Source organism: Ranitomeya imitator, chromosome 2, assembly GCF_032444005.1.
Source record: "Ranitomeya imitator isolate aRanImi1 chromosome 2, aRanImi1.pri, whole genome shotgun sequence".
Taxonomy (NCBI): domain Eukaryota; kingdom Metazoa; phylum Chordata; class Amphibia; order Anura; family Dendrobatidae; genus Ranitomeya; species Ranitomeya imitator.
The window spans coordinates 584,687,329-584,954,034 of record NC_091283.1 but is presented as its reverse complement, the minus strand read 5'-3'; the positions used below and the strand labels follow the sequence as shown (position 1 = coordinate 584,954,034).

General features: G+C 46.6%; 1 protein-coding gene and 1 long non-coding RNA gene across 4 annotated transcripts; both read right to left on the bottom strand.

Moving 5' to 3' along the window:
• Positions 1 to 31,332: 31,332 nt before the first annotated feature.
• Positions 31,333 to 165,956, bottom strand: LOC138665095 (bactericidal permeability-increasing protein-like). Of its 3 annotated transcripts, XM_069752268.1 has the most exons (15): positions 165,743 to 165,955; positions 129,991 to 130,105; positions 125,926 to 126,054; positions 125,009 to 125,164; positions 124,088 to 124,151; positions 122,557 to 122,620; positions 77,956 to 78,047; positions 67,704 to 67,880; positions 66,365 to 66,424; positions 65,814 to 65,981; positions 56,258 to 56,325; positions 52,168 to 52,210; positions 48,033 to 48,096; positions 45,933 to 46,009; positions 31,333 to 31,723 (listed from the first exon to the last, which is right to left on the bottom strand). In XM_069752268.1, exons 1-15 carry the CDS (start codon positions 165,852 to 165,854, stop codon positions 31,685 to 31,687), a joined length of 1,428 nt encoding a protein of 475 aa, XP_069608369.1. In that variant the 5' UTR covers positions 165,855 to 165,955; the 3' UTR covers positions 31,333 to 31,684. The 3 variants fall into 3 exon arrangements, with proteins under 3 accessions (XP_069608369.1, XP_069608371.1, XP_069608372.1); XM_069752270.1 differs by lacking the exon at positions 125,926 to 126,054 and having other exon boundaries at positions 165,743 to 165,956; XM_069752271.1 differs by lacking the exons at positions 45,933 to 46,009; positions 48,033 to 48,096 and having other exon boundaries at positions 31,546 to 31,723; positions 165,743 to 165,956.
• Positions 165,957 to 172,053: 6,097 nt separating this feature from the next.
• LOC138665093 (uncharacterized) lies at positions 172,054 to 179,879 on the bottom strand. Its single transcript, XR_011318426.1, has 2 exons — positions 179,802 to 179,879; positions 172,054 to 173,214 (listed from the first exon to the last, which is right to left on the bottom strand). It is a non-coding gene; the product is annotated as an uncharacterized lncRNA (long non-coding RNA).
• Between the last annotated feature and the right edge of the window lie 86,827 nt (positions 179,880 to 266,706).

Genomic DNA, 266,706 nt, shown 5'->3' with positions numbered 1-266,706 from the left:
GGCAGCTTTTATAATTCAATAGACTTAAGTGGAGAGAACTACCTACCTATACAGTGAAGGCAATGCGCTGCTGCCAGGAGCCAGCAATTGGGGATCAGGGGACCCCCATTCTTTCTATAGGTGGGATTCCAAAACTGAGGTTGGGATTTATTTAGGATAAATTCTTGAAATGGCAAAACTATTTTAAGGGTCACTTGTCATATATTTCAAGAAATAATATACGGTATATCTTAATGTTTTTGTTTCTATGCATTCTAGAGTTGTGTTTTTTTAAAGGTTTTCTATATGCATTTATTCTGGCATTTTTTAAGTCTGTGTCATATCCAGTGCATGCGGCATTCTGAGAAAAAACAAGCAAACAACAAACATTGACTCCAATAATGCTATAAAAGCCCAAACTGCCGTACAGTATTTTGCTATAGCGCAAAATACACTATTGTATGACCGCACCATGTTTGCTTAAAAATTTTTTTTTTGTAAAATACCAATGAAAATATAATGAAAAATGAGTACAACAGTATGAGAATTCAGCCTTAAATTGTTATTCCCATCGCATAGAGAAATTTGAATCCCACCAATGGGACTTGGAGAGTTGATTGGAATTCCCACACAAATGAACAGGACTTCTGACCACCTCTACACTGACAGCGGAATGAAACAGGACCCTATTCTCAAGATAGATGTAGGTCCCATGGGTGGGATCCGCATTCACTATACAATCATGGCATTTCTGTGGCTGTGTCATAAATTTTTGAGTTTATACTATACCTTTGACAAAGTATGATCCTGCTGTGGAATGTACAAATTATATGTACCGTATATATCTTACAATTGAAAATGTTGTTCCAATAGACGCAAAGGAAATAACTATGTGAATAACAAAACACGTGTAACTGCAATAATTTTCTGGAAGAAATACTTAAATTTCTGAAGCATTCTCAAGGATGCCTACACTTTCAGCCATAACTGTATATCCCCCATTCTGGTATTTATGTCCCCATCCTGGTATATATGTCCCCCATCCTGGGCCCCTTCTTAGCATATATTCCCCAATCTTAGGCCTCTTCCTGGTGTGTATGTCCCCATCCTGGTATGTATATATATATATCACTTATCCTGGTATATATATATCCCCCATCCTAGTATATATGTCCCCCATCCTGGGTCCCTTCCTAGTATATATGTCCGAATCCAAGGCCTCTTCCTTGTATGTATGTCCCCCGCCCTGGTATATATGTCAGCCATCCCATCTTGGGTTTCTTGCTGGTATATATGCCCACTAGTAATGAGCGAGTATACTCTTTGCTCGGGTTTTCCCAAGCATGCTCTGGTGGTCTCCGAGTATTTGTAAGTGCTCGAGATTTAGTTTTCATCGCCGCAGCTGAATGATTTACAGCTACTAGCCTGTTTGATTACACGTGGGGATTCCCTAGCAGCCAGGCAACCCCCACATGTACTCAGGCTGGCTAGTAGCTGTAAATCATTCAGCTCCGTTGATGAAAACAAAATCTCCGAACACTAACAAATACTCGGAGGTCACCCGAGTGTGCTCGGGAAAACCAGAGCAACGAGTATACTCGCTCATCACTAATGTCCAAGTTTTGCCGCTGTTCTCTAACGTGAGTAAAACCTCATTCTGCTCACCTTCCCTCGCTCTGACATTGCACAGCATCCTTATCTGTAGCAGGTGCAAAGGCTGGCAGCTGACATTGGCGTGTCTATTATGGGCGACGTATAATGTCACTGCCATGTGCCACCTGCCAATCTTAGCTGCCAGGGTACCCCTCCTGCACGTGCTCGGTCACGACCTAGATCTTTATGCCTTTGTATGTGCATAAAAAGCAGTATAAATAGTGCAAAATTTCATGAAAAAAGCCAAAATCAATACTAAGTTTTAAAACATAAGTTGCAAATAAAAGTCTGCTTTAAATGATTTTAAAATGAATCTGTCATCATTTTGATGACAGATTAATTTTAAACATAGTAGATGCCCACCTAAAAAAGAACTGCTAGAAAAGAAAATGTACTAAATGCAAAACATTACATTAGGCCAATCGCTTCTAAAATGATTATTGGATAGTAGGGAAATGCATATTCACATTAAGGCTGGATTCAGACGAGCATAAAACATCCAATGCGTTATCTAATGAGTAATGACAGTCGGCTCCTGCTTCGCTGCGAGTGTGATCTGAACGTCAATGCTCTGTGCCCCAATCATCTCGCATGAGAGAATCACAGCACAGGTGCGGAGGAGATGGAGAAAGTCATTTCTCCATTTCCTATATTGGTGCATATGGGATGACATCTGAGTGCAGTCCGATGTTTCATAGACTTGCATGGGTGAATGTGATATGATTCTCGGATGCAATTGCAGCATGCTACTATTGTTTCTCATGCCGAAACGGCATGAGAAAATAATCAGAGCTCCGCACTGCTGCATAGTATAATATTGGGCCGAGTTTTAACCTATAAAACATCAGATAGCACTCGGCCGTGTCATATGATCATGTGACCCCGGCCTAAAGCCTGCTTCTGTCAAACAAAAAAGGCAGCACACTGTAGCGCCAAAACATAAAGGAACAGAAACACTCAAATGTTGAATCAACGAAATATAATTTAAAAATAGTAAGAATGTAGTAAAAAGAGCCAAAACAATCTGGGATAATACAATAAAAAATTGCCTGTATTATATGTTATTTGGCAGAGAATGGCACTAATATAGCGTGCCTGTACTCGAAGAGCAAATACAATAACTTAAAAGATGCATATGTGTTATTGTACAAATTAGAAAATAACTATAAATAATGATAACAGGACGGACAAAAAGGAGGGGGGGAATATAAAATAGAGTAAAACTCATACAAAAAATCAATTAATTAATTGACAAGTAAATAAGGCAGCACACTGCAGCGCTAAAACATGCAAACATGAAACACGAAAATTGAACTGCATTACTGCAATAGAAATATGAAAAATGAGAGCGTTTAGCGCATAAAAATGGCCAATTTTATGTGTACCTGGTAGCCACTTTACGGCATCTCTCTTATACCAGGTCCTACACTTGCCTTTCCTCGCTGAGAATAAACATCTCCATCTGAATGGGTACCTGTGAAACACCTGTGGCTAGGAGGCGGAGTGCTCGATCAGAAGGCAAGTGTAGGACCTGGTATAAGAGAGATGCCGTAAAGTGGCTACCAGGTACACCTCATACACAAGGCTCCGCTCCATACACCTCATACACACACGGCTCCGCTCCATGCACCTCATACACACACGGCTCCGCTCCATACACCTCATACACACACGGCTCCGCTCCATACACACACGGCTCCGCTCCGTACACCTCTGTTATGATCTGGTGGTTTAGGAGCAACATGGAACGAGCTCTGAAGGAAGTGGTATCTGTACTGACCGCAGTCCCTAAGCTCAACACAACACTAGAAGTAGCCGTGGGATGCTCCTAACACTCCCTAGGCACCTCGTCACAGCCTGAGAACTAACTACCCCTAAAGATAGAAACAGGAAAACTATCTTGCCTCAGAGAAAATCCCCAAAGGATAGATAGCCCCCCACAAGTAATGACTGTGAGTGGAAAGGGAAAAGACATACACAGAATGAAACTAGGATGAGCATAGGAGGCCAGTCTAGCTAGATACTGTAGATAGGACAGGATGGAATACTGTGCGGTCAGTATAAAACACTACAAAAAATCCATACAGAGTTTACAAAAATCTCCACACCTGACTAAAGGTGTGGAGGGTAAATCTGCTTCCCAGAGCTTCCAGCAACACAGAATTAATTCATACTGACAAGCTGGACAAACATAGAAAGCACAGAACAGATAAGTCCACAAGCTGTGGACAGAAAACAGCAAGCAAGGACTTAGCTTTGCTGAACTGGTCAGGATAACAGGGAAATCCAAAGAGATGTGAATCCAACCATGAACCATTGACAAGTGGCACAAGCTGAAGAAAAGAGCCAGGCTAAATAGCCGAGCAGAAAAGACAATCAGTGGAAGCAGCTGCTGACAGCTAAATCCAAGGAGCAGCCATTCCACTTAAAACCACCGGAGGGAGCCCAAGAGCAGAACTCACAAAAGTGCCACTTACAACCACCGGAGGGAGCCCAAGAGTGGAATTCACAACACACCTCATACACACACAGCTCCGCTCCATACACCTCGTACACACACAGTTCCGCTTCATACACCTCATACACACACGACTCCGCTATATACACCTCGTACACACCTGGCTCCGCTCCATACACCTCGTACACACACGGCTCAGCTCCATACACCTCATACACACACGGCTCCGCTCCGTACACCTCATACACACAAGGCTCCGCTCCATACACCTCATACACACATGGCTCCACTCCATACACCTCATACACACACGGCTCCGCTCCATACACCTCGTACACGTTTAGCTCCGCTCCATACACCTCATACACACACGGCTCCGCTCCGTACACCTCATACACACACGGCTCTGCTCCATACACCTCATAGACACACGGCTCCGCTCCATACACCTCATACACACACGGCTCCGCTCCATACACCTCATACACACATGGCTCCACTCCATACACATCATACACACACGGCTCCGCTCCATACACCTCGGACACGTTTAGCTCCGCTCCATACACCTCATACACACACGGCTCCGCTCTGTACACCTCATACACAAGGCTCCGCTCCATACACCTCATAGACACACGGCTCCGCTCCATACACCTCATACACACACGGCTCCGCTCCATACACCTCATACACACACAGCTCCGCTTCATTCACCTCGTACACACACTACTCCGCTCCATACACCTCGTACACACACGGCTCTGCTTCATGCACCTCGTACACACACGGCTCCGCTCCATACACTTCGTGCACATTCAGCTCCGCTCCATACACCTCGTTTACATTTAGCTCCACTCCATACACCTCATACACACACGGCTCCGCTCCATACACCTCATACACACACGGCTCCGCTTCATACACCTCGTACACACCCGGCTCCGCTCCATACACCTCGTACACACACGGCTCTGCTTCATGCACCTCGTACACACACGGCTCCGCTTCATACACCTCATACACACACAGTTTCCCTCCATGCACCTCGTACACACACGGCTCCGCTCCATACACTTCGTGCACATTCAGCTCCGCTCCATACACCTCGTTTACATTTAGCTCCACTCCATACACCTCATACACACATGGCTCTGCTCCATACACCTCATACACACACGGCTCCGCTCCATACACCTCATACACACACAGCTCCGCTCCATACACCTCATACACACACGGCTCCGCTCCATACACCTCATACACACACGGCTCCACTCCATACACCTCATACACACACGGCTCCGCTCCATACACCTCGGACACGTTTAGCTCTGCTCCATACACCTCATACACACACGGCTCCGCTCTGTACACCTCATACACAAGGCTCCGCTCCATACACCTCATAGACACACGGCTCCGCTCCATACACCTCATACACACACGGCTCCGCTTCATACATCTCGTACACACACGGCTCCACTCCATACACCTCATACATACACGGCTCCGCTCCATACACCTCATACACACATGGCTCCGCTCCATACACCTCGTACACACACGGCTCTGCTCCATACACTTCATACACACACGGCTCCACTCCATACACCTCATACACACACAGCTCCCCTCCATACACCTGATACACACACGGCTCCGCTCCATACACCTCGTACACACACGGCTCCACTCCATACACTTCATGCACATTCAGCTCCGCTCCATACACCTCGTTTACATTTAGCTCCACTCCATACACCTCATACACACACGGCTCTGCTCCATACACCTCATACACACACGGCTCCGCTCCATACACCTCATACACACATGGCTCCACTCCATACATCTCGTACACACACGGCTCCACTTCATACACCTCATACATACACGGCTCCGCTCCATACATCTCATACACACACGGCTCCACTCCATACACCTCATACACACACGGCTCCGCTCCATACACTTTGTGCTCCTTCAGCTCCGCTCCATACACCTCGTTTACTTTTAGCTCCGCTCCGTACACCTCATACACACACAGCTCCGCTCCATACACTTCGTGAACATTCAGCTCCACTCCATACACCTCGTTTACATTTAGCTCCGCTCCATACACCTCATACACACACGGTTCCGCTCCATACACCTCGTACACGCACGGCACCTCTCCATACACCTTGTACACGCACAGCTCCGCTCCATTCACCTCATACACACACGGCTCCGCTCTATACACCTCATACACACACAGCTCCGCTCCATACACCTCGTACACACACGGCTCCGCTCCATACACCTCATACACACACGGCTCCGCTCCATACACCTCATACACACATGGCTCCACTCCATTAACCTCATACACACACGGCTCCGCTCCATACACCTCGGACACGTTTAGCTCCGCTCCATACACCTCATACACACACGGCTCCGCTCCGTACACCTCATACACAAGGCTCCGCTCCATAAACCTCATACACACACAGCTCAGCTTTATTCACCTCGTACACACACGACTCCGCTCCATACACCTCGTACACACCTGGCTCCGCTCCATACACCTCGTACACACGGCTCCGCTTCATGCACCTCGTAGACACACGGCTCCGCTTCATACACCTCATACACACACAGCTCCGCTCCATACACCTCGTACACACACGGCTCCACTCCATACACCTCGTACACACACGGCTCTGCTCCATACACTTCATACACACACGGCTCCACTCCATACACCTCATACACACACAGCTCCCCTCCATACACCTCGTACATACACGGCTCCGCTCCATACACTTCCTGAACATTCACCTCCGCTCCATACACCTCGTTTACATTTAGCTCCACTCCATACACCTCATACACACACGGCTCCGCTCCATACACCTCATACACACACGGCTCCGCTCCATACACCTCATACACACATGGCTCCGCTCCATACATCTCGTACACACACGGCTCCACTCCATACACCTCATACATACACGGCTCCGCTCCATACACCTCATACACACACGGCTCCGCTCCATACACCTCATACATATGGCTCCATTCCATACACTTTGTGCACCTTCAGCTCCGCTCCATACACCTCGTTTACATTTAGCTCCGCTCCATACACCTCATACACACACGGCTCCGCTCCATACACTTCGTGCACATTCAGCTCCGCTCCATACACCTCGTTTACATTTAGCTTCGCTTCATACACCTCATACACACACGGCTCTGCTCCATACACTTCGTGCACATTCAGCTCCGCTCCATACACCTCGTTTACATTTAGCTCCGCTCCATACACCTCATACACACACGGCTCAGCTCCATACACCTCGTACACGCACGGCACCGCTCCATACACTTTGTACATGCACAGCTCTGCTCCATTCACCTCATACACACACGGCTCCGCTCTATACACCTCATACACACACGGCACTGCTCCATACAACTCATACACACACGGCTCCGCCCCATACAACTCATACACACACGGCTCCGCCCCATACAACTCATACACACACGGCTAACTGCACAGACTTCTCCATACCTGATACGTCGATCTGCAATCACAGCAGCAGAGGCCAGTAACAGAGGAGGCTGTGAGTGTTTCCATCCCACCCTGCTCAGCCCCACTCATTCCATGCACAATTAGTTTACTAGCCAGTCATGATTAGTCCACTGGTCTGCTGCTTATTGCGGCACCCAGGGCTGTGTTCGGCAGATAAGCCCTGGAGGTGGTGACTGTGTTTTAACTTATGTACCTCAAAGAACAGAAGTGTCCCCTCTCAGTGTCTCCCTCTCTGAAGTTCTGTACCTACTACCGCACGCACACTGGAGACTCAGTCAGGAACATACCGGGAAGGGGCGTGTCCTAACACAAGGGGGTGTGACACAGACCTCAAAAATGTCCCCTCTCTCCCTCTGAGCTGTACCGTGCACACTGGAAGAAAAATAGACTGCAGGGAAGGGGCGTGGCTTAACACAAGGGGGCGTGTCGGCTGCTTCTCCTGCTCTCTGCGGGAAACAGAGCGTCCCGTGCTGGACAGCGGGGGAAAGCATCAAAACCGGTTGGGAGCTATGACCTCCTGTGTAAAGCATTAGCCTGTCTTATATGGATCTAAGCACACCCAGGAACCCATCACATGATTAGACATGTGGTTATGACATCACCACAGGTCCTGAAACACATATAGATATTCATGTTATGTGCATCAAAGAAAACACTTCGGGTTACATCACAGCGACAAGCCACCTATGTGACACATACCTCCCGTCGACTACACAACCATATATATATATATATATATATATATATATATATTTATATTTATGCCTTGAGCAAGTGGTAAATCTAAATTTAATGTCAACATATTTTACATGGTGAATCCTTATGCCAAAACGAACAAATTTGAGGGGTAAGACTTACCAATTTGCAAAGTTCATTTTTCCTTGGCACCCTAATATATATATATATACAGGGTGGAGCGCGGTAATTTGCTGATTTGGGAATGAAATAAAAAAATTATGATCATTAGAAAAATTTATTTTATATTTTAATTATACTGAACAGTAATGGAATTTTTAAATTACATGGTTTTAAATAGTGTATCTGGCAAATGTCGACCTTCGCTATCCACACACTGCTGCATACGTTTTCTGAAGTTTTCATGAACTCTAACAAGCATGTCCACTGGTATTCTGCCAATTTCAGCTTCAATATTGTTCCTTAGGTCTTCCAAGGTGTTGGGACGGTTGATATACACCTTAGACTTCAGGTAACCCCAAAGGAAAAAATCGCATGGGGCTAAATCTGGTGAGCGTGCTGGCCAGTTCACATCTCCCCTCAAAGAGATAAGCCGTCCAGCAAACTCAAACAATTCATGGTAACCCTCGCTGTGTGTGCAGTGGCACCATCCTGTTGGAACCATGTATCCTCTAGTTCCATTGCCTCAAGAGCCGGCTGAAAATAATCCTGTATCATAGACAAGTACCGTTCGGAGTTCACAGTTATGGCACGACCATTATCCTGAACAAAGTAAGGACCAACGATGCCTACTCGTGATATGGCGCACCACACAGTGAAAATGAGGTGAAAATGTGCCTCATCAGAAAAAAACACAATTGCATCACGGGGTATCGTTGCTAACATGTCTTCACAAGAGGTCCGCCGTGTCAAATAGTCCCATGCTGACAAATGTTGGACCACGCACATTTTATACGGGTGAAAATTCAGTTCATCATGAAGAATCCGGTGGAGAGAACGTCTTGAAATGCCAAGAGCAAATGATTGCTTCCGAGCAGAGCGTTTCGGAGATTGCAGTACTGCTGCTCTAACTCTCTCGATGTTTTGTGGTGTTGTAATCCTTCTCTCAGGTCCCCTTCGTACACATGACACATTCCCTGCTGTTCTGAATGCATTCACCCAATTTACAATTGATTGCCGTCCAGGAACACATCCGCGTGGAGGAACAGCGAATTGTAAACGAAAAGCACGCTGCACTGCAATGATCGAGTGGGCATTTGAAAAATACGCTTCAACACAAAATGACCTCTCCTCACGTGTCCACTGCATGATGGCAACTGAAAGGCAGAGGAATACAAATCTCCCATCAGCCACTGTAAGCCACACCCACTCTCCCCTCTCTTCGACCGACAGTGCCGCCACAGCATGCAGTGCAAAAAAGCAAATTACCGCACTCCACCCTGTATATATATGTATATATATATATATATCTAATATATAATTGCCTAGAATACTACTTCCTGCAATTTGTGCCAACTTCCGTGGCTTTGTCCGGAGCTAATGTCCGGAGCTAATGTCCGGAGCTAATGTCCAGAGATTAATTGCCTAGAATACTACTTCCTGCAATTTGTGCCAACTTCCGTGGCTTTGTCCGGAGCTAATGTCCGGAGCTAATGTCCGGAGCTATTGTGCGGAGCTAATGTCCGGAGCTAATGTCCGGAGCTAATGTCCGGAGATAAGTGACGTCAACAGTGTCCAGTGTCTGATTGGTTGCCGCCTGCTGCGAGCGACCAATCAGAAACGTGCCGTACTGTGACACACTCCGCCCGCCATTTTGAATTTTTACCTCACAGCAAGTTTCTACTGCGTGGAGGCGGGCCCAGTGACGTTGCTCTTCAAGCTCCTGCCGAATTTCGTCAAAAAAATGATAATACCATTTACCAAAACTATATATATTTAGTTGTGAAGTGGTTCAGTGACATTTTCACACCAATTTTGAACTTTTGTTTGGTGTTTTCTCCATATACTGCCTATTATTCACTGACTGTTATACTGAGAGACTGCCGTTTATTAACCTCTTCTTTGCCACATTGGGTATATTGCTCTATTATTTGCCACATAAGGACATTGTCCATTATTGCCCAGCAATTTCTCTGCAATATAAACTGCCTAATTATTAATATCTGCATTCCTGCAAAGAACTATTGCCTATTATTAACTGGCTATTTTCCTACTACCTGACACTGCCTCTTATTAACCTGTTGTTTGCCACCACCACGCTTAAAGCTGTTTAGCTTAGCCAACATGAGCTCTAATAGTAAGGATACTAATGACACAGAGCCCAAAGCTGCTGATGGCGCACGTAAGATTAGGTCTGATAGAAAGTATACTAATAATGCAGAGCAAAAAGACGCCGATGCCGCACGTAAGCGCAAACAGCGTGCTAACAAGAGTACAGAGGATAGATGCAAGCGCATGGACACTGTTAAGTATACTAATGACACAGAGTCCAAAGCTTATGATGGCGCACGTAAGATCAGGTCTGATATAAAGTATGGTAATGATGCAGAGCGAAAAGCCGGCGATGCCGGACGTAAGCGCAAACAGCGTGTTAACAAGAGTACAGAGGATAGATGCAAGTGCCTGGATACTGTTAAGTATACTAATGACACAGAGCCCAAAGCTGCTGATGGCGCACGTAAGATCAGGTCTGATATAAAGTATGGTAATGATGCAGAGCGAAAAGCCGCCGATGCCGCACGTAAGCGCAAACAGCGTGCTAACAAGAGTACAGAGGAGAGATGCAAGCGCCTGGACACTGTTAAGCATACTAATGACACAGAGCCCAAAGCTGCTGATGGCGCACGTAACATCAGGTCTGATAATAAGTATACCAATGACGCTGAGCGAAAAGCCGCCGATGCCGCACGTAAGCACAAACAGCGTGCTAACGAGACTACAGAGGACAGACATAAGCACCTGGACACTGTTAATGCTGCTTGCAATAAACGCATTACTAATGAGTCTTTTGAGGACAAAACTAATCGATTAAGTAATAAAGCTGCTGCTGCACGCTCTCAACGTTGCAAACATAATATTTCCACGTCCTCAGTCATAGATTCTGCCCACAATACAGCTTCTTTGTCTCCATTCATAGAATGTGTGCAGCTTGAAGCTCCTTTAACCGTTGGTAAATCTGCACGTAAGCGCAAACACTGTCCTACTTACACTCCAAATGATAAACGCCGTCGCCTGCACACTGTTAAGTCTGCTTATAAGACATGCTTCACACCTGACTCTTCTAAGGCAACAAACAAACCATTACCAAATGCAGCTGGTGCACGCCGTGAATGGCGCAAAAAAAACGCTTGCACCTCCATATTAATAAACTCTGACCACGATACACCTTCCAACTCCTCAGTGATTGAATCTGTGGACAGTGAAGATCCTCTACCAGGTCCACGCTTTATATATGTTGGCTTACAGAAACATTCCAATGCTCCGTTATCACAACCTGTACCTCAACATCCTACAGGTTTTACTAATGATGACAGTACCATAGTAGAACACTCCTGTGGTCCTATGAACTATTTATGTGAACATTGTCAAGCATTACATTTTAATGCTGAGATACCAGCAGATAAAAATTTTACTCTGTGTTGTCACAAGAGTAAAGTGCATATACCTATACCCCAATATCCCGAGGTCTTTAAACGATTGCTGACAGGGGAGAGTGAGTTCAGTAAGAATCTCATGGAAAATATTCGTAGTATTAACAGCTCATTTGCTTTCGCCTCCATGGGTGCCAATATATCCCCTCCACCTGGACATGGCCCTTACTGTTTCCGTATACATGGACAAATATATCATCGTACTGGAACTCTACATCCCAGTGGTGATCAAGTTCCAGCTTATGCTCAACTGTATATTTTGGATACCGCTACCGCGAATGAACAACGTTTAAACTGTGAACAAAATCAAAAATGTCATCCCACTTTGATGAGTATAATTGCTCTTCAGTTAGACAATGTGAATCCCTTTGTTGCTGCCTACAAAATGTTACGAGATGTGGAACATGAAGAACATCTTAAAGCTGAAGCTAATGGCACTCTCATGCCAAATATCATCATGGCCCTTAAACAAGATCGGAATCAAGACCCTCGCCGATATAATAATCCAACTGTCAATGAAGTTGCTGTCGTATTTGAAAATGACAATGGAGAGCCACCATTTAATCGTGATATTTTAATACATTTACAACCGGACCCCAAAAATCCTTTGGCGCCAAGAACACAACAGGTCAGCATTCTACACAGTAATTTAGATGCTTTACTCTATCCTTTATTTTTCCCTTACGGAGACCAGGGCTGGCATGATGGCCTCAAGCAACAAGGGCAAAGTCCACGCAGAGTTACACAACTGCAATATTACTGCTATGTGCTGTCTGTCCGTAATCAGTTTAATCCACTCCTGAATGGTGGCAAACTCACTCAGCAGTACTTAGTGGATGCTTATGTGAAAATCGAGGCAAATCGCCTAAATTATATCCGTCAACACCAAAAGGATTTGAAAGTAGAGGATTATTGTGTACTCCAGGAACATCTCCAGAAAAAATCCATTGAGAAGGGCATCCCCATTGGAAAAACGGTCATTTTACCATCTTCGTTTGAAGGCAGTCCCAGGAATATGCAGCAGCGGTACCAGGATGCCATGGCTATTGTGACTAAATATGGTCGTCCTGATCTATTCATCACCATGACCTGTAATCCGAAATGGAATGAGATTACTGAGAATTTGGAACCTTGGCAGCGTGTGGAACATAGACCTGATTTGGTGGCACGTGTTTTCAAAATAAAACTGGAAGCACTCTTAAAAGACATTAACAATGGATTATTTGGGAAAGTTTGCGCTATGGTTCATGTAGTTGAATTTCAAAAATGTGGCCTTCCACACGCTCACATTTTGATTATTCTGGACAGCAACTCCAAATTAAGGACTGAGGAGGACATAGACAATACAGTGTGGGCTGAAATTCCCAATCCTACCCACTACCCTCAGCTCCATAAAATTGTTCTCCAACATATGATTCATGGTCCGTGTGGAGAACACAACCCAAATTCTCCCTGTATGGATCTGGGGAAGTGTACAAAAGGTTTCCCTAAAGATTTGCAACCAAGAACCATCATAGCTAAGGACGCCTATCCTACTTACCGCAGACACTTTGGCCCATCTTTTCAACACCATTCTAACATGATTGATAATTCGTGGGTGGTTCCATATAATCCGTTCCTGCTATTAAAATACAAGTGCCATATAAATGTCGAAGTTTGTGGTTCCATTCAGGCTGTGAAATATTTATTTAAATACGTCTACAAAGGACATGATAAAGCCAATCTTGAAATCTGCCAGACTAACATCCAACGTGATGAAACACACCAATTCATGGATTCAAGATATGTCAGTGCACCAGAGGCAGCTTGGCGAATATTCTCATATCCAATGCATAAACAATCTCATAGCATCATTCGCCTTGCTGTACATCTACCGCATTCTCAGCCACTCTATTTTCATGAGGATGACTCTATTGGAAACATCAAACAAAAGCTCCATCAAAATTCTACACTTATGGCCTACTTCAAGCTTAATCAGAACGACCATCATGCTCATATTTATTTATACTGTGAAATTCCCGAAAACTATGTTTGGAAAGAAGGTTCTTGGGAAGTTAGAAAGCGAGCAGGTGGTTCTGTGATTGGACGAATGTATACTGTCAGTGTGAAAGACCAAGAACGCTACTATTTAAGATTGTTATTGTTACATGTCAAAGGTGCAACCAGTTTTGACAGCATAAAAACTGTACACGGAGTCACACATGAAACCTTCAAAGATGCGGCATTAGCTCTTGGCTTACTATTTGATGATAGTCTGTGGAGAAATACATTACTTGATGCCAGTATTCTCAACATGCCAGCAGAGCTACGTGACATGTTTGCCTACATTTGTATTTTTGGTCCTCCAGCTAAACCTCGGGACTTATGGGATGAATTTAAGGAACACTTTGTAGAAGACTACTGCCATGCATACCACTCCGACACTCTGGAGTGTGTCAATTGTGAAGGCTATGCTATGACAGATGTCCAACATGTTCTTAAAGCTCATGGCAAAACTTATATTGATTTTAATTTGTCCAGTCAAGAAACAACACCTCCCACAGTATGATAAAGATTATGAGTTATCAGCAGCTGCTGAAATGAAAGCTACTCTAAATGAGGACCAACTTTTTGCTTTTGATGCTATCACTCAAGCTTTAGAAGACACTAATTCTACAGCAAAGTGTTTTTTCCTTGATGGTCCTGGTGGCAGCGGAAAAACGTACCTATATCATCTACTCCTACATCAGCTAAGAGGACAAGGAGACATTGTGTCACCTGCTGCCACTACTGGAATTGCCGCCAACTTGCTACAAGGTGGACGAACCATTCATTCTCTTTATGGGATTCCAATTCCTGTGAATGAAACATCTGTTTCCAGGATTAAGAATGATACCGATGCAGCAAAAGATTTGCACAGCACTAAACTTTTTATTATTGATGAGTGCACAATGCTATCCAAATATGCATTGCATGTCATTGATAGAGTTTTACGTGATCTCATGACAACAAATGTAGCTCACAAAGAAAAAACACCGTTTGGAGGTAAAGTGATTGTTTTTGGAGGCGACTTTAGACAATGTCTTCCTGTCATCCCTCATGTGACAAGAACTGATGTTGTAGAGAGCTGTATAAAATATTCACAACACTGGCAACATTTTACTCGCCTGCCACTTATTAACAACATGCGCTCCATTGATCCTCACTACAGCAGTTGGTTGCTTCAACTGGGAAATGGTGAACTATCTACTGAACATAACCTTGGAGATGATGTAATTGAAATTCCTCCAGACATGGTATGTACTGGCTCTTTAATAATTGAAATTTTTGGAGATAATCTTTGTATTGATGTGAATGACACCGAAAGTATAAATACAGCTGCATCTCATGCAATTTTATGTCCAAAAAATGAGGACGTTGAGAAAGTCAATTCCCAAGTCATGGATTTATTGATAGGTGACTATACTGAATATATCAGTGATGATTCCATCGATCCTGATGAAGCTAATGACCTCGATCAATACCCACTTGAGTTTTTGAATTCACTAACACCAACTGGTATGCCTTCACATCGGCTGAAACTTAAAATTGGCACCATTGTCATGTTATTACGTAATGTGAACACGAACAAAGGTCTCTGCAATGGTACGCGGCTCATTGTCACTGCCTTACATGCCAATATCATACTGGCTAAATTAATTAGTGGGTCAGCAGCAGGAAATGTGGTATTCATTCCACGAATTGATTTGTGTCCATCAGAGACTGGATTACCTTTTAAATTAAGACGGAGACAATTTCCCATCAAGCCCGCATTTGCAATGACCATAAATAAATCTCAAGGCCAGACCCTCCATCAAGTTGGCATTTATCTACCAAAACCTGCTTTTGCCCATGGTCAATTCTATGTTGCTTTTTCCAGGGTGAAGCAATGTTGCAATGTGAGGGTTAAAGTGGTTAATACACCACTTCAAGGACAATTATTGGCTGATAGTACTAAAGTCTTCACACTTAATATTGTGTACAAAAATATTTTAGTTTAAACTTAATTTTCTTTTTTTTCATTATTCAGTTTTTCTAATAACATAGACAGCAATAGGCAAATTCTATGTGTAGAGATAAGGAAAAAAAAAAAAAAATTAGTGTAGCCATAGACATATAGATTTTAAGTACTTATGTAGGAAATACGTATATAACATACGTACTCATTAGCATATAGGGTTAATAACTCTATATCATAGCTACATAAATTTAGAAATATGATATATCAATACATATTTTTATAGGTAAGTAGAACACACATTAAGTACAAGATGTAAGATGTGTATCATTCAAATGCCTGTATTTGGTGATAGGAACCTGTATTTGAAGCTCCAGCAGTATAGCTGCTGAGAGATTTCATTTTGTTTTTAAAAAGGGTGAGGTTTTTGTGAACAGGTAAGAGACGGGTGGGATGGCTGTTCACACACATCTCTATCTTCAGGTGTGTTCTGTACATAGAAATAGATATATAGATAGGTACATTTTTAGATAGATAGGGAAAGAATAGAGATTTTGCTTTCACATCAACATTTTTCTGCTATTTGGAGAATTTATGGTGGAAAAAAGGCTATTTCTGCACTTCCTGCCTAAGGGCTGACCCACGCCACTCTTGCTGTAAGTTGCATGCAATGTATACGGAATTTGTACTTCACTTGCGGCAGGTGCGGCACATGTGGTTTCTGCTGTTTTCGCCACAAAATCTCCACTTACCAGTGTTTTTGTTGTGGCTGCATTTAATGCAATTGCCGAAGCCGCGTTTGCTGCATTTACTGCAAGTTAACTCCAAGCTTCATCTACATTGCATGGCACTTGCTGAAAGTGTGTTGTAGGTCAGTTCTTTGGTGCCAAGTGTGGAAGTTGTATTGTTTTTAACATTACTTCTGCAAATATCAGAAACATGCAGATGTGAAAGAGGTCTGAGTATTAAGAAATAGGAATAAGTTAGTTAGGACCCATCAGTTCAAAGGCTACCGTGATGTGGTTGATGGGCATGCTTATATTAGCCCATCGGTGTACTATGAACGTTGATTTCTTAAATTTTACACTTCTGTAAAAATAAACACAAAAAATTTGGGTACACAAAAAGGCTTTTATTTCTGTTGTACCTATTAGAATTATTTAAAATGAAGGCTTAGCTAAGCCCAAGAGATGATTAAAAACGTTTCATACCAACCCATCAGATGTAAAATTACTGTGAAAATACCTGATGGGCACACAAGTATGCGCCAGTATGGGTACTAAGAGCCTTTCCACATAATAATGAAATATTTTAAAATGTCATAGAACATACCAATATACATAGTTATTGATACATATTATTTATTATTTACATTATTGTTCTTAAGCAAAGAACCGTTGTTGTGGCATTTGCCACAACACGCAAAGTTGTCGTCTGATGTCTTTCATCCCTCCCCTCATAAGCATGTTCATGGATCCTGTGTAACTGTACCTTAAATAACAAGAATTGTCAAGAGCTGGTGAGTGCAGCCATTTTTTGTTCTTTCTTACTATTATTTATTAATTGTATTATTCTTACATTTGAATAAATAAAGTATATATGGATTCTAGACTCCCGATTCTTTAGAATCGGGCTGCCATCTAGTATATATATATTTATATTTCATAGAGAGTTAGGTAGCAGAAAAGCCGACAATTCAGTGCGGTGTACAGTAACCTCACACTGACAGGTTACAATAGAATAGATAGAATATAAACATACATATAGAATAGGGACACACCACACAAATATATATATATATATATATATATATATATATATATATATATATATATATATATATTTTAAGAGAGTTAGGTAGCAGAATAGCCGATAATTCAATTGTTGGATTCTGTAAAATCATTGCAGAAGCTGACAAGATATGAGACATGGTTTACATACAGTAAACCTTTGTGGGCTCCCGTGTAATTTTCTCCGCCAGAGAGGGAAAGCCAGTGACTGAGGGCAGATATTAAGAGCCTAGAGAGGAACCATGGTTATTGCCCTTTCCCAGCTAAAAAAATCGCCCCCAGCCACCCCAGAAAAGGCACATCTGTAAAATGCGCCTGTTCCGGCACTTAGCCTCTTTCTTCCCACTGCCCTGTAGCGATGGCATATGTAAGGTGACATTAAGCCTGGTTAATAATGGAGAGATGTCAATAAGACACCTATCCATTATTAATTCTAAAGGTATGAAAGGGTTAAAAAATACACACACATTAAGAATAAAGTCTTTTAATTAAATAAACACACACGTTTTCCATCTTTATTACACTCTCAATCAAGCGAAGCCCTCGTTCTTGTGTAAAAAATCCAAAATAAAAAAAGCAACAATATTCCATACCTGTGCGCCGTACAGTCAAGTCCCATGCTGCAATCCATCTCAAGGGGTTAAATAGTTTACAACCGGGAGCGATGCTAATGCTACCGCCCGATTGTAAACCACGGAAGAACGAATGAAAAGCTGCCTGCGCAGCCTCCCCGCCTGACCGGACATGAACTCATTAGCGTGGGAAAGTTTCTGAGCATTTTCCCAAGCTGTCAAGTTCACCTCAGGTCAGGCGGGGCCAACTACTGCTGACATCACTGAGTATGCACAGACTCACAGTCTGACCTGAGGTGAACTTGACAGCAATCTCCAATCCATATGGATAGCCTGAGTCATAGCTGGGTGGTGGATGCTGGGTGGTGGATGAAGAGCCAGAGCATCCTTCAGATGATCCGACAGTCCCCTCCTGAACTGACATCTAAGCGAAGAGTTGTTCCAGGACACCTCAGTGGACCATCGTCTAAACTCGGAGCAATACCATTCGGCAGAGAATGTACCCTGGGAGAGACCCATGATTGAGCCCTCTGCCACCCTGACCCAGTCGGGTTTGTCAAAATTCAGTCCTAAGGCCTCAAAGTATCTATCCACAAACACACTCTCAGGGGTAGTAGCAGGTAAAGAGAAAGCCCATGATTCAGGACCCTCCCAAAGTAACGTAATAATTATCCCCACCCGTTGACTCTCATTACTAGAGGATCGGGGTCTAAGAGAGATCAGCAGCTTACAACTCTCCCTGAACGTACAGAACTTCTCCTTTTCTCTGGAGAAAGAGCAGGCCGGAGCGAGCCGTCCCCTCCCCCCCAGACGGCGTACGTACAGGCTGTCATGACAGGGGTTTGGAGAAGAAGGATAGAGGGGGTGGGGTCACCTTTTAGGGGAGGGGGGTAGTATGCATTAGGGGGGTTTATAGGGCAATGAGGGGGTGGGCTTGGTCAGTTCCCCCTCTGGAGGCCAATTGTGAGGACCTACCATGGCGTCCGTTGACCAGGTGCTGCGGAGGCTGCGGGCTGCTGCTTCGAACCAGCCTCCCGGCTGGCTGGAAGCCCAGGTGGCCGGCATTTTGGACGGAGGCAGCGGGGATGTCCCATCAGCGGCGGCAGGCAAGCGCCGCTCCCGGTGGGTCTGGCCCCCAGAGCGACTTTCCCCCGATGTGCCTCAGCCTCAGCGGTGGCGGAGCCCCTCCAGGGACCCTCCGAACTGAGCACCCGCCAGCAAGCGTCCAAGCAGGGCCCGCTCCGGGAGGAATCCACCTGCCGCGCTGGGGCCTGCAGCGGTGGATAGGCCTTCTCCTCCCTCGCTCCGGGGGGCGGGGCCTTCACACGCTGGATCCTCCGTCACTTCCTCTGACATCACAGCAGGGCACCATGGTAATGGCGCCACCCGGCAGCCTGCTTCACCTGCTCATCCCAGACAACGTGGGAGAGCTTTTGCAGCCGCAGCAGCAGGCAGCGCCGCTGGACTTGTGGAGCTGCCGTGCCCGACCAGGAATGCCGGGCCTTCCCCTACATTGTCGGCTGGATCCGGAAGGAGTCTCAGCAGAGGACCGGTCGGCGCCGTCTCCAGCGGTGGGCCCAGGGTGCCTCCATGCAGGGCCGCATCAGTATCATCGGCAGCAGGCCGGGATGGGGCCAGAACGGACGGGTCCACATCGTACGGCGAGCCTCTGATCAAGGTGGTGCCACAGAGCGGATCGGGAGCATATGTCATCTGGACGAGCGGGACGACTGCGGCTGGGGGGACTTCAGCTCCCCTGCAGCTTGGTGAGGACAATTCTATGTCTGTTTTATCGCCATTATAATCATTTTCCCCGGTAGTTGGGGTTAGTCAGGGGGGTGGGGCCGAGGCTATGGGGGAGCTTCCGCGGGTTCGGTCGGAGTTGGGGAACGAAGGGGTAGGGGAGTTGTTATTTAGTGTCCGCGAGTTGCTTTCACGGTTGGGAGGCGTTAGGTCGGTGCCGCCACCGTTGGTGGCATGGGTGTGTGCCACGGAGTTAGGTCTAGGAGGGTCTGGAGGGGGTTCGGCGGCGCCAAGTGGGCCGTCGGAGCCCATTTCGGTGTCAGTGCAGACTGAGAAGGAGAAAGAAGGCGGAATTCATTTGGATGATAAAGCGCGGAGCGAGGTTTACGTTTGTTTCGAGGGGCCGCTGGGGGCTCATTTAAAAAAGGAAGTCAGGGAGAAGATTTGGACGGACGAGTACATGGAGATCTTCTCGCTCCTTCCATTGGAGAAATTTAGTTTAGATAAGAGCAAGAAAGAGGACAGTTAGAAGGAGGACGAGGAGAAGCGGAGATGGCGTCTCATTCCACAGACGTTCGTGAATTGGTTGCAAGCATTTGCGATTTTGGCAAGCGTGGTTGGCGAGAAGGCTCCTGAAAACTGTTCCGCATTGTTTTGTTATATGGATTCGATAGGGGAGGCACACAGGGCATACGGGGGCCCGGCTTGGCTCCGGTATGACGAGCAGTTTAGACAGAGGAAGGCGGTTCGTCCGTCAATTAGATGGGATCATAAGGACATCAGTTTATGGTTGTGGGTTATGGCGCCGACGAAATTCGGCCAGTCCTTTCAAGGCGGGGCCGGACCTGCCGGCCACTCTGCATCACAAGGAAGTTCCTCAGGTTCAGGGGGTCAGTCCGGACAATCAGGAGGTCAGAAGCATGGGTTATGCTGGCAGTTTAATGACGGCCAGTGCAAATTCGGAGCTACCTGTAAGTTTAAACATGCATGCTCGCACTGCAGCGGTTCTTCCCATGGCGTCGCCAAGTGCTTCAAGAAAAAAGGAAAACCAGAGGGCAATTCAAAAGGGGGTGACACCAGTGAGGCTGGACGCGATGGTCCCCTATCTAAATAGGTTCCCAGATAGGAAAAAAGCAGAGTTGTTGTTGTTGGGTTTTAGGGATGGTTTTCGTATCCCTGCTCCACCTTTTGGTATCCCTCAGGTTTTGAAGAATTTGAGATCAGCTGAGTTACACGCGGCGGTGGTCTCGGATAAGTTGCATAAGGACATTTCATTGGGGAGAATGTCCGGGCCTTTTCCCGTTCCGCCACTAGAGGATTTGGTAGTTTCGCCGTTGGGTGTGGTTCCGAAGAAGGAACCGAACAAACTCAGGCTGATTCAGCATTTGTCTTACCCTAACGGGAGGTCCGTGAACGACGGGATAGACACGGAGCTTTGCTCCGTGGTTTATACGTTTTTTGACGGGGCTGCATGCTGGGTGCGTAGTTGTGGGAGGGGCGTGCTGTTGGCTAAGACCGATATTGAGTCGGCCTTTCGTTTATTGCCCGTTCATCCGGACAGCGTGAGGCTGTTGGGCTGTTATTGGAATGGCGGGTTTTACGTGGATAGATGTTTGCCGATGGGTTGCTCGCTGTCTTTCGCATACTTCGAGGCTTTTAGTTCCTTTCTTGAGTGGATCGTTCGGGAGGTGTCGGGTTTGAATTCGGTCATTCACTATTTGGATGACTTTTTGTGCATCGGGCCGGGTCAGTCCAGATGTTGTGACATGGTCTTGAGGACAGTGCTATGGGTAGCGGAAGGCTTTGGTGTTCCTTTGGCACTGGAGAAAACCAAGGGGTCATGCACAAGTCTTTCATTCCTGGGCATTGTTATTGACTCGGTTAACTGGGAGTTTCGGTTACCTGAAGAAAAAGTGGTTGGATTGAGAAGCAAAGTGGCTCGGGCGCGTCGCTTAAAAAAGTTGTCGTTGCGGGAGGTTCAGTCCCTCCTTGGTAAATTTAATTTTGCCTGCAGGATCATCCCGATGGGGAGGGTTTTTTCGAGGAGGCTAGTCGGCGCCACGGCAGGGGTTAAGGCCCGCATCATTTTGTTCGCCTGTCTAGCATAAGGCTGATTTGGAGGTGTGGGACAGTTTTTTGGCACGGTATAATGGCCGTTCATTGTTGATGGAGGACGTGGTGGGAAACACTGATCTTGATTTGTTTACTGATGCTTTGGGCGGTGTTGATTTTGGCGCCTTTTTTGGTGGCCAGTGGTGTGCCACTAGGTGGCCTGACGAGTGGTTCGCGTCGGGCTTGGTGAAGAACATCACTTTGTTGGAAATCTTTCCTATCCTAGTTGCAGTTTACTTGTGGAAGGAGGATTTGCGCAATCAGAGGGTTTGTTTTAATTGTGACAATATGGCAGTTGTGTGTCATAAACAGTTTGACGGCTTCTTCTCCTGCGGTTATCAGGGTTCTCCGTCAGTTGGTGTTGTTTTGCATGTCTATCAATGTGTACATTACGGCGGCTCATGTCCCCGGAGTGGAGAATTCTGTGGCTGACTCTTTGTCTCGGTTTCAGTGAGAACGGTTTCGGTCTCTGGCCCCGGATGCGGAGGAGATGGGCCTGGACTGCCCGCCGGAGCTTTGGAGTGTGGTATCCGGGCTGCAGGACCTTTGATTCACGCGTCTTTGGCGCCCAGCACGTGGGCGGCGTATTGGTCGGTATGGTGTGATTGGGAATCTTGGTTGGTGTCATGCGGGGCTACTAACGGGGGTCAGGACCAACTGGGTGCTTTGTTGTTGTGGTTGAGACGCGGTGTGGAGGAGGGGTGGTCGGCTTCGAAGGTGGATAGAGTTCGGGCGGCTTTGGCTTTCGGGTTCCAGCTTCGAGGGTTGCGGGACTTGACGAAATTGTTTATGGTACGGCAGGCGGTAAAAGGTTTTGGAAGAAAGGCGGGGCAAGGTGATCGCAGGCGCCCAGTCTCTTTTGGCATGCTGGAACAGGTGGGCACGCGTTTGAACGAGATTTGCATATCCAACTTTGAGGTGGCTTTCTTTAATTTAGCCTTTTTTTCCTGGCAATTTTCAGGGCCTTGAGGGTTGGGGAGCTGGTGTCTCCCACCACGTTTAGACAAGAGGGGCTTTGGGCCAAGGATGTGGTGCTTACTGAGAGTCGTTTACATTTCTGGTTACGTTGATCGAAGACTGACCAGGTGGGAAAAGGTAAACGGGTTGAGTTGGGCTCGGTCCGTGGTTATGTGCCCGGTTCGTTGGTTGTTTTCAGGTTTTTACTAGTCTTCGGCCGGCTATGGATGGTCCTTTGTTATGTCATGAGGATGGTTCCTTTTTATTCAAATTCCAATTTGTTGCAGTTTTCCGGAAAGCTTTGTCGGGGCTGGGTTTAGACGCTTATCGTTTTGCGTCACACTCATTTCGTATTGGGGCCGCGACTGAAGCGGCTTTGGGGAGGTTGGCCCCTGAAGTGGTTCAGAGGGTAGGGAGATGGGAGTCTGGGAGTTACAAGAGCTATGTTAGACCATGAAGTCCTGGGGTTTTTCTTGTACGCCTGTGTTTGTTGTGTCACTTGTATGGACTCTAAGTTGTTTGTATTTATTAGGTCGAAGTCCGCTGTTGGTTTGGATCGTCGGCCACTCTTTCGTTTATTGGGGCGCGAGGCGAGCGGATGTTCGGCGCGACCGACGTCAACTCGGTTTTTCAAAGGACGTGGCCGTGGTCAGGTGGTTGGGTTTTAGAGGTTTGCGTTGGAGTGGGGTTATGCAGGAGGTACACAATGGTATTAGGCTGGATAGATCTCCTGACATCTTAGTTTTTCACGTAGGGGGCAACGATTTGGGGGTTCGCCCTTGCCGTGAATTGATACGTGATATTAAACACCATCTCCTGAGGCTATGGGTGTCTTACCTGGAGTTGCTAGTGGTGTGGTCAGATATCGTCCCGAGGAGGTGCTGGCGACATGCCAGATCGGTGAATAGGATTGACAAAGCTAGAATTAAGGTGAATCGGGCGGTATCTAGCTTTGTCGTCAGGAACGGAGGTCTGTTTAGCCGTCATTTTGAGTTGGAAAAGGGGGGAGATGAATTTCTCCTGGGAGACAGTGTCCATTTAAATGCGGTGGGCATCGATTTGTGGGCTCTCGGATTGCAGAGTGGTATTGAAAGGGCCATAGCGGTCAAGTTTGGGGGAGCCTCGGGTACTTGAGGTGTTCAAGTACCCTCATTGTGGTGGTGGGAGGGGTCCTTGGAGTTGGTACTAAATTGGCCTGGGGGATCCGACTGGATACGGATTCTTCAGTTGGTGTCAAGTTTGGTTTCGGGTCTGGTAGTTTGGGGGAATCTTGGCGACAGTGGGCCGGATTCCCAGGTGTTAAGTGGACAATGGTAACCCTTCGGGGCATTTTGGTGCTCCCGAGCCAGGTGGTAGCAGCCGGGAATAAATTATGGTCTGGTTTCTGTCCACTCTATATATTATGGTTTACCACCAGTTTGGAGCTTCAAGGACCTCCCCACGTTACTTTACCGTTATGTTTTGTATGTTTATAATAAAGGCCACTGTAGCCAATTATTTTCCAAGTTTTGAATCCTGTCTTTATTGGGGATGGGGTTTATTCGGGAATTGGAAGATGGGGCCTAAAGTTAGGTGAATCCTACTGTGCTCGAACAATACCAATGTCAGGTATCTGGGAGCCTGACCGTAGGTTCAGGAGTGTGTAGCAAAACATCAACAGGATCAGAGTGCTTACAGGTAGAAAAAAATAGAACCCTGAACAGACTTAACAGTCTCTGAAAGCTTGCTCTGCAGTTGGTTATGGGACGTGGCCAGAGCCCTATGCTCCACAGACAAGTCCTGCATCATTTGCGTCAGATTAAACATCTGATCCGCCAAGGTATGGAGAGGATCCATAAAAAGGGGAGTAAGGAAAAAAACTACGGTCAGTTATAATGTCACGCTGCTGCAATGCAGGCAGATGCAAGCTCCACTAGATGGCAATAGAGTGGCGGGAGAACTGCACACTGCCAGAGCAGACCTGCAGCACAGCAGTGAGGCTACCACCAGGTGGCAGCAGGATAGTCAAACAAGCCAGGTCGATATTAGTCAGTAGCGCAGTTCCAAAAGAATAAACAAACACAGAGTCAGAGACAAGCCAAAAAGGCCAATACCGGTCAGGAGCAGAAATACCAAAGACAAGAGACAAAAGGTCAGGGTCCAAGCCGAGTCAAGTACCTGGGAGTCCACACACGAAGGGGAAACACAGTGTCGCATTGGTAAGAGGGGAGTAAACAGACGCGGGCGCACTCAGCACAGGCAGCAGGACAAATCAGGATTTAAACAGGGTCAGCTACTCACGCCATAGGCAGAAACTATAACTGACACCGCCTGCAGTACTCGGTGGAGACAAATAGTCGATCAAACACCAGAACGAGGCAGAGAAAAGTAAACCCCTGACATGACCAGACTGAGAAGGGGAGAACAGGACTCAAAACCTGGCCTGGATCATGAGAGTAGCTCTGCAGACAACGGCAGAGAAGGACCAGGGCCTGACCATTTTACACCCACCTGTGGAAAGCTAAATGGACAGTGTGCACAGAACAAATGGAGGGGGTGGGGCCACATCCCCAAAAGTTTAAATTGCAAAGAACAAAATACATGGGCTAACATTCCTGCTGGTATAAGTGTAATCTGTGCATTCACGCTGTGGCCATTAACAGACAAGTATAATCTAGAATAAAAATAATAAACAATAGATTCACTGCAGTAAGTTAAAAGTAAATAGTAATAAATGGAAAAACATAGTGTACTTATGGATATCAATCACAGCATTTAGAAGACACGTAGAGGGAGAGCCCCCTCTGCTCTGTGCCCCCATCGCAAGGGCCGATCTTTGCCATGGTGACCCAATGTCATCATGACGATATCTGGGTCACTGGGCTTTAGCAAGTTATTTAGATCATGCGTACTTCATGATCTAACTAAGGCTGGGTCACATTACCATATCACATCCGATATGCTAATGACCCTAGGCGCCAGCTTTGTTGCGAGTGTGAGTGGAGTGTCAGTGATCTGTGCTCCGATCCTCTCCATCTCTTCTGCTGCTGGAATAGCACCTCACTCGGCTGATATCACATGCACACATAGACTTATATGAGTGCATGCTCATGCTGCGTTTTTTTTCTTGTCCGCTTGCAATTCTATCGGAGCATGAAATTAAAACGGCTTTGAGAACAGAAGCATATGATTACATTGGTAACAATGAATTCTGATTTTTAATCGGATTGCATTTGTCCGATTTAATCGCAAGTGGGAGTGGCCTTAACCCCTTAAGGACCGGGGGTATTTCTGCTTTTTGCATTTCCATTCTTTGCTCCCCTTCTTCCCATGGCCATAACTTTTTTATTTTTGGTCAAAATGGCCAAAGGTGATGGCTTGTTGTATTTTTGAACAAAACTGTTGGTTTTACCATGTTGTGTACTCAAAAACAGGAAAAAAATTCCAAGTGTGGTGAAATTGCAAAAAGAGTGCAATCCGACACTTGTTTTTTGTTTTACTTTTTTTACTAAGTTCACTAAATGCTAAAACTGTCCTGCCAATATGATTCTCCAGGTTATTACGAGTTCATAGACACCAAACATGTCTAAGTTCTTTTTAGTGGTGAAAAAAAATTCCAAACTTTGTTAAAAAAAAAAAAAAAAGTCCATATTTTGATACCCATAGAGCCTCCATTTTTCATGATCTGGGGTTGGGTGAGGGCTTATTTTTTTGCGCCGAGCTGACGTTTTTAATGATACCATATTGCTGCAGATACGATCTTTTGATTGCCCGTTATTGCATTTTAATGCAATGTCGTGGCGACCAATAAATTGTAATTCTGACTTTTTTTCTCACTACGCCGTTTAACAATCAGGTTAAAAATTATAGCTCTGCTTTGGAGAAGAGTATCTACGTTAGGAGGAACAAGATGGACCTCTTTGACAGGTTGTGGAGCCCGTGGCTTGAATCAATGTGATCTGAAGACCTTTTGCCCCAATGGAAATATTTTTTGACAAGTCATCTTCCTCTTCTTGTACTTTTGTATGTGATAGTTTAGTGGGGGACGACTCTTGACAGGTCTCTAGAGGGTGGGGGGGAGGGGGAAGTTTGGTTTCGGACTAAATAAGTTTTCTAACAAAAAAGTATTGTGTATTTGTATATTGCTGACAACAAACTATTTCTTTTATTGTTTATGTACAATTTTGATGGTTTAATAAAAATATCTGATTAAAAAAAAAAAAAATTATAGCTCTCAAATATAGCAAAAAAATCCCAAAAAGCGACTTTTTAATATACAGGTCCTTCTCAAAAAATTAGCATATAGTGTTAAATTTCATTATTTACCATAATGTAATGATTACAATTAAACTTTCATATATTATAGATTCATTATCCACCAACTGAAATTTGTCAGGTCTTTTATTGTTTTAATACTGATGATTTTGGCATACAACTCCTGATAACCCAAAAAACCTGTCTCAATAAATTAGCATATCAAGAAAAGGTTCTCTAAACGACCTATTACCCTAATCTTCTGAATCAACTAATTAACTCTAAACACATGCAAAAGATACCTGAGGCTTTTATAAACTCCCTGCCTGGTTCATTACTCAAAACCCCCATCATGGGTAAGACTAGCGACCTGACAGATGTCAAGAAGGCCATCATTGACACCCTCAAGCAAGAGGGTAAGACCCAGAAAGAAATTTCTCAACAAATAGGCTGTTCCCAGAGTGCTGTATCAAGGCACCTCAATGGTAAGTCTGTTGGAAGGAAACAATGTGGCAGAAAACGCTGTACAACGAGAAGAGGAGACCGGACCCTGAGGAAGATTGTGGAGAAGGACCGATTCCAGACCTTGGGGAACCTGAGGAAGCAGTGGACTGAGTCTGGTGTGGAAACATCCAGAGCCACCGTGCACAGGCGTGTGCAGGAAATGGGCTACAGGTGCCGCATTCCCCAGGTAAAGCCACTTTTGAGCTACAGAGAAGCAGCACTGGACTGTTGCTAAGTGGTCCCAAGTACTTTTTTCTGATGAAAGCAAATTTTGCATGTCATTCGGAAATCAAGGTGCCAGAGTCTGGAGGAAGACTGGGGAGAAGGAAATGCCAAAATGCCTGAAGTCCAGTGTCAAGTACCCACAGTCAGTGATGGTGTGGGGTGCCATGTCAGCGGCTGGTGTTGGTCCACTGTGTTTCATCAAGGGCAGGGTCAATGCAGCTAGCTATCAGGAGATTTTGGAGCACTTCATGCTTCCATCGGCTGAAATGCTTTATGGAGATGAAGATTTCATTTTTCAGCACGACCTGGCACCTGCTCACAGTGCCAAAACCACTGGTAAATGGTTTACTGACCATGGTATTACTGTGCTCAATTGGCCTGCCAACTCTCCTGACCTGAACCCCATAGAGAATCTGTGGGATATTGTGAAGAGAAAGTTGAGAGACGCAAGACCCAACACTCTGGATGAGCTTAAGGCCGCTATTGAAGCATCCTGGGCCTCCATAACATCTCAGCAGTGTCACAGGCTGATTGCCTCCATGCCACGCCGCATTGAAGCAGTCATTTCTGCCAAAGGATTCCCGACCAAGTATTGAGTGCATAACTGAACATTATTATTTGTTGGTTTTTTTGTTTGTTATTAAAAAACACTTTTATTTGATTGGATGGGTGAAATATGCTAATTTATTGAGACAGGTTTTTTGGGTTATCAGGAGTTGTATGCCAAAATCATCAGTATTAAAACAATAAAAGACCTGACAAATTTCAGTTGGTGGATAATGAATCTATAATATATGAAAGTTTAATTGTAATCATTACATTATGGTAAATAATGAAATTTAACACTATATGCTAATTTTTTGAGAAGGACCTGTATGTCGGCAGCTAAACATAAAAAAAACAATATAAATCGGATAACGTTGTAATCACACTGACCCGGAGAATAAAATTGTCTATACCGCACGAGGAACTGAATACATGTGAGAATTCCCTAACAAACAGGCAACTCCCACATGTATTCATGCTGTCCACGAGCCACAAATCATGCAGCTGTGTCGACAAATACTAAATCTCCGAGCAAGCCAAAATACTCGGAGACTACCCGAGCATGCTCGAGAAATTCCGAGCAAGGAGTATACTCGCTCATCACTAATTGAGAGGGGTGGTTTGTAAAATGGAGTCTATTATGGGGGTACTGCTGTTCTGGCACATCAGAGGCTCTCTAAGTGGGTCATGGCACCGGCAAAAAAATAATAGTAAAATATGCACTATAATATGGTGCTACTTCCCTTCTAAGCTTTGCACTGTGCCTGAAAAGTATTTCCTGATTACAAGTAGGGTATTGGAGCACTCAGGAGAAGTTATTACAACTAACTGAGGTTCATTTTTTCCTTTTAAACTTATAAATTTTAAAACTTGGGGCTAAAACAAAAAATTAATTGTTTCTTCACCACCCAATGCTATAAAATTCTGGAGCGCCCACCAGGGCCGTGGGGAACTTGGTACCAGCCAGTTCTTAAAGAGATGTGTCACGGTGGCAGTGACCTGGTCCGTGGCCCTGGGCATCCACGTAAAAGGAAAGGTCTTTACAGGGATTGCTAAATAACGAATAAAGTTTGTTTGTGACGCTACCTGTGGTATTCAGACAGGGATGACTGATGCTGCTTAAAGGAGTCCACTGGGGTGATGTTATGGCAGCAGGGATGGTAAGGTCCTCACATTCTCTTTGTCCCATTTGTTAGTAGGACACTACCCGCATGGCAGGTAACTCGAGCCTTCTTACAGGGGTCTCTCAGATGACTCTGGGCTCTATCTGCTACTGTACCTTCTGGTGTTAATGGTGGACAGGCGACTTGCAATCGGCTGTCTGCCGGTTTCTGCTGTCGGGCATACAGTCCCACACAGCCTTGGTCTTCTGGCCACCGGTTCCTGTGCTTCAGAGTGGAGGAAGCTCAGTCGCAGCTTCTCTCCAGCTCTTAAGTTTTCTTTGCTTCTCTTCCCTTCTCAGTCTCCTACAGACTGCTCTGTTTCTCTTTCCTTCCAGGGGCTGCAGCACTACTGGTCTGCATGGCCCCAGCTCTCCTTTCTCAGAGTCTGTCTGCTTCCTCTCTCCTCTGTCCCTCTGACAGACTGCTCTCTAACTCCTCCTCCAGCCAATATATATATATATATATATATATATATATATAAGCTCCCCTGAAACCGGGTTCAGAGCTTCCCCTTCTGGCCTGGAGTCAGAACAGTGTTGCATGTGGTAAAGGGATCCTTCCTCGCTTCCAGGCATGGCATCACCCTCCCCGAGAGGAAGGCAATACCACTGTGACAGCCGGCTACCTGGGTTGTTACAATTCTGCAAGGCACATGCGGTGTCAATATGATCACTGCACCCCTAGGGTGTAGTTTGGAAAATGTGGTCACATATTGGGGCTTCTGCTGTTCTGGCACCTCAGCAAATGTAACATGTAACCATTCCAGCAAAATCTGAATCCTAATATGGTGCTACTTCCCTTCTGAGATTTGCGCCTCAAAAAGTAGTTTTCGCCCACATATAGGGTATTGGTATACTCAAATTGCACAACAAATTTTGGGTCCATTTTCTCCTGCTATCCTTATGAAAATGAAAAAATTGGGGCTAAAACATTTTTGTGGGAAAAATATATATTTTTTTCATTTTCACAGATCAACATTGCAAAATTCTAAGGAGCACTTTGGGTTCAAGGCTCTCACCATACATCTAGAATAAGTCCTTGAATGGTCTAGTTTCCAAAATGAGGTCACGTGTGGGTTTTTTCACTCTTTAAGCACATCTGGGGATCTCCAAATGTGACATTTCGTCCGCTAATGATTCCAGCCAATTTTGCATTCAAAAAGTCAAATGCTGCTTCTTCCCTTCTGAGCCCTGCTGTGCGCCCAAACAGTAGTTTTCACCCACATATGATCTATAGGCGTACTCATGAGAAATTTCACAACACATTTTGGGGACCATTTTCTCCTGTTACACTTGTCACAATAAAATAAATTGTGTTTAAATTAAAATTTTATGAGAAAAAGTTAAATGTTGATTTTTCCCTTCCACGTTGCAAAAATTTCTGTGAAGATAGATTTTATTATACATTTTTAAGAATAACAAATGAGTAAATAAGCTCACATGTAATGCAATAATACTAATTATTAAAAATCCTTTTATATAAATAGTTTTGATTTTGAAAAAAACACCTTTATTGACATATTACAAATCAATCTGCGTCCATCATCACTACAATAATCAAGTTCACTATATCATTAGGCATGATAGTCAAGGAGAGGTTCGAATATTGTAAAAAAAGATGTATTGTTGACAACAATGTCATCCTTATTGAAAGAAGAAAAGTCACAAAATGCAGGAAAAAATATAAAAAAGCAACAATTCTCCAATGTATCATTTCATCAAGAAATATAGTATTATGATACAGTCATGCCGCAACCCAGGGTCCATTTTATTCTCTGTTCAATTGCTACTTTTCTGAAGTCTGCTGTGTCTTTATTGACAAACTTCTTTGCTGATGATTTATCCATATTTGACATCTGCTCCAAGGAGAAAGTAATGCTAGAATAAAAATAAATATATAGAAATATTAATATTTTAGGCTATCTGATGACTTATTGAGTCTACTGCAGTTTTGGCTATCACAATGTATGTGCTACTTGCCATGCATACACATGTATTGCATAATATTGGCAATTTTATGATGAAGCTCAGTGGTTTTAAAGAGAACCTGTGATCAATTATAGACATTTTAGACTAAAGGTATGCCCATATTGGCACCATTAAACTGATTTAATACATATATTGAGTGAAGAAATATGCAGCCTGGTGGTTTTATAATCATCATTAGAGGTTTTGGTTTCTGTGCATTGGGGCGGGTCTGTGGAGCAGAACTGTGGGTAGGGTCTTCAGCTCTGCCACAGGCCCTCAGCTGTCTCTGGTGTCTTTATCATCTTCCTTATTTAAATTTTGCACCATCTTAGATGCAGGTGGCGCTTGCGCAGATTTATCTCCCGGCAGTCTTCAGTAAAATGGTGCCATCTTGAGTAAAAAATGGTGTCAGTAACAGTGCATGCGCAGATTGAGAGTTAGGGTAGTCATTGAGCTGAGATCTTAATGTGTACATGCGGCGGCTCCGGCGCCATTTTCCTGAAGACCGTCAGAGGCCAGTCTGCACATGCGTCATTATCGGTGCCATATTACTATGTCACGGATCCCAACAATATGTCAGGGATCCTGGGGAGGATATCTTTATCGTCTCCACTACTCACACCAATTTGTCTCGAACCGGGGTTGTTTGGTTGCCCCCTGGCCCCTTCTGAAGGGGATTTATCTATATCCCACTTCCCAGTTCCATTTTGGAACCGGCAGCCCTCTGTCGCCCTCCTTACCCTCAGGTCAGATTAGGTTACTCAGGTCACCTAGGGTAATTAGTCGCCAGAGAGGCTGCCTGCTATGTACTGGCTATTGGGCTCACTGCAGCGAGGGCGATTTAACTACTCCCACTCAGGCGGGAACAATAATTAACAATGCCGCAGTCGCTACAAAGCTTCCCAAATGCACAGAACAAAGTATGCTGCCACCAGCTCTGATTCCACAAGGGTTAACGGGTCTGGAGCCAACCCAAATCAGAAGCGTAATTCACTTCAGAGGAAGCGACAGTTCTTGTATAGAGCATGAAGAGACAAGCTAGTAATTTTATATTTTACTCCATAAAAAGGTAGGCAGTATTTACAAAGTAGTAAAAAGTTATTATAAAGGAGACAATTCTTATGTACATTATTAGATTACAAAATAAAATAGGATTAACGTTGAAAAGAGAACACTTACAGGTCGTTATGTCATGATATCATCTTGGCTGGCTTGTGGCTTAAGAGGATAAACACATCCAGATGCATAGAACAGCTTTGCCGAGCTGTGGTTAGCTCGCTTCCTGGGCCAAGACTAACACCCAATTCAGCAGGGGTAAAGATATGTCCTCTTGTCGTGACATCACTAAGTGGGCTGAGTAATAATATGCACTGCTTTTCCAACTATTTAGGTTTCTTGAGCCCCAGACAAAGACATTCCTGGGAGGAGGGAGAGGCTGCTGCACCTTGGTCTCCCATTTCACTATATAGCAGGGGAGAGGGAGGGTAAGTGGCTTTATAGGATTGGTCGCCTGCAGTTTAAAAGCCACATCCTGCTCACACATTAGTATCAAGTTGCACAGTGTCTCTGCCATAGGGCTTTGTTTGTGGTACGAGGGAATGCAGAGGAGGGGAGAAAAGGGGGGTCGAAGCAGCAGTGTGTGTCTGACATGGTACTTTCTAAAACTAATCTCACATTATGACATTTCTTACATTATTGTGACACCCACTGTAAGATCAATCTGCACGAACGCTGCCCTTGGCTAAGTTAGTACTGTCACAAAATTTAAATAAGGAAGAAGATAAAGACACCAGAGGCAGCGGAGAGGCTGAGGCCGAAGTTCCTACCAACAGACCCACCACAATGCACGGAGCCCAAAATTTCTAATGATGATTTTAAAACAAACAGGCTGCAGATTTCTTCACTCTATGTACAGTATGTATTAAATCAGTGTAACAGTGCCAATATGGGCATACATATGAATACAGGATGAATAACATGTTGACAGTGAACTCAATAGCCAGTTCATTGCCAATTCAGGTTGTCAAGCCTTGTAACACTTCTCAGAGCTCGGCGCTGTAAAATACCCTGCACTTATGTGAACATCAAAAGATAAGAACAGATTTCATCTTATTGCCCCAAACAATGAAAGTTCCTATTCACCGACTACACGATTAATAATAATTAATACACAGTATACATGTACATTGTAATATTTTTCATTATACAATAAATAAACCTTCTTTGCTGAAACAATAAAATCTCAGTAGCTAGTGAAACATTTTCAGATTCTTGTCTCATACAATAGAAGTTACATGTTGTACACGGTTTTGTATTATGAAACTAAGCAGTTATACACTTAAATAAACATCTAACCAGTAGGGTTGAGCGACTTTTACTTTTTTAGGGTCGAGTTGGGTTTCGCAATACCCGACTACCTCAAAAGTCGAGTCGAGTGAAATCGGCAGATTATCGCGAAAAGTCGGGGATCGACCGAAACACGAAACCCAATGCAAGTCAATGGGGAAGCATAGTCAGCAGTGAGTGGAGGCCAGGAAAACACCTACAGTGCCCATTTTAATGGCAAAAACATCCATTTTTGTTACTGAAGCTTGTCAATCTTAATTTACCTTATAATAATAGTTAGGCATTGGAAATTGGGGGTCATTTGGCTAAAGTTGTGGGGGTAGGGATGGTTCAAGTATTTAGTGGGCCCAGGAAACGTGGACCACATCACGGCAGTGGAGCAGGGAGAGGTAAGTATTTCAACTTTGCAAGTGCTGTGATCCTGAGAAAGCAGGGGGGCCCACTCGTTGGCATTGGCACTTGCACAGGGCCCCTCAAAGTACGGCGGTGTGTTTGCACGGCGGGGGCGCCTCCCACCGGCAGCGACACTTTTGCGTACTATGATAGGCCCTGTGCCAGTGACGTCGCCAACGAGTATTCCCCCCCACCTGATGAAGGAACCTGCCCTTTCATCTGCACCTTACTCTTTGTCCCCGTGTAAGGTGGTATAGTATGCGGGAAGGGGAACCTGACTTTCAGCAGGGTCACATTCTGGCTGTGTAGCGTGCAAGGGGAATGTAGCGGTCTGGGTCAGTGTACCAGCAGACTCATCTACCACTGGCTGGGCAATGGGCAGGATGAGGAGGAAACACAGATATAGGCCCAAATAATAAAGTGGACTAAATGCAGTTCAAAATTGGTAACAGGACTAACCAGGCGGCATTTCTTTGTTCAGTGGAGGACAACTGTAATGACAGGCTGACACAGTGAGTAGGCCCAAATCAGTAAGTAGACTAAATGCAGTTCAAAATTGGTAACAGTAGTAAACAGGCGGCACTGTTTTGTTCAGTTGAGAACAGCAAGGAGCGGCAGACACCGTTAGTAGGGCCAACAAAACTAGTAGCACCAATGCATTTGTTCCATTTAACAACTATTTAACGAGAGCCTGAAGATCGAAGCTGAGGAAAGGCAACCTGGAGAACACCTTGGAGCGGCAGACACTGTTAGTAGGCCCCAACCAAACTAGTAGCCCCACTGCAGTTGTTCCATTTAACAACTATTTAACCAGAGCCTGAAGATCGAAGCTCAGGAAAGGCAACCTGGAGAACACCTTGGAGCGGCAGACACTGTTAGTAGGCCCCCACCAAACTAGTAGCCCCACTGCAGTTGTTCTATTTAACAACTATTTAACGAGAGCCTGAAGATCGAAGCTCAGGAAAGGCAACCTGGAGAACACCTTGGAGCGGCCGACACTGTTAGTAGGCCCCAACCAAACTAGTAGCCCCACTGCAGTTGTTCCATTTAACAACTATTTAACGAGAGCCTGAAGATCGAAGCTCAGGAAAGGCAACCTGGAGAACACCTTGGAGTGGCAGACACTGTTAGTAGGCCCCAACCAAACTAGTAGCCCCACTGCAGTTGTTCCATTTAACAACTATTTAACGAGAGCCTGAAGATCAAAGATCAGAAAAGGCAACCAGGAGAAAACCTTGGAGCGGCAGACACTGTTAGTAGGCCCCAACCAAACTAGTAGCAGCAATGCATTTGTTCCATTTAACAACTACTTAACGAGAGCCTGAAGATAGAAGCTAGGGAAAGGCAACCTGGAGAACACCTTGGAGCGGCAGACAACATCTCTAGAACCCAGACCCAACTTGTAGACCTAATGCAGTATTATATTAACAACTACTTAACGAGAGCTTGAAGATAGAAGCTAGGGAGAGGCAACCTGGAGAACACCTTGGAGCAGAAGACACAGTTTGTAGATCCCAACGAAACTTGTGGCCCCAATGCAGTTTTAAAATTCCGACAGGCTGAAAACCAGACAATTGCAGCTAATTTTTTTTAAAGAGGAGGACAGCTGCATTGAATGGTTTAAGTGAGATTTTCTCTCCTGACCCTATTAGGGCACAATAGGGATAGCAGGGTTAGCCGACGAGGAGCGGGGGCGCCACGGCGCAGGATAATAGGGTGCCAACCTCCGCTGGCAGGTAGGGAGCATTGAGAAAGTTTAGGGCGAGGCACTACCCGGCCTTTTCTGTAGTACGCTTGCATCCAATGGTGATGGTGTTGTCAAGTGCACATTTATGGTCTTACAATATATATTAATAAAGGATAAATTTTAGTGTATTTTTTCTTTTTGGGGGATTTTTTCTGTGAGTCTAATTGAATGGCGCAGACAGACACTGCTAGTAGGCCTTACACCACAAAGTTGGCTCGCTGCAGGTTTAAAAAAGGTTACATGGGTACACGGGCAGTATTGGTGTGGTCACCGGAGGACAATTGGTAGGATGGACCGCAGACAGACTTAGTAGGCCTAAAATAACAAAATAGGCTCAATGCAGCTTCGATTATGTAGCAGGGGTACACAGGCAGCATTGGTGTGGTCAGCGGAGGACAATTGGAAGGAGGGACCGCAGACAGACTTGTTAGGCCTAAAATAAAAAAAATAGGCTTAATGCAGTTAGAATTATGTTGCAGGGGTACACAGGCAGCATTGTTGTGGTCACCGGAGGACAATTGGTAGGATGGACCGCAGACAGACTTAGTAGGCCTAAAATAACAAAATAGGCTCAATGCAGCTTCGATTATGTAGCAGGGGTACACAGGCAGCATTGGTGTGGTCAGCGGGGGACAATTGGAAGGAGTGTCTGACACAGTTAGTACTCCCAAAAAATAAATAGATGTTAATGTTAAAAGGGTGGCATACTTAGGTACAGGGGTGGGCTCCTTTGCTGACTTTGTAATTTGGCGCAAAGTATTTACTGGTGTAAATGTAGGACAGGGCCCCTGAATATTTTAACTAGCATCATACATGTCAACAAATTGGTATTGTCAGTGCCAGGCATTGAAGGATTTCAGCGCATAGACTAAACAGTGGTGGAGCTGTGAGAGATAATTTTGCAAGTGGTAGAGCACTGTTTGAGCTGGGGGGATGACACTCACTCGTGGCCGGCAGTACAGGCCCAGGGCCCCTCATGTTACAACGGTGTGTCTGATGTTGGGTGCGCGCCACCACCGCCAGAGACACTTCATTGTACTATGAGGGACCCAGTGGCAGTGCCATCGACCAAAAGAGGGCACACCCACCTCTTCAGACAAACGGCACTCTCACGGGTGCTTGCGCCAAGTGGCGAGACCACGGCCCCGTGGGGAGAGTTAGCCCATTTAGGGAGGTGTAAACATGTCATATGCTGGACAAACAGCAGCTGCAAATTAAGAGACTGGAACAGTCAGTAAGACCAGTCCAAAAGCAAGACCTTTTTACAGGAAAGCTAGGTGTCAGCCGGGAAAGGTGGGGCAAAATAATTAGAAATCCATGAGTAGTTCATTTTAATGAAGGTTAGATCATCAACATTTTGAGTAGCCAGATGAGTCCTTTTTTCGGTCAGTATTGAACCAGCAGCACTGAATACTCTTTCTGATAGCACACTAGCTGCTGGGCAAGCAAGCTCCTGCAATGCATATTCGGCCAATTCAGGCCAGTTGTTTATTTTCGATGCCCAGTAATCAAATGGGAATGACGGTTGAGGGAGAACATCGATAAGGGATGAAAAATAGTTAGTAACCATACTGGACAAATGTTGTCTCCTGTCACTTTGAATTGATGCTGCAGTTCCTGTCCTGTCTGCGGTCATTGCGAAATCACTCCACAACCTGGTCAGAAAACCCCTCTGTCCAACTCCACTTCTGATTTGTGCACCTCTAACACCTCTGCCCTGTAGCCCCCTGTAGCTTTTGTGAGAACCATCACCGGTGCTGTGTGCTGGGAGTGCCTGAATCAAACGGTCTACCAGAGTTGCTTGTTTGGTTGCCAATATTTGTTCAAGGTTCTCATGTGGCATGATATGTTACAATTTGCCTTTATAGCGAGGATCAAGGAGGCAGGCCAACCAGTAATCGTCATTGGTCATCATTTTTATAATGCGTGGGTCCCTTTTGAGGATGCGCAAGGCATAATCCGCCATGTGGGCCAATGTTCCAGTTGTCAAATCAGTCCTTGTGCTGGGTTGAGGAACACTTTCAGGCAAATCAACGTCACTTGTCTCCCTCAAAAACCCTGAACCCGGCCTTGCAACGCCACCAGTTTCTATTGCCCCCTGAGAAGCTTCCTCATCCAAAAAATACTCATCCACATCATCCTACTCATCCTCCTCCTCTTCGCCTGCCACCTCGTCCTGTAGACTTCCCTGACCAGACAATGGCTGACTGTCATCAAGGCTTCCCTCGTCCTCGGCTGCAGATGCCTGCTCTTTTATGTGCGTCAAACTTTGCATCAGCAGACGCATTAGGGGGATGCTCATGCTTATTATGGCGTTGTCTGCACTAACCAGCCGTGTGCATTCCTCAAAACACTGAAGGACTTCACACAGGTCTTGTAGCTTCGACCACTGCACACCTGACAACTCCATGTCTGCCATCCAACTGCCTACCCGTGTATGTGTATCCTCCCAAAAATACATAACAGCACGCCTCTGTTCGCACAGTCTCTGAAGCATGTGCAGTGTGGAGTTCCACCTTGTTGCAACGTCGATGATTAGGCGATGCTGGGGAAGGTTCAAAGACCGCTGATGGTTCTGCATACGGCTGGAGTGTACGGGCGAACGGCGGATGTGCGAGCAAAGTCTATGCACTTTGAGGAGCAGGTCGAGTAACCCCGGATAACTTTTCAAGAAGCACTGCACCACCAGGTTTAAGGTGTGAGCCAGGCAAGGAATGTGTTTCAGTTGTGAAAGGGCTATGGCAGCCATAAAATTCCTTCCGTTATCACTCACTACCTTGCCTGCCTCAAGATGTACAGTGCCCAGCCATGACTGAGTTTCTTGCTGCAAGAACTCGGACCGAACTTCCGAAGTGTGTCTGTTGTCGCCCAAACACTTCATTGCCAAACAGCCTGCTGACGCTTGCCACTAGCTGTTCCATAATGGGACACCTCGTGTGCAACAGTGGCAGCTGCGGACGGAGTGGTCGTGCGACTGCGGTCTGTGGACAAGCTCTCGCTTCTGCTGGAGGACGAGGAGGAGGGGGCGCGAACGCCTACAGCCAACTGTTTCCTAGACCATGGGCTAGGCAGAACTGTCCCAATATTGCTGTCCCCTGTGGACCCTGCATCCGCAACATTAACCCAGTGTGCCATGATGGAGACGTAACGCCCCTGGCCATGCCTACTGGTCCATGCATCTGCTGTGAGGTGCACCTTTCTACTCACAGATTGCCTGAGTGTATGGACGATGTGGTCTTTTACATGCTGGTGGAGGGCTGGGATGGCTTTTCTCGAAAAGAAGTGTCGACTAGGTAGCTCATAGCGTGGTACAGCGTAGTCCATCAGGGCTTTGAAAGCTTCGCTTTCAACTAACCGGTAGGGCATCATCTCTAACGAGATTAGTCTAGCAATGTGGGCGTTCAAATCCTGTCTACGCAGATGCGAGCATGAGTACTTCCTTTTCCTAACGAGAGTCTCATGTAGGGTGAGCTGGACTGGAGAGCTGCATATGGTGGAACTAGCGGGGGTGCCGGTGGACATGGCAGACTGAGAGAGGGTTGGTGATGGTATTCTTGCTGTTGCCCTACATACAGTGTTTCCTACCACGAACCTGGTGATTCCCTGACTGCTTTGGCCTTGCGACGAAACCTCCACATTTACTGCAGGTGGTGTGGTAAACGGTGGGCTTACAGTGAGGGAAGGAATGTAGCATTGCTGACTAGCTTCATTGTGAGAGGGTGCTACAACGTTAAGGGACGTTAGGTAGTTAGTCCAGGCTTGCAAGTGCATGGTGGTTAAATGTCTACGCATGCAACTTGTATTTAGATTTTTAACATTCTGACCTCTGCTGAAGGTCCTTTAGCATTTTTTACAGATGACTTTGCACTGATCATTTGGATCTTGCTTAAAAAAATGCCAGGCTGCACTCTTCCTACTATCGAATACCTTTTCAGGCATTGCACACTGAGCTACTTTAACCGAATTGCCACACTGTCCTACAACTGGTTTTGGTTTTGTCACACGTTTTTGGCCAGATACGGGCCTGCCAGATGGAACCTGTTATGATGTTGATGCCTGCTGAGGCTCCTCCTCCTCTGCTTCAGAGCTACTGCCGCCTGCACCCTGTTCCCCCTGTTCCCCCAATGGCTGCCAATCGGGGTCAACAACTGGGTCATCTATGACCTCCTCTTCTATGTCCTGTGCACCTTCCTCTGTGTCACCGTGTAAGCCAGTGCTATAGCGTTCGTGACGGGGCTCCATAGTCTCATCAGGGTCAGATTCTGGATCAGTACACTGCGAAGGCAGTGTTCTGATCTGAGTCAAAGGAACAGCATAATAATCTGGCTGTGGCTGTGCATCTGTGCACTCCATGTCCGATTCATCTTGTAATGGGTATGGCCTGGTAACTATTTCCCTTTCTAACCCAGGAACGGTATGTGTAAAGAACTCCATGGAGTAACCCGTTATGTCGCCTGACGCATCCTTCTCTGTTGTTCTGGGTGAAGAAGACAAGGAAGCGACTTGTCCCTGACCGGGAACATCCACTGACGACGCACTGCTTTTACATTTTGCACTTTCCAAAAAGGAGGCAAAAGAGCTAGAGGCAGAGTCAGCAAGGAAAGCCAAAACTTGTTCCTGCTGCTCTGACTTTAAAAGCGGTTTATCTAGTCCCAGAAAAGGGAGTGTTCGAGGCCTTGTGTAGCCAGACGATGACGCTGGCTCAACAACTCGAGACTTAGGTGCTATATTGCTTTTCCCACGACCACCTGATGCTCCACCACTACTACCATCATTACCAGCTGGCAATGACCGCCCACGGCCACGACCTCTTCCACCAGACTTCCTCATTCTTAGAAAAATGTAAAGAAACAAACAAACAAACGGTATTTGGTACTGTAAAAACAATTTCAAGGTGTACGCAAACTTGTGGTGAATTCAAATCTCCCTTTATAGGTGGGTGAGACTGCAGGGAAAATCAGGCCCACTGTATAACAGTACACAGCTTAAGTGGCAGACAGATATGCCACTAACAGGACTGATAGAGATGCACACACTGCCAATAAAAATCTCCCCCTTTTTAATTTTTCTGGGAGAATAGTGAATAAATCAGGCCCACTGTAATACAGTATATTTTCTGTGGCAGAAAATGACAGACAGATGCCACAGACAGGACTGGCACAGATGCAGATTTGCCAATCTTAATCTCCCACTTTTTTATTTTTTCTGGGAGAATAGTGAATAAATCAGGCCCACTGTAATACAGTATATTTTCTGTGGCAGAAAATGACAGACAGATACCACAGACAGGACTGGCACAGATGCAGATTTGCCAATCTTAATCTCCCACTTTTTTATTTTTTCTGGGAGAATAGTAAATAAATCAGGCCCACTGTAATACAGTATATTTTCTGTGGCAGAAAATGACAGACAGATACCACAGACAGGACTGGCACAGATGCAGATTTGCCAATCTTAATCTCCCACTTTTTTATTTTTTCTGGGAGAATAGTGAATAAATCAGGCCCACTGTAATACAGTATATTTTCTGTGGCAGAAAATGACAGACAGATGCCACAGACAGGACTGGCACAGATGCAGATTTGTCAATCTTAATCTCCCACTTTTTTATTTTTTCTGGGAGAATAGTGAATAAATCAGGCCCACTGTAATACAGTATATTTTCTGTGTCAGAAAATGACAGACAGATGCCACAGACAGGAATGGCACAGATGCAGATTTGCCAATCTTGATCTCCCACTTTTTTATTTTTTCTGGGAGAATAGAGAATAATAAATAATAATAATTTTTATTTATATAGCGCCAACAAATTCCGCAGCACTTTACAATTAAGCGGGGACATGTACAGACAATAAATTCAGTACAAGTTAAGACAATTTAAACAGTGACATTAGGGGTGAGGTCCCTGCTCGCAAGCTTACAATCTACAAGGAAATGGGGGGACACAATAGGTGAAAAGTGCTTGTTATTTCAGGTCTGGCAATTATAATAAATAGGGATTTTCATATAAAGCTGCATGATCCGGTCATCAGCCCGTGTGTTTAAGTGCAATAGTCAAGTATCAAGTGCAGTTATCATGTGCATGGAGGGTGTGGAGACAGATGAATAGTAGGGAGCAGATTCACATGCAGATAATATTTGGAAGGAGGGAACAGGACAAAGTTAGTTTACAGAGTAGTTTATTTGGTAGGCTTGTTTGAAGAGATGGGTTTTTAAAGCGCGCTTGAATAGGTCGGGGCTAGGTATCAGTCTGATCGTCTGGGGAAGTGCATTCCAGAGAGATGGCGCAGCACGAGAGAAGTCTTGAAGACGGAGGTGCGAGGTTCGGATAACGGGGGATGTTAGTCTTAGGTCATTTGTAGAACGGAGGGCACGTGTAGGGCGATAGACGGAGATGAGAGAGGAGATATAAGGCGGTGCAGAACTGTGGAGAGCTTTGTGGGTGAGAGAGATGAGTTTATACTGGACCCTGTAGTGAATGGGTAGCCAGTGTAATGACTGGCACAAGATGGAGGCATCAGTGAAGTGCCTGGACAGAAATATGACCCTGGCTGCCGCATTTAAGATGGATTGGAGAGGAGAAAGTTTGGAAAGAGGGAGACCGATCAGAAGAGAGTTGCAGTAGTCCAGACGGGAATGAATGAGAGCAACAGTAAGAGTCTTAGCAGTTTCAAAGGTGAGAAAAGGTCGGATTCTGGAGATGTTTTTAAGATGCAGGTGACAGGAGCGAGTGAGTGATCGGATATAGGGAGTAAAGGAAAGTTCGGTGTCGAATATCACCCCAAGACAGCGGGAATGCTGCTTGGGAGTTATGGTTGAACCCTCCAGGGTTATTTCGATGTTGGGTAGAGTGAGGTTAGTAGAAGGGAGAAACACAAGTAGTTCAGTTTTGGAGAGATTTAGTTTCAGATAGAGGGAGGACATGATGTTAGAGACAGCAGACAGACAATCCTTGGTATTTTGAATTAGGGTAGGGGTGATGTCGGGGGAAGAAGTGTATAATTGGGTGTCATCAGCATAGAGATGGTACTGGAACCCAAATCTGCTGATTGTTTGTCCAATAGGGGCAGTGTATAGAGAGAAGTGGAGGGGTCCCAGGACTGAGCCCTGCGGAACCCCGATAGTAAGGGGACGAGGAGAGGAAGAGGAGCCGGCGAAAGATACAGTGAAGGAGCGGTCAGAGAGGTAGGAGGAGAACCAGGAGAGGGCTGTGTTCTTGAAGCCTATGGAGCGGAGCATGGTGAGAAGGAGCTGATGATCCACAGTGTCAAATGCGGCAGAGAGATCCAGGAGAATCAGCAGGGAGCAATGACCTTTGGATTTAGCTGTTATTAGATCATTAGAGACTTTAGTGAGGGCAGTTTCAGTGGAGTGTAAAGAGCGGAAACCAGATTGTAAGGGGTCAAGAAGAGAGTTATCCGAGAGATAGCGGATAAGACGGGAGTGGCCCAAGCGTTCCAGGAGTTTAGAGATGAAGGAAAGGTTAGAGACAGGTCTGTAGTTAGCCGTGCAGTTCTGTTCCAGGGATGGCTTTTTAAGCAAAGGAGTAATGATGGCATGTTTAAATGAGGAGGGAAAGATGCCTGAGGAAAGAGAGAGGTTAAATATTTTAGTCAGGTGAGTGGTGACCACTGGTGAGAGAGACTGCAGGAGAGGTGAAGGAATGGGGTCACTATTGCAGGTTGTAGGCCGAGCAGAAGTGAGGAGCTTGGAAACTTCTTCTTCTGAAACAGGCTCAAAGATGTCTAGTGAGCTTGAGGTGCGGCTGGGAAGGGGATCCAGGCACTGAGGAGATTGGGTTGAGATATCCTGATGGATGTGGTTGATTTTTTCTAGGTAATAAGTGGCCAGATCCTCACCACTGAGATTGGAGATGGGGGCCTGTACTTTAGGTTTCAGGAGGGAGTTTAAGGTTTCAAAAATGAAAGTGAATAAATCAGGCCCACTGTAATACAGTATATTTTCTGTGGCAGAAAATGACAGACAGATGCCACAGACAGGACTGTCACAGATGCAGATTTGCCAATCTTAATCTCCCACTTTTTTATTTTTTCTGGTAGAATAGTGAATAAATCAGGCCCACTGTAATACAGTATATTTTCTGTGGCAGAAAATGACAGACAGATGCCACAGACAGGACTGGCACAGATGCAGATTTGCCAATCCTAATCTCCCACTTTTTTATTTTTTCTGGGAGAATAGTGAATAAATCAGGCCCATTGTAATACAGTATATTTTCTGTGGCAGAAAATGACAGACAGATGCCACAGACAGGACTGGCACAGATGCAGATTTGCCAATCTTAATCTTCCACTTTTTTATTTTTTCTGGGAGAATAGTGAATAAATCAGGCCCACTGTAATACAGTATATTTTCTGTGGCAGAAAATGACAGACAGATGCCACATACAGGACTGGCACAGATGCAGTTGTATATTTTCTGTGGCAGAAAATGACAGACAGATGCCACATACAGGACTGGCACAGATGCAGATTTGCCAATCTTAATCTCCCACTTTTATATTTTTTCTAGGAGAATAGTGAATAAATCAGGCCCACTGTAATACAGTATATTTTCTGTGGCAGAAAATGACAGACAGATGCCACATACAGGACTGGCACAGATGCAGATTTGCCAATCTTAATCTTCCACTTTTATATTTTTTCTGGGAGAATAGTGAATAAATCAGGCCCACTGTAATACAGTATATTTTCTGTTGCAGAAAATGAGTGACAGATACCACAGACAGGAATGGCACAGATGCAGATTTGCCAATTTTAATCTGCCCCTTTCTTATTTTTTCAGGGAGATTAGTAAATAAATCAGGGCCACTGTATTAGAGTATATTTTCTGTGGCAGAAAGTGGCTTGAAGATATATAAAAAAAAAAAAAAGGGACTGTACTACAATTACTATCTCCCTACAGTAATCTCAGAAAAGTATGACAGGCAGCATTAAAAAGGACTGCTGCACACAAAAGTCAAAAGTGTGGACAAACAAACAAGATAGCTGTGCAGAAAGGAAGGAGCAACAGGATTTGTGCTTTGAAAAAAGCAGTTGGTTTGCACAGCGGCGTACAAACAGCAATGCAGCTATCCGGGAGCCTTCTAGGGCAGCCCAATAAGCTACAGAGCTGAGGAAGAAAAATCTAGCCTCCACTGTCCCTGCAAACAAAAGGTGGTGTTGGACAGTGGAAATCGCTACAGCACAAGCGGTTTGGGTGTTAATGGACCCTGCCTAACGCTATCCCTGCTTCTGATGAAGCGGCAGCAAACTCTCCCTACACTCAGATCGGCAGCAGTAAGATGGCGGTCGGCGTGCACGCCCCTTTATAGCCCCTGTGACGCCGCAGAAAGCAAGCCAATCACTGCCATGCCCTTCTCTAAGATGGTGGGGACCAGAACCTATGTCATCACGCTGCCCACACTCTGCGTCCACCTTCATTGGCTGAGAAATGGCGCTGAATGCGTCATAGGAAACGCGACTTTGGCGGGAAGGTCGCCGACCGCATGGCCGACCCCACACAGGGATCGGGTCGGGTTTCATGAAACCCGACTTTGCCAAAAGTCGGCAACTTATGAAAATGACTGATCTGTTTCGCTCAACCCTACTAACCAGTAAATAACGGACATACCTCATTTAGCTTTAGCATCACATTTGAAAGTTGAATGTGATCTAACAATGGCAGTGGATAGCCGTTCTTCAGAATTTCTAGAAAAAAAGGAAGTGAGGATAGAATGTAAACTCTACCAATAAAAACTTCAAGCTTTATTTGGAAGAAAAGCGAGCTAGACACCTTTGTTCTTGTAATAACTGGCTATCTCAGCACCAGACCTCACAAATACTCATGTAAAATAGTATCTATGCATAGAAAAATACAATTTACATATAGGATTGCTCTAGATGGAAATAAAACCCAGCAACCTCATACATTGAGTTTCTGATTCACAGTTAAAGGAAAACTATCAATAGGTTTTTTCTATCTAATCTAAGAGCACCATGATGGAGAGGCAGAGACCCTGAATTCAGTGATGTGTCACTTCCTGGGCTGTTTGCTGTAGTTTTGATACAATCGCTGTTTTATCAACAGGAGATTATCACTAGAGGACTAGTAAACCTGCTGCCAGGTCGTCTATGCCCACTCCCTCCACTGATTGGCAGTTTTCTGCTTAAACTGCACAGCCAGAAAACTGCCAATCAGTGGTATGGGTGGGGTAATGTTGGGTTCAGCATTAGGCCTGTCCCACACGTCCAGATAATTCCGGTACCGGAAAAATCGGTACCGGAATTATCCGTGTCCGTGTGTCCGTGTGCTCACGTGGCACACGTGCGGCAGCCATGTGCCGCCCGTGTGCCAACTGGGTACCACACGGGCCGTGCAGGAGACAGCGCTACAAGTAAGCGCTGTCCCCTGCTTTGGGTGCTGAAGCCCCATTCATTTCTTCTCTCCAGCAGCGTTCGCTTGAGCGAAGGAATGAGAAATCATTTTTTGTTGTTGTTGTTAAAATAAAGTTCCCGGTAATCTCCCCCTTCCCTCCCCCTGTGCGCCTACCCGCTGGCATTAAAATACTTACCCAGCTCCCTCGCTGCTTCCTCTCAGCGTCGCAGCTCTTCCTGTATAAGCAGGCACGTGGTACCGCTTATTACAGTGATGAATATGCGGCTCCACCTCCCATAGGGGTGGAGCTGCATATTCATCACTGTAATGTGACCATTAGGTACAGTACTTTACCTCTGCCTGTAGTACAAGGCTGAAATGCTTACTGACCATTAACCCATTACTTGCCAAATTAGCAATTTTCATTTATTTATTTTTTTTATGACAAATTTTTAATGATTTGGGTCCTAATGAATCAAACATAATTTGCAAAATTTTTACAAGTACAGATCTTTCAGAAATGGGCGTCCCAATATTCAATTAAAAATGACAATGACATTCAATTTACAAACACAACACAAAAAATTGGACCTAATTATAAAAATTATAAAATCTTTGTTGCTAGAAGCTAAAGATTAGGCATCCCAAAAAAAGGACATTGGTAGATAATGGGTTAATGTATGGAGGTGTGCGTATGAACACCATGCTCCACACATCTTCCCTAGAAATCCTTGCAATAAGGGCTCATTCATACCACCGTACTATCAGTCCAAGAATGATCCGACAAAACATAGGATCACACGCAGACCAATGTTAGTCTATGGGGCCACGCACAAGTCCGAATTTTTCCTCAAATCCATATGATTCAGGAAAACATTGCAGCATGTCAGAGTTTGATCTAATCATTGGATAGTCAATGATGGTGTGGAAACCATTGGACTGCACTTGGATGACATCTGAGTGCAGTCCAATTTCAGACGGGAGAAGATGGAGAAATTTTGTTTAAGAGAATCAGATCGCACTATGCTGATACTCTAATCAGAGTTTGATCATTTGCACAATCGACCCCATTCTCTTGGATTAGAGAATCGGCGTACGTCTGCACCCACCCTAATTCTGTAACACAGTGTCTTATTGAGCGTCCTATGACTGTTCTTGTACTGCCTATATAGTGAGCTGCTATCCTACACACGGAGTGCCATATGTGTCAATAAGTGGTACACATGGTAATCTGCTGAAGAGCCTTAAATATTATTCTACGTCTGCAAGGCAAGGGCGTTTTTATTATTTTATTTAGTACAAAAAGTACAGTATTCTAAAAAATGTAATAACAACGGAATGTTATCTGTACATTACCATTAATTTTAGGAAGAAGAATGTGTGAGATGTAATAGTTCACAGGAAAGTTCAGAATCTCCACCTGTAACACGGTTATTGAGACACGGCATTTAGATGAAACAGGAAACAAATCTAAATAATTAATTTAGTATGTTTTATTTTTGTTCATTACTCGTATATTTTATGGTGGCATTTCACGTTGAGTTGTAATTTATTTATTTCCTTAACTCTTAAGCCCCAATACACATTAGACTAATGTCAGCTGAACCCGCCAATATCAGCATACAGTCTAAGGCCGGCGTCACACTTGCGAGTTTTACGGACGTAAGAGCGCAGAAACTACGTCCGTAAAACTTGCATAACATACGGCACAATTATTCTCTATGCCCCTGCTCCTATCTGCCTATTAAACTGATCCGTATTATACGGCTTTCTACGGCCGTAGAAAATTGCAGCATGCTGCGTTTGTCACCGTATTGCGCAAATAAAACGACAATGAAAGTCTATGGAAGCCCCAAAAATACGGATTACACAAGGACCAGCAGTGTGACTTGCGAGGAATACGCAGCGCTGTTAGAGAGAAAAGCCGGCAATTCAGTGCGGTGTACAGTAAAATCACACTGACAGCTTACAGTAGAATAGGTAGAATAAATGTGTACACATAGAATAGATATATATATATATATATATATGTCAGTGAGACACATATATGTATATATATTATTACTTCATCCAGCGCTAGACAGCTTTAAAGCTGGTAATTCAATTACCGGCTTTTGCTTTCTCCTTCCTAAACCCGACATGATATGAGACATGGTTTACATACAGTAAACCATTTCATATCACCATTTTTTTGCATATTCCACACTACTAATGTCAGTAGTGTGTATATGCAAAATTTGGCCGTTCTAGCTAGTAAATTAAGGGGTTAAATGGCGGAAAAAATTGGCGTGGGCTCCCGCACAATTTCTCCGCCAGAGTAGTAAAGCCAGTGACTGAGGGCAGATATTAATAGCCTGGAGAGGGTCCATGGTTATTGGCCCCCCCCTTGGCTAAAAACATCTGCCCCCAGCCACCCCAGAAAAGGCACATCTGGAAAATGCGCCTATTCTGGCACTTGGCCACTCTCTTCCCATTCCCGTGTAGACCATGGACCCTCTCTAGGCTATTAATATCTGCCCTCAGTCACTGGCTTTACTACTCTGGCGGAGAAAATTGTGCGGGAGCCCACGCCATTTTTTTCCGCCATTTAACCCCTTAATTTACTAGCTAGAACGGCCAAATTTTGCATATACACACTACTGACATTAGTAGTGTGGAATATGCAAAAAAATGGTGATATGAGATGGTTTACTGCATGTAAACCAGGTCTCATATCATGTCGGGTTTAGGAAGGAGAAACCAAAAGCCGGTAATTGAATTACCGCCATTCTGCTATATCGCGCTGGATGAAATATTAATATATATACATATATGTGTCTACTGACATATATATATATATATATATATATATATAAAAGATGAATGAAACTTGGCACTCAATTTTTGAGAAGAAAAGCTTCTTAGTTTATTGATGCATCCAGACCAACAAAACCGCTAAACGTTTTCGGTCCACACCGGACCTTCGTCAGAGCGTTTCTTAGACATTGACTGGATGAGGAAGCTAATGAGCGTCAGCCAGAGCACGGGATATAGGAGCTGCAGTCTGCTGCAGGATCACAAAGGAAGGTGAAGCGCCAGAGGAGAGGCAATATATATATATATACTGTATATATGTTTATTTTTTTTTTTACACATGGATCCCTTGTATATCCGTATGTCGGTTTTGCAAGCCTGCGATAAAACCACGCAGTACGGCTGCCATACGGATTACATACGGAGGATGCCATGCGCAAAAAGCGGTGACACACCCTGCCTACGGAGGAGCTACGGACCACTATTTTCAGGACTTTTCAGCGTATTACGGCCGTAATATTCGGACCGTATTTTCATACGCTGTGTGTGACGCCGGCCTAATGTGTATGGGAGCTGCGGAAAATGTAATGTTAGGGGAACTCTCAATCCATTACATTAATCTCCTGGAGATAAGCCACCGCCAGACATGGGTGGCAGCTGCTATCTCATACAAACCACAGCAGCACTCAGCCGAACAAACACTCCTGTGCATGAGAGTCGGCCGAGATGCCATCTAGTGCAGGGGTGTCAAACTGCATTCCTCGAGGGCTGCAAACAGGTCATGTTTTCAGGATTTCCTTGTACTGCACAGGTGATAATTTAATCACCTACACACATAATGATTGCAGCACCTTGTGCAAAGCTAAGGAAATCTTGAAAACACGCATGGTTTGCGGCCCTCGAGGAATGCAGTTTGACACCCCCAGTGTGTATGGCAGGTCTATGTCTTCTTCACCTTGCCATATACAAAACAATAAAAGAAAGAGAACCAAACAGCCATAAAGTCCCATATAAAAATAAATCTTTTATTAAACAGCATTAAAACCACCAGATAAGATATAATGATGCAAAACAGGGGAACAGGCATGCATTCCTAATGGCCATAAATAACGGGCCAGGACACCAACCCATAACCTGCTTAGATTTACTAATAAGCCTCACTATGTTCAATACCCATAGCTACTAATAAGCTAATAATGGAACAGTGCCATAGCATGGGAGAAAGTAGATATCAAATCGGCGTAAGTACATACCCGGTATGTGCAGGATAAGCAGGATGGATGGGTGACCGGACCCGACCCCGATGCGCGTTTCGGAGCGAGCAGCTCCTTCATTAGGCCTGATGAAGGAGCTGCTCGCTCCGAAACGCGCGTCGGGTTTTAAAGGGAATCTTTCACCGATTTTTTGCATTGTTATCTGAGGGCAGCATGATATAGGGTCAGAGACCATGATTCCAGCAATGTGTCATTTACTGGTCCGCTTGGCGCAGTTTTGATTATAATCACATATCTTATAGATGTAGTAGTTCTCCGAATGCTGAGCTCTGTATAACCCCACCCACACCACTGATTGACAGCTTTCTGTGTACACTGTATATAGCCAAAAATATGCCAATTATTGGTGGGGACAGGGTTAAACCAAGCTGGAGTACTATACTACATGGCACGAGACAATACGTTTTCTACTGATAATCTCCTGCTGATAAAACACTGATTTTATTGAAACAACACCAAGCAGCTCTGTGACAATCACTGGAATCAGGGTCTGTGTCCCTACATTATACTACCATCAGATTAAATGGCAAAAACTTGCTGACAGATTCCTTTAAATGACATAACACCATCCATATTTAGCTACAAAATTTTTTACAGTTAACGCACATTGTAAAATATTGGTTTAATATTGTAAGTGTATCTAGTGAATACCACTTGTAAGAAATGTTAAAATATGGCTAAAACATGTGTGCAGATAAGAAGTCCTCCAGCCATGTTGTAGATTAAAGTAGAAAACTTTATTCCTACAAGATTATAAGCAAAATATCCTGAAGTGTATCTAAGATTTCATGTCCTTTTCCCACATTTTTCAGACTGCAACTCAGTGCTTCTTCATGGATGAGATGCAGATGAAACGCGTAGGAAAGGAGGCATAATTTTGGATATACTTGATTATATGTACCTTATAATTTTGTAGAAATAAAGCTTTCTATGTGTATCTACAACATGGCTAGAGGGCGTCTTATCTCTATTATTATTTTATTATTATTATTATTTATTATTATAGCGCCATTTATTCCATGGCGCTTTACATGTGAGGAGGGGTATCTTCATTTTGCAAGGTTGGACAGAAGGGGCTTCCTCCATGCCGTGGATCGCAACAGCCTTATTCAAGGGTTATTCTATACTAAAAGATGTTGCCCTGATGTACTGTAATTTAAAAGGAGACAGGGAATAGGTAGATAGTTTTTTTCATTGCCTTGATTTAAAAAAAATAATTGCATTGACCACATATGAGAAATAATATTTTATGACTTTATTAATGTTTTGAAATAATAAAGCATTTTGTATTGGGACCTTCTAAGTTAATTTTTTTAAACTATTTTTAAAAGGAAATTTGCCAGGACTATTATACTAATAAAAATGAAATATAATTTAAACATTTTTTATTTTTGCAGTTTTTACTATATAATTTGAATACTCACAGGGAAAGGACCCACATCTGACTGTTTCAGATCAATCTTAATACTGAAAAACAAAATATTTATAAATCAAGAAGACAAATCTCTGAATTCTAAAAAGCCCTCCGTCACACACAAGACTTGTAAAAATGCTCACAATCTTTTTGTTTTAGAAGCCCCCCCCCAGCAAAAAAAATTATTGTATTATCGGATGCCCAGTGATCAGCCAATATTTATGAGGGAATCTGACAGTAAATGTTTGATTCCCCTACCTTGCCTCCACAGGGGAAAGGAAACATCCTATAGTAGTCATCTACTATATAATTGTTTAAGGGTCACTTCCGTCTTTCTGTCTGTCCTTCTGTCTTTCCTTCTGTCTTTCTGTCACGGAAATCTCAAATCGCTGATTGGTCGCGGCAAAACGGCCTCGGCCAATCAGTGATGGGCACAGTCTGGCGGCAAAATGACCACTCCCTACCCTCCTGCTGTCCGTGCCCGCTCCATACTCCCCTCCAGTCAGTGCTCACACAGGGTTAATGGCAGCGTTAATGGACCGCGTTATGCCGCGGTGTAACGCAGTCCGTTAACGCTGCTATTAACCCTGTGTGACCAACGTTTTACTATTGATGCTGCCTATGCATCAATAGTGGCGCCCGGCCGTGAACAATCAGCGACAGGCACAGTCTGCCCGTGAATTGGTGCGGAATTTGAACCACGCTTTGCTAATTGGTCACGGTCGGCCGGCCGAATCCTCTGTATAAATTGCATTATTCTGAAAACTTCTAGTGTACATATAATATACAAGCATGTTCCATGCACCCAAAAAATAGCCCTCAACAGATTAAATTGGAGCATTGTAGGTTAAGTTTAACCATGTGCACATTGACAGTATATTGTAAACATTAAAACCATAGCACTAATCGACCTGCAGTGAGTTCGGTTAGAGAGTAACTGTTTTAGTTTTGTTTTCATAAATCAATCGTATATATGGAAATAAGCAACTTTGTTACATATTTTCTATCTCTTCTTGAACTGATCATTCACTTTCAATTCAGAGGTAAAATCTGTCAAATTTGTCCTCAGTGAATACAGATTTTCACATTACTAAGATTGGAGATGAGTCCAGTTGCTGCTCATAAAAGTTCTATGGAGAGCACAGGGTGATGAGGAGGAAAAGGAGCATGTAGCTCTTCACTGTTCTACAGTATTTCCTCATCCCCCCTATAGTGTCATGAAAAAGTATTTTATTGGGAATTTATATGACATACCAACACAATAATTCTGAAAATTGTGACGTACATTTGTATTCAGCCCACTGTAGTCTAATACCCCCAAAATAATGACTGACTAATTGCCTCCAGAAGTCACATAGCTAGTGAATTGAGTCCTCCTGTGTGTAAATTATTGTCAGTATAACTACAGCTATTCTGTGAAGGCCTCAGAGTTTTGTTTGAGAATTTTAGGGACTAAACAGCATCATGAAAACCAAGGAACACACCAGACATGTCAAGGATAAAGTTGTGGAGAGGAGAGTAAAGCAGGGTCAGGTTATAAAAAAAAATTGCAAAAGCTCTGAACATCTCATGGATCAATGTTCAATCCATTATAAAAAAAAATGGAAGGAGTATGGCATAACTGCAAATCTACCAAGACATGGCTGTCCACCTAATCTGACAGACCAGAAAAAGGAGAACACTAATAAGAGAAGAAGCCAAGAAGCCCATGGTAACTCCAGAGGAGCTACAGAGATGCACAGTTCAGGTGAGAGAATCTGTCCACAGGACAACTATTAGTCATGTAATCCACAAATCTAGTTTTTATGAAAGAGTGGCATGAAGAATGCCATTTTTGAAATGCTATAAAGCTATAAAGAGTCTCATTTGCAGTTTGCAAAAAGCCATGCAGGGGACAAAGCTAGCATGTGGAAGAAGGAGGTTTGGCCAAATGAGACTGAAGTAGAACTTTTTTGGCTATGCTATGTCTGGCAGAAAACTAACACTGCACATCATCCTGAAAACAACACAGTCAAACATGGTGGTGGCGGCATCATGCTGTGGGGATGCTTTTCTTCAGCAGGGACAGGGAACATGATCAGAGTTGACAGGAAGATAGATTTAGCTACACACCGGGCAATCGTGGAGGAAAACCTGTGAGAGGCTTCAAAAGATTTGAGACTAGGGAGTGAGTTCACTTTGCAGCAGGACAATATATTGCCAGTGTTTCAATAGAATGGTTCAGATAAAAACATATTTTTTTGTGTGTTTGAATAACTGAGTCACAGTCTAGACCTAAAGGTACCGTCACATTAAGCGACGCTGCAGCGATCTAGACAACGATCCGGATCGCTGCAGCGTCGCTGTGTGGTCGCTGGAGAGCTGTCACACAGACAGCTCTCTAGCGACCAACGATGCCGAAGTCCCCTGGTAACCAGGGTAAACATCGGGTTACTAAGCGCAGTGCCGCGCTTAGTAACCCGATGTTTACCCTGGTTACCAGTGTAAATGTTAAAAAAAATAAACACTACATACTTACATTCCGGCGTCTGTCCTCTCCGGCGCTCTGCTTCCTGCACTAAGCGCCGGCCGGAAAGCAGAGCACAGCGGTGACGTCACCGCTGTGCTTTCCGGCCGCTGCGTTTACACAGTACAGAGAAGCAGAGCGCCGGAGAGGACAGACACCGGAATGTAAGTATGTAGTATTTTTTTTTTTTACATTTACACTGGTAACCAGGGTAAACATCAGGTTACTAAGCGCGGCCCTGCGCTTAGTAACCCGATGTTTACCCTGGTTACCAGTGAAGACATCGCTGAATCGGTGTCACACACGCTGATTCAGCGATGTCTGCGGGAGTCCAGCAACGAAATAAAGTTCTTGACTTTCTGCGCCGACCAACGATCTCCCAGCAGGATCCAGATCGCTGCTGCCTCTCAAACTGAACGATATCGCAAGCCAGGACGCTGCAACGTCACGGATCACTAGCGATATCGTTCAGTGTGACGGTACGTTAAAGCTCATTGAGAATCTGTGGCAAGACTTAAAAATTAATGTTCACGGACACTGTCTATGCAATATCACTGAGCTAGAGCTAGATTGCAGCCTCTGGATGTGCAAATTTGGCAGATACATACCTCAAAAGACTTGCAGCAGTAATTGCGGCAAAGTATTGACTCAGGAAGAGAGGGCTGAATACAAATTTTCGGATTTCTATTTTTTAAATATTTAGAAAACCATGTATCATTGCTTTTATACTTCACGAGTACTTGCTACTTTGGGTTGATATATCACAGAAATCCCAATAAAATACATTTAAGTTTCTGGGTGTAACATGAAAAATATGTGGAAAAGTTCTCAGGGTATGAATACTTTTTTAAGGCACTGTACATAGAATCATAGCAGTAACAACTGCCGTCTCCAATCTCATTCTTGTAACAATCTGTCTTCACTGAATACAGATTTTACCTGTGAACTGAGAATTTCGAAAATAAATGATCAGTCCTGGAGGAGAAAGAAACATATCTCGTTGATAAGATATTTTAAAAAGTTGCTTAGTTTCATGTGTATTATTGATTTATGAAATACAAATTAAAATGACGATTAAGCTTTAAGAGTCTGGTATCCTTAAGTCTGGTGAGTGACTGGTATTAGATGATGCTTTATAAGGAGGTTGTCTGGATAAGAAAACTCACTTTCAAATATCATGGCCTCCCTCTATATCCTGGTTTGACAGTGTCAAAATTATTTTTACAGAGCACGTATAATATCCATGTAGAGCATAGAAAGTCCAGTGATTTCAATGGATATTATGCTATGCCCAATTTCTCCTTTGGCAGCACAGCAGGAAAATTGAACACTTGCTGTTACCCTACAGTCACCCTACAGGTGACTTACTGACCACAGATATCTGATGATCCATTTATCATCAGAGATCCTTATAACAGGGAGTATACATCTTCAATGCATCCTAAAGTGCATAAACCTAATGACACTGATAATATATCTTTTTCATGTGTCGATCATCAATACTGAAAACTTCTAATTAAATAAATGTAGTTGATCTAGATATCAATACTTTTATCACCCGTGATAATAAAAATACGTTTTCATTATTATTCACCTGCTCAGCTCCAGGTACCCCACAATCCTGCTTGAATTCACCCCCACTTTTGCCACAGCATCAGCTGACTGTTGAAGAATTTAAAAAGTATTAAATGCATTACTTTTAAAAACTTCCACATGTATGCCACACACTCACAATTCTAACCAATATACCACAAGTACCCAGAACAATTGCATATTGACTCCACAATATCACAGTAATATTTACAATCTGAAGATCTCATTCCTTATTACTAGGTAGAACATTGCTGTAAATATTTTTGCCCTCTAAACTGGTAGGTTTGAGAACCTATGATAGGTGATCAGACCTCATTTAAAGACAGGCGTAAGGTGACTACCCTGCACCCCAATGTAAAATCTTTCACCGACACCCCATCCACCATGTACCTTTTATAATGCATACATCTTCTCTGTGTGGCAGAGAGTCCTTTGGACTCAGGTATGACTCTGCATCAGCTATAACTATTCTTGTGATCACATGTAGCTTTACCCTTTAATTTGAGATTCAAATAAATACACTACTTAAATGTGTTTTTCCTTTTAAATACACCATGTTCCAAATTATTATGCAAATTATATTTTTCTCGGATTTTCCTAAATGGTCGGTGCAAATGACAGTCAGTCTAATAAAAGCCATCACCCGTTAGAGTATACATCGGATTTTATTGAAGAAACCTCCCAATGATAATAGTATAATCTCCAAAATGATTAAAAACTCAAAATGCACTGTTCCAAATTATTAGGCACAGTAGAATTTCTAAACATTTGATATGTTTTAAAGAACTGAAAATTCTCGTTTGTGGAATTTGCAACATTAGGAGGTCACATTCACTGAACAAAAAAACTATTTAACTCCAAAACATCCTAACAGGCCAAGTTACATGTTAACATAGAAACCCTTCTTTGATATCACCTTCACAATTCTTGCATCCATTGAACTTGTGAGTTTTTGGAGAGTTTCTGCTTGTATTTCTTTGCATGAAGTCAGAATCGCCTCCCAGAGCTGCTGTTTTGGTGTGAACTGCCTCCCACCCTCATAGATCTTTTTCTTGATGATACTCCAAAGATTCTCTATAGGGTTGAGGTCAGGGGAAGATAGTGGCCTCACCATGAGTTTATCTCCTTTTATGCCCATAGCAGCCAATGACTCAGAGGTATTCTTTGCAGCATGAGATGTGCGTTGTCATGCATGAAGATGAGTTTGCTCCTGAAGACACATTTCTGCTTTTTATACCATGGAAGAAAGTTGTCAATCAGAAACTCTATATACTTTGCAGAGGTCATTTTCACACCTTCAGGAACCTTAAAGTGCCCTACCATCTGTTTCCCCATGATTTCGGCCCAAAACCTGACTCCTCCACCTCCTTGCTGACGTTGCAGCCTTGTTGGGACATTGTGGCCTCCACCAACCATCCACTACTCCATCCATCTGGACCATCCAGGGTTCCTCGACACTCATCAGTAAACAAGACTGTTTGAAAATTAGTCTTCATGTATATCTGGGCCCACTGCAACTGTTTCTGCTTGTGAACACTGTTCAGGGGTGGCCGAATAGTAGGTTTATGAACCAAAGCAAGCCTTTGAAGGATCCTACACCTTGAGGTTTGAGGGACTCCAGAGGCACCAGCAGCATCAAATATCTGTTTGGTGGTTCGTAATGGCTTTTTAGCACCTGCTCTCTTAATCCGATGAACTTGCCTGGCAGAAACCTTCCTCATTCTGCCTTTATGAGCACAAACACGTCTGTGCTTAGAATCAGCCAAAAAATTTCTTAACAGTACGATGATCACGCTTAAGTTTTCGGGAAATATCTAATTTTTTCATCCCTTGACAAAGACATTGCACTTTTTGATGCTTTTCGGCATCAGAAAGATCCTTTTTCTTTCCCATGTTACTTGAAAACTTTGGCCTGCTTAATAATGTGGAACATCATTTTTAAGTAGTTTCTTCCTTTAATTAGAATCACCTGGAAAACTAATTATCACATGTGTTTAAGATTGATTTCAGTGATCCATTGAGCCCTGAGACACAATGCCATCCATGGGTTTATTTGAAAAACAAAACAATGAAATCTTTATGACACTTAAATCGAATTTGCATAATAATTTGGAACACGGTGTATAATTAATCCCTCACTGCATCTAATTTTATAAAACCCACCTGTGCTGCTCACATTTCCCGAGTCCACTGACAAGTCTTCGCAACAGGTCCCAGTGTCTTACATTGGCTGCAGAGCTGACGTTGTGGCAGCCAATCAGTGATCTCAGTGACTTAAAGCTGGGTGTTCCATCTACACTGGAAGCCGAACTCTCTCATTGGCTGCTGTCTTGTCAAGGTGCCATCAGTGCTGCAGCCAATGCCAAAGCAGGAGTGTTAGGTCTCGAGTTCCCGCTTCTGCACAGGGGGAATCTCGAGCCATCTCCGCTGCGGTCTCCCATTCTTATCCAGCCGCAGTGGAGTCTGCTCAGCAGGGACGTCGGTCCCAGCGTCTTGCTCAGTCTCACTCTGTACAGAGAGTTACTGCTGCTTCTTCAGCTTCTGCCATTAAAGCCAGTGCTGGTCAGCAGCGAGCGGACTTCTCTGGGACTAAGTCCTTGTCTGCACACACTGAGCATGCCCAGGGCAAGATCTCCCGTTGGAGATCGAGGGTCATGTGCTCAGGCTCTGCAGCACATTCCATTGGTCCTCTTGGCAGGTCTTGGAAGGGCAAAGTTTCTGTGGCCACTTCCTGTGCTGCAACTATATAAACTGTGCATGACCGCACGGCCATGCGCTAGTGTACATTTGCTTACGTGTGTTTGTTGTGAGTGCAAGTCGTCCTTGGATACCCCTTCCCTATTGAATGTCTGTTCGCGGAAGGTGTATGGTTGCTATCTAGCGCCCGACTTATCCTACATGTTGTGAATTCTGTGGCTGAATTCACTCCTGTGGTCACAAGTGGTACTGCAGCTTCTGAGCTTCCTCCCTCAGGTGTTCTGGTGAGCTCGTTAACTGCTTCATTACTTAACTCCACCTGATGCTGCTATCCTTGCTCCTTGTCAATGTTTCAGTGTTGGATCTGAGCTTCTCCTGATTGTTCCTGTGACCTGCTGCTCTGTATAGCTAAGTGCTTTTTGCTTTTTTGTTGCTTTTTTTCTTTCCAGCTTGTCTTTTGTTTTGCTGGAAGCTCTGAGACGCAAAGGGTGTACCGCCGTGCCGTTAGTTCGGCACGGTGGGTTTTTTTTGCCCCCTTTGCATGGTTTTGCTTTAGGGTTTTTTGTAGACTGCAAAGTTCGCTTTACTGTCCTCGCTCTGTCCTAGAATATCAGGCCCCACTTTGCTGAATCTATTTCATCCCTACGTTTTGTCTTTTCATCTTACTCACAGTCATTATATGTGGGGGGCTGCCTTTTCCTTTGGGGAATTTCTCTGGGGCAAGTCAGGCCTATTTTTCTATCTTCAGGCTAGCTAGTTTCTTAGGCTGTGCCGAGTTGCCTAGGTAGTTGTTAGGCGCAATCCACAGCCGCTTTTAGTTGTGTTTAGGATAGGATCAGGTGTGCAGTCTACAGAGTTTCCACGTCTCAGAGCTCGTTCTTGTATTTTTGGGTATTTGTCAGATCACTGTGTGCGCTCTGATCGCTAAGCACACTGTGTTTCTGGATTGCCTTCATAACACCTGTCATTAGCAAACATAACAGTACAAGGAGCCAAACTAATGATTCTCAATAGAGGGAAAGAAAAAGTTCTGACATCATTTTTTTTTTCTGCTCTGTGTTCACTTTTTTTTTTTCTTTTTTCCCCTAGACAGTTGGGTGATTCTGGACACAGGTGTGGACATGGATATTCAGGGTCTGTGCTCTTCAATGGATAATCTCGTTATAAATGTACAAAAAATTCAAGATACTATTGATCAGAAATCTATGTTAGAACCAAGAATTCCTATTCCTGATTTGTTTTTTGGAGATAGAACTAAGTTTCTAAGTTTCAAAAATAATTGTAAGCTATTTCTGGCCTTGAAACCTCATTCTTCTGGTAATCCTATTCAACAGGTTTTGATTATTATTTCTTTTTTGCGCGGCGACCCTCAAGACTGGGCATTTTCTCTTGCGCCAGGAGACCCTGCATTGAGTAGTGTCGATGCGTTTTTCCTGGCGCTCGGATTGCTGTACGATGAGCCTAATTCAGTGGATCAGGCTGAGAAAAATTTGCTGGCTTTGTGCCAGGGTCAGGATGATATAGAAGTATATTGTCAGAAATTTAGGAAATGGTCAGTACTCACTCAGTGGAATGAATCTGCGCTGGCAGCTTTGTTCAGAAAGGGTCTCTCTGAGGCTCTTAAGGATGTCATGGTGGGATTTCCTATGCCTGCTGGTTTGAATGAGTCTTTGTCTTTGGCCATTCAGATCGGTCGACGCTTGCGCGAGCGTAAATCTGTGCACCATTTGGCGGTACTGCCTGAGGTTAAACCTGAGCCTATGCAGTGCGATAGGACTATGACTAGAGTTGAACGGCAGGAATACAGACGTCTGAATGGTCTGTGTTTCTACTGTGGTGATTCCACTCATGCTATTTCTGATTGTCCTAAGCGCACTAAGCGGTCCGCTAGGTCTGCTGTCATTGGTACTGTACAGTCCAAATTCCTTCTGTCCATTACCTTGATATGCTCTTTGTCGTCGTTTTCTGTCATGGCGTTTGTGGATTCGGGCGCTGCCCTGAATCTGATGGATTTGGATTATGCTAAACGTTGTGGGTTTTTCTTGGAGCCTTTGCGGTGTCCTATTCCATTGAGAGGAATTGATGCTACACCTTTGGCCAAGAATAAACCTCAATACTGGGCCCAGCTGACCATGTGCATGGCTCCTGCACATCAGGAAGTTATTCGCTTTCTGGTGTTGCATAATCTGCATGATGTGGTCGTGTTGGGGTTGCCATGGCTACAAACCCATAATCCAGTATTGGATTGGAATTCCATGTCGGTATCCAGCTGGGGTTGTCAGGGGGTACATGGTGATGTTCCATTTTTGTCGATTTCGTCATCCACCCCTTCTGAGGTCCCAGAGTTCTTGTCTGATTATCAGGATGTATTTGAAGAGCCCAAGTCCGATGCTCTACCTCCGCATAGGGATTGTGATTGTGCTATCAATTTGATTCCTGGTAGTAAATTCCCTAAAGGTCGATTATTTAATTTATCCATGCCCGAACACGCCGCTATGCGCAGTTATGTGAAGGAATCCCTGGAGAAGGGACATATTCGCCCATCGTCATCACCACTGGGAGCAGGGTTCTTCTTTGTAGCCAAGAAGGATGGTTCGCTGAGACCGTGTATTGATTACCGCCTTCTTAATAAGATCACTGTTAAATTTCAGTATCCCTTGCCATTGTTATCTGACTTGTTTGCTCGGATTAAGGGGGCTAGTTGGTTCACTAAGATAGATCTTCGTGGTGCGTATAATCTGGTGAGAATCAGGCAAGGAGATGAATGGAAAACTGCATTCAATACGCCCGAGGGTCATTTTGAGTATCTAGTGATGCCGTTCGGACTTGCCAATGCTCCATCTGTGTTTCAGTCTTTAATGCATGACATCTTCCGTGAGTATCTGGATAAATTCCTGATTGTTTACTTGGACGACATTTTGATCTTCTCAGATGATTGGGAGTCTCATGTGAAGCAGGTCAGAATGGTTTTTCAGGTCCTGCGTGCTAACTCTTTGTTTGTGAAGGGATCAAAGTGTCTCTTCGGTGTGCAGAAAGTTTCATTTTTGGGGTTCATCTTTACCCCTTCTACTATCGAGATGGATCCAGTTAAGGTCCAAGCCATCCAGGATTGGATTCAGCCGACATCTCTGAAAAGTCTGCAAAAGTTCCTGGGCTTTGCTAATTTTTATCGTCGCTTCATCTGTAATTTTTCTAGCATTGCCAAACCATTGACCGATTTGACCAAGAAGGGTGCTGATTTGGTTAATTGGTCTTCTGCTGCTGTGGAAGCTTTTCAGGAGTTGAAGCGTCGTTTTTGTTCTGCCCCTGTGTTGTGTCAGCCAGATGTTTCTCTTCCGTTCCAGGTCGAGGTTGATGCTTCTGAGATTGGAGCAGGGGCGGTTTTGTCACAGAGAGGTTCTGATTGCTCAGTGATGAAACCATGTGCTTTCTTTTCCAGGAAGTTTTCGCCCGCTGAGCGTAATTATGATGTGGGCAATCGAGAGTTGCTGGCCATGAAGTGGGCATTCGAGGAGTGGCGTCATTGGCTTGAAGGAGCTAAGCATCGCGTGGTGGTATTGACTGATCATAAGAACTTGACTTATCTCGAGTCTGCCAAGCGCTTGAATCCTAGACAGGCCCGTTGGTCGTTATTTTTTGCCCGCTTCGACTTTGTGATTTCGTACCTTCCGGGCTCTAAAAATGTGAAGGCGGATGCTCTGTCTAGGAGTTTTGTGCCCGACTCTCCGGGTTTATCTGAGCCAGCGGGTATCCTCAAGGAAGGAGTCATTGTGTCTGCCATCTCCCCTGATTTGCGGCGGGTGCTGCAAAAATTTCAGGCGAATAAACCTGATCGTTGTCCAGCAGAGAAACTGTTCGTCCCTGATAGGTGGACTAATAAACGTATCTCTGAACTTCATTGTTCGGTGTTGGCTGGTCATCCTGGAATCTTTGGTACCAGAGAGTTAGTGGCTAGATCCTTCTGGTGGCCATCTCTGTCACGGGATGTACGTACTTTTGTGCAGTCCTGTGGGATTTGTGCTAGGGCTAAGCCCTGCTGTTCTCGTGCCAGTGGGTTGCTTTTGCCCTTGCCGGTACCAAAGAGGCCTTGGACACATATTTCGATGGATTTCATTTCTGACCTTCCCGTTTCTCAAAAGATGTCAGTCATTTGGGTCGTCTGTGATCGCTTTTCTAAAATGGTCCATCTGGTGCCCTTGGCTAAATTGCCTTCCTCCTCTGATTTGGTACCTTTGTTCTTTCAGCATGTGGTTCGGTTGCATGGCATTCCTGAGAATATTGTTTCTGACAGAGGTTCCCAGTTTGTTTCAAGGTTTTGGCGAGCCTTTTGTGGTAGGATGGGCATTGACCTATCCTTTTCCTTGGCTTTCCATCCTCAGACTAATGGCCAGACCGAACGAACCAATCAGACCTTGGAAACATATCTGAGATGTTTTGTTTCTGCAGACCAGGATGATTGGGTGTCCTTTTTGCCGTTGGCTGAGTTCGCCCTTAATAATCGGGCCAGCTCGGCTACCTTGGTTTCTCCATTTTTTTGCAATTCTGGGTTCCATCCTCGTTTCTCTTCAGGACAGGTTGAGTCTTCGGACTGTCCTTGTGTGGATTCTGTGGTGGATAGGTTGCAGCAGATCTGGACTCAGGTAGTGGACAATTTGATCTTGTCCCAGGAGAAAGCTCAACTTTTCGCTAATTGCAGACGCCGTGTGGGTCCCCGACTTCGTGTTGGGGATCTGGTTTGGTTATCTTCTCGTCATATTCCTATGAAGGTTTCCTCTCCTAAATTTAAACCTCGTTTTATTGGTCCGTATAGGATTTCTGAGGTTCTCAATCCTGTGTCTTTTCGTTTGACCCTCCCAGACTCCTTTTCCATACATAATGTATTCCATAGGTCGTTGTTGCGGAGATACGTGGCACCTATGGTTCCATCTGTTGAGCCTCCTGCCCCGGTTTTGGTGGAGGGGGAATTGGAGTATATTGTGGAGAAGATTTTGGATTCTCGTGTTTCTAGACGGAAACGCCAGTATCTGGTTAAATGGAAGGGTTATGCTCAGGAAGATAATTCCTGGGTTTTTGCCTCTGATGTTCATGCTTCTGATCTTGTTCGTGCCTTTCATGCGGCTCATCCTGGTCGGCCTGGGGGCTCTGGTGAGGGTTCGGTGACCCCTCCTCAAGGGGGGGGTACTGTTGTGAATTCTGTGGCTGAATTCACTCCTGTGGTCACAAGTGGTACTGCAGCTTCTGAGCTTCCTCCCTCAGGTGTTCTGGTGAGCTCGTTAACTGCTTCATTACTTAACTCCGCCTGATGCTGCTATCCTTGCTCCTTGTCAATGTTTCAGTGTTGGATCTGAGCTTCTCCTGATTGTTCCTGTGACCTGCTGCTCTGTATAGCTAAGTGCTTTTTGCTTTTTTGTTGCTTTTTTCTTTCCAGCTTGTCTTTTGTTTTGCTGGAAGCTCTGAGACGCAAAGGGTGTACCGCCGTGCCGTTAGTTCGGCACGGTGGGTTTTTTTTTGCCCCCTTTGCGTGGTTTTGCTTTAGGGTTTTTTGTAGACTGCAAAGTTCGCTTTACTGTCCTCGCTCTGTCCTAGAATATCGGGCCCCACTTTGCTGAATCTATTTCATCCCTACGTTTTGTCTTTTCATCTTACTCACAGTCATTATATGTGGGGGGCTGCCTTTTCCTTTGGGGAATTTCTCTGGGGCAAGTCAGGCCTATTTTTCTATCTTCAGGCTAGCTAGTTTCTTAGGCTGTGCCGAGTTGCCTAGGTAGTTGTTAGGCGCAATCCACAGCCGCTTTTAGTTGTGTTTAGGATAGGATCAGGTGTGCAGTCTACAGAGTTTCCACGTCTCAGAGCTCGTTCTTGTATTTTTGGGTATTTGTCAGATCACTGTGTGCGCTCTGATCGCTAAGCACACTGTGTTTCTGGATTGCCTTCATAACACCTGTCATTAGCAAACATAACACCTACAGCACTAATCACACGTTACAGCGTCCAGTTGCTGTGACCGCCAGTATGGCGCCGTGCACTTTCTCTGTGCTTTCCTTACCCAAGCCTGGGTGGTTAGTGGCGTTCGTCAGTGCGGCACCGCATGCACTCTTGTGCCCTAATATTGTTGTTCAGCTTCCTTACACACCTAGTTGCGGTGTTGTGCCAGCAAGGGTCTAATCGGACTTCAATCCTAGTTGGGGTTGAGTTCGCTGACTACTTGCTCGCCTTCTATGTGCGGTACCGCGGTCCTGTGACGCAACAGGATCGCTTCCTTCACGCTGGGTGAAGTGTAACCCACGTGTGTATACTTATGAGTACCGCCATATAGTCCGTCATTACTTAGCAGCAGGTTCCATCTCTGCACGGTGGACCCCGGGCTGCGAACGCACCATACACTATCTGTCTTATTATTTGGTGCATTCCGCTAGCCCTAACAAGGAGGGCAGCTGTAGAGACCGTCGGGGAACTCAATGAAGTTGAGTGTTGTTTGTTTTTTTGAAACAAAGTGCAGTAAGGGATGAATTACATTTGAAAGGGAATAACCCCTTTATGGAGCGTGAGAAAGACCTGAAATATGAAACATGAAGTGCTCTATCAGCTAGTAGTCCCTTAAGAGAGTATAGTGACTTGTCTGGAGAGATCTGGCACCAGATTTACCAGATCGTACAGCACAAACTCTATACATTATTACACACATCTCTTAGACCTAATGAGGCTAATGTATGTAGTTTGAAAATCTCTGTCAATTTGACGGTATAACCTGTGGAAATGCGACTCACTCAGCTGCTCACAGGCAATAATTCAGATCCAGTTTAACATCTCCACTGGACACTGTCACTTCCCCCTTCCAACTAGAATAGACAATAATTTACCAAGTTTAAAAGGAAAAGAGGGGCCAGAGATGAGTTTGGACATATTGCATAGGCCTGAATATCCAACACTGGTGAAATGGTCACATTTTCAGGCTTCATGGTCAGGAAAGGCGCAGAAGGTGATGAGATCTTGAGCTTCATCAGCATATCTGGATACATCTTTGATATCTGAGTATGATAATAATAACATATACAAATTATTACTTCAGTCTTCTGGACTGCATGAAAAAGATGACAGGCTTCCTTTAACAAATTTTTAGCATCTTACAAATATGTATTACAGGAAACCTGGTGGCAAAATATTTTTTGGGATGCTACAAAAACTAATTTTTACATAACTACTGCCCCTCTCCATCCTGTATGTCCTAAAAGAGCTCACAGAATGAGTTTATCCAGATGGGTCAAGCTTTTGGGTACCTCAAGTAATATATGCAAAAATCCATCCATTCTCAAAAAACATTCTTGCATCATAGCTGATCATGGTATAGTAGAAATATTCTTGTTAGCTGGTAATTTCCTTGGTGTAGATGAGCATAAATAATATTCTTTACCTGTGGTATCATTTTCCCAAAGGATGACGTATTCAGTCGCACAGGAAAATCTTTTGGAATCTACAGAGGGAGATAATTTAAGGACAAATAATGAGGTTCTTCAAGCGTAGATAGCATGATCTATTGATCTTCGGCCTTGACAGGAGTAGGTGAGGGAGTGGGGAGTGAAGAGACTGGACGACAGCCGTTTCGCGCACTAGCGCTTCCAAGGGTCCATGGAAGCGCTAGTGCGCAAAACGGCCGTCGTCCAGTCTCTTCACTCCCCGCTCCCTCACCTACTCCTGTCACAGCCGAAGAATGTTATTTTTCACTTAAGTGTTAAAGAACACGTTTCTAGCTGAAGAAATCAGGTGAGTGCCACATTTCTTTTCTCCGTTTTGTATGCCATATGGATTGTGGATTTCCTACCCTTTTCAGCACTGAGCCCAGAGTGTCCGATCCATAGAAGATCTAATTGCTATAGACGGGGGAATCTTACAGCATTCAGTGCCGGTAATACCCGCTATTCTTTGGAAAGTGATCTATTGATCTATTACATATTGGATGAGGTTGAAATGAAAATATTTATGTCAGGATGGCAGCAGAGGGGAAATTTTTGGTTTGGGTTCTTCATAGTTAAATCTTTGGAGTCCGGTATGTCAATTTCTTCAAAGAAAAGAGTAAGGTAGGTTTCACATGGTAATACGACGACAAGGTCTATATTTTAGTTGCTACACCGGTAGGTATCCAGATTTACTGATTTAAAGAGTACCCGTCTGCCACTAGGTCAAAAGTGAAGAGTTTTTGGTCTTATTGTATTGCCACTTCTCTGTTTTTTTGGCCCCTGATATACGGTTCCAGAGATGGGCCTTTTTATTCAGTACTAATTTTATGGTGTTTACACGGGGATATAATGAAGAGCAGCCTAAAGACAGCCCTAGAGAATCCAGTGAGCTATTCGCCCCTTGGTACGTGCTATGCCATTTGTACTTATAGCACAAGAGATCAGATAATTGGATCTGTAAATGGTGTGATGAGAACAAAAATCAAAGTGCCAGAGCTTTTATCATAAAATTACAAAGGATTTTTTGTCACATATCTTCAAGAAAGGTAAAAATTTCAGGTACTTTTTCTTTATGAACTTTTTCTGGTGGTGACATGTCCTATTCAACGTTGTTCCTTTCATTGATTTGAGCCATGTGCTTCTGAGTGAATAGCTATAAATGTATAATATCTTATTTTAGGCAAGCTGTGTTCCATCTTCTATTCAATATGAGAATATTGAGTGTGGCCAAAAAATGTCAAAGATCCTCTGGAAATATCAAACTATATTTGCTTGTATTTTAGATATGTGTCTTACCATATCATCGGTCACATTAAAGATGAGCTTTCCTGCAGACTGATAGACAAACACAGCAGTATTAAATAAGTAATCAGAGACTGCAAAATACGCCATGAGGTTGTGGTCATCGGGTACGGACAGAGGCTGTGGTGAGAATGGGGGTGGGGTGCGCTGAGACTGCTCAAAAAATTCTCCCTGTGAGTGCAAAAGTAATTGGGTTATACATTATTACATCATTATAGATAATAGTCGTATTCGTTGTGTAATATGTTATGTCATTCTTCAAGGGAACCCTTTAAGGGGAATCTGTCACCAGGATTTTGCTTTGTAATCTGAGAGCAGCATGATGTAGGAACAGAGACCCAATTCCAGCAATGTGTCACTTACTGAGCTACTTGCTGTCGTTCTGATACAATCCCCGTTTTCTCTGCTGCAGATCTAGCAGTGCTCAGAATACTGAGCCCTGTATAGCCCCGCCCACACCTATGCACAGTGCACACATGAAGCTGCCAATCAGTGCTGTGGGCAGGGTTATACATTCAGTATTCCGAGAACTGGTAAATCTGCAGCAGATAAAAGAGTGATCTTATGAAAACTGCAGCAAGTAGCCCAGTAAGTGATACATCCTGGAATCAACATCTCTACATCTTGCTGCTCTCAGATACAGTAGCAAAGCTTTGTGACAAATTCCTCTTAAAGTGAACTTTTCACCTCAAGAAATGCTATCTACCTGCAGGTATAGGGTTAATCTGCAGGTAAATAGTGTTTAAGGCCTGTAAATTGGCTTGCTGTAGAAGTGTCTATAGTGAGAAAACTAAGCTTTATTCTCCCTGTAGCCATTTGCTTCCAGTCATTGGGCGGTGCAGGGAGTGGTTACAGTCTCCCCTCAGTATACACTATACAGGGGATCGGCTGTCATTACTCCCTGGCACTTTGACAGCCAGTTCTGCACACACGCTGCACACACATGCCGCAGAGCTGGCTGTCAATCAAAGTGCTGGGGAGTGATTACAGCTGCGCTCACAGTATAGTGAGCATTGATGGTAACCACCCTCAGCACCGCCTGAATTACTGTAAATGAACGGTTATAGGGAGAATAAAACTTAATTTTCTCCCTGTAGCCAGAATTCCAATAAGCTGCTACTCAGTCTTTATATACTAAACCTGTAGATTAACCCTATATCGGCAGGAAAATAGCATTTCTCGAGGTGACAGGTTCCCCTTTAACTTTTTTTTATTATCAACACAAGGAAAAATTAGCTTACAGTGAGAAAAATAAGTATTTGATACATTTCAGAGTTTGCACGTTTTCCCACCTACAAAGAATGGAGATGTTTGTAATTTTTATCGCAGGTACACTTCAGCTATGAGGAGAAACAAAATCCTGAATATCACATTGTATTATTTTTACATAGTTAATTAGCATTTTAAAGCATGAGACAAGTATTTGATACAATAGAAAAAAGAACTTAATATTTGGTACAGAAACCTTTGTGTGCAATTACAGAGGTCAGAAGTTTCCTGTAGTTCTTGAACAAGTTTGCACACACTGCAGCAGGGACTTTGGCCCACTCCTCCATACAGATCTCCTCCAGATCTTTCAAGTTTCGGGGCTGTCTCTGGACAATATTGAGATTCAGCTCCCTCCAGAGATTTTCTTTTGTGTTCTGGTCTGGAGACTGGCTAGGCCACTCCAGGACCTTGAAATGCTTCTTACAGAGCCACTCTTTAGTTGTTCTGGCTGTGTGTTTCAGGTCATTGTCCTGCTGGAAGACCAACCAATGACCCATCTTCAATGCTCTTACTTAGGGATACATGACCCCATTCATCCTCCCTTTAATATGGTGCAGTGTTATGATGCGATGGTTTAGGAGCAACATGGAACGAGCTCTGAAGGAAGTGGTAACTGTACTGACCGCAGTCCCTAAGCTCAACACAACACTAGAAGTAGCCGTGGAATGCTCCTAACTCTCCCTAGGCATCTCGTCACAGCCTAAGAGCTAACTACCCCTAAAGATAGAAGCAGGAAAACTATCTTGCCTCAGAGAAAATCCCCAAAGGATAGATTAGCCCCCCACAAATAATGACTGTGAGTGGAGAGGGAAAAGACATACACAGAATGAAACCAGGATGAGCACAGGAGACCAGTCTAGCTTGATAGATAGGACAGGATGGAATACTGTGCGGTCAGTAAAAAACACTACAAAAATCCACGCAGAGATTACAAAAAATCTCCACACCTGACTAAAGGTGTGGAGGGTAAATCTGCTTCCCAGAGCTTCCAGCAAGACAGAATTAATTCATACTGATAACGCTGGACAAACATAGAAAGCACAGAACGGATAAGTCCACAATCTGTGAACAGAAAAGTGCAAGCAAGAACTTAGCTTTGCTGAACTGGTCAGGATAACAGGGAAATCCAAAGAGATGTGAATCCAACCAGGAACCATTTACAAGTGGCCCTGGCTGAAGGAAAGAGCCAGGCATAAATAGCCGAGAAGAAAAGACGATCAGTGGAAGCAGCTGCTGACAGCGAACTCCAAGGAGCAGCCATACCACTTGAAACCACAAGAGGGAGCCCAAGAGCAGAACTCACAAAAGTGCCACTTACAACCACCGGAGGGAGCCCAAGAGCGGAATTCACAACAGTACCCGCCCCCCTTGAGGAGGGGTCACCGAACCCTCACCAGAGCCCCAAGGCCGATCAGGACGAGCCAAGTGAAAAGCACGAACCAAATCGGTGGCATGGACATCGGAGGCAACAACCCAAGAATTATCCTCCTGGCCATAACCCTTCCACTTGACAAGATACTGAAGCCTCCGCCTCGAAAAACGAGAATCCAAAATCTTCTCAACCTCATATTCCAACTCTCCCTCAACCAACACCGGGGCAGGAGGGTCAACCGAGGGAACAACGGGCACCACATATCTCCGCAACAAAGATCTATGGAAAACATTATGAATGGCAAATGAGGCTGGAAGAGCCAAACGAAAAGACACCGGATTAATAATTTTAGAAATTTTATAAGGACCAATAAACCGAGGCTTAAACTTAGGGGACGAAACCTTCATAGGAACATGACGAGAAGACAACCAAACCAAATCCCCCACACGAAGCCGGGGACCAACACACCGACGGCGGTAAGCAAAACGTTGAGCCCTTTCCTGAAACAATGTCAAATTGTCCACCGCATGAGTCCAAATCTGCTGCAGCCTGTCCACCACAGAATCAACACCAGGACAATCAGAAGGCTCAACCTGACCAGAAGAAAAGCGAGGATGAAAACCAAAATTACAAAAGAAAGGTGAAACCAAAGTAGCCGAACTAGCCCGATTATTAAGGGCAAACTCGGCCAATGGCAAGAAAGACACCCAATCATCCTGATCAGCAGACACAAAGCATCTCAAATAGGTCTCCAAGGTCTGATTAGTTTGCTCAGTTTGGCCATTAGTCTGAGGATGAAACGCCAAAGAAAAAGACAAATCAATGCCCATCCTAGCACAAAAGGCCCGCCAAAATCTAGAGACAAACTGAGACCTCTGTCAGACACAATATTCTCCGGAATGCCATGCAACCGAACCACATGCTGAAAAAACAATAGAACCAGATCTGAGGAGGAAGGCAACTTAGGCAAAGGTACCAGATGGACCATTTTAGAGAACCGGTCACAAACAACCCAGATAACAGACATCTTCTGGGAAACAGGAAGATCCGAAATAGAATCCATGGAAATATGCGTCCAGGGCCTCTCAGGGACCAGCAAAGGCAAAAGCAACCCACTAGCACGGGAACAGCAAGGCTTGGCTCGGGCGCAAGTCCCACAGGACTGCACAAAAGCACGCACATCGCGCGACAAGGAAGGCCACCAAAAGGACCTAGCAACCAAATCTCTGGTACCAAAAATCCCAGGATGACCAGCCAACACTGAACAATGAACCTCAGAAATCACCTTACTTGTCCATCTATCAGGAACAAACAGCTTCCCCACAGGACAGCGGTCAGGCCTATCAGCCTGAAATTCCTGAAGCACCCGCCGCAAATCAGGGGAGATGGCAGAAAGAATCACCCCTTCCTTAAGAATGCCAACCGGCTCAAGGACTCCAGGAGAATCAGGCGAAAAACTCCTAGAGAGGGCATCAGCCTTAACATTCTTAGATCCCGGAAGATACGAGACCACAAAATCAAAACGGGAGAAAAACAGGGACCATCGAGCCTGTCTAAGATTCAGCTGCTTGGCCGACTCGAGGTAAATCAGATTCTTATGATCGGTCAGGACCACAACGCGGTGCTTAGCTCCCTCAAGCCAATGTCGCCACTCCTCAAACGCCCACTTCATAGCCAACAACTCCCGATTGCCGACATCATAATTGGGTTCCGCAGGCGAAAACTTTCTGGAAAAAAAAGCACACGGTTTCATCAAAGAACCATCAGACTCCCTCTGAGACAAAACGGCCCCTGCCCCAATCTCAGAAGCGTCGACCTCAACCTGAAAAGGAAGAGAAACATCCGGCTGACGCAACACAGGGGCAGAAGTAAATCGGCGTTTAAGCTCCTGAAAGGCCTCAACAGCCGCAGAGGACCAATTCGTCACATCAGCGCCTTTCTTCGTCAAATCAGTAAGGGGCTTAACCACACTGGAAAAGTTGGCAATGAAACGGCGATAGAAATTAGCAAAGCCCAAAAATTTTTGAAGGCCCTTCACAGATGTGGGTTGAATCCAGTCATGAATAGCTTGGACCTTAACAGGATCCATTTCTATAGACGAGGGAGAAAAAATAAAACCCAATAAGAGACCTTCTGAACTCCGAATAGGCACTTAGACCCCTTCACAAACAAAGCATTATCACGAAGGATCTGGAACACCATCCTGACCTGCTTCACATGAGACTCCCAATCATCGGAAAAAATCAAAATATCATCCAAATATACGACCATGAATTTATCAAGATAATTGCGGAAAATATCATGCATGAAAAACTGGAACACAGATGGAGCATTAGAGAGCCCAAATGGCATCACAAGGTATTCAAAATGGCCTTCGGGCGTATTAAATGCAGTTTTCCATTCGTCTCCCTGTTTAATACGAACAAGATTATATGCCCCTCAGAGGTCAATCTTAGTAAACCAACTAGCCCCCTTAATCTGAGCAAACAAATCAGTAAGCAAAGGCAAGGGGTATTGGAATTTGACCGTGATCTTATTAAGAAGACGATAATCAATACAGGGTCTCAAGGAGCCATCCTTCTTAGCAACAAAAAAGAAACCCGCTCCCAATGGTGACAAAGAGGGCCGAATATGCCCCTTCTCCAAAGACTCCTTAACATAACTCCGCATGGCGGCATGCTCTGGCACAGACAGATTGAAAAGTCGTCCCTTAGGGAACTTGCAACCAGGAATCAAGTTAATAGCACAATCACAGTCCCTGTGCGGTGGAAGGGAACTGGACTTGGGCTCATCAAATACATCCTGGAAATCCGACAAAAACTCAGGGACCTCAGAAGAGGGGGAAGAGGAAATTGACATCAAAGAAACGTCACTATGTACCCCTTGACAACCCCAACTAGTCACAGACATAGTTTTCCAATCCAGCACCGGATTATGTTCCTGTAACCATGGAAAACCCAGTACAACAACATCATGCAGGTTATGCAACACCAGAAAACGGCAATCTTCCTGATGTGCTGGAGCCATGTACATAGTTATCTGCGTCCAGTACTGAGGTTTATCTTTGGCCAAGGGTGTAGCATCAATACCCCTCAAAGGAATCGGGCTCTGCAAAGGCTGCAAGGAAAAACCACAGCGCCTGGCAAATTCTAAGTCCATTAAGTTCAGGGCAGCGCCTGAATCCACAAATGCCATGACAGAAAAGGACGACAATGAGCAAATCAGGGTCACAGATAAGAGAAATTTAGGCTGTATAGTACTAATGGTAACAGACCTAGCGACTCTCTTAGTACGCTTAGGGCAATCAGAGATAACATGAGCAGAATCACCACAGTAAAAACACAGCCTATTCTGACGTCTGAATTCCTGCCGTTCTGTTCTAGTCAAAATCCTATCACATTGCATAGGTTCCGGACTCTGCTCAGAGGACACTGCCATATGGTGCACAGCTTTGCGCTCGCGCAGACGCCGATCAATCTGAATGGCTAGAGACATAGATTTGCTCAAACCGGCAGGCGTAGGAAAGCCCACCATAACATCTTTAAGGGCTTCAGAAAGACCTTTTCTGAAAATAGCAGCCAGAGCCTCCTCATTCCATTTAGTGAGCACAGACCATTTTCTAAATTTCTGGCAGTATAGTTCTGCCGCCTCCTGACCTTGACACAAGGCCAACAGGGTTTTTTCTGCATGATCCACAGAATTAGGTTCGTCATACAATAATCCGAGCGCTTGAAAAAATGCGTCTACATTCAATAATGCCGGATCCCCTGTTTCAAGAGAAAAAGCCCAGTCTTGAGGGTCACCATGCAGCAAGGATGTGATGATTTTTACTTGCTGAATGGGATCACCAGAAGAACGGGGTTTCAAAGCAAAAAACAATTTGCAGTTATTTTTAAAGTTCAAAAACTTGGATCTGTCCCCAAAAAACAAATCAGGAGTAGGAATTCTAGGCTCTAAAGCCGGAGTCAGGACAACATAATCTTGGATACTCTGTACTCTTGCAGCAAGTTGATCCACACGAGAAAACAAACCCTGAACATCCATGCCAGAGCATAAATCCTGAACCACTCAGATATCAAGAGGAAAAAAGAGACAAACCTGAGCACAGAAAAAAAATGGTTCAGAACTTTCTTTTCCTTCTTTTGAGATGCATTTAATTCATTTTTGGCCACTTGTACTGTTAAAATGCGGTGGTTTAGGAGCAACATGGAACGAGCTCTGAAGGAAGTGGTAACTGTACTGACCGCAGTCCCTAAGCTCAACACAACACTAGATGTAGCCGTGGAATGCTCCTAACTCTCCCTAGGCACCTCATCACAGCCTAAGAGCTAACTACCCCTAAAGATAGAAGCAGGAAAACTATCTTGCCTCAGAGAAAATCCCCAAAGGATAGATTAGCCCCCCACAAATAATGACTGTGAGTGGAGAGGGAAAAGACATACACAGAATGAAACCAGGATGAGCACAGGAGGCCAGTCTAGCTTGATAGATAGGACAGGATGGAATACTGTGCGGTCAGTATAAAACACTACAAAAATCCACGCAGAGTTTACAAAAAATCTCCACACCTGACTAAAGGTGGGGAGGGTAAATCTGCTTCCCAGAGCTTCCAGCAAGACAGAATTAATTCATACTGATAACGCTGGACAAACATAGAAAGCACAGAACGGATAAGTCCACAATCTATGAACAGAAAAGTGCAAGCAAGAAATTAGCTTTGCAGAACTGGTCAGGATAACAGGGAAATCCAATGAGATGTGAATCCAACCAGGAACCATTTACAAGTGGCACTGGCTGAAGGAAAGAGCCAGGCATAAATAGCCGAGAAGAAAAGACGATCAGTGGAAGCAGCTGCTGACAGCTAACTCCAAGGAGCAGCCATACCACTTGAAACCACAAGAGGGAGCCCAAGAGCAGAACTCACAAAAGTGCCACTTGCAACCACCGGAGGGAGCCCAAGAGCGGAATTCACAACAGTGCAATCACTCTGTCCCGTTTGCAGAAAATCCTTCAAAGTATTATGTTTCCCCCACCATGCTTCACGGTTGGCATGGTGTTCTTGGGATTGTACTCATCCTTCTTCTTCCTCCAAACACGGAGAATGGAGTTGATACCAAAAAGTTCTATTTTGGTCTCATCTGACCACACAACCTTCTCCTATGCCTACTCTGGATCAATCAGATGGTCATTGGTGAACTTAACATGGGCCTGGACGTTCTGGCATGAGCAGGCAGACCTTGCGTGCCCTGCAGGATTTTAATCCATGATGGCGTGAGTTACTAATGGTAATGTTTGAGACTCTGGTCACAGATCTTTTCAGGTCATTGACCAGGTCCTCCCGTGTAGTTCTGGAATGATTCCTCACCTTTCTCAGAATCATCCTTACCACTCTTGCATGGAGCCCCATACCAAGGAAGATTGACAGTCATCTTGTGTTTCTTCCATTTTCTAAGAATAGTGCCAACAGTTGTTGCACTTCGCTGCTTGCCTATTGCCCTGTAGCCCATCTCAGTGTGGTGCAGGTCTACAATTATACCCCTGGTATATTTAGATAGCTCTTGGTCTTGGCCATTGTGGGGAGGTTGGAGTATAATTGATTGGGTGTGTTGACAGTTGTCTTTTATACAGGTAAGGAGTTTAAACAGGTGCACTTAATACAGGTAATGAGTGCAGAGTAGGAGGACATCTTAAAGAAAATCTAACAGGTCTGTGAGAGACAGATTTTTTGCTGATTGGTAGGTGATCAAATACTTAATTCATTTCCATTTTATTGTATGAAATATGTAAAAATCCTTCAATGTGATTTTCTTGATTTTTGTTTTCGATTCTCTCTCTCAGTTGGAGTGTACCTAGAATAAAAATGACTGACCTCACCATAATTTGTAGGTAGGAAAACTTTCAAAATTAGCAGTGTATCAAATACTTATTTTAACCACTGTGTCTATCTTCAAATCCCTATAGAATTATTCTGATAATACACTACAGAGATAGAAATCCTATAGATGAAAGAGAGTTTGGCATTTTACTACATCTTCGGTTATGTTGTATTTCTACTCTTAAAGGAAATCTATCATCAGGTTTTTGCTACCTCATCTGAGAACAGCATGATATAGGCAAAGAGACCCTGAATCCAATTATTTATCTCTTAGTTTACTGGGTGCAGCTGTTACGACACAATCAGACACCGCGTCTGCACACACCACTGAGGTACAGCGCACTTTGACCCACAGGCGTACAGGTCAGTCACTAGACTGGTTCACCTCCCCATTGTGTCTAACAGCAATCTGGCTTTGGACTAATACCCTGAGTGGTAACTATACACGTTTACTTACAGGCCTTGTTATTTCTATGTCTTTATTTGCATGACGGAAAGACTTTTGGTATGTGTTGTCATACAACATATAATACATCACGTGTCTATATGCCCTCTTATGAACCATGTACTCTTCTATTATAGATCTAGTGATCTGCAACTGTATCTATTGGTCCACCTGACCTATTTGATGCACTCTAATCGGGTATGTGCTAGTCCTAATTTTTTACCACCATCTATTTTCTGGCCTCACTTCTCTGGTCCTTATTTTTCTTATTTTTTCTTACTTTTTCATTTTCTCCTATTGTCCTATGTTTGAAGATCATTTCCTCTGTATCGGTGATCATATTTTTTCTGTGCCTGCGAGGATGTTCTTGGTCTTAGTTACTACGAGATCTGCATTTGTCATTTCCCTGATCGATCTTCTTGTTTGACCATGTTTCACATATTATTGTACATACTTTATTTTGCTTATTTGTTTTCTTGATTTTGCAATTTATTTGTAGTAACTGAAGAAGGGCTGATGTAAGACCGAAACGGTTTGCTTACGACGGCAGTGGACAACAATACATTTTCGCTTGATCACTTAAGTTGAGTGTCGAGTTTCTTGTTATATGCTAACGGTGTAGGAACCTTCTCTGGCACCTTCATTAGTTGTGCACGTTTATCTATCTAACTAGTTATGACACAACCAACATCAGGCCTGGCAGTGATAATATCATAGTGATAAAGCCTTCATTGTAAGTAAACAACAGCACACAGCTTGATATTTGACACATTGCTGAATTCTGTGTTTTAACCCCTACCTCATGCCATCTTCAGATTACATATCAAATACCTGCTGACTGATTCCCTTCAAGTAGATGTGTAGATGAACAAACTGATTTTGTTCTAAAGTCTCTTGATTGTTCTAGACCAGGGTTGGGGAACCTCAGGCCCCAGGGCCATTTACAGCCCTCGATGACCTTTTATCAGGCCCCCGAGCAGATTCTCAGGGACCGCATTCTTGGGCAGGGAGATGTATTTTGATTACAACCAGCTCATTAATTTCTTCTTGCTCTGTTAGCACACACATGCAGTGTTCACTATTGAACACTGAAGGGCATGCAATGAAAGATTACGTCCTGACACCAGTGCCAAAGTCAGGATGTACTTTGTGGGCGGAGTTTGTACGGCCCCAGAAGGATGGTAGAAATATCCAAATGGCCCTTGGCAGAAAAAAGATTCCCCACCTCTGATCTAGGGGCTCAACACTGACTACCAGAATTAGGGATATTGTTTTCATATTGTACCTTCAGCTGTACATCCAGATAATCAGCGCTCACAATAGGAGGTCCCGTCAAAGAGTAATCAATAGAGGCCACATCATCAATTTTGGAAGTAACTACAAAATAAATCATGGTTATATAGAAGTTGATGTTATGCGGCATATATACATTAATGATACACTGTACGATTCAAGTTAGTTTGTAAAAGTAAATGTGTGATCATCATGGTCACTTTAAGCTTATTTTTGTTTTAATGTATTTTATAAGTTGTTGGAGATTCCTGTATTACTACCATGCCATTATCAATCGTGATGTTTGCTTCCTCTAAAATCCCTGCAGTGGACTAATTTCCATTAGTTGATATCAAATATCACATTCATTCTAAGGCTGTAGAAACCGTAAAAACTGTCCGCCAAACACATACCAAAGCCTGGTACATTGGCAATATGTAAGACTAGTTATTCTGCTCCAATACCAAAACCAAGTACAACCCCCCTCCCAACACAGAGGCAGACACAGTCCCCCTATAACAGGTCATATAAAATGGTCAGCCATATATTGTTAGAATTTCCAGCCTGCCACAGAGACACATCACATCCAGATCCATTAATAATGTATAATAGAATAGTACTCCAAGAATAGGCACAAAAGGTTATTAATTATTACACCACAAGATGAAGTTTTGCAACGTTTCAGTAATGTATAGTGTTGAGCGATACCTTCCGATATCGGAAAGTATCGGTATCGGTTTGGATCGGCCGATATTCAAAAAATATCGGATATCGCCGATACCGATACCCGATCCCAATGCAAGTCAATGGGACCAAAATATCGGAATTAAAATAAACCCTTTCTTTCCTTGTAGGTTCATTCTACCTGAAGGAAAACAACTAAGAATAATGTAGGATGTATGGGGGAGGTGGCGGAGACATTAAAGGCAATGAGGATTAGTCCAATCAAATAGAATAGCATGTTTTTTTTTTTTTTTTAAAGAAGTTCGGATTGAAAAAGATATTGAGTATGTAAATTTTTTTTATTTTGTCAGATATTGATGTTTCACTATTCCACGCCCTTCCCCTTCTTTTTTTTCTTTTTTTTTTTTTTTTCTTTTCCCACACTTTCATCTTCATCATCATCAGCATCCTTGACATCAACTTCTTCACCTTATTCATCTTCTTCTTCATCTTCTACCTATTTTTTTTTTTATTACATTCTTCATATTCATTTTCTTCAACTATTATTATTCTTCCTATTCTACATATTCTTTTTATTCCACTGTTATTATTCTTCCTATTCTACTTCTTCATCATATTCTCATTTGTGACAGGCATTCCCGTAGTTGTTGTCTATAAAAGTTGGAAGATTACACCTTCCGTTCTGCCAGTCACAAAAGTTACATTTGTCCGCGTTCAGTTTGGCCTGCAGCATCAGGCTTTATCCAGGGGCACCACGAGGAGGAACGGACTCACCCCCATACACTGCTTAGTCTTCTTCTGCATATAATTTAGATAATATCTTTTGCTCTGATATTAAGTCTTATGCTTAATGTTCTTCTGCTCTTTGTTCTGCAGCCTCTTGTTCTTCTGCTTCTCGGTCTTCCATGTTGTCGTCTCCAGGGTCTTCGTCTCCAGTGTCGTCATCTCCGCCGTCGTCGTCTCAGCCGTCGTCGTCTCCGCCGTCGTCGTCGTCGTCGTCATCGGGGTGGTCTTCCGGGTCGTCGTCATCGGGGTGGTCTGTGGGGTGGTTGTCGACGGGGTGGTTGTCGACGTTAGGGTCTTCAACTTGGAAATGTAGCAGAAGGTACAAGAAGGCTGAGAAAATGCCAAGAACCAGCTGATGGAACTGGAACTCGGATGGCTACCCGAAGGTTCAAGAGCCTATGGAACTACCGAGGACCAGCTGACGTTACTGGAACCCGGTTACTAAGCAGGAGGTACCCGTGCTAAAAAGCACTACCAAGGACCGCCTGACGTTGGCGGAACTCGGATACCCAGAAGGAGGCACCTAAGCCAAAGGCTCTGCCCGGAACCAGATGACGTTACTGGAACCAGGATGGGGAGCAGAAGGTACAAGAGCAAAAGACACTGCCGAGAACCAGCTGACGGTACTGGAACCCGGATGGGTAGCCGAATGTCCAAGAGCCAATGGAACTACCAAGGACCAGCTGACGTTACTGGAACCCGGTTACTAAGCAGGAGGTACCCGTGCCTGAAAGCACTACCAAGGACCACCTGACATTGGTGGAACTTGGATACCCAGAAGGAGGCACCTAAGCCAAAGGCTCTGCCCGGAACCAGCTGACGGTACTGGAACCAGGATGGGGAGCAGAAGGTACAAGAGCAAAAGACACTGCCGAGAACCAGCTGACGGTGCTGGAACCAGGTGGTGGACCCCAAGGCCCACAGGAGAGGAGAGAACAGCTAGGCCGCGAGGCAGCCGCAGTTACCGAACCCCAACAGTCCTACAGGGGGAGCTGGGCCTACTGGCACTACAGAACCAGCCTTGACTACCAGTTCACGCAGCCCACATAGGAAGCTCCTAAACTGGAGGCACCCTGGAGTTGGCTAACTCGACCGCCCCACGACGGGGCAAGCATAGGCGTCTCAGTGAAGTTGACACAACCCGGAAACAGCTGACGGTGCTGAAACCAGGCTTGGCACGAGGGAGTACCTGTGACAAGAACACTGCCGAGAACCAGCTGGCGGTGCTGGAACCCGGATGCGTTGCCCCAGTGTGCAAGAGCCAATGGCACGACCGAGGACCAGCTGACGGTGCTGGAACCCGGTTACTAAGCTGTAGGTGCCCGCGCTTAAAAGCACTACCAAGGACCGCCTGGCGTTGGCGGAACTCGGCTACCCAGGAGGAGGCACCTAAGCCAAAGGCTCGGCCCGGAACCAGCTGACGGTGCTGGAACCAGGTGGTGGACCCCAAGGCCCACAGGAGAGGAGAGAACAGCTAGGCCGCGAGGCAGCCGCAGTTACCGAACCCCAACAGTCCTACAGGGGGAGCTGGGCCTACTGGCACTACAGAACCAGCCTTGACTACCAGTTCACGCAGCCCACATAGGAAGCTCCTAAACTGGAGGCACCCTGGAGTTGGCTAACTCGACCGCCCCACGACGGGGCAAGCATAGGCGTCTCAGTGAAGTTGACACAACCCGGAAACAGCTGACGGTGCTGAAACCAGGCTTGGCACGAGGGAGTACCTGTGACAAGAACACTGCCGAGAACCAGCTGGCGGTGCTGGAACCCAGATGCGTTGCCCCAGTGTGCAAGAGCCAATGGCACGACCGAGGACCAGCTGACGGTGCTGGAACCCGGTTACTAAGCTGTAGGTGCCCGCGCTTAAAAGCACTACCAAGGACCGCCTAACGTTGGCGGAACTCGGCTACCCAGGAGGAGGCACCTAAGCCAAAGGCTCGGCCCGGAACCAGCTGACGGTGCTGGAACCAGGTGGTGGACCCCAAGGCCCACAGGAGAGGAGAGAACAGCTAGGCCGCGAGGCAGCCGCAGTTACCGAACCCCAACAGTCCTACAGGGGGAGCTGGGCCTACTGGCACTACAGAACCAGCCTTGACTACCAGTTCACGCAGCCCACATAGGAAGCTCCTAAACTGGAGGCACCCTGGAGTTGGCTAACTCGACCGCCCCACGACGGGGCAAGCATAGGCGTCTCAGTGAAGTTGACACAACCCGGAAACAGCTGACGGTGCTGAAACCAGGCTTGGCACGAGGGAGTACCTGTGACAAGAACACTGCCGAGAACCAGCTGGCGGTGCTGGAACCCAGATGCGTTGCCCCAGTGTGCAAGAGCCAATGGCACGACCGAGGACCAGCTGACGGTGCTGGAACCCGGTTACTAAGCTGTAGGTGCCCGCGCTTAAAAGCACTACCAAGGACCGCCTAACGTTGGCGGAACTCGGCTACCCAGGAGGAGGCACCTAAGCCAAAGGCTCGGCCCGGAACCAGCTGACGGTGCTGGAACCAGGTGGTGGACCCCAAGGCCCACAGGAGAGGAGAGAACAGCTAGGCCGCGAGGCAGCCGCAGTTACCGAACCCCAACAGTCCTACAGGGGGAGCTGGGCCTACTGGCACTACAGAACCAGCCTTGACTACCAGTTCACGCAGCCCACATAGGAAGCTCCTAAACTGGAGGCACCCTGGAGTTGGCTAACTCGACCGCCCCACGACGGGGCAAGCATAGGCGTCTCAGTGAAGTTGACACAACCCGGAAACAGCTGACGGTGCTGAAACCAGGCTTGGCACGAGGGAGTACCTGTGACAAGAACACTGCCGAGAACCAGCTGGCGGTGCTGGAACCCGGATGCGTTGCCTTGCCTATTAAAGATTGTCTTCCTAGAGCCCCAACTAGCGGTGTTGGAGCAAAGGGTAAGCAGGGGGAGATGAGTGTAGGCCGAAGCCTGCACTGGAGGCAGCTTTGTGTCTGCGTTGCGTTTGCAGGACACTTTGCCGGCTACACACTGGGGGAACAGCTGGCGTTGCTGAACCCCACTAACACAATGGCGTGTGTTTTTATCTGTGCAGCTAGCACTTGCGGGCAAAAACTTGCGATGTTAGAGCCCGTGTTGAAGCAGGAGGAGGAGGAGAGGAGCAGAGTGTAGGCCGAAGCCTAGTTGAACCAATTTCAAAGGAAACCTTTAACCCCCCCCTCAGGTGTTACAAAGTACAAGAGACACACCTTGTGCAGTATTAATGCTGCACAAGTGAAAGGTTGCTCTATTAATTTGTCTACTTGCACACGCTGAATGAAAGACATACACAATTTACCCCATTCTACAGTCAAACTGTAGTGGATGCGTGACTTGGTTTTTTGATGAGACGCAGCACAGGTGTCCAAAATAACGCCTTGGTGCTTGGCGCAGCTTCCTGAGCGTTGTTATTTGCTGTACAGGAGTCTGCGCTCTTGTGTTATCCCTTGGCAATGCCCTGTTAGCGCTGCCCATCTTATGACCTCATTTCATGTTGGCCGGTGCGGTTAACGATGGCCATAAATCCCAGACCCACAGTGTCTTTTCATAAAGCCACACTGCGGTGCTGGGATTCGTGGCCTTGAGCAGTAAATATTTTGGCCGCTCACACACGTCCTTACACCTGCTTCAGACTGGGCGGCCTCTGCTGATCCCTTCTCGCATGCCGCGGCCATGAGGCTGCACAGTCTGAAGAAGGCGGAAGGAGATGAGTTAAGACAGGCGAAGATATGCACTGCTCGTGCCCATCAATCACACCCTCGCAGTCAAAATAATTAAGACAACGAGGAGCATTTTATTCAGGCAGGGCGGACGAACAGGCGCAAGTAGCTAACCAATGATGTCAGAAGACGGGAAGCGCTACCAAGGGGGGTGCTGCGTATCATTAGAAAGAAAAGTCACACCTCAGGGACAGTGGAATGGTCTCAAAGAGACACATTTTGTACGTGTTGAGTTCCACGTGGGCAAGGAGAAAACGTCAGCCACCTTGTACAAATGCAGCAGTACTGCTGTACAAGGTGGCTGTTATACATAGAAACACCTGGGGGTGGTGGCCAGGCTCCCTTCAATTTCAGTTCATGTGCCTGCGTGGCGTTTGCAGGTCACGTTGCAAGCTGCACAGCAGGGGAACAGCTGGCGGTGCTGAACCCCACTAACACATTGGCTGGTGTTTTTCTCTGTGCAGCTAGCATGTCCGGGCATAAACTGGCGTTGTTTGAGCCCAGGGTCAGCAGGAGGAGGAGAGGAGCAAAGTGTAGGCCGAAGCCTGCACTGGTGGCAGCTTTTGTTCTGTTGTGCCAGCGTGGCTTGTGCTGGACACGTTGCCGACTACACAGCAGGGGAACAGCTGGCGGTGCTGAACCCCACTAACACATTGGCTGGTGTTTTTCTCTGTGCAGCTAGCATTTCCGGGCAAAAACTAGCGGTGTTTGAGCCCAGGGTCAGCAGGAGGAGTAGAGGAGCAGAGTGTTGGCCAAAGCCTAGTTGAACCAATTTCAAAGGTTACCTTTAACCCCCCCCTCAGGTGTTGCAAGGTACAAGAGCCACACCTTGAACAGCATTATTGATGCACAAGTCAAAGGTTGCTCTATTTAATTTTGCTCCTTGCACACGCTGAATTAAACACGTACACTATTTAGCCCATTATACTGTCAAACAGTAGTGGAGGCGTGACTACTAGTCTTTTTAAGGAGACGCAGCACAGGTGTCAAAATTTGCACCTAGGTACTGGGCGCAGATTCCTGAGCGTTGTTATTTGCTGTACAGGAGTCTGCGCTCTTGTGTTATCCCTTGGCAATACCCTGTTAGTGCAGGCCGTCTCATGACCTCATTTCATGTTGGCCGGTGCGGTTAACGATGGCCATAAATCCCAGACCCACAGTGGCTTTTCCTAAAGTCACACTGCGGTGCTGGGATTCGTGGCCTTGTGCAGTAAATATGTTCGCCGCTCACACATGTCCTTACACCTGCTTCAGACTGGGCGGCCTCAGCTGATCCCTTATCGCATGCCGCGGCCATGAGGCCGCACAGTCAGAAGAAGGCGGAAGGAGGGGAGTGAAAACAGGGGAACATATGCACTGCTCGTGCCCATCAATCACACCCTCGCAGTCAAAATATATGAGACAACGGGGGGCGTTGTGTCGGGCAGGGGGGACGCACAGGCACAGCCAGCCAACCAATGATGTCAGGAGACGGGCAGCGCTAACAATGGGGGTGCTGCGTGTCATTAAAAAGGAAAGTCACACCTCAGGGACATTGTAATGGTCTGTAATGAGACACATTTTGTACTTGTTGAGTTCCACGTGTGCAAGGAGAAAAAGTCAGCCACCTTGTACAAATGCAGCAGTACTGCTGTACAAGGTGGCTGTTATACATAGAAACACCTGGGGGGGTGGGGGGCAGGCTCCCTTCAATTTCAGTTCATGTGCCTGCGTGGCGTTTGCAGGTCACGTTGCAAGCTACACAGCAGGGGAACAGCTGGCGTTGCTGAACCCCACTGACACATTGACTGGTGTTTTTCTCTGTGCACATTGCATGTCCGGGCAAAAACTAGCGGTGTTAGAGCCCAGGGTCAGCAGGAGGAGGAGGAGAGGAGCAAAGTGTAGGCCGAAGCCTGCACTGGTGGCAGCTTTTGGTCGGTTGTGCCAGCGTGGCTTGTGCTGGACACGATGCCGGCTACACAGCGGGGGAACAGCTGGCGGTGCTGAACCCCACTAACACATTGGCTGGTGTTTTTCTCTGTGCAGCTAGCATGTCCAGGCATAAACTGGCGTTGTTTGAGCTCAGGGTCAGCAGGAGGAGGAGAGGAGCAAAGTGTAGGCCGAAGCCTGCACTGGTGGCAGCTTTTGTTCTGTTGTGCCAGCGTGGCTTGTGCTGGACACGTTGCCGACTACACAGCAGGGGAACAGCTGGCGGTGCTGAACCCCACTAACACATTGGCTGGTGTTTTTCTCTGTGCAGCTAGCATTTCCGGGCAAAAACTAGCGGTGTTTGAGCCCAGGGTCAGCAGGAGGAGTAGAGGAGCAGAGTGTAGGCCGAAGCCTAGTTGAACCAATTTCAAAGGTTACCTTTAACCCCCCCCTCAGGTGTTGCAAGGTACAAGAGCCACACCTTGAACAGCATTAATGATGCACAAGTCAAAGGTTGCTCTATTTAATTTTGCTCCTTGCACACGCTGAATTAAACACGTACACTATTTAGCCCATTATACTGTCAAACAGTTGTGGAGGCGTGACTTGTCTTTTTAAGGAGACGCAGCACAGGTGTCAAAATTTGCACCTAGGTACTGGGCGCAGATTCCTGAGCGTTGTTATTTGCTGTACAGGAGTCTGCGCTCTTGTGTTATCCCTTGGCAATACCCTGTTAGTGCAGGCCGTCTCATGACCTCATTTCATGTTGGCCGGTGCGGTTAACGATGGCCATAAATCCCAGACCCACAGTGGCTTTTCCTAAAGTCACACTGCGGTGCTGGGATTCGTGGCCTTGTGCAGTAAATATGTTCGCCGCTCACACATGTCCTTACACCTGCTTCAGACTGGGCGGCCTCAGCTGATCCCTTATCGCATGCCGCGGCCATGAGGCCGCACAGTCAGAAGAAGGCGGAAGGAGGGGAGTGAAAACAGGGGAACATATGCACTGCTCGTGCCCATCAATCACACCCTCGCAGTCAAAATATATGAGACAACGGGGGGCGTTGTGTCGGGCAGGGGGGACGCACAGGCACAGCCAGCCAACCAATGATGTCAGGAGACGGGCAGCGCTAACAATGGGGGTGCTGCGTGTCATTAAAAAGGAAAGTCACACCTCAGGGACATTGTAATGGTCTGTAATGAGACACATTTTGTACTTGTTGAGTTCCACGTGTGCAAGGAGAAAAAGTCAGCCACCTTGTACAAATGCAGCAGTACTGCTGTACAAGGTGGCTGTTATACATAGAAACACCTGGGGGGGTGGGGGGCAGGCTCCCTTCAATTTCAGTTCATGTGCCTGCGTGGCGTTTGCAGGTCACGTTGCAAGCTACACAGCAGGGGAACAGCTGGCGTTGCTGAACCCCACTGACACATTGACTGGTGTTTTTCTCTGTGCACATTGCATGTCCGGGCAAAAACTAGCGGTGTTAGAGCCCAGGGTCAGCAGGAGGAGGAGGAGAGGAGCAAAGTGTAGGCCGAAGCCTGCACTGGTGGCAGCTTTTGGTCGGTTGTGCCAGCGTGGCTTGTGCTGGACACGATGCCGGCTACACAGCGGGGGAACAGCTGGCGGTGCTGAACCCCACTAACACATTGGCTGGTGTTTTTCTCTGTGCAGCTAGCATGTCCGGGCAGAAACTGGCGTTGTTTGAGCCCAGGGTCAGCAGGAGGAGGAGAGGAGCAAAGTGTAGGCCGAAGCCTGCACTGGTGGCAGCTTTTGTTCTGTTGTGCCAGCGTGGCTTGTGCTGGACACGTTGCCGACTACACAGCAGGGGAACAGCTGGCGGTGCTGAACCCCACTAACACATTGGCTGGTGTTTTTCTCTGTGCAGCTAGCATTTCCGGGCAAAAACTAGCGGTGTTTGAGCCCGGGTCAGCAGGAGGAGTAGAGGAGCAGAGTGTAGGCCGAAGCCTAGTTGAACCAATTTCAAAGGTTACCTTTAACCCCCCCCTCAGGTGTTGCAAGGTACAAGAGCCACACCTTGTGCAGCATTAATGCTGCACAAGTAAAAGGTTGCTCTATTTGTTTTGCTCCTTGCACACGCTGACTAAAACACGTACACTATTTAGCCCATTATACTGTCAAACAGTTGTGGAGGCGTGACTTGTCTTTTTAACGAGACGCAGCACAGGTGTAAAAATTTGCACCTAGGTACTGGGCGCAGATTCCTGAGCGTTGTTATTTGCTGTACAGGAGTCTGCGCTATTGTGATCCCTTGGCCATGCGCTGTGAGCGCTTCCTGTCTTCTGACCTCATTTCATGTCGGCCGTTGCGGTTAGCGATGGACATGAATCCCAGACCCACAGTGTGTTTTTAAAAAATCACACTGCGGTGCTGGGATTTGTGCCCTGGTGCACTAAATATGTTTGCCGCTCACACATGTCCTTACACCTGCTTCAGACTGGGCGGCCTCATCTGATCCCTTATCGCCTGCCGCGGCCATGAGGACACCCAGTCTGAAGAAGGCGGAAGGAGATGAGTGAACACAGGCAAACATATGCACTGCACATGCCCATCAATCACACCCTCGCTGTCCAAAAAAATAAGACACCGAGGGCCGTTGTTTCGAGCAGGGGAGATGCACAGGCGCAGCCAGCTAACCAATGATGTCAAAAGACGGGAAGCGCTAACAAGGGTGGTGCTGCGTGTCATTACAAAGGAAAGTCACACCTCAGGGACATTGTAATGGTCTCTAATGAGACACATTTTGTACGTGTTGAGTTCCACGTGGGCAAGGAGAAAAAGTCAGCCACCTCGTACAAATGCAGCAGTACTGCTGTACAAGGTGGCTGATATACATAGAAACACCTGTGGGTGGGGGGCAGGCTCCCTTCAATTTCAGTTCATGTGCCTGCGTGGCGTTTGCAGGTCACGTTGCAAGCTACACAGCAGGGGAACAGCTGGCGTTGCTGAACCCCACTGACACATTGACTGGTGTTTTTCTCTGTGCACATTGCATGTCCGGGCAAAAACTAGCGGTGTTAGAACCCAGGGTCAGCAGGAGGAGGAGGAGAGGAGCAAAGTGTAGGCCGAAGCCTGCACTGGTGGCAGCTTTTGGTCGGTTGTGCCAGCGTGGCTTGTGCTGGACACGATGCCGACTACACAGCAGGGGAACAGCTGGCGGTGCTGAACCCCACTAACACATTGGCTGGTGTTTTTCTCTGTGCAGCTAGCATTTCCGGGCAAAAACTAGCGGTGTTTGAGCCCAGGGTCAGCAGGAGGAGTAGAGGAGCAGAGTGTAGGCCGAAGCCTAGTTGAACCAATTTCAAAGGTTACCTTTAACCCCCCCCTCAGGTGTTGCAAGGTACAAGAGCCACACCTTGAACAGCATTAATGATGCACAAGTCAAAGGTTGCTCTATTTAATTTTGCTCCTTGCACACGCTGAATTAAACACGTACACTATTTAGCCCATTATACTGTCAAACAGTTGTGGAGGCGTGACTTGTCTTTTTAACGAGACGCAGCACAGGTGTCAAAATTTGCACCTAGGTACTGGGCGCAGATTCCTGAGCGTTGTTATTTGCTGTACAGGAGTCTGCGCTATTGTGATCCCTTGGCCATGCGCTGTGAGCGCTTCCTGTCTTCTGACCTCATTTCATGTCGGCCGTTGCGGTTAGCGATGGACATGAATCCCAGACCCACAGTGTGTTTTTAAAAAATCACACTGCGGTGCTGGGATTTGTGCCCTGGTGCACTAAATATGTTTGCCGCTCACACATGTCCTTACACCTGCTTCAGACTGGGCGGCCTCATCTGATCCCTTATCGCCTGCCGCGGCCATGAGGACACCCAGTCTGAAGAAGGCGGAAGGAGATGAGTGAACACAGGCAAACATATGCACTGCACATGCCCATCAATCACACCCTCGCTGTCCAAAAAAATAAGACACCGAGGGCCGTTGTTTCGAGCAGGGGAGATGCACAGGCGCAGCCAGCTAACCAATGATGTCAAAAGACGGGCAGCGCTAACAAGGGTGGTGCTGCGTGTCATTACAAAGGAAAGTCACACCTCAGGGACATTGTAATGGTCTCTAATGAGACACATTTTGTACGTGTTGAGTTCCACGTGGGCAAGGAGAAAAAGTCAGCCACCTCGTACAAATGCAGCAGTACTGCTGTACAAGGTGGCTGATATACATAGAAACACCTGTGGGTGGGGGGCAGGCTCCCTTCAATTTCAGTTCATGTGCCTGCGTGGCGTTTGCAGGTCACGTTGCAAGCTACACAGCAGGGGAACAGCTGGCGTTGCTGAACCCCACTGACACATTGACTGGTGTTTTTCTCTGTGCACATTGCATGTCCGGGCAAAAACTAGCGGTGTTAGAGCCCAGGGTCAGCAGGAGGAGGAGGAGAGGAGCAAAGTGTAGGCCGAAGCCTGCACTGGTGGCAGCTTTTGGTCGGTTGTGCCAGCGTGGCTTGTGCTGGACACGATGCCGGCTACACAGCAGGGGAACAGCTGGCGGTGCTGAACCCCACTAACACATTGGCTGGTGTTTTTCTCTGTGCAGCTAGCATTTCCGGGCAAAAACTAGCGGTGTTTGAGCCCAGGGTCAGCAGGAGGAGTAGAGGAGCAGAGTGTAGGCCGAAGCCTAGTTGAACCAATTTCAAAGGTTACCTTTAACCCCCCCCTCAGGTGTTGCAAGGTACAAGAGCCACACCTTGTGCAGCATTAATGCTGCACAAGTAAAAGGTTGCTCTATTTGTTTTGCTCCTTGCACACGCTGACTAAAACACGTACACTATTTAGCCCATTATACTGTCAAACAGTTGTGGAGGCGTGACTTGTCTTTTTAACGAGACGCAGCACAGGTGTAAAAATTTGCACCTAGGTACTGGGCGCAGATTCCTGAGCGTTGTTATTTGCTGTACAGGAGTCTGCGCTATTGTGATCCCTTGGCCATGCGCTGTGAGCGCTTCCTGTCTTCTGACCTCATTTCATGTCGGCCGTTGCGGTTAGCGATGGACATGAATCCCAGACCCACAGTGTGTTTTCAAAAAATCACACTGCGTGGCTGGGATTCGTGGCCTTGTGCAGTAAATAGGTTTGCCGCTTACACATGTCCTTACACCTGCTCCAGACTGGGCGGCCTCAGCTGATCCCTTATCGCCTACCACGGCCAGGAGGCCGCACAGTCTGAAGAAGGCGGAAGGAGATGAGTTAAGACAGGCGAACATATGCACTGCTCGTGCCCATAAACCACACCCTCGCTGACAAAATAAATATGACAACGAGGGGCGTTGTTTCTAGCAGGGCGGATGCACAGGCGCAGCCAGCTAACCATGATGACAAAAGACGGGAAACGCTACCAAGGGGGGTGCTGCGTATCATTACAAAGGAAAGTCACACCTCAGGGACAGTGGAATGGTCTCAATGAGACACATTTTGTACGTGTTGAGTTCCACGTGGGCAAGGAGAAAAAGTCAGCCACCTTGTACAAATGCAGCAGTACTGCTGTACTAGGTGGCTGTTATACATAGAAACACCTGGGGGGGTGGGGCCAGGTTCCCTTTAATTTCAGTTCATGTGCCTGCGTGGCGTTTGCAGGTCACGTTGCCGGCTACACAGCAGGGGAACAGCTGGCGTTGCTGAACCCCACTAACACATTGGCTGGTGTTTTTCTCTGTGCAGCTAGCACTTCCGGGCAAAAACTAGCGGTGTTTGAGCCCAGGGTCAGCAGGAGGAGGAGAGGAGCAGAGTGTAGGCCGAAGCCTGCACTGGTGGCAGCTTTTGTTCTGTTGTGCCAGCGTGGCTTGTGCTGGACACGTTGCCGACTACACAGCAGGGGAACAGCTGGCGGTGCTGAACCCCACTGACACATCACCTAGTCTTTTTTTCTGTGTAGACAACACTTCCAGGTGGCAACTGACAGTGTTGAAACCCAGGGAATCAAAGAGGAGCAGAGTGTAGGCCGAAGCCTGCAGTGGAGCAAGTTGAAAGGGAACCTTTAACCCCCCCCCCCAGGCATTTGTTGCTGAAAGAGCCATCTTGTACAGCAGTAATACTGCACATGGAAAATGGTGGCTCCGAAAATTATGCTCCTTGCAAACGCTGAAGTACACACTCATATAATGTGTCCCCTCACACCGTCAAACCATCCCGGAAGTGGGACTTTCCTTTGTAATGTGACACAGCACAGCCGTCATTCCAACCCCCTTGGTGCCGGGCACCACCTCCTCAACGTTGTTTGGTTCTGTCACGGAGCCCGCACTGTAATGTTATCCCTTGGCCATGCACAGTTAGCGGTGCCCGTCTTCTGACATCATGTAGGTGTCAGGCTGGCAGTGCCTGTGCGTCCAAGCTGCCCGAGATCCAACCTTGCAGTGTCATCTAATGTAGTCCCACTGCGGGCCAGGGATCCATGGGCATGCGCAGTGCATATCATCGCCTCTCACTCACCTCCTTCCTGCTTCTTCAGACTGTGCGGCGTCACGGCCGTGGCATGCTATTAGGGATCAGCTGACGCCGCCTAGTCTGAAGAAGCGTGAAGAAGGGGAGTGAGAGGCTAGTATATGCACTGCGCATGGCCATGGATACCAGGCCCACTGTGGGATCACATTAGACGACACTGCGAGGTGTGATTTCGGGCAGCGTGGACGCACAGGCGCAGCCAGGACGACAACAAATGATGTCAGAGGACGGGCAGCGCAAACTGTGCATGGCCAAGGGATAACATAACAGCGCAGGGTCCATGACGGAATCAAACAACGCTAAGGAGGCAGCGCACGGTGCCAAGGGGGTAGCAATGACGGCTGTGCTGCGTCACATTACAAAGGAAAGTCCCACCTCCGGGACGGTTGGACGGTGTGAGGGGACACATTACATGAGTGTGTAGTTCAGCGTTTGCAAGGAGCATAATTTCAAGAGCGACCTTTCCCTTGTGCAGTATTAGTGCTGCACATGGTGGCTCTTTCAGTAACAAACGCCTAGGGGGGGGGGGGACAGGTCCCCTTACATTTTAGTTGTGCCAGCGTGGCGGTCGCATGACACGTTGCCGGATACACAGCTGGGGATCAGCTGACGTTACTGAACCCCAATAACAGAGGAGCGACTGTTGACTGTGCACACAGCACTTCCAGGCACCAACTGGCGGTGTTAGAGCCCAGGGACAGCAGGAGGAGCAGATTGGAGGTATTGCCGCACACACAGCTGGGGATCAGCTGACGTTACTGAACCCCAATAACAGAGGAGCGACTGTTGACTGTGCACACAGCACTTCCAGGCACCAACTGGCGGTGTTAGAGCCCAGGGACAGCAGGAGGAGCAGAGGAACAGAGTGTAGGCCGAAGCCTGATTGGAGCAAGTTGAAAGGAAACCTTTAACCCCCCCCCCCAAGACGTTTGTAGCTGAAAGAGCCATGTTGTGCAGCACTAAGGATGCAAAAGGAAAAGGTTGCTCTTTTAATTATGCTCCTTGCAAACACCGAAGTAAACACTAAAAATGTGTCCCTTTATACCGTTAAACCGTTCCGGAGGTGCGAATTTCCTTCGTAATGGGACACAGCACAGCTGTCATTCCTATCCCCTTGATGCCGTGCGCTGCCTCCTCAGCGTTGTTTTAAGCTGCCACGGAGCCTGCGCTGTTCTGTTAGCCCTTGGCCATGCCCAATTAGCGCTGCCTGTCTTCTGACATAATTTGGTGTCAGGCTGTCAGTGCCTGTGCGTCCACGCTGCTCCAGATCCCACCTCGCAGTCTCATCTAACGTAATCCCACTGCGGGCCTTGGAACCATGGGCATGCACAGTGCATAACCTCGACTCTCACTCCCCTCCTTCCCTCTTCTTCAGACTGTGCGGTGTCACGGCCGTGGCATGCTAGGGATCAGCTGACGGCGCACAGTCTAAAGAAGGCGGAGGGAAATGAGCGAGAGCCCGAGGGGAAGATATGCACTGCGCATGCCCATGGATCCCAGGCCCGCAGTGTGACTCAATCAGAAGACACTGCGAGGCGGGATCTCGGGCACCGCGGCCGCACAGGCGCAGCCAGCCTGACACCAAATTATGTCAGAAGACAGGCAGCACAAATAGGGCATGCCCAAGGGATAACAGAACAGCGCAGGCTCCGTGACAGCTTAAAACAACGCTGAGGAGGCAGCGCATGGCACCAAGGGGGTAGGAATGACGGCTGTGCTGCGTCACATTACGAAGGAAAGTCCCAGCTCCGGGACGGTATAACGGTATCAGTGAACACATTTTATAAGTGTTAAGTTCTGCGTGTGCAAAGAGTTAAAAAAAAAGAGCTACCTTTTCCTTGTGCAGCATTACTGCTGCACAAGATGGCTCTTTCAGTAACAAACGACGGGGGGGGGGGGGGGGACAGGTTCCCTTACATTTAGGTTGTTGTGCCAGCGTGGCGGTCGCAGGACACATTGCCGGCTACACAGCTGGGGATCAGCTGACGTTACTGAAACCCAATAACACTGGGTCGTATGTTTTTACTGTGCAGCCTGCACTTCTGAGCCGCAACTGGCGGTGTTGGAGCCCAGGAATAGCAGTTCAGGTGGTAGAAAGATGAACACAGCAGGAGACCTGGATGACACCCAATTACTTAATCAGGCAGAGGAGTGGCAAATTCCTGCGAGATCCAGGCCTGGTTCATTTTCAGGAAAGTAAGCCGGTCAACGTTATCGGAGGATAGTCGCATGCGACGGTCTGTTAGTACACCACCTGCGGCACTAAAGACACGTTCCGATAAGACACTAGCCGCAGGGCAAGCCAGCACCTCCAATGCATACTGGCTTAGCTCTGGCCATGTATCCAGCTTAGAGACCCAAAACTTGAACAGGGAAGAGCCGTCTGGGAGTACAGTAAGAGGGCAAGCCATGTAGTCTGTCACCATCTGACGGAACCGTTGCCTCCTGCTGACTGGAGCCGCCGGTGATGGTGTAGACATTTGGGGCGGGCACACAAAAGTGTGCCAGAGTTGTGCCATACTGGGCTTGCCTTGGGCAGAGGCACTGCTTCTGCTCCCTCTTTGGGCAGAGCCTCCCCCACTGCCTCGACGCACTGAGCTGCTTTGTAAAGCACTAGCAGCACTCCTCTCAGTTGGACAGGAGAAGATGATGGAATTCACCAGTGTGTCGTGGTACTCCCGCAATTTACGCTCCCGGGTCAACGCAGGGATGAGGTTTTGGACGTTGTCCCGGTAGCGAGGATCGAGGAGGGTGAACACCCAATAATCAGGCATGTTGAGAATGTGGTCGATGCGGCGGTCGTTTCTCAGGCACTGCAGCATGAAATCCACCATGTGCTGCAGAGTGCCAACCGGCCCAGAAACGCTGTCCCCTGCTTGAGACATGATCTCTGCCCGCTCGTCATCACCCCACCCTCGCTGTACACACTGACCACTGGACAATTGTGTCGCTCCCTCCTCTGGACGGAGCTCTTCCTCCTCCATTGACTCCTCCTCATCCTCCTCACAAATTGGCCCCTGCGTACCCCTTTGTGAGGAACCACGTGGCGCTGACTCTCCAGAAGCTGATGGAAAAGGTGACTCCTCATCCTCCACCTCTTCCACCACATCATCCCTTAACCCTTGCAAAGTTTGCTGAAGCAGGCAGATAAGGGGGACAGTCATGCTGACTAGTGCATCATCTGCACTTGCCATCCGCGTGGAATAATCAAAAGGACGCAAAACCTGGCAGACGTCCTTCATAGTGGCCCACTCTGTGGTTGTGAAGTCTGATCGGCGCTGACTGCGACTTCTTTGCGCCTGATGCAGCTGGTACTCCATAACTGCTTGCTGCTGCTCACACAACCGCTCCAACATATGTAACGTGGAATTCCACCGGGTAGGTAGGTCACATATGATGCGGTGTTCCGGAAGGCGGAATCGGCGCTGCAGAGCAGCAATGCGGGATCTGGCCAAGCTGGAACGCCGCAAGTGAGCACACTCTAGGCGGACCTTGTGCAGCAGGGCATCAAGATCCGGATAGTCCCTCAGAAAACTCTGCACAACCAAATTGAGCACATGTGCCAGACATGGGATGTGAGTGAGGTTGCCAAGGGCCAAAGCTGCCACCAGATTTCGGCCATTGTCACACACTACCATGCCTGGCTGGAGATTCGCTGGCAGTAACCACACATCGCTCTCCTGCTTTATGGCATTCCAGAGCTCCTGCGCTGTGTGGCTTCGATGCCCCAATGAAACTAGTTTCAAGACGGCCTGCTGACGTTTGGCCACGGCTGTGCTCATGTCGGTCATAGGTAAACGTTCACGGGTCCATGTGGGGGTGGACTGTGACGGATCCTGCAGAGAGGAATCAGAGGAACTGGTGTAAGAGGAGGAGTCGATGCGTACAGACTGGATTCCTGCAATCCTTGGAGTGGGCAGGACACGTCCTGCGCCACTCGCACGATCTGTACCTGGCTCAACAACATTAACCCAATGGGCAGTGAGGGAAACATATCGCCCCTGTCCATGCTGACTGGTCCACGCATCGGTGGTGAGGTGGACCTTGCTACTGACGGCGTTCAGTAGCGCATGTTTTATGTTTGCCTCAACATGCCTGTGCAGGGCAGGGACAGCCTGCCTGCTGAAGTAAAAGCGGCTGGGCACCTTGTACTGTGGGACTGCCAATGCCATCAAGTCACGGAAGCTGTCAGTCTCCACCAGCCTGAACGAGAGCATTTCCAGGGACAACAGTTTGGCAATGCCTGCATTCAGAGCCTGTGCTCGGGGGTGGTTGGCCGAGAATGCCCGCCTTTTCTCCCATGCCTGTACTACCGATGGCTGTAGAGTAGACTGGGAGTGTGAGGATGACTGGGAAGGTGGTGCTGTGGGTGGAATTACACAAGGTCTCTGGGAGGAAGCCAAACCAGCTGTGCGTGAGCTGGAGGAAGAGGCAACACGAGCTGAAGAGGTGGTAGCTGCCGCTGTTGGTTGGCCTACATCTTCAGTGTGTTTCTGTAACTCCACCGCGTGCCTGGTCCGCACATGTTTCCACATATTTGTGGTATTGAGGTTGCTGACATTTTTCCCTCTTTTTACTTTATGATGACACAGCTTGCATTTGACAAAACAAATGTCATCTGCAACTGTGTCAAAAAAGGACCAGGCACTGCAAGTCTTGGGAGCGCCCTTTTTGGCTTTGGAAAGAGACAGGCTCCTAACGGGTGCCAAAGTGGAGGCTACAGGCTCCGCAGTCTTCCCCCTCCCTCTCCCTCTTTGGCCCGTAAGAGGAAGCTCTTCCTCTGAGCTGCTCCCACCACCTTCCTGTTCCTCACGCCACGATGGGTCAAGGACCTCATCATCTCCACTACCCTCTGCCACCAACTGCTCCTCCTGGGTAGTCTCAGCAGCACAGTACGCACGAGAAAGCGGCACCTGAGTTTCATCATCAGATGCGTACTGCGCTGTGGTCACCGGAGGCACTGGCCCACCTGCCTCTTCAGAGTCAGAGAGAAAAAGGTGTTGGGCATCACTGCACACTGCCTCTTCTTCCATTTCTCCAATGCTGCTTGGCTGGCCCCCTGTTTCCAAGCCAAGAGATTCAGAGAACAGAAGTAGAGACGGCTCCTGTCCTGGGCTCTCTGACTGCCTGGCCAATTTGGCAGGTGGTGAAGAGACAGATGGCTGCTCTCCAGTGCTCTGTGCCTGAGAGGATGTGGCACTAACTGAAGTCGATGCCGAGGCGTTAGCTGCCATCCACCCGACAACGGCTTCAATTTGGTCTTCACGCAGCAGCGGTGCACGGCGCTCTCCGACAAAGCTGCGCATGAAGGACTGTTCCCTGCTGAAACTGAGTGACGACGAGTCACCGGCGCCCGCAGCAGGCACAGAATCACCACGTCCTCTCCCTGCTCCTCTCCCTGCTCCGCGCCCACGCCCACGTGCCTTACTCCCTGCCCTCTTCATCTTGGTTGACAGATAAAGATAAGCAGAAAAGTACTAAGGCCTTAGTGTGCTTATTCCTGTAATGCTCCTCCTAACAGGTGTAAGAAACACTAATGTTGTAAATTGTGGACTAAACTTTATTATTTTTCAAATGTGGCCTACACAAGTGTAAGTTGTGTTTGGTGAACTTAACCTTTTTTTTGGTGCAGATCGGGCTACAGAGCTAGTTTAAATCACACGGAGACCGTGCAGACAGCCGTAAACGGCGCTGCAAGGCCAAGAAACCCTCCTCTAGGTTATCCTATATAGTGTTTTTCCACTATTTAGCTGGATACAAGTGGAAAGACACTAATAGGAATTTTTTTTTTCAAATTTTAAACTGGCTGCACTATTTGAAAAAAAGGAAATTGTTTTTCAAGGTATGAGGCAGTAACGCACCCTGAGCTGAATCCAACCGGCTATGGCTGCACACAGACTACAGGGCGAGCTGCGCTCACACAGAGACCGTGCAGACAGCCGTAAACGGCGCTGCAAGGCCCCCAAAAAAACCTCTAGGTTATCCTATGTAGTGTTTTTCCACAATTGAGCTGGAGACTGGTGGAAAGACACTAATAGGAATTTTTTTTTTTTTCAAATTTTAAACAGGCTGCACTATTTGAAAAAAAGGAAAATTTTTCTCAAGGTATGAGCCAGTAACGAACCCTGAGCTGAATCCAACCGGCTATGGCTGCACACAGACTACAGGGCGAGCTGGGCTCACACGGAGACCGTGCAGACAGCCGTAAACGGCGCTGCAAGGCCAAAAAACCCTCCTCTAGGTTATCCTATATAGTGTTTTTCCACTATTTAGCTGGATACGAGTGGAAAGACACTAATAGGAATTTTTTTTTTCAAATTTTAAACAGGCTGCACTATTTGAAAAAAAGGAAAATTTTTCTCAAGGTATGAGCCAGTAACGAACCCTGAGCTGAATCCAACCGGCTATGGCTGCACACAGACTACAGGGCGAGCTGGGCTCACACGGAGACCGTGCAGACAGCCGTAAACGGCGCTGCAAGGCCCAAAAACCCCCCTCTAGGTTATCCTATGTAGTGTTTTTCCACAATAGAGCTGGAGACTGGTGGAAAAACACTAATAGGAAATTTGAGAAAAAATGTGCAGCAGGCTGCACTAAGAGCAAAAAAGAACAACTGTGTGAGGCAGTGTGAACCCCCCCTGAGCTGAATACAACCGGGTATATGGCTGCACACAGACTACAGAGTGAGCTGCACACACACACACACACACAGAGACCTTGCAGAACGCTGTTAAAACAGCGCTGCAAGGCAAGAGCAAGGTGAACAGTGAAGAACACACAGCGTTTTGCTAAATTAGCCTTTGGAAAGGAAAATAAAGCAATTAGCAAGCTCAACTGGCCCTCAGTTAGAACACAGCGTCCTGTCCCTAACTGAAATCACAGCAGAGTGAGCGCAAAATGGCGGCAGCGCTTTTTTATAGTGCAGAGTGACATCATTTCAGCAGCCAATCCCAGCCTTGCCAGTACTTACATGCCCACCATGCTAAACAGGATGTGCCCACACTTTCATTCATTCCTCATTGGCTGCTGCGTTCAATTTGAATTCTGGGAACTTCCGATTCCGGTATCCGATACGCGGGAAGTATCGGAATTCAGTATCGGAATTCCGATACCGCAAATATCGGCCGATACCCGATACTTGCGGTATCGGAATGCTCAACACTAGTAATGTACCCTTCATCAGGCTGGGAATGGGATATGTGTGGAGTGCCCTTGGATGAAAAAAAAAGAAAAACCCACTTAAACCAGTCTATGAGGGGATGGAATCACTCTAGAAATACAGAGAGAGAGTATGGAAACTATGATCCCTAATGACATGGGAGAAGTGACACAGTAGTACAAAAAGCAGTTTGTATCACTGGATCCCTTCTCCCATGAGAAATGAGAAGACATTTCACATTTATTCCACATATCTCATTCAAAGCCTGATGAAGGGTTCTTTAACTTGGGGCAAAATGTGGACACTGTTTTCTAGGGCATTTGCATTTCTAGGAGGCAATTTTACCATCTAGAGGGCACAAAGGAGGCATTAATACTATGTAAGGGACACAGCGGTGGGCATTAATATGTGGGGAAATAAGAGGAGCCCTGTTTTTGTGCCAAATAGTAGGTGCAGTAATAGGGACACATACAGCACCTGTGGCTCAGTATTGGGGAATTAGTAGGATGAGGAATTTGTGTAGGTTTTGAATAGATGGAGACGGTGCTTTAAATGTGAGAAGTCAAACGTGCCTTTGTTGTTATATCTGAAGGCAAGTAGGAGGTGGAAGAAGATGTCGTGTTGGTCTGTGCCAGATAGAAATGATGGAAAAAATGAACTATTCCATCAGAAAGAACATCATCTGTAAATTACTATTGTACAGTGCCTTGCGAAAGTATTTGCCCCCCTGGAACTTTTCAACCTTTCCCCACATATCATGCTTCAAACATAAATGTAAATTTTTGGTGAAGAGAAGATTCAACAACAAGTGGAACACAATTGTGAAGTTGAACGAAATTTATTGGTTATTTAAAATTTTTGTGGAAAATCAAAAACTGAAAAGTGGGGCGTGCAATATTATTCGGCCCCTTTAACTTAATACTTTGTTGCGCCAACTTTTGCTGTGATTACAGCTGCAAGTCGCTTGGGGTATGTCTCTATCAGTTTTGTACATCGAGAGACTGAAATCCTTGCCCATTCTTCCTTGGCAAACAGCTCGAGCTCAGTGAGGTTTGATGGAGATGATTTGTGAACAGTAGTTTTCAGTAGAGTTGAGCGACCTTGACCTTTTTAGAGTCGAGCCGGGTTTCGCGAAACCCGACTATCTCAAAAGTCGGGTCGAGTGAAATCGGCCGATTATGACGTAAAGTCGGGATCGACCGAAACACGAAACCCAATGCAAGTCAATGGGGCAGCATAGTCGGCAGTGAGTGGGGGCCAGGAAAACACCTAGAGTGCCCATTTTAATGTCAAAACTATCCATTCTTCTTAATGAAGCTTGTCAAGCGTAATTTACCTTATAATAATTGGAAGGCATTTGAAATTGGGGGTCATTTGGCTAAAGTTGTGTGGGGTAGGGCTGGTTCAAGTAATTAGTGGGCCCAGGAAATCTGGACCACGTCACGGCAGTGGAGCAGGGAGAGGTAAGTATTTCAACTTTGCAAGTGCTGTGATCCTGAGCAAGCAGGGGGGGCCCACTTGTTGGCATTGGCACTGGCACAGGGACCCTCAAAGTACAGCGGTGTGTTTGCACGGCGGGGGCGCCTCCCACCGGCAGCAACACTTTTGCGTACTATGAGAGGCCCTGTGCCAGTGACGTCGCCAACTAGTATTCCTCCCCCCACCTGATGAAGGAACCTGCACTTTCATCTGCACCTTCCTCTTTGTCCCCGTGTAAGGTGGTATGGTATGCGGGAAGAGCAACCTGACTTTCAGCAGGGTCACAATGTTGTTGTGTAGCATGCACGGGGAATGTTGCGTTATGGGTCAATGTACCAGCAGACTCATCTATCACTGGCTGGGCAATGGGCACGATGAAGTGGAAACACAGATATAGGCCCAAAGAATAAAGTGGGCTAAATGCAGTTCAAAATTGGTAACACAGGAATAACCAGGGGGCATTGCAGTGGAGGACAACTGGAATGAGAGGCTGACACAGAGAGTAGGGCCAAATCAGTAAGTAGTCGAAATGCAGTTCAAAATTGGCAACCGTAGTAAACAGGCGGCACAGCTTTGTTCAGTGGAGGAGAACAGCAAGGAGTGGCAGACACCGATAGTAGGCCCCAACCCAACTAGTAGGCCAAATGCAGTCTAACATTAACAACTACTTAACGAGAGCCTGAAAATGGAATTTCAGGACAGGAAACCAGGAGAACAGCAAGGAGTGGCAGACACCGATAGTAGGCCCCAAACCAACTAGTACGCCAAATGCAGTTGTTCCATTTAACCACAATTTAATGAGAGCCTGAAGATAGAAGCTCAGGAAAGGCAACCTGGGGAACGCCTTGGAGTGTAACACACCATCTCTCTCCACCCCATACCCATTTTGTAGGCCTAATGCAGTGTACTTTTCTACAACTACTAAACGAGAGTCGGAAGACCGAAGCAATGGCAAGGAAACCTGGGGAACACCTTGGAGTGTAACACACCATCTCTCTCCACCCCATACCCAATTTGTAGGCCTAATGCAGTGTAGTTTCCAAGAACTACTAAACGAGAGCCGGAAGATCGAAGCTCAGGAAAGGCAACCTGGGGAACACCTTGGAGTGTAACACACCCTCTCTCTACACCCCATACCCAATTTGAAGGCCTAATGCAGTGTAGTTTCCAAGAACTACTAAACGAGAGCCGGAAGATCGAAGCTCAGGAAAGGCAACCTGGGGAACACCTTGGAGTGTAACACACCCTCTCGCTACACCCCATACCCAATTTGAAGGCCTAATGCAGCGTAGTTTCCAACAACTACTAAACGAGAGCCGGAAGATCGAAGCTCAGGAAAGGCAACCTGGGGAACACCTTGGAGTGTAACAAACCCTCTCTCTACACCCCATACCCAATTTGTAGGCCTAATGCAGCGTAGTTTCCGACAACTACTAAACGAGAGCATGAAGATCGAAGCTCAGGAAAGGCAACCTGGGGAACACCTTGGAGTGTAACACACCCTCTCTCTACACCCCATACCCAATTTGAAGGCCTAATGCAGTGTAGTTTCCAAGAACTACTAAACGAGAGCCGGAAGATCGAAGCTCAGGAAAGGCAACCTGGGGAACACCTTGGAGTGGAACACACCATCTCTCTACACCCCATACCCAATTTGAAGGCCTAATGCAGCGTAGTTTCCAACAACTACTAAACGAGAGCCGGAAGATCGAAGCTCAGGAAAGGCAACCTGGGGAACACCTTGGAGTGTAACACAACGTCTCTCTACACCACGGAAGGGCTGATTCTTAGGAAGGAAGGCTGTTGGAAATAAGCATTGCACGTCCGAGGGTGATTATATTCTTATTAGGTATATACTCACCCTCGGACGCGCCCTGCTTCTTTATTTGGAATGAATGTTTATTTGCAATGTGGTGTTGACTTTCTCTATTATTTTGGTAATTAATGATTTTATTATTTTCATTGTTTTTCATCTTCTCGGCAATAATATAAAGAAGACGCGACAGGACAACACTCGGTGGATGCCATATGTGTGTTTTCAATTTAAAAAACCTTTCAGTTAACTACTTGCAGGAGAAAGTAATTGTAGCTGGTGGCCATTTTTAGTACTGTACCAGATTTTAGTTGTGTGTTTGTTTTTAATGTTAAAATGTCTGCATTTGATATCTCACCAGTATTTTCTTTTTTATAAGCAAAATACTTTTTTTTTTTTTTTATGATGTTGGTTCAAGGGGTACACGGGCAGCAGTAGACAGGTCAGTGGAGGCCTAGTGGAAGGAGGGACCGCAGACAGGCTTCGAAGCCCTAACATAATAAATTGGGCTGCCTGTAGGCAATTTAAAATTGGTTCCAGGGGAACACGGGCAGCAGTAGACAGGTCAGTGGAGGCCTAGAGGAAGGAGGGACCGCAGATGCGCCAATGTTTCCCCCATACCAAATTTGTAGGCCTAATGCAGTGTAGTTTCCAACAACTACTAAACGAGAGCCGGAATATCGAAGCTCAGGAAAGGCAACCTGGGGAACACCTTGGAGTGTAACACACCCTCTCTCTACACCCCATACCCAATTTGAAGGCCTAATGCAGTGTAGTTTCCAAGAACTAGTAAACGAGAGCCGGAAGATCGAAGCTCAGGAAAGGCAACCTGGGGAACACCTTGGAGTGTAACACAACGTCTCTCTACACCACGGAAGGGCTGATTCTTAGGAAGGAAGGCTGTTGGAAATAAGCATTGCGCGTCCGAGGGTGATTATATTCTTATTAGGTATATACTCACCCTCGGACGCGCCCTGCTTCTTTATTTGGAATGAATGTTTATTTGCAATGTGGTGTTGACTTTCTCTATTATTTTGGTAATTAATGATTTTATTATTTTCATTGTTTTGCATCTTCTCGGCAATAATATAAAGAAGACGCGACAGGACAACACTCGGTGGATGCCATATGTGTGTTTTCAATTTAAAAAACCTTTCAGTTAACTACTTGCAGGAGAAAGTAATTGTAGCTGGTGGCCATTTTTAGTACTGTACCAGATTTTAGTTGTGTGTTTGTTTTTAATGTTAAAATGTCTGCATTTGATATCTCTCCAGTATTTTCTTTTTTGTAAGCAAAATACTTATTTTTATATTTTCTGATGTTGGTTCCAGGGGTACACGGGCAGCAGTGTCCTGGTCAGTGTAGTAGTAGTTGAAAGAATGGACCGCAGACAGGCATCGAAGGCCTAAAATAAAAAAATTGGGCTGGCTGTAGGCAATTTTAAATTGGTTCCAGGGGTACACGGGCAGCAGTGGTGTGGTCACTGGAGGCCTAGTGGAAGGAGTGACCGCAGACAGGCATTGAAGGCCTAAAATAATAACACATGGCTGTAGGCAATTTTAAATTGGTTCCAGGGGTACACGGGCAGCAGTGCCCTGGTCAGTGTAGTAGTAGTTGAAAGAATGGACCGCAGACAGGCATCGAAGGCCTAAAATAATAACACATGGCTGTAGGCAATTTTAAATTGGTTCCAGGGGTACACGGACAGCAGTGGTGTGGTCAGTGGAGGCCTAGTGGAAGGAGTGACCGCAGACAGGCATCGAAGGCCTAAAATAATAACACATGGCTGTAGGCAATTTTAAATTGGTTCCAGGGGTACACGGGCAGCAGTGGTGTGGTCAGTGGAGGCCTAGTGGAAGGAGTGACCGCAGACAGGCATCGAAGGCCTAAAATAATAACACATGGCTGTAGGCAATTTTAAATTGGTTCCAGGGGTACACGGGCAGCAGTGCCCTGGTCAGTGTAGTAGTAGTTGAAAGAATGGACCGCAGACAGGCATCGAAGGCCTAAAATAATAACACATGGCTGTAGGCAATTTTAAATTGGTTCCAGGGGTACACGGACAGCAGTGGTGTGGTCAGTGGTGGCCTAGTGGAAGGAGTGACCGCAGACAGGCATCGAAGGCCTAAAATAATAACACATGGCTGTAGGCAATTTTAAATTGGTTCCAGGGGTTCACGGGCAGCAGTGCCCTGGTCAGTGTAGTAGTAGTTGAAAGAATGGACCGCAGACAGGCATCGAAGGCCTAAAATAATAACACATGGCTGTAGGCAATTTTAAATTGGTTCCAGGGGTACACGGACAGCAGTGGTGTGGTCAGTGGAGGCCTAGTGGAAGGAGTGACCGCAGACAGGCTTCGAAGCCCTAACATAATAAATTGGGCTGCCTGTAGGCAATTTAAAATTGGTTCCAGGGGAACACGGGCAGCAGTAGACAGGTCAGTGGAGGCCTAGAGGAAGGAGGGACCGCAGATGCGCCAATGTTTCCCCCATACCAAATTTGTAGGCCTAATGCAGTGTAGTTTCCAACAACTACTAAACGAGAGCCGGAATATCGAAGCTCAGGAAAGGCAACCTGGGGAACACCTTGGAGTGTAACACACCCTCTCTCTACACCCCATACCCAATTTGAAGGCCTAATGCAGTGTAGTTTCCAAGAACTACTAAACGAGAGCCGGAAGATCGAAGCTCAGGAAAGGCAACCTGGGGAACACCTTGGAGTGTAACACAACGTCTCTCTACACCACGGAAGGGCTGATTCTTAGGAAGGAAGGCTGTTGGAAATAAGCATTGCGCGTCCGAGGGTGATTATATTCTTATTAGGTATATACTCACCCTCGGACGCGCCCTGCTTCTTTATTTGGAATGAATGTTTATTTGCAATGTGGTGTTGACTTTCTCTATTATTTTGGTAATTAATGATTTTATTATTTTCATTGTTTTGCATCTTCTCGGCAATAATATAAAGAAGACGCGACAGGACAACACTCGGTGGATGCCATATGTGTGTTTTCAATTTAAAAAACCTTTCAGTTAACTACTTGCAGGAGAAAGTAATTGTAGCTGGTGGCCATTTTTAGTACTGTACCAGATTTTAGTTGTGTGTTTGTTTTTAATGTTAAAATGTCTGCATTTGATATCTCTCCAGTATTTTCTTTTTTGTAAGCAAAATACTTATTTTTATATTTTCTGATGTTGGTTCCAGGGGTACACGGGCAGCAGTGCCCTGGTCAGTGTAGTAGTAGTTGAAAGAATGGACCGCAGACAGGCATCGAAGGCCTAAAATAAAAAAATTGGGCTGGCTGTAGGCAATTTTAAATTGGTTCCAGGGGTACACGGGCAGCAGTGGTGTGGTCACTGGAGGCCTAGTGGAAGGAGTGACCGCAGACAGGCATCGAAGGCCTAAAATAATAACACATGGCTGTAGGCAATTTTAAATTGGTTCCAGGGGTACACGGGCAGCAGTGCCCTGGTCAGTGTAGTAGTAGTTGAAAGAATGGACCGCAGACAGGCATCGAAGGCCTAAAATAATAACACATGGCTGTAGGCAATTTTAAATTGGTTCCAGGGGTACACGGACAGCAGTAGTGTGGTCAGTGGAGGCCTAGTGGAAGGAGTGACCGCAGACAGGCATCGAAGGCCTAAAATAATAACACATGGCTGTAGGCAATTTTAAATTGGTTCCAGGGGTTCACGGGCAGCAGTGCCCTGGTCAGTGTAGTAGTAGTTGAAAGAATGGACCGCAGACAGGCATCGAAGGCCTAAAATAATAACACATGGCTGTAGGCAATTTTAAATTGGTTCCAGGGGTACACGGACAGCAGTGGTGTGGTCAGTGGAGGCCTAGTGGAAGGAGTGACCGCAGACAGGCATCGAAGGCCTAAAATAATAACACATGGCTGTAGGCAATTTTAAATTGGTTCCAGGGGTACACGGGCAGCAGTGCCCTGGTCAGTGTAGTAGTAGTTGAAAGAATGGACCGCAGACAGGCATCGAAGGCCTAAAATAATAACACATGGCTGTAGGCAATTTTAAATTGGTTCCAGGGGTACACGGACAGCAGTGGTGTGGTCAGTGGAGGCCTAGTAGAAGGAGTGACCGCAGACAGGCATCGAAGGCCTAAAATAATAACACATGGCTGTAGGCAATTTTAAATTGGTTCTAGGGGTACACGGGCAGCAGTGCCCTGGTCAGTGTAGTAGTAGTTGAAAGAATGGACCGCAGACAGGCATCGAAGGCCTAAAATAATAACACATGGCTGTAGGCAATTTTAAATTGGTTCCAGGGGTACACGGGCAGCAGTGGTGTGGTCAGTGGAGGCCTAGTGGAAGGAGTGACCGCAGACAGGCATCGAAGGCCTAAAATAATAACACATGGCTGTAGGCAATTTTAAATTGGTTCCAGGGGTACACGGGCAGCAGTGCCCTGGTCAGTGTAGTAGTAGTTGAAAGAATGGACCGCAGACAGGCATCGAAGGCCTAAAATAATAACACATGGCTGTAGGCAATTTTAAATTGGTTCCAGGGGTACACGGACAGCAGTGGTGTGGTCAGTGGAGGCCTAGTGGAAGGAGTGACCGCAGACAGGCATCGAAGGCCTAAAATAATAACACATGGCTGTAGGCAATTTTAAATTGGTTCCAGGGGTTCACGGGCAGCAGTGCCCTGGTCAGTGTAGTAGTAGTTGAAAGAATGGACCGCAGACAGGCATCGAAGGCCTAAAATAATAACACATGGCTGTAGGCAATTTTAAATTGGTTCCAGGGGTACACGGACAGCAGTGGTGTGGTCAGTGGAGGCCTAGTGGAAGGAGTGACCGCAGACAGGCATCGAAGGCCTAAAATAATAACACATGGCTGTAGGCAATTTTAAATTGGTTCCAGGGGTACACGGGCAGCAGTGCCCTGGTCAGTGTAGTAGTAGTTGAAAGAATGGACCGCAGACAGGCATCGAAGGCCTAAAATAATAACACATGGCTGTAGGCAATTTTAAATTGGTTCCAGGGGTACACGGACAGCAGTGGTGTGGTCAGTGGAGGCCTAGTGGAAGGAGTGACCGCAGACAGGCATCGAAGGCCTAAAATAATAACACATGGCTGTAGGCAATTTTAAATTGGTTCCAGGGGTACACGGACAGCAGTGGTGTGGTCAGTGGAGGCCTAGTGGAAGGAGTGACCGCAGACAGGCATCGAAGGCCTAAAATAATAACACATGGCTGTAGGCAATTTTAAATTGGTTCCAGGGGTACACGGGCAGCAGTGCCCTGGTCAGTGTAGTAGTAGTTGAAAGAATGGACCGCAGACAGGCATCGAAGGCCTAAAATAATAACACATGGCTGTAGGCAATTTTAAATTGGTTCCAGGGGTACACGGACAGCAGTGGTGTGGTCAGTGGAGGCCTAGTGGAAGGAGTGACCGCAGACAGGCATCGAAGGCCTAAAATAATAACACATGGCTGTAGGCAATTTTAAATTGGTTCCAGGGGTACACGGGCAGCAGTGGTGTGGTCAGTGGAGGCCTAGTGGAAGGAGTGACCGCAGACAGGCATCGAAGGCCTAAAATAATAACACATGGCTGTAGGCAATTTTAAATTGGTTCCAGGGGTACACGGGCAGCAGTGCCCTGGTCAGTGTAGTAGTAGTTGAAAGAATGGATCGCAGACAGGCATCGAAGGCCTAAAATAAAAAAATTGGGCTGGCTGTAGGCAATTTTAAATTGGTTCCAGGGGTACACGGGCAGCAGTGGTGTGGTCAGTGGAGGCCTAGTGGAAGGAGTGACCGCAGACAGGCATCGAAGGCCTAAAATAATAACACATGGCTGTAGGCAATTTTAAATTGGTTCCAGGGGTACACAGGCAGCAGTGGTGTGGTCAGTGGAGGCCTAGTGGAAGGAGTGACCACAGACAGGCATCGAAGGCATAACATAACAAAAATGTCAATACAATGGTATTGTCAGTGGCAGGCATTGAAGGATGTCAGCGCATAGACTAAACATTGGTGGAGCTGTGAGATAATTTTGCAAGTGGTAGAGCACTGTTTGAGCTGGGGTGGGGGGAAACTGTCTTGTGGCCGGCGGTACAGGCCCAGGGCCCCTCATATTACAACGGTGTGTCTGACGTTGGGTGCGCACCACCACCGCCAGAGACACTTTATTGTACTAGGAGGGACCCAGTGGCAGTGCCGTCGACCAAAAGCGGGCTCACCCACCTCTTCAGACAAACTGCACTCTCACGGGTGCTGTCGCCAAGTGTCGATACCACGGCCCCGTGTGGGGAGTTTGGCCATTTAGTGAGGTGTAAACATGTCGTATGCTGGACAATCAGATGCTGAAAATTACGAGATTGGAAAAGGCATTCAGAATAATCCACAGGCAAGACCTTTTCATAGGAAAGCTAGGTGTCAGCCGGGCAAGGTGGGGCAAAAGATTTCGAAATCCAGTTGTGGTTCATTTTAATGAAGGTTAGATCATCTACATTTTGGGTAGCCAGACGAGTCCTTTTTTCTGTTAGTATTGAACCTGCAGCACTGAATACTCTTTCTGATAGGACACTAGCTGCCGGGCAAGCAAGCTCCTGCAATGCATATTCTGCCAATTCTGGCCAGGTGTCTAATTTTGATGCCCAGTAATCAAATGGGAATGACGGTTGAGGGAGAACATCGATAAGGGATGAAAAATAGTTTGTAACCATACTGGACAAATGTTGTCTCCTGTCACTTTGAATTGATGCTGCAGTACCTGTCCTGTCTGCGGTCATAGCAAAATCACTCCACAACCTGGTCAGAAAACCCCTCTGGCCAACGCCACTTCTGATTTCTGCCCCTCTAACTCCTCTGGTCTGCTGGCCCCTGCAGCTCGTGTGAGAACGATCACGGGCGCTGTGTGCAGGGAATGCCAGAAGCAAACGGTCAACAAGAGTTGATTGTTTGGTTGCTAATATTAGTTCCAAGTTCTCATGTGGCATTATATTTTGCAATTTGCCTTTATAGCGAGGATCAAGGAGGCAGGCCAACCAGTAATCGTCATCATTCATCATTTTAGTTATGCGTGTGTCCCTTTTGAGGATACGTAAGGCATAATCCGCCATGTGGGCCAAAGTTCCAGTTCTCAAATCTGCGGTTGTGCTTGGTTGAGGGGCAGTTTCAGGCAAATCCACGTCACTTGTGTCCCTCAAAAAACCAGAACCCGGCCTTGCCGCGCCACCAATTTCCAGTGGCCCCGGAAAAGCTTCCTCATTAAAAATATAATCATCCCCATCATCCTCCTCGTCCTCCTCCTCCTCTTCGCCCGCTACCTCGTCCTGTACACTGCCCTGGCCAGACAATGGCTGACTGTCATCAAGGCTTTCCTCTTCCTCAGCTGCAGACGCCTGATCCTTTATGTGCGTCAAACTTTGCATCAGCAGACGCATTAGGGGGATGCTCATGCTTATTATGGCGTTGTCTGCACTAACCAGCCGTGTGCATTCCTCAAAACACTGAAGGACTTGACACATGTCTTGAATCTTCGACCACTGCACACCTGACAACTCCATGTCTGCCATCCTACTGCCTGCCCGTGTATGTGTATCCTCCCACAAAAACATAACAGCCCGCCTCTGTTCACACAGTCTCTGAAGCATGTGCAGTGTTGAGTTCCACCTTGTTGCAACGTCTATGATTAGGCGATGCTGGGGAAGGTTCAAAGAACGCTGATAGGTCTGCATACGGCTGGAGTGTACGGGCGAACGGCGGATATGTGAGCAAAGTCCACGCACTTTGAGGAGCAGGTTGGATAACCCCGGATAACTTTTCAGGAAGCACTGCACCACCAGGTTTAAGGTGTGAGCCAGGCAAGGAATGTGTTTCAGTTGGGAAAGGGAGATGGCAGCCATGAAATTCCTTCCGTTATCACTCACTACCTTGCCTGCCTCAAGATCTACAGTGCCCAGCCACGACTGCGTTTCTTTCTGCAAGAACTCGGACAGAACTTCCGCGGTGTGTCTGTTGTCGCCCAAACACTTAATAGCCAATACAGCCTGCTGACGTTTGCCAGTAGCTGCCCCATAATGGGAGACCTGGTGTGCAACAGTGGCAGCTGCGGATGGAGTGGTTGTGCGACTGCGGTCTGTGGACGAGCTCTCGCTTCTGCAGGAGGACGAAGAGGAGGAGGAGGGGGTGTGAACGGCTACAGCCAATTGTTTCCTAGACCGTGGGCTAGGCAGAACTGTCCCAAACTTGCTGTCCCCTGTGGACCCTGCATCCACCACATTTAACCAGTGTGCCGTGATGGACACGTAACGTCCCTGGCCATGCCTACTGGTCCATGCATCTGTTGTCAGGTGCACCTTTGTGCTCACAGATTGCCTGAGTGCATGGACGATGCGCTCTTTAACATGCTGGTGGAGGGCTGGGATGGCTTTTCTGGAAAAAAAGTGTCGACTGGGTAGCTCGTAGCGTGGTACAGCGTAGTCCATCAGGGCTTTGAAAGCTTCGCTTTCAACTAACCGGTAGGGCATCATCTCTAACGAGATTAGTCTAGCTATGTGTGCGTTCAAACCCTGTGTACGCGGATGCGAGGCTAAGTACTTCCTTTTTCTAACCATAGTCTCATGTAGGGTGAGCTGGACTGGAGAGCTGGAGATCGTGGAACTAGCGGGGGTGCCGGTGGACATGGCAGACTGAGAGACGGTGGGAGATGGTATTGTTGCCACCGGTGCCCTAGATGCAGTGTTTCCTACTACGAAACTGGTGATTCCCTGACCCTGACTGCTTTGGCCTGGCAAAGAAACCTGCACAGATACTGCAGGTGGTGCGGAAAATGGTGGCCCTACACTGCCGGAAGGGATGTTGCGTTGCTGACTAGCTTCATTGGCCGAGGGTGCTACAACCTTAAGGGACGTTTGGTAGTTAGTCCAGGCTTGCAAATGCATGGTGGTTAAATGTCTATGCATGCAACTTGTATTGAGACTTTTCAGATTCTGTCCTCTGCTTAAGGTAGTTGAACATTTTTGACAGATGACTTTGCGCTGATCAATTGGATGTTGTTTAAAAAAATGCCAGACTGCACTCTTTCTAGCATCGGATACCTTTTCAGGCATTGCAGACTGAGCTTTAACCGGATGGCCACGCTGTCCTCCAACAGGTTTTAGCTTTGCCACGCGTTTTGGGCAAGATACGGGCCCGGCAGATGGAACCTGTTGCGATGTTGATGCCTGCTGCGGCCCCTCCTTCTCCGCTTCAGAACTGCTGCCGCCTGCACCCTGTTCCCCCAATGGCTGCCAATCGGGGTCAAGAACTGGGTCATCTATTACCTCTTCTTGTAGCTCGTGTGCAACTTCGTCTGTGTCACCGTGGCGGTCGGTGGTATAGCGTTCGTGATGGGGCAACATAGTCTCATCAGGGTCTGATTCTTGATCAGCACCCTGCGATGGCAATGTTGTGGTCTGAGTCAAAGGACCAGGATAGTAGTCTGGCTGTGGCTGTGCATCAGTGCACTCCATGTCAGATTCAACTTGTAATGGGCATGGACTGTTAACTGCTTCACTTTCTAAGCCAGGGACGGTATGTTTAAAGAGCTCCATGGAGTAACCCGTTGTGTCACCTGCTGCATTCTTCTCTGTTGTTGTTTTTGCTGAAGAGGACAAGGAAGCGACTTGTCCCTGACCGTGAACATCCACTAACGACGCGCTGCTTTGACATTTACCAGTTTCACGAGAGGAGGCAAAAGAGCTAGAGGCTGAGTCAGCAAGATAAGCCAAAACTTGCTCTTGCTGCTCCGGCTTTAAAAGCGGTTTTCCTACTCCCAGAAAAGGGAGCGTTCGAGGCCTTGTGTAGCCAGACGACGAACCTGGCTCCACAGCTCCAGACTTAGGTGCAATATTTTTTTTCCCACGACCAGCTGATGCTCCACCACTACCACTACCCTCATTACCAGCTGACAATGAACGCCCCCGGCCACGACCTCTTCCACCAGACTTCCTCATTGTTTTAAAAACGTTAACAAACGAACGGTATTTGTTGCTGTCACACAACTTACATGGTGAGCTATAACTTCAGTATGATTTAGCTACCCCTTTACAGGTGGGTGAGACCACAACGAAAATCAGCCACAATGTTACACACTCTGTTGTTGTTGGCAACAAATGAGATGGCACACACGCAGGACTGTCACTGAAGCGCAAATGTAAATATTTATCTCCCACTGATTTGTGTTTGTTTTTTTTAAAAGGGAGACTTCAGAAGAAAAAAAAATTTAAAAAAAATTATTTTTTACAGAAGAATTTATAAAACAAATAAAATGAAATGATTGTTTCAGGGAGAATTTAGGAAAAAAAAAAAAAGGCTTTGTAGGGCCCACTGAGTGAGAGAGGACGCACACAGGAGTCAGGAGTGGCACACAAGCCCAGAGGCCAATATTAATCTCCCACCGATTGATTTAGTTATTTTTTTTGGTAGATTTTGGAACCCAAATCAAGCAAAAAAATTAATAGGCTTTCTATGGCCCACAATTGGGGAGAGAGAGAGAGATGGCACACCCAGGAGTCAAGACTGGCACACAAGCAGAAGGGGCAATATGAATCTCCCACAGATTTTTTTTTTTTTTTTTTTTTTCAGGGAGACTTGAGAGAAAAAAAAATACAAAAAAAATGATTTTTTTCAGGAATAATTTAGAAACCAAAGAAAATAAAATGATTGTTTCAGGGAGAATTTAGAAAACAAATAAAACAAAAAATAGGCTTTCTAGGGCCCACTGAGTGACAGATGACGCACACAGGAGTCAGGAGTGGCACACAAGCCCAGAGGCCAATATTAATCTCCCACTGATTGATTTAGTGATTTTTTTTGGTAGATTTTGGAACCCAAATCAAGCAAAAAAATTAATAGGCTTTCTATGGCCAACAATTGGGGGGAGAGAGAGAGATGGCACACCCAGGAGTCAAGACTGGCACACAAGCAGAAGGGGCAATATGAATCTCCCACAGATTTTTTTTTTTTTTTTTTTCAGGGAGACTTGAGAGAAAAAAAAATACAAAAAAAAATGATTTTTTTCAGGAATAATTTAGAAACCAAAGAAAATAAAATGATTGTTTCAGGGAGAATTTAGAAAACAAATAAAACAAAAAATAGGCTTTCTAGGGCCCACTGAGTGACAGATGACGCACACAGGAGTCAGGAGTGGCGCACAAGCCCAGAGGCCAATATTAATCTCCCACTGATTGATTTAGTGATTTTTTTCAGGTAGATTTTGGAACCCAAATCAAGCAAAAAAATTAATAGGCTTTCTATGGCCAACAATTGGGGAGAGAGAGAGAGATGGCACACCCAGGAGTCAAGACTGGCACACAAGCAGAAGGGGCAATATGAATCTCCCACAGATTTTTTTTTTTTTTTTTTTTCAGGGAGACTTGAGAGAAAAAAAAATACCAAAAAAAAGATTTTTTTCAGGAATAATTTAGAAACCAAAGAAAATAAAATGATTGTTTCAGGGAGAATTTAGAAAACAAATAAAACAAAAAATAGGCTTTCTAGGGCCCACTGAGTGACAGATGACGCACACAGGAGTCAGGAGTGGCACACAAGCCCAGAGGCCAATATTAATCTCCCACTGATTGATTTAGTGATTTTTTTCAGGTAGATTTTGGAACCCAAATCAAGCAAAAAAATTAATAGGCTTTCTATGGCCAACAATTGGGGAGAGAGAGAGAGATGGCACACCCAGGAGTCAAGACTGGCACACAAGCAGAAGGGGCAATATGAATCTCCCACAGATTTTTTTTTTTTTTTTTCAGGGAGACTTGAGAGAAAAAAAAATACAAAAAAAATGATTTTTTTCAGGAATAATTTAGAAACCAAAGAAAATAAAATGATTGTTTCAGGGAGAATTTAGAAAACAAATAAAACAAAAAATAGGCTTTCTAGGGCCCACTGAGTGACAGATGACGCACACAGGAGTCAGGAGTGGCACACAAGCCCAGAGGCCAATATTAATCTCCCACTGATTGATTTAGTGATTTTTTTTGGTAGATTTTGGAACCCAAATCAAGCAAAAAAATTAATAGGCTTTCTATGGCCCACAATTGGGGAGAGAGAGAGATGGCACACCCAGGAGTCAAGACTGGCACACAAGCAGAAGGGGCAATATGAATCTCCCACAGATTTTTTTTTTTTTTTTTTTTTCAGGGAGACTTGAGAGAAAAAAAAATACAAAAAAAATGATTTTTTTCAGGAATAATTTAGAAACCAAAGAAAATAAAATGATTGTTTCAGGGAGAATTTAGAAAACAAATAAAACAAAAAATAGGCTTTCTAGGGCCCACTGAGTGACAGATGACGCACACAGGAGTCAGGAGTGGCACACAAGCCCAGAGGCCAATATTAATCTCCCACTGATTGATTTAGTGATTTTTTTTGGTAGATTTTGGAACCCAAATCAAGCAAAAAAATTAATAGGCTTTCTATGGCCCACAATTGGGGAGAGAGAGAGAGATGGCACACCCAGGAGTCAAGACTGGCACACAAGCAGAAGGGGCCATATGAATCTCCCACAGATTTTTTTTTTTTTTTTTTTTTTTCAGGGAGACTTGAGAGAAAAAAAAATACAAAAAAAATGATTTTTTTCAGGAATAATTTAGAAACCAAAGAAAATAAAATGATTGTTTCAGGGAGAATTTAGAAAACAAATAAAACAAAAAATAGGCTTTCTAGGGCCCACTGAGTGACAGATGGCGCACACAGGAGTCAGGAGTGGCACACAAGCCCAGAGGCCAATATTAATCTCCCACTGATTGATTTAGTGATTTTTTTTGGTAGATTTTGGAACCCAAATCAAGCAAAAAAATTAATAGGCTTTCTATGGCCAACAATTGGGGGGAGAGAGAGAGATGGCACACCCAGGAGTCAAGACTGGCACACAAGCAGAAGGGGCAATATGAATCTCCCACAGATTTTTTTTTTTTTCAGGGAGACTTGAGAGAAAAAAAAATACAAAAAAAAATGATTTTTTTCAGGAATAATTTAGAAACCAAAGAAAATAAAATGATTGTTTCAGGGAGAATTTAGAAAACAAATAAAACAAAAAATAGGCTTTCTAGGGCCCACTGAGTGACAGATGACGCACACAGGAGTCAGGAGTGGCGCACAAGCCCAGAGGCCAATATTAATCTCCCACTGATTGATTTAGTGATTTTTTTCAGGTAGATTTTGGAACCCAAATCAAGCAAAAAAATTAATAGGCTTTCTATGGCCAACAATTGGGGAGAGAGAGAGAGATGGCACACCCAGGAGTCAAGACTGGCACACAAGCAGAAGGGGCAATATGAATCTCCCACAGATTTTTTTTTTTTTTTTTTTTTCAGGGAGACTTGAGAGAAAAAAAAATACCAAAAAAAAGATTTTTTTCAGGAATAATTTAGAAACCAAAGAAAATAAAATGATTGTTTCAGGGAGAATTTAGAAAACAAATAAAACAAAAAATAGGCTTTCTAGGGCCCACTGAGTGACAGATGACGCACACAGGAGTCAGGAGTGGCACACAAGCCCAGAGGCCAATATTAATCTCCCACTGATTGATTTAGTGATTTTTTTCAGGTAGATTTTGGAACCCAAATCAAGCAAAAAAATTAATAGGCTTTCTATGGCCAACAATTGGGGAGAGAGAGAGAGATGGCACACCCAGGAGTCAAGACTGGCACACAAGCAGAAGGGGCAATATGAATCTCCCACAGATTTTTTTTTTTTTTTTTCAGGGAGACTTGAGAGAAAAAAAAATACAAAAAAAATGATTTTTTTCAGGAATAATTTAGAAACCAAAGAAAATAAAATGATTGTTTCAGGGAGAATTTAGAAAACAAATAAAACAAAAAATAGGCTTTCTAGGGCCCACTGAGTGACAGATGACGCACACAGGAGTCAGGAGTGGCACACAAGCCCAGAGGCCAATATTAATCTCCCACTGATTGATTTAGTGATTTTTTTTGGTAGATTTTGGAACCCAAATCAAGCAAAAAAATTAATAGGCTTTCTATGGCCCACAATTGGGGAGAGAGAGAGATGGCACACCCAGGAGTCAAGACTGGCACACAAGCAGAAGGGGCAATATGAATCTCCCACAGATTTTTTTTTTTTTTTTTTTTTCAGGGAGACTTGAGAGAAAAAAAAATACAAAAAAAATGATTTTTTTCAGGAATAATTTAGAAACCAAAGAAAATAAAATGATTGTTTCAGGGAGAATTTAGAAAACAAATAAAACAAAAAATAGGCTTTCTAGGGCCCACTGAGTGACAGATGACGCACACAGGAGTCAGGAGTGGCACACAAGCCCAGAGGCCAATATTAATCTCCCACTGATTGATTTAGTGATTTTTTTTGGTAGATTTTGGAACCCAAATCAAGCAAAAAAATTAATAGGCTTTCTATGGCCCACAATTGGGGAGAGAGAGAGAGATGGCACACCCAGGAGTCAAGACTGGCACACAAGCAGAAGGGGCCATATGAATCTCCCACAGATTTTTTTTTTTTTTTTTTTTTTTCAGGGAGACTTGAGAGAAAAAAAAATACAAAAAAAATGATTTTTTTCAGGAATAATTTAGAAACCAAAGAAAATAAAATGATTGTTTCAGGGAGAATTTAGAAAACAAATAAAACAAAAAATAGGCTTTCTAGGGCCCACTGAGTGACAGATGACGCACACAGGAGTCAGGAGTGGCACACAAGCCCAGAGGCCAATATTAATCTCCCACTGATTGATTTAGTGATTTTTTTCAGGTAGATTTTGGAACCCAAATCAAGCAAAAAAATTAATAGGCTTTCTATGACCCACTATTTGTGAGAGAGATGGCACGCTCAGGACTGGCACACAAGCCCAGAGGCCAATATTAATCTCCCACTTTTTTTTTTTTCCAGGGAAAATTTATAAACCCAATAAAAAAAATAATAATAAATAGGCTTTCTATGGCCCACTATCTGAGAGAGAGAGATGGCACGCTTAGGACTGGCACACAAGCCCAAAGGCCAATATTAATCTCCCACTGATTGATTGATTGATTTTTTCAGGTAGAATTATGAACCCAAATCAACCAAAAAAATAAATAGGCTTTCTATGGCCCACTATTTGTGAGAGAGATGGCACGCTCAGGACTGGCACACAAGCCCAGAGGCCAATATTAATCTCCCACTTTTTTTTTTTTTCCAGGGAAAATTTATAAACCCAATAAAATAATAAAAAAATAGGCTTTCTATGGCCCACTATCTGAGAGAGAGAGAGAGATGGCACGCTTAGGACTGGCACACAAGCCCAAAGGCCAATATTAATCTCCCACTGATTGATTTATTGATTTTTTCAGGTAGAATTTAGAACCCAAATCAAGCAAAAAAATTAATAGGCTTTCTATGGCCCACTGAGTGAGAGATGGCACACACAGGAGTAAGGAGTGGCACACAAGCCCTGAGGCCAATATTTTTCTCCCACTGATTGATGTTGTGATTTTTTCTGGTAGATTTTGGAACCCAAATCAAGCAAAAAAATAAATAGGCTTTCTATGGCCCACTGAGTGAGAGATGACACAGACAGACTCTAGCAGAAATGTCAATCTTAATCTCCCACAAAAAAAAAAAAAAAAAAAGGAACTGTCCTTCAATTACTATCTCCCTGCAGTAATCTCAGCCAGGTATGGCAGGCAGCAATAAGGAGTGGACTGATGCACAAATTAAATAAAAAGTGTGGACAAACAAACAAGATAGCTGTGCAGAAAGGAAGGAACAAGAGGATTTGTGCTTTGAAAAAAGCAGTTGGTTTGCACAGCGGCGTACACACAGCAATGCAGCTATCAGGGAGCCTTCTAGGGCAGCCCAATGAGCTACAGCGCTGAGGAAAAAAAAAAAAAGGAGCTTCCACTGTCCCTGCACACCGAAGGTGGTGTTGGGCAGTGGAAATCGCTACAGCACAAGCGGTTTTGTGGTTAATGGACCCTGCCTAACGCTATCCCTGCTTCTGACGAAGCGGCAGCAACCTCTCCCTAAGCTCAGATCAGCAGCAGTAACATGGCGGTCGGCGGGAACTCCCCTTTATAGCCCCTGTGACGCCGCAGACAGCAAGCCAATCACTGCAATGCCCTTCTCTAAGATGGTGGGGACCTGGACCTATGTCATCACGCTGCCCACACTCTGCGTTTACCTTCATTGGCTGAGAAATGGCGCTTTTCGCGTCATTGAAACGCGACTTTGGCGCGAAAGTCGCGTACCGCATGGCCGACCACGCACAGGGGTCGGATCGGGTTTCATGAAACTCGACTTCGCCAAAAGTCGGCGACTTTTGAAAATGTTCGACCCGTTTCGCTCAACCCTAGTTTTCAGCTCTTTCCACAGATTCTCGATTGGATTGAGGTCTGGACTTTGACTTGGCCATTCTAACACCAGGATACCTTTATTTGTGAACCATTCCATTGTAGATTTTGCTTTATGTTTGGGATCATTGTCTTTTTGGAAGACAAATCTCCATCCCAGTCTCAGGTCTTTTGCACACTCCAACAAGTTTTCTTCAAGAATGGTCCTGTATTTGGCTCCATCCATCTTCCCATTAATTTTAACCATCTTCCCTGTCCCTGCTGAAGAAAAGCAGACCCAAACCATTTCAATATGATCACTTGCACAGTGCTCCTTGGGATGTTTAAAGTTTTGGAAATCATTTTGTATCCAAATCCGACTTTAAACTTCTCCACAACAGTATCACAGTCCTGCTTGTTGTGTTCTTTGATCTTCATGATGCTCTCTGTGCTTCAAACAGAACCCTGAGACTATCACAGAGCAGGTGCATTTATACGGAGACTTGATTACACACAGGTGGATTATATTTATCATCATTAGGCATTTAGGACAACATTGGATCATTCAGAGATCCACAATGAACTTCTGGAGTGAGTTTGCTGCACTGAAAGTAAAGGGGTCGAATAATATTGCACGCCCCAGTTTTCAGTTTTTGAATTTCCACAAAAAATTAAAATAACCAATAAATTTCATTCAACTTCACAATTGTGTTCCACTTGTTGTTGATTCTTCACCAAAAAATTACATTTGGTATCTTTATGTTTAAAGCATGATATGTGGGAAAAGGTTGAAAAGTTCAAGGGAGCCGAATACTTTTGCAAGGCACTGTATATATAACTGAACTGTAATCATTTGTATGTTCTGCAGGACTGATATCAATCACTGACTATGTGTCAGTAATATCAGTTTTGGTCTTAGTGTAGAGATTTACTGTCTGTAATGGCAACGTCATCTGCTGAGATTTCCCTGTTCATATGATCAGGGTGTGCCACCACAGTTTTAACGATAGTAATTGGTTAGGGTTCCACTTAGATGTTTCACTCGCCTGGAGCTGAACCCCTATCTATCCCTCTGTTTATACAATTTATTTTCTGATGAATTCGGGAGCAAAGTGGTCTGCACTAGTAGAATAAGCACTCAATCTCTCCTTTACCGCATAAATTGGAGGTAGGTAAACCCACCTGTTGTCTATAGCCCCATATAGTGTCAGCCACTGTTAAAGGCATATTTCAAAATTCCACAGCCAAAATGCAAAATCTGTAACAGTGTCCACAACCTACCATGCACCATGAATAATACTAGTTTCTTACTGGTTTCTTGTTGTGAGTTGCACTCAGTGGCTGGTTGCAACTGCCAATTCTGCAGCTTCTAAAACTACCAGATGTCACAGTGATTCTCACTCACTCAGTCACTGTACAGCTATGACAGTGAAAGATACAGGTACTCCATAACAATGATGAAGGAATTTAGTCATAAAGGTAATACATCAAGTGATATACTGCCAATGGTGACAGACCACGTAGGCACTATGGGTCCTGCAAGCCAGCCAGCGATGGAACAGCCCCTCCAGCCTGGTGTTGCACTTTCAACTGTATCAGCATTCCGGATGCCATTATAGTTGAAAGTAATGATGAAGGAGGGCTTAGTGGCCGGGATGATGTCTCTTAAATGTGCCTGCTGTGGTGAGCAGTGCATAGTTGCAGAATACTCACTGAGGAGACAGGAGCAGAAGGTGAATGGCGATAGGTGAGTATTTATTTATTAAATCAATGAGAACATTGTGGGACCATTATACTGTTTGAAGGGCTATATGAGCCATTATACTATATGAAGGACTGTTGTGAATTCTGTTATCGAACTCCCTCCTGTGGTCATGAATGGTACTTCGGCAAGTTCTGTCCATGGACTCCCTCTGGTGGCTGTGAGTGGAGCTGCTGCTTCTGAGGTTCCTTCCACAGGTGACGTAGTTTATTCTTTGGCTGGCTGCTCTATTTAACTCCACTCAGATCGTTACTCCATGCCAGCTGTCAATGTTCTTGTACTGGTTCAGTTCGCTCTTGGATCTTTCTGGTGACCTGTCTACTCCAGCAGAAGCTAAGTCCCTGCTAGTTAATTATTTGTTCATTGTTTCCTTGTCCAGCTTGCTATCATGATTTTGCCTTGCTAGCTGGAAGCTCTGGGATGCAGAGTGGCACCTCCGCACCGTGAGTCGGTGCGGAGGTCTTTTTGCACACTCTGCGAGGTCTTTTTGTAGTTTTTGGTGCTGACCGCAAAGATACCTTTCCTATCCTCAGTCTGTTTAGTAAGTCTGGCCTCCCTTTGCTGAAACCTGTTTCATTTCTGTGTTTGTGACTTTCATCTTATCTCACAGTCAATATATTTGGGGGGCTGCCTTTTCCTTTGGGGAATTTCTCTGAGGCAAGGTAGGCTTTATTTTCTGTCTCTAGGGCTAGTTAGCTCTTAGGCTGTGAAGAGGCGTCTAGGCAGAGTTAGGTACGCTCCACGGCTATTTCTAGTTGTGTGATAGGATTAGGGGTTGCGGTCAGCAGAGCTCCCACTTCCCAGAGCTTGTCCTGTGTGAGTTTAACCATCAGGTCGCTCCGGGTGCTCCTAACCACCAGGTCCATAACAGAGGACTATGTGAGGCTCATTATATTATATGGAGGACTATGTGGGGCCCATTATACTGTATGGAAGGTAATGTGGGGGCCATTATACTATTTGGAGGGCTATGTGGGGACATTTATACTGTTTGGAGGACTGTATTGGAGCCTCTATACTATTTGGAGAGCTATGTGGGAGCCTTTATACTATATGGAGGGCTATGTGGGAGCTTCTATACTGTTTAGAGGGTTATCTGGGGGCCATTATACTATTTAGAGGACTATATGGGGGCCTTAATACTATTTGGAGGGCTATATGGGGGCCTGTATACCATTTGGAGGGCTGTTTGGGGCCATTATAGTATATGGAGGGCTATGTCGGAGCTTTAATAGTATGTGAAAGGCTATCTGGGGGCCATTTGTTATGATCCGGTGACCTTGGAGCAGCATGAAAACTTTCACTGGAGTAAGTGGTAACTATACTGACCGCAAATCCTGATCTTAACACCGCAACTAGAAGTAGCCGTGGGATGTACCTAACAACCTAGACACCTCGTCACAGCCGGAGGACTAACTACCCCTATAGATGGAAATAGGAAGACTATCTTGCCTCAGAGCAGAACCCCAAAGCATAGGCAGCCCCCCACAAATATTGGCTGTGAGTAGGAGAGGAAAGACACACACAGGCAGAAAAACAGGATTTAGCACAAGAGGCCACTCTAGCTAATATAGGAAAGGATAGGACAGAGTTCTGTGCGGTCAGTATTAAAACCCTACCAAAAATATCCACAGCAGATTATACAAAAAATTCCTCCATCTAACTAAAGACGTGGAACGTATATCTGCAACTCCAGAGAGTAATACACTCAGAGCAGGAATACAATCAAAAAACAAGCACACAGCTTGTGTGCCATGGAAAAAGAAACAGACATTTATCTTTGCTGAATTGGCAGCTAAGCAGTAGAAGCCAGACAGAGATCCAACACTTCCCAAGAAACATTGACAACTGGCAAGGGCTAATGAGTCCTGCAAACCTAAATACCCCAGTCAGAACTGCAATCAGCAGATACACCTGTCCAGGACTGCAGCCCAGAGACAACTGCATTACCACCTACAACCACCGGAGGGAGCCCAAAAGCAGAATTCACAACAGCCATTATACTGGACTATTTGGCAAGCAATTATACAGTGTGCAGTTTTGTGCAGGGTCCATCATATTGTGTGCAGGACTGTCTGAGGGCAATTATACTCTTTGGAGGTCTAGTGGGGATCAATATACAGTGTGAAAGGTTGTGTTGGGGCCATCATACTGTTTGCTGGAGTGTCTGAAACATTATAGTATATGGAGAACCATTATACTGTATGGAGGGCTATGAGGAGGTCATCTGACTGTGTTGGGGGTCACCATACTTTGCTGGGGGATTAAAGTAAGATGATCATACTGTGCTGTGGAAGAATTCACTGTGGGGATATCATACTGTGTTTGAAGAGGCTCTTTTCTCGGCAACAAACTTTTTGGGGGCAATGGGGAAAATTATTTTGTCAGGACTTGACATGTTGGCCACTTGTATTGATGGATGTCTACAGTGTCCCCCTATCAATGTCATCTCTAGATGTGTTTTAATACATTTGTCATTGATCTGTATAAGTATATATTAAACATCTTGGTCTTTTAATTATTCAGTTAGTGTACCTGGCAGACTTCTTAATACCGGTTCCAATTGATTTTTAACTGCTTCATTAACCTGTGTGCAAATCTAACAGAAAATAAACATTGATTACATTTTCTTTATTGGTACAGTCAAGTAGGCATATGATGGATCAGCATATAAACATGTGGTTGTATGATAATGTAGGTGTATGATTACATAGGCTTATAAACAGGCGCATAACAACTGCAGCAACAGCAGTCGCAGCTGCGACTGGGCCCGGTGTATGAGGGGCCAGATGATGCCAGCCCCCTACTTCAGCTGGATATGCGTCCTCATATGCACATTCAGCTCGTTTATTGCTGTGTACAGACCCATCTGGTCTATGCGCCTTAATACACCAGCGCCGACCCCTCTCCCATGATTGAAACCGAATGCTGGTGGGGAGAATAAAGTTAATTTTCTCTCCTCTGCATTCGGGCAGCATAATAATGCTCTTAACTTGCAGATTAACTGCATATATGCAGGTTATCAGTGTTATTTCTGGTGACAGATTCCCTTTAAGGGAGGGTGTATGAACAGATTCCATGAGGGTCCTGGTTTTAAAGAAAATTTTGTATGGGCAAAATAGGGATAGTTGGATAAGTGAGGTGAGGCAATAGGCCAGTCTCTAGAAATGTGTTTTTAGGCCACATTTAAAACTGTGGGTATTGGGAATTGCAGCTGTCGGCTGTAACCCTCCGCTGTCAGCATTAGCAAGGCTGGTTATTAAGAATAGTGGGGTCCCAAGCTGTTTTTTTTAAATTATTTTAATAATTAATTTAAAAAACAGCATGGGGTCCCCCCATTTTTGTCAAACAGACAAGCTAGAGCAGACAGCTGGGGGCTTGCATTCTTAGGCTGGTAAGGAACCATGGGTTTTGGCCTTCCCAGCCTAAAAATAACAGCCCGCAGCTGCCCTGTCATCTACTGTATGTGTCATCAGTGTGCTCATGTGTAGGGCATTATGTGATCCATTCTGCTGCCGGAAACACTGACGTCTGAAAGAGCCCTTAGTGAACTCAATCATTTACCAAATTTTCGCCGAATTTTGCAAATTTTTAGGAAAAATGCTTGGCAATCCGAACACGAATTTGAATATGCAATGATCGCGCCGAATTTAAGATAGGTGAATGTTTTCCTAACAACTTTGCGCATATCTAGTAAGAGTATCATGGTATAGGCGCATGATCATGTAGGTATATGACTATGTAGCCATAAGAAGAATTAGGCATATGATGGTGTAGTCGTATGATTATGTAGGCGTATGAACAAGTCCAGTAGTTATATGATGGTGTAGGTATAGGTTGGTTTATGGGTATGATCATGTAGGTATGTGAATAGATAGGTGTATGAAAATCTAACTAAGCTAAAAAGCATCAATATAGTTTTCTGAGGCTGATATAGCTGTTAAAGTCTTGAGAACATTGTTTTGTTAGTTTAACATTGTTGTAGATTTTACACAATACATGTCCTTGTTTTATTTCACCATGAGTACAAAATATTGCCAATACTGTGCGATAATGGGAACGTTACCTGATTTTGCATAGTGTCTCTTAAGGATGATGCGATTTGATCATCAAAGAGGTTAATGAGCCAACTGTAAGATGGAAGACAATTGAAGGTCAAACTACTTAATTTCTATCTCAACCCAAAAAGCTCATGGTGGCTTATATATACAGAATTATAATGTGTGCAAACTGTAAAGCGCTGCGGAATATGTTAGCACTATATAAAAAAAATAAAGATTATTATTATTATTAATGCCCTTCCTTCACCAATGAGATCTCAGCAGATTCTAGGCATGTTATTCTCATATGCCTAGATGCAGGATTTAAGGTAAAAAAAAAATATTCCATGTGTTACAAATGCCTGGATAAATACCAGCTCAACTGAGTTTTGTGACATGTCAAGCAGTTTTATACCAGAAAACTATCAACCACTGCTTGCTGAATTAGGGCCCGTACACCTTTCAAGAAGGAGTACCGGTATATTCTTGTACTTATCTATGACTCGAAATATTATATACACCATTTAAGGTGTTTTCGGTTTTATAAAATATAACAAACACAGCCTTCACTCAGCTATACCCTGGCAAAGATGTACACACTCATTTTAATTTAAATAAATTCTCTTACTGCTGATATCTCCCTCCCTTGTCTATAACCCAGGCTACTATGTGCTAGGTCTTTGCATGTGCAGTATTCATACAGCTAGCTACCCCTCCTTGAAATGGGATGTAATTACTAATGTCCCCTCTAGATGGCAGTACTGAGAAAACTCTGGGGCAGTTACCAGTAGTCATAATATCTTGGCTAGATCACTGACAGTGCTCTCAGTCACTAACAGCGAGCTACAGAACAAAACTTATCATATAAGTAGACAAATATATCTTATTTTATCTTAGTAAGGTTTGTATATTTGTAAGGCCTTCAGCCAAGATTACACACTACTTACTCAAGTCCACCAGAAAAATGCACTTGCATATCTGCAATGTTGGCACTGCAATCAGATGAAGATATCGTGGGTCGACCAGAACCATCGCTTCCTAAACCCAGGCCCACAGAAACTGAAATGCCCAGAACCTTTAACTCAAAGTCACCATCGGACGATCTATTTGTGAAAAAACGAAAAAGTACTCACAATACTATTAGAGCCGGAACAAATAAAGTCAAAGCTGTGTAAATTAGAAATTTAGCATTCATCAGAGTGACAAAAGCTATTGGAGCTTTGATTCATGATCATCCAGCTTTTCTGAAAACTGCAGAAGATTTAAAAAGTTCACAGAAGAGGAAATTTTCAAATGCGTATACTTCCAGGGAAATACTTTGCACATGTTTGTTGGTTGTACATTGCATCCATGAATATTGCAGGAAATTATTTTACTTTGCATATATCTAATATAACTTCTTAGAGTTTTAACATAATGCCACTGTCATTGATTTCATGAACGACTGCTATAGGAGCAGGTGAGTGGTAATGCTATGCACCGGCGACATATGGGCAGAGGATATCTTTGTGCCGTGTCCTCTCTTAGTGTTGTTGCCACCGCTCTGCCTAATCAGGCCAGTCCCCTAAAAGGAAGCCACTGAAGGAGATTGTTTCTCAGCTCCAGTCCTCAAGACCCCACAACAGGTCATGTTTTCAGGATATTCTTAGTATTGCACAGGTGATAATTTCATCATCTGCTCAAGCATTAATTCCATCCCCTATGCAATACGAAGGAAATCCAGAAAACATGACCTGTTGGTTGGTCTGGAGGACTGGGGTTGAGAAACACTGACCTAGTGAGAGATAATCCCACACTTAACCATAGGTTGTAACTGGTATTACCGTAGCTTTTTACAATACTATTAGTGAACACTATATCTTACATGAACAGATACCGTACACCCCATCTTCCATGTACTTCAATGTAGGCTCCAGAGATAGAGAGTTTCAGGCCAACATTGGGGAGAAGAGTGACTTGTGAATTAGGTAACTGGAAATTGGTTATGACCATGCTGCAAATGAATAGTGAAAGGGATTAATTACATAAGGTTAGAAATCTAGATAGAGAATATAACATTGGACATCAAGATTTAAGGTTTACTTGAAGTGAAACCCAACCAATTGGTGCAACAGGCCAGCGTACCATTTCTAGTCCATAAACTGTACAAAAAGTAAATCATTAATTATGTATAAACAATGAATGGAGGAATCCAACAGGTTTTTATTACACGGTGGAACATGTAATGAATAAACATTAAGGCTGTATGCCCATAATGAGTTTTTGATGCTGTGCATTTTTGCTGCATCATAAACGCCAAGTCTTACAATTTCAGGAAAGTGGAAGGGATTTGTAGAAATCTCATGCACACTGTGCTTTTTTACTCAACGTACACTGACCTGTGGTGCATTTCAAATCTGCAACATGTCAATGTTCTGTGTCCCTGCGGCTACATAATTTACGGATCTTAAACAGCTTCAACACATGTGTGGATTGCGTGTTTGTTAGGGAATTCCCACATGTGTTCAGATTGTATAACAGCTGCAAATCATGTAGCCGCGTGGACACAAACATAATATACGAGCACGCCCAAGATACTCAGATAACACCGGAGCATGCTCGGCTAAGACGTTATCCTAGCACGTTTGCCCATCACTAGATGTGAGGCTATAATACGTGAATGGCCAAAGTAAATAGTGATTACCTACAGAACACCAAAATTATACCCAGAAAAGTTGTAATGGGTGGAAGAGAACAGTTTTATGCATTAACTTGCTATCTTTGGGTGGAAGCTTGGTGGATCTGACCTAACTAATATACCTATTTATATTTCATGGTGTTTGTGGGTACTCGTTCTTTATATAAGGAAGTGAAAATATCTATGGTTTCTGTTGAAATTGTAACTGATGTGTATGCATTTTTTTGAAACATTACACAAGAGCATGAATTATTGCTCAAATGTATATAGCTAAAGAAAATAGAACCGCGATGTTCCTTTTTTCTTTAAAATATGTTTTCCCTTAAAGGAGTTTTCCCACAAACAAAGTTAATTTTATTCGCATTATAATCAATAGATCTTGGTATAATAATAAATTCCACAACTGGATGTGTTTAAATAAAATGCTCCTGATGTAAAATAATCTTAGAAATGTGCCCCTGCTGTGTATTGTGTAATCAGAAGGTAAAAGGAGTAAAGGTACCCTTACACTAAACGATTTACCAACGATCACGACCAGCGATACGACCTGGCCGTGATCGTTGGTAAGTCGTTGTGTGGTCGCTGGGGAGCTGTCACACAGACAGCTCTCCAGCGACCAACGATGCCGAAGTCCCCGGGTAACCAGGGTAAACATCGGGTTACTAAGTGCAGTGCCGCGCTTAGTAACCCGATATTTATCCTGGTTACCATTGTAAAAGTAAAAAAAAAAAAAAAAAAAACACTACATACTCGCATTCTGATGTCTGTCATGTCCCCCGGCGTCCACAGGGTTAACACTGCTTTCGGCAAGAGTGCTGCTAATGCTCGCGCTGCTGCCGAGAGCTTCCCTGCACTGTATGAGCGCCGGCAGTAACAGCAGTGACGTCACCGCTGTGCTCTGCTTTACGGCCGGCGCTGACACAGTCAGCTGAAAGCAGTTTTACTGTGGACGCCGGGGGACGTGACAAACATCAGAATGTGAGTATGTAGTGTTTTTTTTTTTACTTTTACAATAGTAACCAGGGTAAATATCAGGTTACTAAGCGCGGCCCTGCGCTTAGTAACCTGATATCTACCCTGGTTACAAGTGGAAAAAGGTCCAGATCATTCCCCAACAATCAATGATCTCCCAGCAGGGGCCTGATCGTTGGTCGCTGTCACACATAACGAGATCGTTAGCGGGATCGTTGCTACGTCACAAAAAGCGTGACGTTGCAACGATATCGTTAACGAAATCGTTATGTGTGAAGGTACCTTTATTGGATAATCTCTGCGCTGCTGACAAGATTAAGACATATATCCCAGTGTAGTAAACTAAGATGATGGTTTATTTCAAAGCGTTGCAAAGTAAAAAATTGTTTCTTTTTCAGGAAAAACCATATACCACATATATATTGATATACTGTATGTTTTTTGCTGAAGAAGAAGTAACTTTGTACTTCGAAATGTGTTGAAATAAACCATCATCTTACTTTACTACACTGGGATATATGTCTTAAAGGGAACCTGTCACCTGAATTTGGCGGGACTGGTTTTGGGTCATATGGGCGGAGTTTTCGGGTGTTTGATACACCCTTTCCTTACTCGCTGGCTGCATGCTGGCTGCAATATTGGATTGAAGTTCATTCTCTGTCCTCCGTAGTACATGCCTGCACAAGGCAAGATTGCTTTGTGCAGGCATGTACTACGGAGGACATAGAATGAACTTCAATCCAATATTGCAGCCAGCATGCAGCCAGCAGGTAAGGAAAGGGTGAATCAAACACCCGAAAACTCCGCCCATATGACCCAAAACCAGTCCCGCCAAATTCAGGTGACAGAGTCCCTTTAATCTTGTCAACAGCGCGGAGACTATCCACTAACTCCTTTTACCTCCTGATGTCTGATGGTCACTTGCCGACCCCTGGATCTGCGGCAGCTGACTTCACATTATATGCTGTTTTTACAGATTAAACAGGTGAGTTTAATCTGAGCGTAAAGCTCAGCACTGTATTTCTCGGATAAGACCCTACTTGAGCTGATCTCTCCTACAGCTTTCTTAGTTCATATACTGTGTAATGGCCGTGTCTGACCGTGCAGGAACATGGTCTGATCATACCACATCTCCTGGGCAGGGGAGGAAGCAAAGGAGTATACAGACAGAACAGCACAGGATCGCAGCTGATTCTTTCTGTGAGGTAAAACATTGCTTAACCCCATCACTACCTTGGGATTTTCCTTTTTTTTGCTTCCCTTCTTCCAAGAGCCATAACTTTTTTATTTTTAGGTCAATATGGCCATGTGAGAGCTTGTTTTTTGCAGGAAAAGTTGTACTTTTGAACAGCACCACTGATTTTACCATATATTGTATTGGAAAAAAAATTCCAAGTGGGGTAAAATTGCAAAAAAGTGTAATTCCACAATAGGATTTTTTTACCACGTTCACTAAGCGCTAAAACTGACCTGCCATCATGATTCTCCAGGTCATCACGAGTTTGTAAATACCAAACATGTATAGGTTCTTTTTTACTAAAGTAGTGAAAAAAAAATTCAGACTTATGTAAAAAAAAAATTGCATAATTTTCCGAGACCCATAGAGTCTCAATTTTTTGGGATGTGGGACTGGGTCAGGGAGTGTTTTTGAGCAATAAGACCATGTTCCTGCCTAGTAAGACATGGCCGTTACACAGTACACAGCAGGGACACATGCATAAGATTATCTCAGCACAGGAACATTTCATTTAAACACATCCAATTGTGGAACTTATTATTATTCCAGGATCTATTGATTAAAATTCACTTTATTCATGGGAAAACCTTGTTAAATGACTAAGTTGAGGAAACAGACATCCCTATTTGCAAAGACGAATCACTTTTTCTATGTAGACAATTAAAGGGATTGTCTACTACTTAGATATTGATGACCTATCCAGCTGATGAATGCGGGTGTCAAGTGTCGGACCCCAACCAATCTGATATTGATAACTTATCTAAAGAGTATGTAATCAATTATTCATAACCCCATTAATCTGCTCTGTAGTATGGATTCCGTAGAGTCATGGATAGGTCACATATGTTTGATATATGTTCCAGAGGGAAAGCACCTTTAAAATGAATGGCAAATCTAGGCTAATTCACATATAACAGATTTATTAAAGATAGAAGCATTGCTGGATATCTTAATTGTAATGTTAATAGAATCCATATTTTTTTTAGGGTCCAAGCTAGTTATTTGCAAATGAAGAATGATGAAAGTAAAGTCATGCTGATCACCTATTGATGTTGTACTTTACATTTCCCAGAGCTCCAACACTGTAAGATCCTGAATAATCTGGGAGCCGAATAGTCGAAAGCTTCTGCTGTAGAACAATAATCCCTTGTTGACGGGCTGTAATGAAACACAAGTCTCATATTACATGAGTGTATTGTAAAGTGCTGTGGGATATATTGGTGCTATATAAGTAAAATAATAATAACAATTATTATTATTATTATTATTATTATTATGAGTGTACACCAGGCAAAAAATCTAGTGCAAAAGAACAGTTTAACCCCTTAGTGACAAGGACAAATTTTTCAAATCTGACGGTTCACTTTATGCGGCAATAACTCTGGAATGTTTCCATATATCCCAGCGATTTTACGCAGACATTATACTTTATGTTAATGGTAAATTTGGGTCAATATATTTAGCATTTATTTAATTAAAAAAAGTTAGAATTTTGAAAAAAAAAAAGAAGCAATTTACAATACATGAATGATTATGTCATTAAACCAGATAGTCATACCGCACAAAAGAGTTAATAAACAACATTTCCCACAGGTCTGGATTACATCAGCACAATTTGTAAAATGTTTTTTTTTTTTTTGTTAGGATGCTAGAAGCTTAAAACTTGTAGCAGTAATTTTTTCAGTTTTTCAAGGAAATTTAGAAGAAGGTAGTTTTTTTAGGGACCTAATCAGTTTTGACATGACTTTGGGGGTCCCATATATAGGAAACCCCACAAAAGTGATGCAATTTGAAAATGGCATAAATCAACCCATTCAAAACTGCTGCCAGGTAGTTTATTAACCCTTCAGGTGCCTTTCCGGAATTAATGCAAAGTGATACGACAGAAAAATGTTATTTTTTTACCACCTAAATGTTGCTAACATCTGAACGGGCCACTATATCTGGCAAACTCTACGGCCATTACTTGGCCATGAATTGCCAAGGCCACCATCAGGACCACACAATCAAAATCTCAGGGTACCGCTAGGGTTAAAGAGTGAGCTCCCACACGCTGTTACCATCTTGATGTCACTATTGACAGCAGAATTTAAGGGGTTAAATAGCCATGGTTGGTGCCATGACTGATGCAGCAGGGCGTCATCTCCACCAGGCGATGCTATTCAGTTATATCTCAGGTCAGTTAGTTTTAAGTTGTACTGGTGTTCACTAAGGGGTTAACCTCCCAACCTGATTCCAGAATTCAATTTCTAGTGTGAAGTAGTGATCTGGTTATCAGTCGCATAACTATAGGAGGTCCAGGTGTTACAATTACCAAGACCTATAAACAGGCCAGTTTTTATTTGTGGCCCTTTGACCCCAGACCATCTTCCTACGTGGAAATTATGTAGTGACCAACACAGATACTCCCGGAAATCAGGATGGAAAGCGTCATGATTATAGCCTTTCAATGACCGCAGAAACTTGCCGTTTACCTATTTAATGGTGGTATAGAGCTTGATGGTTCCACACAGTCTTTCTTGCTGTATTAGACCACACCACAGCTCATTTACAAAGGACACAAATGCGATTACAGTCTCAGGCCATAGTAGCAATTAACATTATAAGCTTCAATCCCTTTCACTTTAGGTGGCACTTGCCCAACATCTATAAAACTATAAAATACATATTGTTCGTCTTTTCATATCAGCAGTATTATCTAGCGACATGAAGATCTTCAGATCTTACTATGTGCTTTTTTCAGCATGAAAACACAATGAAACAAAAGAGCCAACCAATCATGAATTACAGGGAACCCACCACTTCCATAAGCTCTATTTACCTGCAGGTACACAGATAATATGCAGGTAGACAGGCTCCAATTTATCAAAGCAATTTCGCCAAAATTCTGGCATATATTGCTTTGAAAAGTTGCAAAATTTTGCAACTTTTGCTGTTGAACTTTCATCCAGCTCTGACAAAATGGGCAATGCTGGGGCGGAACTGGGGAGCGGAGGGAGCGTGATGCTATAGCATGTCTAATTTATGACGAGCTGCAGCATTCTTTGAATGAATCGGGAGTGCCACAGTGTTTAAAGAGGACCTTTCACCAAGTTCTAAAGCATTCTAAAGCTGCTACCAGAAGGAAATTAACTTTTACCAAATTTTTCATGTTGAACCGCACGTGATGTAATAATGGCTGCCGTACGGAATAAATCATTTTTGTTTTTAGTTCTATTTTTTTGGCTCTCCATTGCAGAGATATTAGCAATGAAAGTATTGGCACCTAATAAGTTAACTTTAGTCAAGTCCAAGTAGATGTTTTTCATACTGGTAGAAGAAGTACACACGCCATGAAAATTCCGGCTTTCACCTAACTAAAGTTAACAGTTAGGTAGCCAATACTTTGATTGCTAAAATTTCCTCAACAGAAAGGCAAAATAAAAAAAACAAAAAACATTTTATTCCGCTCTGTAGCCACTATTACATCCCGTGTCCAGCTCAACATGAAAAATGTATTTAAAATCCATTTCTTCCTGAGATCTGCAATTCTAGTGTTGGGGTGTGGCAACTTTCGAACTCTACTAACCTGTAGATTAACTCCATGTCTGCAGGTTAATAGCACTTGGGGACATAACAGGTCCCCTTTAAGATAGAGACAGATTGGCACGTTATTAGCTGTAAAACATTGTGGAGACAATAGTTTATAGGAAAAAAACAATGTGGACGCCATGTACCAAAAGAGGGCCATTGTGAGGGGAGGGCATATTTTGTGCAGGGAGAATAATGAGGAGAAATCATCTTTTCAGGGGCTCAGTGTAGAGCAGATGTGTTATTCGGGAACATTATACTGGCACTGTTATTTTTAAAGTCACCATGTTGGGATGTGCCAGAGAAGAATGGAGAAAGTGGAAGTCTGCAGAGATGAGCTGTAGATGTGAAAAGTCATGGTATCCAGTTCAAAACCCTTACAAAGCCATCCACAACCTGTTTCCTCCATACATCTGTGACATAGTCTCCCGGACTTACTTACACGCAACCTTCGATCTTCTTAAGATCTCTTTCTCTACTCCCCTCTTATCTCTTCTTCCCACAACCGCATACAAGACTTCTCCCGTGCTTCCCCATACTCTGGAACTCTCTACCCCATACATCAGACTTTCGCCTACCATGGAAACCTTCAAAAAGAATCTGAAGACCCACAAGCCTACAATCTGCAGTGCTCCTTATTCTGCTGAACCGCCGCACGACCAGCTCTTCCCTCTCCTAGTGTACCCTCACCCGCAACTCCCAACAGGATGTTGACAGTTATAAACACCCAGATCCTGGTATGACCATTAGAGCCAGGGGAGTTGGCCACTGGGTCCTAGCATCAGAAGGAACAGGCAGAAGTCTGCATAGCAAACTGCTGAGACCCTCTGCAGCCAGATGCATTGAAATGGTCTGCATCCTCTGACACATCCGTGACAATAATGTGATACATGACTATGTTAAAAAAATATTGTGCCATCACCAGCACAGTGGCTCAGTGGTTAGCACTGCAGCCTTGCAGCGCTGGAGTCCTAGGTTCAAATCCCATCAAGGACAACATCTGCACGGAGTTTGTATGTTCTCCCTGTGTTTGCGTGGGTTTCCTCCGGGCACTCTGGTTTCCTCCCACATTCCAAAGATCTACTGATAGGGAATTTAGATTGTGAGCCCCAACAGGGACAGTGATGATAATGTGTACGAACTGTAAAGCGCTGCTGAATATGTTAGCGCTATATAAAGATTATTATTATTATCCACCAAGTTAAGAGTTACTACATCTGTATTTACATTAGGAGCATTAATGATAACATTAAGCACTATATCATAATCAAAATTAACAGTGTTTAATATACTCAGTATCAGTATTCGGTTCTGCTTGGCAGTTCCAGTGGTCATCACATGATCACTAGGGTTGAGCGAAACGGATCGTTCATTTTCAAAGGTCGCCGACTTTTGGCACAGTCGGGTTTCACGAAACCCGACCCGACCCCTGTATGGGGTCGGCCATGCGGTACGCGACTTTCGCGCCAAAGTCGCGTTTCAATGACGCTAAAAGCGCCATTTCTCAGCCAATGAAGGTGGACGCAGAGTGTGGGCAGCGTGATGACATAGGTCCTGGTCCCCACCATCTTAGAGAAGGGCATTGCAGTGATTGGCTTGCTGTCTGCGGCGTCACAGGGGCTATAAAGAGGGGTTCCCGCCGACCGCCATCTTACTGCTGCTGATCTGAGCCTAGGGAGAGGTTGCTGCCGCTTTGTCAGAAGCAGGGATAGCGTTAGGCAGGGTCCATTAACCACCAAACCGCTTGTGCTGTAGCGATTTCCACTGTCCAACACCACCTTTTGTTTGCAGGGACAGTGGAAGCTACATTTTTTTTTCCTCAGCGCTGTAGCTCATTGGGCTGCCCTAGAAGGCTCCCTGATAGCTGCATTGCTGTGTGTACGCCGCTGTGCAAACCAACTGCTTTTTTCAAAGCACAAATCCTCTTGTTCCTTCCTTTCTGCACAGCTATCTTTTTTGTTTGTCTACACTTTTGATTTAATTTGTGAAGCAGTCCACTCCTTCTTATTGCTGCCTGCCATAATTGGCTGAGATTACTGCAGGGAGATAGTAATTGTAGGACAGTCCCTTTTTTTTTTTTTTTTAATTCTCCCTAAAAAAATAAGTTGTGGGGGATTAAGATTGGCATTTCTGCTAGAGTGCCAGTCCTGTGTGTGCCATCTCTCTTAAATAGTGAGCCATAGAAAGCCTAGTTTTTTTTTTAATTTGGTATCTAAATTCTCCCTGAAAAAAAAACAGTGGGAGATTAATATTGGCCTTTCTGCTTGTCTGCCAGTCCTGAGTGTGCCATCTCTCTTAAATAGTGGGCCATAGAAAGCCTAGTGTTTTTTTTTTAAATTTGGTATCTAAATTCTCCCTGAAAAAAAAAAAAAAAAACGTGGGAGATAAATATTGGCCTTTCTGCTTGTGTGCCAGTCCTGAGTGTGCCATCTCTCTTAAATAGTGGGCCATAGAAAGCCTAGTGTTTTTTTTTTTAATTTGGTATCTAAATTCTCCCTGAAAAAAAAAAACAGTGGGAGATTAATATTGGCCTTTCTGCTTGTCTGCCAGTCCTGAGTGTGCCATCTCTCTTAAATAGTGGGCCATAGAAAGCCTAGTGTTTTTTTTTTAAATTGGTAAGTAAAAGACCCTGCTGCTAGTAAGACGGACTATATGGCGGTACTAAGTATACACACATGGGTTAACTTCACCCTGCGTGAAGGAAGCGATCCTGTTGCGTCACAGGACCGCAGTACCGCACATAGAGCGCGAGCAAGAAGTCAGCGAACTCAACCCCTACACAGTATTGAAGTCCGATTAGACACTTGCTGGCACAACACCGCAACTGGGTGTGTAAGGAAACTTATAAAATAGAATCTATAGGCACGAGAGTGCGTGCGGTGCCGCACTGACGGACGCCACTAACCACCCAGGCTTGGGTAAGGAAAGCTCAGAGGAAGCGCACGGCGCCATACTGGCGGGCACAGCAACAGGATGCTGTGATGTGTGTTACGTGCAGATGGCTAGTCGGGCGCTAGATAGCTACCATCATCCGCGAGCAGTCAACAACTCTAGGGAGGGATACTTAGGAGCTTTCATCCATCGACATACATCCATCTACACACACACATAATATCAAGACAATACTAGCGCATGGCCGTGCGGTCATGCGCAGTTTATATAGCTGCAGCACAGGAAACAGCTACAGAAGTTTTGCCCTTTCAGGACCTGCCAAAAGGACCAATGGGATGTGCTGCAGTACCTGAGCATGTGACCCTCGATCTCCAACGGGAGATCTTGCCCTGGGCATGCTCAGTGTGTGCAAATAAGGACTTAGTCCCAGAGAAGCCCGCTCGCCGCAGATCAGTGCAGGGTACAACAGGAGAGCCAGAAAAGGCAGCAGTAACCCTTTGCACAGAATCAGTCCCAGCAAGACGCTGGGAGCGACGCCTCCGCTGAGCAGAGCCCACTGCGGCCGAAGCAGAATGGGAGACCGAAGCAGACACGGATCGAGATTCCCCCTGTGCAGCAGAGGAAACTCGACTCCTAACATTACCCCCCTCCTAGGGCCCCCCCCTCCTTGGGCCTCGCTACGTTCGAAGGCAGCAATAAGCTGCGGAGCCCGAATGTGCTCAGCAGGCTCCCAGGACCTATACTCAGGACCGTAACCCTTCCAGTCCACCCAAAAAATTTTTTTGCCAAGTACCACCTTGCACCCCAAGATAGCATTCACCTCAAAATCGTCCGTAGACGATGACTCAGAAAACTGGGTCATGTATACGGGCTTAAGGAGGGACACATAAAAGGTGTCGGTGATACCAAGGCGTGGAGGAAGGGCCAGACGGTAGACCACAGGATTAACTTGTTCGAGGACCTTGAAGGGGCCCAAGTAGCGAGGAGCAAACTTAGTGGACTCAACTCGCAGCCTGATGTTACGGGCGGAGAGCCACACCAAGTCGCCAGGAGCAAAGGTCGGAGCGGGGCGCCGATGAGCATCGGCGGAGGACCTCATTCCCTCCTTAGAGGCCCGAATGGCATCCTGAGTTCGGTCCCAAATATCCCATGCCTCCACAGCCCAGTCTGCCACCCTGGAGTCTGCGGAAGACACGGGCATAGGCACAGGTACCCGTGGATGCTGACCATAGTTGAGAAGGAATGGGGTTTGTCCAGTGGAGTCGGCTACAGCGTTGTTCAGCGCAAACTCTGCCCATGATAGCAAGGATGCCCAGTCATCCTGCCTGGCTGAAACAAAATGTCGCAGGTATGTGACCAAGGTCTGGTTGGCCCTCTCTACCAACCCATTAGTCTCGGGATGATAAGCGGAAGAGAGATTCAACTCGATACTGAGAAGACGACAAAGCTCTCTCCAGAACCGAGACGCAAACTGGGGACCCCAGTCACTGACAATTTTGTCAGGCATACCATGTAGGCGGAAGATGTGTTTAATGAACAACGCTGCCAAGGCCCGTGCAGAAGGTAACCGTGGTAGCGGCACCAAATGCACCATTTTTGAGAAATGATCGGTGATGACCCAAATGATGGTACAGCTGCGAGACTTGGGTAAACCCACGACAAAGTCCATCCCGACCATCTCCCAGGGTCTATCTGCCACCGGCAAGGGATAGAGCAACCCAGCTGGCCTTTGACGCGGAGATTTATTTTTGGCGCAGGAGACACACGCCAGAATATAATCCCTGACATCCCGGACCATATGCGGCCACCAGTACGTCCTCGCCAGTAGCTCAGATGTCCTTTTTGTCCCAAAGTGTCCACCCACCCTGGACGAATGAGCCCAAGAGAGAACCTCCGGTCGCAAATTAATGGGCACAAAAGTCTTGCCCGGAGGCACAGACTCTAGCGAAACCGGCGCGACGGTTCTCAGGCTCTCAGAATGGACAATAAGCCGAGGCTCCTCTTCCTCCTCCTCAGATGACATAAGGGAGCGAGAGAGAGCGTCGGCACAAATATTCTTCTCCCCGGCGAGATAATGCAGAGTAAAATGGAACCGGGAGAAAAATAAGGACCATCTGGCCTGACGAGAATTCAGCCGCTGGGCTGTGTGTAAATACACCAAATTTTTGTGGTCCGTGAAAACCTGGAAGGGAAACCGTGCACCTTCCAGAAGATGTCTCCACTCTGAAAAGGACAACTTCATTGCTAGCAACTCCCTATCCCTGATGGAGTAATTTCTCTCCGCTGATGTGAAGGTCTTAGAGAAGAAGAAGCATGGATGCTTCCGACCTTGAGCATCCTTTTGATAGAGGACTGCTCCAGCACCAACGGATGAGGCATCCACCTCCATTAGGAATGGCTTATCCACATCGGGGCGATGTAAGATGGGAGCACTAGCAAAATGAGACTTAACAGAAAGAAGGCCTTGGAGACCTCTTCCGACCACAATTTGGGATTCGCTCCCTTCTTGGTGAGGGCCACCAAGGGAGCTACCAGAGTTGAGAAGTGGGGAATGAACTGGCGGTAATAATTAATGAACCCCATAAAGCGCTGCACCGCCTTAAGAGAATGGGGCTCTTGCCAGTCCATCACAGCCTGTAGTTTGGCAGGATCCATAGCCAATCCCTGGGCGGAGATGATATAGCCCAGGAACGGTAAAGACTCCTGCTCAAACATACACTTCTCCAACTTTGCATAGAGAGAGTTTGCCCGTAAGAGGTCGAAGACTCTGCCAACATCTATCCGGTGGGAGTCAATATCTGGAGAAAAGATGAGAATATCATCCAGATAGACTACAACCGAGGTGGAAAGCATATCCCGGAAGATGTCGTTGACAAAGTCTTGGAAAACGGCTGGGGCATTACAGAGCCCGAAGGGCATCACCAGATACTCATAATGCCCATCTCTGGTGTTAAACGCCGTTTTCCATTCGTCCACCTCACGGATGCGAATCAGGTTGTAAGCACCCCGCAGATCTAATTTAGTAAACACTCTAGCTCCCCGAAGCCTATCAAAGAGCTCGGATATCATGGGCAAAGGATACTTGTTCTTAACGGTGATAGCGTTAAGACCCCTGTAGTCTATGCATGGACGTAGTTCCCCATTCTTCTTCTGCACAAAGAAGAACCCTGCCCCAGCAGGTGACACTGACTTCCTGATGAACCCTCTTGCCAGATTCTCTTGAATGTACTGAGACATGGCCTCCATCTCCGGGAGAGATAATGGATAAACTCGACCCCGGGGAGGCTCTGCACCAGGCAAGAGATCGATAGGACAGTCATAAGGGCGATGGGGCGGAAGAGTCTCCGCCGCCTTTTTGGAGAACACGTCTGCATAAGACCAGTATTGCTTGGGAAGAGAGGAAAGATCTGCGGGTACCTCAGTAGTAGCAACCTGAACACACTCTTGGTGACACCTACCCCCACATGATTCACCCCATCCCAGAATTCTGCCTGAGGACCACTCGATGTGAGGAGAGTGGAACCGTAACCAAGGTATCCCCAACAGGACCTCATCAATTCCCTCAGGAATGATGAGCAGAGATATAATCTCCTGATGGGATGGTGACATGGACAGAGTAAAAGGGATGGTCTGATGTGTTATCTGTGCGGGGAGTGTCGACCCATTCACCACTCGTACCGTTACTGGTTGAGATAGCATAACCAGGGGTATTGCGTGACACTGGGCGAAGGCAGAAGACATGAAATTGCCTTCCGCCCCAGAATCCACGCAGAGCTCTACCGAGTGGGAGGATGAGCCAAAAGTTATTGTCCCCTTAAAGGACAATTTGGAGGCAAACGTCGCCGTGTCTAGTGCACCTCCACCTACTACCACTAGACGCTGACGTTTCCTCGACCGCTGGTGACATCTGGTGGCAAGATGTCCTGACTGTTGGCAAACATGGCAAACCTGGAGTGCACGAGCGGTCCGGGACTTAGATCCCGCTCGAGACACTACCTTAGGTTCATGGGACTCAGGAGCCTGGACTGGAGATTCCAAAGGTTTGGCGAAGGTGGGAGCCAGCCGAAACCTCTGCCTACACTGGGCTCGCTCTAACCTCCGCTCGTGAAAACGGAGGTCAATACGAGTAGACACTGTTATTAATTCTTCCAGTGTGGCGGGAATCTCCCTAGTGGCCAGGGCGTCCTTAATGTGGTCAGCCAGCCCCCTCCAAAATATAGGAATAAGAGGTTTATCCGACCACTTCAGCTCAGATGCTAGAGTGCGGAAGCGGACGGCAAAATGGCTGACCAAGGACGAGCCCTGAGTCAATGCCAACATTTGGAGCGCCGTATCATGGGTGACACGAGGTCCTAAAAAGACCTGTTTCAGAGTGCTCAGGAATAACGGAGCACTCTGCACCACATGATCGCCACGCTCCCACAGTGGCGTAGCCCACTGCAACGCCCTGTCCGACAGTAAAGATACGATATAGCCCACCTTAGCCCGCTCTGTAGGGAAACAAGAGGCCAGAAGCTCGAGATATATTGAGCACTGACTCACGAAACCCCTACAGGACTTACTGTCACCAGAAAATTTCTCTGGTAGCGGGAGGCGAGATAGGGTCGGTACAGGGGCGGCAGTGGACAAGGTAGCTGCAGCCACACTTGCAGCCTGAACAGCGACAGCAGTAACATCCACAGCTGAGGTTGAACGCTCAAGAGCCGCCAACCTTCCCTCCAGCTGCTGGATGTACCGCTGTAAACGCTGATCGTCCGTCATTACTAGCCAGACATTGGCGCTAGTATTATGTTAAGGACCGGTGGAACGCACCAAGTATAGATGATATGAAACTAGGTGCGTTCGCAGTCCGAGGTCCACCGTGCAGGTAAAAGACCCTGCTGCTAGTAAGACGGACTATATGGCGGTACTAAGTATACACACATGGGTTAACTTCACCCTGCTTGAAGGAAGCGATCCTGTTGCGTCACAGGACCGCAGTACCGCACATAGAGCGCGAGCAAGAAGTCAGCGAACTCAACCCCTACACGGGATTGATGTCCGATTAGACACAAGCTGGCACAACACCGCAACTGGGTGTGTAAGGAAACTTATAAAATAGAATCTATAGGCACGAGAGTGCGTGCGGTGCCGCACTGACGGACGCCACTAACCACCCAGGCTTGGGTAAGGAAAGCGCAGAGGAAGCGCACGGCGCCATACTGGCGGGCACAGCAACAGGACGCTGTGATGTGTGTTACGTGCAGATGGCTAGTCGGGCGCTAGATAGCTACCATCATCCGCGAGCAGTCAACAACTCTAGGGAGGGATACTTAGGAGCTTTCATCCATCGACATACATCCATCTACACACACACATAATATCAAGACAATACTAGCGCATGGCCGTGCGGTCATGCGCAGTTTATATAGCTGCAGCACAGGAAACAGCTACAGAAGTTTTGCCCTTTCAGGACCTGCCAAAAGGACCAATGGGATGTGCTGCAGTACCTGAGCATGTGACCCTCGATCTCCAACGGGAGATCTTGCCCTGGGCATGCTCAGTGTGTGCAAATAAGGACTTAGTCCCAGAGAAGCCCGCTCGCCGCAGATCAGTGCAGGGTACAACAGGAGAGCCAGAAAAGGCAGCAGTAACCCTTTGCACAGAATCAGTCCCAGCAAGACGCTGGGAGCGACGCCTCCGCTGAGCAGAGCCCACTGCGGCCGAAGCAGAATGGGAGACCGCAGCAGACACGGATCGAGATTCCCCCTGTGCAGCAGAGGAAACTCGACTCCTAACATAGTGGGCCATAGAAAGCCTAGTGTTTTTTTTTTTAATTTGGTATCTAAATTCTCCCTGAAAAAAAAAAAACGTGGGAGATTAATATTGGCCTTTCTGCTTGTGTGCCAGTCCTGAGTGTGCCATCTCTCTTAAATAGTGGGCCATAGAAAGCCTAGTGTTTTTTTTTTTAAATTTGGTATCTAAATTATCCCTGAAAAAATAAAAAAAGTGGGAGATTAATATTGGCCTTTCTGCTTGTGTGCCAGTCCTGAGTGTGCCATCTCTCTTAAATAGTGGGCCATAGAAAGCCTAGTGTTTTTTTTTTTTAAATTTGGTATCTAAATTCTCCCTGAAAAAAAAAACACAGTGGGAGATTAATATTTGCCTTTCTGCTTGTCTGCCAGTCCTGAGTGTGCCATCTCTCTTAAATAGTGGGCCATAGAAAGCCTAGTGTTTTGTTTTTTTAAATTTGGTATCTAAATTCTCCCTGAAAAAAAAAAAACAGTGGGAGATTAATATTGGCCTTTGTGCTTGAGTGACAGTCCTGCGTGTGTGGCATCTCTCTCATTTGGTGCCACAGAAAACAGAGTGTGTAACATCGTGCCTGATTTTCCTTGCGGTCTCACCCACCTATAAAGGGATATCTAAATCATACAGAAGTTAGAGTTCACCTTGTAAGTTGTTTGACAGTAACAAATACCGTTAGTTTGGTGACGTTTTTAAAACAATGAGGAAGTCTGGTGGAAGAGGTCGTGGCCGTGGGCGTTCATTGCCAGCTGGTAATGATGGTAGTGGTAATGGAGCATCGGGTGGGCGTGGGAAAAACAATATAGCACCTAAGTCTCGAGCTGTGGAGCCAGGTTCGTCGTCTGGCTACACAAGGCCTCGAACGCTCCCTTTTCTGGGAGTAGGAAAACCGCTTTTAAAGCCGGAGCAGCAAGAGCAAGTTTTGGCTTACCTTACTGACTCAGCCTCTAGCTCTTTTGCCTCCTCTTCTGAAACTGGTAAATGTAAAAGCAGCGCGTCGTTAGTGGATGTTCACGGTCAGGGACAAGTCGCTTCCTTGTCCTCTTCAGCAAAAACAGCAACAGAGAAGGATGCAGCAGGCGACACAACGGGTTACTCCATGGAGCTCTTTACACATACCGTCCCTGGCTTAGAAAGTGAAACAGTTAACAGGCCATGCCCATTACAAGTTGAATCTGACATGGAGTGCACTGATGCACAGCCACAGCCAGACTACTATGCTGGTCCTTTGACTCAGACCACAACATTGCCCTCGCAGGGTACTGATCCAGAATCAGACCCTGATGAGACTATGTTGCCCCATCACGAACGCTATACCACCGACTTACACGGTGACACAGACGAAGTTGCACACGAGCTAGAAGAGGAGGTTATAGATGACCCAGTTGTTGACCCCGATAGGCAGCCATTGGGGAAACAGGGTGCAGTCGGCAGTAGTTCTGAGGCGGAGGAGGAGGGGCCGCAGCAGGCATCAACATCGCAACAGGTTCCATCTGCCGGGCCCGTAGATGGCCCAAAACGCGTGGCAAAGCCAAAACCTGTTGGAGGACAGCGTGGCCATCCGGTTAAAGCTCAGTCTGCAATGCCTGAAAAGGGATCCGATGCTAGAAAGAGTGCAGTCTGGCATTTTTTTAAACAACATCCAATTGATCAGCGCAAAGTCATCTGTCAAAAATGTTCAACTACCTTAAGCAGAGGTCAGAATCTGAAAAGTCTAAATACAAGTTGCATGCATAGACATTTAACCACCATGCATTTGCAAGCCTGGACTAACTACCAAACGTCCCTTAAGGTTGTAGCACCCTCGGCCAATGAAGCTAGTCAGCAATGCTACATCCCTTCCGTCAGTGTTAGGCCACCATTTTCCGCACCACCTGCAGTATCTGTGCAGGTTTCTTTGCCAGGCCAAAGCAGTCAGGGTCAGGGAATCACCAGTTTCGTAGTAGGAAACACTGCATCTAGGGCACCGGTGGCAACAATACCGTCTCCAACCGTCTCTCAGTCTGCCATGTCCACCGGCACCCCCGCTAGTTCCACGATCTCCAGCTCTCCAGTCCAGCTCACCCTACATGAGACTCTGGTTAGAAAAAGGAAGTACTTAGCCTCGCATCCGCGTACACAGGGTTTGAACGCTCACATAGCTAGACTAATCTCGTTAGAGATGATGCCCTACCGGTTAGTTGAAAGCGAAGCTTTCAAAGCCCTGATGGACTACGCTGTACCACGCTACGAGCTACCCAGTCGACACTTCTTTTCGAGAAATACATCCCAGCCCTCCACCAGCATGTTAAAGAGCGCATAGTCCATGCACTCAGGCAATCTGTGAGTATAAAGGTGCACCTGACAACAGATGCCTGGACCAGTAGGCATGGCTAAGGACGTTACGTGTCCATCACGGCACACTGGGTGAATGTGGTGGATGCAGGGTCCACAGGGGACAGCAATTTTGGGACAGTTCTGCCTAGCCCACGGTCTAGGAAACAGTTGGCTCTAGCCGTTCGCACCCCCTCCTCATCCTCCTCGTCCTCCTGCAGAAGCGAGAGCTCGTCCACAGACCGCAGTCGCCCAACCACTCCATCCGCAGCTGCCACTGTTGCACACCAGTTGTCCCATTATGGGGCAGCTACTGGCAAGCGTCAGCAGGCTGTATTGGCTATGAAGTGTTTGGGCGACAACAGACACACCGCGGAAGTTCTGTCCGAGTTCTTGCAGAAAGAAACGCAGTCATGGCTGGGCACTGTAGATCTTGAGGCAGGCAAGGTAGTGAGTGATAACGGAAGGAATTTCATGGCTGCCATCTCCCTTTCCCAACTGAAACACATTCCTTGCCTGGCTCACACCTTAAACCTGGTGGTGCAGTGCTTCCTGAAAAGTTATCCGGGGTTATCCGACCTGCTCCTCAAAGTGCGCGGACTTTGCTCGCATATCCGCCGTTCGCCCGTACACTCCAGCCGTATGCAGACCTATCAACGGTCTTTGAATCTTCCCCAGCATCGCCTAATCATAGACGTTGCAACAAGGTGGAACTCAACACTGCACATGCTTCAGAGACTGTGCGAACAGAGGCGTGCTGTTATGCATTTGTGGGAGGATACACATACACGGGCAGGCAGTAGGATGGCAGACATGGAGTTGTCAGGTGTGCAGTGGTCGAAGATACAAGACATGTGTCAAGTCCTTCAGTGTTTTGAGGAATGCACATGGCTGGTTAGTGCAGACAACGCCATAATAAGCATGAGCATCCCCCTAATGCGTCTGCTGATGCAAAGTTTGACGCACATAAAGGAGCAGGCGTCTGCAGCAGAGGAAGCGGAAAGCCTTGATGACAGTCAGCCATTGTCTGGTCAGGGCAGTGTACAGGACGAGGTAGCGGGCGAACAGGAGGAGGAGGACGAGGAGGATGATGGGGATGAGTATTTTTTTAATGAGGAAGCTTTTCCGGGGCCACTGGAAATTGGTGGCGTGGCAAGGCCGGGTTTTGGTTTTTTGAGGGACACAAGTGACATAGATTTGCCTGAAACAGCCCCTCAACCCAGCACAACCGCAGATTTGACAAATGGAACTTTGGCCCACATGGCGGATTATGCCTTACGTATCCTCAAAACGGACACGCGCATTACTAAAATGATGAACGATGACGATTACTGGTTGGCCTGCCTCCTTGATCCTCGCTATAAAGGCAAATTGCAAAATATTATGCCACATGAGAACTTGGAACTAATATTAGCAACCAAACAATCAACTCTTGTTGACCATTTGCTTCAGGCATTCCCAGCACACAGCGCCCGTGATCGTTCTCACACGAGCTGCAGGGGGCAGCAGACCAGAGGTGTTAGAGGTGCAGAAATCAGAAGTGGCGTTGGACAGAGGGGTTTTCTGACCAGGTTGTGGAGTGATTTTGCTATGACCGCAGACAGGACAGGTACTGCAGCATCAATTCAAAGTGACAGGAGACAACATTTGTCCAGTATGGTTACTAACTATTTTTCATCCCTTATCGATATTCTCCCTCAACCATCATACCCATTTGATTACTGGGCATCCAAATTAGACACCTGGCCAGAATTGGCAGAATATGCATTGCAGGAGCTTTCTTGCCCGGCAGCTAGTGTCCTATCAGAAAGAGTATTCAGTGCTGCAGGTTCAATATTAACCGAAAAAAGGACTCGTCTGGCTACCCAAAATGTGGATGATCTAACCTTCATTAAAATGAACCACAACTGGATTTCGAATTCTTTTGCCCCACCTTGCCCGGCTGACACCTAGCTTTCCTATGAAAAGGTCTTGCTTGTGGACTACTCTGACTGACTTTTCCAATCGCGTAATTTTCAGCAGCTGATTGTCCAGCATACGACATGTTTACACCGCCCTAAATGGCCAAACTCCCCCCACGGGGCCGTGGTCTCGCCACTTGGCGCAAGCACCCGTGAGAGTGCCGTTTGTCTGAAGAGGTGGGTGTGCCCGCTTTTGGTCGACGGCACTGCCACTGGGTCCCTCATAGTACAATAAAGTATCTCTGGCGGTGGTGGTGCGCACCCAACGTCAGACACACTGTTGTAACATGAGGGGCCCTGGGCCTGTACCGCTGGCCACAAGAGAGTTCCCCCCCCAGCTCAAACATTGCTCTACCACTTGCACAATTATCTCTCACAGTTCCACCAATGTTTAGTCTATGCGCTGACATCATTCAATGCCTGGCACTGACAATACCATTGTGTTGACATGTATGATGGTACTTAACATAGTCAGGGGCAGTGTCCTATATTTACACCAGTAAATAATTAGCGCCAAATTACTAGGTCTAAAACTCAGTAGAGGAGCCCACCCCTGTACCTAAGTATTCCACCCTTTTGTGTTTTGGTTTTGTTGTAATGCGAGATATTAACATCTATTTATTTTTTTGGAGTACTAACTGGCAGACACTCATTACAATCGGCCTCCGCTGACAACACCAATGCTGCCTGCGTACCCCTGCAAGAGAATTGCAAGTGCCTACAGCCAAATTTTGTTATGTTAGGCCTACTATGCCTGTCTGCGGTCCCTCCTTCCACTAGTCCTCCACTGACCAGACCACTGCTGCCCGTGTACCCCTGGAACCAATTTTAAAGTGCCTACAGCCAAATTTTGTTACGTTAGGCCTACTACGCCTGTCTACGGTCCCACCTTCCACTAGTCCTCCAGTGTCCTGTCTACTGCTGCCCGTGTACCCCTGGAACCAATTTAAACCAAATTTTGTTATGTTAGGCCTACTACGCCTGTCTGCGGTCCCTCCTTCCACTAGTCCTCCACTGACCAGACCACTGCTGCCTGTGTACCCCTGGAACCAATTTTAAAGTGCCTACAGCCAAATTTTGTTATGTTAGGCCTACTACGCCTGTCTGCGGTCCCTCCTTCCACTAGTCCTCCAGTGTCCTGTCTACTGCTGCCCGTGTACCCCTGGAACCAATGTAAAAGTGCCTACAGCCAAATTTTGTTATGTTAGGCCTACTACGTCTGTCTGCGGTCCCTCCTTCCACTAGTCCTCCAGTGTCCTGTCTACTGCTGCCCTTGTACCCCTGGAACCAATTTAAAAGTGCCTACAGCCAAATTTTGTTATGTTAGGCCTACTACGCCTGTCTGCGGTCCCTCCTTCCACTAGTCCTCCAGTGACCTGTCCACTGCTGCCCGTGTACCCCTGGAACCTATTTTAAATTGCATAGAGCATCCTTTTTTTAATAGTAGGCAAACAAACTCTGTCTGTGGTCCATAATTGAAATTGTCCTCCACTGAACAGACCAATGCTGCCTGTGTACCCCTGTAACCTTTTTTAAACTGCATTGAGCCAAATGTTGTGTTTAAGGCCTATTACCTATGTCTGTCTGTGCCACTCAATACAGCTGTCCTCCAATTAAAAAAGCTGAGCGTCAATAGTCTGGTTTTCAGCCTATAGGAATTTGAAAACTGCATTGGGGCTACTGTTGTGAGTTCTGTTTTTGGGCTCCCTATGGTGGTTACTGGTGGTACTGGGTGATTTGTGTTCTGCTGTCTCTGGTGTCCACCTGTTTTATTAGGATTTGGGAGTTTCCTATTTAACCGGGCTTTCTTGTCATTTCCCCGCCGGCTATCAAGGTTATCAGAGTGTTTTGTTACCTCAGCTTCTGGCTTCAGTAATCTTCAGGACAAGCTAAGTTTTTTATTTTCTTGTTCCACGTTTTGCTTTATTTTTGTCTTGTCCAGCTTGCATATAATTGTTTCTTTGCTGCTGGTTGCTCTAGTGGGCTGTAATTGCTCCTCATGTTCCATGAGTTGGAACATGAGTTCAAGTAATTGCAGGATGGTTTTTTTGAAGGGTTTTTTGCTGACCGCGCAGTTTACTTTTGTATCCTCTGCTATCTAGTTTTAGCGGGCCTCATTTTGCTGAATCTGTTTTCATACTGTGTATGTGCCTTCCTCTCATTTCACCGTCATTATATGTGGGGGGCTGCTATTTCTGTGGGGTATTTCTCTGGAGGCAAGAGAGGTCTGTGTTTCTTCTAATAGGGGAAGTTAGATCTTCGGCTGGTGCGAGACGTCTAGGATCAACGTAGGCACGTTCCCCGGCTATTGTTATTTGTGTGTTCAGGTTTAGGGTCGCGGTCAGCTCAGGTTCCATCACCCTAGAGCTCGTTGGTGCTTGTCCTTTTGTGATTCCCTGCCATTGGAATCATGACAGGCTACTACTACTACTTCGGTAGGGCCTACTAACGGTGTCTGCCGCTCCAAGGTGTTCCCCAGGTTGCCTCTCCATTGCTTCAATCTTAAAGCTCTTGTTTAGTAGTTGTTGAAAACAACACTGCATTCGGCCTACAAGTTGGATCTGGGGTGTAGAGACGGTGTCTTCCGCTCCAAGGTGTTCTCCAGGTTGCCTCTCCATTGCTTCAATCTTAAAGCTCTCGTTTAGTAGTTGTTGAAAACAACACTGCATTCGGCCTACAAGTTGGGTCTGGGGTGTAGAGACGGTGTGTTCCACTCCAAGGTGTTCCCCAGGTTGCCTCTCCATTGCTTCAATCTTAAAGCTCTTGTTTAGTAGTTGTTGAAAACAACACTGCATTCGGCCTACAAGTTGGGTCTGGGGTGTAGAGACGGTGTCTTCCGCTCCAAGGTGTTCCCCAGGTTGCCTCTCCATTGCTTCAATCTTAAAGCTCTTGTTTAGTAGTTGTTGAAAACAACACTGCATTCGGCCTACAAGTTGGGTCTGGGTGTAGAGACGGTGTGTTCCACTCCAAGGTGTTCCCCAGGTTGCCTCTCCATTGCTTCGATCTTCTGGCTCTTCTTAAGTAGTTGTTGAAAACAACACTGCATTTGGCCTACAAGTTGGGTCTGGGTTGTAGAGACGGTGTCTTCCGCTCCAAGGTGTTCTCCAGGTTTCCTCTCCATTGCTTCAATCTTAAAGCTCTCATTTAGTAGTTGTTGAAAACAACACTGCATTCGGCCTACAAGTTGGGTCTGGGGTGTAGAGACGATGTCTTCCGCTCCAAGATGTTCCCCAGGTTGCCTCCCCATTGCTTCAATCTTAAAGCTCTTGTTTAGTAGTTGTTGAAAACAACACTGCATTCGGCCTACAAGTTGGGTCTGGGGTGTAGAGACGGTGTGTTCCACTCCAAGGTGTTCCCCAGGTTGCCTCTCCATTGCTTCAATCTTAAAGCTCTTGTTTAGTAGTTGTTGAAAACAACACTGCATTCGGCCTACAAGTTGGGTCTGGGGTGTAGAGATGGTGTCTTCCGCTCCAAGGTGTTCCCCAGGTTGCCTCTCCATTGCTTCAATCTTAAAGCTCTTGTTTAGTAGTTGTTGAAAACAACACTGCATTCGGCCTACAAGTTGGGTCTGGGGTGTAGAGACGGTGTGTTCCACTCCAAGGTGTTCCCCAGGTTGCCTCTCCATTGCTTCGATCTTCTGGCTCTTCTTAAGTAGTTGTTGAAAACAACACTGCATTCGGCCTACAAGTTGGGTCTGGGTTGTAGAGACGGTGTCTTCCGCTCCAAGGTGTTCCCCAGGTTTCCTCTCCATTGCTTCAATCTTAAAGCTCTTGTTTAGTAGTTGTTGAAAACAACACTGCATTCGGCCTACAAGTTGGGTCTGGGGTGTAGAGACGGTGTCTTCTGCTCCAAGGTGTTCCCCAGGTTGCCTCTCCATTGCTTCAATCTTAAAGCTCTTGTTTAGTAGTTGTTGAAAACAACACTGCATTCGGCCTACAAGTTGGGTCTGGGTTGTAGAGACGGTGTCTTCCGCTCCAAGGTGTTCTCCAGGTTTCCTCTCCATTGCTTCAATCTTAAAGCTCTCGTTTAGTAGTTGTTGAAAACAACACTGCATTCGGCCTACAAGTTGGGTCTGGGGTGTAGAGACGGTGTCTTCCGCTCCAAGGTGTTCCCCAGGTTGCCTCTCCATTGCTTCAATCTTAAAGCTCTTGTTTAGTAGTTGTTGAAAACAACACTGCATTCGGCCTACAAGTTGGGTCTGGGGTGTAGAGACGGTGTCTTCCACTCCAAGGTGTTCCCCAGGTTTCCTCTCCATTGCTTCGATCTTCTGGCTCTCGTTTAGTAGTTGTTGAAAACAACACTGCATTAGGCCTACTAGTTGGGTTGGGGCCTTCTATCTGTGTCTGCCGCTCCTTGCTGTTCTCCTACAGTGAACAAAGCTGTGCCGCCGGTTTACTACTGTTGCCAATTTTGAACTGCATTTAGAATACTTACTGCATTAGGCCTACTAGTTGGGTTGGGGCCTTCTATCTGTGTCAGCCTCTCATTCCAGTTGTCCTCCACTGAACAAAACAATGCCCCCTGGTTAGTCCTGTTACCAATTTTGAACTGCATTTAGCCCACTTTATTCTTTGGGCCCATATCTGTTTCCCCGTCATCTTGCCCATTGCCCAGCCAGTGATAGATGAGTCTGCTGGTACATTGACCCATAATGCAACATTCCCCGTGCACGCTACACTGCAAGATTGTGACCCTGCTGAAAGTCAGGTCCCCCTTCCCGCATACCATACCACCTTACACGGGGACAAAGAGGTTCCTTCATCAGGTGGGGGGAGGAATACTTGTTGGCGACGTCACTGGCACAGGGCCCCTCATAGTACGCAAAAGTGTTGCTGCCGGTGGGAGGCGCCCCCGCCGTGCAAACACACCGCTGTACTTTGAGGGGACCTGTGCCAGTGCCAATGCCAAGGAGTGGGCTTGCTCAGGATCACAGCACTTGCAAAGTTGAAATACTTACCTCTCCCTGCTCCACTGCCGTGACGTGGTCCAGATTTACTGGGCCCACTAATTACTTGAACCAGCCCTACCCCCCACAACTTTAGCCAAATGATCCCCAATTTCAAATGCCTTACAATTATTATAAGCTAAATTAAGATTGACAAGCTTCAGTGACAAGAATGGATGTTTTTGCCATTAAAATGGGCTCTGTACATGTTTTCCTAGCCTCTACTCACTGCCGACTATGCTCCCCCATTGACTTGCATTGGGTTTCGACTTTTGAGATAGTCGGGTTTCGCGAAACCCGACTCGACTCTAAAAAGGTCAAGGTCGCTCAACCCTAATATGTGATTTTTATACTTACATTGAGTCATGTGCTTACTAGCTTTTGCCTGCCTGCTTCTATAGTTTTGCACTGAACAAACACTGAGAAAATTAGGAAGACACATGTAACTGTATGCAAATGGTTGTGGAGTGTTGTGCTGACATTTAATGAAATCACTTAAGATGTGCATGTGAGGGGGCTCGCCAACCTGAATTTTTGCCCTGGGTAGAGGAAAACCTAGATTTGCCTCTGCACTGTGTTTGCATCATGTCCATATGACAGACATATCTACTATATAATTGTCTAAGGGTCACTTCTGTCTGTCTGTCTTTCTGTCTGTCTTTCTGTCACGGATATTCATTGGTCGCGGCCTCTGTCTGTCATTGAAATCCAAGTCGCTGATTGGTCAGGGCAAAACAGCCACGACCAATCAACGACGGGCACAGTCTGGAAGAAAATGGCTGCTCCTTACTCCTCACAGTCAGTGCCCGGCGCCCGCATACTCCCCTCCGGTCACCGCTCACACAGGGTTAATGCCGGCGGTAACGCTACCTCTGCTATTAATCCTGTGTGTCCCGAACTTTTTACTATTGATGCTGCCTATGCAGCATAAATAGTAAAAAAATGTAATGTTAAAAATCATAAAAAAACAAAAAACCTGCTATACTTGTCCTCCATTGTCCACCGAGCCACTCGCGTCGGCCGCCATCTTCCGTTCCCGGCGATGCATTGCGAAATTACCCAGAAGACTTAGTGGTCTCGCGAGACCACTAAGTCATCTGGGCAATTTCGCAAGGCATTCTGGGAACGGAAGATGGCAGCAGCCGTGCGCGTATCGCCGGAGCTTCGCAGGAATATGGTGCCCACACTGCTGCATACTACGTGGGCTGTGTTAGATACCGCGTGGCTGCTATATACTGCGTGGACAGTGTTATATACTACGTGGCTGCTATATACTGCGTGGGCAGTGTTATATACCATGTGGCTGCTATATACTGCGTGGACAGTGTTATATACTACGTGGGCAGTGTTATATACTACGTGGGCTGTGTTCTATACTGTGTGGGCTGTGCTATATACTGCGTGGGCTGTGCTATATACTGCGTGGCTGCTATACACTGCTTGGGCAGTGTAATATACTGCGTGGGCTGTGTTACAGTATATACTACGTGGCTGCTATATACTGCGTGGGCTGTGTTATATACTATGTGGCTGCTATATACTGCGTGGGCTGTTTTATATACTATGTGGCTCCTATATACTGCGTGGGCAGTGTTATATACTGCGTGGCTGCTATATACTGCGTGGGCTGTGTTATATACTACGTGGCTGCTATATACTGCGTGGGCAGTGTTATATACTACGTGGCTGCTATATACTGCATGGGCTGTGCTATATATTACGTGGCCAGTGTTATATACTGTGTGGCCTGTGTTATATACTATGTTGCCTGTGTTAAATACTGCGTGGCTGCTATATACTGCGTGGGCTGTGTTATATAGTACGTTGCTGTGTTATATACTGCGTGGCCACTGTTATATATTGCGTGGCCTGTATTGACGCATCGGGTATTCTACAATATGTATGTATATAGCAGCCGCATAGTATATAGCACAGGCCATGTAGTTTTTGTCTGCTATATACTACATGGCTCCTATATACTACGTGGCCTGTGCTATATACTATGTGGCTGCTATATACATACATAAATACATATTCTAGAATACCCGATGCGTTAGAATCGGGCCACATCTAGTATTTCTTCTAAAAGTCTTACAGCACATTTATTATAATAACACAGGGCCACACTGCCTGACCCACTATCTTGTTAAGGGTCATAGTTAGTTTTTTTTATGCAAGGAGCCAACATTAATTTTCTACAGCTAAAAAGGCAAAACAAGAGGCATGGCATAACCTAAAATAACAAATAATACCCTGAATAACCAGTTACACCAGTGGCCATAAACAATTCAAGTATGTTTTTCTTGTGGGGGTAGTGGTGAAGTAACGCTTATTTGGTTCTGCAAGTCACTTCCCTTATGGCTTGTTCAGATGAGAGTTATTTTCAAGTTTCATTGGTGCTTTTGATCAGAGTTTCATTAGATTTTCAACAGGGAATCATCAGAGTTTGATGTAAATTTCATATCTTTTTCTGACATGGGAAAAAAAGTTTCTCCAGCTTCTCCTTTCAATCTGTGAAAATCGGACAGCACATCCGATTGGCATCTTAGTGCTGTCCAATTTTTTTCACAGATCCATAGACTTGCACCGTCCAGATTGAATCGACACTCTGAATAATATCAGACAAATTTCTGTGATTTTATGGGAACCTCTCGGGTCAGAAGAAAAAAACATACTGTACATGTGAACTACCATTAGTACCAACAAAATTTAAGTGAGATAAACATAAAATGAAGTGCCAACTAAATCTCATAAAACATTGAAAATATTAAAAACAAAAACATGGGAGATAAAGATATGGAGTAAAGCAGAGTACCAAAAACAGGGGGATTCACACTATACAAAAAATAATAAATGTGGATAATAAAGGGCATATTAAAAGTACAAATACAACTGTGTGTCAGCCTGCAGCTCACGACTATGGTGAGTAGAGTGTTATGTGCATCAGCAGAAAGGTATAAAAGGAGCAGGCATAGTACTTATATAAACTAGATGGTAGCCCGATTCTAACGCATCGGGTATTCTAGAATATGTATGAAGTTTATTTATGAAGATTTTAGAATAATAAATTGAATACACAGGATTCGGCCGGCCGCGACCAATTAGCGAAGCGTGGTTCAAATCCCGCGCCAATTCACGGCTGGACTGTGCCTGTCGCTGATTATTCGCAGCCGGCCACATAGTATATAGCACAGCCACGTAGTATATAACAGCCCACGTAGTAAATAGCACAGCCACGTAGTATATTGCACAGCCACGTGGTATATAGCACAGCCCACGGAGTATATAGCTCAGCCCACGGAGTATATAGCACAGCCACGTAGTATATCACACAGCCCACGGAGTAAATAGCACAGCCACATAGTATATAGCACAGCCCACAGAGTGTATAACAGCCCACATAGCATATAGCACAGCCACGTAGTTTATAACAGCCCACGTAGCATATAACACAGCTCACATAGTATATAACAGCCCACGCATGCAGTATATAACACAGGCCTCATAGTGTATAACACAGGCCACGTAGTGTATAACACAGCCCACGTAGTGTATAACACAGCCCACGTAGAATATAGCACAGCCACATAGTATATTGCACAGCTACGTAGTATATTGCACAGCCCACGTAGTAAATTGCACAGCCCACGTAGTATATTGCCCAGCCCATGTAGTATATTGCACAGCACATGTAGTATATTGCACAGCCCACATAGTATATTGCACAGGCCACGTAGTATATTGCACAGGCCACGTAGTATATTGCACAGGCCACGCAGTATATAGCACAGCCCACGCAGTCACGCAGTACATTGCACAGCCCACGCAGTACATTGCACAGCCCACGTAGTACATTGCACAGCCCTCGTAGTATATTGCACAGCCCACGTAGTATATTGCACAGCCCACGCAGTATATAACACAGCCCATGCAGTATATTGCACAGCCCATATAGTACATTGCACAGCCCACGTAGTACATTGCACAGCCCACAAGTACATTGCACAGCCCACATAGTACATTGCACAGCCCACATAGTACATTGCACAGCCCACGTAATATATTGCACAGCCCACGTAGTATACTGCACAGCCCACATAGTATACTGCACAGCCCATGTAGTATATAGCACAGCCCACACAGTATATTGCACAGCCCATGCAGTATGTTGCACAGCCCACGTAATATATTGGACATCCCACATAGTATATTGCACAGCACACGTAGTATATAGCACAGCCCACGCAGTATATTGCACAGCCCACGTAGTATATTGCACAACCCACATAGTATATTGCACAGCCCATGTAATATATTGCACATCCCACGCAGTATATTGCACAGCCCACACATTATATTGCACAGCTCACGTAGTATATTGCACAGCCCATGTAGTATATTACACAGCCCACGTAGTACATTGCACAGCCCACGTAGTACATTGCACAGCCCACATAGTACATTGCACAGCCCACATAGTACATTGCACAGCCCACGTAATATATTGCACAGCCCATGCAGTATACTGCACAGCCCACATAGTATACTGCACAGCCCACGTAGTATATAGCACAGCCCACACAGTATATTGCACAGCCAATGCAGTATATTGCACAGCCCATGCAGTATGTTGCACAGCCCACATAGTATATTGGACAGCCCACATAGTATATTGCACAGCACACGTAGTATATAGCACATCCCACGCAGTATATTGCACAGCCCACGTAGTATATTGCACAACCCACATAGTATATTGCACAGCCCATGTAGTATATTGCACATCCCACGCAGTATATTGCACAGCCCACACAGTATATTGCACAGCTCACGTAGTATATTGCACAGCCCATATAGTATATTGCACAGCCCACATAGTATATAGCACAGCCCACGCAGTATATTGCACAGCCCACGTATTATATTGCACAGCCCACGTAGTATATTGCAGAGCCCACGCAGTATATTGCACAGCCCACATAGTATATTGCACAGCCCATGTAGTATATTGCACAGCCCGCATAGTATATAGCACAGCCCACGCAGTATATTGCACAGCCCATGTAGTATATTGCACATGCCACGTAGTATATAACACAGCCACGTAGTATATTGCACAGCCCACATAGTATATTGCACAGCCCATGTAGTATATTGCACAGCCCACGTAGTATATAGCAATGTGGGCATCGTATCTCTGTTAAAAAAAAGAATTAAAATAAAAAATAGTTATATACTCACCTTCCGTTGGCCCCCGGATCCAGGCGAAGTGTTTACCAATGCTCCTCACGCGCTCCGGTCTCAAGAGTGCATTGCGGTCTCGCGAGATGATGACGTAGCGGTCTCGCGAGACCGCTACGTCATCATCTCGCGAGATCGCAATGCATGGAGCAGTCAACGGACCATCGTGAGGAGCGGGAAAGGCCTGGGCTGCATCTGGGGGCCGACGGACGGTGAGTATATAACTATTTTTTATTTTTTTAATTATTTTTAAGATTAGATATTTTTACTATTGATGCTGCATAGGCAGCATCAATAGTAAAAAGTTGGTCACACAGGGTTAATAGTAGCGTTAACCCTGTGTGTGCGCTGACTGGAGGGGAGTATGGAGCGGGCACTGACTGTGGGGAGTAAGGAGCGGCCATTTTGCCGCCAGACTGTGCCCGTCGCTGATTGGTCGTGGCTGTTTTGCCGCGACCAATCAGCGACTTGGGATTTCCGTTACAGACAGACAGACAAACAGACAGACGGAAGTGACCCTTAGACAATTATATAGTAGATTATGTACTACAATCAGGTAATGGTATAGTGTTTAATCCCCAGCTTCAATGCGAGTTTCACCCAAGCTTTGCCAGGTTGTGATCAGAATCCTGGCATAATACTGCTGTCAGGCTGCCACCCTGTTTTCGCTGCAGGAGAAGTTACTGCCACATCTCTGCAATGAGCATTGAGACCAGGACTCTGGAGGTGACTTCCTCCAGTGGCAAGAAGAACAGCTCGGTAGCCTGGGATTAGAAGTACAATTCCAAGCTGCTGACCTGTGCACACCACTCCTGTCACCACAGTGTTGAGAGCTCAGCAGATAAATCATCACACTGCAGTGCTTGGAACACTGACTGAGCTCTGCTACATCAGTGTAAGCCTCATCCAGATTTCCCTGCATTACAGATATCTGAAGGAGGCCTTGAAAGCAGGTAAGCGGATGCAGTAACGTTTGGAGGCAGAGCAAGGGTTAACAGAGAGATTTAATATCACAGCGTTACTCCACACAGGGAGGGAGTTAATGGAGTATAGGGTAGTACAACTGTATATGACTGGCTTAGGGGCAACAGGTGTATAATAAGGTAGGGAAGAGTTCAAAAGTATCAAACTTATCGATCCGGCGTCGATGAGAAGCAGTCTCTGAGATGATAATAATAATAATAATCTTTATTTATATAGCGCCAACATATTCCGCAGCGCTTTACAGTTTAACAGTTTCAAACACAAAAGTCATAAGTAACAACGTTAACAATACAATAATTAAAGCAAAATAAGACGACCCTGCTCGTGAGAGCTTACAATCTACAATGAGGTGGGGGAGATACAAAGTACAGGTGTGTATTTACAATGATGTAAATAGCAGTGGCGATCCTGCCTGAACGCTTGAAGAATCCGGTGTTATCCTGGTACACTTGTTTTTCCTTACTTAGCTGCTTTTTTTTTTTTTGCAATAATACAAATTATAGCAGTCTATTCGGTAGGACTATCAGCTGTGTATCCACCAGACAGACTTCTGCACAACACAATTGATGGCCCCAACCCCATTTATAAGGCAAGAAATCCCACTTATTAAACCTGAGAGGGCACACCTGTGAAGTGAAAACCATTCCCTGCGACTACCTCTTGAAGCTCATCAAGAGAATGCCAAGAGTGTGCAAAGCAGTCATCAAAGCAAAAGGTGGCTACTTTGAAGAACCTAGAATATAAGACATAATTTCAGTTGTTTCACACTTTTTTGTTAAGTATATAATTCCACATGTGTTAATTCAGAGTTTTGATGCCTTCAGTGTGAATGTACAATTTTCATAGTCATGAAAATACAGAAAAATCATTTAACGAGAAGGTGTGTCCAAACTTTTGGTCTGTACTGTGTATATATATATATATATATATATATATATATATATATATTTATTTCATATAGCGCTAGATAGCAGAAAAGCCGGTAATTCATTTGCCGGCTTTTGCTATCTCCTTCCCAAACCCTACAGGATATGAGAAATGGCTTACATACAGTAAAGCATTTCATATCCCTTATTTTTTAACATATCCCTCACTACTAATGTTAGAAGTGTCTGTGTGCAAAATTTGGGGGCTCTAGCTGTTAAAATAAAGGGTTAAATCACGGAAAAAACTGGTGTGGGCCCCGCGCAATTTTCTCCGCCAGTGTGGTAAAGCCAGTGACTGAGGGCAGATATTAATAGCCTAGAGAGGTACCATGGTTATTGCCCCCCCCCCCCCCCCGAGCTAAAAACATCTGCCCCAAGCCACCCCGGAAAAGGCACCTCTGTAAGAGGTGCCTATTCTGGCACTTGGCCACTCTCTTCCCACTCCCGAGTAGCGGTGGGATATGGGGTAATAAAGGGTTAATGTTACCTTGCTATTGTACATCTTACAGATATGCCTTTTCTAGGGTGGCTGGGGGCAGATGTTTTTAGTAGTGAGGAATATGTTGAAAAATAAGGGATATGAGATGGTTTACAGCAGGGGGGCTGTAGGAATGCAGTTAAACGAAAGCCCCCCATGACTGCGTTGCCAAGGGAACTGGGGAGCATCGTTTAAAGTAAGTCAGGGGCAGTGGGGATTGGTTTAAGGGGATGGAGGAAAGGGGTGGTTTGTAGCTTGCGGGGCGGGTCTGCAGGGAAAAGTGCGGGAAAGGGGGCATTACCTTTTACCTCAGTGAAAAGACGTGCCAGGATGTCCTCTGTGGAAGCCATATTGGCGCAGCTGCGGGAGATGGCGCGGTCCAGGCGTGGCGGCTGGCTGGAGGACTAGCTGGCAACGCTGCTTGGTTGTCCTGGAAGCCAGGGGACCAGATCATGGAGGACCCGCCCCCCAGAGCGTCTGTCCCCTGACTCAGGTACGCGAAGCAGACGCCGGCCACAGAGCCCCTCCCAGGACCCTGCGGAGGACGCGGGCCGCGGGTCACCAATCCATCCCAGCCCGCCCTCCGGCAGGAATCCTCTGGCTGGCGCTGCTGGCGTTGGGCAGCGGTCTGGAGCAGCGGTGGTGCAGGCCCAAACAGAGGAGCGGGCTGCACCGGAAGAACTCACGGTGGATCCGGGTCAAGGGCCAAACATGGCGGCGGTGAGGAGGAGCACTACCTGGTGTGGAGCAGCACGGGCTGTGGCACCGGCCCCGGCGATGAGGAGGAGCCTTCAGGGAGCAGCGGCAATGGTGAGGGGAAGCAGTGATCATGGCAGCAGTTCGGCGGCGGGTAACCCGGGGTCGGACTCACCGCGGGTGCCTGGCAGGCCCGGCAATACTAGAGGCAGGGCGACAGGCAGGCGGATCTCAGCCCCTCAGCCTGGCCAAGTTCGGAGGGGTTGCAGTTCAACAGAGGCTGGGGCTCGTGGCAGGACCCAGCAGGAAGACAGGCCTGGAGACGGGCTGGCAGCCGCCAGGTCCAGGTCGCCCAGGAGGTCGAGGGAGAGGTCCATTTCTTCTGCTCCGGTCCACCCTGGTGACGAGGAGGCCAGGGGCACGGGCCAGGAGCAACACAGCAGAGCGGAGGATTCCAGATCCGGGAGTGACCCACGCGAATTCGGAGATCGACAAGACTCTGGTCGCACGGCTGGCTGGGACACAGCACCTGCGCAGCTTCGTGAGCATGAGGCTAATTCTTTTGCGGTGATGGATAGTGGAGTTCGGTCTGGGGATAGCTGGTATGGGGGGGTCGATTTGGCAGGGAGAGGAGGGGCTAGCACTGTTGGGGTCCCAGGGGTCAGGGAGCTTTTGGCGGGTATGTCATAGATTTTGAGGAGACTGGATGGGGGGCCTTGATAGTGCGCGGTCGCCTCCGGTAGGATAATGGTTGCCGGCGTCTGGCCAGGGTGCAGGAGTGGCAGTGGTGTCCGACAGAATGAGTGGCGTGGAGCAAGCGTCAGCAGCGGGGGTGTCGGTGTCGGTTCAAACGGAAAAGGACAAAGGGGATACGATTAAATTGGACGATAGAGCAAAGGGGAAATTTATGTGTGTTTTGAAGGGCCGTTAGGGGCTCATTTAAAAAAAGAAATAAAAGAAAAAATTTGGAAAGATGAATATGTGGAGATTTTCTCCTTCCTGCCTTTGGAGAAATTTAATTTAGACAAGGGTAAGAAGGAGGATAGTAAAAAGGAGGAAGAAGAAAAGAGGCGCTGGCGATTAATACCGCAGACGTTTGTGAATTGGCAGCAGGCGTTCGCCATTGTGGCAAGTGTTATTGGTGAAAAGTTTCTGGAGAACTGTTCAAGACTGTTTTGTTACTTGAATGCCATAGGGGAGGCATACAGGGCGCACGGGGGCCAGGCGTGGCTACGGTATGATGAGCAGTTTCGGCAAAGGAAGACGGTCAGGCCCGAGATAAAATGGGATCAGAAAGATATAGGGTTGTGGTTGAAAGTTATGGCTCCAACGCGGTTTGGGCAGTCCTTTCATGGGGGAGGGAGTAGCGGTCAGCAGTCGAGACAAGGAGCCGGGCTACAGGGGTCACAGGGGGCTAAGGACAAAACAGGGACGTGTTGGCAGTTTAATGACGGCCAATGCAAATACGGCAATACATGCAAGTTCAAGCATCTCTGTTCTCACTGCAGCGGGGCCTCGCATGGAGCTGTCAAATGTTTTAAAAAGGCAAGGGGTAAACCAGCAGTGGGAGGCGGTCAAGGGGGTGACACCAGTGAAGGTTCAAAGGATGGCCCCTTATCTAAGTAGGTATCCAGATCGGGAAAAGGCGAGGCTACTGTGGGAAGGTTTTTCAGAGGGTTTTCGAATTCCTCATCTGGCTCATGCTATTCCATTTTCAAAAAAGAAAAGTTGGCTATACAGGAAGGTGTTGAGAGAGCCATGGCGGTGGTGGGGCACTCGCGAGCCTGAGGTGTTCAGTGCTGCTCGTGGTTGGCGGGGGGTGGGGTTCTTGGAGTTGGTGTTTTATGGGGCTGATCTGGCTTTGGTTTACAGGCTCTGGACGGGGAGTTTACCTCGGGAGCTTTGGGGTTTGTTTGCCTGGAAAACGGGTTACATGGTGCCCTCGAGCTGGTGGTTACGGCTGAGGGTAAAGAAGGTTTTCATTTAAAAAAGTTGGTTTGGGCTTTTGCCTATTGGGTGCCAGATTTATTAGCTCCAAGAACCCTCCCCTCAAGTTTTTTTATACAAATGTATAAATGGTGTTATTTATGTTTGTTTTGTTAATAAAAATGGCCGCTGTGGCCAAATTATCCAAAGAAATAATTGTCATGTCTTAATTTGAATGGTAAGAAGAATAACTTTGGGGGAATGTGGTCTGGGGTAGGTATTATGCGGCATCTTGAAGGACCAATCTTGGCGATACGCAGTCATGTATGTAAACCATGTCTCATATCCTGTCGGGTTTGGGGAGGAGATAGCAAAGCCGACAACTGAATTACCGGCTTTTCTGCTATCTAGCGCTATATGAAATATAAATATATGTATATATATATGTGTCTCACTGACATATATATATATATATATATATATATACCTATACTAGGTGTAGACATGAATTTTATCTGTTCTATTCTAACCTGTCAGTGTGATTTTACTGTACACCGCACTGAATTGCCGGCTTTTCTATAGAACACCGGTGCGTATTTCTCGCAAGTCACACTGATGGTCCGTGTGTAATCGATTTTTTTTCCTGCACCCATAGACTTGCATTGGCGATTCTCGGCCGAGATACGCTGACAATCGCAGCATGCTGCAATTTCACTCGGATCCTGAATACGGCCGAGAAAACAACAGATAATAGGCGTTGCCTATTTTGGCAAAATTTGCCTAAATTTGGCAAAAATTTTCAAAATTTCGCAATTTCCAACTTTGAATTTTCATGCCCTTAAATCACAGAGATATGTCAAACAAAATACTTGATAAGTAACATTTTTTTCACATGTCCACTTTGCATCAGCACAATTTTGGAACCAAATTTTTTTTTTGTCAGGGAGTTATAAAGGTTTAAAGTTGACCAGCAAATTCTCATTTTTACAACACCATTTCTTTTAGGTACCACATCACATTTGAAGTCACTTTGAGGGATCTATATGATAGAAAATACCCAAGTGTGACACCATTCTAAAAACTACACACCTCAAGATGCTCAAAACCACTATCATGAAGCTTATTAACCCTTCAGGTGTTTCACAGGAATTTTTGGAATGTTTAAAAAAAAAAAGAACATTTAACTTTTTTTCACAAAAAAATTACTTCCGATCCAATTTGTTTTATTTTACCTAGGGTAATAGGAAAAAATGGACCCCAAAAGTTGTTAAACAATTTGTCCTGAGTATGCCGATACCCCATATGTGGGGGTAAACCACTGTTTGGGCACATGGCAGAGCTCGGAAGGGAAGGGGTGCCATTTGAATTTTCAATGCAAAATTAGCTGGAATTGAGATAGGATGCCATGTCGCGTTTGGAGAGCCCCTGATGTGCCTAAAAAGTGGAAACCCCCCAAAAGTCACACCATTTTGGAAAGTAGACCCCTAAGGAACTTATCTAGATGTGTGGTGAGCACTTTGAACCCCCAAGTGCTTCACAGAAGTTTATAATGTAGAGCCGTAAAAATAAAAAAAATCTTATTTTTTCCACAAAAATGATATTTTAGCCCCCAGTTTTGTATTTTCCCATGGGTAACAGGAGAAATTGGACCCCAAAAGTTATTATCCAATTTGTATTGAGTATGCTGATACCCCATATGTAGGGGTAAAGCACTGTTTGGGTGCACGGCAGAGCTTGGAAGGGAAGGAGCACCATTTTACTTTTTCAACGCAGAACTGTATGGATTGAGATCAGACGTCATATTGCGTTTGCAGAGCACCTGGTGTGCCTAAACAGTGGAAACCTCCCAATTCTAACTCCAACCCTAACCCCAACACACCCCTAAGCCTAATCCCAACCCTAACCCCAACACACCCCTAACCCTAATCCCAACCTTAGCCATACCCCTAACGCTGACACACTTGTAACCCAACCGTAAACGTAAGCCAAACCCTAACCCCAACTTTAGCCCCAACCCTAACCCCAACTTTAGCCCCAACCCTAACCCTAACTTTAGCCCCAACCCTAACTTTAGCCCCCACCCTAACCCTAGCTTTAGCCTAACCCTAACTTTAGCCCCCACCCTAACCCTAACCCTAAAGGGAAAATGGAAATAAATACATTTTTTATTTTATTATTTTTCCCTAACTAAGGTGGTGATAATGGGGGGATTGATTCACTATTTATAGCAGGTTTTATGTTTGGCAGCTGTCACATAGTAAAAGACGCTTTTTATTGCAAAAAATATTTTTTGTGTTACCACATTCTGAGAGCTATAATTTTTCCATATTTTGGTCCACAGAGTCATGTGAGGTCTTGTATTTTGCGGGACAAGTTGACGTTTTTATTGGTATCATCTTCGAGCACTACACTTTTTTGATCGCTTTTTATTCCGATTTTTGTGAGGCAAAATGAACAAAAACCAGCAATTCGTGAATTTCTTTTGGGGAGGTATACCATTCTGCGTTTGGTAAAATTGAGAAAGCAGTTTTATTCTTTGGGTCAGTACGGTTACAGTGACACCTCATTTATATCTTTTTTTATGTTTTGGCGCTTTTATACAATAAAAACTCTTTTATACAATAAAAACTCTTTTATAGAAAAAATAATCATTTTTGCATCGCTTTATTCTGAGGGCTATAACTTTTTTATTTTTTCTCTGATGATGCTGTATGGTGGCTCGTTTTTTGCGGGACAAGATGTTTTCAGCAGTACAATTTTTATTTATATCCATCTTTTTGATCGCGTATTATTCCACTTTTTGTTCGGCGGTATGATGATAAAGCATTTTTGACTAGTTTTTTTTTTACGGTGTTCACTGAAGGGGTTAACTAGTGAGACAGTTTTATAGGTCAGGTCATTATGGACATGGCGATACTAAATATGTGTACTTTTATTGTTCTTTTTATTTACATAAAGAAATGTATTTGCTTGAACAATATATTTTTTTTAGTTATTTATTTAGGATTTTTTTTTTTACACATGTAAATATTTTTTTTTTTGCTTATTTACTTTGTCCCAATGTGGGACATCATGGTAAAGTGTCAGATTGCTGATCTGACACTTTGCAATGCACTGTCAGATCAGCGATCTGACAGGCACAGCAGGAGGCTTGCCGGCGCCTAGCAGGACGTGGATGGAGCCCCGTGGCCATTTTAGATCCGGGGCCTGAAGGGAGCAGGATGGAGGAGACGCTCAGAACAACACGATCACATCGCGTTGCTCCGAGGGTCTCAGGGAAGCACACAGGGAGCCCCCTCCCTGCTCGATGCTTCCCATGCCACCGGAACACTGCGATCATGTTTGATTGCAGTGTTCCAGAGGTTAATGTGCCAGGAGCAGTCCTGGCACATAGTGCCAGATGCCAGCTGTGATAGTCAGCTGACATCCGGCCACGATCAGCCGCGCTTCCCCCGTGAGCGCGGCTGATCGCGTTAGACGTACTATCCCATCGGTGGTCATACGGGCCCTTACCATCTCGACGGGATAGTACATCTAATGTCAGAAAGGGGTTAAAAATGAACATGTTACAGGTTTAGGAAAATGGCAACACAAGCCCAAAAATATTTTTTGTACACTGAATTTTTTCACCATTAAAATAATACAAAAACTGGACATATTGGGTATCGCCGTAGTCATATTGATGAGCAGAATCATATTGCAAGGTCATTTTCACCACAAAATGTACACCATAAAAATAATTTGCAAAAATATTGTCAGAATTGCTGTTATTTTAGACTTTCTCTTGTAATGCGGCGGTATCCACACTATGCAGTGATGAAGCAGTGACTGAGCAAAGTTAAAAACAAAATGTGTTTTATTCTCCAACTCACAGCAATACACAACACACAATATCCTGAAGATCGCAGCCGGGAACCATATCCTCCAGATTGCAGCTGATAAACACGCCAGTCCACCTCTGAGACTGGCTGCTGTGGGCAACTGCACCGCCGTGTACACTGTGGGTGCCAGGCCTTTCAGCTGTTGCCTCACACAGGTGGAGCTCTGCATAGCCTTCGGCTCTGCACTCTTGCAAAACACAAACTGACATTGACACACCCAACCCTCTGTTTAAGGGACTTTTACAAGCAACTTGTGGCCTTCGGCCACATGAAAAACCCAGCCAGGAAGGAAACGGACTGCCTCACTACCATTCTGTAGTCCATTTAATAAATAAAAGCCCATCAGGTTTTCTTAAATCTGACCTGGACAAATAGATTGTCCAAGACCTATACTCACTTTTCTGCATTGCAATCACAGCTCATCCTGTGACTGCAATGCACTCCCATGGCCTCAATACGCCTCTATGCACATCCTGGGGGGAACACACAGCGACCCTCACATGTGACACCAGTCACTGCCTCACACTCTCCACTTGGATTTTCCAGTAAACTAAGTGGTAAAATGAATGGTGTCATTCAAAAGTTCAACTTGTCCCACAAAAAACAAGCCTTCACATGGACAGAAAAATAAAAGAGTATCTCTGGGAAGCAGGGGAGGCGAAAATGGAAATTGGCCACATTGTGAAGGGGTTAAAGACAGAGATGTGTATTGTGGCAAGTACAAAGAAATAGTGCCCCTAATGTATTAGTATTGTGGTTTCGAAATGTTTCTTGTTTTCTTTACATTATTTGAGGTCTGAAAGCACCATTTTTCTTTGTCAGAAAAAAAAGTACAACATATATTGCTTGGAAATTTGGAGACATGTTGTCAGAAGTTTATAGAATAAAAGAACAATTTACATTTTATTCAAAAATATACCTATAAAGAGAAAAATCAGACTAAGTGAACATTTTGCAGTGGTCTCTTAATTTTTTCCAGAACTGGAGGTGGTTATCTGGACTCAGGCACACAAACATTAAGCCAAAGAAACCTAGTGTGGACACCAGTGCTATTATCTGGCACCTTACAGGTTACAGAGGTAGACTGAACAAGTATGTTATCCATTACAAGTGTGAGTCCAGGCAGCCATCTTTACCCAAAGGACTCACTTCGTAAAGTGACTTTTTTTTACACAAAATACACATGGATACATACCATAATCCAGCCCTTTCTGTGTGATTCTCACAACCAAACCAGGATTCACAGCATCTGTTGCTCCAAGAAGTACCATAAAGAAAGCCAAGGGTAATGTGTTGCTCACTGCCATCTTCGATGTGTGTAATGTTGGCAGTTATCAAATATTAGCTCTAACAGAAGAAAACGTCAAACTAAAGTGAAATGTAATACAGAATGATGGAATGAGGAAGTGAAGGTTCAGATTTTACTGGGGTTGTCCCTAAGATAAATGTGCAGCACAATGTACAAGGAAACATATACAAAGACACATACAATATAGAGAATCAAGGGTCAGGAACAATGTACGTTGTTATACTAATAGCGAGCGAGTGCCACCGGCGGTCAGTTTCATCTGTTCTCTCCTATAATCTACTAAATGAATCTAAGCATGTTATGCATTAAAATAGAAATGAACATAGTCCAAAACATAATAAGCAAAGAGAATAAAAGAATAAAAATATATGAATTGACATTCATCCGAAATAGGAAGAATTGATCTTCCCATTATCGGTGGCCTTATATTTAGAAGTGAACCTTGAAAGAAAGGAAAGAGGAACACGTACGGTGGTGTGGGTGCAGTGGACCAGGGCGATTTTATTATGCTAAACCAAATGCTAACCTTGACCAGTCTTTTTGTGTTCCCACGCAGTATGATACCATTATTATGGCCCCTACACAGCATGATGCCTACACTATGATTCACCCCAAGCCATAATGTGATGTTCCCACAGGGCAATCCACCACACAATATTTTATGCATTTCCGCACATATTATGGTACATCCAGAGTGCATTCCCCCATCATATGATGGCCCTGTAAGAAGATAATAATAATAAAAATAATCTTTATTTTTATATAGCGCTAACATATTCCGCAGCGCTTTACAGTTTGCACACATTATCATCGCTGTCCCAGATGGGGCTCACAATCTAAATTCCCTATCAGTATGTCTTTGGAATGTGGGAGGAAACCGGAGTGCCCGGAGGAAACCCACGCAAACACGGAGAGAACATACAAACTCTTTGCAGATGTTGTCCAAGGTGGGATTAGAACCCAGGACTCCAGCGCTGCAAGGCTGCTGTGCTAACCACTGCGCCACCGTGCTGCCCTGAAGATGAAGATGAAGATGAAGAAGATGAAGAAGTACTCTATCCACTATTTTCCCACTTAGGTTGTAATTATACTGAGCATGATTTTGCATTATTCTCTTGCGTTGTATGTGTACATGCCATTTTATTTTATTGCCAGTCCAAAACAGAGGAATAGGATGACCAGCACATTTGTGTGTTTCCATTCCTCACATGGTTATGTTCATTGTTTATTATGTGTACTATGTCTATGTTTTAAAGGCAATCTGTTACCAGGTTTTTGCTATGTAATCTGACAGCAGTGTGATGTAAAGGCATAGACCCTGATTCCAGGGATATGTCGCTTAGTGGGCTGTGTTTGCTATTTCTATACTGAGTTCTATCAGTAGGAGATTATCAAAAGAGGAATAGGTGCTGTTAGGTGTTGAGTTCCCACCTCTGCACAGGGGGAATCTCGAACCATCTCTGCTGCGGTCTCACATTCTTCTATTCTTCTCCAGCCGCAGTGGAGTCTGCTCAGCGGAGATGTCGGTCCCAGCGTCTTGCTCAGTCTCACTCTGTGCATAGGGTTGCTGCTGCTTTTACAGCTTCTGCCATTGAAGCCAGTGCTGAGCAGCGGCGAGCAGACGCTTCTGAGACTAAGTCCTACTTTGCACACACTGAGCATGCCCAGGGCAAGATCTCTCAGGGGAGATCTAGGGTCACATGCTCAGGTACTGCAGCGACTTCCTTTGGTCCTTCTCACGGAAGGTCCTGTAGGTACTAGGACTAAGTTCTGCTTTGCACACTGAGCATGCCCAGGGCAAGATCTCTCAGTGGAGATCTAGGGTCACATGCTCAGGTACTGCAGCAATTCCATTGGTCTTTCTTTGAAAGGTCCTATATGTGCTGCAGCTATTTAAGGCTCGCATGGCCGCACAGCCATGCGCTAGTGTATATTTGTAAACGTGTGTGTGTTGTGAGTGAAAGTCGCTCTTTAAATGACCCTCCCTATTGGATGACTGTTCGCGGAAGGTGTATGTTTGCTATCTAGCGCCCGACTTATCCAACAGCACGTTACACACTAATACAGCGTCTAGTTGCTGTGTCCGCCAGTGTGGCGCCGTGCGCTTTCACAGCGCTTTCCTGACCCAAGCCTGGGTGGTTAGTGGCATCCGCTAGTGCGGTACCGCACGCACTCTCGTGTATTCCTTTGTTATTATTTTGATTACGCTGACACCCCAGTTGCGGTGTCGACCGCAAGTAGTCTACACAGACTCAGATCCCAAGTCTTAGGACTGAGCTCGGAGACTCCTTGCTTGTGCTTTTGTGTGCGGTACCGCGGCTCTGTGACTTAACAGGGTTTGCTTCCTTCACACAGGGTGAAGTTAACCCGTGTGTATTCACATTGTACCGCCATATAGTCCGTCATTACTGGGCAGCAGGTTCCATCTCTGCACGGTGGACCCCGGGCTGCGAATGCACCTTATTCTACCTATCTTATTATTTGGTGCGTTCCGCTAGCCCTAACAGGTGCCTTGTATCTCCTGGTTCAGTTACGGCAACACTACTGTTTAGCAGCTTTCTATCAGTATAGTAACATAGTAACATAGTAACATAGTTAGTAAGGCCGAAAAAAGACATTAGTCCATCCAGTTCAGCCTATATTCCATCATAATAAATACCCAGATCTACGTCCTTCTACAGAACCTAATAATTGTATGATACAATATTGTTCTGCTCCAGTATACTGTGTATACAAAAAGCTGCCAGTTAGAGATGAGCAAATATTTCAATGTTCGGTTTGGATTACGATCACCGAATTTGCAATATTCGCCGATTAATTAGTCGAATATTACCGAATGCCATTCAGCTCAATGGGAGGCAAAAAGAAGTGCATGCACAGCACCTTATAATGACCCCTAATACTACCAAAACACATCAAATTATGGGACAGACACCAGGAAACCGGCCTCAATTCACCCACAGTACTAATAATAGCATGGCACTGCAGCAATCAGCCAGGCATGAGGTATTGGGATCTGGGACAGTGTTTACAGCTTTCAATTGAACATCACAGTAAGACAAGGTGGGTGAGGGATCGGTGTAGGTCTGGTGTGCTGGGAGCCCTGGTTCCACATGCAACAGCTAAAACTGCTTTCATACTCAGCCACACTCAGGTGACACAAATATCATATAAATTTCGTAGACTACTATTGTCAGAAAAATCTAAGGATAGTAACATGGGTTGCTGACTCCAAGGGAGTGGAGGCCTGACGGTCTTGGAGGCCTACTGCTACAGGCAACACACAAGAAGGAGACCCAACCAGGAGTCTACACATTTACAAAAATTAATGGCAGACACCAACAAAGTGGCATCAATTGCCATAAAGTAGAATTAGTATAGCGGGGACCGACAACTCCTCCACTACAGCCAACCCAGCAGATGGAGACTCTAATGGGGAAGGTGGTTGAATCACAGTTCGGTATCCATCAGAAAGCCTAGAAGGGGCGTAACTAGGCGGCCTACTAAATTCCTACTTGGACAAGTGGCAGCAGGCAAAAACTGCAACCCAAGTAGGGACAAAGAGGTGGCACCAAGTGCTACTCCATAGCTAACCTACAGAAGGTGGCAGCTGACCCCCTACAGGAGGTAAGCTGCTACAGCCCAAAGGAGGGATGAAAAATGCAGGCAGGCACTGTAGGAACTCTGGAACCACAGGTGCAGATGGGACCAGCTGACGAACAGAAAAGCACTGGCAGTTGCGGGCTGGTCTGGATGTTACACAGGTGGGTGGTGGCAGGTGCGATCTGGATTTGCTGTTAAGGCCCCTTCACATTAAGCGACGCTGCAGCGATACCGACAACGATCCGGATCGCTGCAGCGTCGCTGTTTGGTCGCTGGAGAGCTGTCACACAGACCGCTCTCCAGCGACCAATGATGCCGGTAACCAGGGTAAACATCGGGTAACTAAGCCCAGGGCCGCGCTTAGTAACCCGATGTTTACCCTGGTTACCATCCTAAAAGTAAAAAAAACAAACAGTACATACTTACCTAACGCTGTCTGTCCCCGGCGCTCTGCTTCTCTGCACTCCTCCTGTACTGTCTGTGTGAGCACAGCGACCGGAAAGCAGAGTGGTGACGTCACCGCTCTGCTTTCCGGCTGACCGACGCTCACACCCAGTACAGGAGGAGTGCAGAGCACAGCGCCGGGGGACAGACAGCGGTAGGTAAGTATGTAGTGTTTGTTTTTTTTACTTTTAGGATGGTAACCAGGGTAAACATCGGGTTACTAAGCGCGGCCCTGGGCTTAGTTACCCGATGTTTACCCTGGTTACCAGTGAAGACATCGCTGGATCGGTGTCACACACGCCGATCCAGCGATGTCCACGGGAGATTCAGCGACGAAATAAAGTTCTGGACTTTGTTCAGCGACCAACGATCTCCCAGCAGGGGCCTGATCGTTGGTCGCTGTCACACATAACGATTTCATTAACGATATCGTTGCTACGTCACAAAATGCAACGATATCGTTAACAATATCGTTATGTGTGAAGGTACCTTTAGACAGAAGAGTACAGACAGGTACGAGCAGATGGGTACAGACAGGCAAGAGCAGACAGGTACAGGGTAGACAAGCAGACAGGTGGACTTGGGGAACCTGACAACTAGCAAGCATGCAAGGCAAACTAATAATGTAGCTCAGGCACCTCCATATTGGAGGAGAAGCCTTAGATGGAAAGTGTTGCCAGCTATAGGTTGGAAATTACTTAGGTTGATGCAGGTAGTCCCATTAAGAGGGAGGGAGCACACGCTTGTGCCTTCTAAGCATAGTTTCCAGTCCTACAACTGAACATTGTTTGACACCGACACATAGGAGGCGAGATAAGGAGGTGGGTGTGTGAGTGGTAGTCACTGAATGTCCTGTCTGTTAGGTATGAGGAGATCCAACAAAGGCCTAAGTCTGTAATGTCAACAGATCAGAAAGTCTGTAGTAAGAGGGAATGGTCCACAGTGTTAAAGACAGATGCCAGGTCCAGGAGAAAAAAAGAGGACAACCTCGCATGGCTTTCATTTGGTGGTTAGTAGGTCGTTGGTGACTTTAGTCAGGGCAGTCAGATTGTAAAGAGTCAAAGAGGGAGCAAGAGGAGAGGTGGGAGGACAGTTCAAAATGGACAAGTTGTTCTAGTAGTTTGGTGGCAAAGGGGAGAAATGATATGGGGCGATAGGTAGACACAGAGGATGGGTCAAGGGTGTTAGGGCTAGCGGAAAGCACCAAATAATTAGAAGGATGGTAAAAGGTGCGTTCGCAGCCTGGGGTCCACCGTGCAGAGATGGAACCTGCTGCTGAGTAATGACGGACTATATGGTTGTATATTGTGGATACACATACGGGTTAGCTTCACCCGGTATGAAGGAAGTGAACCCTGTTGCATCACAGGGTCGCGGTACCGCACAAAGAGCGCAAGCAAAGAGTCACAGAACTCTGTCCCAAGACTCAGGGAAAGAGTTCCTCGACACCGCTACTGGAGTGTCAGAGATTAATAGAAATATTATTTTAATGTACAAGAGTGCGTGCAGTGCCGCTGTGGTGGATGCCCTAACCACCCAGGCTTGGGCCAGGAAAGTGCTCTATTAGCGCACAGCGCAGCACTGGCAGTCACTGCTATCAGATGCTGTATCGTGTGCTAGCTGTGTGGAATAGCACTGTCAGGCGCTAGGTAGCTTCCACCATTCGCAAACAGTCAACAACACTAGGAATGGGAATAATTCGGAGCTTTCATCCATCAACAGGCATACATCCACACACACATGTTAATAAGTTTTTACTAGCGCATGGCCATGCGGCCATGCTAACCTTTTATAGCAGAAGCTCTCCAGGACCTTCCTAGTTGTCCAATAGGAGCTGCTGCAGGACCTGAGCATGTGACCCCCGACCTCCAATGAGAAGTCGTCCTTTGGGCATGCTCAGAAAAAGAAAAGCAGGACTTAGTTCCAGGGACGCCTGCTCGCCACTGATCAGTACTAGTTACAATGGCTGAGTCTGGAAGGACAGCAGTAACCAGCTGCGCAGTATCAGCTTGAGCCAGTTGCTGGTGTCGTAGCTGTTTTTCATTCTGACCCAAATGTCAGCTGACAGATCACCAGTGAGGGCCAAATTGTGGAGTTAAGCCCGTCATTTTTACAAGCGCGCTTGGAGACAAAAAGACACCTCACACATATCCTGTGAGCAAGTCACTTTTATCTGAAGTAATAGAGCAAGAAGCAATATTTTATACCATTTACAACAAATGCAATTCATGTAGCCCCCACCATCACCCAGGGTCATACTGACCTTTATTCTCTAACGTACCCAGAGCATGTTGTGACTGACTATTGGGAACATACATGATAAGGAGTGGAAAGGAGACTAGCAGACTATGACAACAACAGATTCTAGAAATTCTAACAATTAAAGGCAAAAGGCACTTAAAGGCAAGGTAGTTAAAGGCAAACTATTAACCCTTCTATATCAATTTCCCCCTTTTGTAAATGGTATAACCTCTGCTACGGGGTCAGATGATGTCCACAAAGGAGCTACTGTCTCATGGGTCTAATACCCACAAGGGGACTTCCTACCTGCTTCACCCATCCACCCTCAGTGTGGATACTCACCTCCCCAGTCAACAGTGGCCATACGGGGCCTATGATATACTACAGAAGGTTCAGCCTTAGGGTTTTTTTCTACACATACATTATTCCATAGCTTAGATAATACATATATTAGTGCTTTTACGGCTACATAAAACAATAAGCAAAGCAACAAATTTTGCATACAAGTCTGTAAAACACCGAAAATAATCCATCCCGCTAGGCCGCTAAGCCAATTGGCTGGAAAAAAAAGGAGTCTCTATATTGTATTAGTCTCATTAAGAGCCTTAAGGAACCACGAAAATCTGAGTCCAAGTCTCACTGTGCATGCAGTGTGGTGTTAATACCTTCCTTGGGTCCTGGGGTAAGGCTAAGTACAGCATAGTCCTTGCAGATACTGGGCTGTGTGCACAGATCCAACAGTCCAGCAGTTTTTGTCCTTCCGCATCTTTTATAAGAAAAGCAAGATGTTGAATAAGTTTGTTTATCCAGTGTCTCTGTAAGGTGCAAACATCCTACCACAGCCAGCAAGGTGATTAGGACAACAGTCATTCTGCTGGTGAAAAGATCTTTTTGCAGTGACTGGCATGGATCCAGGTGGGCTTTCCCTCAAGTTTCCCTGAGGTGAATATGGTCAGCTGGACTTTAAAACGGGCCGTCAAACCGTGGGTCTAGGCTCCTTCTCACGTGTCTGTGTATGACCACCCAATCACCTGGATTCAGCTGATGTACGTCTGCACTGGCATTAGGATCTGGAATGGATGAAAACACATGTTTATGCACCACATTAAGTCTTTTCTGTAAGGCCTGGACATGGGCTGTCATAGCACCGTGTTGCTTTTGTAGCACCTGTGGGAAGTACAGACCCGCCTCTGGCAAACTACTAAACAGGACTTCAAAAGGACACAAGCCTGTCTTTCTATTTGGAGTGTGTGTGACTGAAAAGAGTGCAAGAGACAAACACTCTACCCTGCTCTTTCCTTTGTCTGCCATGGCCTTTGATTTTCCAGTTTAAGTGTCCTGTTTAGTCTCATCACTTTCCCACTACTTTGTGGTCTATATGGTGCATGATATGCTTGCTGTACTCCCAGGGCCTGCATGACTTCCCTCATTATTTCTCCCGTGAAGTGTGTGTCCCTATTGCTGTCTATGGTTTCTAGGACACCATACCTGCAGATCAGTTTTTTTTTTCATGAGTTTGTCAGCAGTCGCTTTAGTATTTGCACATTTTACAAAATAGGCTTCCTGCCAACCAGAGAAGAGATCTACACATACTAGGATATTTTTCACACACTCCTACCTTGGGTAGCTGTATGTAGCCAGTCTGCAGTCTCTGAAACGGGTAGAGAGGCCTGGGTGTCGCTTTCTTAGGGATTTTTACTGTTTTACCTGGGTTGTGCTGTGCACAGATGAGGCATGACCGTACGAGCTTTGCGGCTGCGTAACTGAAACCAGGAGCGATCCAGAAAGCATCTTGTGTTGCTTGCGCCATGATTGGGAGCAGGGATCTTGGTATATACGATTTATCCTGATTCTCCCATACTCTTTCTGAGTTCAGCTCAGCTCCCATTCTCCCAGTGTTCCTTCTCTGTTTGGGCAGCTGGAGGGACTTCAGGATATCTAGGCTCAGTGTGGCTGGAATACGCTGACTCCCCGCCACCATCCACTGCTCCCTAGGCCGCCTTGCTGCTACTTTAGCAGCCTCGTCTGTCCTTCTGTTGCCCTTTTCCTCCACAGAGTCACCGTCCGTGTGTGCTTTTTACCTTGACGATGCCAACCTGGACTGATAACGTCAATGCCTCCACTAATTGTTTCACCAGCTCTGCATTTTTAATGGGTTTACCGGCTGATGTAAGAAAAGTTCTGCTTCTTCAGATAGGGCAATAATCATGGGATATTCCCCATGCACAATTCGAATCTGTGTAACTGTTAGCGACTTTATCTGCAGCAGCTCTACACGCTTCAGTGAGTGCCTTCAACTCTGCCTCCTGCACCGACATGTGAGGAGCGAGTGGTTCAGCTCGGATTACCTCATGTGAGGATACTACTGCATATCCAATGTAGAGTCGCCCATTCTGGTGGTATCTGAAGCCATCTACAAAAATAAAAAAACTCAAAATATGCATTAGGAACAGGTTTTTTTTTCTTCCCACGAACATATGTAAAACCCACTGTCTCCTGACTCATCAGTTCCTATGCAGTCATGTTCGTGCGTCATGTCAACGTCATGTCATGTTCTCTTTTCCCATCTGCCAATTCTGTCACCAATTCCCCCTTTTCTGAATCCACAGGCAGATGAGTGGCTGGATTCAGAACATTACGTCTTTTGAGGGTGACATATTCAGGAATTAGTATTAGAGCACATTCAAGTCTGATCTGTCTGATCTGCCTATCCATGGGAGGCCCGGGTACAGGTATTTTGGTTGAACTTGTACGAGTATGGCATTAATGTCACGTGGGGAACAAATTGTCAAAAAGAAAAAGTCAGTGTGATCTCACATGCCTTTCAGTAATACAGCAGCTCTTACAGCACGGGCACATGTAGAAGACCCTCTAATCACGGGGTCTAATTGTGCTAAGTAGTAAGCTATCGGTCTCTGTTTCTTTCCATGTTGCTGTTTCAGTACTGCGTTAGCATGTCCACCCTGCTCTGTGCAAAATAAGAAAAATGGCTGATCATAGTTTGGAATGTCTGACACAATGAGCAGCTTGAGAGAGTGGAAAGAGTCAATTGCTTCTTGAGTGAGATTGTAGGGTTCTGATGGCAAACAGTCATAGAGTGGGTGCATCATTTGTGAAGCAGACCTTATCCAAGGCCTACAGTAGGTCACCAAACCTAGAAAAGTGCGTAGATGCTCGTGTGACCTGGGTAAAGGGAGATTTGTATTGCCTGTTTTCTGTCTTCAGTCAGGTGTCTTGTACCTTCAGCAATACAATATCCTAAAAATGTCACCTTTTGTTTGCAATCACGTGAGACTCTGCAACCCTTTTCTGCCAAAAAAAAAAAAACACAGCAAGGAAACTGTAGCTTCCGGACATCTGGTCCGGGCAGCAGAGCAAGAGGTCATCCACGTACTGTAATAGCACAATCTGTGGATGAGGTGGTTGCCACTGCTCAAGAATCCCTACCATCGCTGTTGAATAGATGGTTGGGGAGTTCTTTCCCCCTTTGTGGGAGGACCGTCCAACAGTATTGTTTACCTTTGTGAGTGAAAGACAAAAGATACTGATAGTCAGAGTGCAGTGGTACAAGGAAGAACGCATTTGCCAAATCAATAACTGTGAAACATTTTGATGTAGCTGGGATTTGTGACCGTACGGTGTGTGTATTAGGGACAGTTGAGGTCACACTCACTGTAACATCATTAATAGCTCGTTAGTCATGAACTATTCTGTAAATGTCAGGGGAACCCTTGGGTCCTTGTTTTTTCTTAATGGGACACAAAGGGGAGTTGCAGGGGGAATATCTCTGCACTAGAACCCCTGCCTTAACATACTCTTTAATATTCCTGCTCAGGGCCATTGATTTGACTAGACTTAAGGAGTATTGCCTTAACCAAAGAGGAGTGATTACTTCTCTTGATTTATCATGACAGGGGGAATGGGCAGCCGACCCATATCAGATTTTCCCCTTGCCCAAACGGTGTCTGGTACCTGACTCTTTTCCCTGTCCTCAGACATTCTGGTGTCAGGTGTTACTTTCACTACTCTTGCCATATACACCATTTCTGCAATATTACACAAGTGTTTATATAAGTCACACAGTAATGTCCGAATATTTATACCCGTATTTGATTGGGTAGGGTATCCCTTAAAAAAACTAAATTTGATTCACAAAATGTTACCAAAAGAAAATTATATATATGAATATATATATATATAATTACGAAAGATACTGAGTCATAAAACGGGGGAGCACAATGCCATAGGCCACAGCAAAGCACAAGCTTTTTCTAACAAAGTAGCAGCCCTATATAAATCCATAACTAACAGTTCCAAATACAAAAATAAGGGATTTGAAAAATGCCAAATATCAATGCCAGTTGCTTGCGATAAGGTATAAGAACTGGAAAAGACAAATAAACAGTGACTATGGTTTGAGCCAATATAATGAATGGCTAAAAAACTATATATCATATGAAGACAACCTAGAAATACACAGTAACTATACCATCTTGTGTAAGGAAACTACTAAAACTGGCAAATGAATGGAATTAAGTGTAACTACAATAGGGCATGATTTACCTGTGGTATAATGTGCACGTGGAAGACCCTGGCGTCCCTCTGCCCTAAGTGTTTATATGAAAGTGGACTTGTGACTGTAATACCCTCAGGAGAGCACTGTATAGTGCCTAGACAGCACTCAACTCTGCTCCCAGCAAATTCATAGGGGTATTGTCACTAACAATAAGTTTGTAAGCACCTCTTGGCTGTCTCGTGACTCTAGTCTTTTCTTGTTTAGTCATAGGGGCTTCAGTCGCTTGTCCCCCTACCCTCACGTATTCCACAGTCTCGTCAGTAATCATGTCTGGCAGTATCAAGTCTTTGTGTACTAGTCCAAGCTGCCCCAGTGTCGGTCAAGAATTCTGTCTATTTCCCTCCCAGCATTGGTATGGTGGTCATCAAGGCAGGACCAGGTCCGGAGGGGACAGGAACAGGGCACACATTTGTCACTGGGTTGTCAGTTTCCTAGTCTGAAGGTGAAGGAGGTGGAAGATTGGTCTGAGTGTCCACTTTCTCCATAATTCCAGCACTTCACTGTTTCTAAGTCCTTAGGTCCCTTACTAAGTCTCTACTGTTTTCCTTGTGCTCCAGCATACATGACACGTCGTCTTATTGTCCTAGTTTCTTCAACTCCAGAGCAATCTTCAGGAGGTCTTTGGATCTACATTTCTCCATTTAGGTCTGGCTGTCTGTACTGCGTCTCGTAAGCCTTTTGTCATACCGTCAATGAATGTATTTACCAATATTTTAACATCGAGTGGGTTTACTGGACTGTACCCCATGTCTGCCCATGTCAGCTGTAACCGTCCAGAATACATCTCTACTCTCTCTCCTTTAGTCACATCTGTAAAAGTCTTAATTTGCATCCTAGTACATCACCTGCTTTGGTGCTCATCAACTCTCTAGGTCTGCTCAGGTGCACTTATACGTCCATCATATTGTCTTTGTCTGTAAAATGGGAAAGGTTTGTTCACAGGGTCAGCCAATCATTTTAGCATAGCTAGCTAGTCAGAGGGCTTCCAGGGATAATACTCCTGTATCTGTCTTACACTACCTGATGTGGTTGGTTCTCTGGTGGTGGGGGTGACATGACATGCTGGTCCCAAAAGGTAATGTCCCCACTAACCACAATCCTGTGTCAGCTTCTTATGTCACTACAATACATGATCTTGTCTGGAGAGGATTCAGTGTAATTCACTTAGGTTGGGTTACATCACAGTTCATACAAGTATTTCTCCAGTCTGGGTTTGTCTGACCGCAATGTTTACAAGTCCATCTGTCTTGTCTCGGTCTCTGGTTATACAAAGGTATGACCGTAGCAGTAGTGTGTCGGTCATAGTCGGACTTTTAAGCATCAAAACATTCATAATACACCTTACTTCCGTCCTGCTGCACTCTCTCTCAGATGCCATTTATTCACATGCTATTTTCCTCATTTGTCTGTGCCTTTTTGAACATCCAAACATCCATCCACTCACTGGCATTTTTGCCTGTTTCAATATTGGTCTCACATCTTTCACTGCTTCCTTTTTCCAATCTGTATAGCGGTTCTGGATCCCATTGGGGTCCCTAACTGCACACAGAATAAGTTGCCCATGGCTTCAACTTATCCGCTCAACAACACCGAGCAGGTTCCCTACCTACCACTCGGTGGCACCGAGCAGGTGCACTACCTACCACTCGGTGGACTTAAAGGATTTTACCAAGCAGGTTCACTACCTACCACTCGGTAAATCAGCTGGCTAGCACAGCTCCATGGACGGCAAGGTTACACCACCTAATGCCGTAGACTGACTGTAGCAGGTTACTCCGTACACTACATCAGCCGTGCAGTTGGCTACCTCCTCTGTTGATCCTCAATTCGCTATATCACTCAACTTGAAGCAGGTGAATCTTTTACCAATCTTTTCAATCACTTACAAATTTTCCTCTATACTAGGCACAATTCTTTCACTTTCAAATTCCAACTTGAACTTACGATATTTCTTTCTACTTCAATACATACAGTCAGTACTATTGCTTTAAACACAAAATCTCTCAGCGCGTACTGACCCGAGGATAAAATATGCACAGCTCTATATTCTACAGTGCGGCTGTATGGCCCCCCCCCCCCTTTCTCTGGCCCACAGCACAAAAGGGAGAAATGTCAAGCAAGTCGCGCAGGGGCTCAGCTTACCCCTCCCATCAGCTATTTCGCGCTGATAAGCTTGTTGTCTTACACACACACAAACAGAATGCAGCAGTTTTCAGACTTAATCTCTACAAAACATTCATTCTCTCGGAATTAAAAACAGTTTCTCTATACAGGCAGATCACTGCACAACTTGAATAAGCTGATTCCGACCGCATCCGGCCAAAACACATATAGAAACCTATCCAATGTCAAACCATATATAACACGGGTTTCACTGAATCTCAGATGTAAATTAAATGTACATTAAAAATATCCACAACTCATTCATCCTGACAATTAACAACAGTTAGATAAGTAATGATACTTATGTGATCACTCATACATACATGCTCATTCAGGGATTGTTGTTTCTTTTCCTTCACTTTTCAGTTGATTTTTACAAGAAGAAAATCCCTTATCTCAATCACTCCACCTAATTCAGCTCAAACTGCGCTGAATAATGTCTTCTGTCACATACAGAGGACCACACCTAACGGAACCCCTCATCAATCAGGGATTTATGTTTATTCCTTATACTTATTTACTCACCTGTCATCTCATTCAGAGTTCTCATAGACATACATACATACAAGGTTCACACAGCCTGCCTATTTTGCACTTTGGAATTAACACAACTCTATATAACTCTATAACTCTATATAACAAAAACTGCAGCAGTGTCCACTGACACTCTGAAAGCACTTTAAGGCCAAACAACAAAAACCACAGCCTTATACAAAATACAGCTTCATATAATGTACTGCCAATCCAAAATGACCAAAATAACAACACTGCACAGAGTCTATCCCAGCTCTGTATTACTCACTACACAAATACATAACCAATTAGGATACTGACAAATAATACAGATAACAATTATCATCTTATAACTCTATTATTCAACTCTCATACGGACATAAATAGACAAAACACAAAACTCACTGGTGATGTGGATTCTTTGAACCATGTTCGCAGCCTTTTACCCAGAGGTATGGAGAGATCCAGATGAGAGATTGCAAGTGCAAAACAGGTTTGTAAGAATAATATTTCTCACCTTGCTGCAGCTGGTGTTTTGCATGTCCAATCTCCCAGAAGCTCCCCCATACGGATTCCGAACAGGCTGGATACACGGCCCCGGTCGAGCGCCAAAACTGTCGTAGCTGTTTTTCATTCTGACCCAAATGTCAGCTGACAGATCACCAGTGAGGGCCAAATTGTGGAGTTAAGCCCGTCATTTTTACAAGCGCGCTTGGAGACAAAAAGACACCTCACACATATCCTGTGAGCAAGTCACTTTTATCTGAAGTAATAGAGCAAGAAGCAATATTTTATACCATTTACAACAAATGCAATTCATGTAGCCCCCACCATCACCCAGGGTCATACTGACCTTTATTCTCTAACGTACCCAGAGCATGTTGTGACTGACTATTGGGAACATACATGATAAGGAGTGGAAAGGAGACTAGCAGACTATGACAACAACAGATTCTAGAAATTCTAACAATTAAAGGCAAAAGGCACTTAAAGGCAAGGTAGTTAAAGGCAAACTATTAACCCTTCTATATCACTGGGACGAACGTCTCTGCTGAGCAGGCTCCACTGTGGCTGGAGGAGAATGGGAGACCGCAGCAGAGATGGTTTGAGATTCCCCCTGTGCAGCGGCGGGAACTCGACACCTAACATTACCCCCCCTCCATGAGCCTTGCTGCGCTCGAAGGCAGCAATGAGCTGCGAGCCCGAATGTGCTCAACAGGCTCCCAGGACCTGTCCTCTGGGCCATGAACCTTCCAATCCACCAAATAGAATTTTTTGCCACGTACCACCTTACACCCCATGATGGCATTCACATCGTATTCGCCAGTGGTTTTCCAAGTCATCTGCCGGGACATGTGGACGGGCTTTAGGAGGAACACATGAAAGGTGTCAGTGATGCCTAGGCGTGGAGGAAGATATGAAAAAGTCTCGCACTCAACTTAAGTATTTATATTTGTAGATTTATTTGATACTAGAGGTAGCACTGGAAACGCTTCAGCCCAACCGGACTTTCATCAGTCACGTTCTGTGCCAACTAGTGTGTGGCGACAGTTCCTATATTCGGATGCAGACAATGCGTGGTGGAGGTAGTAACCGCCTGATATAGGAGTGGGGTAGTAGATGAGAGGAGTATACGTGAACTCAGAGAAATGTATATTAGGCTCGAGGTAGTGACCTGTGACTGCCAGTAGTGGGACAGGGGCTGGAGGGAAGCCGCTGTGCTGTGTGGGAGGTCCTCTCAGACACGGAGTCCACCGCTAGGCGTGGAGGAAGGGCCAGACGGTAGATCACAGGATTTTCCTGTTCCAGGACCTTGAAGGGAACTAGGTAGCGAGGCATAAACTTAGTGGACTCAACTCGCAGCCTGATGTTAGGGGCAGAAGGCCACACTAAATCGCCAGGAGCAAAAGTCGGAGCGGGGTGCCGATGTGCATCGGCGGAGACCCTCATTCTCTCCTTGTAGGCCCGGATAGCATCCTGTGTGTGGTCCCAAATGTCACGTGCCTCCACAGCCCAGTCTGCCACCCTGGAGTCGGCGGAAGACACGGGCATGGGTACAGGAACCAGCGGATGCTGGCTCTAATTAAGGAGGAATGGGGTCTGCCCAGTGGAGTCGGCTATGGCGTTGTTCAGTGCAAACTCCGCCCATGGTAGCAAGGATGCCCAGTCATCCTGCCTGGCTGAGACAAAATGTCACAGGTATGTGACCAGGGTCTGGTTGGCCCTCTCTACCAACCCAATCATCTCGGGGTGGTATGCTGAAGAGAGATTCAGCTCGATGCTGAGAAGACGACAAAGCTCTCTTCAGAACCGAGATGCAAACTGAGGACCCCGGTCACTGACAATTTTGTCTGGCATACCGTGTAGGTGAAAAATGTGCTTAATAAACAACACCACCATGGCCCTTGCAGAAGGTTGTCATGGAAGAGGCACCAAGTGCACCATTTTGGAAAACGGTCGTGACTACCCAAATAATGGTGCAGGTACGGGACTTGGGTAAGCCCACAACAAAGTCCATCTCAACCATTTCCCCGGGCCTGTCCGCCACCGCAGGGGGTAAAGTAGCCCAGCAGGCCATTGTCGAGGAGATTTATTCTTCGCATGGGAGATACACACCCGAATATAGTCTCCGACGTTACCGGCCATATGCGGCCACCAGTACGTCCTCCACAGAAGCTCAGATGTCCTTTTGGTCCAAAAATGTCCACCCACCCTGGACGAGTGAGCCCAACAGAGAACCTCCAGTCACAAATTAGATGGCACAAAGGTCTTGCCAGGGGGCAGAGACTCTAGTGAAACCAGGGCCACGGTCCTCAGGCTCTCCGAAGGGACAATTAACTGAGGCTCCTCCTCCTCCTCTACTGATGACACTACGAAGCGGGAGAGAGTGTCGGCACGGATGTTCTTCTCCCCGGCAAGATAATGGAGGGTGAAGTGAAGGCGGGAGAAGAACAAGGACTATCTAGCCTGACAAGAGTTTAGCCGCTGAGCAGTCTGTAAATAAACCAAATTTTTGTGGTCAGAATACACTTGGAAGGGAAAACAAGCCCCCTCCAGGAGGTGTCTCCACTCTCAGAAGGCCAACTTCATAGCTAGCAACTCCCTGTTCCCGATGGAATAATTCCTCTCTGCTGGTGTGAAGGTCTTGGAGAAAAAGAAGCAAGGATGCTTCCGACCTTGAGCATCCTTTTGGAAGAGGACTGCTCCAGCACCGACGGATGAGGCATCCACCTCCATTATAAATGGTTTATCTACATCGGAGCGATGTAGGATGGGAGCGCTAGCAAAATGAGACAAAATAGAGAGGAAGGCCTTGGAGACCTCCTCCGACCACAATTTGGGATTTGATCTTTTCTTGGTGAGGGCTACCAAGGGAGCTACCAAAGTTGAGAAGTGAGGAATGAACTGGCGATAATAGTTAATGAACCCCATAAAGCGCTGCACCGCTTTGAGAGAATGGGGTTCCTGACAGTCCATCACAGCCTGTAGCTTGGCAGGATCCATAGCCAATCCCTGTGCAGAGATGATATAGCCAAGGAAAGGCAAGGACTCCTGCTCAAACACACACTTCTCCAACTTGGCATAGAAGGAGTTTGCCCGTAGGAGGTCAAAGACTTTGCAAACATCTCTCCGGTGGGAGTCTATATCTGGAGAGTAGATGAGAATATCATCCAGATAGACTACAACCGAGGTGGTGAGCATATCCCGGAAGATATCATACACAAAGTCTTGGAAAACGGCAGGAGCATTACAGAGCCCGAAGGGCATCACCAGGTATTCATAGTGCCCGTCCCTGGTGTTAAATGCCGTCTTCCATTCTTCCCCCTCATGGATGCAAATCAGGTTGTAAGCATCCCGCAGATCAAGCTTAGTAAATACCCTCGCTCCCCGCAACCTTTCAAATAGCTCAGATATCAGAGGTAGAGGGTATTTGTTCTTAACGGTGATTGCGTTAAGACCCCTGTAATCTATGCATGGATGTAGTTCTCTGTTCTTCCTCTGCACGAAGAAGAACCCCGCCTCTGCAGGTGACACTGACTTCCTAATGAATCCTCTTGCCAGATTCTCCTGAATGTATTGGGTAGATAGAGGATAGACTCGACCCCGGGGAGGCTCTGCACCAGGCAAGAAGTCATTAGGTCAGTCATAGGGGTGGTGGGGTGGAAGGGTCTCCGCAGCCCTCTTGGAGGACACGTCCACATAGGGCCAATAGTGCTTGGGGAGAGAAGAAAGATCTGCGGGTACTTCAGTAGTAGCAACCTGGACACACTCCCTCAGACATTTACCCTCACAAGATTCACTCCATCCCAGAATTCTCCCAGAGGACCACTCTATATGAGGAGAGTGGTAGCATAGCCATGGTATCCCTAACAGAACCTCATCAATTCCCTCGGGAATGACTAGCAGGGAGATAATCTCCTGATGGGATGGAGACATGGATAAAGTAAATGGGATGGTCTGGTGTGTTATTTGTGAGGGCAGAGTCGACCGGTTGGCGAGCATAACCAGAGGTATTGCATGGCGTTGGGCGAAGGCAGGGGACATAAAATTCCCCTCCGCCCCGGAATCCACACAAAGCTCGACTGTAAGAGTGGATGGGCCAAAGGTGATTGTCACTGACCGCCGGCAGACAAATCCCTAGTTAGACCGCACAAGGAGTACTGTGTCCAGTTTTGGGCACCGGTGCTCAGGAAGGATATAATGGAACTGGAGAGAGTACAAAGGAGGGCAACAAAATTAATAAAGGGGATGGGAGATCTACAATACCCAGATAGATTAGCGAAATTAGGATTATTTAGTCTAGAAAAAAGACGACTGAGGGGCGATCTAATAACCATGTATAAGTATATAAGGGGACAATACAAATATCTCGCTGAGGATCTGTTTATACCAAGGAAGGTGACGGGCACAAGGGGGCATTCTTTGCGACTGGAGGAGAAAAGGTTTTTCCACCAACATATTAGAGGATTCTTTACTGTTAGGGCAGTGAGAATCTGGAATTGCTTGCCTGAAGAGGTGGTGATGGCGAACTCAGTCGAGGGGTTCAAGAGAGGCCTGGATGTCTTCCTGGAGCAGAACAATATTGTATCATACAATTATTAGGTTCTGTAGAAGGACGTAGATCTGGGCATTTATTATGATGGAATATAGGCTGAACTGGATGGACAAATGTCTTTTTTCGGCCTTACTAACTATGTTACTATGTTACTATGTTACATGACAGACCTTGAGTGCACGAGCGATCCAGGACTTAGATCCTGCTCGTGACACCTCCATGGCCTCATGTTGCTCGGATGCCTGGACCGGAGATTCCAGAGGTATGGCGAAGGTGGGAGCCAACCGAAACCTCTGCCTACACTGGGCTCGCTCAAAACGTCGCTCGTTAAAACGAAGGTCGATGTGAGTTGATATAGCTATTAGCTCCTCCAATGTGGCAGGAATCTCCCTAGTGGCCAAAGCGTCCTTCACAGGGTCAGCCAGCCCCCTCCAAAATACAGGGATTAGGGCTTTATCCGGCCCCTCCAGCTCAGATGTTAAAGTCCGGAAGTGGATGGAAAAATGGCTGACCAAGGATGAGCCCTGTGTCAGTGCCAGCAGTTGGAGTGCCGTATCATGGGTGACATGAGGTCCCAAAAAGACCTGTTTCAGAGTGCTCAGGAACCACAGAGCACTCTGCACCACATGATCATCATGCTCCCACAGCGGTGTAGACCACTCCAACGCCCTGTCCGACAAGAGAGATATTATGAATCCCACTTTAGCCCGCTCTGAGGGGAAACGTGCAGCCAGAAGTTCAAGATTTTATCGCACACTAGTTCACGAATCCCCTGCATGACTTGCTATCGCCAGAGTACTTATCTGGCAGTGGGAGGCGGGATAAGGTCAGAACAGGGGTGGCAGTGGACAAACTAGCTGCAGCCACACTAGCAGCCTGAACAGCTACTGCGGTAACATCCACAGCCGAGGTTGTGCACTCCAGAGCCGCCAACCTGCCCTCCAGCTGCTGGATGTACTGCTGCAGTCGCTGTTCGTCCGCCATTACTAGCCAGACCCTGGTGCTAGTATAATGCAAAGGCTAGAGGAGCACACTAAATAATTAGAAGGATGGTATAAGGTGCGTTCGCAGCCCGGGGTCCACTGTGCAGAGATGGAACCTGCTGCTGAGTAATGACGGACTATTTGGTGGTATAATGTGGATACACACATGGGTTAGCTTCACCCGGTATGAAGGAAGCGAACCCTGTTGCGTTACAGAGCCATGGTACCACACAAAGAGCACAAGCAAAGAGTCACAGAACTCTGTCCCAAGACTCAGGGAAAGAGTTCCTCTAGACTTCTTGCATTCGACACTGCTATTGGGGTGTCAGAGATTAACAGAAATAATATTTTAATGCACAAGAGTGCGTGCAGTGCCACTGTGGCGGACGCCACTAACCACCCAGACTTGGGCCAGGAAAGTGCTCTATTAGCGCATGGCGCCGCAATTGCAGTCACTGCTATCAGACGCTGTATCGTGTGCTAGCTGTGCGGAGTAGCACTGTCAGGCGCTAGGTAGCTTACACCATGCGCAAACAGTCAACAACACTAGGGATGGGGATGATTCGGAGCTTTCATTCATCAACAGGCATACATCCACACATATGTCAGTAAGTTTATACTAGCGCATGGACGTGTGGCCATGCCAACCTTTTATAGCGGAAGCTCTCCAGGACCTTCCTAGTTGTCCAATAGGAGCTTCTACAGGACCTGAGCATGTGACGCCTGACCTCCAATGAGAGGTCGTCCCTTGGGCATGCTCAGAAGAAGAAAAGCAGGACTAAGTCCCAGGGATGCCAGCTCGCTACTGATCAGTACTGGTTGCAATGGCTGAGCCTGGAAGGACAGCAGTAACCAGCCCCACAGTATCAGCTTGAGCCAGATGCTGGGACCAACGTCTCTGCTGAGCAGGCTCCACTGTGGCTGGAGGAGAATGGGAGACCGCAGCAGAGATGGTTCGAGATTCCCCCTGTGCAGTGGTGGGAACTCAACACCTAACATTACCCCCCTTCATAAGCCTCGCTGCGCTCTAAGGGAACTTGACATCTAACAAAGGGTGGACTTTTTCAGGATGGTTATGATCGAGGTATGTTTCAATAAGGATGAAAGACACCAGTTGTTAATGACAGGTTGAAGAGGTGGGTTAGGCTTGTGATGAAGACTGTGGTAAAATTTGGAATGAGGTGGGATGTTATTGTGTTGAACTCACAAGTGGTGAGGCAAAGTATTCAGCTAAGATGAGAGGAGAGGGAGAGAGGGAGGGGGAACTGGTGGATGCAGGAAAGAATTGAAAGTACTGAATAGCTGTTTAGAGTTTCTGAGGTATGAGAAGTCGACTTGCTTTACTGCAGTCGGAATTTTCTCAGCATTTTTACAACTTCCATTACTGGACGGGCAACTCCGCTCCCTTTCTTTGGCAGACGTACAACGGTACGCTTTGTTGATGAGGGCGAGAAAGAACATGTGCTCCAGTAGATGGCAAAAGCTGCATCAAGTGGCCTCTGCTCCTCTTCCTGCACCTTAACATCACACACAGTACAGTCCTCTGTGGTGGCACCCCAATTACCCTTTTTTTCCCCGCATCACAACTCTCCAAGTGCCCAACTGACTGTTGGGAACCACAGATGGCTGAGTTTGCAGATCTCTTCACACATTGTATGCCATGGGCATAGGAAGTGTACTGTAAAGATTCACAGAGTCAAGAGGAGGAAATCATCTCCACCGATGATTTCTCACTTTGATCCATAGCCGGACAAAGTTTTGTCTGAGCATAAACAAAACCCTCATCAACAGACGTTAACCCTCAGAATGTGGACTGTACAATGCTGTCAAGGCAGGAAGAGGAGGAGGAGGGTGACTCTCAGGATGAAGAGTGGGAGAATAGAGAGGATAGTGATGAGGTAGTAGATCCCACTTGTTGTAAATTCAGAGGCATGCAGCTTTGTAGCTCAGCAGAGTAGGAAGACGGAGGGCGACAAGGAGGTTACGTTGTGCAGACAGAGTTATGCAACCACAACAAGCGACGATGCATCCTCAGCCCCAACTCTGTCAGTGGCCAGCAGTGTTCGAGGGTCTGCAGTTGCTTAGCTTGGGTCTTTTTTCAGACCACATAAAATGGCACAAATCATGTTATCTGCCAACTTTATTAAAATCGACAGAGTAGAGTTAAAGAAATGCAATAATTTGACTACTGCATGTAATAACTGGCACATGCGCGATCAACATGCGTTTGTCTGGGAATGTCACTGTGCTAAAATGCAGACTAGAGTGCCTCACCAATCACCGTCTATCCCCTTAACCGCATCTTCTGACTCTTCCTCCTCCCTCATCGTGGCAAGCGCTGTGACAAAGGGCTCCAGCAGCAGAACCTCCACTTGTTTACCTGCTACAGTCAGGGTGAGTGAGAGCTCATCAGCTGATATGGAAGTGGACATGCCTGCTGTTTTTTATTGTTCTTAGATACCAAGCACACTCGATCTTTCTCAATCCACCGTAACATCTCCGCCTACTTTTCGTGTTCGCCTTACACCCCTTCTGTCAGCACAGCAGCCAGCCATAATTTGTGCAGTTGTGCTCACGTAAAAGATTGTTTCCTCCTACACATGACAATGCTAAGAGCTTGAACTTCACCATCTTCTATCTACTAATGATAATAACCTTTATTTGCATAGAGCAAACATTACATAACAAGTCAGCATTTCATATAAAACAGTCAAAAGTGACAAAGTTTACGATAATCAAATAATTAAAGCTAAAATAATGATAACCCTTCTCTTCAGAGCTTACCATCTACAATGAGGTGTGGGTGACACAAAGCTCAGGTGCATATTTACAATGATGGTCCAACCATCTTGAGGAAATTGGGGGTAGATAAAGGCTGCATGAGGCTTTCGGGTGCAGTTGAGTTTGACGGCGAATTATGTTCAGAAAAGTATATAAAAAGGACTTTGATTAGGGAAAGTGATAGGCCGCCCTAAACAGATGTGCTTTTAGGGAGTGCCTAGAAAAGTCAAAGTTGTGGTTATACTCCTAATTTTATGGGGGAGAAAGGGTAAGAAGTGAGTTATCTATGTAGGAGATTGAACTGAGCTGGACAAAGACCAGATCAGAGGTGTTACCATCTTTGTGTGTCTCAGAGGTTGAACGTTGTGAGAGGCCAAGAGAAGTGGCTAGAGATAGAAGCTGGGTTTCAGTTGGGGCTGTTGAAGTCTCTCAGGATAAGGATTGGCAATTCTGAGGACATGAAGTGTGGCAGTATTGCAGAAAAGTGGTCAAGGAAGCAGGTGAGTAAGCTTGGGGGACGTTATATGATCTCTACTCGGAGGAGAGGGAATGAAAGACCCTGATGGTGTGAACCTCCAAATAAGAATGGCATCCAATGGGCCTGTATTTATTTATTTTTTAAAAACAGGATCATTGGTGGCAGCGAGGAGTGTGGGGTTATCATGGAATTAGCAATGATCGTACAGCAGTATATACATACAGTATATTCCACGCATTGTAATCCAGAGGTGGATATGCCGTTCGCTCGCTTTTAGTTTTCTAAGTACTAATTATTGTGAATAGCCTGCGGCCTGTTCGGTTGATCGTTGCCCAATCGTATAATTGCCTGGGTGATAGGGGCCAGCTGAGAGCTCTTCGCTCCAAATATCACAGCGAGTGGTTCAGCGTGACTCACGGCTTGTGATCTCTGTGATAATTGGATGGCCAATCCAATCTGCTGGCCATGGAAATTAAGCTTTTACGCCTTGTGGATACAGGTGGTTTCTGAAAGCTGATGGCTGTCGCAGTACCCCTGTGCCAGATGCCCAGTCACCATTGCTTCTCTAGAAAGATGTGCCTGCACTACACCAGCAACATCACACATTCCCTTAAAAATACTAAGGGTACCGTCACACAGTGGCACTTTGATCGCTAGGACGGCACGATCCGTGACGTTCCAGCGATATCGTTACGATCTCGCTGTGTCTGACACACTACTGCGATCAGGGACCCCAATGAGAATCGTACGTCGTAGCAGATCGTTTGAAACTTTCTTTCGTCGCTGGATCTCCCGCTGACATCACTGAATCGGCGTGTGTGACGCCGATTCAGCGATGTCTTCACTGGTAACCAGGGTAAACATCGGGTTACTAAGCGCAGGGCCGCGCTTAGTAACCCGATGTTTACCCTGGTTACCAGCGTAAACGTAAAAAAAACAAACACTACATACTTACCTTTCGTGTCTGTCCTCCAGCGCTGTGCTTCTCTGCACTGGCTGTGAGCGCCGGCCAGCCGGGAAGCACAGCGGTGACGTCACCGCTCTGCTTTACGGCTGACCGGCGCTGACAGTGCAGAGGAAAGCACAGCGCCGGAGGACAGACACGGAAGGTAAGTATGTAGTGTTTGTTTTTTTACGTTTACGCTGGTAACCAGGATAAACATCGGGTTACTAAGCGCGGCCCTGCGCTTAGTAACCCGATGTTTACCCTGGTTACCAGGGGACTTCGGGATCATTGATCGCTGGAGAGCTGTCTGTGTGACAGCTCTCCAGCGACCAAACAGCAACGCTGCAGCGATCGACATCGTTGTCGTATCGCTGCAGCGTCGTTTCAGTGTGACGGTACCCTTAGTGTGCATGTGTGCAAGGGTGCATTTCAATACAGACAACTAGACGAGCAATCATGGACAGGGGCGTTACATCTCACTGACTGAGAACTTGGTGACTCTGTTTGCTGTGGGGGCAGTCTTGCAGGGCCCTTGGGGATGGAGAAATAAAACACTACACACCATAAGATAGAGAACTAAACTACTAGACAACAGGGGTTGGCAAACTAAAATACTAAATAGCTAAGGTTGGAGAACAAAACAAATACACACCAGAGCATGGAGAGCTAAACTACCGTATATACTCGAGTATAAGCCGAGATTTTCAGCCCACTTTTTTGGGCTGAAAGTCACCCTCTCGGCTTATACTCAAATCATACCCAGGGGTTGGCAGGGGAGGGGGAGTGGGGGCTGTGTAATTATACTTACCTACTCCCGGCGCGGTCCCTCACGTCCCAGCTTCTTCCAGCGCTGCAGTTTCTTCCTGTACTGAGCGTTCACATGGTACCGCTCATTACAGTAATGAATATGTGGCTCCACCTCCCATAGAGGTGAAGCCGCATATTCATTACTGTAATGAGCTGTAACGGTGACCGTTCACTACAGGAAGAAAATGCGGTGCCGGGGAACAGACCTGCAGCGACGGCGCCAGGAGTATGATGGGGGGCAGTGCACGATACTCACCTGCTCCTCGTGCCACCGGCGGCGCCGCTGTGTCTTCCGCATCCTCTGCAGTGACGCTCAGGCCAGAGGGTGCGGTGATGCGATTAGTGCACGCCGCCTTCTTCCTGAACATCGGTGCAGAGGATGGGAAGACACAGCGGCGGTCAGCGGTGGAACGGGAAAGGTGAGTATGTAATTTTTTTATTTTTTTAATCGCAGCAACAGCTTTTGGGCCAAATATCTGTATGGAGCATCTTATGGGGCCATGTGCAGCATTATATGGGGGCAAATGTCTGTATGGGGCATCTTATCCGGCCATGTGCAGTATTATATGGGGGCAAATGTCTGTATGGGGCATCTTATCCGGCCATGTGCAGCATTATATGGGGGCAAATGTCTGTATGGGACATCTTATCCGGCCATGTGCAGCATTATATGGGGGCAAATATCTGTATGGGGCATCATATCCGGCCATGTGCAGCATTATATGGGGCAAATATCTGTATGGGGCATCTTATCTGGCCATGTGCAGCATTATATTGGGCAAATGTCTGTATGGGGCATCTTATCTGGCCATGTGCAGCATTATATTGGGGCAAATGTCTGTATGGGGCATCTTATCCGGCCATGTGCAGTATTATATGGGGGCAAATGTCTGTATGGGGCATCTTATCCGGCCATGTGCAGCATTATATGGGGGCAAATGTCTGTATGGGACATCTTATCCGGCCATGTGCAGCATTATATGGGGGCAAATATCTGTATGGGGCATCATATCCGGCCATGTGCAGCATTATATGGGGCAAATATCTGTATGGGGCATCTTATCTGGCCATGTGCAGCATTATATTGGGCAAATGTCTGTATGGGGCATCTTATCCGGCCATGTGCAGCATTATATGGTGGAAAATGTCTGTATGGGGCAACTTATCCGGCCATGTGCAGCATTATATGGGGGAAAATGTCTGTATGGGGCATCTTATCCGGCCATGTGCAACATTATATGGGGGCAAATATCTGTATGGGGCATATTATCCAGCCATGTGCAGCATTATATGGGGAAAATATCTGAATGGGGCATCTTATCCGGCCATGTGCAGGATTATATGGGGCAAATGTCTGTATGGGGCATCTTATCCGGCCATGTGCAGCATTATATGGGGGCAAATGTCTGTATGGAGCATCTTATGTTGCCATGTGCAGCATTATATGGGGGCAAATGTCTGTATGGGGCATCTTATCCGGCCATGTGCAGCATTATATGGGGGCAAATATCTGTATGGGGAATCTTATCTGGCCATGTGCAGCATTATATGGGGGCAAATATCTGTATGGGGCATCTTATGTGGTCATGTGCAGCATGATATGGGGGCAAATATCTGTATGGGGCATCTTATGTGGCCATGTGCAGCATTATATGGGGGCAAATGTCTGTATGGAGCATCTTATGTTGCCATGTGCAGCATTATATGGGGCAGTTATCTGTATGGAGCATCTTATGGGGCCATGTGCAGCATTATATGGGGCAAATATCTGTATAGAGCATCTTATGGGGCCATGTGCAGCATTAAATGGGGCAAATATCTGTATGGAGCATCTTATGTGGCCATGTGCAGCATTATATGGGGCAGTTATCTGTATGGAGCATCTTATGGGGCCATAATCCACTTTTGTGGAGCATTATATGGGGCAAATGTCTGTATGGAGCATCTTATGGGGTCATAATCAACATTTGTGCAGCATTATATGGGGCATATTTTAATATGGAGCATCTTATGAAGCCCATCATAAACTGTATGGAGCATTATATGGGGCTCCTGATTCAATATGGATATTCAAAAACACTTAACCTACTGATATCTCAATTAATTTTACTTTTATTGGTATCTATTTTTATTTTTGAAATTTACCGGTAGCTGCTGCATTTTCCACCCTAGGCTTATACTCGAGTCATTAAGTTTTCCCAGTTTATTGTGGCAAAATTAGGGGGTCGGCTTATACTCGGGTCGGCTTATACTCGAGTATATACGGTAATAGTCAACAAGGGTTGAAGAACTAAACTACTAAACAGCTTGGGTTAGAGAACTAAACTAGTACACATCAGGGGACTAGACTTGGAATCCCCAGGGCTTGCAAGACAAATCCACTGTAACCAGAGGTGTATCTGGGGGGGCAACCAGGGCATGTGCCCCGGGCACAGCTGGCAGGGGGGCGCAGTCGGGCCACCTAGTGCGATGGTCCGAAGTGTCTCCCCCAGCAGCTGCATTCTGCCGCCCCCAGACTGGTAGTCGGCAGTTCTCTGAGCTGGTTGTGGGGGGCACCAAATTGAATTCTTGCCCCGGGTGCCAGAAAACCTAGATACACCTCCATTTGTATCTAACACTTCCTCCAGTGCTTCTGCCTCCTCCAGCCCCTCTAAGCAGAGGCGTAGCTAGGGGTTCAGCCTAGGGGGGGCGAGACATCTGAGTGGGCCCCTAACCTCTGATTACAACTATGGTGATTGGTGATGCACCCTAATAGTGGACGTAGGAGAACGTCAGCAGATGATCCTGCTGCAACTAAAAAAAAAAAAACATCTCCACAAGACCAATACTGATATTACCGCCATATTGTGACCATATAGGGGTAGATACCAGTCCTACAAAGCATACAAGTGATAACAGCACAGTTACAGATGATGACTTACCACTGACGTTCTTTCTGATGGAATCGTTCACTTTTCCCGCCTTTTCCATCTGGTCCAGACCGACATGGCGACTTCTCCACCCAGGACTCGTCTGCAGAGAATACAACGACACATTTCACTTCTCATATTCCAGCTGTGAGACTCATGCTGGTGTGGTAGATGGAGGCAGGTATATCTCGCCCAGGTGTTTGTCCTATGTGAATTAGGCCACTCAGTATCTTCAGGGTGCTAATGGGTTAATGATTGCAGGAATAAAAGATGACCAGCTGGGTGTTTCCAGTGTCTGCCTGGGGCACACAGATTGCCTGCCTGTGTGAGACAAACATGAGTGAAGAACTCTGCTCAAGATCTGTATGATGTTAGCTGGGTGGGAGAAGCCCCCCCAGTTGTTGAGATAGCAACATATTTGTTTAGTTAGTGCCGGACAGGCTAGGGTTTATTTTTATGTTTTGTTTTTTGTGTTGCTTTCACGTTAATAAATCTGACCTGAGGTCAGCCTGCTCAGAAACCTGCTGTACGCCTCAGATTCAATGCACAAACCACGTGTCCTTTGACCCCAGCAAAGGCGATCCCAGAGTGTTTTGTCACATTGTGGTGGAGAACGCGGGCATACCGTGGCACAGGCGACAGCATGGAAGACGTGGTGAAAGCCTTAGTACAGTCCACTGCCGTACAGCAGCAGGCCACTGCCGCACAGCACGAAGCTAATCGCTTGATGGCCGCACAGCTGAAGGAGTTACTGGACATGACGGTTGCAGACCGCCAACTTCTCCAACAGGTGGCGCAGCGCCTGGTGAGCATGCCTGACGCTGACCCGGAAGCAGAGTCCAGAAGGATCCATGTGAGTCGATACTGGCAAAAGCTGACTGCAGAAGATGACGTCGAGGCATATCTGACAACTTTTGAGCGGACGGCATTGAGAGAGAAGTGGCCGAAGGCACGATGGGCCGATTTGATTGCCCCGTTTCTCTCCGGCGAGGCCCAAAAAGCTTACCATGATTTGGACCCGGAGGTCGCTCAGGACTTTGAGAAGCTGAAAGCTGAGATCCTGGCCCGGCTGGGTGTGACGACGGCTGTCCGTGCACAGAGGGTACATCAGTGGACATACCAGCAAGATAAACCAGCGCGGTCTCAGATGTTCGACCTGATCTACTTGACAAAGAAATGGCTGCAACCCGAGGTACTGACAATACCCGAAATAATCCAGCGGGTTGTCCTGGACAAGTACCTGAGAGTACTACCCCCAGCGCTGAAAAGGTGGGTAAGCCAAGGAAATCCCACGACAGCGGATCAACTTGTGGAGTTGGTCGAGCGTTATTCCGTGGCAGAAGGACTTCCCGACGACACCGCCAAACCCCGGACTGTGCCTCCTCCTCGTGGAACCGGTAAGACTGTTCCAGGGACCACGGGTGAAGGAAAATCGCTTAAAACTGTGGGGGAGGAGTCCGGGACTGCTCGCACTCCGAGACCAAGAGTATTGGACGGTGGTCTCAGTAGGGGACCTGTTAGGTGTTTCCGCTGCCATGAGAAGGGTCATGTTACCGCTGAACCCATGCAGTGCGACGTTATAGACTCTAGAAAACGCATGTCTTTGGTTACACAGCTAGTGAGTGTGAATGCGGGTCAAAATGATACAGTGAAACACCTGTGTGAATTATCTGTTGATGGGAAAAATGTTGTGGCATTACTAGACTCTGGAAGTGTGGTGACTCTGGTGAAAGCTAGTCTGGTGGCACTTCCATCTGGTCCGTCTGACAAGTTTTCTGTGACGTGTGTGCATGGTGACACTCGCTCGTACTTAACAGCGGTCATATGGATTTCTACTCCCTATGGGTCAGTGCAGCACAAAGTGGGACTCGTTCCCGCATTGTTACATGATGTAATCCTGGGCAGGGATTTTCCCTATTTCTGGCAGTTGTGGGAGAATCAGTTGCTCCTTCACGGTAGCTGTACCCGTGAATCTTCTCCCATGCCATCTGGAGGTCCCGAGTCCCTAGAGGAGACCCCACAGGAAGATGTTGCTGGGGAGGTTAGTGAATCTAACCTTCAGTACCCCTTCTCCGTCATGGCAGGGGAAACAGAGGAAACTGAGGAACCTCAGCGAGAGGCGGAGGCAGACAGCCATCCGGCACCCTGCCTGCCAGATTTGGGAGTCCAGGTGGATGACTTCCACAGCGAGCAAATGAAAGATCCTACCCTGACTCCGGCTAGGAAAAATGTAAAAATGATAGATGGGGTACCCGTAGAACCTGACACTAGGCTAGCGTACCCGTATATGGTTCTTGAAAATGATTTGCTCTACCAGGTAGAAAAAAAAGGGGAAGACACAGTGCAACGGTTAGTGGTACCCAAACCTTATCGGCGGAAGGTACTGGATTTGGCCCACGGACATATAATGGGGGGACATCTGGGGGTACAGAAAACCACAGAAAGGATATTGCATTGTTTTGTGTGGCCTGGAATACATTGTGATGTGCGTAACTATTGTGAGTCCTGTCCAGAGTGCCAAATCGCGGCCCCTAAATCTCAGTTCCGTAGCCCTTTGGTACCCCTTCCTATCATCGGGGTCCCTTTTGAGAGAATTGGGATGGATTTGGTTGGGCCCCTTCCCCGATCCGCACGTGGGCACCAACATATCCTCGTCATCGTGGACTATGCCACTCGTTACCCGGAAGCCGTCCCTTTGCGTAACACAGCTACCAAGACGATCGCCAAGGAATTGGTACAAGTGTTTAGTCGGGTGGGAATTCCAAAACAGATACTCACCGACCAGGGGACTCCCTTTATGTCGAGGGTAATGAAGGAGCTCTGCAGGCTCTTACAAATAGACCCGTTGCGTACGTCTGTCTATCACCCTCAAACAGATGGCCTGGTTGAGCGCTTCAACAAAACCTTAAAACAGATGCTCCGGAAGGCGATAGACAAAGATGGGAAGAACTGGGATTACTTGTTACCCTATTTGCTGTTTGCCATTAGGGAAGTTCCCCAGTCTTCCACAGGATTTTCGCCTTTCGAACTGTTGTACGCCCGTCGTCCCCGGGGACTGCTGGACGTCGCAAAAGAAACCTGGGAAGGTCAAGTCACTCCCTTTAAAACGGTGATCGACCATGTAACACAAATGCAGGATCGTATTGCCGCTGTCATGCCCATTGTTAGGGACCATATGTTACAGGCCCAGGGAGCCCAGAGGCAAAGTTATGATAGAGGCGCTAAGGTCCGTACATTTGCACCCGGCGATAGGGTGTTGGTCCTAATCCCTACGGTGGATAGTAAATTCCTGGCGAAATGGCAGGGCCCATTTGAGGTCCGAGAAAGAGTTGGTGAAGTGAACTATAAAGTGTACCAGCCGGGTAAGAGAAAACCGGAACAGATTTATCATGTGAATCTGATAAAATCCTGGAAAGACCGCTCTGCCCTAACGGCGGATCTGCCCCGTCCGGTTTGTTCACCTAATGTACCAGAGGTGCAGGTTGCTGAGACTCTCTCAGAACGACAAAAATCTGAGGTTAAGCAATTTTTGTTACAGAACCGACAGTTTTTCTCCGAAAAACCAGGCCGGACGAAGTTGGTGAAACATGAGATTGTCACAGAGCCTGGCGTCACTGTTCATGTGAAGCCCTACCGGATTCCGGAAGCCCGCCGTGAAGCCGTCTCCCGGGAAGTGATGGCAATGTTGGACTTAGGAGTCATTGAGGAGTCACACAGCGCCTGGTCCAGTCCAATTGTGTTGATACCTAAACCGGATGGCTCCATCCGGTTTTGTAATGACTTTAGGAAACTGAATGCAGTTTCTAAATTTGATGCGTACCCTATGCCCCGGGTCGATGAGTTGATCGACCGGCTTGGTAAAGCCCGATACATTACGACCCTGGATTTAACAAAGGGGTACTGGCAGATTCCTCTGGCCGAGGCGGCCAGAGAGAAGACGGCATTTGCTACACCGGAAGGTCTGTTCCAGTATGTCTATATGCCGTTTGGACTTCACGGAGCTCCCGCAACGTTCCAGAGATTGATGGATCGAGTCTCTTGAGGCCTCACAGACAGTACGCTTCTGCCTACCTGGATGACATCGTAATTTACAGCATGGACTGGGAAACTCATCTCCAGAAGGTACAAGCCGTGATTGATGACCTGCGAGATGCAGGTTTAACGGCAAACCCCAAGAAATGCCACATCGGGCTTGAAGAAGCCCGATACTTGGGCTACGTGATTGGCCGAGGAGTGGTTAAACCCCAGATCGACAAAATACAGGCAATTCAGGGCTGGCCACAACCAGTGAACAAGAAACAAGTGCAGGCTTTCCTGGGGATTGCCGGCTATTATCGCCGGTTCATACCCAATTTTGCAGCCATGGCTACTCCCTTGACGGATCTTACCAAGGGGAAGGGTTCCGTCATGGTAAAATGGACCTCAGCTGCTGAAGAGGCCTTCCACAGCCTGAAACGGGCTTTGTGCTCTCAGCCCGTACTAGTGACTCCTGATTTCAGCAGCGAGTTTGTGGTACAAACTGATGCCTCTGATACTGGTGTCGGAGCTGTACTTTCCCAGGTGAGGGACGGAGTCGAACACCCGGTCCTCTATCTCAGTCGGAAACTGAATGTACATGAGCAGAGGTATGCCGTGGTTGAAAAAGAGTGCCTAGCCATTAAATGGGCTCTCGACTCCCTCAAGTATTACCTGGCTGGTAGGAAGTTTAGGCTGGTCACAGACCATGCCCCTCTCAAGTGGATGCACCTCCACAAGGACCGTAATAGTCGGGTAACCAGGTGGTTCCTTGCCCTGCAGGCTTACTCTTTTACGGTGGAGCACCGACCTGGGGTGCAGATGGGGAACGCCGATGCCCTATCCCGAGTGCACTGTTTCAAAAGTGTTCTTGCTCGACCGGAGTGGTCTGAGCAAGGGGGGGAGATATGTAAGACTCATGCTGGTGTGGTAGATGGAGGCAGGTATATCTCGCCCAGGTGTTTGTCCTATGTGAATTAGGCCACTCAGTATCTTCAGGGTGCTAATGGGTTAATGATTGCAGGAATAAAAGATGACCAGCTGGGTGTTTCCAGTGTCTGCCTGGGGCACACAGATTGCCTGCCTGTGTGAGACAAACGTGAGTGAAGAGCTCTGCTCAAGATCTGTATGATGTTAGCTGGGTGGGAGAAGCCCCCCCAGTTGTTGAGATAGCAACGTATTTGTTTAGTTAGTGCCGGACAGGCTAGGGTTTATTTTTATGTTTTGTTTTTTGTGTTGCTTTCACGTTAATAAATCTGACCTGAGGTCAGCCTGCTCAGAAACCTGCTGTACGCCTCAGATTCAATGCACAAACCACGTGTCCTTTGACCCCAGCAAAGGCGATCCCAGAGTGTTTTGTCACACAGTCCCATCACCATCTATTCCCAACCTGCACAAACTCCTCATCCTGCTGATACCCCAATACTGAGCCGCTGCTGCCGTATGTGTCCCTATTACTACACCTGATACCGCAATACTGAGCTCCTGCTGCCGTATGTGACCCTATTACTACACCTGATACCCCAATACTGAGCCTCTGCTGCCGTATGTGACCCTATTACTGCACCTGATACCCCAATACTGAGCCTCTGCTGCCATATGTGACCCTATTACTACACCTGATACCCCAATACTGAGCCTCTGCTGCCGTATGTGACCCTATTACTGCACCTAATACCCCAATACTGAGCCTCTGCTGCCGTATGTGACCCTATTACTGCACCTGATACCCCAATACTGAGCCGCTGCTGCCGTGTGTCCCTATTACTGCCCCTGATACACCAATACTGAGCTGCTGCTGCCGTATGTGTCCCTATTACTGCAAAAAAAAGGGAAGAAGCCAGCACTGCTTATGGTCAGAACGCAATAACTGAAGTGCAATTGCACATAAATTCTAACTGTATTTCAAATATGAGACATTTAGCAAACAATTGATCAATTCTTTGAGCTACCCCGCCACTTCACGGCAATCTCATAATGGGGCAGTCCTAATCTTCGTATTTTATTTACGTTGTGCCATTATGGCTTCCTGAATGTATAAAAAAAAAAGGACCACATTAAATGCGAACTGTACCTGGAGCATTTTCAGAATCACTCCCTTGGTGCCAGGAAAGGCAAGCGCAGGTAAAGGCCGATCAGGTCCAGCGCGGACATCTCAGATCTGGCTTCCACACTGCCAAACCCGCACCAAAGATGAAGGGTGAGACAGGCTGAGACACAGGTGCACAATTAACTTGAGCCTGAGGCGGGGCAGGGCTGCTGTGTGTGTGCACAGCAGCCTATCAATCACAGTGAACACAGAAAGAATGGCGCACATAACCCAGCGTGCACGGCAACAGTGGTGGTCAGCCACATAATGCTTTGCCAGGCCTTTACAGCCGCAGCCTTCAGGTCTTGCTTGTTTGTGGGTCTTTCCGTCTTAAGTCTGGATTTGAGCAAGTGAAATGCATGCTCAATTGGGTTTAGATCTGGAGATTGACTTGGCCATTGCAGAATGTTCCACTTTTTGGCACTCATGAACTCCTGGGTAGCTTTGGCTGTATGCTTGGGGTCATTGTCCATCTGCACTATGAAGCGCCGTCCAATCAACTTTGCAGCATTTGGCTGAATCTGGGCTGAAAGTATATCCCGGTACACTTCAGAATTCATCCGGCTACTCTTGTCTGCTCTTATGTCATCAATAAACACAAGTGACCCAGTGCCATTGAAAGCCATGCATGCCCATGCCATCACGTTGCCTCCACCATGTTTTACAGAGGATGTGGTGTGCCTTGGATCATGTGCCGTTCCCTTTCTTCTCCAAACTTTTTTCTTCCCATCATTCTGGTACAGGTTGATCTTTGTCTCATCTGTCCATAGAATACTTTTCCAGAACTGAGCTGGCTTCTTGAGGTGTTTTTCTGCAAATTTAACTCTGGCCTGTCTATTTTTGTTATTGATGAATGGTTTGCATCTAGATGTGAACCCTTTGTATTTACTGTCATGGAGTTTTCTCTTTACTGTTGAGTGTTGACTTAGAGACAGATACACCTACTTCACTGAGAGTGTTCTGGACTTCAGTTGATGTTGTGAACGGGTTCTTCTTCACCAAATTAAGTATGCGGCGATCATCCACCACTGTTGTCATCCGTGGACGCCCAGGCCTTTTTGAGTTCCCAAGCTCACCAGTCAATTCCTTTTTTCTCAGAATGTACCCAACTGTTGATTTTGCTACTCCAAGCATGTCTGCTATCTCTCTGATGGATTTTTTCTTTTTTTTCAGCCTCAGGATGTTCTGCTTCACCTCAATTGAGAGTTCCTTTGACCGCATGTTGTCTGCTCACAGCAACAGCTTCCAAATGCAAAACCACACACCTGGAATCCACCCCTGACCTTTTAACTGATTACAGGTTAACGAGGGAGACGCCTTCAGAGTTAATTGCAGCCCTTAGAGTCCATTGTCCAATTACTTTTGGTCCCTTGAAAAAGAGGACGCTATGCATTACAGAGCTATGATTCCTAAACTCTTTCTCCGATTTGGATGTGGAAACTATCATATTGCAGCTGGGAGTGTGCACTTTCAGCCCATATTATATATATAATTGTATTTCTGAACATGTTTTTGTAAACAGCTAAAATAACAAAACTTGTGTCACTGTCCAAATATTTCTGGCCCTAACTGTATACAGGAGGAAAGGCTCTGTGCAGTGTATATATACAGGAGAGGTGCTTTTCTGTTTTGAGTTTTTCTATGAAACAAAGACTTTTCTACATAAACAACGTTGTTTGGTTTTGCGGCCCCAACAGATCTGTGCTACAAAGTAACAGGCGGCTCGGGCATTAATGAGGGACCTGATGCTGAATCCTTTCCACAAACCCTAATGACCCAATTAGTGCCCCGTCATTAGAAGCTCATTAAACGCCTCCCTGTCCCGAGCAGTCATGTACAGTATGGGGGGATCCTGCAGCCCACCCCCTGACTGCTCCATACCATGCACTGCCCTCTGTCGCGCTCACTATTATCCTGTGCATTTCTCCTTCATTGTTACCCCAAGTTACACTTGTCACCCCCCACTACAGAGTAGCAGGGCAGCCAATGTCACCCCCTCCTGGACCCTAATGGCAGCAGGAAATGTCTGCTCCTCTATTGGGTTGGAACATGATTTAATCAAGGAATAATGTGGATTTGTTGCCGGTGGCTGCAGGGGAAGGGTTAAGTGATGCCATGTCCTTGGTGGAAGCAGTGGCAGCTGCTGGGACCTGGACAGAGACAACCAATGTTGCTGTGACTGCACAGTGTGACCTGGAGGAGAGAAGCTGAGACTCCAGAGCAGAAATCACCCACATGCCAGCACTGGGCAGAGTCCCTCCAGTCACCAGCCTGGGGCCACGGGGCCCCAACGTACAGCCCACAGCTCAGTTTTATCCATGGCAGCAGCTCCCCTTCCTCCTGGCATCTGGTTAACCCCATTTATGCGGGTCGGATTGTTATCTTTAAGGTTTAGCAATAACCTTCATACAGATGGGAAGGGGTTAAGCTTCTTCCTACCCCACTGGTGCAGGTTTGGTGCAGCATGCATGTATTCTGGGTGAGCTGGGCGGCTACAGGCTGCACCCCACCAGCTGCTCCTCCAGACATCACCCACATTTTTAGGCAGCGGAGACAGACAGCAGCAGACTGAGCCACAACTGCAACCACTGCTGGATACCTTTGCACTCACTGGGGCAAGGGTAGGACGGAGCTCCTCAGAATCTGCCTGATAAACTTCAGCACTGTCTGCAGCCACCCAGGGGGGAGAGCAGAGAAGTGCTCTCTCCACCCACAAACAGTCACGCTGGCTGCCTTCTGTTAACCCCTATGTGTGCCTGCCTGGCTGCACTGACTGAGTGAGAAGATGCTTGTGTCAGAGCTGGCACATAGGGGTTAAGAGAACGCAGCCAGCAGTGACTTTGTGGGCGGAGAGAGCATGTTATCTCCTGCTCTGCTCTCCCAGCTGTATCTATGACAGCATGAGTGGGCCCCCCCCCCCCTCTCCCCAGGGCCCCGGCATTTGCCCGGTGTGCCGGGTGCTGACGCCGGCCCTGAGGCCATCATATGGGTATAGCTCCCTGAATGTGTCCAGATAACCCTAAAGGAATACTCTTGTCTGGACAAGACCCCAAAGAGGGAAATGGAAATGAGGGAATCAGAAAAAAGAGGGGGAGGTAGAATATTACCCATCTAAAGAAAAAAGTACACCCCCTGGCTCTTCTGTTCCTTTTTCCTCTTCTCCCCCTTGGGGATCTTGTGGTCTAGACTGAGTATATGTAAATGGACCCGCACCCATATGTGATTTTCTATATGCACCTACTTGCTGTTTCTATTTTCTTCTGGCTATTTTTCATCTTAATATATACTTACCTTGTAATATCTTCACATCCTGTTCCGTCCAGATGTGTCCAGATCCCAGAATTCTAAGAGGCGAAGTTCACCGACCACCATATTGGGACACCCAAGTGATGGGTGTCTCAATTTGGAAACTGTTTACGATACCAGCCTCTTGCGCGGTACCACCAGCTGAACACCGTCCACCACACACACTGTATATGCCGTACGCACCACACACCCACTGTAAACGCCGTAGGCAGTACACACACTTTATACTCATCCTCTTGAGCGGTACCACCAGCGGAACACCGTTGCAAACATGCCACTGCCGGGATCAGCCGAATGACTCACTGACCGCCGCCATCTTTGTACAAGAGGAGCGCAGAGCACATGGGGTAGACAGGTCAAAGAAGAGAGCACAGACGGGGGAAAGAGAGAGTGGATAGGTGGGTGAGCACATGGGGGGAGAGATTCTCAACGCTACAGAGCCTGCCCTCATCGTGACATTACCGCCCTCCCAATGCGATAGCATCGGGTCTCCATATAGTAAATATATATTCATCCTCAACTTTTTTAATAAGTAGTATATTGCCCAGCCACGTAGTATATAGCAGAGCCACATAGTATATAGCAGAGCCACGTAGTATATTGCCCAGCCACGTAGTATATTGCCCAGCCACGTAGTATATTGCCCAGCCACGTAGTATATAGCAGAGCCACATAGTATATAGCAGAGCCACGTAGTATATTGCCCAGCCACGTAGTATATTGCCCAGCCACGTAGTATATTGCCCAGCCACGTAGTATATAGCAGAGCCACATAGTATATAGCAGAGCCACATAGTATATAGCAGAGCCACGTAGTATATTGCCCAGCCACGTAGTATATTGCCCAGCCACGTAGTATATTGCCCAGCCACGTAGTATATTGCCCAGCCACGTAGTATATAGCAGAGCCACATAGTATATAGCAGAGCCACATAGTATATAGCAGAGCCACGTAGTATATTGCCCAGCCACGTAGTATATTGCCCAGCCACGTATTATATTGCCCAACCACGTAGTATATAGCAGAGCCACGTAGTATATAGCAGAGCCACATAGTATATAGAAGAGCCACGTAGTATATTGTCCAGCCACGTAGTATATTGTCCAGCCACGTAGTATATTGCCCAGCCACGTAGTATATTGCCCAGCCACGTAGTATATTGCCCAGCCACGTAGTATATAGCAGAGCCACATAGTATATAGCAGAGCCACGTAGTATATTGCCCAGCCACGTATATTGCCCAGCCACGTAGTATATTGCCCAGCCACGTAGTATATAGCAGAGCCACATAGTATATTGCCCAGCCACGTAGTATATTGCCCAGCCACGTAGTATATTGCCCAGCCACGTAGTATATTGCCCAGCCACGTAGTATATAGCAGAGCCACATAGTATATAGCAGAGCCACGTAGTATATTGCCCAGCCACATATATTGCCCAGCCACGTAGTATATTGCCCAGCCACGTAGTATATAGCAGAGCCACATAGTATATAGCAGAGCCACATAGTATATAGCAGAGCCACGTAGTATATTGCCCAGCCACGTAGTATATTGCCCAGCCACGTAGTATATTGCCCAACCACGTAGTATATAGCAGAGCCACGTAGTATATAGCAGAGCCACATAGTATATAGAAGAGCCACGTAGTATATTGTCCAGCCACGTAGTATATTGTCCAGCCACGTAGTATTTTGCCCAGCCACGTAGTATATTGCCCAGCCACGTAGTATATAGCAGAGCCACGTAGTATATAGCAGAGCCACATAGTATATTGTCCAGCCACATAGTATATTGCCCAGCACAGAGCCACGTAGTATAGAGACTTAAAAAAAAAATAAACATATACTCACCTATAGCTCGTTGAAGTCCTGCTATACTTACCCTCCGCCGCCTTTCCCGCTCCTCGCCACGCTCCCGGGACCGCGCCATTGCAAGCGCACGCTTCCGCTCCCAGGGCTGGTGTGAGCAGGACCTATGATGACGTCGTGGTCACATGACCGTGACGTCACGGCAGGTCCTTGTCGTACACCAGCCCTGGGAGCGGAAGCTGCTGCTTGCAATGGAGCGGTCCCGGGAGCGTCCAGAGAAGCGGGAAAGGCGGCGGAGGGTGAGTATAGCAGGTTTTTTGTTTTTTTTTATTATTTTTAACATGACCTATTTTTACTATTGATGCTGCATAGGCAGCATCAATAGTAAATAGTTGGGGACACACAGGGTTAACAGCAGCGGTAACGGAGCGCGTTACACCGCGGGCCGTTACCGCTGCCATTAACCCTGTGTGAGCGGTGAGCGGAGGGGATTATGGAGCGGGCGCCAGGCAGTGAGTGCAGGGGAGTAGGGGAGGGACTAATCGGACTGTGGCCGTCGCTGATTGGTCGCGGCAGCCATGACAGGCAGCTGCCGAGACCAATCAGCGAATGAATAACCGTGGCAGAAGGAGACAGACAGATGGAAGTGACCCTTAGACAATTATGTATATAGATATATATATATATATCTATATATATAGATATATATAGATATATATATCTATCTATATATATATACATATATACACTGACAAGACTGGTCAGTAATGTGCATTGAAAGACGTGACCCTGGCTGCAGGACCCCACACATGAGGATATTTGACTCTTTCCCATATATGGTATATATAGGAAAGAGACATATTGTATATCCTCATCTGTGGGGTCCTGCAGCCAGGGTCACTCACTCTATGAGTGCACATTACTGACCAGCCGCCATAAATCTCAGTGCCCTAGAAACTGCAGATACAGCACAGGAATCCTGCTGGGTGTTATCAGGAGAGCAGCAGATAGAGTAGTAGTGTGAGCTGTACTTACACTGCTGTGTCCTGCTCCTCTCCAGTCTCACTGGGAAAAGATGCTTCATCCTGTCTGCTCTGCAGCAGACATTGCATGCCCCCTCAGCGTGCAAAGTAGTGGCCGGAGCTGGAGCCGCCCCTCCCCCCAGCGGCGTAAGTGGAGGCGAACATGACCATGGGATGGAGGGAGGGGTTAGGGTTAATAGGGAGGAATAGTGGAAAGAGCGGGAGCTTATATAGTGGTGGAGGGGGTGGGGCCAAGCAGTTCCCGCTCTCCAGGCATCGTGAGTACACCTTACCTGACAATGGCTGCGGTGGACCAGATCCTGGAGAGCCTGAGGGCTGCGGCTGCCTCGCACCCTCCCGACTGGCTACAGCAGCAAGTTGCGGGCATCCTGGGGAGCGGCGGTCAGGCTGCGGCGACGGCGGCTTCCCCGCTGCGGCGCTCACGCCGCACCAGGCCGCCGGACCGACTCTCACCCGACTCGGCACCTCGGGCCCCCCGTAGGCGTAGGAGCCCCTCCAGGGACCCTCCAGGCCGGGCGCCAGCGGGTCGCGGTGCTAGGGGGCCCCGGCCTGGGAGGAATCCATTGGCCACGAGGGGTCCATCTTCGGCTGCTAGGCCTCCGCCTCGCAGCACTGTGGGGGCGGAGCCTGTGCGAGCTGGGCAACGTGGGAGGACTTGTGCGACGGGGGGCCGCAGCGGTGATGTCCCTGCCGCGCGGCCTGCCTCAGCGTCACCGGTGGCTACGCAGAGCGGAGGTTTCGGTACGGGCGGCTTGGGATCTTATGCCCTGGGGCCGGCCCCGAGTACGGCAGCAGGATACTCTCCTGCCCCGGGAGTGCAGGATGGGATGGCGTTTTCACCAGGACCGGTTGGTGGCTCCGCAACTTCGTCGGTGTAGTCATTTGGAGGGCGGCTGGCACCAGATCCGACACCCTCATCGGCTGGAGCATCACAGGGATCGCAACTGGATTCAAGCCAGGGGCCCAGCACGGCATCCCCCTATGATGGATCGTCTGCAGCGGGACAGAGTCGTCAGGACCCTGGTACTCCGGCTGGAGGGATCACAGCTCCTTCGCAGCCTGGTGAGTGTGCGTCTTTGTCTTCAGTATCTGCTCAATTGTTATCCACGCCAGTGGTTCGGGGTCTGCAAGGCGATGGAGGGTCTATTTTTGGGGCCGTGGGCCCAAGTGCAGGGGATACAGGGGGGGTAAGTGCGCTTTTGGAGAATGTGAGGGATTTATTGACAAGATTGGAGAGGGGTATGAATGATCAGAGGCATTTGGCAGCATGGATAGGTGCTGGCGGTGTGGGTATGGGCAGGGCCGTATTTAGAGTTTCTGCTGCCCTAGGCACTTTTAGTGCTGCCTCCCCCATTGGTGAGTATGACACTATCGGCAGTGATTTTGGCAAGAATCGCTGTTGTTTGCAGCAGATCGGGCAGTTTTTTTGCATCTGCAGAGTAATGGATCATTTACGGCAACACTGCGTTTGGCCTCATTCATTCCCTATGGGATTTGTGGTACTTGCCATGATCTGGTAAATGTGGTACCATACCTCCCAACTCTTGAAGAGAAAGAGGTATAAAGGTTGCGGCACACGTAGTGCGCCGCGGCAAATTTTAGGCCACGCCTCTGACCACACCCATTTCACAACTAGTCACACCCATATTCAAGTCCCAACCACACCCATTTAGCACTGCTGATCACACTGTTTCATATACAATAATTATAACAAAAAAAAAATATGGCCACACAATGCTCCATACTGTATAATGGCCACACATGATGCTCCATATTGTATAGTGGCCACACATGATGCTCCATACTGTATAATGGCTCTACATGATGCTCCGAATCCATACTGTATAATGGCAACATATGATGCTTCACGCATAATGTTTAATGGCCCACCCCCCTCCCATCCTGTATGCATGGCTCATCTCCCCCCCATGCATGGCTCATCGGCTACCCACCCCCATCATGCATGGCTCATCTCTCCCCCCCTCCTGTATGCATGGCTCATCTCCCCCCCCATATGCGTGGCTCATGATGTCCCCCTCCCTGTATGCAGGGGTGGCTCTGGCTCATGATGTCCCCCTCCCTGTATACAGGGGTGGCTCTGGCTCATCTCCCATCATCCCCCATGCATGGCTCATGTGATGTCCCCCTCCCAGGTCTCCCTGTATGCAGGGGTGGCTCTTGCTCATCTCCCATCCCCAGCTTTGTAGCACTGGGGTCTGGGGTTCAAATCCCAACAAGGATGACATCTGCAGAGTTTCGATGTTCTCCCCGTGTTAGTGTGGGTTTTCTACCACACTCAAAAGACCAACTAATAGGATGTTTAGATTGTGAGCCCCAATGGGGACAGTGTTGATGCATGAAAAATGCTGTGGAGTTAATAGAATAATATCAGTGAATAAATATTCTTCTTAATATACACAATACCAGGATCTGAGGATCTTCTGTTTCGAGGTCAAGAGCTCTCTGATGCGATGTTGCTGCCTGTCTCGCCGTCTTCCTCTTTTGACACTGCAGTGTGGTGGACAAGAGAGCATTAACTGGTTAACAAGTATCGGTGTCTGTGTACTAACTGAACTATAAACTCTCCCCATACCATGTCCAGCAGACATTGTAGGATTAATATATGGACTTTATCATTCTATTACTGATACTGTATAATAGCCACACATGATGCTCCATACTGTATAATGGCCACACATGATGCTCCATACTGTATAATGGCCACACATGATGCTCCATACTGTATAATGGCCACACATGATGCTCCATACTGTATAATGGCCACACATGATGCTCCATACTGTATAATGGCCACACATGATGCTCCATACTGTATAATGACCACACATTATGCTTCATACTGTATAATGGCCACACATGATGCTCCATACTGTATAATAGTCACATGATGCTCCATACTGTATAATGGCCACACATGATGCTCCATACTGTATAATGACCGCACATGATGCTTCATACTGTATAATGACCACACATGATGCTCCATACTGTATAATGGCTACACATGATGCTCCATACTGTATAATGACCACACATGATGCTCCATACTGTATAATAGCCACACATGATGCTCCATACTGTATAATGGCCACATATGATGCTCCATACTGTATAATGGCCACACATGATGCTCCATACTGTATAATGGCCACACATGATGCTCCATACTGTATAATGACCACACATGATGCTTCATACTGTATAATGGCCACACATGATTCTCCATACTGTATAATAGTCACATGATGCTCCATACTGTATAATAGCCACACATGATGGTCCATACTGTATAATGGCCACACATGATGCTCCATACTGTAATGGCCACATATGATGCTCCATACTGTATAATGGCCACATATGATGCTCCATACTGTATAATGGTCACACAGTGCTCCATACTGTATAATGGCCACATATGATGCTCCATACTGTATAATGGCTCTACATGACGCTCCATACTGTATAATGGGCGGCCACACATGATGCTCAATACTGTATAATAGTCACATGATGCTCCATACTGTATAATAGCCACAGATGATGGTCCATACTGTATAATGGCCACACATGATGCTCCATACTGTAATGGCCACATATGATGCTCCATACTGTATAATGGCCACATATGATGCTCCATACTGTATAATGGCTCTACATGACGCTCCATACTGTATAATGGCCACACATGATGCTCCATACTGTATAATGGCCACATATGATGCTCCATACTGTATAATGGCTCTACATGACGCTCCATACTGTATAATGGCCACACAGTGCTCCATACTGTATAATGGCCACATATGATGCTCCATACTGTATAATGGCTCTACATGACGCTCCATACTGTATAATGGGCGGCCACACATGATGCTCAATACTGTATAATTGTCACATGATGCTCTATACTGTATAATAGCCACACATGATGCTCCATACTGTATAATGGCCACATATGATGCTCCATACTGTATAATGGCCACACATGATGCTCCATACTATATAATGGCCACACATGATGCTCCATACTGTATAATGACCACACATGATGCTTCATACTGTATAATGGCCACACATGATGCTCCATACTGTATAATAGTCACATGATGCTCCATACTGTATAATAGCCACACATGATGGTCCATACTGTATAATGGCCACACATGATGCTCCATACTGTAATGGCCACATATGATGCTCCATACTGTATAATGGCCACATATGATGCTCCATACTGTATAATGGCCACACAGTGCTCCATACTGTATAATGGCCACATATGATGCTCCATACTGTATAATGGCTCTACATGACGCTCCATACTGTATAATGGGCGGCCACACATGATGCTCAATACTGTATAATAGTCACATGATGCTCCATACTGTATAATAGCCACAGATGATGGTCCATACTGTATAATGGCCACACATGATGCTCCATACTGTAATGGCCACATATGATGCTCCATACTGTATAATGGCCACATATGATGCTCCATACTGTATAATGGCTCTACATGACGCTCCATACTGTATAATGGGCGGCCACACATGATGCTCAATACTGTATAATAGTCACATGATGCTCCATACTGTATAATAGCCACACATGATGGTCCATACTGTATAATGGCCACATATGATGCTCCACGCATAATGTTTAATGGCCCACCCCCCTCCCATCCTGTATGCATGGCTCATGACTAGAAATTATACGAAATCCTTTGTCAGATATAATATCCAAGTTAGAAAAAGCAGAAATGAGCTGTTTTGTGACCTGATAGCTAGTGGATTTCCATTTCAGGACATAGATGGGATTTCTACATGTAACCTGTTCAGAAGATAGCAAGATTTGAGCAGAAATGGCAGATTGAAAATCGACAGGCCCAGGAGGGTGGTGACAAATGAAATAGGAGGTTGGAAGGATAGAGGTGGGACACCTGATAACAAAGTCCCTACTGCAAACGCCCCTTTGACTCCTCCAATACCATGCCTGTATTCCCTGATGGACTTATTAGATAAAAGTTGTGGAACATTCCATGAGAATTGTGTTTGAACAGTTTTGCCATTTGTTGATGACTAATGATGTTTGTTTTTGTTTTAATAGTATACACCAGGGGTCCCCAACTCCAGTCCTCAAGGCCCACCAGCATGTCATGTTTTCAGGATTTCCTTAGTCTTGCCCAGGTAATAATTGCATCACCTGTGCAATGCAAAGGAAATCCTGAAAACATGACCTGTTGGTGGGCCTTGAGGTCTGGAGTTGGGGACCCCTGATATACACCAAGAGAAATATCCGGTGAGCATACTATTACGTATGCGCTGGCTGAAATGATGAATTGAGTTTGGTCTTGGTGGAAGCATAAATATGCATTTCTCATATGAGGGTTTGTAATGCCTTCCAATTGACAGTCCGCTGTCATTTGGTGCTAGACCTTGGTATTTTTAAATGGCAAAAGACAATAACAGACACAAGATGACTATGTGGAAGCCATTGTGAAAGAGACATACAAGGAAAAGAGGGTGTTAAAATTACAGGCAATGATTAGTTAGATGACAAATAATATTATGGGGGTTGACTGAAGCAATAGATGACTTGACTTATTTGTTACATGTTAGTCACTGTATGTTGTTTGTACAACCCCTGTATTTGTCATGGATCCTTTATTTGAAATTGGTTGATAGCCAAAGAGAAAAATCCACGTGGTATTTTTGTATTTTTATTGGTAATTTTGTTTTTTTATGAGCTTATTCTTTCAATTTTTGCTTGCACAGTGATGATTAGGTTTTTTTTTTAATTTTTTTTTATAGGAACAATTTTCTCCTTTCAGCCAACCAAATGTTCGATTGGGGGGTGTAAATTAACCTTTTGTTTGTTTGCAGGATTGAAAGAAGAATCCTTAGCCATCTAATTACCATGTGTGCACTGTAAATAGTTTTTGTCTTTTCAGTATTGAAACAGGAGTCCACCTATTTAAATTTAGAAGTGACTTATTTTATGTTTTGAGTTTTTTCAGGGTTTTATATTTTTGGGAGTTCCTGTGTATATTTGATTTTTGAAAAATGTATACGTTAGAAAAGATATGATTTAAGTGAATGTATGTTAAAATGTTTGTTTTTTTGTTTTTGTTTTTTTGACTTGCATCTACATTTCACTATGGAATTAACATGCAATACAAATGTGTGAGTTACCCAAAGTGTGATTTTCTTTGTTTCATATGTAAATGAGAAACTTTACTGGGTACTGAATGAATGCATTGTGTGGATTTAAAGTGTTTGTATTGATGTAAATAATTAATTTGTTCAAATTCAGCTAAAAAGCATTTTGGTTTGGGATATATTTTTTAATGAAAAATGTGGAAACATTTAGTCACTGATTTTGATTTTGATTATTAACATAATTTTTAAATTCTTCTTGACATTATTATACTTGTAATTATGATCATTATTATGCAACTTTGATGTGAATTTTATGCATTTGATAACTGGTGATTGATATTTTGGAGTTATGTTATATTTTCAGTGTATAAGTCCAGACATATGCGATATATATATATATTATTATTATTATTATTATACATTTTTATAGCGCCATTTATTCCATGGTGCTTTACATGTGAATACGGGGCAAATATAGACAAATACATTAAACATGAGCAGATAACAAGGCACACGAGTACATAAGGAGGGAGGACCCTGCCCGCGAGGGCTCACAGTCTGCAGGGGGTGGGGGAGGATACACTAGGAGAGGGAAGAGCTGGCTGTGCGGCTGTTTAGTAGGTTGAGGATCACTGCAGGCTGTAGGCTTGTCGGAAGAGATGAGTCTTCAGGTTCTTTTTGAAGGCTTCTATGGTAGGCGCAAGTCTGATGTGTTGGGATAGAGAGTTCCAGAGTATGGGGGAAGCACGGGAGAAGTCTTGGATGCGGTTATGGGAAGAAGAGATGAGAGGGGAGTAGAGAAGGAGGTCTTGGGAGGATCGGAGGTCGCGTGTAGGTAGGTACCGGGAGACCATGTCACAGATGTATGGAGGAGACAGGTTGTGGATGGCTTTGTATGTCAGTGTGAGGGTTTTGAACTGGAGTCTCTGGGCGATAGGAAGCCAGTGAAGGGCTTGACACAGGGGAGAGGCTGGGGAATAGCGGGGGGACAGGTGGATTAGTCGGGCAGCAGAGTGTAGGATGGATTGGAGTGGTGCCAGAGTGCTAGAGGGGAGTCCAGAGAGTAGGAGGTTGCAGTAGTCGAGGCGGGAGATGATAAGGGCATGCACTAGCGTTTTTGCAGTGTTGCGGTCAAGGAAAGCACGGATCCGGGAAATATTTTTGAGTTTGAGACGACAGGAGGAGGCAAGGGCTTGGATATGTGGCTTGAAAGAGAGGGCAGAGTCGAGGATCACCCCGAGGCACCGGGCGAGTGGGACTGGGGATAGTGAGCAGCCATTGACATTGATGGATAGGTCTGGTGGAGGGGTAGAGTGAGATGGGGGAAAGATGATGAATTCTGTTTTGTCCATGTTCAGTTGTAGAAAGCGAGCAGAAAAGAAGGCTGAAATGGCAGACAGACAGTGCGGGATTTTGGTAAGCAAGGAGGAGAGGTCAGGTCCGGAGAGGTAGATCTGCGTGTCGTCAGCGTAGAGATGGTACTGCATACCGTGGGATTCTATGAGCTGTCCCAGGCCGAAAGTGTAGATGGAGAAGAGTAGGGGTCCTAGAATAGAGCCTTGAGGAACACCGACTGACAAGGGGCGAAGTGAGGAGGTGGTGTGGGGGAGGGAGACACTGAATGTTCATATATATATGATACACATGTTTTATTTAGTAGAAAGTTATGATTTAGTATTAGAAATATGTTTGCTATCGAAGAAAAATTCAAAGGTTGTTTTGGGCATATTTTATTGGACCAGGTATTTTTGTTTTATTCATTTGATGAAGGGGTGGAGAAATAAGCCACCACGACCACAACTTTCGGACTGAGTTATCGTGGACCAAGTTAATACATCTTGGACTGTTGCGGTTTAATGAACCTTTTCAAGTGTGACTTTGAATTTCTTTCCAACAGTGCAGGCTGTATCGGTGCCAATGTACAATTGAGTGCTGAGACCGAGCCCAGATGCTGCTAAGCCGTGACCAGGGTGAACCTCAGAACCGCCAGCTGATGACAAGCGAGGAGAGAACTTACCCTAGAAGCCTGAATGTAAATGGCGTATAAATTGAGGCCCTGACCAGCTGCAGCGATAGAAGATGAAGGAACTCGGCCATGGACACCTGCACCACCCTCACCCGTTGCTTTGATGAGATGTGGGGTTAATGTCATAAGGGCGGGAACAGATTATGTTTGAGTCTGTCTTTTGGCCAACCAGGGAAAGCAATGAAGTCATCTTGGCCTTTAGGCAAGAGGATGAGGGCACAATAATTCCCGTGCTTTCCCTGCAACGTAGACAAATCTAGATTTCTGGTCTAAAGAAGAAAAGAAGATTTCTGAAAAGACATTTCATTTTCCAGTATCTTTGGTCCATTGTTTTGTTTTGAATTTTTGATTTTTATGTCCATTGTTCTTTTTTTAACCAACATGGTTTTCTAATGGTAGCAAACAAATAAACATATTAGGGAACAATAATGTATAATGGTTTATGAAGAATTTGAATAGTTTAGTGGTAGGATAATTAATTAAAGTGTTTGAAATCAGGGGTGGAATGTGTAGTATGTTATATTTATTATTAAATATGATTTCAACACTCCAATTAATTAATACAAATTATAGAGATATTGATCGGTTTTGTTATTAGTATATATATGTACTTTTCAATGGAGTCCACAGAAAGCTAATTGAAAACTTGTCCAGCCACAGGTTAATTGTCCAAATGGTCAGTCTAAACAAAGGACATTTATCTTCAAAGATGAGAACCAATGGAATGGACTTGTTCCCATGAGATGGTATGATGTAAATGTTAAATAGATAGATACTTGTTAAGCCCCCAGGGATGCCAGGTGGTGAAGTCTTATCTATTTGGCCTGAAGGTTTCACTACACATACCATGATATAGATCAAAAGCTTTCAGATAAGATTCAATGGGCAGTGACTTTACATATAAATGAGGTATGCCTGGGACACAGGGACAGGGAGACACAGATATGGATGAGCGAGGACACTGAGAGAGAGAGAGGCTGATTTGACTCCTTCTATTTCCAATTTAATGTATGACTTATGACTTTTTTGATTATGTACTATTTTGAGTGACTGTTTATATTTATTATCTTTTATTAAGTAAATTCATTTTAGTTTATACAATTGTCGCGTGAGCATTTATTTTTTCATCACAATTCTTTGAACCCAAACAAAACAATTTTTTAGCATAGTAGTAACAGAACAAAGTTATATTTTATCATGTGTACCCCTGTATGGAGAACAATATGTGCACCAAAGAATGAAAATATGAAATGTAGCCTGCTTTTGGTAGCACGATACACGATGTGTACCGCTGTATGGAGAACAATATCAGCACCCAATAATTTAAGACTGACATTTAGCCTGCTGGATAACATTACTAACAGAAGAAAGTTTTTTTGTTTTGTTTTTTTTACTGTGGATGATGCCTGTATACAATTGAATATATTCTCAAAATAATTTCAAACTCAAATCTAGCCTTCTGCTCGACTTTTGTAACAGAAAAAAATAGTTTTTTTAAAATCTGTATGAGCTCTGCAGGCAGCTTAATTTCACAGCCACAAAACTACAACGTGAGAGATGGCATGCTGAATTACATTAGCAACAGGTAAAAAAACTTTTTTCTACTGTGCGACAGCTCTACACAGAGAACAATTTCACTGCCACAAAATTACAACTTAGGATCTGATGGGCTGTATCATGCTTAGCAACATTATTTTTTAAATCTGCATGAGCTACACAGACAGTTCAATTTCATCGCCATTAAATAACAAAGTGATATATGGCAGACTGAATCACTTTAGCATTTGCCTCCAAAAAATGAACTTTACAACAGTTCTACATGCAGAACAATTTCACCGCTACAAAAATTACAATTTGGGATTTAGCGGGCTGTATCATATTTAGCAACAGAATTTTTTTTTTTTTTATGTTCATGAGCTCGGCAGACAGTCACATTTTCACCTCCACAAAATGACAACATGGGGCATGGCGGGTTGCATCATATTTAGCAACATAATTTTTTTATCTGCATGAGCTATGCAGACAGTTGAATTTCACCATCACTAAATAACAAGGGTAGATATGGCATGCTGAATAACTGTAGCAACTGCCCCAAAAAAATTTTTCTCCTTGTTAACAGCTCAAATAACAAAACAATGTCACCACACCACTAAATGACAAGGTTGGATATTGCATGTTGTATCACATTTAGCATGTGAAAAAATAAGATTTAGAAAGGTCTACTTGTGCATGGAGCACTATAGAAGCAGTGCACAATAACCTTCTATGAAATGTGCCCTAATTTGCTAGAAGGTCTATCTAAACTATCTAACTAAGAAACAACGGACTAGTTAACTAGCTAAAATCTACCAGCAAACTTTCCCAGTGTCAGGAGCAGCTTCTCTGCTGTTACATTATCAAAATGGAGCTAAAACAAGATGTCCACTCTTTATATGGAGAGGGACATGTGATTTCAGCAGCCAATGACACAAGCTGTTGTGTCAGGACATTGTGCATGTGTTGTGCGCCTTGATTGGTTAGCCGCAATGTACACACAAAGTTAGAAGAAAAAAAAAAGTTTACAAGCACACCATTCATCTGAGCTTTGCCAACCTCTTGCCCTCATCCAACACTTGCCCCATGCTCATCATACTTCACTATTATCATACCCAAAGTGCTCAAAATACTTTAGTGGGAAGGCAAATATTTTCCTGCACTGTTTGACGAATGATTCCAATTTTTTCTGATTTTATAAAATTTTGCTTGTGTTTCCGATCATGAATCAGAATATGACATATTCATGCTCATTTTATGTCTGGTGATCGTTTTTCAAACATATTCTCTCATCACTAGTTAGTAACAGAAGAAAGAATTGTTTGAGTGTGGATGAGGCCTGTATGACAAAGAAGATATACTCCAAACAGTTTCAAAATTAGATCTCCCCTACTGTATCATGTAACAGAACAAATTTGTTTTTAGTGTAGAAGAGGCCTGTATAATCTGGAAGACATGCACCAAACAATTTCAATCTCTGATCAAGCCTGCTGTATCACATTTGTAAAAATATATATGGTATATACTCGAGCATAAGCCAAGATTTGCAGCCCATTTTTTTAGGCTGAAAGTGCCCCTCTCGGCTTATACTTGAGTCATTGTCGGCGGGGGAGGGGGCTGTGATGTACTCACCTGCTCCTGGCGAGGCCCCTGCATATCCGATGGTCTCCGGGTGCTGACAGCTTCTTCCTGTGTTGAGCGGTCACATGGTACCGCTCATTACAGTAATGAATATGGACGCGACTCCACTCCCATAGGGGTGGAGCCGCAAATTCATTACTGTAATGAGCGGTACCAGTGACTGCTCAAAGCTGGAAGAAGCTGTCAGCGCCCGGAGACCATCTGTAAGAAAGAAGCAGGAACTGCGCCAGGAGCAGGTGAGTATAATGGGGAGGGTGAGCACTGCGCAATATTCACCTGTCCCCGTTCCACCACCAGGCGCAGCTCCGTCTTCCGCGTCCTCTGCAATGACTGCTCAGGTCAGAGGGCGTGTTGACATGGTTAGTGCGCAGTGGAATGGGGACAGGTGAATATTGCAAATGTTGAGGGCCTGAGCGACGAGAGGTAAGTATGTCATGGTTTTTTTAAATCGCAGCAACAGCATATGGGGCAAATGTTTCTATAGAGCATCTTATGGGACCATAATCAGCATTTGTGCAGCATTGTATGGGGCAAATGTCTGTATGGAGCATCTTATGGGGCCCTTATTAACCTTTATGCAATATTATATGGGGCAAATGTCTCAATGGAGCATCTTATGGGGCCATAATCAGCATTTGTGCAGCATTATATGGGGCAAATGACTGTATGGAGCATCTTATGGGGCCCTTATTAACCTTTATGCAGCACTGTATGGGGTAAATGTCTCTATGGAGCATCTTATGGGTCCATAATCAACATTTGTGCAGCACTGTATCGGGCAAATGTCTCTATGGAGCATCTTATGGGGCAATAATCAACTTTTATGCAGCATTATATGGGGCACATTTTCTATGGAGCATCTTATGGGGCCCATCATAAACTTTATGGAGCATCTTATGGGGCCCATCATGAACTGTATGGAGCATTATATGGGGCTCCTGATTCAATATGGGTATTCAAAAACACTTAACCTACTGATGTCTCAATTAATTTTGCTTTTATTGGTACTAATTTTTATTTTTGACATTTACTGGTAGCTGCTGCATTTTCCACCCTAGGCTTATACTCGAGTCAATACGTTTTCAGTTTTTTGTGGCAAAATTAGGGGTCTCGGCTTATACTCGGGTCGGCTTATACTCGAGTATATACGGTATACAATGTTTTAATGTGTAACAGACTGAACAATTTCACCGCCACTAAATGACAAGGTGGGATATGGCTGGCTGTATCATGTTGAGCAACATCATTTTATTTTAATCTGCATGAGTTATGCAGACAGCTTAAGTTCACCGCCATGAAATGTCAACGTGGGATATGGCGGCTGTATCACGTTTAGCAATAGAAATTCTTTTAAAAAATCTGCATCAGCTATGCAGACAGCTGAAGTTCACCACCACTAAATAACAAGGTGATATGTGGTGTGCTGAATCACGTTAGCAACTGCCAAAAAATTTTGTTTTTACTGTGCATCAGCTCTACACACTGAACAATTTCACCACCACAAAATTACAACGTGTGATATGTCGTGCTGAATCATGTTAGCAACAACCAATAAAATATTTTTTTTACTGTGAAACAGCTCTACACACAGAACAATTTCACCACCACAAAATTACAATGTGGGATCTGGTGGGCTGTATCACATTTAGTAACAGAATGTTTTATTGTTTAATGTGTCTGAGCTCTGCAGACAACTTAATTTCACTGCCACAAAATTACAACGTGGGATATGGAATGCTGAATCACGTTAGCAACAGCTACCAACATTTTTTTTTTACTGTGCAACAGATCTGCACACAGCAATTTTACCACCACAAAATTATCATGTGGGATATGCCGGGTTGTATCACGTTTAGCAATAGAATTTTTTTTTAATCTGCTTGAGCTATACAGACTGATGAATTTCACTGCCACAAAAGGACAAGGTGATATATGGCGTGCTGAATCACGTTAGCGAATTTCGCTTTATTACTGTGCAACATGGCATGCTGAATCATGTTAGAAATTGCCAACATTCTTTTTTTACTCTGCAATAGCTCTGCACACAGAATAATTTCACCGCCACAAAGTTACAATGTGGGATATGGTAGGCTGTTTCACGTTTAGCAGCAGAAAATTTTCTTTTTTTTTAATCTGCATGAACTATGCAGACATTTGAATTTCACCACCATTAAATGACAAGGTGAGATGTGGCATACTGAATCACTGTAGCAACTGACAAAAAATATTTTTTCCCTTCCAACAGCTCAATTCACAGAACAAGTTACCACCACTAGATGACATGGTGATATATGCCATGCTGTATTACATTTAGCAACTAAAAAAAAGATTTAGAAACATCTACTCGTGCATGGGTCGCAATAGAAGCAGTGCACAACACAGTGTTAGGACTGGCGGAACGCACCAAGACAGATGGTATAGATGCGTTCGCAGTCCGGGGTCCACCGTGCAGGTGAAAACCTGCTGCTAGCAATTAGCAGACTATATGGCGGTACACTAAAGTATACACGCGTGGGTTAACCTCACCCAGCGTGAAAGAAACAATCCTGTTAAGGCACAAGACCGCGGTACCGGACCTAAAGCGCGAGCAAGTAGCCAGCGAACTCAACCTCAACTAGGATTGAAGTCCGATTAGACCCTTGCTGGCACAAGACCGCAACTGGGTGTGTAAGGAGACTGAAGAGCAATATTAAGGCACAAGAGTGCATGCAGTGCCGCACTGACGAACGCCACTAACCACCCAGGCTTGGGTAAGGAAAGCACAGAGGAAGTGCACGGCGCCGTACTGGCGGTCACAGCAACTGGACGCTATAATGTGTGACTAGTGCTGTAAGATAAGTCGGGCGCTAGGTAGCAGCCATACACCTTCCGCGAACAGTCATTCAATAGGGTAGGGGTATCCAAGGACGACTTGCACTCACAACATACACACATTAGCGATTGAAAGACAATACTAGCGCATGGCCGTGCGGTCATGCGCAGTTTATATAGCAGCAGCACAGGAAGTGGCCACAGCACCTTTGCCCTTCCAAGACCTGCCAAGAGGACCAATGGAATGTGCTGCAGAGCCTGAGCACATGACCCTCGATCTCCAACGGGAGATCTTACCCTGGGCATGCTCAGTACGTGCAGACAAGGACTTAGTCCCAGAGAAGTCTGCTCGCTGCTGACCAGCACTGACTTTAATGGCAGAGACTGGAGAAGCAGCAGTAACTCTCAGAACAGAGTGAGAATGAGCAAGACGCTGGGACCGACGTCTTTGCTGAGCAGACTCCACTGCGGCTGGACAAGAATGGGAGACCGCAGCGGAGGTGGCTCGAGATTCCCCCTGTGCAGAAGCGGGAACTCGACCCCTAACATTGCCCCCCCTCCTTGGGCCTCGCTACGTTCGAAGGCAGCAATGAGCTGCAGAGCCCGAATGTGCTCAGCAGGCTCCCAGGACCTATCCTCAGGGCCGTAACCCTTCCAGTCCACCCAAAAAAATTTTTTGCCACGTACCACCTTGCACCCCAAGATAGCGTTCACCTCGAAATCGTCCGTAGACGAACCCGATGTCCTGGCAGATGACTCAGAAAACCGGGACATGTATACGGGCTTAAGGAGGGACATATGAAAGGTGTCGGTGATACCAAGGCGTGGAGGAAGGGCCAGACGGTAGACCACAGGATTAACCTGTTCGAGGACCTTGAAGGGACCCAAGTAGCGAGGAGCAAATTTAGTGGACTCAACTCGCAGCCTGATGTTACGGGCGGAGAGCCACACCAAGTCGCCAGGAGCAAAGGTCGGAGCGGGGCGCCGATGAGCATCGGCGGAGGACCTCATTCTCTCCTTAGAGGCCCGAATGGCATCCTGAGTGCGGTCCCAAATATCCTGTGCCTCCACAGCCCAGTCTGCCACCCTGGAGTCTGCGGAAGACACGGGCTTAGGCACAGGTGCCCGTGGATGCTGACCATAGTTGAGGAGGAATGGGGTTTGTCCAGTGGAGTCGGCTACGGCGTTGTTCAGCGCAAACTCTGCCCATGATAGCAAGGATGCCCAGTCATCCTGCCTGGCTGAAACAAAATGTCGCAGGTATGTGACCAAGGTCTGGTTGGCCCTCTCTACCAACCCATTCGTCTCGGGATGATAAGCGGAAGAGAGATTCAACTCAATACTGAGAAGACGACATAGCTCTCTCCAGAACCGAGACGCAAACTGGGGACCCCGGTCACTGACAATTTTGTCAGGCATACCATGTAGGCGGAAGATGTGCTTAATGAACAACACAGCCAAGGCCCGTGCAGAAGGTAACCATGGTAGCGGCACCAAATGCACCATTTTCGAGAAATGATCGGTGATGACCCAGATGATGGTACAGCCGCGAGACTTGGGCAAACCCACGACAAAGTCCATCCCGACCATCTCCCAGGGCCTATCTGCCACCGGCAAGGGATAGAGCAACCCAGCTGGCCTTTGACGCGGAGATTTATTTTTGGCGCAGGAGACACACGCCAGAATATAATCCCTGACGTCCCGGACCATATGCGGCCACCAGTACGTCCTCGCCAGTAGCTCAGATGTCCTCTTTGTCCCAAAGTGTCCACCCACTCTGGACGAATGAGCCCAAGAGAGAACCTCCGGTCGCAAATTAATGGGCACAAAAGTCTTGCCCGGAGGCACAGACTCAAGCGAAACCGGCGCTACGGTTCTCAGGCTCTCAGAAGGAACAATAAGCCGAGGCTCCTCTTCCTCCTCTTCAGTTGACATAAGGGAGCGAGAGAGAGCATCAGCACGAATATTCTTCTCCCCGGCGAGAAAATGAAGAGAAAAGTGGAACCGGGAAAAGAACAAGGACCATCTGGCTTGGCGAGAATTTAGCCGCTGGGCTGTTTGTAAGTAGACCAAATTTTTGTGGTCAGTGTAAACCTGGAAGGGAAACCGCACACCTTCCAGAAGATGTCTCCACTCTGAAAAGGCCAACTTCATTGCTAGCAGCTCCCTATCCCCGATGGAGTAGTTTCTCTCCGCTGGCGAGAAGGTCTTAGAGAAGAAGAAGCATGGATGCTTCCGACCTTGAGCATCCTTCTGATAGAGGACTGCTCCAGCACCAACGGACGAGGCATCCACCTCCATTAGGAATGGCTTATCCACATCGGGACGATGTAAGATGGGAGCGCTAGCAAAGTGGGACTTAATAGAAGTGAAGGCCTTGGAGACCTCTTCCGACCACAATTTAGGATTCGCTCCCTTCTTGGTGAGGGCTACCAAGGGAGCTACCAGAGTTGAGAAGTGGGAAAATGAACTGGCGGTAATAGTTAATGAACCCCATAAAGCGCTGCACCACTTTAAGAGAATGGGGCTCTTGCCAGTCCATCACAGTCTGTAGTTTGGCAGGATCCATAGCCAATCCCTGGGCGGAGATGATATAGCCCAGGAACGGCAAAGACTCCTGCTCAAACATACACTTCTCCAACTTAGCGTAAAGAGAGTTTGCCCGTAGGAGGTCGAAGACTCTGCCAACATCTCTCCGGTGGGAGTCAATATCTGGAGAAAAGATGAGAATATCATCCAGATAGACTACAACTGAGGTGGAAAGCATATCCCGGAAGATGTCGTTGACAAAGTCTTGAAAAACGGCTGGGGCATTACAGAGCCCGAAGGGCATCACCAGATACTCATAGTGCCCATCTCTGGTGTTAAACGCCGTTTTCCATTCGTCCCCCTCACGGATGCGAATCAGGTTGTAAGCACCCCGCAGATCTAATTTAGTAAACACTCTAGCTCCCCGAAGCCTATCGAAGAGCTCGGATATCAAGGGCAAAGGATACTTGTTCTTAACGGTGATAGCGTTAAGACCCCTGTAGTCTATGCATTGACGTAGTTCCCCATTCTTCTTCTGCACGAAGAAGAACCCTGCCCCAGCAGGTGACACTGACTTCCTGATAAACCCTCTTGCCAGATTCTCTTGAATGTACTGAGACATGGCCTCCGTCTCCGGGAGAGATAATGGATAAACTCGACCCCGGGGAGGCTCCGCACCAGGCAAGAGATCGATAGGTCAGTCATAGGGGCGATGGGGCGGAAGGGTCTCCGCCGCCTTTTTGGAGAACACGTCTGCGTAAGACCAATATTGCTTGGGGAGAGAGGATAGATCTGCGGGTACCTCAGTAGTAGCAACCTGAACGCACTCTCGGTGACACCTACCCCCACATGATTCACCCCATCCCAGAATTCTGCCTGAGGACCACTCGATGTGAGGAGAGTGGTACCGTAGCCAAGGTATCCCCAACAGGACCTCATCAATACCCTCAGGAATGATGAGCAGAGAAATAATCTCCTGATGGGATGGCGACATGGACAGAGTAACAGGGATGGTCTGATGTGTTATCTGTGCGGGGAGTGTCGACCCATTCACCACTCATACCATTACTGGTTGAGATAGCATAACCAGGGGTATTGGGTGACGTTGGGCGAAGGCAGAAGACATAAAATTGCCCTCCGCCCCAGAATCCACGCAGAGGTCTACCGAGTGGGAGGATGAGCCAAAGGTAATTGTCCCCTTAAAGGACAATTTGGAGGCAAACGTCGCAGTGTCTAGTGCACCTCCACCTACTACCACTAGACGCTGACGTTTCCTCGACCGCTGATGACATCTGGTGGCAAGATGTCCTGACTGTTGGCATACATGGCAACCCTGGAGTGCACGAGCGGTCTGGGACTTAGATCCCGCTCGTGACACCACCTTAGGTTCCTGGAACTCAGGAGCCTGGACTGGAGATTCCAAAGGTTTGGCGAAGGTGGGAGCCAGCAGACACCTCTGCCTACACTGGGCTCGCTCTAACCTCCGCTCGTGAAAACGGAGGTCGATGCAAGTAGATACTGTTATTAACTCTTCCAGTGTGGCGGGAATCTCCCTAGTGGCCAGAGCATCCTTAACGTGGTCAGCCAGCCCCCTCCAAAATATAGGGATAAGGGCTTTATCCGACCACTCCAGCTCAGATGCTAGAGTGCGGAAATGGACGGCAAAAAGGCTGACCAAGGACGAACCCTGAGTCAGTGCCAACAGTTGGAGCGCCGTGTCATGGGTGACACGAGGTCCTAGAAAGACCTGTTTCAGAGTGCTCAGGAATAACGGAGCACTCTGCACCACATGATCGCCACGCTCCCACAGCGGCGTAGCCCACTGCAACGCTCTGTCCGACAATAAGGAAATTATAAAGCCCACCTTAGCCCGCTCTGTAGGGAAACGAGAGGCCAGAAGCTCGAGATGTATTGAGCACTGACTCACGAAACCCCTACAGGACTTACTGTCACCAGAAAATTTCTCTGGTAGCGGGAGGCGAGATAGCGTCGGTACAGGGGCGGCAGTGGACAAGGTAGCTGCAGCCACACTTGCAGCCTGAACAGCGACAGCAGTAACATCCACAGCTGAGGTTGAACGCTCAAGAGCCGCCAACCTTCCCTCCAGCTGCTGGATGTACCGCTGTAAATGCTGGTCGTCCGCCATTTTACTAGCCAGACCCTGGCGCTAGTATTCTGTTAGGACTGGCGGAACGCACCAAGACAGATGGTATAGATGCGTTCGCAGTCCGGGGTCCACCGTGCAGGTGAAAACCTGCTGCTAGCAATTAGCAGACTATATGGCGGTACACTAAAGTATACACGCGTGGGTTAACCTCACCCAGCGTGAAAGAAACAATCCTGTTAAGGCACAAGACCGCGGTACCGCACCTAAAGCGCGAGCAAGTAGTCAGCGAACTCAACCCCAACTAGGATTGAAGTCCGATTAGACCCTTGCTGGCACAACACCGCAACTGGGTGTGTAAGGAGACTGAAGAGCAATATTAAGGCACAAGAGTGCATGCAGTGCCGCACTGACGAACGCCACTAACCACCCAGGCTTGGGTAAGGAAAGCACAGAGGAAGTGCACGGCGCCGTACTGGCGGTCACAGCAACTGGACGCTATAATGTGTGACTAGTGCTGTAAGATAAGTCGGGCGCTAGGTAGCAGCCATACACCTTCCGCGAACAGTCATTCAATAGGGTAGGGGTATCCAAGGACGACTTGCACTCACAACATACACACATTAGCAATTGAAAGACAATACTAGCGCATGGCCGTGCGGTCATGCGCAGTTTATATAGCAGCAGCACAGGAAGTGGCCACAGCACCTTTGCCCTTCCAAGACCTGCCAAGAGGACCAATGGAATGTGCTGCAGAGCCTGAGCACATGACCCTCGATCTCCAACGGGAGATCTTACCCTGGGCATGCTCAGTACGTGCAGACAAGGACTTAGTCCCAGAGAAGTCCGCTCGCTGCTGACCAGCACTGACTTTAATGGCAGAGACTGGAGAAGCAGCAGTAACTCTCAGAACAGAGTGAGAATGAGCAAGACGCTGGGACCGACGTCTTTGCTGAGCAGACTCCACTGCGGCTGGACAAGAATGGGAGACCGCAGCGGAGGTGGCTCGAGATTCCCCCTGTGCAGAAGCGGGAACTCGACCCCTAACACACAGTTCCATGAAATGTCCCCTGCTGTCTATTTCTGTGGACATAAGTAATGGCACAAAAAAAACTGCTGGAATGTCAATTTCACAGCCACACAGGATACTAGCTGTCTAAACTATCTGACTTAGAAATAACCACCTAACCAACTAGCTAAAATCTATCAACAACCTGTCCCAGCCTCTCTGTGCTGTTACATTGTTAAAATGGAGAGGGAAATGTGATTTCAGAAGCCAATTACACAAAACGTTGTGTCAAGACATTGTGGATGTTTCCTGCACCCTGATTGGCTAGCCGAAATGTGCACACTTAAAGTTAGAAAAAAAAAAAGTTTACAAGCATGCTGTGCCTCTGATCTCTGCCAACCCCCGACCCTCATCAAGCACATGCCCACGTTCATCATACACCACGATTATCCTAGCCAACGTGTTCAAAATACTTTAGTGGCAAGGCAAATATTTTCCCACACTTTTTACTTAATGTTACAGATTTTTTCTGATTTTATAAAAGTTTGCTCGTGTTTCCAATCACGAATCTGAATGTGCCATATTCGTACTGAATTTATGTTTGGCGATCGTTTTCTGAACAAATACTCTCATCTCTAGTTCTAACTAGTGTTGAGAATTCCGATACCGCAAGTATCGGGTATCGGCCGATACTTGCGGTATCGGAATTCCGATACCGAGTTCCGATACTTTTGTGGTATCGGGAATCGGTATCGGATAAATATTAATGTGTAAAATAAAGAATTAAAATAAAAAATATTTATATACTTACCTCTCCGGAGGCCCCTGGACATCACCGCTGGTAACCGGCAGCCTTCTTTGTTTAAAATGAGCGCGTTTAGGGACTTCCATGACGTCACTGCTTCTGATTAGTCGCGTGCCGCTCATGTGACCGCCACGCGACCAATCAGAAGCCGCGACGTCATGCTCAGGTCCTAAACTCCTCATTCTAGGAATTTAGGACCTGAGAATAACGTTGCGGCTTCTGATTGGTCGCGTGGTGGTCACATGAGCGGCACGCGACCAATCAGAAGCCGCAACGTCATTCTCAGGTCCTAAACGCGCTCATTTTAAGCAAAGAAGGCTGCCGGTTACCAGCGGTGATGTCCAGGGGCCTCCGGAGAGGTAATTATATCAATATTTTTTATTTTAATTCTTTATTTTACACATTAATATGGATCCCAGGGCCTGAAGGAGAGTTTCCTCTCCTTCAGACCCTGGGAACCATCAGGATACCTTCCGATACTTGGTGTCCCATTGACTTGTATTGGTATCGGGTATCAGTATCGGCGATGTCCGATACTTTTCGGGTATCGGCCGATACTATCCGATACCGATACTTTCAAGTATCGGACGGTATCGCTCAACACTAGTCCTAACTATTTTTAAGTGGAAATCTGGCATTCTGATTTCTCACTGAAACACAGTTCTAGCACAAATCTACTTCGATGCTGGAAGATCGATTTCACACAGGAGAGGATCCTATCTATTTTACTGACAACTTCACTTTCATCACCAGCACTAGCGCAGAAGTCACCTCTCTGCACTATGACACTAAGCAAATGGCGCCAGCAAAACAAGGTGTCTGATTTTTATATGGCCAGGGACATGTAACTTTGGCAGCCAATTACTGAAGAGCTTGTGCCATGACATTGTGGATGGTTTCTGCAACCTGATTGGTTGCCGGAATCAACACAAATAAAGTTAAGTGAAAAAAGTGCCGCTCTTGTAATCTCTTCAAATGCACCTCTAACCTCTCCACAACCCATCCCCTCATCAAACACGTCCCTCCAGTCCACCTGCTCATCATACAGCACCACTATCCTAGCCAAAGTAATAAGAAAAGCGTCCGTGGAAGCGCAATGATTTACCGAACTGTGATCGAATTTTGCCAACTTTGCATAAAAATGCTTGTGAAAGAGAACACAAATCTGAATATGCTGCATTCTTGCTGAATTTGAGATTGGTGAACATTTTCCAAACACGTTCGCTCATCTCTAGTCCTTAGTATGGTCTTCAGAAGGAATAACTCATGTGCCAGTCCTTTGTACTAACCACTAGGGTTGAGCGAAATAGATCGGACAAATTAAAAAATCGCCGACTTTCAGCAAAGTCGGGTTTCATGAAACCCGACCTGATCCTAGTGTGGGATCGGCCATGAGGTCGGTGATCTGCGCGCAAAAGTCGCGTTTCGTATGACACTTTCAGTGCCATTTTTCAGCCAATGAAGGAGGACGCAGAGTGTGGGCAGTGTGATGACATAGGTCTCGGTCCCCACCATCTTAGAGAAGGGCATGACAGTGATTGGCTTGCTTTCTGCGGCGTCACAGGGGCTATAAAGGGGCGTGCACGCCGGCCACCATCTTACTTCTGCCGATCTAAGCATAGGGAGAGGTTGCTGCAGCTTCATCAGAGAAGGGATATAGTTAGGGAGGGAAGATTAACCCCCAAACTGCTTGTGCTGTAGCGATTTCCACTGTCCAACACCACCATTTTTTTGCAGGGACAGTGGAGGCTATATTTTTGTGCATCAGCTCTGTAACTTATTAGGCTGCCTTATAAGGCTCCCTGATAGCTGCATTGCTGTTTGCACGCTGCTGTGCAAACCAACTGCTTTATTAAAAGCAAAAATCCTTTTGCTCCTTTCTGTACAGTTATCTTGTTTATTTGTCCACACTTTTGTGTGCAGCAGTCCTTTTTATTGCTGCCATACTTTTCCTGAGATCATTGTAGGGAGATTGAAATTGTACTACAGTCCTTGTAGTTTTTCATATATCTTCCAGCCACTTTCTGCCACTTACACTGTGTTGTTTTATACACAGGGCTTGAGCTTTGGTTCTGTCTCCCCCCAAAAAAAGTGAGATTCAAATTCTCACAAAGTGGATATACTTCAGTCCTGTTAGTTTGTCGTATATCAGCCAGCCACTTTCTGCCACTTAGATTGCATTGTTATATACACAGGGCCTGAGTTTTTGTTCAGTCTCCCCCAAAAAAGGGAGATTTGAATACTCACAAAGTGGATATACTTCAGTCCTGTTAGTTTGTCGTATGTCAGCCAGCCACTTTCTGCCACTTAGATTGCATTGTTATATACACTGGGCCTGAGTTTTGGTTCAGTCTCCCCCCAAAAAAGGGAGATGCAAATTCTCACAAAGTGGATATACTTCAGTCCTGTTTGTCGTATATCTGCCAGCCACTTTCTGCCACTTACATTGTGTTGTTTTATGCACAGGGCCTGAGTTTTGGTTCAGCCTCCCAAAAAATAGGGAGATTTAAATTCTCAACAAGTTTATATACACCTTCTACCTTGTTTTACAGCACCATATAACGGTTGTTATTTTGATTAGATTTTCCAAAAAATGAGGAAGTCTGGTGGAAGAGCCTGTGGGCGGTGGTTGCCAGCTGGTACTGATGGTGGTGGTGGTGGTGCATCTGGTGGTAGTTGCAAAAGCACAATAGCACCTAAGGCTGGAGGTGTTGAGCCAGCGTCATCGTCTGGCTACACAAGGCCTCGAAGGCTCCCTTATCTGGGAGTAGGAAAACAGCTTTTAAAGCCAGATGATCTAACCTTCATTAAAATGAACCAATCATGGACTTCAAATTATTTGGCCCCACCTTCCCCTGCTGACACGTAGCTTGCCTGAAAAATGTCTTGCTTTTGGCCTCCTCTTACTGACTTCTCCAATTCCTCCATTTGCAGCTGCTGAATGCCCACCATAGGCCCTTTTTATACCTCCCTAAATGGGCTGACTCCCCCCACAGGCCCGTGGTCACCACCTGGCGCAAGCACCCGTGCGAGTGCCGTTTGCCTGGACAGGTGGGTCGGCCCACTCTTGGGCGACGGCACTGGCACATGGTCCCTCATAGTACAATGAAGTGTCTCTGATGGTGGTGGTGCACAACCAATGTCAGACACACCATCGTAATATGAGGGGCCCTGTGCCAGTACCGCCGCCCACGAGAGAGTGTTTCCCCCAGCTCAAACAGTGCTCTACCACTTGCAATACTTACCTCTCCCTGCTCCACCACTGTGTAGTCTGTGCTGTTAAATCCTTCAATGGCACTGCCAATACAAATTTGTTGAAATGATAGATGATAGTAAAAGTATACAAGGGCCCTGGCCTCCATTTAGACCAGTTAATACTTTGCACCTACTACCACTGTCTGCTACTCAGCAGAGGAGCCCACCCCTGTACCTAGCTATGCCACCTGTTTAGTCCTGTTACCAATTTTGAACTGCATTTAGCCTACTTTATTATTTGGCCTACTAAGGGTGTCATGTGCTTGAGCCTCTCTTGCTTCCTGGACGATGAGTGATGAACTCCTACCATCCTATGTAATGTATGTCTGCTGGCTGCACCCCAAATACCATCACCATCACCCAACTATCCTGATCTTGCTCACCCAAATATTTCTGGTAAGTCTGCTGGCTGAACCTTAAATCCCATCACCATCACCAAACTATCCTGATCTTCCTCACCCAAATATTCCTGTTGGCTTTATCTTTCAATTTGGATCTATTTCCCCTTGCATTTTCCCTTCTTACTTCTAATTAATCCCCTCCTGTGTCTGTGACCAGTCTTCCTGCTGCCCCTCTCTCCTCGTCATCACACCTGGCGTATTTCATGAGCACTTAGCCTATTATAAATTCAGAGACACAGGTCTGTCTGGACCTTGGCCTGTCTCTATAAGGATAACAGAAAGTATTACAGCAGAAATATGCCAGAAATGAGCCAGAAGTGAACAGAAGGTAAGACTAACCACTGTTAATAAATGTACTAAATTTCATTCCCTTTCTGCCACACTTATTCTTATCATGCTGACATACGCTCTAACAGTTTTGGCTCCCTTACTCCTCACTCACCTTCGCTATCCTCAAACCCCAGAACCCCCTAACTAAGTAATAATCTCTCCTTTCCTCCTGCCTCCCCACCTGACCTCCTCTGCTGACCTGCTCCTCAACCTCAGATCTCTCCTAATAAAACACAAAACAAGCCGCCCACTCTCTTTCTCCCACCTGCTCTGTCTCTCTCTGCTTCTCCTCACTGCTGGAGACATATTTCCCAATCCTGGGCCCCCACAGCTCATACCTCCTATTACTACTCCCTCCTATCACTCCCAACCCAATATAAACACCCAAAATCTTGCCCACCTCAAATCCGTGCCCATGACGCCATCCCCCTGCACCCTCTCTCTGGATCGCTATGGAATGCCCGCTCCATCTGCAATAAACTCCACGTGATTCACGACCTCTTTAGCTCTCGTAATCTTTTCTTTCTGGGCATCACCGAAACATGGCTGACACCCTCTGACACAGCCTCCCCTGCTGCACTATGTTACGGTGGCCTCCACTTCACCCACACTCCTCGCCCTGGCAACAAACATGGTGGAGGAGTGGGCATTCTCCTTTCTTCCAACTGTACCTTTAACCCAAAATCACCTCTACCCTCCCTTATCCTCCCCTCTTTTGAAGTCCACTCTGTCCGCATCTACTCCCCCTACAACCTCCAAATGGCCATCATATACTGAACTCCGGGCCCGACCACTGCCTTTATTGACCAATTCTCCACCTGGCTCCTTCACTTTCTGTCTGCTGACATTCCCACCATCATCATGGGTGACTTCCCACCAGTCAGCAGCCACCAGTCAGCAGCCTCCAAACTCCTGTCCCTTACTTCATCCTTTGGACTTACTCAGTGGCCTTCCTCAGCCACCCACACAGACGGACACACATTAGACCTGGTCTTCACCCGTTTATGCTCCTTATCTAACTTCACAACCTCCCCTCTCCCTCTATCTGACCACCATCTACTCACCTTCTCATCACTGTCCTCCTCACCTGTCACCCATGTCCAGCACCATGCGCAACCACGCAGGAACCTCGCACACTTAGACACCAACACACTCTCTGACTCTATCCTACCATTGTCCTCTATATCCTCACTCCATGACACAGACACTGTCACTCCTTTGCACAATGACAAAAAAAAGACTCGCACATCCAAACTAGTGTGAATAGGTGCATACCAGGAGCAGCTACCTCCATTCATAAATATACAAAAAAGGTTGCACTCTATCGTGCAAAAGCATGTCTAATCTGAAATATATGAAATATGAATAGCAAAATGCCTTTTGAACATTAGGAAAATATTTAAGAGACGCTTTGCACAGAATTTGATATAATCAAATAGTGTGAGCCCATCAACCATCGTCAAGGTGGTCTCATAAAACTGATGGGTCCCTGACCCCCCTGTCCAAATTTAATTGCATCTCATCACACTTAGTCCTGGCCAACTCATATGTAGGCTTTGCTGAACAGAGGTGCCCACATTCACCCAGGCATACAGACATTGGCCTTCGGTAAGTGTTCACATTTGGACAGGGGGGTCAGGGACCCATCAGTTTTATGAGACCACCTTGACGATGGTTGATGGGCTCACACTATTTGATTATATCAAATTCTGTGCAAAGCATCTCTTAAATATTTTCCTAATGTTCAAAAGCCATTTTGCTATTCATATTTCATATATTTCAGATTAGACATGCTTTTGCACGATAGAGTGCAACCTTTTTTGTATATTTATGTATGGAGGTAGCTGCTCCTGGTATGCACCTATTCACACTAGTTTGGATGTGCGAGTCTTTTTTTTTTTGTCATTTCTATGGTAGCTGACTGACTAAGCACTCCTCCCATAACCATGTGGTTTTTAATTGCATCTCATCACACTTGGTCCTGGCCAACTCATATGTAGGCTTTGCTGAACAGAGGTGTCCACATTCACCCAGGCATACAGACATTGGCCTTCGGTAAGTGTTCACATTTGGACAGGGGGGTCAGGGACCCATCAGTTTTATGAGACCACCTTGACGATGGTTGATGGGCTCACACTATTTGATTATATCAAATTCTGTGCAAAGCGTCTCTTAAATATTTTCCTAATGTTCAAAAGCCATTTTGCTATTCATATTTCATATATTTCAGATTAGACATGCTTTTGCACGATAGAGTGCAACCTTTTTTGTATATTTATGTATGGAGGTAGCTGCTCCTGGTATGCACCTATTCACACTAGTTTGGATGTGCGAGTCTTTTTTTTTGTCATTTCTATGGTAGCTGACTGACTAAGCACTCCTCCCATCACCATGTGGTTTTTAATTGCATCTCATCACACTTGGTCCTGGCCAACTCATATGTAGGCTTTGCTGAACAGAGGTGTCCACATTCACCCAGGCATACAGACATTGGCCTTCGGTAAGTGTTCACATTTGGACAGGGGGGTCAGGGACCCATCAGTTTTATGAGACCACCTTGACGATGGTTGATGGGCTCACACTATTTGATTATATAAAATTCTGTGCAAAGCGTCTCTTAAATATTTTCCTAATGTTCAAAAGCCATTTTGCTATTCATATTTCATATATTTCAGATTAGACATGCTTTTGCACGATAGAGTGCAACCTTTTTTGTATACTCCTTTGCACAATGCCACTCTTGCATCAGCTATTGACACGGTCGCCCCTGTCATGCATAGCAGAGTGCGACGAGCCAATAGACAACCCTGGCACAATAGCATCACTAAAAAGCTTCGGCAAGTATCCAGAATTGCAGAACGGCATTGGAAGAAAACGCATTCACAAGATGATTTCACTGCACTCAAACAAGCAACACTGGCATTCAAATCAGCTCTCACCTCTGCTAAACAGACCTACTTCGCAACCCTCACATCTTCCTTATCCCACAATCCCAAACAGTTGTTCAACACTTTTAACTCCCTCCTCCGCCCACCACTGCCCCCTCCGAGTTCCCTAATCGTTGCCGAGGACTTTGCCACGCACTTCGAAAATAAGATAGACCAAACAAGGCAAGTCTTTGTTGTCCAACCACCACAACCCCTTTGTATGCCAGACCAATGCCCAAACCCCAATCTCAGCAATCTTTGAAGGGGAGCTTGCTCATCTTCTCTCCAAATCACACCTCACCACTTGTGCACTTGACCCCATCCCACCTCCTCCCCAACCTCACCACCACACTAATCCCATCCCTAACCCATCTCTTCAACCTTTCACTAACTTCTGGTACCTTCCCTTCTGCCTTCAAACATGCCACAATCACACCTATCCTCAAAAAGCCATCCCTTGACCCACGCGCTATGTCCAGCTATCGCCCCATTTATTTGCTCCCATTTGCTTCCAAACTCCTTGAGCAGCATGTCCATGCTGAACTTTCCTCTCACTTTGCATCTAACTCTCTCTTCGACAACCTACAATCTGGCTTCAGTCCCCACCATTCCACTGAGACTGCCCTGACCAAAATTACTAATGACTTACTTACAGCCAAAGCTAACATACAATTTTATAAACTCCTCCTAGACCTGTCCTCTGCCTTCGACACAGTTGACCACTGCCTCCTACTACAGATCCTCTCTTCCTTTGGGGTCAAAGATGTTGCCCTATCTTGGATCTCCTCATACCTTGCCAACCGCACATTTAGCGTTTCCTACTCCCATACTACCTCCTCATCTCGCCCCCTCTCTGTTGGAGTCCCCCAAGGCTCTGTCCTAGGACCCTTACTCTTCTCAATCTATGCACTCGGCCTGGGACAACTCATAAGGTCCTATGGCTTCCAGTACCATCTATATGCCGATGACACTCAGATCTACCTCTCTGCTCTCCAGAATCCCAGAGTGTCTATCGGCCATATCCTCCTTCTTCTCCTCTCGCTTCCTCACACTCAATGTGGACAAATCTGAACTCATTATGTTTCCTCCATCACGCATATCTTCCCTACCTGATCTACCTATCAAAATAAATGAAATCACACTTTCCCCTGTCCCAAAAATCCGCTCCCTCGGAGTAAAGGTACCGTCACACTAAGCGACGCTGCAGCGATACCGACAACGATGTCGATCGCTGCAGCGTCACTGTGTGGTCGCTGGAGAGCTGTCACACAGACAGCTCTCCAGCGACCAACGATCCCGAGGTCCCCGGTAACCAGGGTAAACATCGGGTTACTAAGCGCAGGGCCGCACTTAGTAACCTGATGTTTACCCTGGTTACCAGCGTAAACGTTAAAAAAACAAACACTACTGTTGTGAGTTCTGTTTTTGGGCTCCCTCTGGTGGTTACTGATGGTACTGGGTGACTTGTGTTCTCTGCGGTCTCTGGTGTCCACCTGTTCCATCAGGTTATGGGTGTTTCCTATTTAACCCGGCTGTTTTGTCATTTCCTCGCCGGCTATCAATGTAATCAGCGTGTCTGTTTGCCTTTGCTCCCTGCGTCTGTTATCTTCTGGACAAGCTAAGTTTTGATTTTCCTGTTCTATGTTTTGCTTACTTTTTGTCTTAGTCCAGCTTGCTGTTATGTGACTCCTTGCTGCTGGTTGCTCTAGTGGGCTGAAATTACTCCTCATGTTCCATGAGTTGGCACATGAGTTCAAGTAATTTCAGGATGGTTTTTTGAAGGGTTTTTCGCTGACCGCGCAGTTCACTTTTGTATCCTCTGCTATCTAGCTTTAGCGGGCCTCATTTTGCTGATTCTGTTTTCATTTCTACGTTTGTGCTTTCCTCTCATTTCACCGTTATTACATGTGGGGGGCTGCTATTTCTGTGGGGTGTTTCTCTGGAGGCAAGTGAGGTATGTGTTTCTTCTTATAGGGGAAGCTAGTCCTTCGGCTGGTGCGAGACGTCTAGGAATCATCGTAGGCACGTTCCCCGGCTACTGCTAGTTGTGTGTGTAGGTTCAGGATCGCGGTCAGCTCAGGTTCCATCACCCTAGAGCTTGTTTTTGTTTTTCTGCTTGTCCTTTTTGTGATCCCCTGCCATTGGGATCATGACAGTATAGCCGGCCATAAAAAATAAAAATTGGTCATCGTTTTGGCTGAAGTAGGAGGAAAAGTAGTCTAAGGTTATTTTATTTTTTTTTTCCTCCTCAGTGTGTGCTGCCTGGCCTTAATTGCAGCTTGATTGCTTTTTTCCTCCTCTTAATCCTTGAATGGCTCTGACTTTAGCTGTTAATCATGGACATCCAGAGTTTGGCTTCCAGCCTGAATAATCTTGCTGCTAAGGTTCAAAATATACAAGATTTTGTTGTACATACGCCTATGTCTGAACCTAGAATTCCTGTCCCAGGGTTTTTTTCTGGAGATAGATCTAGTTTTCTGAATTTTAGGAATAATTGTAAGTTGTTTCTTTCCCTGAAATCTCGCTCCTCTGGAGACCCTGCTCAGCAGGTCAAGATTGTTCTATCTTTCCTGCGGGGTGATCCTCAGAATTGGGCATTTGCATTGGCACCAGGGGATCCTGCGTTGCTCAATGTGGATGCGTTTTTTCTGGCATTGGGTTTGCTCTATGAGGAACCTAACCTAGAGATTCAGGCTGAAAAAGCTTTATTGGCTCTTTCTCAGGGGCAAGATGAAGCAGAAATATATTGTCAGAAATTTCGGAAATGGTCGGTCCTTACTCAGTGGAATGAGTGCGCTCTGGCTGCAAAATTCAGAGATGGTCTTTCTGAGGCCATTAAAGATGTTATGGTGGGGTTCCCGGCGCCTACAGGTCTGAATGAGTCCATGACTATGGCTATTCAGATTGATCGGCGTTTACGGGAGCGCAAACCTGTGCACCATTTGGCGGTGTCTTCTGAACAGGTACCTGAGATAATGCAATGTGATAGAATTCAGTCCAGAAGTGAACGGCAAAATTATAGGCGGAAAAATGGTTTGTGTTTTTATTATGGTGATTCAGCTCATGTTATATCAGCATGCTCTAAACGCACAAAAAAGGTTGATAAGTCTGTTGCCATTGGTACTTTACAGTCTAGGTTCATTCTGTCTGTGACGCTGATTTGTTCATTATCATCCATTTCCGTCGATGCCTATATGGATTCAGGCGCTGCCCTGAGTCTTATGGATTGGTCATTTGTAGTGTTGAGCGATACCTTCCGATATCGGAAAGTATCGGTATCGGATAGGATCGGCCGATATTCAAAAAATATCGGATATCGCCGATACCGATACCCGATCCCAATGCAAGTCAATGGGACCAAAATATCGGAATTAAAATAAACCCTTTCTTGCCTTGTAGGTTCATTCTACATGAAGGAAAACAACTAAGAATAATGCCGGATGTATTTGGGGAGGTGGCGGAGACATTAAAGTCATAGAGGTTTATCCCAATCAAATAGAATAGCATGTTTTTTGTTTTTTTTTAAGACGTTCGGAGTGACAAAGATATTGACTATGTAAATTTTTTATTTTATTTTGTCAGATATTGATGTTTCACTATTCCACGCCCTTCCCCTTCTTTTTTTTCTTTTTTTTTTTTCTTTTCCCACACTTTCATCTTCATCATCATCAGCATCTTTGACATCAACTTCTTCTTCACCTTATTCATCTTCTTCTTCATCCTTTACCTTTTTTTTTTTTTTTTATTACATTCTTCATATTCATTTTACTCAACTATTATTATTCTTCCTATTCTACATATTCTTTTTATTCCACTGTTATTATTCTTCCTATTCTACTTCTTCATCATATTCTCATTTGTGACAGGCATTCCCGTAGTTGTTATCTATAAAAGTTGGAAGATTACACCTTCCGTTCTGCCAGTCACAAAAGTTACATTTGTCCGCGTTCAGTTTGGCCTGCAGCATCAGGCTTTATCCAGGGGCACCACGAGGAGGAACGGACTCACCCCCATACACTGCTTAGTCTTCTTCTGCATATAATTTAGATAATATCTTTTGCTCTGATATTAAGTCTTATGCTTAATGTTCTTCTGCTCTTTGTTCTGCAGCCTCTTGTTCTTCTGCTTCTCGGTCTTCCATGTCGTCGTCTCCAGGGTCGTCGTCTCCAGCGTCGTCATCTCCGCTGTCGTCGTCTCAGCCGTCGTCTCCGCCGTCGTCGTCTCCGCCGTCGTCGTCGTCGTCATCGGGGTGGTCTTCCGGGTCGTCGTCGTCGTCATCGGGGTGGTCTTCCGGGTCGTCGACTTTAGGGTCTTCAACTTGGAAATGTAGCAGAAGGTACAAGAAGGGTGAGAAAATGCCAAGAACCAGCTGATGGAACTGGAACTCGGATGGCTACCCGAAGGTTCAAGAGCCTATGGAACTACCGAGGACCAGCTGACGTTACTGGAACCCGGTTACTAAGCAGGAGGTACCCGTGCTAAAAAGCACTACCAAGGACCGCCTGACGTTGGCGGAACTCGGATACCCAGAAGGAGGCACCTAAGCCAAAGGCTCTGCCCGGAACCAGCTGACGGTACTGGAACCAGGATGGGGAGCAGAAGGTACAAGAGCAAAAGACACTGCCGAGAACCAGCTGACGGTACTGGAACCCGGATGGGTAGCCGAAGGTCCAAGAGCCAATGGAACTACCGAGGACCAGCTGACGTTACTGGAACCCGGTTACTAAGCAGGAGGTACCCGTGCCTGAAAGCACTACCAAGGACCACCTGACGTTGGTGGAACTTGGATACCCAGAAGGAGGCACCTAAGCCAAAGGCTCTGCCCGGAACCAGCTGACGGTACTGGAACCAGGATGGGGAGCAGAAGGTACAAGAGCAAAAGACACTGCCGAGAACCAGCTGACGGTGCTGGAACCAGGTGGTGGACCTGAAGGTCCACAGGAGAGGAGAGAACAGCTAGGCCGCGAGGCAGCCACAGTTACCGAACCCCAACAGTCCTACAGGGGGAGCTGGGCCTACTGGCACTACAGAACCAGCCTTGACTACCAGTTCACGCAGCCCACATAGGAAGCTCCTAAACTGGAGGCACCCTGGAGTTGGCTAACCCGACAGCACCACAACGGGGCAAGCATAGGCGTCTCAGTGAGCTTGACACAACCCGGAAACAGCTGACGGTGCTGAAACCAGGCTTGGCACGAGGGAGTACCTGTGACAAAAACACTGCCGAGAAGCAGCTGGCGGTGCTGGAACCCAGATGCGATGCCCCAGTGTGCAAGAGCCAATGGCACGACCGAGGACCAGCTGGCGGTGCTGGAACCCGGTTACTAAGCTGTAGGTGCCCGCGCTTAAAAGCACTACCAAGGACCGCCTGACGCTGGCGGAACTCGGATACCCAGAAGGAGGCACCTAAGCCAAAGGCTCGGCCTGGAACCAGCTGACGGTGCTGGAACCAGGTGGTGGACCCGAAGGCCCACAGGAGAGGAGAGAACAGCTAGGCCGCGAGGCAGCCGCAGTTACCGAACCCCAACAGTCCTACAGGGGGAGCTGGGCCTACTGGCACTACAGAACCAGCCTTGACTACCAGTTCACGCAGCCCACATAGGAAGCTCCTAAACTGGAGGCACCCTGGAGTTGGCTAACCCGACCGCACCACGACGGGGCAAGCATAGGCGTCTCAGTGAGCTTGACACAACCCGGAAACAGCTGACGGTGCTGAAACCAGGCTTGGCACGAGGGAGTACCTGTGTCAAAAACACTGCCGAGAACCAGCTGGCGGTGCTGGAACCCAGATGCGTTGCCCCAGTGTGCAAGAGCCAATGGCACGACCGAGGACCAGCTGACGGTGCTGAAACCCGGTTACTAAGCTGTAGGTGCCCGCGCTTAAAAGCACTACCAAGGACCGCCTGACGTTGGCGGAACTCGGATACCCAGGAGGAGGCACCTAAGCCAAAGGCTCGGCCTGGAACCAGCTGACGGTGCTGGAACCAGGTGGTGGACCCGAAGGCCCACAGGAGAGGAGAGAACAGCTAGGCCGCGAGGCAGCCGCAGTTACCGAACCCCAACAGTCCTACAGGGGGAGCTGGGCCTACTGGCACTACAGAACCAGCCTTGACTACCAGTTCACGCAGCCCACATAGGAAGCTCCTAAACTGGAGGCACCCTGGAGTTGGCTAACCCGACAGCACCACGACGGGGCAAGCATAGGCGTCTCAGTGAGCTTGACACAACCCGGAAACAGCTGACGGTGCTGAAACCAGGCTTGGCACGAGGGAGTACCTGTGTCAAAAACACTGCCGAGAACCAGCTGGCGGTGCTGGAACCCAGATGCGTTGCCCCAGTGTGCAAGAGCCAATGGCACGACCGAGGACCAGCTGACGGTGCTGAAACCCGGTTACTAAGCTGTAGGTGCCCGCACTTAAAAGCACTACCAAGGACCGCCTGACGTTGGCGGAACTCGGATACCCAGGAGGAGGCACCTAAGCCAAAGGCTCGGCCTGGAACCAGCTGACGGTGCTGGAACCAGGTGGTGGACCCGAAGGCCCACAGGAGAGGAGAGAGCAGCTAGGCCGCGAGGCAGCCGCAGTTACCGAACCCCAACAGTCCTACAGGGGGAGCTGGGCCTACTGGCACTACAGAACCAGCCTTGACTACCAGTTCACGCAGCCCACATAGGAAGCTCCTAAACTGGAGGCACCCTGGAGTTGGCTAACCCGACCGCACCACGACGGGGCAAGCATAGGCGTCTCAGTGAGCTTGATACAACCCGGAAACAGCTGACGGTGCTGAAACCAGGCTTGGCACGAGGGAGTACCTGTGTCAAGAACACTGCTGAGAACCAGCTGGCGTTGCTGGAACCCAGATGCGTTGCCCCAGTGTGCAAGAGCCAATGGCACCGAGGACCAGCTGGCGGTGCTGGAACCCGGTTACTAAGCTGTAGGTGCCCGCGCTTAAAAGCACTACCAAGGACCGCCTGGCGTTGGCGGAACTCGGATACCCAGGAGGAGGCACCTAAGCCAAAGGCTCGGCCTGGAACCAGCTGACAGTGCTGGAACCAGGTGGTGGACCCGAAGGCCCACAGGAGAGGAGAGAACAGCTAGGCCGCGAGGCAGCCGCAGTTACCGAACCCCAACAGTCCTACAGGGGGAGCTGGGCCTACTGGCACTACAGAACCAGCCTTGACTACCAGTTCACGCAGCCCACATAGGAAGCTCCTAAACTGGAGGCACCCTGGAGTTGGCTAACCCGACAGCACCACGACGGGGCAAGCATAGGCGTCTCAGTGAGCTTGACACAACCCGGAAACAGCTGACGGTGCTGAAACCAGGCTTGGCACGAGGGAGTACCTGTGTCAAAAACACTGCCGAGAACCAGCTGGCGGTGCTGGAACCCAGATGCGTTGCCCCAGTGTGCACGAGCCAATGGCACGACCGAGGACCAGCTGGCGGTGCTGAAACCCGGTTACTAAGCTGTAGGTGCCCACGCTTAAAAGCACTACCAAGGACCGCCTGGCGTTGGCGGAACTCGGATACCCAGGAGGAGGCACCTAAGCCAAAGGCTCGGCCCGGAACCAGCTGACGGTGCTGGAACCAGGTGGTGGACCCGAAGGTCCACAGGAGAGGAGAGAACAGCTAGGCCGCGAGGCAGCCGCAGTTACCGAACCCCAACAGTCCTACAGGGGGAGCTGGGCCTACTGGCACTACAGAACCAGCCTTGACTACCAGTTCACGCAGCCCACATAGGAAGCTCCTAAACTGGAGGCACCCTGGAGTTGGCTAACCCGACAGCAACACGACGGGGCAAGCATAGGCGTCTCAGTGAGCTTGACACAACCCGGAAACAGCTGACGGTGCTGAAACCAGGCTTGGCACGAGGGAGTACCTGTGTCAAAAACACTGCCGAGAACCAGCTGGCGGTGCTGGAACCCAGATGCGTTGCCCCAGTGTGCAAGAGCCAATGGCACCGAGGACCAGCTGGCGGTGCTGGAACCCGGTTACTAAGCTGTAGGTGCCCGCGCTTAAAAGCACTACCAAGGACCGCCTGGCGTTGGCGGAACTCGGATACCCAGGAGGAGGCACCTAAGCCAAAGGCTCGGCCTGGAACCAGCTGACGGTGCTGGAACCAGGTGGTGGACCCGAAGGCCCACAGGAGAGGAGAGAACAGCTAGGCCGCGAGGCAGCCGCAGTTACCGAACCCCAACAGTCCTACAGGGGGAGCTGGGCCTACTGGCACTACAGAACCAGCCTTGACTACCAGTTCACGCAGCCCACATAGGAAGCTCCTAAACTGGAGGCACCCTGGAGTTGGCTAACCCGACTGCAACACGACGGGGCAAGCATAGGCGTCTCAGCGAGTTTGACACAACCCGGAAACAGCTGACGGTGCTGAAACCAGGTTTGGCACGAGGGAGTACCTGTGACAAAAACACTGCCGAGAACCAGCTGGCGGTGCTGGAACCCGGATGCTTTGCCTATCAAACATTGTCTTCCTACAGCCCCAACTAGCGGTGTTGGAGCAAAGGGTAAGCAGGGGGAGCAGAGTGTAGGCCGAAGCCTGCACTGGAGTCAGCTTTGTGTCTGCGTAGCGTTTGCAGGACACTTTGCCGGCTACACAGTGGGGGAACAGCAGGCGGTGCTGAACCCCACTAACACATTGGCTGGTTTTTTTCTCTGTGCAGCTAGCACTTCCAGGCTAAAACTGGTGGTGTTATGAGCCCAGGGTCAGCAGGAGGAGGAGAGGAGCAGAGTGTAGGCCGAAGCCTAGTTGAACCAATTTCAAAGGTAACCTTTAACCCCCCCTCAGGTGTTGCAAGGTACAAGAGCCACACCTTGTGCAGCATTAATGCTGCACAAGTAAAAGGTTGCTCTATTTAGTTTGCTCCTTGCACACGCTGAATAAAACACGTACACTATTTAGCCCATTATACTGTCAAACAGTAGTGGAGGCGTGACTTGTCTTTTTAAGGACATGCAGCACAGGTGTCAAAATTTACACCTAGGTGCTGGGCGAAGATTCCTGAGCGTAGTTATTTGCTGTACAGGAGTCTGCGCTCTTGTTATCCCTTGGCCATGCGCTGTGAGCGATGCCTGTCTTCTCACCTCATTTCATGTTGGCCGGTGCGGTTAGCGATGGCCATGAAACCCAGACCCGCAGTGTCTTTTAATAAAGTCACACTGCAGAGCTGGGATTCGTGACCTTGCGCAGTAAATTTTGTCACCTGTCCCTCATGTCCTTACACCTGCATCAGACTGGGCGGCCTCATCTGATCCCTTCTCGCATGCCGCGGCCATGAGGCCGCACATTCTGAAGAAGGTGGAAGGAGATGAGTAAAGACAGGCGAAGATATCCACTGCTCGTGCCCATCAATCACACCCTCGCAGTCAAAATAAGCAAGACAACGAGGAGCGTGGTTTCAGGCAGGGCGGACGCACAGCCGCAGCCATCCAACCAAAGATGTCAGAAGACGGGCAGCGCTAACAAGGGGGGTGCTGCGTGTCATTAAAAAGGAAAGTCACACCTCAGGGACATTGTAATGGTCTGTAATGAGACACATTTTTTCCGTGTTTAATTAAACGTGGGCAAGTAGACAAAGTCAGCCACCTTGTACAAATGCAGCAGTACTGCTGTACAAGGTGGCTGTTATACATATATATACATAGAAACACCTTGGGGTGGGTGGCAGGGTCCCTTTAATTTCAGTTCATGTGCCTGCGTGGCGTTTGCAGGTCACGTTGCCGGCTACACAGCTGGGGAACAGCTGGCGGTGCTGAACCCCACTAACACATTGGCTGGTGTTTTTCTCTGTGCAGCTAGCACGTCCGGGCAAAAACTGGCGGTGTTAGAGCCCAGGGTCAGCAGGAGGAGGAGAGGAGCAGAGTGTAGGCCGAAGCCTAGTTGAACCAATTTCAAAGGTAACCTTTAACCCCCCTCAGGTGTTGCAAGGTACAAGAGCCACACCTCGTGCAGCATTAATGCTGCACAAGTAAAAGGTTGCTCTATTAATTTTGCTCCTTGCACACGCTGAATAAAACACGTACACTATTTAGCCCATTCTACTGTAAAACAGTAGTGGAGGCGTGACTTGTCTTTTTAAAGAAAAGCAGCACAGGTGTCGAAAATAACACCTTGGTGCATGGGCGCAGCTTCCTGAGCGTTGTTATTTGCTGTACAGGAGTCTGCGCTCTTGTTATCCCTTGGCCATGCGCTGTGAGCGCTTCCTGTCTTCTGACCTCACTTCATGTTGGCCGATGCGGTTAGCGGTGGACATGAATCCCAGACCCACAGTGTGTTTGGAAAAAATCACACTGCGTGGCTTGGATTCGTGCCCTTGTGCAGTTAATATGTTTGCCGCTCACACATGTCCTTACACCTACTTCAGACTGGGCGGCCTCATCTGATCCCTTATCGCATGCCGCGGCCATGAGGCCGCACAGTCTGAAGAAGGCGGAAGGAGATGAGTTAAGACAGGCGAACATATGCACTGCACATGCCCATCAATAACACCCTCGCTGCCAAAATATATGAGACAACGAGGGGCGTTGTGTTGTGCAGGGCGGACGCACAGGCACAGGCAGCCAACCAATGATGTCAGAAGACGGGCAGCGCTACCAAGGGTGGTGCTGCGTATCATTAGAAAGGAAAGTCACACCTCAGGGACAGTTGAATGGTCTCAATGAGACACATTTTGTACGTGTTGAGTTCCACGTGGGCAAGGAGAAAAAGTCAGCCACCTTGTACAAATGCAGCAGTACTGCTGTACAAGGTGGCTGTTATACATAGAAACACCTGGGGGTGGGGGGCAGGCTCACTTCAATTTCAGTTCATGTGCCTGCGTGGCGTTTGCAGGTCACGTTGCCGGCTACACAGCAGGGGAACAGCTGGCGGTGCTGAACCCCACTAACACATTGGCTGGTGTTTTTCTCTGTGCAGCTAGCAATTCCGGGCAAAAACTAGCGGTGTTAGAGCCCAGGGTCAGCAGGAGGAGGAGAGGAGCAAAGTGTAGGCCGAAGCCTGCACTGGTGGCAGCTTTTGGTCGGTTGTGCCAGCGTGGCTTGTGCTGGACACGATGCCGGCTACACAGCAGGGGAACAGCTGGCGGTGCTGAACCCCACTAACACATTGGCTGGTGTTTTTCTCTGTGCAGCTAGCACGTCCGGGCAAAAACTGGCGGTGTTAGAGCCCAGGGTCAGCAGGAGGAGGAGAGGAGCAGAGTGTAGGCCGAAGCCTAGTTGAACCAATTTCAAAGGAAACCTTTAACCCCCCCTCAGGTGTTTCAAGGTACAAGAGCAACACCTTGAACAGCATTAATGCTGCACAAGTCTAAGGTTGCTCTCTTCATTTTGCTCCTTGCACACGCTGAATAAAACACGTACACTATTTAGCCCATTATACTGTGAAACAGTAGTGGAGGCGTGACTTTTCTTTTGAAGAAGACGCAGCACAGGTGTCAAAATTTACACCTAGGTGCTGGGCGCAGACTCCTTACCGTTGTTATTTGCAGTACAGGAGAGTGCGCTCTTGTGTTATCCCTTGGCAATACCCTGTTAGTGCAGGCCGTGTTATGACCTCATTTCATGTTGGCCGGTGCGGTTAATGATGGCCATAAATCCCAGACCCACAGTGCCTTTCCATAAAGTCACACTGCGGTGCTGGGATTCATGGCCTTGTGCAGTAAATATGTTCGCCGCTCACACATGTCCTTACACCTGCTTCAGACTGGGCGGCCTCAGCTGATCCCTTATTGCCTGCCACGGCCATGAGGCCGCACAGTCTGAAGAAGGCGGAAGGAGGGGAGTGAAGACAGGCAAACATATGCACTGCTCGTGCCCATCAATCACACCCTCGCAGTCAAAATATATGAGACAACGAGGGGCGTTGTGTCGGGCAGGGCGGACGCACAGGCACAGCCAGCCAACCAATGATGTCTGAAGACGGGCAGCGCTAACAATGGGGGTGCTGCGTGTCATTAAAAAGGAAAGTCACACCTCAGGGACATTGTAATGGTCTCTAATGAGACACATTTTGTACGTGTTGAGTTCCACGTGGGCAAGGAGAAAAAGTCAGCCACCTTGTACAAATGCAGCAGTACTGCTGTACAAGGTGGCTGTTATACATAGAAACACCTGGGGGTGGGGGGCAGGCTCACTTCAATTTCAGTTCATGTGCCTGCGTGGCATTTGCAGGTCACGTTGCCGGCTACACAGCAGGGGAACAGCTGGCAGTGCTGAACCCCACTAACACATTGGCTGGTGTTTTTCTCTGTGCAGCTAGCAATTCCGGGCAAAAACTAGCGGTGTTAGAGCCCAGGGTCAGCAGGAGGAGGAGAGGAGCAGAGTGTAGGCCGAAGCCTAGTTGAACCAATTTCAAAGGTAACCTTTAACCCCCCCTCAGGTGTTGCAAGGTACAAGAGCCACACCTTGTGCATCATTAATGCTGCACAAGTAAAAGGTTGCTCTCTTAATTTTGCTCCTTGCACACGCTGAATAAAACACGTACACTATTTAGCCCATTCTACTGTAGAACAGTAGTGGAGGCGTGACTTGTCTTTTTAAAGAAAAGCAGCACAGGTGTCGAAAATAACACCTTGGTGCATGGGCGCAGCTTCCTGAGCGTTGTTATTTGCTGTACAGGAGTCTGCGCTCTTGTTATCCCTTGGCCATGCGCTGTGAGCGCTTCCTGTCTTCTGACCTCATTTCATGTCGGCCGTTGCGGTTAGCGATAGACATGAATCCCAGACCCACAGTGTGTTTTCTAAAAATCACACTGCGTGGCTGGGATTCGTGGCCTTGTGCAGTAAATATGTTTGCCGCTCACACATGTCCTTACACCTGCTTCAGACTTGGCGGCCTCATCTGATCCCTTATCGCATGCCGCGGTCATGAGGCCACCCAGTCTGAAGAAGGCGGAAGGAGATGAGTGAACACAGGCAAACATATGCACTGCACATGCCCATCAATCACATCCTTGTTGTCCAAAAAAATAAGACACCGAGGGGCGTTGTTTCGAGCAGGGCAGACGCACAGGCGCAACCAGCTAACCAATGATGCCAAAAGATGGGCAGCGCTAACAAGGGTGGTGCTGCGTATCATTAGAAAGGAAAGTCACACCTCAGGGACAGTGGAATGGTCTCAATGAGACACATGTAGTACGTGTTTAATTAAACGTGGGCAAGGAGAAAAAGTCTGCCACCTTGTACAAATGCAGCAGTACTGCTGTACAAGGTGGCTGTTATACATAGAAACACCTGGGGGTGGGGGGCAGGCTTCCTTCAATTTCAGTTCATGTGCCTGCGTGGCGTTTGCAGGACCCGTTGCCAGCTACACAGCAGGGGAACAGCTGGCGTTGCTGAACCCCACTGACACATTGACTGGTGTTTTTCTCTGTGCAGCTCGCATGTCCGGGCAAAAACTGGCGGTGTTAGAGCCCAGGGTCAGCAGGAGGAGGAGAGGAGCAAAGTGTAGGCCGCAGCCTGCACTGGTGGCAGCTTTTGGTCGGTTGTGCCAGCGTGGCTTGTGCTGGACACGATGCCGGCTACACAGCAGGGGAACTGCTGGCGTTGCTGAACCCCACTAACACATTGACTGGTGTTTTTCTCTGTGCAGCTCGCATGTCCGGGCAAAAATTGGCGGTGTTAGAGCCCAGGGTCAGCAGGAGGAGGAGAGGAGCAAAGTGCAGGCCGAAGCCTGCACTGGTGGCAGCTTTTGGTCGGTTGTGCCAGCGTGGCTTGTGCTGGACACGATGCCGGCTACACAGCAGGGGAACAGCTGGCGGTGCTGAACCCCACTAACACATTGGCTGTTGTTTTTCTCTGTGAAGCTCGCATTTCCTGGCAAAAACTAGCGGTGTTAGAGCCCAGGGTCAGCAGGAGGAGGAGAGGAGCAGAGTGTAGGCCAAAGCCTAGTTGAACCAATTTCAAAGGTAACCTTTAACCCCCCCTCAGGTGTTGCAAGGTACAAGAGCCACACCTTGTGCAGCATTAATGCTGCACAAGTAAAAGGTTGCTCTATTTAGTTTGCTCCTTGCACACGCTGAATAAAACACGTACACTATTTAGCCCATTATACTGTCAAACAGTAGTCGAGGCGTGACTTGTCTTTTTAAGGAGACGCAGCACAGGTGTCAAAATTTACACCTAGGTGGTGGGCGCAGATTCCTGAGCGTTGTATTAGCTGTACAGGAGTCTGCGCTATTGTGATCCCTTGGCCATGCGCTGTGAGCGCTGCCTGTCTTCTCACCTCATTTCATGTTGGCCGTTGCGGTTAGCAATGGATATGAATCCCTGGCCCACAGTGTGTTTTCAAAAAATCACACTGCGTGGCTGGGATTCGTGGCCTTGTGCAGTAAATATGTTTGCCGCTCACACATGTCCTTACACCTGCTTCAGACTGGGCGGCCTCAGCTGATCCCTTATCGCCTACCACGGCCAGGAGGCCGCACAGTCTGAAGAAGGCGGAAGGAGATGAGTTAAGACAGGCGAACATATGTACTGCACATGCCCATCAATCACACCCTCGCAGCCAAAATATATGAAACGAGGGGGGTTGTGTCGGGCAGGGCGGACGCACAGGCACAGGCAGCCAACCAATGATGTCAGAAGACGGGCAGCGCTACCAAGGGGGGTGGTGCGTGTCATTAAAAAGGAAAGTCACACCTCAGGGACATTGTAATGGTCTGTAATGAGACACATATTTTACGTGTTTAATTCTACGTGGGCAAGGATAAAAAAACAGCCACCTTGTGCAAATGCAGCAGTACTGCTGTACTAGGTGGCTGTTATACATAGAAACACCTGGGGGGGTGGGGCCAGGTTCCCTTTCAGTTCATGTGCCTGCGTGGCGTTTGCAGGTCACGTTGCCGGCTACACAGCAGGGGAACAGCTGGCGTTGCTGAACCCCACTAACACATTGGCTGGTGTTTTTCTCTGTGCAGCTAGCACTTCCGGGCAAAAACTAGCAGTGTTTGAGCCCAGGGTCAGCAGGAGGAGGAGAGGAGCAGAGTGTAGGCCGAAGCCTGCAGTGGTGGCAGCTTTTGTTCTGTTGTGCCAGCGTGGCTTGTGCTGGACACGTTGCCGACTACACAGCAGGGGAACAGCTGGCGGTGCTGAACCCCACTGACACATCACCTAGTGTTTTTTCTGTGTAGACAACACTTCCAGGTGGCAACTGACAGTGTTGAAACCCAGGGAATCAAAGAGGAGCAGAGTGTAGGCCGAAGCCTGCAGTGGAGCAAGTTGAAAGGAAACCTTTAACCCCCCCCCCCCAGGCATTTGTTGCTGAAAGAGCCATCTTGTACAGCAGTAATACTGCACATGGAAAATGGTGGCTCTGAAAATTATGCTCCTTGCAAACGCTGAAGTACACACTCATATAATGTGTCCCCTCACACCGTCAAACCATCCCGGAAGTGGGACTTTCCTTTGTAATGTGACACAGCACAGCCGTCATTCCAACCCCCTTGGTGCCATGCGCCACCTCCTCAACGTTGTTTGGTTCTGTCACGGAGCCCGCGCTGTAATGTTATCCCTTGGCCATGCACAGTTAGCGGTGCCCGTCTTCTGACATCATGTAGGTGTCAGGCTGGCAGTGCCTGTGCGTCCAAGCTGCCCGAGATCCAACCTTGCAGTGTAAGCTAATGTAGTCCCACTGCGGGCCAGGGATCCATGGGCATGCGCAGTGCATATCATCGCCTCTCACTCACCTCCTTCCTGCTTCTTCAGACTGTGCGGCGTCACGGCCAAGGCATGCTATTAGGGATCAGCTGACGCCGCCTAGTCTGAAGAAGCGTGAAGAAGGGGAGTGAGAGGCTAGTACAGGTCCTTCTCAAAAAATTAGCATATAGTGTTAAATTTCATTATTTACCATAATGTAATGATTACAATTAAACTTTCATATATTATAGATTCATTATCCACCAACTGAAGTTTGTCAGGTCTTTTATTGTTTTAATACTGATGATTTTGGCATACAACTCCTGATAACCCAAAAAACCTGTCTCAATAAATTAGCATATTTCACCCATCCAATCAAATAAAAGTGTTTTTTAATAACAAACAAAAAAACCAACAAATAATAATGTTCAGTTATGTACTTGGTCGGGAATCCTTTGGCAGAAATGACTGCTTCAATGCGGTGTGGCATGGAGGCAATCAGCCTGTGACACTGCTGAGATGTTATGGAGGCCCAGGATGCTTCAATAGCGGCCTTAAGCTCATCCAGAGTGTTGGGTCTTGCGTCTCTCAACTTTCTCTTCACAATATCCCACAGATTCTCTATGGGGTTCAGGTCAGGAGAGTTGGCATAATATATGATAATATATGAAAGTTTAATTGTAATCATTACATTATGGTAAATAATGAAATTTAACACTATATGCTAATTTTTTGAGAAGGACCTGTATATGCACTGCGCATGGCCATGGATACCAGGCCCACTGTGGGATCACATTAGACGACACTGCGAGGTGTGATTTCGGGCAGCGTGGACGCACAGGCGCAGCCAGGACGACAACAAATGATGTCAGAGGACGGGCAGCGCAAACTGTGCATGGCCAAGGGATAACATAACAGCGCAGGGTCCATGACGGAATCAAACAACGCTAAGGAGGCAGCGCACGGTGCCAAGGGGGTAGCAATGACGGCTGTGCTGCGTCACATTACAAAGGAAAGTCCCACCTCCGGGACGGTTGGACGGTGTGAGGGGACACATTACATGAGTGTGTAGTTCAGCGTTTGCAAGGAGCATAATTTCAAGAGCGACCTTTCCCTTGTGCAGTATTAGTTCTGCACATGGTGGCTCTTTCAGTAACAAACGCCTAGGGGGGGGGGACAGGTCCCCTTACATTTTAGTTGTGCCAGCGTGGCGGTTGCATGACACGTTGCCGGATACACAGCTGGGGATCAGCTGACGTTACTGAACCCCAATAACAGAGGAGCGACTGTTGACTGTGCACACAGCACTTCCAGGCACCAACTGGCGGTGTTAGAGCCCAGGGACAGCAGGAGGAGCAGATTGGAGGTATTGCCGCACACACAGCTGGGGATCAGCTAACGTTACTGAACCCCAATAACAGAGGAGCGACTGTTGACTGTGCACACAGCACTTCCAGGCAGCAACTGGCGGTGTTAGAGCACAGGGACAGCAGGAGGAGCAGATTGGAGGTATTGCCGCACACACAGCTGGGGATCAGCTGACGTTACTGAACCCCAATATCAGAGGAGCGACTGTTGACTGTGCACACAGCACTTCCAGGCACCAACTGGCGGTGTTAGAGCCCAGGGACAGCAGGAGGAGCAGATTGGAGGTATTGCCGCACACACAGCTGGGGATCAGCTGACGTTACTGAACCCCAATAACAGAGGAGCGACTGTTGACGGGGCACACAGCACTTCCAGGCACCTACTGGCGGTGTTAGAGCCCAGGGACAGCAGGAGGAGCAGAGGAACAGAGTGTAGGCCGAAGCCTGATTGGAGCAAGTTGAAAGGGAACCTTTAACCCCCCCCCCCCAAGACGTTTGTAGCTGAAAGAGCCATCTTGTGCAGCACTAAGGATGCAAAAGGAAAAGGTGGTTCTTTTAATTATGCTCCTTGCAAACACCGAAGTAAACACTAAAAATGTGTCCCCTGTGACAAAACACTCTGGGATCGCCTTTGCTGGGGTCAAAGGACACGTGGTTTGTGCATTGAATCTGAGGCGTACAGCAGGTTTCTGAGCAGGCTGACCTCAGGTCAGATTTATTAACGTGAAAGCAACACAAAAAACAAAACATAAAAATAAATGCTAGCCTGTCCGGCACTAACTAAACAAATACGTTGCTATCTCAACAACTGGGGGGGCTTCTCCCACCCAGCTAACATCACACAGATCTTGAGCAGAGCTCTTCACTGACGTTTGTCTCACACAGGCAGGCAATCTGTGTGCCCCAGGCAGACACTGGAAACACCCAGCTGGTCATCTTTTATTCCTGCAATCATTAACCCATTAGCACCCTGAAGATACTGAGTGGCCTAATTCACATAGGACAAACACCTGGGCGAGATATACCTGCCTCCATCTACCACACCAGCATGAGTCTTACATATCCCCCCCCTTGCTCAGACCACTCCGGTCGAGCAAGAACACTTTTGAAACAGTGCATTCGGGATAGGGCATCGGCGTTCCCCATCTGCACCCCAGGTCGGTGCTCCACCGTAAAAGAGTAAGCCTGCAGGGCAAGTAACCACCGGGTTACCCGAGTATTACGGTCCTTGTGGAGGTGCATCCACTTGAGAGGGGCATGGTCTGTGACCAGCCTAAACTTCCTACCAGCCAGGTAATACTTGAGGGAGTCGAGAGCCCATTTAATGGCTAGGCACTCTTTTTCAACCACCGCATACCTCTGCTCATGTACATTCAGTTTCCGACTGAGATAGAGGACCGGTTGTTCGACTCCGTCCCTCACCTGGGAAAGTACAGCTCCGACACCAGTATCAGAGGCATCAGTTTGTACCACAAACTCGCTGCTGAAATCAGGAGTCACTAGTACGGGCTGAGAGCACAAAGCCCGTTTCAGGCTGTGGAAGGCCTCTTCAGCAGCTGAGGTCCATTTTACCATGACGGAACCCTTCCCCTTGGTAAGATCCGTCAAGGGAGTAGCCATGGCTGCAAAATTGGGTATGAACCAGCGATAATAGCCGGCAATCCCCAGGAAAGCCTGCACTTGTTTCTTGTTCACTGGTTGTGGCCAGCCCTGAATTGCCTGTATTTTGTCGATCTGGGGTTTAACCACTCCTCGGCCAATCACGTAGCCCAAGTATCGGGCTTCTTCAAGCCCGATGTGGCATTTCTTGGGGTTTGCCGTTAAACCTGCATCTCGCAGGTCATCAATCACCGCTTGTACCTTCTGGAGATGAGTTTCCCAGTCCATGCTGTAAATTACGATGTCATCCAGGTAGGCAGAAGCGTACTGTCTGTGAGGCCTCAAGACTCGATCCATCAATCTCTGGAACGTTGCGGGAGCTCCGTGAAGTCCAAACGGCATATAGACATACTGGAACAGACCTTCCGGTGTAGCAAATGCCGTCTTCTCTCTGGCCGCCTCGGCCAGAGGAATCTGCCAGTACCCCTTTGTTAAATCCATGGTCGTAATGTATCGGTCTTTACCAAGCCGGTCGATCAACTCATCGACCCGGGGCATAGGGTACACATCAAATTTATTTAGAAACTGTATTCAGTTTCCTAAAGTCATTACAAAACCGGATGGAGCCATCCGGTTTAGGTATCAACACAATTGGACTGGACCAGGCGCTGTGTGACTCCTCAATGACTCCTAAGTCCAACATTGCCATCACTTCCCGGGAGACGGCTTCACGGCGGGCTTCCGGAATCCGGTAGGGCTTCACATGAACAGTGACGCCAGGCTCTGTGACAATCTCATGTTTCACCAACTTAGTCCGGCCAGGTTTTTCGGAGAAAAACTGTCGGTTCTGTAACAAAAATTGCTTAACCTCAGATTTTTGTCGTTCTGAGAGAGTCTCAGCAACCTGCACCTCTGGTACAGTAGGTGAACAAACTGGACGGGGCAGATCCGCCGTTAGGGCAGAGCGGTCTTTCCAGGATTTTATCAGATTCACATGATAAATCTGTTCCGGTTTTCTCTTACCCGGCTGGTACACTTTATAGTTCACTTCACCAACTCTTTCTCGGACCTCAAATGGGCCCTGCCATTTCGCCAGGAATTTACTATCCACCGTAGGGATTAGGACCAACACCCTATCGCCGGGTGCAAATGTACGGACCTTAGCGCCTCTATCATAACTTTGCCTCTGGGCTCCCTGGGCCTGTAACATATGGTCCCTAACAATGGGCATGACAGCGGCAATACGATCCTGCATTTGTGTTACATGGTCGATCACCGTTTTAAAGGGAGTGACTTGACCTTCCCAGGTTTCTTTTGCGATGTCCAGTAGTCCCCGGGGACGACGGGCGTACAACAGTTGGAAAGGCGAAAACCCTGTGGAAGACTGGGGAACTTCCCTAATGGCAAACAGCAAATAGGGTAAAAAGTAATCCCAGTTCTTCCCATCTTTGTCTATCGCCTTCCGGAGCATCTGTTTTAAGGTTTTGTTGAAGCGCTCAACCAGGCCATCTGTTTGAGGGTGATAGACAGACGTAAGCAACGGGTCTATTTGTAAGAGCCTGCAGAGCTCCTTCATTACCCTCGACATAAAGGGAGTCCCCTGGTCGGTGAGTATCTGTTTTGGAATTCCCACCCGACTAAACACTTGTACCAATTCCTTGGCGATCGTTTTGGTAGCTGTGTTACGCAAAGGGACGGCTTCCGGGTAACGAGTGGCATAGTCCACGATGACGAGGATATGTTGGTGCCCACGTGCGGATCGGGGAAGGGGCCCAACCAAATCCATCCCAATTCTCTCAAAAGGGACCCCGATGATAGGAAGGGGTACCAAAGGGCTACGGAACTGAGATTTAGGGGCCGCGATTTGGCACTCTGGACAGGACTCACAATAGTTACGCACATCACAATGTATTCCAGGCCACACAAAACAATGCAATATCCTTTCTGTGGTTTTCTGTACCCCCAGATGTCCCCCCATTATATGTCCGTGGGCCAAATCCAGTACCTTCCGCCGATAAGGTTTGGGTACCACTAACCGTTGCACTGTGTCTTCCCCTTTTTTTTCTACCTGGTAGAGCAAATCATTTTCAAGAACCATATACGGGTACGCTAGCCTAGTGTCAGGTTCTACGGGTACCCCATCTATCATTTTTACATTTTTCCTAGCCGGAGTCAGGGTAGGATCTTTCATTTGCTCGCTGTGGAAGTCATCCACCTGGACTCCCAAATCTGGCAGGCAGGGTGCCGGATGGCTGTCTGCCTCCGCCTCTCGCTGAGGTTCCTCAGTTTCCTCTGTTTCCCCCGCCATGACGGAGAAGGGGTACTGAAGGTTAGATTCACTAACCTCCCCAGCAACATCTTCCTGTGGGGTCTCCTCTAGGGACTCGGGACCTCCAGATGGCATGGGAGAAGATTCACGGGTACAGCTACCGTGAAGGAGCAACTGATTCTCCCACAACTGCCAGAAATAGGGAAAATCCCTTCCCAGGATTGCATCCTGTAATAATGTGGGAACGAGTCCCACTTTGTGCTGCACTGACCCATAGGGAGTAGAAATCCATATGACCGCTGTTAAGTACGAGCGAGTGTCACCATGCACACACGTCACAGAAAACTTGTCAGACAGACCAGACGGAAGTGCCACCAGACTAGCTTTCACCAGAGTCACCACACTTCCAGAGTCTAGTAATGCCACAACATTTTTCCCATCAACAGATAATTCACACAGGTGTTTCACTGTATCATTTTGACCCGCATTCACACTCACTAGCTGTGTAACCAAAGACATGCGTTTTCTAGAGTCTATAACGTCGCACTGCATGGGTTCAGCGGTAACAGGACAGTTCGCAGAAACATGACCCTTCTCATGGCAGCGGAAACACCTAACATGTCCCCTACTGAGACCACCGTCCAATACTCTTGGTCTCGGAGTGCAAGCAGTCCCGGACTCCTCCCCCACAGTTTTAAGCGATTTTCCTTCACCCGTGGTCCCTGGAACAGTCTTACCGGTTCCACGAGGAGGAGGCACAGACCGGGGGTTGGCGGTGTCGTCGGGAAGTCCTTCTGCCACGGAATAACGCTCGACCAACTCCACAAGTTGATCCGCTGTTGTGGGATTTCCTTGGCTTACCCACCTTTTCAGCGCTGGGGGTAGTACTCTCAGGTACTTGTCCAGGACAACCCGCTGGATTACTTCGGGTATTGTTAGTACCTCGGGTTGCAGCCATTTCTTTGTTAAGTAGATCAGGTCGAACATCTGAGACTGCGCCGGTTTATCTTGCTGGTATGTCCACTGATGTACCCTCTGTGCCCGGACAGCCGTCGTCACACCCAGCCGGGCCAGGATCTCAGCTTTCAGTTTCTCAAAGTCCTGAGCGACCTCCGGGTCCAAATCATGGTAAGCTTTTTGGGCCTCGCCGGAGAGAAACGGGGCAATCAAGTCGGCCCATCGTGCCTTCGGCCACTTCTCTCTCAACGCCGTCCGCTCAAACGTTGTCAGGTATGCCTCGACGTCATCTTCTGCAGTCAGCTTTTGCCAGTATTGACTCACATGGATCCTTCTGGACTCTGCTTCCGGGTCAGCGTCAGGCATGCTCACCAGGCGCTGCGCCACCTGTTGGAGAAGTTGGCGGTCTGCAACCATCATGTCCAGTAACTCCTTCAGCTGTGCGGCCATCAAGCGATTAGCTTCGTGCTGTGCGGCAGTGGCCTGCTGCTGTACGGCAGTGGACTGTACTAAGGCTTTCACCACGTCTTCCATGCTGTCGCCTGTGCCACGGTATGCCCGCGTTCTCCACCACAATGTGACAAAACACTCTGGGATCGCCTTTGCTGGGGTCAAAGGACACGTGGTTTGTGCATTGAATCTGAGGCGTACAGCAGGTTTCTGAGCAGGCTGACCTCAGGTCAGATTTATTAACGTGAAAGCAACACAAAAAACAAAACATAAAAATAAATCCTAGCCTGTCCGGCACTAACTAAACAAATACGTTGCTATCTCAACAACTGGGGGGGCTTCTCCCACCCAGCTAACATCACACAGATCTTGAGCAGAGCTCTTCACTCACGTTTGTCTCACACAGGCAGGCAATCTATGTGCCCCAGGCAGACACTGGAAACACCCAGCTGGTCATCTTTTATTCCTGCAATCATTAACCCATTAGCACCCTGAAGATACTGAGTGGCCTAATTCACATAGGACAAACACCTGGGCGAGATATACCTGCCTCCATCTACCACACCAGCATGAGTCTTACACCCCTTATACCGTTAAACCGTCCCGGAGGTGCGAATTTCCTTCGTAATGGGACACAGCACACAGCTGTCATTCCTATCCCCTTGGTGCCGTGCGCTGCCTCCTCAGCGTTGTTTTAAGCTGTCACGGAGCCTGCGCTGTTCTGTTAGCCCTTGGCCATGCCCAATTAGCGCTGCCTGTCTTCTGACATAATTTGGTGTCAGGCTGTCAGTGCCTGTGCGTCCACGCTGCTCCAGATCCCACCTCGCAGTCTCGTCTAACGTAATCCCACTGCGGGCCTTGGAACCATGGGCATGCACAGTGCATATCCTCGACTCTCACTCCCCTCCTTCCCTCTTCTTCAGACTGTGCGGTGTCACGGCCGTGGCATGCTATTAGGGATCAGCTGACGGCGCACAGTCTAAAGAAAGCGGAGGGAAATGAGCGAGAGCCCGAGGGGAAGATATGCACTGCGCATGCCCATGGATCCCAGGCCCGCAGTGTGACTCAATCAGAAGACACTGCGAGGCGGGATCTCGGGCAGCGCGGCCGCACAGGCGCAGCCAGCCTGACACCAAATTATGTCAGAAGACAGGCAGCGCAAATAGGGCATGCCCCAGGGATAACAGAACAGCGCAGGCTCCGTGACAGCTTAAAACAACGCTGAGGAGGCAGCGCATGGCACCAAGGGGGTAGGAATGACGGCTGTGCTGCGTTACATTACGAAGGAAAGTCCCAGCTCCGGGACAGTATAACGGTATCAGTGAACACATTTTATAAGTGTTAAGTTCTGCGTGTGCAAGGAGCTAAAAAAAAAGAGCTACCTTTTCCTTGTGCAGCATTACTGCTGCACAAGATGGCTCTTTCAGTAACAAACAACGGGGGGGGGGGTGGGGGGACAGGTTCCCTTACATTTAGGTTGTTGTGCCAGCGTGGCGGTCGCAGGACACATTGCCGGCTACACAGCTGGGGATCAGCTGACGTTACTGAAACCCAATAACACTGGGTCGTATGTTTTTACTGTGCAGCCTGCACTTCTGAGCCACAACTGGCGGTGTTGGAGCCCAGGAATAGCAGTTCAGGTGGTAGAAAGATGAACACAGCAGGAGACCTGGATGACACCCAATTACTTAATCAGGCAGAGGAGTGGCAAATTCCTGCGAGATCCAGGCCTGGTTCATTTTCAGGAAAGTAAGCCGGTCAACGTTATCGGAGGATAGTCGCATGCGACGGTCTGTTAGTACACCACCTGCGGCACTAAAGACACGTTCCGATAAGACACTAGCCGCAGGGCAAGCCAGCACCTCCAATGCATACTGGCTTAGCTCTGGCCATGTATCCAGCTTAGAGACCCAAAACTTGAACGGGGAAGAGCCGTCTGGGAGTACAGTAAGAGGGCAAGCCATGTAGTCTGTCACCATCTGACGGAACCGTTGCCTCCTGCTGACTGGAGCCGCCGGTGATGGTGTAGACATTTGGGGCGGGCACACAAAAGTGTGCCAGAGTTGTGCCATACTGGGCTTGCCTTGGGCAGAGGCACTGCTTCTGCTCCCTCTTTGGGCAGAGCCTCCCCCACTGCCTCGACGCACTGAGCTGCTTTGTAAAGCACTAGCAGCACTCCTCTCAGTTGGACAGGAGAAGATGATGAAATTCACCAGTGTGTCGTGGTACTCCCGCAATTTACGCTCCCGGGTCAACGCAGGGATGAGGTTTTGGACGTTGTCCCGGTAGCGAGGATCGAGGAGGGTGAACACCCAATAATCAGGCATGTTGAGAATGTGGTCGATGCGGCGGTCGTTTCTCAGGCACTGCAGCATGAAATCCACCATGTGCTGCAGAGTGCCAACTGGCCCAGAAACGCTGTCCCCTGCTTGAGACATGATCTCTGCCCGCTCGTCATCACCCCACCCTCGCTGTACACACTGACCACTGGACAATTGTGTCGCTCCCTCCTCTGGACGGAGCTCTTCCTCCTCCATTGACTCCTCCTCATCCTCCTCACAAATTGGCCCCTGCGTACCCCTTTGTGAGGAACCACGTGGCGCTGACTCTCCAGAAGCTGATGGAAAAGGTGACTCCTCATCCTCCACCTCTTCCACAACATCATCCCTTAACCCTTGCAAAGTTTGCTGAAGCAGGCAGATAAGGGGGACAGTCATGCTGACTAGTGCATCATCTGCACTTGCCATCCGCGTGGAATAATCAAAAGGACGCAAAACCTGGCAGACGTCCTTCATAGTGGCCCACTCTGTGGTTGTGAAGTCTGATCGGCGCTGACTGTGACTTCTTTGCGCCTGATGCAGCTGGTACTCCATAACTGCTTGCTGCTGCTCACACAACCGCTCCAACATATGTAACGTGGAATTCCACCTGGTAGGTAGGTCACATATGATGCGGTGTTCCGGAAGGCGGAATCGGCGCTGCAGAGCAGCAATGCGGGATCTGGCCAAGCTGGAACGCCGCAAGTGAGCACACTCTAGGCGGACCTTGTGCAGCAGGGCATCAAGATCCGGATAGTCCCTCAGAAAACTCTGCACAACCAAATTGAGCACATGTGCCAGACATGGGATGTGAGTGAGGTTGCCAAGGGCCAAAGCTGCCACCAGATTTCGGCCATTGTCACACACTACCATGCCTGGCTGGAAATTCGCTGGCAGTAACCACACATCGCTCTCCTGCTTGATGGCATTCCAGAGCTCCTGCGCTGTGTGGCTTCGATGCCCCAATGAAACTAGTTTCAAGACGGCCTGCTGACGTTTGGCCACGGCTTTGCTCATGTCGGTTATAGGTAAACGTTCACGGGTCCATGTGGAGGTGGACTGTGACGGATCCTGCAGAGAGGAATCTGAGGAACTGGTGTAAGAGGAGGAGTCGATGCGTACAGACTGGATTCCTGCAATCCTTTGAGTGGGCAGGACACGTCCTGTGCCACTCGCACGATCTGTACCTGGCTCAACAACATTAACCCAATGGGCAGTGAGGGAAACATATCGCCCCTGTCCATGCTGACTGGTCCACGCATCGGTGGTGAGGTGGACATTGCTACTGACGGCGTTCAGTAGCGCATGTTTTATGTTTGCCTCAACATGCCTGTGCAGGGCAGGGACAGCCTGCCTGCTGAAGTAAAAGCGGCTGGGCACCTTGTACTGTGGGACTGCCAATGCCATCAAGTCACGGAAGCTGTCAGTCTCCACCAGCCTGAACGAGAGCATTTCCAGGGACAACAGTTTGGCAATGCCTGCATTCAGAGCCTGTGCTCGGGGGTGGTTGGCCGAGAATGCCCGCCTTTTCTCCCATGCCTGTACTACCGATGGCTGTAGAGTAGACTGGGAGTGTGAGGATGACTGGGAAGGTGGTGCTGTGGGTGGAATTACACAAGGTCTCTGGACAACAGTGCCAGAGGTTCTTCCATGGCGATCCTGGGAGGAAGCCAAACCAGCTGTGCGTGAGCTGGAGGAAAAGGCAACACGAGCTGAAGAGGTGGTAGCTGCCGCTGTTGGTTGGCCTACATCTTCAGTCTGTTTCTGTAACTCCACCGCGTGCCTGGTCCGCACATGTTTCCACATATTTGTGGTATTGAGGTTGCTGACATTTTTCCCTCTTTTTACTTTCTGATGACACAGCTTGCATTTGACAAAACAAATGTCATCTGCAACTGTGTCAAAAAAGGACCAGGCACTGCAAGTCTTGGGAGCACCCTTTTTGGCTTTGGAAAGAGACAGGCTCCTAACGGGTGCCAAAGTGGAGGCTACAGGCTCCGCAGTCTTCCCCCTCCCTCTCCCTCTTTGGCCCGTAAGGGGAAGCTCTTCCTCAGAGCTGCTCCCACCACCTTCCTGTTCCTCACGCCACGATGGGTCAAGGACCTCATCATCTCCACTACCCTCTGCCACCAACTGCTCCTCCTGGGTAGTCTCGGCAGCACAGTACGCATCAGAAAGCGGCACCTGAGTTTCATCATCAGATGCGTACTGCGCTGTGGTCACCGGAGGCACTGGCCCACCTGCCTCTTCAGAGTCAGAGAGAAAAAGTTGTTGGGCATCACTGCACACTGCCTCCTCTTCCATTTCTCCAATGCTGCTTGGCTGGCCCCCTGTTTCCAAGCCAAGAGATTCAGAGAACAGAAGTAGAGACGGCTCCTGTCCTGGACTCTCTGACTGCCTGGCCAATTTGGCAGGTGGTGAAGAGACAGATGGCTGCTCTCCAGTGCTCTGTGCCTGAGAGGATGTGGCACTAACTGAAGTCGATGCCGAGGCGTTAGCTGCCATCCACCCGACAACGGCTCCAATTTGGTCTTCACGCAGCAGCGGTGCACGGCGCTCTCCGACAAAGCTGCGCATGAAGGATTGTTCCCTGCTGAAACTGAGTGACGACGAGTCACCGGCGCCCGCAGCAGGCACAGAATCACCACGTCCTCTGCCTGCTCCTCTCCCTGCTCCGCGCCCACGCCCACGTGCCTTACTCCCTGCCCTCTTCATCGTGGTTGACAGATAAAAATAAGCAGAAAAGTACTAAGGCCTTAGTGTGCTTATTCCTGAAATGCTCCTCCTAACAGGTGTAAGAAACACTAATGTTGTAAAGTGTGGACTAAACTTTATTATTTTTCAAATGTGGCCTACACAAGTGTTAAGTTGTGTTTGGTGAACTTTACTTTTTTTTTTGTGCAGATCGGGCTACAGAGCTAGTTTAAATCACACGGAGACCGTGCAGACAGCCGTAAACGGCGCTGCAAGGCCAAAAAACCCTCCTCTAGGTTATCCTATTTAGTGTTTTTCCACTATTTAGCTGGAGACGGGTGGAAAGACACTAATAGGAATTTTTTTTTTTTAATTTTAAACAGGCTGCACTATTTGAAAAAAAGTAAATTGTTTTTCAAGGTATGAGGCAGTAACGCACCCTGAGCTGAATCCAACCGGCTATAGCTGCACACAGACTACAGGGCGAGCTGCGCTCACACAGAGACCGTGCAGACAGCCGTAAACGGCGCTGCAAGGCCCAATAAACCCCCTCTAGGTTATCCTATGTAGTGTTTTTCCACTATTTAGCTGGAGACGGGTGGAAAAACACTAATAGGAATTTTTTTTTTTTTCATTTTAAACAGGCTGCACTATTTGAAAAAAAGGAAAATTTTTCTCAAGGTATGAGCCAGTAACGAACCCTGAGCTGAATCCAACCGGCTATGGCTGCACACAGACTACAGGGCGAGCTGGGCTCACACGGAGACCGTGCAGACAGCCGTAAACGGCGCTGCAAGGCCCAAAAAAACCCCTCTAGGTTATCCTATGTTGTGTTTTTCCACAATTTAGCTGGAGACGGGTGGAAAAACACTAATAGGGAATTTTTTTAAAAATTTTTAAACAGGCTGCACTATTTGAAAAAAAGGAAAATTTTTCTCAAGGTATGAGCCAGTAACGAACCCTGAGCTGAATCCAACCGGCTATGGCTGCACACAGACTACAGGGCGAGCTGGGCTCACACGGAGACCGTGCAGACAGCCGTAAACGGCGCTGCAAGGCCCAAAAAAACCCCTCTAGGTTATCCTATGTAGTGTTTTTCCACTATTTAGCTGGAGACGGGTGGAAAAACACTAATAGGAAATTTGAGAAAAAATGTGCAGCAGGCTGCACTATGAGCAAAAAAGGACAACTGTGTGAGGCAGTGTGAACCCCCCCTGAGCTGAATACAACCGGGTATATGGCTGCACACACACACACACAGAGACCTTGCAGAACGCTGTTAAAACAGCGCTGCAAGGCAAGAGCAAGGTGAACAGTGAAGAACACACAGCGTTTTGCTAAATTAGCCTTTGGAAAGGAAAATAAAGCAATTAGCTAGCTCAACTGGCCCTCAGTTAGAACACAGCGTCCTGTCCCTAACTGAAATCACAGCAGAGTGAGCGCAAAATGGCGGCAGCGTTTTTTATAGTGCAGAGTGACATCATTTCAGCAGCCAATCACAGCCTTGCCAGTACTTACATGCCCACCATGCTAAACAGGATGTGCCCACACTTCCAATCATTCCTCATTGGCTGCTGCGTTCTGTTTGAATTCTGGGAACTTCCGATTCCGGTATCCGATACGCGGGAAGTATCGGAATTCGGTATCGGAATTCCGATACCGCAAATATCGGCCGATACCCGATACTTGCGGTATCGGAATGCTCAACACTAGTCATTTGCCAATCGCTGTGGGTTTAGTCTGGAACCTCTGGAAGTTCCTATTCCTTTAAAAGGAATTGACTCTACACCTTTGGCTATGAATAAACCTCAGTACTGGACACAAGTGACCATGCGTATGACTCCCGTTCATCAGGAGGTTATTCGCTTCCTGGTGCTGTATAATTTACATGATGTCTTAGTGCTTGGTCTGCCATGGTTACAAACTCATAACCCAGTCCTGGACTGGAAAACAATGTCTGTGTTAAGCTGGGGATGTCAGGGGGGTCATGGTGATGCATCTTCGATTTCTATCGCTTCATCTACTCCTTCTGAGGTTCCGGTATTTTTGTCTGATTATCGGGATGTTTTTGAGGAGCCTAAGCTCAGTTCGCTTCCTCCTCACAGGGATTGCGATTGTGCTATAGATTTGATTCCTGGCAGTAAGTTCCCGAAAGGTCGTTTGTTCAATCTGTCAGTGCCAGAGCATACTGCTATGCGGAATTATATTAAGGAGTCCTTGGAAAAGGGACATATCCGTCCATCTTCGTCCCCTTTGGGAGCAGGTTTTTTTTTGTGGCTAAAAAAGATGGTTCCTTGAGGCCTTGCATAGATTATCGTCTTTTGAATAAGATTACAGTCAAATATCAGTATCCTTTGCCATTGTTGACTGATTTATTTGCTCGCATTAAGGGAGCTAAATGGTTCACTAAAATTGATCTTAGGGGTGCGTATAATCTTGTGCGGATAAGGCAGGGTGATGAGTGGAAAACCGCATTTAATACGCCTGAGGGCCATTTCGAGTATTTGGTGATGCCTTTTGGACTTTCTAATGCTCCTTTGGTCTTCCAGTCCTTTATGCACGATATTTTCCGTGAATATCTGGATAAATTTATTATCGTGTATCTGGATGATGTTTTGGTTTTTTCTGATGACTGGGAGTCTCATGTTCAGCAGGTCAGGAGGGTGTTTCAGGTCCTGCGGGCCAATTCTTTGTTTGTAAAGGGTTCTAAATGTCTCTTTGGAGTCCAGAAGATTTCTTTTTTGGGGTATATTTTTTCCCCTTCTACTATTGAGATGGATCCCGTCAAGGTTCAGGCTATTTGTGACTGGACGCAGCCTACATCTCTTAAGAGTCTACAGAAGTTCTTGGGCTTTGCTAATTTTTATCGTCGCTTCATAACTAATTTTTCTAGTGTTGCTAAACCTTTGACGGATTTGACTAAAAAGGGTGCTGATGTTACTGATTGGTCTCCTGCGGCTGTGGAGGCCTTTCAGGAACTTAAGCGCCGGTTTTCTTCTGCTCCTGTGTTGCGTCAGCCAGATACGTCGCTTCCTTTTCAGGTTGAGGTTGATGCTTCCGAGATCGGAGCGGGGGCGGTTTTGTCACAGAGAAGCTCCGATGGCTCAGTGATGAAGCCATGTGCGTTCTTTTCTAGAAAATTTTCGCCCGCTGAACGGAATTATGATGTTGGTAATCGGGAGCTTTTGGCCATGAAGTGGGCATTTGAGGAGTGGCGTCATGGGCTTGAGGGTGCTAGACATCGTGTGGTGGTCTTGACTGATCACAAAAATCTGATGTATCTTGAGTCTGCCAAGCGTCTGAATCCTAGACAGGCTCGTTGGTCACTTTTTTTCTCCCGTTTCAATTTTGTGGTTTCCTACCTGCCAGGTTCAAAGAATGTGAAGGCGGATGCTCTTTCTAGGAGTTTTGTGCCTGACTCCCCTGGAAATTCTGAGCCCACTGGTATCCTTAGGGATGGGGTGATTTTGTCGGCTGTCTCCCCAGACTTGCGACGTGCTTTGCAGGAGTTTCAGGCGGATAAACCTGATCGTTGTCCGCCGGAAAGACTGTTTGTTCCGGATAATTGGACCAGTAGAGTCATCTCCGAGGTCCATTCTTCTGTGTTGGCAGGTCATCCTGGAATATTTGGTACTAGAGACTTGGTGGCCAGGTCTTTTTGGTGGCCTTCCTTGTCGAGGGATGTGCGTTCTTTCGTGCAGTCTTGTGGAGTTTGTGCTCGGGCTAAGCCTTGCTGCTCTCGGGCCAGTGGATTGTTGTTACCTTTGCCTATCCCGAAGAGGCCTTGGACGCACATTTCCATGGACTTTATTTCGGATCTCCCTGTCGCTCAAAAAATGTCCGTCATATGGGTTGTGTGTGACCGCTTTTCTAAGATGGTTCATCTGGTACCCTTGCCTAAGTTACCTTCATCCTCTGAGTTGGTCCCTCTGTTTTTTCAAAACGTGGTCCGTTTGCATGGCATTCCGGAGAACATCGTTTCTGACAGGGGATCCCAGTTTGTGTCTAGATTTTGGCGGACGTTCTGTGCTAAGATGGGCATTGATTTGTCCTTTTCGTCTGCATTCCATCCCCAGACGAATGGCCAGACGGAACGAACTAAGCAGACTTTAGAAACTTATTTAAGGTGTTTTGTTTCGGCTGATCAGGATGACTGGGTTTCCTTTTTGCCGCTTGCCGAGTTTGCCCTTAATAATCGGGCTAGTTCTGCTACCTTGGTTTCTCCTTTCTTTTGTAATTCGGGGTTTCATCCTCGTTTTTCCTCTGGTCAGGTGGAGCCTTCTGATTGTCCTGGAGTGGACATGGTGGTGGATAGGTTACATCGGATTTGGAGTCATGTGGTGGACAATTTGAAGTTGTCCCAGGGGAAGGCTCAGTAGTTTGCTAATCGCCGTCGCCGCGTGGGTCCTCGACTTCTTGTTGGGGACTTGGTGTGGTTGTCTTCTCGTTTTGTTCCTATGAAGGTCTCTTCTCCTAAGTTCAAGCCTCGGTTCATCGGTCCCTATAAGATCTTGGAAATTCTTAACCCTGTGTCGTTTCGTTTGGATCTCCCGGCATCGTTTGCTATTCATAATGTGTTCTATCGATCGTTGTTGCGGAAGTATGAGGTACCTGTCGTTCCTTCGCTTGAGCCTCCTGCTCCGGTGCTGGTAGAGGGTGAATTGGAGTATGTTGTGGAGAAGATATTGGATTCTCGTGTTTCCAGACGGAAACTCCAGTATTTGGTCAAGTGGAAGGGTTATGGTCAGAAGGATAATTCTTGGGTGATTGCCTCTGATGTTCATGCTGCCGATTTGGTCCGTGCGTTTCATAGGGCTCATCCTGGTCGCCCTGGTGGTTCTCGTGAGTAGTGTTGAGCATTCCGATACCGCAAGTATCGGGTATCGGCCGATACTTGCGGTATCGGAATTCCGATACCGAGATCCGATACTTTTGTGGTATCTGGTATCGGTATCGGATACATAGAGATGTGTAAAATAAAGAATTAAAATAAAAAATATTGATATATTTACCTCTCCGGCGGCCCCTGGACTCAGCGCGGGTAACCGGCAGGCTTCGTTGTTCAAAATCAGCGCTTTTAGGACCTGAGAATCACGTCCCGGCTTCTGATTGGTCGCGGGCCGCCCATGTGACCGCCACGCGACCAATCACAAGCCGCGACGTCACCGCAAGCTATTAGCGCGCTCATTTTTGAAAAATGAGCGCGTTAATGACTTTCAAAGATGTAGCGGCTTGTGATTGGTCGCGGCCACGCGACCAATCACAAGCCGCGACGTCACCGCAAGCTATTAACGCGCTCATTTTTAAAAATGAGCGCGTTAATGGCTTTCAAAGACGTAGCGGCTTGTGATTGGTCGCGTGGCCGCGACCAATCACAAGCCGCGACGTCACCGCAAGCTATTAACGCGCTCATTTTTAAAAATGAGCGCGTTAATGGCTTTCAAAGACGTAGCGGCTTGTGATTGGTCGCGTGGCCGCGACCAATCACAAGCCGCGACGTCACCGCAAGCTATTAACGCGCTCATTTTTAAAAATGAGCGCGTTAATGGCTTTCAAAGACGTAGCGGCTTGTGATTGGTCGCGTGGCCGCGACCAATCACAAGCCGCGACGTCACCGCAAGCTATTAACGCGCTCATTTTTAAAAATGAGCGCGTTAATGACTTTCAAAGACGTAGCGGCTTGTGATTGGTCGCGGCCGCGACCAATCACAAGCCGCTACGTCTTTGAAAGTCATTAACGCGCTCATTTTTAAAAATGAGCGCGTTAATAGCTTGCGGTGACGTCACGGCTTGTGATTGGTCGCGGCCACGCGACCAATCACAAGCCGCTACGTCTTTGAAAGCCATTAATGCGCTCATTTTTAAAAATGAGCGCGTTAATAGCTTGCGGTGACGTCGCGGCTTGTGATTGGTCGCGTGGCCGCGACCAATGACAAGCCGCTACGTCTTTGAAAGTCATTAACGCGCTCATTTTTCAAAAATGAGCGCGCTAATAGCTTGCGGTGACGTCGCGGCTTGTGATTGGTCGCGTGGCGGTCACATGGGCGGCCCGCGACCAATCAGAAGCCGGGACGTGATTCTCAGGTCCTAAAAGCGCTGATTTTGAACAAAGAAGCCTGCCGGTTACCCGCGCTGAGTTCAGGGGCCGCCGGAGAGGTAAATATATCAATATTTTTTATTTTAATTCTTTATTTTACACATCCCTATGGATCCCAGGGCCTGAAGGAGAGTTTC

What these genes read in the sequence shown, in the direction of transcription:
- LOC138665095 (XM_069752268.1), bottom strand. Translation starts at nt 165,854, where the DNA reads ATGGCAGTGAGCAACACATTACCCTTGGCTTTCTTTATGGTACTTCTT. An exon ending in CATTTTTCTGGTGGACTTGA is followed by an intron (nt 124,152 to 125,008) that starts GTAAGTAGTGTG and finishes TCCATCTTACAG; the next exon opens with TTGGCTCATTAACCTCTTTG. An exon ending in CAGATGTGGGTCCTTTCCCT is followed by an intron (nt 48,097 to 52,167) that starts GTGAGTATTCAA and finishes ACCGTGTTACAG; the next exon opens with GTGGAGATTCTGAACTTTCC.